The 269433-nt window shown below is 55.5% G+C and overlaps 16 protein-coding genes, 1 long non-coding RNA gene and 1 pseudogene across 43 annotated transcripts in view; 12 read left to right on the forward strand and 6 right to left on the reverse strand.

Annotated features, from left to right (window-relative positions):
- DPEP1 (dipeptidase 1) overlaps window positions 1-9566 on the forward strand; it is a 10031-nt gene extending 465 nt beyond the window's left edge. The window contains exons 1-11 of one of the 2 annotated variants that reach the window (XM_080644632.1): window positions 2507-2660; window positions 2976-3149; window positions 6613-6745; window positions 7004-7136; window positions 7296-7446; window positions 7558-7630; window positions 8257-8433; window positions 8540-8624; window positions 8701-8776; window positions 8999-9134; window positions 9204-9566. In XM_080644632.1, coding sequence (XP_080500758.1) covers window positions 3046-3149; window positions 6613-6745; window positions 7004-7136; window positions 7296-7446; window positions 7558-7630; window positions 8257-8433; window positions 8540-8624; window positions 8701-8776; window positions 8999-9134; window positions 9204-9371 — 1236 coding nt within the window. In that variant the 5' untranslated portion in view covers window positions 2507-2660; window positions 2976-3045 and the 3' untranslated portion in view covers window positions 9372-9566. Of the gene's footprint in view, window positions 1-2506; window positions 2661-2975; window positions 3150-6612; window positions 6746-7003; window positions 7137-7295; window positions 7447-7557; window positions 7631-8256; window positions 8434-8539; window positions 8625-8700; window positions 8777-8998; window positions 9135-9203 lie in introns of those variants that run through there. The other variant, XM_080644631.1, reaches the window with a different exon arrangement.
- A 1111-nt stretch (window positions 9567-10677) lies between these two features.
- CHMP1A (charged multivesicular body protein 1A) lies at window positions 10678-17227 on the reverse strand. 2 transcript variants are annotated; one of them, XR_013959259.1, is made up of 8 exons: window positions 17116-17227; window positions 15337-15356; window positions 14675-14752; window positions 13520-13666; window positions 13041-13169; window positions 12497-12684; window positions 11921-12078; window positions 10678-11389 (listed from the first exon to the last, which is right to left on the reverse strand). XR_013959259.1 is itself a non-coding variant. In XM_080645869.1 (7 exons), the coding sequence occupies exons 1-7, from the start codon at window positions 17120-17122 to the stop codon at window positions 12057-12059; spliced, it is 591 nt and encodes a 196-aa protein (XP_080501995.1). In that variant the 5' UTR covers window positions 17123-17227; the 3' UTR covers window positions 10678-12056. The 2 variants fall into 2 exon arrangements, 1 of the variants encoding a protein (XP_080501995.1); XM_080645869.1 differs by having other exon boundaries at window positions 10678-12078.
- Window positions 17228-24236: 7009 nt separating this feature from the next.
- Window positions 24237-31587, forward strand: CDK10 (cyclin dependent kinase 10). Of its 5 annotated transcripts, none has more exons than XM_080644600.1 (13): window positions 24237-24394; window positions 26220-26292; window positions 26803-26874; window positions 27430-27532; window positions 27898-27979; window positions 28074-28141; window positions 28812-28864; window positions 29035-29104; window positions 29667-29726; window positions 30005-30128; window positions 30215-30354; window positions 30659-30711; window positions 31013-31587. In XM_080644600.1, the coding sequence occupies exons 1-13, from the start codon at window positions 24308-24310 to the stop codon at window positions 31108-31110; spliced, it is 1083 nt and encodes a 360-aa protein (XP_080500726.1). In that variant the 5' UTR covers window positions 24237-24307; the 3' UTR covers window positions 31111-31587. The 5 variants fall into 5 exon arrangements, with proteins under 5 accessions (XP_080500726.1, XP_080500730.1, XP_080500727.1 ...); XM_080644604.1 differs by having other exon boundaries at window positions 24255-24348; XM_080644601.1 differs by lacking the exon at window positions 24237-24394 and adding an exon at window positions 24539-25086.
- Window positions 31583-35374, reverse strand: SPATA2L (spermatogenesis associated 2 like). Of its 3 annotated transcripts, none has more exons than XM_080644593.1 (3): window positions 35284-35374; window positions 34701-35004; window positions 31583-33348 (listed from the first exon to the last, which is right to left on the reverse strand). In XM_080644593.1, the coding sequence occupies exons 2-3, from the start codon at window positions 35001-35003 to the stop codon at window positions 32380-32382; spliced, it is 1272 nt and encodes a 423-aa protein (XP_080500719.1). In that variant the 5' UTR covers window position 35004; window positions 35284-35374; the 3' UTR covers window positions 31583-32379. The 3 variants fall into 3 exon arrangements, with proteins under 3 accessions (XP_080500719.1, XP_080500720.1, XP_080500721.1); XM_080644594.1 differs by having other exon boundaries at window positions 35316-35358; XM_080644595.1 differs by lacking the exons at window positions 34701-35004; window positions 35284-35374 and adding an exon at window positions 34021-34079.
- Window positions 35375-36484: 1110 nt separating this feature from the next.
- On the reverse strand, window positions 36485-48388 carry VPS9D1 (VPS9 domain containing 1). The gene is made up of 15 exons (XM_080644592.1): window positions 48244-48388; window positions 46883-46958; window positions 45514-45606; window positions 45253-45415; window positions 42488-42599; window positions 42353-42415; window positions 41915-41967; window positions 41719-41806; window positions 41358-41443; window positions 40571-41064; window positions 39478-39607; window positions 39048-39256; window positions 38677-38773; window positions 37394-37498; window positions 36485-37133 (listed from the first exon to the last, which is right to left on the reverse strand). Exons 1-15 carry the CDS (start codon window positions 48340-48342, stop codon window positions 37040-37042), a joined length of 1962 nt encoding a protein of 653 aa, XP_080500718.1. The 5' UTR covers window positions 48343-48388; the 3' UTR covers window positions 36485-37039.
- Window positions 48389-48628: 240 nt separating this feature from the next.
- ZNF276 (zinc finger protein 276) lies at window positions 48629-60295 on the forward strand. Its single transcript, XM_080644868.1, has 11 exons — window positions 48629-49117; window positions 51204-51507; window positions 51812-51858; window positions 51954-52400; window positions 53287-53365; window positions 54363-54446; window positions 58101-58211; window positions 58284-58359; window positions 58668-58785; window positions 59527-59626; window positions 59700-60295. The coding sequence occupies exons 1-11, from the start codon at window positions 48907-48909 to the stop codon at window positions 59944-59946; spliced, it is 1824 nt and encodes a 607-aa protein (XP_080500994.1). The 5' UTR covers window positions 48629-48906; the 3' UTR covers window positions 59947-60295.
- A 19-nt stretch (window positions 60296-60314) lies between these two features.
- Window positions 60315-100267, reverse strand: FANCA (FA complementation group A; the record flags this gene model as incomplete). Its single annotated transcript, XM_080644867.1, is given in 44 exon segments — window positions 60315-60433; window positions 60436-60478; window positions 60481-60699; window positions 60869-61025; window positions 61208-61283; window positions 61493-61595; window positions 61968-62030; window positions 63282-63435; window positions 64114-64223; window positions 65267-65371; window positions 65506-65565; window positions 66376-66481; window positions 66912-67078; window positions 68352-68436; window positions 70926-71054; window positions 71571-71644; window positions 72837-73013; window positions 73966-74062; window positions 75118-75305; window positions 75387-75483; window positions 75792-75862; window positions 76280-76416; window positions 78012-78131; window positions 79732-79808; window positions 84595-84644; window positions 84740-84800; window positions 85421-85509; window positions 86321-86380; window positions 86476-86571; window positions 87419-87529; window positions 87829-87962; window positions 88273-88414; window positions 88609-88685; window positions 89861-89973; window positions 91923-91989; window positions 92451-92484; window positions 93089-93171; window positions 94559-94671; window positions 96727-96800; window positions 97595-97690; window positions 97821-97963; window positions 99395-99479; window positions 99716-99825; window positions 100151-100267. Coding segments are annotated over 44 exon segments (4551 nt in total). The 5' UTR covers window positions 100230-100267.
- On the forward strand, window positions 90125-90281 carry LOC308235760 (small ribosomal subunit protein eS27-like; annotated as a pseudogene). Its single transcript has one exon. The product of its transcript is annotated as a small ribosomal subunit protein eS27-like (transcript).
- A 7514-nt stretch (window positions 100268-107781) lies between the features above and the next one.
- On the forward strand, window positions 107782-134652 carry SPIRE2 (spire type actin nucleation factor 2). Its single transcript, XM_080644377.1, has 15 exons — window positions 107782-108170; window positions 117663-117706; window positions 122345-122701; window positions 125275-125355; window positions 125459-125623; window positions 126004-126090; window positions 126290-126413; window positions 126515-126684; window positions 127216-127405; window positions 128933-129054; window positions 130180-130314; window positions 130441-130508; window positions 132588-132615; window positions 133307-133422; window positions 133743-134652. The coding sequence occupies exons 1-15, from the start codon at window positions 107900-107902 to the stop codon at window positions 133963-133965; spliced, it is 2181 nt and encodes a 726-aa protein (XP_080500503.1). The 5' UTR covers window positions 107782-107899; the 3' UTR covers window positions 133966-134652.
- Window positions 134653-135702: 1050 nt separating this feature from the next.
- On the forward strand, window positions 135703-151125 carry TCF25 (TCF25 ribosome quality control complex subunit). Of its 4 annotated transcripts, none has more exons than XM_080646027.1 (18): window positions 135703-136606; window positions 137993-138157; window positions 139118-139192; window positions 140264-140382; window positions 140867-140932; window positions 141415-141497; window positions 142648-142778; window positions 143104-143203; window positions 143868-143961; window positions 145204-145296; window positions 145409-145514; window positions 146122-146281; window positions 147445-147532; window positions 147964-148122; window positions 148270-148360; window positions 148665-148744; window positions 150470-150542; window positions 150869-151125. In XM_080646027.1, the coding sequence occupies exons 1-18, from the start codon at window positions 136415-136417 to the stop codon at window positions 151025-151027; spliced, it is 2034 nt and encodes a 677-aa protein (XP_080502153.1). In that variant the 5' UTR covers window positions 135703-136414; the 3' UTR covers window positions 151028-151125. The 4 variants fall into 4 exon arrangements, with proteins under 4 accessions (XP_080502153.1, XP_080502154.1, XP_080502155.1 ...); XM_080646028.1 differs by having other exon boundaries at window positions 137993-138127; XM_080646029.1 differs by lacking the exon at window positions 140867-140932.
- Window positions 151126-154485: 3360 nt separating this feature from the next.
- Window positions 154486-155439, forward strand: MC1R (melanocortin 1 receptor; the record flags this gene model as incomplete). The annotated part of the gene is made up of 1 exon (XM_080644442.1): window positions 154486-155439. The coding sequence occupies one exon, from the start codon at window positions 154486-154488 to the stop codon at window positions 155437-155439; it is 954 nt and encodes a 317-aa protein (XP_080500568.1).
- A 2665-nt stretch (window positions 155440-158104) lies between these two features.
- TUBB3 (tubulin beta 3 class III) lies at window positions 158105-165558 on the forward strand. Its single transcript, XM_080643739.1, has 4 exons — window positions 158105-158456; window positions 162862-162970; window positions 163393-163503; window positions 164212-165558. The coding sequence occupies exons 1-4, from the start codon at window positions 158400-158402 to the stop codon at window positions 165285-165287; spliced, it is 1353 nt and encodes a 450-aa protein (XP_080499865.1). The 5' UTR covers window positions 158105-158399; the 3' UTR covers window positions 165288-165558.
- A 3609-nt stretch (window positions 165559-169167) lies between these two features.
- Window positions 169168-184200, forward strand: DEF8 (differentially expressed in FDCP 8 homolog). Of its 7 annotated transcripts, none has more exons than XM_080644988.1 (12): window positions 169168-169223; window positions 173723-173856; window positions 174137-174234; window positions 175015-175164; window positions 176007-176148; window positions 177383-177547; window positions 178112-178239; window positions 178440-178553; window positions 179576-179656; window positions 180369-180509; window positions 180631-180740; window positions 182007-184199. In XM_080644988.1, the coding sequence occupies exons 2-12, from the start codon at window positions 173733-173735 to the stop codon at window positions 182107-182109; spliced, it is 1356 nt and encodes a 451-aa protein (XP_080501114.1). In that variant the 5' UTR covers window positions 169168-169223; window positions 173723-173732; the 3' UTR covers window positions 182110-184199. The 7 variants fall into 7 exon arrangements, with proteins under 7 accessions (XP_080501114.1, XP_080501118.1, XP_080501115.1 ...); XM_080644992.1 differs by having other exon boundaries at window positions 169180-169223; window positions 177430-177547; window positions 182007-184200; XM_080644989.1 differs by lacking the exon at window positions 169168-169223 and adding an exon at window positions 169232-169380.
- A 3627-nt stretch (window positions 184201-187827) lies between these two features.
- On the forward strand, window positions 187828-204297 carry LOC308236033 (mitochondrial inner membrane m-AAA protease component AFG3L1-like; the record flags this gene model as incomplete). Its single annotated transcript, XM_080645240.1, is given in 13 exon segments — window positions 187828-187843; window positions 188114-188245; window positions 192727-192815; window positions 195043-195167; window positions 197693-197744; window positions 198561-198698; window positions 198855-199008; window positions 200586-200693; window positions 201588-201658; window positions 203520-203687; window positions 203758-203986; window positions 204082-204154; window positions 204156-204297. Coding segments are annotated over 13 exon segments (1497 nt in total).
- Window positions 204298-205420: 1123 nt separating this feature from the next.
- On the reverse strand, window positions 205421-214555 carry DBNDD1 (dysbindin domain containing 1). 5 transcript variants are annotated; one of them, XM_080644609.1, is made up of 4 exons: window positions 214252-214555; window positions 208023-208172; window positions 207547-207687; window positions 205421-206704 (listed from the first exon to the last, which is right to left on the reverse strand). In XM_080644609.1, the coding sequence occupies exons 1-4, from the start codon at window positions 214280-214282 to the stop codon at window positions 206547-206549; spliced, it is 480 nt and encodes a 159-aa protein (XP_080500735.1). In that variant the 5' UTR covers window positions 214283-214555; the 3' UTR covers window positions 205421-206546. The 5 variants fall into 5 exon arrangements, with proteins under 5 accessions (XP_080500735.1, XP_080500734.1, XP_080500732.1 ...); XM_080644608.1 differs by having other exon boundaries at window positions 207547-207658; window positions 214252-214401; XM_080644606.1 differs by having other exon boundaries at window positions 207547-207733; window positions 214252-214401.
- Window positions 214556-214957: 402 nt separating this feature from the next.
- On the forward strand, window positions 214958-217729 carry LOC308235609. The gene is made up of 3 exons (XR_013959197.1): window positions 214958-215036; window positions 215570-215728; window positions 217673-217729. It is a non-coding gene; the product is annotated as an uncharacterized lncRNA (long non-coding RNA).
- Window positions 217730-218559: 830 nt separating this feature from the next.
- Window positions 218560-243347, forward strand: DRC4 (dynein regulatory complex subunit 4). 3 transcript variants are annotated; one of them, XR_013959211.1, is made up of 12 exons: window positions 218560-218656; window positions 220160-220237; window positions 222206-222403; window positions 222676-222882; window positions 224452-224506; window positions 225137-225342; window positions 225830-225997; window positions 226332-226418; window positions 227760-227969; window positions 229433-229498; window positions 230701-230906; window positions 243242-243347. XR_013959211.1 is itself a non-coding variant. In XM_080644869.1 (11 exons), the coding sequence occupies exons 1-11, from the start codon at window positions 218654-218656 to the stop codon at window positions 230848-230850; spliced, it is 1428 nt and encodes a 475-aa protein (XP_080500995.1). In that variant the 5' UTR covers window positions 218560-218653; the 3' UTR covers window positions 230851-230953. The 3 variants fall into 3 exon arrangements, 1 of the variants encoding a protein (XP_080500995.1); XR_013959212.1 differs by lacking the exon at window positions 243242-243347 and adding an exon at window positions 234752-236988; XM_080644869.1 differs by lacking the exon at window positions 243242-243347 and having other exon boundaries at window positions 230701-230953.
- On the reverse strand, window positions 230899-233744 carry LOC308235762 (5-hydroxyisourate hydrolase-like). 3 transcript variants are annotated; one of them, XM_080644871.1, is made up of 4 exons: window positions 233709-233744; window positions 232984-233123; window positions 231920-232055; window positions 230899-231371 (listed from the first exon to the last, which is right to left on the reverse strand). In XM_080644871.1, the coding sequence occupies exons 2-4, from the start codon at window positions 233112-233114 to the stop codon at window positions 231282-231284; spliced, it is 357 nt and encodes a 118-aa protein (XP_080500997.1). In that variant the 5' UTR covers window positions 233115-233123; window positions 233709-233744; the 3' UTR covers window positions 230899-231281. The 3 variants fall into 3 exon arrangements, with proteins under 3 accessions (XP_080500997.1, XP_080500996.1, XP_080500998.1); XM_080644870.1 differs by having other exon boundaries at window positions 233466-233726; XM_080644872.1 differs by lacking the exon at window positions 233709-233744 and adding an exon at window positions 233338-233643.
- Window positions 243348-269433: the final 26086 nt, after the last annotated feature.

Here is a 269433-nt window from a genome sequence, read left to right on the forward strand (position 1 = left end):
TGGGGTTCTCCGGCAATGGATGGAGGCCGGGCTGGGGCAGGGGTCACTGGTGCCAGGTCAAGGGGTAAGAGGGTGGCTTCTGGGGTTGGGGAGGCAGCGAGATAAGGCGGGAGCCACCTCCTCCGGGGGGGGGGGGGGAGGGTCCCTGATGGAGGACCCTCCACTGTGCAGGGTTACAGGGCAGGCAGGCTGTGCGGCCATTGGGGAGAGGGTCAGGGCCGGACCCCCAGGGGGACGTGGGGAAGCCACCAGCCCCTGCGCTGCAAATCCATGGGGGTCTGGGTCTCGGCCGGGAAAGTGGAAGGCTGGCGGGGGCCACCTGAAGGCGCAGGTCTGCCTGGGGCCACGTAGGGGCTGCTGGCAAGACCAGCTAAGCCAGCCCCGGCCGGTTCGGCTCAGGGGGTAGCGCGTCGGCCTGAGGAACCAAGGGTCCCGGGTTCGGTTCCGGTCAAGGGCACGTACCTCGGTGGCAGGCTCCTCCCCAGCCGGGGCCCTGGTCGGGGCACGTGCAGGAGGCAACCCATCGATGTGTCTCTCTCACATGGATGCTTCTCAGCCTCTCCCCCTGTCTTTCCTCTAAAAATCAGTGGAAAAATACCCTCGGTGAGGATTAAAAACAAACAAACGAAGGAGACACCAGCTAAGCCAGGTTCCCAGGGGGGGGTTCCAGGAGGCAGACCCGGGGGGGGGGGCGGGGGGCGGGCGGGGGTGGACAGATGTCCCTCCGGCCACCGCCTCCGGAGAGGAGGTCGATGCTGCACCGTCAGGCGAGCACGTGGGGGCCAGGCCCGCTCCCCGCTGAGCCTCACCTCCAGGTGGGCAGGTGACCGCGGGGCAGGAGTCAGAAGTGGAAGCAGGATCTCGGGAGTCCAGCTCTGGCACCAGCCCCTGGAAGGCGGGCAGCTCGCCCATGTGCACGGAGCCTTGAGCGGGCCGCGTGCACAGCTCCGCCCGCTCACCCCGCTCCCCCGCGGCTGCGGCCGCGTTTCTGACGCTGAATGGGGAGGGGAGTGACCGCCCAGACCGCCCGCTGCGCCAGGAGAGGCTGCGAAGGAAGCCACAGGTCCCGACGGACAAACAAACCAACGAGGAGAGGAGAGCGAGTCCAGCCAGCGGAGCACAAACCCTCTGGAGCCCAGTGCTGCTCCCATCACCGGCGCGGAGCCGCGGGGAAACCATCACAGCCGCCGAAGCGCACGCAAAACCGTTAACTATCGAATTCCCGAAGGAGATACTAAGTGAACGGGCTGGGAACGGAACGAACGCAGAAGAGAAGCTAAAACAGGAGAGGAAACGGGAGCCCCAGGGGCCAACTCGGGAGGGCGGGTCTCCGAGCAGAGCAGGGCGCGGCGAGGACTGGGGACTTCTCTGAGAAAGGGAGGGACTCGGCTGGGAACCGAAGGCCGAGCCGGCAGCATGGACTCAGCCCGGAGCTCAGGCCTGTGCGGGAGACATTGCACAGCCCCAAGGACGAGGCAGAGTGGGACTTGGATGGCCCTGGGCTCCGCACCCACCACACCCCGTGCACAGAAGCGGAGCTTCCGGCCTCTGAGGGGGATGTCTGCGCCCAGAAGTGCGTCCGAGACCCGCAGAGGCGGGGAGAGGAGGGATGGAGCACCAGCTCCATCAAAATAAGCACAGAGAACAGAAAGGGCGGACGTCTCCAGGTAAGAACATCACCCGGAAACTGCAAATTAAAGCACAGAGCTCCGAACACAAAGGCGACCGACAACTCCAGAGTGATCAGAAAACCTACAGCCGGCCGTTGTGGCTCGGGGATTGCGTGTCGACCTAGGAACCAAGAGATTGCAGTTCCGTTCCCGGTCAGGGCACAGGCCTGAGGTGCGGGCTCGATCCCCAGTGTGGGGCGTGCAGGAGGCAGTGGATCCATGATTCTCTCTCATCATTGATGTTTCTCTCTCTCTCTCTCTCTCTCTCTCTATCCCTCTCCCTTCCTCTCTGAAATCAATAAAAAAAATATATTTTAAAAAATGCTACTCATCGTGATGATTGAGGTTTCTGGTGCGCCCCAGTCTGGCAGCTGTGCTTCAGGCCAGTGCCTCTCGCTCCGTCACCCTCGTCCAGCCCAGCACCCCCTGAGCTGCAGAGCTTTGGGTGCTCAGGGCCCCGGGTGCGAATGTCCCCCCACGTCCCGCGTGGTTCAGGGTTCGGGTTCTGGAGGAGGCCGCACGCAAATGAAAGAGACAAGAAATGCTAATTTGGGAATTGGGGTGCCAGGGAGAAGCCCAAGGGAGGACTCGGCTTTGCTCTGGCCTTGCCATCCCTTTTATTCAGGTTTGGGACACACCCATAGCCCTTAGGCAGGCGATTCCAGTAACAGGCAGACTATCTTATCAGTAAGGATTTACATGAAACTAAAAGGTGGAAGTTGCTTCAGCTCCCTTTGTCTCCGCTAGACAGTGGGTGTTTGGCTTTGACCCTTGCCCGAGCGTCAAGGTCTCCAGCCTCCCGGGTTCCTTGTCCACACCTCTCTGCTAGTGAAGACAAAGGGCGGTTTCCCACACCTGGGACCACGGCGTGCAGCCTCCGGAGGGAACACTGACAGTCTGGGTTTCTGGCCCCAAAGTCCAGCCCACTTGCCCGGAGCCTGCAAGGCCAGCGGCTGCAGGCCAGGAGTTGGGGTGCAGACCCTGGCACAGGTGGGTGTGGTGGGAGCAAAGTTCAAGTGCCTTTTCGCTCCCGTTTGTAGACCTGAGAGAGCCCCCCCCCCCCATCCTGGTGCAGGAGGCAATAAACTGCATGACCCTGAGCCAACCGCCTCTGAGTTGAGCGAGTCCTTCCGTCTGGATTCCGGCCCCTCCCCAGGGGTCAGCAGCCTCTTACTACCCCTCAGCCTGGCCCAGACAGCAACGCCCAGCCATCCACCCACCCTCACCAGGAATGTGCTGATTGCTGATAACGTGGCCCCTCCTGGCAGCCACTGCCTGACTAAAGGCCTCTGCACTGTGTTCCAGCCTCAGCTCGTCCCGCACAAAGGCAGCCAGGCCCGGAGCAGCTGCGGGACCAGGGCCCTGGGGACTCGGCATGTGGGCCCACTGGTGGCTCTGGCCCCTGGTGGCCGTCGGCACCGCTGACCAGTTTCTGGACGATGCAAAGAGAATTATGCAGACCACACCTGTCATTGATGGGTAAGTGGCCTCCATGGGCTGGGGCTGGGAAGCTGGGAGCTGGGAGCCGGGCCGTGTGCCCCGGACGTGAGGCAGGCACCGCCCTCCCTCCGCCTGGACTCTGTTTCTCTAGCTGTAACACGGGTCTTGCCCTTTGCTGGCCTTGGTTCTCTGTGAGGTCTCCCAGGGCCCCCAAAGGCCTCCGCAGATGGGGGCCCATAGGGAAGGAGCAGGAGGCACGTGGTGAGGTCCCTGGGGCACCTTGCAGCCTGGTCCCAGTGCAGAGTGGGTGCTGGGCTAAGGGGCGTTGGGGGCCTGGCCGGGTCGTGCTCCCTCAAGGCCACATGGCCTCAGCTTCCTCACCTGAGGCTGCAGGTGAGGGTGGTGTCCACCACAGGCCCCGGGAGGCCTGGCCCTCCTCCCTGAGACCCTTCCTCATGCCCCTTCCTTTTCCTGTGTCCCCCTGGGGTGACCCCAGCAGGTGAGGGGTCAGCTTGACCTCACTCGATGCTCAAAGGACCCTCACAGGTCAAGCCCCCAACCAAGACCCGGCTGAGCCCACGCCTGCACCCCAGACCCTGGTGCCACCTGTCACTCTTTCTTTGAGGTCACAGCCAGTGTGGCAGCACCCATGCATCTGCCTCCCCCACCACCTCCCAGGGCATCGGCATTGCCCCCCTTTCCCCCCTCCCCCCCAATGCTGGGAACCTCGTAAGCCGGACTCTCCACTTCCTCCAGCCAAAGTCTGCATCAGCACCACGGCCAGAGGGAGTCTGGGAGATCTAGTCCTGCTCAACCCCGCCCCACCCGTGGCTGCAGCTGATCCAGTGCCCCCCAAGGCTCACACGGTCCCTGCTCGTCCTGCATCCGCACCCCCCTCAGCTCCCCAGGGCTAGTGGCAGGCCTTCCCTGACCTGGGGGTGCACCCTGCACACACCCCTGCCTGTCTGCTGCAGCGTTCGACACCCCCCCACACACACCGCTCGCTGAAAGCAGGGAGTGGGTCCCGTGCACTCACGGGCACCCTGGGGCCTGGCAGTGTGAGCAGAGCCCTCCCCCCCCATGTGCTGGCTGCTCATTAATGTGCAGACATCACTACTTGGCAGAAGCCTCAGGGTTTGTTGGACAAGAGACTCTGCAAGGTAAGCAGAGAAAACGGGGGCGGGGGGGAGTTGCAGGGAAGACGGGGAGCTGTGGGGGCCCCAGAGGAGGAGGGGTGCCAGGTGCCCCACTCTGCCTGCCCCCACCCCCGTCCTCCCTCCATCTCCTTCCTGGACCTGAGTCCCCTGCTCTCCTCTCTGCGCCCGAGGGTCCTGTGCGAGGTGTCGGCACTCACGCTCTGCCCTGGAGGCCTGCAGTCGGGGGCGGGGGGACAGGGGTAGGGGCAGGTGGAAGACGCCCACAGCAGGAGCCGGAGGAGTTGTTTGTTCCTTCATTCTGGGGGGCTCGGAGCAGCTGGGCACAGAGAGAGGGGCTCCGAGTTCAGGGGCTGGGGGCTGTGCGGAGGCCGTTGGGGAGTCAGATGGCTGGAATAGGCCAGTCGGGAATACTCAAAGACTAGGCTGACCGAATCAAAACCAATAATAGCAGATTGCAGCCTGGCCGGGGTGGCTCAATGGTTGAGCGTCGACCAATGAGCCAGGAGGTCACAGTTCGATTCTCGGTCGGGGCACGTGCCCGGGTTGTGGACTCGATCCTCAGTAGGAGGCGTGCAGGAGGCCATGGATCCATGACTCTCTCTCATCATTGATGCTTCTCTCTCTCTCCCCCTCTCCCTTCCTCTCTGAAATCAACAAAAATATATTTTTTAAAAAATAGTGGGTTGCAGGTAAGAGACCCAAATAAGTAGCTTCAACATCAGAGAAATCCAGAGGGAGTTCTGAGGGTGTTCCATACGCCACGAACCTGGTGTGGCCACCAGCCCCCAGGTGCCCTCGTGGGTGTAAAGCGGCTGCAGCGGCTCCAGCCATCACATCTGCCGGCCGCCCTGCAGTCATAAAAGGGAAAACCACGCCGTCGGTCAAGGACAGCTTGGGGGCACTGTCACAGGGCAGGTGGAGTGACGGCCACACCCAGCTATAAGGGAGTGGAAAGTTTCTGTTTCAAGTGGCCGTGCGCCCCGCTTGGCAATGTTACCAAGGAAAAGGGGGGCGTGGCCACCAGCCGTGTCTCCAACAACAGCTGTCCGAGTGTGTGTGCTGCTGGGCGCTCGGGGGCCTCACCTTCCTTCCCTTGGCGGTCTCCCCGCCGCTGAGGACCAGGCCCAGACCACTAAGCTGGCAGCGGGCTCCAGACAGCAGGGCTGCCCACGGGTGGAGGCAGCCACTTCCCCCACTTGGGGTTCCAGCCAAGGGTGGAGAGGCTGAGGGGCGGGCGGGGGTGTGGGGGGAGATAAAGCTCTCCCTCGGGGTGGCAGCAGGAGGTGGAGCCGGGTTTCCCCCAGGGGCTGGGGTCCTCAGGAAAGGAGCGCTGTCCCCTCCAGAGGCCCTGCCCCTGGGAAGCGCCCAGAGCCGGACGCCCCCACCCCTGCACGGAGGGAGTGACCTTGCACACTCTCCACTACTCGGGCAGCCAAGGTGTCGGAGCCCCAGCCCAGTCCCTGTCGCGTCCATCAGATCTCACCCTTCACAGAACCCCTTGCCCCTCCCCAGAGAGCGGGGGTGGCTTCCAGGGTCTGAGGGGGAGCTTGCAGAGGAAGGGGTGGTGTGGCGGGGGGAGGGGGGAGCCAGGACAAAGCCCCCTCCAGGCCCAGACTGTCCTCTCAGCCCCTTGTTACCAGATTAGGAGTTCAGAGCAGGCGTCCTCAAACTACGGCCCATGGGCCACATGCGGCCCGCTGAGCACATTGATCCGGCCCGCCGGGTGCTTCCTGTCCTGCTTAGCAGCCAACTCATCCCGGTCCCGCAGTGCGCATAGGAATTTGTTCATAGTTTTTTTTTTAAACTATAGTCCGGCCCTCCAACGGTCTGAGGGACAGTGAACTGGCCCCGTTTAAAAAGTTTGAGGACCCCTGGTTCAGAGGGCACCTGCCTAGATGTCCCACGTGTATACATGCACATGCGTGTGCGGTGTGAATGCACACGTGTGTGGTATGTGTATGAATGCATGTGATGTGTGTGTGCCCGTGTGTGTGGTGTGTGTGAGCATGCATGTGTGTGTGTGCACGCACTTGCTCACAGTGACTGGTGGGTCTTGCTGGGCCTGTAACTCCGCATTCTAATCAGCTCCCAGGGGCCTGTGTGGCTTGCACAGGTGCATGGGACACCTAGGATGGAAGACCTATCCATTTAGGGCTCTCAGCTCAGGTGACCGGCTCAGGTGTGCTCCGGTAATGAGTAGTCTGTGTCCCCTGGGTCCAGCCTTAGCCCTGAGCGTGTGAGAAGCAGGAATTAGAGAGGGGACAGAGGCCAGAGAGGGAGCTTGGAACCCCAGGGTCAAGTGGCCACCAGGACCTGCCTCCTACCCCTCCTCCTGCCCCCTCCAGGCACAACGACCTGCCCTGGAGGCTGCTGACCAAGTTCAACAATCAGCTTCAGAAGAAGAACGCCAGCCTGAACAGCCTGGTCGGCACACACACCAACATCCCCAAGCTGAAGGCTGGTTTTGTGGGGGGCCAGGTACCGTCCGGCCAGCCCTGTGCTCACCCATGTTGGGATCCACCCTCCTCCTCCCTTGGGTCCTGGCTAAGGTGCAGCCCCTCCCTGGTGGTGGCACTCCCCACCCCCAGCCAGTCTCCTTGGGGCCACAGACCTGGAGGGACAGGCTGTGGGGATGGCTTCCAAGACGGGGGAGGGGAGACCAGACATTCATATGCACGTGGGGGGCGGGGGGCGGGCCTGGAGCCTCAGGTCCTAGCCCTGCCCCGTGGCCCCCAGTTCTGGTCTGCGTACACGCCCTGCGACACCCAGAACAAAGACGCCGTGAAGAGGACGCTGGAGCAGATTGACGTCATCCATCGCATGTGCCAGATGTACCCCGAGACCTTCATGTGTGTCAACAGCAGCCAAGGTGGGTGCCGCCGGCCGCCTTCCTGGCCCCACACCACCCTCTAGTGAGCAGAGGCTGCCGGTGCAGCTCGGCCAGCCGTTGGGGTGTATGCTCCCCCTGGACGCCCAGCCACACCTGCCACCAGGTACCCACAGCCCCGGGCTGGCTCTGCTCCCACAGGCATCCGACAGGCCTTCCAGGAGGGGAAGGTGGCCAGTCTGGTCGGGGTGGAGGGCGGCCACTCCATCGACAGCAGCCTGGGCGTCCTGCGGGCCCTCTACCACCTGGGGATGCGGTACCTGACCCTCACGCACAGCTGCAACACGCCCTGGTGAGTGACACCAGGGAGGCCCGGCGGGGGGTGTGGGTGGGTGAGAAGCTGCTGGGTAGCTGGGGCGAGCCCCCTGTGGGTGGGCGGGGACCACTGTGCTCCTCCCTCCAGGGCGGACAACTGGCTGGTGGACACCGGGGATGACGATGCCCAGAGCGACGGCCTGTCGGAGGACTTCGGGAAGGTAGGTGGCAGGGGCAAGCACCTCCGTTTCCCTCACTTGCAAAACGCAGCTGAGCCCTGACCGGTGTGGCTCGGTGGCTAGAGCGTCGGCCTGCGGACTGAAGGGTCCCAGGTTCGGTTCCCGTCAAGAGCATGTACCTTGCCAAAACCGGTTTGGCTCAGTGGATAGAGCGTCGGCCTGCGGACTGAGGGGTCCCGGGTTCGATTCCAGTCAGGGGCATGTACCTTGGTTGCAGACACATCCCCAGTGGGAGGTGTGCAGGAGGCAGCTGATTGATGTTTCTCTCTCATCGATGTTTCTATCTCTATCCCTCTCCCTTCCTCTCTGTAAAAAATCAATAAAAATTTTAAAAAAAAACGGAGCTGGCCAGGGACCTCCCAGGCTGAGCATCCACTGGTCACTGCAGTGACCCCAGCCTTCCAGGGAAGTGTTGAACACCTGGCCAGTAGGGGCCCTGCCCACATGCCCTCCCCCTGCCTGGACCTCTCGGGGGGGCAGCGGTGAGCCCCAGAAGCTTGTGCCAATAAACTACACCCAGTGCAGCCCGCCTAGCCCGGGGCGCCGGCGGCCATCACCCCCTGACTGGGGCCCAGCGCTCCCGGCCCCTGAGCCCCGTGTCTCCTCAGAGCGTGGTGAGGGAGCTGAACCGGCTGGGCGTCATCATCGACCTGGCCCACGTGTCCGTGGCCACCATGAAGGCCGCTCTGAAACAGTCCCAGGCCCCCGTCATCTTCAGCCACTCCTCCGCCTTTGCGCTGTGCAAGCACCGGCGAAATGTGCCGGACGACGTGCTCCAGCTGGTGGTGAGGGCGGGGGGCTCTGCCCCAGGCGGTCCTGGGCCCCGGTGGTCCTCCCGGGCTCCAGTGCTGCCCCCAACCCTGCGCCCACGGCTCCTCTCTCTCTGAGCAGAAGCAGACGGGCAGCCTAGTGATGGTGAACTTCTACAATGACTATGTCGCCTGCAAAATGGAGGCCAACCTGTCTCAAGTGGCAGGTGGGTGGGTGCGAGCAGAAGCGTGGCTGGGGGCAGGGCGCCTCTCCCAGGACCCACACCCACTGCCTCCCCGCAGACCACCTGGACCACATCAAGAAAGTGGCGGGAGCCGGAGCCGTGGGCCTTGGTGGAGACTTCGACGGTGTTTCAAGGTGAGGATGGAGACTGTTCTGTGTGTGAGCTGGGGGTTGTGACCCCCAGAAACCTGTCACCAGGGGCTGGAGGAGTGAAGTGTGTCCTGAGGGCCTTCCCAGCATGTCTTGCTCCGAAGGCCATCCCACGGCACCCCCAGTGCCTCAGGATGGGAAGGTGGCTGGGTCCCCAGAGCCCCAACCCCCGGCTGCACAGCCTGGTCCTCTCGGCCTTCATCTCAGGCTCCCGACGGGGCTTGAGGACGTGTCCAAGTACCCAAACCTGATCGCCGAGCTGCTCAGGAGGCAGTGGACGCAGGCGGAGGTCAGGGGCGCCCTGGCCAACAACCTGCTGAGGGTCTTTGAGGCGGTGGAGCAGGTAAGGCTTGTCCGTGTGCCCGCCTTCCCCAGCCGGCGGCAGCAGGCAGCCAACCCTGTCTGTCCACAGGCCAGCGACCACGCCCGGGACCCCGAGGAGAAGCCCATCGAGCAGAGGTACCTGGACAGCTCCTGCCGGACGAGCTATGGCTACTCAGAGGCCCCCGGCCTCCACCTCCAGCCCGCGGCCCTGCTGGCCTCCCTCGCCCCCCTCCTCCTCAGCCTGCGTTTTCTGTGACACCCTGGGGACCAATCCCCCGGCACAGGGAAGACTGGCCGTCGGGGCAGCCGACCCCAGGAACTGCTCCCACGCTCAAGGACTGGCCTGTCCTGTGCGAGCCCTGGGCTCCCCTGGGCCGTGCGCAGTGGGGGGCGCAGGCCCGGCCCACAGAGGATCCTCAATAAAGGCACCGGCCTCTGTCCTGAGGGTGTCATCCTGGAGTGCTCTCCCGCGTCCGGGCACACCCTGTGGGAGGGCCCCTGGCTGGACGTCCAGGCCCCGGAGGCCCAAGTCGTGGTGGACAGGCCGGGAAGGGCTCGGGGCTGACAGGGGCTTCACTGCGAGGCCTTTAAACACAGTCCAGGCTGCAGTGCCGCCACCCCCTGCACTTGCACATTCCCCCCTACCCACCCACCTCCTAATCATGCCCGCACACACTCATGCACTTGCACATACACACGTGCATGCATATAAACACACTTACATGCACGCACCCGCACATGCATGTACATGCATACACACACGTGCACGCACCCCCTGGGCTCAGCCTGCTGACAGATTGGAGGCGAGGCCAGCAGGGTCTCCTCACAGTGAACTTGGTCCTGCCGCCCCGCACAGCCTGCAGGGCAGAGCACACACATGCATGGGCGGGAGGGGAACAGCACCTCCTGCTGGACATTCGGGGCCTGTGTCTTGAGATGAATATTCTCGTGGATGACAGACCCCGTGGGGCCCCACCGGGTCAGAGCCCTCTCCAGGCCCAAGAACGTGCCCTCTGGACAGGGCAGGCTTTGACGCTGGGCATGGGCAGCCCAACAGGCAGGAATTCCCTGCTCAGGCACCCCTGCCCGGCGTGGCCCGTGGACCCTGGCAGCCACCTGGGCAGCCAAGCTGCTATTAGTTCCCCAACCTGAGAGGAGGCGTGAATCCCCCAGGCCCTGGGGCAGCCAGGGGTCTCGTGGGCAAGGCCCTGCCTCACCCCCAGCCAGCACCTCTCCCGGACGGTCCGAAGTGACCGGAGGGGACATGACATGTGGGTACCTGCTCATCACCCCACTACGCCGCAGCTGTTTCTGGGGGGCTGTCAGGCGGTGGGAGGGACCCTGGCGGCTGTGAGAAAGGCTTTAATACTCATCCTGAAAGTCTCAACCACATTATGTTTAAAATTATTTCAAGGTAAAAACTGCAGATTCTGTCTGTCTGGGGCCTGAGAATCCGATTTCCTGGACCCCGCCAGCTGGACAGCCACACTGAGGGTCCCACCTACGCACGCCCCCCCCCTCCCCGCCCCACCCCACCCCGCAGCCACTGAAGCAAACCTGGAGCAATTCCTCTACAATCAACGTTTATTTACAGTAGCATTATAGGCAAAGAGCACAGACGCCCCTGCCTTCCATGAGCCACAGCCTCCCCCCAGCCCGGTTCCCGGAAACCCAAAACCTCCTCTGAACCCCAAAGGGCATGGCCAGGGAATAAGGCGAGGTCGGTATCGCAGGAGAAACGCCAGGTCTCACGCACAGCCCACGCCCCCTCGGCTGCCCCAACGCCGCCCACTGCACAGACACCACAGCTCCCACGTCCAGGAAGAGGCCCGAGCAGGAGTCAAGGTGAAGGAGTGAGGAGACTGGACAGCCGGAGCCTCTGGGAGGGGCTGGTCGGAGATCAGCTGAGCAGAGCCGGCCTGGCCTCACCCACCGCACAGCTCCCACCAGCTCCTACAGAGGACGACGCAGACCCGACGCTCCCCCATGCCGCTTGCTCCTTGTATTTTGGCAAAAAGAGAAACCCCCCAAAAAACCAAAAAACAACCCCACAGCTTCAGGAAAACAAAGTAAACTTCAGGAACGTGAAGAACAGGAAGGGCAGCCGTCTCCTGGACGTCCCAGCAGGTCACCGGACACCCTGCTGCTCTGCCCTGGACGTGCGGCCACAGCGCCGCCCCCTCCCCCACAAGGGCGGCTCTCTGGGCTGTCAGCCACTCTGGCTTCCAAGGTCAAGGGTGTGAGCACAGGCAGGAGGGGCCACTGGAGGAGGCACTGCAGGAGATGTGATTGTGTGGCTGACTGCTCCTCAGCCGGGAGGCCTGGCACAGACAGGGCTCCCAGGGGTCACCCCACACCCCAGGCCCTCCATAGGCAGCAGGGGAGTGAGGACGTGCCCCCAGAGTGGGCATGCCTGGATTTGGGGCCAGCTTCCCGCAGGAGCTCAGCCGGCAGCAGAGGGCAGGACCAGGCTGGAGGGGACAGGACCCCACCCCTGGACGTTCCGCAAAGGCCGCAGGGGCCGTGTTTGCTGGGTGGCCCTCGAGGGCGTCCTCCACACGTCCTGGGGCCGTGCCTGCGCCTGTGCCTGTCTAGGGGTGGGGGAGGCCTGCCCGCTGCTGGGAGGGCTCCAGGTACCGCCCGGCAATGGGGACCCCGACCCCCACTGCTGTTGGTCAGCAGCACACCTGCCATCACAGGGCACCCTCGCAGAGCGGGGCACAAAGGGAGCCCACAGACCCTCCAGCTGCTTGTCCCAAAGTCACACAAATCACCCACGAAAGTCAGAAGTTTGTGCAAACTCACCCGCCGCCCAGCCTAGGACAGGGGGTTCCAGGCCCGGCAGGCGAGTGCTGAGAGCAGGGAGGGCTGACGTCCGCTGCAGGGTCAGCACAAAGGCAAGAGGCAGGGCCCGCGGGCCTGCAGGCTGCCTGCGCGGCTCCTAATTTCTGAGGGCGGCCAACCTGCAAAGCACAGCAGCGCTGCCAGGAGGGAAGGCGGGCCGCAGCCGCCCACCCGGGAGCCAGAGGCCTCGGCACCCCCGCCCGCCCTCTCCGCTCTCCTCTCCCTGAGTCCAGCTTCTCAGGGCGATTCTGAGCTGACATGCAGGAAGGGCTCCAGGGACAGCCATGCTCAAGCCTTTCCACTGGGAGCTGTGGTCGGGGAGCAAGACGCCGATGCACAGTGCGGACGTGAAGCGGGGCAGGGAGAGCTCAGATGGGCGGGGGTGGGGGCCGGGGTGGGTTCTGAGTCGGGCATCTCCTTAGAAGGACCGGGGCCCCGCAGCCGAAGCCGCATGTCACACGCTGTCCTCCAGCCGCCGCCAGCCCAGAGCCTGCCCCCTTGCCTCACAGGCAGCCTTAGAGCTGAGCAGTCACCCACCTGCGCGACAGCTGGTCCTCCTGGCTGCGCACGGAGCTCTCGCCCACGGCAGATGCGCCTTCGGGCAGCTGGCTGAGCTGGTCCAGCACCTCCAGGCCGTTCTCCTCTGCGATCTGCACGATGAGGCTGTCCACCTGCTCCTGCGGCGTGGTCAGCGTGGTGGCCGAGCTCATGGAGTCCTCCATCACCTGGGGGCCAGGCTCTGGGCAGTCAGGCCAAGTCCGGGAGCCCCCACCGCAGCCTCACAGGGGCCCCCGGCCACACCACAGTCACCATCTCATTTCCCGCTCGCTCCCCACTCCCACTCTCTCCAGCCTCTGGGGTCACGCAGGGAGAGTTCCCAGCCACCCCACCTGGAGATCGCTGGCCCCCCTGCCCCAGGCCTCCTGTGCCCCCGCTGTGTGCTATCGGGACCCCAACAAGGGATCAGGTACCCGGAGGCGGCCCCACAGGGGCTCAGCACAGAGGACACCTGCTAACGCGTGGCAGCCACACAAGCCGCCCTCCCGACGCGCTGCCCACCTGCCTGGAGGGGGCGACCTACCGAGGTGTGCACGTCCAGGTTCTGCACCTGCTGCTCGAACCTGTCCATCACCGCAGACACCTTCTGCAGGTCCATGCTGCTCAGCGCGCGGTCCAGGGCTTTGGTCACCTGCGCCATGTTCTTGGTCACCTGGCACAGGAGGGAGGAGGGAACAGGACTGAGGAGGGGACATCCCACCAGGGACAGGCCCGAGCCCTCCGCTACCCAGGCCAACGAGATCCAGCCCTGCTGAGCAAGCAGCCCCCGGCACATAGCCCTCCTGCAGGCCCCCAGGAAACGCCGTCACGCACGCAGGAAAGCCCGAGGGTACCCGACTCCGGGGCTGTGTGTTCTCCTTGGCGGGCACTTGCTGGGCAGGGACTCCCCCTTCCACCCCCGCAGACCCAAAGGGCTCTGGCGTGACCCCTTCCAGCCCCAGCTAGTCCCCTGGACGTGGCCAGCAGAGGGAGCACCCACAGAGGCCTGGGCCAGACACTCACCCCCTTCATGGTCACAGCTGTCTGCACCTTGGAGGCCACTGCGTCCACGCGAGACGCCATGCGCAGCCAGTTCACACCTTCATTCTTCTTGCGAATGGCATTCTCCGCGTACACACGGGCACACTCCACGTTCTTCTGCTGCAGGGCCTGAAATGGGGCGATGCCCACCCTGCTCAGGGGCCTGGCCTGGCCTTTCCTGGGGCGCGGATGCTGACGTGCCCCTTTCACAACCTCAGCAGAGCTGCGAGCTTCATGGATATGCAAATGCCCAGGCCCCAGCCTGCTCAGGAGCCAGGGTGTCCAGGGCAGGGCCCCCGACCAGCCCGTAGCGGGTGAGACAGGAAAGCCCTGGAAACATGGCCACCTGTCCCCACCTCTCCACTCCCGAGACTCATTCGGCCTCTTCAGCTCCCTCCCGAGCCTCTCACACCACTCCCCACACACCAGGGCTGAAGGCGAGGACGCAGGCCTCAGTGGGAAGGAGGCTCTCCGGCCCCCTCTGCCCTGGGAGCGTGTGGGCAAGACGTCCCCAATGCAACACCCCATTCAAGCTGTCACAGAGGCCCCATCAGGGCAGCCAGGCCCCTCCGGCCTTTCCTTCTGCCCCTCCCTGGAGAGGCCCTGGGAGCCTCCAGCCCTGCCCTCACCCCACAGAGGGGTTGCCTCCCCTCTGCCCAGGCTCTGGTGCCCGAGCTTCGCGGGGAAAAGAGGGCTCAGAGTGCAGGGGTCAGGAGCGACCGCCAGAAGCTCACTTCCTCCACCATTTAGAAAAAACCCAAGTTCAGAACGGTGGAAATGATAACAGGCATGGACGTTCAAGGAAAACGCAGAGGCGATGCCTCCTCTTTCCGCTCTGGATGCCTGGGGGTGGGGGGGGAAGGAGCCCCTGTGGCCTTAGCTGGCGGCCCCTCCCCGTCCCTGCGTGGAAGCCACAGCCATGAAGAGGAGATGCCAGGAGCCCGGCCGGCCTGGCTCAGGGGCTGAGCGTCAACCTAGGAACCAGGAGGTCGGGGTTCGATTCCCGGTTGGGGCACACGCCTGGGATGTTTCTCTCCCTCCCTCTCCCTTCCTCTCTGTAATCAATAAAAATCTATTTTTTAAAAAAAGAGAAAGAGGAAGAAACCCCAGGAGCAAGGACAGCGGCCGCCGCCTCACCTTCTTCACCTTGGCCTGCTCCGCCTTCGAGTCCTTCTCCGCCTTCTTGGCCAGCTTCTCCAGCTGCTTCGCTGTGAACTGAGCAGAGGCAAGAGCCCTGGTCATGCTGGCAAAGCCCTGCCCCCTAACAAGGTGCCTTCCACACCCGAGCTTGCGAACCAAGTGCCCGCGGCCGCCCACACCGGCCTCCTGCCCATGACAAAGCCCCGTCGTTGTTCAGAAGGAACCAGGATGTTAATGGGGGGGTGGGCATTGGAGGGAAGAGCGGCAGAGCTTGCCCCGGATTCACCAGAAGTGCCAATAGCACCCAGACAGGAGCGACACTCAGGGGCCCCCACAGCCGCCTTCAACGGGTTTTAAAGGACTTGAGGTCACCGTGTTAAAAGCCTCGTGGAGCATCAAGGGAGGAGCCTCACGCCCAAGTGTGTTTCTTAAAGATAGCACACCTCTTTCACGGATGAGCCCACGTGACCCTTGCCCTCAGCCCGAGATCAGAATGAACATGCCACCAAGCAACTCCGTAGCCCGCCTTGTCACCAGCCCGGCTGAGCCTGTGCACCGGTCACCAACTGACAATGTGTCCCTCTGAGTGCGAGTCACACCAATGTCCCCGCTCACTAACCAGCAGGGCGGGTTGGGGCAAACGGCCCTTCGGTACATACCTTCAGCTGGAACAGGGTATCTGCAAAGAGAGGAGACGGTGTGAGGATTTTAAGAAATGTCACGAGCAATACGGCCAACAAGCAGGTAGGGTCACTGGACCCTCCAGGCAGAGGTGGACAAAGCAAAGGAGTGTCCGGCACTGCAAGGGCTCGGGAGGACGGGTGGGCATGCAGCTCTGCTCCCGCGGTGGACACAGGGCCTGGGCGACCGCAGGGCCTCCTGAACCTCTGGTCCCTCACCGGCAACACCCGCTGACCTCAAGGGTGATGGGCGGGCAGCGTGTGGCCCACGGTGAAAACTCAAGGTGGTGGTTTGTAAGTAAAGCAACGTTACAAAGGTCCCCTGTGGCCCTGGTCGGTTTGGCTCAGTGGACAGAGCGTCGGCCTGCAGACTCAAGGGTCCCAGGTTCAATTCCGGTCAAGGGCACATGCCCGGGTTGCCAGCACATCCCCAGTAGGGAGTGTGCAGGAGGCAGCTGATCGATGTTTCTCTCTCATCAATGTTTCTAACTCTCTATCCCTCTCCCTTCCTCTCTGTAAAAAAATCAATAAAATATATTTTAAAAAAAAAACACAAAAAAACAAAGGTCCCCTGTGATTCTTTCCCGGTTTAATAAGGCTGAGGACGTCCGGGATAGTCTGTTTTTTAGAATATACTCTTCCCCCTGACAGTAAACGGATGCAAACAGCAGGGTGAGGTCTCCTACGCCATCCGAGAGCAGAGCCTTCGAATCAGGCCCGGGAGCCTCACCATCCACACCGAGGAGCCAAGGAGACCCGAGCGTGTTCTTGGCTAACCCCCTCGGTTAACGGGACTTGCTGCGAACGCACCGAAGCCCAAGAGCCAGCAGCCTCCGGTACGTCTTAAAGCTACCTCCACGGATTCAACGTCTCAGTTGGGAGGTGACACCTCAAAGGGTTGACCACACTAGCTCAGAGGGAAGACATCAAGTCCTAAAAGCAGAATGGGGCAGACCTGTGACTCGAGAAACCCCAGGGAACCTGACCCGGGGCGCGGAGGGCTTAGAGCAGGAAGGCAGGGTTGGCCGGGTGCGACCCAGCTCTGCCCCCCTCTCACCGCCGCCCCCCCCCCCCCCCAGCTATCTCATCCAGACTCTGAAAGGACACAACTTTGTGAAGGCAAAACCGCACCCTGAAGGAAGTGCTACGGGCAACACGAAACTCCCTTGAGAACTGACTGAAGGATGGAGTCTACACCAACGTGTGTGCTGGGGGAGCGGGTGGGGGTGTTCATCTTCTGAGGCCATTTGCACCCCATTTCCTTCACACAAACACGACACGGTTGGTGGTTTTCGCATGTCACAAAGCGGGGCCAGCCCTTAGCATCCAGCAGAGGTGGGCAGCCCCCCTCCGTCGGTGTGTCCTCGGGTGGCACAGGCGGCCCCTCAATGTTTCCCATCGGCTAGAGGGCAGGTCCCGCCCCGGGGCGCTGCTGGCCTGAGCTTTCTCATCTCTCTTCGCGGGGTTCGGGGGCAGTCCTGCCACTGGTTCCTTTTCCGGGGCCCTCTGACCTGAGGTCCCAGGGCCCCAAATGCCCAGGTCCCTCGCCGGTACCGGAGTTGGGGGTGGGGGCAGCCAGACGCGGAGGAGGGCGGGGATCGAAGCGCGGGGGACGGGGGATCGGGAGCCTGGGGCCGGGGTCGGAACGACGGGCATGGGGGAGGGGGGTCGGGGCGCCGAGCATCAGGGGGCCGGGCACCGCGGCCTGGGGCGCCCGCCTGAGGCCCACCCGCGCTCCGAAGGGCGGCGGCCTCTTACCGTCCATGGCCAGGCCGGCAGCGGAGCCCTCGCAGAGGCCCTGAGACGGAATCTTCAGGGGGCGTCGAAAGGCGGGTGGGAACTTCCGGGTTGTTCCTCACTTCCGGCGGCCGGCCCCTCTCGCGAGAGGACGGCGGCCCGCCCCGCGAGTGGTGGCGTTGCCGTGGCGACCGCGCCGCCCGGCCTGGCCGCGGCTTTTGTGAGTCACCGGCGCGGCGCGCCCGCCGAGGAGCAGGTGCCCGGCCGGGCGGAGCCGGCGGGGCGGCGGGCTCGCCTATGAGGCTTTGCAGAAGCAAACACAAACCCGGGAAAGGTAAAGGGCCGCCGGCCCGCCGTCTCTCTGGAGCGGGCCGCACCGGCGGGAGCTTGGGGTGCTGGGCGCCCCGCCCTCCTACGCCTGAGTCCCGATGACCGTGCCTCGGGAACCTTTTCTAACATGGAAATATCCAGTTTAGGGAAATGGAGTGACCCAAGTCTTTCAAGCTGCCTCTTTCATTCTGAACCAGAGAAGGCAACTGGAGGAGAATGCATCCATTGCCTAGATTCAGTAAATCATGTCCCGTTAATTATCCATATGTTCCAGGTGAGGAGCAAATGGGGTGCACCTTTTCAGGCCCAAAGCCTAAGGAAAGGTCGATGGACAGCCTTTCCTATAAGACTGCAGAGGGCTCCCCTCGGAAGGAAGGGGCCGCCAAGCAACAGTTCCCGGCACCTGGAGTCAAAGGTAGGACCCGCCCAAGAGGGGACAGAGCCCGAGGCTGCAGCTTCCAGGAGCTTGGGGATGGGTGGACAGGGATCCTGGCAACAGGGTGGAGGGGTAGGATCTTTACGTAAGAGGGCACAGGTTCAGTAAAGGTTGGGGAAAGTGGCCAAGTGATACAGGCATAACAGGAGGGGCTCAGCGCTCTTGTCCCAGCGGGTGGATGCACTCGAGACTGGACCCGAAGCGTGGAAGGCTGCCCCAGGCTGGAGCACAGTCGCCTATAAGAAGGGACGGAGGGAGCAGAACCCTCGGTGGCACAAAGGGCTGCAATCGTTTGGCAGATTTATCCACTTCATCGCAGTCCAGTGTGGGTCGGGGGGTGAGGCCACAGAAGCAGCCAGAAGATGAAGTCTTCTCTCGGTTCTACCGTGTGGGTTGTGGACATGGAATCTTTAATTAAAACATGGGACGTGTGATGGGGTCTGTGCCCTGCAAAAATGTCTCCAGAATAAAGGCTACTGGGGGGCAGCGAGACCTGTCAGAGGCCCGTTGCTATTAGGTAGGAACCAACGAGCCACAGGCAGTGGGAATCACAAAAGATCCAGGAGGTAGGACCAGTGGAACCTGCTGGGTGATGAGAGGTGGGGACGGGAGCCAGGCGGGTGGGTGGCAGTGACCTTGAGATTGAGTAGTTGCTGGGTCAGGAGGAGCTGGGCTCAGGCAGGTTCCAATTTTAGCATCTGTGGGGTCAGGAGGAGCAGGAAGCAGTTTGAAAGGAGGCTGTTGAGCAGGGCCTGGACCTCAAATCCCAGTAGGAACCCTCCTTCGAAGATGGAAGACCACAGGAGGAGCCAGAGTCCTGGGGAGGTTTGGAGAATGCCGCCGGTCTATTGGGAGGCTTTTGGCTGCCAAGCACAGAAAAGCCGACCGAAGGAGGCTTGAGGAGCTCGAGGTCTCCCACGTAAAGGGAGGGTCAGCGGCAGGGCACAGCGGATGAACCCAGCAGGACTGTGTGTGCCTACACTTTGCCACCCTCGGGATCCATGGTCCCAGATTGCTGGACGGCTCCAGGTGTCACACACAGACAGGACCGTCTAGTCCAGGAGAAGAGGCGTTGCATCGTGTTAACAAGAACCTTTTCCCGGTGGGCCTCACCTGCCTGGCATCTCCCAGGATGGGCTCATCTGCAAATCCCAGGGCTGGACTTCTGCAAGGGAAGCTGTGGGCAGGGGGACTGCCTGTCACACCGTCATTTCAGAGGGGTGGAGAGAGGATGGACAGAGAGGGGGAAAGGTCAGAAAGCTACCTGGTGGTGTGTCTTGGTTAGAGCGTCGTCCCATGCACTGAAAGGTTGAGAGTTTGATTTTCAGTCAGGGCACATACCTATGTTTGCAGGTTTGATCTCCAGTACGGGAGGCAACTGACCGGTTTCTCTCTCTCTCTCTCTCGCTCTCTCTCTCTCTCTCTCTCTCTCTCTCTCTCTCACACATACACACACACACACACACACACACACACACACACCTTTCCCCTCTCTCTAAGAACTAATCAATAAACATATCCTTGAGCGAGGATTAAAAAAAAAGTGAGGCTTGAGTTTCAAGAAAGAAGGTGAGGAGTGTGGCTTCTCCTACAATGGGGCATCTCAGCAACAAGGGTCAAGCTACCGACATGCGAGACCTCGAGGGAGTCTCCACAGCCGGGCACCAGGTGCCCGGAGCCACATGTAGAGACGATGCGTGTTACCATCCCATGTATAGGAAACGTCCGGAAAAGGCAAATGTGTAGAGAGGGAAGCCGGGCTGAGGGTGAGAAAGGGGGTGGCCGAAAATGGGAACAAGAGGTTTCAAAACTGGATCGAGGGTTGCCCACCTCTGAAAGTTTACTAAAAATCATGGAAGTGTATGTTTCATTTTTTTTTTTTGAAGTGTATACTTTAAACAAGTGAATGTTACGGTATGTAAATTATACCACAATAAAGCTGTTCAAAAAAGAAAGGGAAATTAGTCAGCAGCGTTCAACGCTGCCCAGAGGCCGAGTAAAAGCCAGACACGGCCACGCGGAATGAGAGTAGCCGGTCTGTCTTGGTGGCCTGCAGGGAGCGAGGGGAGACAGTCTGCCAGGAAGAACATCGAACGGGGGCGCGCACATCTGCTTTTCACTTGAGAAGCTGAGACCTTTTCGAAGTCGGAGTCTCTTTAATTAAAAACCTAATACGGTGACAGCTTCAGGGAAATGGAGAGTTCCAAGTCCAGAATTCTGTGTATTGTCCAAGTGTTGAAAGTAAGCTTGACTACTACGGGATAGAAACCAAAGGGACTGCTGGACTGGGCTGGGGACGCCGGCTGACGGGGACCGGGCCTGCGGGAGCTCTGGAGCAATGGTACGTTCTGCGTCAGGTTTGGGTGGTCACACTGGCGTGTGCAACTGTGAAAACTCACCCAGCTGAGCAGTTAAGAACTGCATTTTATCTTGTGTGGATCACACCTCAAAAAAAACATGGGATATAGGCGAGTCCTGGTCTCTGAGAGCTGCACCCAAACTCTTTAAATCTAACTGGATGTGATGGGTGGACATGGCGTCTGAGGTTTGCTGTAAAGCGAAGGTACATGCATGGCTGCTGGTGTTTCCCCAAGACAAGCCCAAGTCGTCCACCACGAGATGCTCCTCCCACCTGGATGTGGTCTGGTCCCTCTCCCGTAATCACTCTTGTAAACATCAGAATGTGGCAGAAGTGACTTCTGAGGCCGGGACAGGACAGGCTCCCTGGGGCCTGGGGCCTGGAGCCCCGAGCTGCCCCCTGGTGGAGTGCTGCAGTCAGCTGTCCCATCTCTAAGCCTTCCAGCCAGAGGCCACAAGTCAAGCAGAAGAAGCCAGTGTCCGCAGCCCTGTGAGTGGCCACCTTGAATGTCCTGCAAGGAGAAGAATCATTCCATATGCAATTTTTTAAATCAACACATACTACTTTTTTTTTTAATATATTTTATTGATATTTTACAGAGAGGAAGGGAGAGGGATAGAGAGCTAGATACATCAATGAGAGAGAGAAACATCCATCAGCTGCCTCCTGCACACCTCCCACCGGGGATGTGCCCGCAACCAAGGTACATGCCCTTGACCGGAATCGAACCTGGGACCTTTCAGTCCGCAGGCCGACGCTCTATCCACTGAGCCAAACCAGTTATGGCAACACATACTACTTTTAAGTTAAATATTCATAACCTTTTAGGTAGTTTTAATATATAAAACACGTGAATGAAACAATGTGAAAAAATAAACTCCCCAATTGAAATTAAATGGAGAAAGGATGACATGGAAGCGCCCAGGGCAGGCTGTGGTCACTTGGCAATGGTTAAAATCACCCAGGCTGGGCTGCAGGGTTGAAGTTCAAGGGGGCTCTGGACCTGATACCAGGCTCCAGCATCTCCCTGCGCCTCAGTTCCTTCATCTGTCAAACGTAGGGTATTGGAGGACCTACTTCAGAAGCTTGTCGTGGATCGTTAACCACTGTCGTTACTCTAGGGCTCAGCACGGGCGACTATTTCCCGTGTGGCCACGCCCATGAGGTGTTCAGTGGGAACAAGGGAAACGGCCAAGCCGTCTGGTGCGGGACGTGATGCTGGCAGTGCTCTGTCTACGCACACACATATGCACAGAGACAGACCCCTGTGGTGCTTTACCAGAGGCGTGAAGGGATGTGCCTCGAACTGTAACCCCCAGAGGTGCGGGCAGGGAAGGGCCTTCTGCTTTTTGTAACATCTGACAAACTCAGCATTTCACAAGTTTTCTGTATTCCTTGTAAACGTAAGAAAATGTGGCCAACATCAGAAGTGTCCATGTGTGCGGCATTCTGACGGATAAAGTTCTGTGTAGAGAGCTGTTATCAGCTTTAGAATCCTTTGGAAACTGTGCACCTGAAACTTCACCTCTGAGGCACGCCTGCCTTTTTGAGGCTGCCTACTTCCTACCCGGGCCTTTGGCAGCTCGGCCTCCACGGTGGATGGCAGAAGTCTCCTTTAGTCCCAGAAAGAAGGTGTCTGGGTTAAGCTTTTGAACGTTCATGCACAGTTCGGACTGCTTCCAACCTCACCTGTTTCTTTGTCCTGAACCACGAATCGAGTCCCTGTGCTTTGGCCGTCACACGGACGTTGTCTGCTTCGCTGCAGACTTACTAAATACCTGGATGTTTCCTTCCTTCTAGAGAAACGTAAGGCGAAGGTAAAGTCGGGCAGGAACAAAGCCGTCATTCCACAGATCGTGGTCACTTCATCCTCAAATGAGGTTCTCAGCGGTTCCAGCGGGGGCCAAGAGCAGAGGACCATTCACGAGGACATAGTATACGGCCCCTATGCCCGACACAGGAATCCCAGTACAATAGACGCCTATGCTTTACAGACTAAAGAATAAACAACCACCCGAGTCGCTGTCCTTATTTACTGTGCCCTGAGTCTCAGCCGTGATGACAGAAGGGCCACCCTGCCCATGGGAAGCTGCAGGTACCCATTCAGGAGATGAGAATCCCCCTCCCCCCGCCCCGTGACTACCATGGTCTCACCTTCCCCAGAGCTGCTGGCAAGTTGGCTGAGGGCAAGAGGGACTTAAACTAGTTTGAATAAATCACACACACCACCACCACCACCCCGCCATTGGAACTGGCTGGCTGTGCAGTGATAGACAGCAGGTGGCACCTCTCCCTTCTGTTCAACTCCTTCCCACCCACTCTGAAGGAGCAAGGGCTGTGTGGTGAAGGAGATGTCCCTGCACGGAAAGAAGGTGGGGCTCTGAGCACTCAACTTCCATGGAGGGCTTGAGGGCTCCTAGCCTGGCAGCTACGTGATCCAGGGTATTAAGAATCCAAAAGGAGAATGTGGAAGGGGGTGGGGGGAGCCGTGCACTTGGAACCTTGGAAGTGGCCTTGTCACAGCTGCCCCGGGGAAGAGGACAGTTGAGCTGACGCTCCCCATCTTTCTGGCTGTGCGCGAGGGCTCCCTATGGTGAGGAGCCATCCAGGGGACCCCTCAACTGTCCCACCTCACCAGCAGTGCTCAGGTGCAGAGAATGCTCCCTCTGGCTGGTTTCACATTTAGTCTGGTGACTCTGTTAGCTTCCTTAGTTCCTGGAATGGTCAGCAGGCTCTACACACAGTTCCTATTTCTGTCGATGAGGGTTACGTTCTTTTAGTATTAAATAGTACAACTGACTTCCAATCAATTTCGGTATCATCTGAGAAATAAATCTCATATTGACGTTGTTTACTAATACATTATTAGTATCCCTATATTCAATATGTTTATGCATTCTGGTTGTCACAACTAAATATACAGAAAAATCAAGCCCATACAATTGTGGATTTGACCCCATAGGGTCAGGACGCCTACCCTTCTCCATAAAGTTTCTTGTAACCATCACATTTGTATTATTGGACCTAGAAATTACCCTCCTGCCCCTGCCCTGAGCACCTCAATCTGAAAACTGTATTTACCATGGTGCTCATTCTAACCTCATGAATGAATTAAAAAGAGCTAAAAAGGGTTGCCAGAGCGCAAGTCGGGGGCTGGGTGGAAAAGGTGAAGGGATTGAGGACAGATGGGGAACCTCTTTGGGACGAGCAGAAGCTGAAAGGGACGGAAGCCGCGGGGCCTCTGCTGTGCCCGGGTGGAATGCAGGGAAGCCGGGGACAGGACGCCGTCTGGTGGGCGATGCGGAGCTGACACTGACCCCGGGCCTTTCAGATCGTGGTAAAATCATTCTGCATGCTAACAGGGGTCCCCGCTGGAGAGGACCCCAAAGCCGGGCTCCGGCGTGGCTGCAGGAGATGGAAGCACCGCCTGGATTTCACGTTTTTATAAAACACGCGCTGTGCTCCTGAAACTACTGTGATATAAAAAAAAAAAAAAACTTAAAAGCTAGAATGAACTATTCGTTTAACTGGAAATAAAATGATTTCCACGCATTAACTTAACGCACAATGTCCTTGACTTTAACGTTAATTTAGCGCCGGCAGCGAGGTCCCAGCACAGGGGCCTCCCGCTCCGCCGGTCCCTGGCGCGCACGGCTCTCCTGACGTCCATCCCCACGGCCCCGTCCGCCCGCCCCAGCTGGACAGTGAGCCCGCCAGGCAGAGCCGGACAGGGCGGAGCACACGGCCAGGTGCCCAGGTCCCACCCCCACGTGCGGTGCCGTCCTTCCCCGCAGGCCCTGCCCGCACTCCCTCCGGGCGCCTCCGAGCTCCTAAGCCCGGGCCCCGCGGCCCCTGGCGGCCGCCCCTCCGCCAGCAGCCGTCACTCGGCGCCCCAGCCCGGCCAGGTGCCGGGTTTAAATTGAAGTCGCGAACCTCCACAGCCTGAGCGCGTCCTGGGAGCTTAGGTCCACGGCGGTGTTCGGTTCCCTTGGTAACCGTCGCCAGAGGGAACGCCCCGGAAGTGGGGTCGCCCAGAGCCGAGGGAGCCGTCTGCGCCTGCGCCCCGGGGAGTGGGTGCAGCGCTCGGCATGGGGGACCCGGAGCCGGAGTCGGAGCAGATCCGCCTGAAGTGCGTCCGTAAGGAAGGCTTCTTCACGGTGCCTCCGGAACACAGGGTGCGGTCGGGGGTCGCTCGGGGTAGAGCCGCGCTCGCTGCGGACGGGCGGGGCCGACGAGGTCCGGGCCCTCAGTGTCGTGCTAAAGCGCCGAGGTTTCCGGCACGGGCGGGAACGGCAGTCCCAGAGTTCCTCGCGGCAGGCGCGGAAGCCGGCGGCCAACCCTGGACAAGGAGGGGCGGCCCTGGTTCCGGGCGTCCTCAGGAGCGTCTTTCAGAGTTTTGCGCCCAGAACGGGCTCGGCAAACCGACCCAGAAGCACCTTGTGTCGGAGGAGGGCTTGCGCGTGGAAGCCTCGGGGCGTGGGCTTTGGATGGGCCGGGCCAGGCGCGGCCTTGCTTTCCTGTCCCTTTGCCGCAGGCACCGTTGCCGCCCCTTTTGTCGAGGAGGGTGAAGGTTAGGGGCGTTGAATGGTTTTACCACGATCGACTCGTGCGGGGGCCGGTCTGAACCCTGGCGGCCGGGTTGTAGTTTAACTACTTGATGGTGCTCTGAAAGGCCCAGTCGCGTACCCAGTAAGGCTCCTTCACAGCCCGTGGCGGAGCGAGCGCCGGGAGCCGCCCTGAGCTGAGCCATCGCCTGGCGGGCGCTGCACCCCCCGCGGCTGCGCCCCGGTGCGCTGAGTGCTGGAAGCCCTGCTCTCCGCGGCGAGTTAAGACACACCCAGATCGGGACACAGCCAAGTGCACCGTAGTAAGGTGGTTCAGGACAACTACCAGCATTTCCGAGAAGAATTCACCGGGGGCCAGGAGGAAACTGTGGAAGGGCTGGCGTTTCGCTGGGCTGGGAAGTGCTACTATGCCTCGGGCGTGCAGAAATGAGAAGGCCAGACTTAGGGAGTGGAGTGGCAGGAGCCAAGTCAGGGAGGAGAGAATGGGAAGGGGAATTCGGTGGGAAGGAGGTGGAGGTGAGATCACCCAAGAGCTTCCTCAGTCCGGACCGCTTGGCTCCCAGGTGTTAGAAAGCAGTGCGTTGGAGGGCAAGGTTTGGCCAGAGAATAGAGGCAGAGGCCAGACAGGAGCCGTTAGAATTCAGTTCAGACTTGCAGCCTGTGCTTCTCAGCCTGCCTGTGAGTGTACCCCATTATGAAGGTGTTTTGGGGTACAAGCTCTCTGCTAGGACAGAGAGACCCCAGAATATAATGGCTTAAGTACAGGTCTTTTTTTTTTCTCTCTCCCCTAACCTTCCAGAGAGAGGCAGCTGTTTTCCACAAGGTGGGCCAAGCACTCGGGTTGTCGTGTTAGCCAGAACTTAGTCATACGGTCATACCCAGCTGCAAGGGAGGCTGGGGAAACGGCCACCACGGCGGCTGCATGCCACTGGGCGGCGTTTCGTAGCTCAGAGGAAGCAGTGATGTCTGCGTGTAGGGGCAGGAGTCTGCCACGGAAACATTCCCACTCTGGCCAGTGTTTCTGAAGCTTTTGCCATCTGCAGAGCGTCCTTGAGACCAGAGCTGCTCAGTAGACTTTCTGTGGTGACGGAACTGTTTTCTGAACCGTCCAGTGTGGTCACCATGAGCCCCTTGAGGCCACTGAACACTTCCCATGTGGCTAGTGCAGCTGAGGAAGTGGACTGTTCATTTCAACCACAGCCAGCTGGTGGTTACCTTATTAGACAGGCACACCTGGGCCATGGGATTGATTGGAAGGGCGTGGCTGCCGACCCAGTATCATCATCCCCCTTTTCTCATCTAACAAGCCCAAGTGTGTGGGTTACCTTTCTGTTCGGTGAGTGAGACCTAAGTGGTACAAACAAAGTGTGACATATCCATCTTCGGTGGTTGCATTAGCTGCCAATCCTCGCACTACCAGCACTCTCTCCTCTAGCTGGGACGGTGCCGGAGCGTGAAGGAGTTCGAGAAGCTGAACCGCATCGGGGAAGGCACCTATGGCATCGTGTGTGAGTGGCCGAGGTGGGAGGCCAGGGCGTGGGGAAGTCCCACGGTCGCTGCGTTAGGGCTGGAAGGAGCCAGGATGAAAGCCTGTACAAGTGATTACCCATCTGAGTAACGGTCAGGTTGCTACCGTGTAGCCAGGAGTGGCCCCGCTGTTACAGTAGTAAAGTGCAAAGGAGCTTGCAGCAGCTGGACACGGAGCCATCGTGGTGCAAAGTAAGGGTTCTTGTTTGTAGATAAAGAACCTGATTTGGTGTGAGAACAGGGTAACCACAGAGCACCAGGCAGTGACCTGCGTACCCACTCGGGGGGAGCTCTTTCTAACGAGGCACCCTGTGCCCAGGCAAGTGAGGACCCCCCTCAGGAGCACGTGGGGCCGTGGGTGTTGGGTTGCAACTGGGCACCTGGTTGTCAAAGAGAAAGGGAGCCCCAGACATCAGGCAGAGGCCGTGTGGTACAAGGGCGTGCGCTCGGGGAGCGGGCTGCATTCCACCACGGATGAGTTTCCTTCCCAGATCGGGCCCGGGACACCCAGACGGATGAGATTGTGGCCCTGAAGAAAGTACGGATGGACAAGGAGAAGGATGGTGAGCAGGACTGGGACATCAGCCACTGCCAGCTCAGAGTGGGCGGGGCAGAAAGGTACAGGTGGACCGAGGCTCCCTTAGGACTGGACCCCCGGTACTGAAGTGCCTGGCGGCCCTCCGGAGAGCATCTGCGTGGTGGTGGAAGGGGGCTGGTCCGTGAGGGCTCCAGCTCGTCACCCCCACCCTCTGGGCTGCAATCCTCCTCCTCTTCTCCCTCATGGTCATTCTCAGCTCTCACCCTCTGCAGGGCCTTCCCCTCCCAAGGCCGGGCAGGCAGCCCTGTGCGCACCCTCCCTCACCTCCCCGGCTGCCGCGTGGGCGGGGCTCTGCCGTGCTCAGTGGGCCCCTTCTCCACAGGGGTCAGTGCAGAGCTGCTGCTTTGCCTCGGATGCAGGAAGGAGGGGCTCAAGCTGCTTGTTGGGACGCCTCGATTCTCCTGAGCGAGCACTAGAGCCCTGACTGTAGGACGGGGCTCACTGTAGGGCGGGGCTCACTGAGGCGGCAGGGTGCAGGGGTCCTGTCTGCGGGTGGGCTTCTGAGCGTGTCCGGTTGCAGGGGTCCCCATCAGCAGCCTTCGCGAGATCACGCTGCTCCTCCGCCTCCGCCATCCAAACATCGTGGAGCTGAAGGAGGTGGTGGTGGGCAACCACCTGGAGAGGTGGGCACTCCGGCCTCCGCACGCCCTGCCCAGCCCTGTGCCAGCCCCCCACACACCCCTCCCCCCCCACTCCGCACGCCCTGCCCAGCCCTGTGCCAGCCCCCACACACACCCCTCCCCCCCCACTCCGCACGCCCTGCCCAGCCCTGTGCCAGCCCCCCCACACCCCTCCCCCCCCACTCTGCACGCCCTGCCCAGCCCCCCACACACACACCCCCTCCGCACGCCCTGCCCAGCCCCCCCCACACACACACACACACACCCCACTCCGCACGCCCTGCCCAGCCCCCCACACACACACACCCCTCCCCCGCCCTCCGGCCAGGAGGCTGAGGTGGCCTGCGTGCTCTCCTTGCTGCTTCCAGCATCTTCCTGGTGATGGGTTACTGTGAACAGGACCTGGCCAGCCTTCTGGAGAACATGCCCACGCCCTTCTCGGAGGCCCAGGTGCGAGGGTGGGGCCTGAGGGCTCTTGACGGGTCCCTGTCCAGTACATTGGTGCCAAACAGGGCCCGCCCTGACGTGCTGGCCCTCTGCACAGGTCAAGTGCATCGTGCTGCAGGTGCTGCGGGGTCTCCAGTACCTACACCAGAATTTCATCATCCACAGGTCGGGGGCCAGAGGGGCTCGGTCTCGGGGAGCTGGGTCTGGATGGGGGCAGGGCCTCAGGTGCTGGGTTGGCATCAGCCCGGAGGAGGGTGGGGTCTTGGGCGTTGGTGCTGGCTTTTGACCCTGTCCTGACCCCGGCTCCCAGTGCGTCGTGCCCAGGGTCCAGGAGAGGCGCGGGAGCAGACACAGGCTCGGTGCAGGGAGGTTGTCTTGATGCTCCTGGGGAAGCATCCGGGACCAGTGACACCTCCTCCCGCTCTGATGGTGTGAGCGTAGTCAGGCTCCGAGAAGTCCCGCAGTGGAGAGTCCCTGGGGTCTTGTGACACAGGCCAGGAGAGGCCCGGACTTGGGGGGTGGGGGTGGAGGGGACCATCTGAGCCCAGAGCAGGACTGTGCAGACAGCAGCTCCCTGTGGCCTGGGGCAGTTGGTGTTGCCCTGGGTGGGGCACTAGGGCAAGACTGGAAGTTAGATGTGGGCTAGAGGCCTGGCCATGCCACTTCTCAGAGGTACTGAGAGCCTGGGTGTCCAGCTGCCTTATGCTGCCTACCCTCCTCATTTTCATACGTTCATGCAGGAGATGTCTGAGTGTTACCATGGTGATCCATGGTGATGACAAGACTGCCGGTGGCGCTCACTTCCTGGGACGCTGACATTCCCTTTCTGTCACAGGGACCTGAAGGTTTCCAACTTGCTCATGACGGATAAGGGCTGCGTGAAGACAGGTGGGTGTGGGTGCTGGCTCTGAGGTGGGTGTCTCTGTGCCTGCCACCTTGCTGGTGGGCGGGGGGGGAGGGGGCAGGCGGTGGGCACATCTGTCCTTATAAGCTCCCTGAAGGCTAAGAGCTGGCCTCACTGGGTGACATGCCTCCCTCCCGCCGTCTGCCTCTGTCAGCGGATTTCGGCCTGGCCCGGGCCTATGGCATCCCCGTGAAACCAATGACGCCCAAGGTGGTCACTCTGTGGTGAGTCCCTGGGGCTGGGTGCCTGGTGGAGGGGCGTGTGGGTGTCCCGGCCAGCCTTGGGGTGCACGTCCTTGGAGGCTGGGTCTGGGGCAGCTCCCCGGCAGCAGGACACCAGCCTGGCTCAGCTGTGTCGGGAAGGGGGGCTGCTACCCTGCCTGAGGACGGGGTGGTCCACGTGCCTGATTAACTGCTCACTGCGTTTCCAGAGGCAGCTCGGGGGCATGGTTAAAGGGAAGACACTGGAGTCGGGTGCCTCCTGCCATGTGTTACTCGCCCCGTCTGTACAACGGGCGGCCAGTAGGACCGCCCGGGCGGACAGTAGGACCGCCCGGGGACCCAGTGTCGTCTGGGATGCACACGGGCTGTCCAGCAGGGCAGCTGTTACCAGGTGCTGCTCGCGTGGGCAGAGGTCCCGGGAAGGCGGGCTTGGAGTGTCAGCAGTCCTGCCGCCCGGGACATCTCGGGCTCCGGAAGGACCGGTGGCCGTGGGTGGGCTGCAGACTCGCGGTGCCCTGTGGAGGCCGAGGAGCCCCGGGCGCGAGGTGGGCGCTTCTGTTTGCAGGTACCGAGCCCCGGAGCTGCTGCTGGGCACCACCACGCAGACCACCAGCATCGACATGTGGTGAGGGGTGGAGGTCGTGTGGGCGCTGTCTGGGCAGATGGGGCTGGCATCTGTGCTCCCGGCTCTGGGAGGTGGCCTCGCCTGGGCCCCCGAAGGGAAGTGTGAGAACAGCACTCCCGGGCCCAGCACTGCGTCCGCAGGGGGCCCTGCCCTGCAGTCACAGGGGCCTGCTGGGCCCGGCTGGCCACCCCGTGGGATCTTGAGCTCCAGGCCTGTCCGAGGGCGGCGGCGGGGTGGTGCTGACAGGTGTGTGAGGGGGGGCACTGCTCCCTCTGCAGGGCCATGGGCTGCGTCCTGGCTGAGCTGCTGGCCCACAAGCCCCTTCTCCCGGGCACGTCCGAGATCCACCAGGTGGACCTGATCGTACAGCTGCTGGGAACACCCAGTGAGAACATCTGGCCGGTGAGCACCCAGCCTCCGCCCTCACCCTCCCTGCACCCCTCCTGCCCCCGCTGGGCCTGCGCCTGCAGCTGCGCTCCCCTCCGCAGGGCTTCTCCCGGCTGCCGCTGGTCAGCCAGTACAGCCTGCGGAAGCAGCCCTACAACAACCTGAAGCACCGGTTCCCGTGGCTTTCGGAGGCCGGCCTGCGCCTGCTGAACCTGCTCTTCATGTACGACCCCACGAAAAGGTGCTCACCGCCGGGGGGGACACCTGCACCCTGAGCCCTTTCAAGAGGGCTTCTCAGAACACAGGCCGCGCCGCCACCAGGGGGTCCCTCCCAGACACGTGTGGCGGGCCCGGTGCCCAGTTCTGTGGTCTCTGTCCACTCAGATCACGGAGCCCATTGCGAGTTCCCATCACTTTCTGGGCCCCAGCCCCCTCCTCCTCACCCACCCTTCTGTTGTTGGGAACTGGGAACCGGGGTCGCTGGGTCGGGCAGCTGTGAGGGGGACCCGCCTGGGCAAGGTGTGCTCAGGGCGACTGTCCCCCAGGGCGACGGCCGGGGACTGCCTGGAGAGCTCCTACTTCAAGGAGAAGCCCCTGCGTGAGTCCCCAGACCCTCAGGCTCCGTCTGCAGAGCTCTTGGCTGGTGGCCTTTTCTCCGGGGGGGGGGGGGGGGGGGGCGATGCTGGGACGGCCTCAGAGCTCCTCAAGCCCCAGCCCGTGATGTGGGGGTGGGGGCACTCCCAGCCCAGACCCATCCAGTGCGTGCTGGCCCTGCATAGGCAGCCGCTGGACACTGGCCATACTGTCTGCAGGTCAGAGGGGAGCAGAGGGAGGTGCGGGGGGCTCAGGGACCTGAGGTGAAGGCGGAGTGCCCCCAGTGCTGACACCCCTCCCCGCAGCCTGTGAGCCGGAGCTCATGCCCACCTTCCCTCACCACCGCAACAAGCGGGCTGCTCCCGCCGTGTCTGAGAGCCAGAGCAAGCGCTGCCGGCCCTGACAGCCGGAGGCCCCTGCCGGCCGGGCTGACAGCTCCCGAGATGAGCCGGACCCTCGGCCAGGACTCACCAGCTGCTTCAGCCGACCGCTCCGATTCCTGCCTCCCCACCCACCACTGCCCCAGAACAACCGGTGTGCACCGGTGTATGGGTGGCTGCACCATGAGCCACGTGGATGTGGGCACCCTGAGTCGGGCCCCACCTGAGCTGTGGTGGCCCCACCTGGGGCCCTCCTAGGCTCTGCCATTGCCACGCCCTGGGCTCCCAGAAGCTCGGGAAGCACCCACGGGCCCATCTTGGGGGTGCTGCTGGCTAGGGGTGTGCAGACCTCACGGGTGCCGAGTCCTGTCGTGGTCCTCGGGCGGGGCTGCGTGGAGGGGTTGGACCCGGGTCTGGGCCGTGACCTCCTGGGGGCAGAGCCTCGGGGGAGGATACGGTTGGTGCTACAGGAACGGAGATAAAAGCTTTCCTGACAGACCAGGCGGTTGTGTCCTTTAATGTGTGGGAGGTTCTGTCCTGGGACAAGTGCTGGGAAAGGGGGGGTGCATGGGGGCCAGTAAGGAGAGGCCGCACGGGGTGGCACCTGCGCCAAGGGCTTTGGCAGGCACAAACGTTTACCATTGGGCCTGGGGTGGGCTTCATAGGAAGCCTGGGGGCTGTGCCCACAAGTGACTGACAGCCAGTCCAGGCTCCGTCAGCCCCTGCCTGCTGTTGCCTGCTCTCCAGAGCTCTGGTACCGCCTCTCCGGTTTGAGATCAGATCATCTCCTCCAGCCATGGACCCAGCTTCCTGCACAGCTGTGACCAGGCACGTGTCCAGCCAGTGTGGCCTGTGACACGCACAGTAGGGTCCAGGCCTCCACAGCCAGGTCAGCCTCTGGACACCTGTGTGCAGTGTCCTCTGGACACCTGTGTGCGGTGTCCCCGGACACCTGGAGGGAGGCAGCATGTCCCAAATGAAAACCACAGGGAGCATCGGGCTCCTGGCTGACCACGGGGCCCCCACGGTGGGGAGGGGGGTCCTTCATGGGGACACAGTCACATGGGCTAGAGTAGACCCTTCTACGCAGCCCGTTCGGGCGTGGGTCTGAGGTGGGGGTGGGTAAGAGGAACTTTCCATGGGAGGTAAGACCCCCCCCTACCCGTGGGGCCTGGGCAGGACGCGGAGCCCGGGACTCTTCTGTCCGGGGCATCAGCGGCCTGGGCCTGGGGGGACCAGGGCTAGAGGAGCACCACGGAAACGGGGAGCCCTTGACCGGGGCCTGGCTGGGCCTAAGGCCGGGCCCCGGGGCTGCTGCAGAGCAGGGTGTCCACCTCTGCGCGCTGCAGCCACAGGCGCTGGTGGGCGTCGCCAAGCAGTGCGCGGAGCTCGTGGCCCAGACGGCAGGCGGGCAGGGCGGCGCAGTGGGCAGTGTGCAGCTGGCGGCATGTGTCGCAGCAGCGGGCGGGCAGGGCCCCAGGGGCCAGGCAGCTGTGCACCTGGTAGCCAGCGGGCTCGGCGATGGGCCCGTGCGCACGCTGGGGGCTGGGGCTCCCAGGGGCTTTGGGGGCAGCCAGGTCCCCGGGCCGGCTCAGCTCTCGCCGCAGGGAAAGGAAGGAGAAGGCCTCGGGCTCCGGCTCTTCCTCCTCCAGGGCCCCGTAGGGCGGGCTGCAGGGCGGACTGCTGACTTCCTGCAGTGCCTGCGCCTCCTCCGTGGGCTCGCAGGCCGCGCCCTGAGGGCCCCACAGTTTGGCACTCTGCTGCCAAGGCCGAGGCCGGTAGGCCGGCTCCAAGGAGGGGGAGCCTGGGCCCGGAGAGGGCCCTCCGTACAGGCTGGCCTCTTCCGAGTCCGAGTCCGAGTCCGAATCCTGCAGGTCCCGGTACAGGTCCAGCTGGGCCCGGAACACAGCAGGGGAGCCCCGGGGTGGCAGGGGCGGCGGCTCCTCTTCCCGGGCCAGCCGCTGCTGCAGCCACGCCACGCAGGAGGCCACGTCTCCGCTGGCCCTCCGTGCCTGCAGCAGCTCCTCTGCCGGCAGCACGCTGGTGCCCAGCTGTGCCAGCACCTCGCCCAGGATCTCACACTCCAGCCGCAGGGCGAAGCAGCCCAGGGCCACCTGCACCAGCTGGTGGGCCGGGGGCAGGGCAGTCACCTTGAGGCAGTGGTTGTCCCTGCGCACGTAGCCCATCTTCTGGAAGCTCTGAATGAGGAGGTCCTCGGACAGCGCGCCCTTCAGCACGTGCACGTAGCCCCCTGAGAACGTCTGCAAGGGAGGGCCCTGGTCAGCAGCAGCCCAGCCCCGCACGCCGCCGCCCTCGCCACTCGGCCACACCCTCGCTCCGGATGGCAGCGTGGCGCCAGTGACTCGGCGACTGGGGCAGCCCCCCTCACCACAGTTTAAGAAACACATATGTTCTCCGGGTTCAGGAGTCAGAACACAACAAAGACCACCCCCCCCCCCCAGAAACCCCACTGCCTTCTGGGTTCCAGGTGGGTGAGCGCTCTTGGACTGCAGAGCTGTGCACACAACAAGAAAACCTGTTGGGATGGCGACTGCCTCCTGCGGCTCAAACACCCACAACCCTGCGACCGTGAGCCCTCCTCGACCCACAGCTGCAGCCACTCCTCCCCGCCAGTTCCGCATCAGCTCCACGAGGGCAGGCATTGTGCTCGGGGCTTTGCCCTCCCCTCCCAACGAACCATAAACGGGACTATTGTTGAGTCCATTTGGGAGATGAGTTCAGAGAAATTAGGGAACCTGCCCAATGCCACGCAGCCAGGAGGAGGCAGAACCACACCTCACCAGGTCTGCCCAACACCAAGGCCCAGGAGCGCCTCACGGGCAGGCCTGTTTCCGCTTCAGCCTGCCATGGGGCTGGCCCTGCACACCCCCCCTCCCCCCTCCCCTCTGAATGGATGAATCAAGTCCTAGAACCTCAGACCAGCTTGTGTCCTCTATGCGCAGTGGGTTCCAGAGCTCCTCTCCCCAGAAAGGCTGCCGCTGCCATGGCAACCGGTGGAGGCCACTCGCCCACGTGCCCAGTGACATCACCCAGTGTAGGGGGGCTACACTTCGGAATTAAGCACCAGCACCTGCCCCCTTCTGCTGGCGGCTGCTCATCTACAGGGGCCAGGCCAGCCCGGAGCACAACCTTCCTACCTGGGCCAGGGGTGAACTAGGTTCGTGCCCAGTCTGCCCCCCCAAGCCCCTGCCTGCTTTCATAGGGGTACACCCACCTGGCTTCATTCTCCATAAATGGGACCAGCCCACATCCTGGAGGAATTAGGGTGACCATGGAAACTCAAGTCCTTCCCGTGGGCTTGTCCTATGATTTTTATGGCAACTGGGGCCGCAAGGCCACTTTGGGGAGGGCAGTGAAGGAAGCTTTAAGGGCAGGATCCACCCAGGAGGCAGGCACCCTGGGGTGGTCTCCACCTACCCCTTGTTCTCGGCGCTGCGAGTGCCCACGGGGACCTCGGCCCAGAGCAGACCCAACACACGTAGGACCGACCCCTCAGCGCGCTCTGAGCCCTGAGACCGGGGGCTGAGCTCACCAGAAATCCCTCATCCCAACGCCTGGTCAAGAAAGCCCGCCCGCATCGCCGGCGCCTTACCTTGATGGTGGTAAACTCCTTCCTCCAGGGCAGCAGGTACAGGTGCACGGCGGCCAGCTCCAGCAGCTCGAAGGCGCGGGCCAGGCCGCGCAGCGCGGGGGCCAGGTCGGCGCGGCCCCACAGGCCGTCGGTGAGCAGCGCCAGCGCGTCGTCCTGCAGCGCCCCGTGCAGGTCGAAGTCCTCCACCAGGATCTGCCAGAGCACCGCGCGCAGCGACGGGTCCCCGCACACGCCCGCGCGGCCGCGCCGCAGCTCTCGCTCCAGGCACTGGCGGTAGTCCTCGGACAGCGAGCTGCTGCCCATCCTGGGGGCGAGGGCAGGGCTTTAGGAACCAGGACCCCTCCCCGCCGGCTGTGCACCCCAGAGCCCCCACCCAGCATCCAAGCTAGGGCGCCGGCGATGAGGATGGGGATCCACAGGTCCCCGTCCAGCCCGGTGACCCTGTCCTCGCCGGCTGGGCGGCCCCCGGTACCTACAGCAACCCCTACCCGTGGCCCCGCCCCGCCCTCCAGCGGAGTCCCCTCCCGAACAGAGAACCCCTCTCCGGCAGATCCGTCGTGAGCCCTGCAGGCCACCCCACTACCTGTCTGTCCCCAGCGGTCCCCAGGCGCCCACCGCTCTGCTCGGCCTCTCCCCTAGCAAGGCGCTTCCGCCGAGAGCCGGCTCCGCCCACCGGCCTCGGCCGTGACGCGCGGGGCGGGACTTGAATCAGTCACCGCCGCCTCTGCTAACACGGGCCGGGCGGGGCCTGTGCGTTCCCGCGGGGCGGGGCGGGGCGCGGTCTGTCCGTTCCCACCTGTCCCCGCCGAGCCCGTCTACGTCGAAGCCGGTGCGGCGCACAGCGGATCCTCCCGCCCTAGAGCGAGCTCAGCCGGCACTCAGTGAGTGCATCCCCGCAGCGGGTCCCACGAGGAGGCACCGCGGCTCCGAGGGACGGACGGGCCCCTTTCTCCGGGCCAGGCCCCCTGCAGCGCCAGGGATGAAGGAGCGGAAGTTCCTCGCGAACCCGCCTGGCGGCGATCTCCTCTGGCGGGCAGGACCCTTCGCCTTACCCGGCAAGGTGAGTGGGCGGGTGCCGGCCCGTGGTTCCTGCGGCGCTGGCAGGCAGCGGACTCCAGCCCACCAAGGATCCTGACAGGACAGCGGCCCCAGGTGCCCACTGGCCTCTAGAGTTGGCTTGCTGGGCTCAAACCCACGCCCCTCGCCATAATAGGTGGGTGGCGAAGGGCCGTGGCTGTTACCTCATGGGGTCCTCGTGAGGTGCAAACCTGCAGAAGACCTGGAAAACTGGCCCAATAAACGCCAACTGTTCCTGTTTTTGTAGGAGCTTTTTCCCCAAGAACCTGAACACTGCTCCCACGACCAGCATCTGCTGTGCTTGGCCCACGCCCCCCACCTCTGTAGCCTCGAGGGTGCTGGGGGGCGGGGGGGTCCTCCTTCCCTGGCAGGTGCTGCCCATGGCTGGGGCCCAGACACCTGCTCTCTCCTCTCCTGGAGTTGAAGGCACCACTGCTCAGGGTGCCCCCAGGTGCTCGCCACCTGGAGTACAAAACAGAGTGTTCTGCCCAGGTGTGACCTCCAACCCTGTTACCCCACCAGGCCCTGCAGAGCATCCTGTCCTAAGGGCCCACCCCAGGGCTGTCCCACCCCTGCAAAGAGGGCGTGGGGGGCAGGCCCGGTGTCGTGGACCTCGTCGGTCCCTGGGAGTCTGGCTCTTGCTGGTCAGTAGAGGGGGTGCGGTCCTGCCTAGGCCAGGAGTGGGGAGCAAGCAAGCTACACGGAGGGAGACATCAGTGACTTTATTTTCAGCAGGTCAGTGGCTGCTGGGGGCACGTCGAGTCAGAGCAGGCCGTGCAGGCGCTGACCCTCAGCTTCCCACACACCAGAGGGGATGTGCAGGGGTAGGAACTTGCCAGCGGGTGCTCGATGCCCACTGCCAAGGGTGGGAATGTGGCTCAGAGTCCTCAGGCGTGGGCAGGTCCCCTGGGGACGCCTGGCCTCCAGGGGAGAGTGGAGTGGTCAGTGTCCAATAAATAAAAGTGCAGTTCAAACCACTGGGCCCCAGGCCCCCAGGGGCAGGGCTGACAGGCTCTCTTCCGGATCGGACAAGAAACGGGCTCAGGGAGCTGTCGCAGGGGACAGACGGCCCATGCCCTTGCTCCGCCCTTGCGCCCCCCAGGGGAGCCCACAGCTCTCCGGGGAGAGCAAGGGGGCCTCTTGGAGGCCGAAACAGGGAAGAGAAGGGCCTGGCTCAGCTTGGCCCCGTCCTGTCGGGAGCAGCTCCTCGGGCGGATGTAGGTTCGGACGGGGCGGAGGCTGGTGCAGGTGTCCCATCTCCTCTACTTGCCCAGGGCCCCCCGGGGCAGCAGCTCCACATAGCTCAGGGCGCTCTGCAGGGACGTCAGGCAGTAGCCCCCCTCTCCAATCAGATACCTGTGGGACAGCACCTATCGCTGAAGGAAGCCCCGAGTTCTAGAAGGGGCATCTGCCCTCGGGGGCAGGACCAGGGGCTGCCAGGGAGGCTGGGTGGGGAGACAGCCCACTCCCCAGGCAGATGCTGCTCAGAGCTTGCCCCGCCGTCCCGCACCCCCAATCTAGGCGGTGTGCTGAGCGAGGGGTGGCAGAAAGGGGCTGGGGGAGGGGTCGTGGGCCGTGTGTACGTGCCCGCCTGGCTCCTCGGCCCGGGGCCCTACCCCTCATGGATGAACTCCTCCAGAGCAGCACACTCCGACACCAGCTGGGGCAGGCCACTTCTCAGCACCACGAAGGACAGGATGGGCAGCAGGTCGTCGGCACCACTGTAGGACAGGGGCATGCTGGCCCGAGGCGCTGGGGGCCTGTGGGCTGCTCAACCCCAAACTGCGAAGCCCCAGCTCAGCCCCCGTGTGGTCCTGGGTCTACTGATGCTCTCTCTGCACCCATCCGCACAGAGCACCTAGGAGCAGCGGGCCATCCCCAAACAAGCCCCATGGGGGCAGGTGGGGCAGCTTTAACCTCATAAGCTTGCCCCAGCCTGGGGAGCAGGATGATGCAGGGATGGCCCAGGTCCCGGGCAGCCTGCTCACTCCTGCTCCTGAGATCACGTGTCACTCAGCTGGGCACACAGGCACCGACCCTCTGTGAGAGGAGTCTGAGTGAGCTGAGTGGGGAGTGAGGCCCTGTGGGCTCCCCAGAACCCCAACTCCAGGCCCCACAACCAGTGCTCTCTGGGGAGAGCAAGAGGGCAGACTGTGGCTTGAGTCGGACTACGAAGGCCTCTCACACCACGCGCTCCTGCTCCTGGCCTTGCCCCCATGTCCCGTGGGCACCGCCCAGCGGCAGGGACACAGGCAGGTGCCCACAAGAGAGCGGGGAGGGCTGCAGCCAGACTCACCCAGGCCTCGCTTGGAAGCCAGGTGACCAACTGGTGACGGGGGCCCGTGGGCCAGGCCGAAAGCCCTGCCAACCCTGCACTGAGCCCAGCACCCTGGCCCTGGGGTGGGTGGGGGTGGCATCTGTCTCCCACTTTCCTGCCGACCTCACCCTCAGCTCTGATTTCTACCTGCCCATCACCTGCAGGCCCCTGGGTGTGGGTAGGTGCCACAGCCTGCCCACCAGGCTGCAATGATAGGTGCCTTCAGGACGACCCTGGTCCCAGGGGCAGGGTGGCAGGAGGCAGAGCCCCTGCAGGGGCGATGGGAACACCAGTCCCAGATGGGCAGCAGAGGAGGCTGCCGGCCACAGGCAGGACCAGGCATCAGAGCCCCGGCTGCAGCACCTGGGGAGGTGGGCAGGGACGGTGCAGGAACCCAGGGCTGGGGGCTCAGTGCAGGGAGCAGGCTCTTCACTGAGCGCAGGCAGCTTCCCCCAGGTGTGCATGGGGGGACGAAGCACATGCATCGGGGGTGAGCAACCCCAAGTATCATCAGATTAGCCAGAGGTCCCTGGCCATCACGCACCCAGGGTCCACCCCAGGCCGTGCCCGCCCTGGACTCACATGGCGGCTGTGCCAGGCTGTGGTCTCGCCTCGGGTGCAGGCTCCTGGGCCCAGTAGTAGCTCTCAGCACAGGCACAGATGACCCGTAGGGCCCGCACTGCAGCACAGAAGCGAGCTTTGGGGTGAGGGCAGGCAGGGGCGGCTAGAAGAGCCCCTAGCACTGCCCCACACCCATCGTGTGGGTGATCCCTCTCGTGGGCATCGCGTTCACACCACTCATGTCCCATGGGACACACCCCATTTGCCAGGAGGACCTGCAGCTCAGACAAGGCACACAGGCCTGGTCGCCAGCTGGGACAGGACCATGGCTAGTGTGACCACGCCCCCTTCACCCTCCTCTCCAAGGCTGGTGTGACCATGCCCCCTCTCACCAATGCAGTCCAGCTTCTTCTGGGGGCAGCACTCCAGGACCAGCAGCCCCAGCTCCTGGGCGGCAGCGCAGTAGGGGTAGGCGCCGGCTCCCGAGGCCTCAGGGCTCCGAGGGAGCAGTTTGGGGGGGATGCCGAGGGCTGCTGGGGGTGCATTACTGTAGAGCTCCATGCTCCTGCTCAGGGCAGCCTCCCGGGGGCGGTACACACTCCTGCGGCAGAGAGAGGCCAGGCTCAGCTGCCCAAGGGACCCTGCCCGGGACAGGCAGGGTGGGGCGAGCTGGCCCTGCCCCCAGTCCCAGGAGCTGGATGCGCCACCACAGGCAAAGTGACCCGCTGAGGATGCCTCGGAGGAAAGCACCGGAAGCAGTCACACGTGTGCCCGGGATGGGGAGGGCGGTGACACACGGGGAACCTGGGGCTGGGACGGCACCTGTAGAGGGCCAGCAGCAGGGGCCACAGTGGGGAGAAGAAGGGCTCCTCAATGCAGGCCAGGCAGCGGTCCTTGGAGACGGCTGTGTTGAGGCCTTCGAAAGCCAGGAGGGTCAGCGAGAGCAGCCTGTCTGCCGGGAGAGAGCCGACACACGGCACTGTGGGCCAGCTGGCAGCCCCTGGACATCACGCAGATGAGTCCCTCACCCACCACCTTCTCTCTGCCTCCCAGAGCCAGCCTCGGTGTGGCTGGGGCCACAGTTAGGGTCCTGGCTCAGTGGGGAGGGCTATCTGCCTGGCCCTCCCTCCACTCCCCTTCACATCACCCCCTCCCAGAGCCGGAGTCTGGACCCTCATCCCTGGGTGCTCACAGGGTCACACCCAGCCCCTCACCCCCTGAGGGGCCAAGGAAGCAGGTTCTTTCTGGAAAGGGTTGTGCCCAAACTGCAGGAGCCTGGAGAAGCTTTAGAAGCATATTCAAGGACAAGAAATCTGAGGCCCAGGGAGATGGAGCACCCTCCTGGGGATGAGGGAGACCTGCTCAAAAAGATGGGGAACCCACCCAGGGAGGAGAGGGACCTGCCTGAGACGGGGCACCTGCCTGGTCCCTTGGGGAATGTGGGCCCCACCGTGAGAACAGGGCCGACTGTCAGCCTTCGGATGCTGGTTCTGAGAAAACCCTGAAAGCGCTCCTCCTCGGGACCGGCAAGCACTGGGCCCACCGTAGGGAGCCCACACACTCTGGGGAGGAGCCATCGTCACCCTCAAGGCTGTGCCTGACAGCCCTTGGTTTGGAAGGATGTGAGTGCAGCCCTACGATTCAGCAGGGCCACCTGGCTGCGAGGCCCCGAGGGTGGACCTTCCCAACCACAGACTGCGGTGGGCCAGCTGCGTCCGCCAGGCAGCCCAGGAGGACACAGCCAGGGCCGGAGGGGACCAGGACTGCAGCCAGCCCAGCTGCTCCGGGGGCAGGGTGGGGCCTGTTAGCAGGATGTTTGGCTCAGAGGAAGGTGGAGGGGAGGGCCTTGCAGGTCAGGGCTGGCCTGGCTGCCTTCCCGAGCCCCCACCGCCCGCCTGTCCTGCGGAGCCCTCACCGACTGCGTTGTGAATGTCCTTCACGGTGCACTTCAGCGGCTCCAGCAGCGGCTCCTCCTTCACCCCTGAGGCCTGAGGGTCAGTCCCCTGCCCAGGGCCCTGGCCCCACCTCTCTGAAGTGGCCAAGAACTGTTCCAGGTCCTCAAAGGAGCTGTCCTTGCGCACCAGGGGTGAGGGAGACCCCTTAGGGCTGCTGTCTGCCCCTCTGTTGGGGGGCCCGGGCGGGAGTGGGGGTGTGGGGGGACTGGTGGGGGGGCCGGCAGGGGGATGTGGGGCTGGGCTGGGCTCCGGGGAGGACAGCATGCAGTAGAGACTCTGGGAGGGCCGGAGGCGCCGGCTTCCAGGAGCCAGTAGCCCCTCGGCATCAGGGGGCAGGGAGCAGCCGCCGGGGGCTGGGGCGGCCGCAGCGCCCCTGCTCACGACGTGGTACAGCGCCCGGTACACCGCACACTGGAGCTTCTTCAGGAGCTGCGAGATGGGGTGGTCGGGAACGCTGCCAGCACAAGCAGAGGCCGTGGGTTAGGGGACTGCGGTCCCTGGCTGGCCTCGGGCCTGGGGGCTGAGCAGCCCACCCTCCCCACACCCTTCGTCCAGACAAGCATCTCGTATTCCTTCCTCCAGAGGAAACGCCGCAAACACAGTCTGGCCCACCCCGTGGAGGAAGCAGAGAAAGGCCCTGAAAGCCCATCGGGCAAAGGGGCCTGGGCAGCATGGCCACCCCCCCCATCACCTCTTCCCCGCCCAGGCCTTCCAGCAGCCAGAGGGCGGGGCCTGAGGACCCTGTACCTGAGCAGGTGGGACACCAGGCTGGTCACCAGTGACAGGTCCCCAGGGCTCCTCTTGAGCTTGGCCTTCCAGTGCTTTGGCCATTCCTGCAGGACAGGAGACCTTGGAGGACAGCACGGGACCCCCACGAAGGGAGGTCCCTCCTTCCTCCTCCCCCCATCCCCCGCCCCCCGCCAGGGCTGCACCCCAAAGGGCCAGGCCTCCTTGTTGATACCTACCCTGGGGTGCAGTGAAGATTCAACGCCATCAGGCCCATGGGACCCTGGGCCCCATGAGGGGAGGGGGGTAACCCTGGCCCCAACGACCCCCACCCAGAGCCACAGCCCGTGGCCCCGCCCAGGCACCTGCCCCTGGAACTCACGTGGTCTTGCTCGTACTCGAGGATGGCGGCATAGAGGGCCCGCTGCTCCCGCTCCTCAGGGGTCAGGGCGACCTGACTGCAGAACCTCCTGGGGAGGAAGGACGGGGCTGGGCCTCTGGCGTCTGGGTGCACCCCCCCCCCCCAGTCCTCCCAGCTGCCCTGAGGCCGAGGCTGAGACCAATGGAAGGGGACGCACCTGTTGGCGGCCTCCTGGAGCCGCAGCCGCCGCTCCTCCATCTTCCTTTGCAGCTGGCGCAGAGTTAAGGCCGCATCGATGCCCTGCACGTGCACTAAGCCTGGCCTGGACAGGCTCGACCGGACTCAGGGGCCAGTGGGCAGGGCACTGCCTCGGCCCTTCAGGAGGTCCGCTCCCGTGGTGGCGCCGGAGGACGGGCACCCACTAGGGAGGGAGGCAAGTCCGAGGTGACTTGAAGGATGGAGGGCAGGACGGTCTTTGCAAAGGGGGGGTGTGCGGACCATTCCCTGAGCACGTGGCTCCCCCAAAGCTGAAAAAGTTCGCTCCCACACGCTGACCCTGTCACCGTTTACTCTCTCCCCTCCTCCTCCCTCAGCTTAAGGTCACATTCCCAATTCCCCCCTCGGGACACAGAGGCTGGATGGACAGAAAGGATACAGTCTCCTCCCGGGCTTTGGCGATCACCAGGTTCTCCATCATCTGCCGCTGCAGGGACAGGGTCTAGGAGGGGAGTGGGGAGTGAGGCCTGCTTCCCGCCCCCAGCCACACACAGCCTCCCTGGGACCTGCTCACCAGCGACGTCTTCTGCAGGGCCTGGCTGGGGTCCAGACGGGCCATCCGGGCCTCATAGGCGGCCTTCAGCTTCTGGTTCTGCAGGGAGGCCTCCTCCAGGGGTGTCAGCTCCCTGGAAACGGCGACACGCTGCTGTCCAGGCCCAGGAAGCCCAGCAATGTTCGGGGGGCCTGGGAAGCCTTCCTGACCCAGCCCTGAGGCCAGAACGTGAGGAAGCAGCGATGGGGTCCAGCGGGAAGTGTAAGGAGGGAGGGCGTCTGGATGGACTGGACCACAGCCCCCTGAAATGTGGGTGTCCTGTTGCCAGGACGGCTGACTTTTCACAGGAAGCCAGACCTCAGACCTTGATGCAGTTCAATCATGTGTGTTCGGCAACAATTCTTAAGGCACCCGTGAGCGGCTCACAGAAGGGACCACCACCTCGACTGGAGGAGAGCTTCCCACAGCCACCCGCCACCAAGCTTCGGTCCCCCCTCTCGTCCTGCTTTCCTGGGCGGGGGAGGGGAAGACAGTCTGCCCTGGGGTGGAGCGCTGGGCCTGGCCCTGCCCCAGAGCCGCAGGTGGAGGAGCCAGTGGCCTGAGGCTCCTGAGCAGCAGGCCAGGGGGAGCTGGTTCTCCTTGTTTATCTACTTGGGATGCTGGCATCTGGGTCTTGGTATTTTTCATCAGTTCTAGAAAATTACAGCTATGTCTTCCAACAACGTGCCTCTCCTGTCTTTTCCCCCCCTTTTTCTGGAAGTCCAGTGACCTTACGTTAGACATTCTATCTCTCAAATTTTCTGTTTTTTGTTTGTTTGTTTTTTCTTTCTGTGAGTCATTCTGGCTGTCCTTTGACCTCTGATCCAGTTCACTAATTCTCTCTTCAGCTATGTCTGCCCGACTGTTACAAACCGGTCATTTTGGGCACATATGTGGGTGCTTCCTGGAGGACATACAATTGGCCATTGAACATCACAGGTCTGAACTGGCCAGGTCCACTTCTATGCAGATTTCACTTAAAATTAAAAATTCACTTAAGCCCTAACTGGTTTGGCTCAGTGGATAGAGCATCGGCCTGTGGACTCAAAGGTCCCAGGTTCGATTCCGGTCACGGGCATGTACCTTGGTTGTGGGCACATCCCCAGTAGGAGGTGTGCAGGAGGCAGCTGATTGATGTTTCTCTCTCATCAATGTTTCTAGCTTTCTCTCCCTATCCCTTCCTCTCTGTAAAAAATCAATAAAATATATTAAAAAAAAAAATTCACTTAAGCCCTAACTGGTTTGGCTCAGTGGATGCAGGGGTCCTCAAACTTTTTAAACGGGGGGCCAGTTCACTGTCCCTCAGACCGTTGGAGGGCCGGGCTATAGTTTAAAAAAACAACAACTATGAACAAATTCCTACGTGCACTGCAGGCCCGGGACGAGTTGGCTGCGAAGCAGGACAGGCAGCGGCACCCGGCGGGCCGGATAGATGTCCTTGGCGGGCAGCATGTGGCCCGCGGGCCATAGTTTGAGGACACCTGGATAGAGCGTCTGCCTGCGGACTGAAAGGTCCCAGGTTCGATTCCGGTCAAGGGCATGTACCTTGGTTTCGGGCACATCCTCAGTGGGAGGTGTGCAGGAGGCAGCTGATCGATGTTTCTCTCTCATCGATGTTTCTAACTATCTCTTTCCCTTCCTCTCTGTAAAAAAATCAATAAAATATATTTTAGAAAAAAAATTCACTGAAAGTACAGGTATAAAAAGCCACAGTTCAAACTCGTGTTACTTAAAGGTCAACTGTGTTTTCAATCTGCTGTTGGGAATTAGAGGCCAACTGAAGTCAAGCTTGGATTTGCAACCACAGGGGGTTCAGTGCCCCCACCCCCAGCACTCCAAGGATCAACTGTAATTTGTTGTTGCTGTTACCACTTAATTTTAACAACAATGGTGGTGCTACAGTTTTCACTTAGTTTCTACTTAGTTCTTTATTTCCTAGGTCAGATTTTATAGTTTCTTGCTCCTGCAGGTATTTCTTTTCTCTGTATTTTCTTTTCTTTTCAAAAAATATGTTTTTATTGATTTAGAGCGAGAGGGAGGGAGAAAGAGAGAGAGAGACATCGATGAGAGAAAACACTTATCAGCTGCCTCCTGCTTGCCCCCTTCTGGGGATCAAGCCCAAATCCCAAGCATGTGCCCTGACAGGGACTCTAACCTGCGACCTCTTGGTGCACAGACGACACTCAATCGCTGAGCCACACTGGCCAGGGCAACCTGCAGGTATTTTCACACGTGCTTTTCATTTCTCTACATATAGAGAGCACGACTGCTTTGTAAGCGTGTCTGATCACTCGATTCGACAGCTCTGTCGTCTGTCTCTGCAGTCGTTCCTTCGCTTTCTTACTTCCTCGTGTGCCTGGTGATCTGGGCTGTGTGCCCCTTGTGTGCCTGGTGATCTGGGCTGTGTGCCCCTTGTGTGCCTGGTGATCTGGGCTGTGTGCCCCTTGTGTGCCTGGTGATCTGGGCTGTGTGCCCCTTGTGTGCCTGGTGATCTGGGCTGTGTGCCCCTTGTGTGCCTGATCTCGGGCTGTGTGCCCCTTGTGTGCCTGGTGATCTGGGCTGTGTGCCCCTTGTTTTATGGGAGTTAAAGGAGCTTTTCTCCAAGGACAGTTTGTTGTATGTGTTTCCGCCAGGCACATGGGCATTTCCATCCTGGGACCCATTTCACCTAAACTAGCCATGGTGAGCTCCCTTTGCCTGGCCTCCGAACTCAGGCTCCGCCCACCTTCCCTGTGCCCCCATCTTACTTCTTCGAGCTTTGCGACTCCACCACCTGAAGCCTCTGGAAGATCTCTGGCGGCAGAAACGGGAGGAGCTTCCCCCCTTCGTCCGAGTACACCCGGCGGTGTCGGCTGGTGGGTGAGGGGACAGCAGCAGCCACGGGCATGGCTGGCTTCAGGCAGGCTTTCCCTGCGAGGCGCACAGAGCCATGAATTGGCACAGAGCCCCACATGCCACAGAGGAGACAAACTTGGGGGATGCCCCAGGACAACCTGCTGGAGACCCACCAAGCTTGGCCACCGTCGACTGGGCCCTCTCCAGACACTGCTCTGCCAGCTTCAGCATCTTCAGGGCATCCAGGGGCACGGTCTCCCCAGCGTCTGGGGTACGGACAGGAAGACTGGTTACCATCACTCATTCACTAACCAGATTCTTGCTGAGATAAACACAAGGGCAAGTTTACTGTCTCCTAACCTCTGACTCCCAGGCCAGCCCCCGCCCCACCCCCCGGCACCGCCTCATCTCTGACCATCGGCCCTCGGGCTCTGAGTAGGGCCAGCCCAGCATCTGACTGACTGTCCCACTGTCTCAGCTGGACCGTCAGAGCCTCTCTCTACCCAACGGGGCCTTTTCTCCTGAGGACTTCACATGCACCCACAGCCCTCCTCCAGGTGGGCCACCATGCAGGGACCATTTCACAGAGACAACTTCATCACCACTTCCTGGCCTTCAGCTGTGCTCAGCCCACCCTCACACTCCCTAGGGCTTCCATTCTATAGGCTCTCCTACCAGCAGACCCTCGCTGTAGGAGCTGCCTCCCCAAACCCCTGGACGCCACCAGCCCAGTTTCTGACCCACCTCCTGCTCCCTTCACAGCCAGCCCCTCAACACATTCCCCCTGAAACTGCCCTCATCCCCCATGTCTGCCCTAGTCCCAAGTGCTCCCCAACCTCTCAGGGTCTCTCTCCCCCAGGACACCCCTGGGCTACTGCCACCAAACTCCTCCCAGTCCCCATCCTGCAGTGCCCAGACCTCTGCTGAGCTCATTGGCTCCCTAGGGCTGCTCCGGACGTGGTGACTCCCACCTCTCCCCAACCAAGGTGCCTTGTGCACTGGACGGCTGGACATTCAAGCAGAAGTCTCCCCCTCCAGCAAGTCTGGTGAAGTCCACCTTCAAACAACATCCCCCAGGCCATCCGCCTGCAGGAGGTCTCACCACTGCTGTCCCCGTCATGGGGACCTCCTGGAGGCGCTGCCCCCATGCCGGCCTCTGCACTGCCTCCATGAGCTAACCCTCCTGTGGGAACCACCCCAGGTCCTTGCCTGCCCCTAATGCATGAACCTGCTCCAGCCTGCCTGCCTGCCTTTCCTCACACCCAGCACCCACTCTCAGCTCAGGGCTTTTGTTCACCCCTCTGCTGGGAAGGCTGCCCCCCAGCCTTTTCTCAGGTCACTCCTCCCTGGCCATGTCCTACCCCACCGCTCCCCTCATCACATCACGCCACGATAGCTCATGCTTACTGAGTGCCCAGCCATTCTTCTTCTGCTAATGACCAAGTGGGTAGGACAGGACACCCCCAGGCCTGAAACCCACCAAGGGCTTAGGTGTCCAAAATCGGACCAGCCCAGGAGCGGCAGTGAGGCTGAGAGCTGTACCTTCGGTGGTTTCCACTTCTTCCAGCAGCACCTGGGAGATGTAGTGGATGCTCCTCAGGTATTCTGTGTACGCCTCCTGTGCCCAGGGAAGAGAAATGGCAGGGGTCAGGCAGGAGAGGCAAAGGACTCCATCACGCCGCCTGCCGCCCTTGTGGGTAACACAGAAACAATGTCTGCTTATCTCTGAGATAGACCTGAGCATCTAGCCTGAGGTGGTTGGCTGAGTCGCTGGTCTGCCTGGGACATAGGTGTATCAGTCTTCTCCAGACGTGAAGGGGAAGATGCCCAGCTGGGTACCCATCCCTTCTCCCGCCGCCTTTCTCTCCAGCACAGGAAGGAAGTGGCCAGGGGAAGCAACTTTGAGAACTGCTGTCATTTTCCACTCGATGCAACAAGTTTCATTTCTGTGCCAATCATTCACTGGCTTGTAAATTTTTTTTCTTGGGAGGTTAATGAGGGAGTGCTGTTGCAAATCTTAGAATCTGTTTCTGGCTTGGGTTCTGGGAAATCCCTTTCCTGAGCCCCACTGCCTGGCACACCGGATTCTAGAACGCCAGAACATTGCCAGTTTCAAGGGTGTGGGCATTCTGTCCGGGCTCCCTGCACAGAGGCCAGGCAAGGGCATTTGGAACTCACAGCATGGTGTGTGTGTGTGTGTGTGTGTGTGTGTGTGTGTGTGTGTTTACTGCATCCCAGTTTCTATATTATTCATGTTTAAGTCTACACCTCAGAGATTAGGATACAATGGATTGCGGGAAGGATTTCTGACTTGGGGACAGCAGTGGACTGAGGGGCCGGAATGTATTTCCTGGGCTCGCCTGCAGCCTGCTCCCCCCCCCCGCCCCCGCGCAGCCCCGGGCGGTTCGGCCGGCTTTTCCACCTGGTCGCCAGCCTGGGATGACACCCATTCTGGGAGCGCGGCACAGCCTCCCGCCTGCGGCTGAGGCGACAGGGAAGACACAGCACGGAGGAGGCGCAGTTAACCTTCTCCGGATGCCGTCCCCTGTGGGAACTTGATTAAATCTACAGCGTCTTCCCGGAGAAATACACACACGGAGCGGTTTGCCGGGTCTATTTGGAGGCTGCTTCGCGAACCCTACTGCATCCCCTTTACAAATGCAAGCGCGGCTCCGATGCCGAGCCGCTGAACAGACGGGAACACTGGGAAGACAGGCCTGGGAGCTGTCCAAGGTCAGAAGCCGACACCGCGCCCGGCGCCCCGCAGCCGCCGGGGGTCCTGCCGGCGCCCACCCCGCGGCCCCGCCCTTGCCCACGCCCACTGAGCCGGCCTCTCGTGGGGGCCGGGCCCGCCGCGCCTCGCCTCGCCTCGTCTCGCCTCGCCTCGCCTCGCCTCGCCTCACCCGGGGCCGGTTGCCGGTGTCCAGCTCGATGGCCCCGTTGGCCAGCTTCATAGCGCACTGCAGCGGCTTCACCGCGCCGTCCCCGGCCGCAGCGGCCATGGCGCCGGGCGGGGAGGCGGTGCTGGCGGCCCAGGGGCGGGGCGAACGGCCTGAAGACCGGAACAAAGAATGCGAGGGAGCGGGGGCCGCCCGAGCCGCGGACCGCCGGAACACACGGGACCTCTTCGGCGCACTTCCGGCTGCCCCGCCCGCGCCGCCCGCCCGGCGTCGAGGGCGGAAGGGGCGGAGCTCTCCAATAACCTCTTCACAGCGCTGCCACGAGCGTGCGAATTCAACCACGACCCCTCACTCCACGACTGTGACAGGCCCTCCGTGCCGGCCCTCCCCTCCCTCGCCCTGCCCCTCGCGCTAACTGCCACGCCTCTCTCCTCAGGCGGCCCTGCCCCTGCTGGCCCCGCCCGTCCTGCTTCCAGGGAGCCGAGCCGAGCCGAGCGGCGGGTCGGGCGGGAACGAGCGAGCACAGTCCGGCTGAGTGGCCGAGAGCTCAGAGCCCGAGCAGGACCTGCGGGGCCGAGCGGCCGAGCCCAGCGAGCCGAGCGGGCCCGAGCGCAGCCGGGTGGAGCCGAGCAGGACCGAGCGGGGCGAAGCGCAGGGGCGGCCGCCATGAAACGGGACCGGCTCGGCCGCTTCCTGTCGCCTGGGGCGGCGGGGCCGCGCAGGGGCTCGGGCGGCAGCTGCGGCGGCGGCCGGACCCGGGGCCGCCCCTCCCGCGGCAGGCCGAACGTGGACGAGGCGCCCCTGGTAGCTTCCCGGCTGGGTTGGGGGCCGGCGCGGGCCTGCGGGGACGCGGGCGAAGACGGCGCCGACGAGGCAGGTGGGTTCAGCCAGCAGCCCGTGACCACGGCCCGGGGCCTCTCCCCGGCGCCCTTGGGCCGCTGGAAGGCAGGCGGAGCCTCCCTGGCGCCCGCGCGGGGTGATGTTTCGCAAGACCCGACCCTGCCTGCCCACGGAGCTCGCAATTAACCTCGAGCTCTGCGGTCGGATGGGCCTGGGTTGATCCTAGTCCGCGCTGTGGTCTGCAGCCTGAGGTCATTGCTGACCCTCCCCAGCCTCAGCTGCCGGCTCGTTCGCACAGAACCAGTGGGTCCGGTGCGGGGAGGGCCGCCTGGCCCTGGTCTGTGCCTCCGCGCTGGGTGCCTTTGCCCTGGGCTTCATCCTCACGCGGCCGACGGACCCAGACAGGCGGGAGGAGCTGGACACCCCCTTCACTTCTGGTCTCAGGATGAAGTCTCCAGCTTCCTTTACGAACTTACACAGTTGTGGAGGCATTTATTTATTTAAAAAAATATTTGTTAAGAGTTTTCTTTGGGAAAAAATTTTACTGAGCTGTCATTGATATAGAACATATTAGTTTCAGATGTGCAACACAATCCTTTGATATTTGTAAATATTGTGAAATGAACACCAGTGTCTAACATCCATCATTTCACATCTCATAACATCCATCGTGACAACTTTTTTTTATGCTGAGAACTTTTAAGCTCTACTCCCTTAGCAAGTTCCACGTGTACAATTATAGTCAATTATAATTAGGGTTGTTAATTATAGTCACCATGCTGTACACACATTCCCTGTCTTTTATCAGTGGAAGTTTGTACTTTTTAAAAGATATATATATATATTTTATTGATCTCGGAGAGGGAGGCAGAGATAGAAACATCAATGCTGAGTTGACTTTGGTGTATGGCATAAGATAGTGGTCTAGTTTCATTTTTTTGCATGTGGCTTTTCAGCTTTCCCACCACCATTGTATATTCTTGGCTCCCTTGTCATAGATTAATTGACCATGTATGCATGGGTTTATTTCTGGGTCCTCTATTCCATTATGTGTCTGTTTTTATGCCAATGCTATACTGTTTTGATTAGCTTTGTAATACAGTTTGAAATAAGGAATTGTGATCCCTCCAGCTTTGGCTATTTGGGGTCTTTTCTGGTTCAATATAAATTTTAAGTTTGTTAGTTCTATTTAGTTAAAAATGCTGTTGGAGCTGGCTGGATAGCTCAGTTGGTTAGAGCGTCTTGCTGATACATCAAGGTTTCAGGTTCAGTCCCCAGTCAGGGTGCTTACAAAAGGCAACTGGTCTGATATTTCTCCCTCACATTGATGTTTCTCTCTCTCTCCCCTCACCCTCTCTCTCTAGAATCAATGAAAAATATTTCATCAGGTGTGGGTTTAAAAAAAGGCATCAATCAATGAATTGATGAATAAGTGAAACAAATCGATGTTTTTCTTTCTCTCTCTGCCCCTACCCCTTTTCTCTCTCTCTCTCTCTCTCTCCTTCTCTTTCTCCCTCTCGCCAAATCAATTTTTACAATGCTATTTGAATTTTGATAGGGAGTGTTGAATCTTAGATGGCTTTGGGTAGTGTGAACACTTTAACTATGAATTCTTCAAATTCACAGAATATTTTTCTGTTTATTTGTGTCTTCAATTTCTTTCATCAGTGTCTTAAAGTTTTCGGTGTACAGGTCTTTCACTATTTTTTTTTAAAATATATTTTATTGATATTATACAGAGAGGAAGGGAGAGGGATAGAGAGCTAGAAACATCCATCAGCTGCCTCCTGCACACCTCCCTCTGGGGATGTGCCCGCAACCAAGGTACATGCCCTTGACCGGAATCGAACCCGGGACCCTTCAGTCCGCAGGCCGACGCTCTATCCACTGAGCCAAACCGGTTTCGTCACTATCTTGGTTAAATTTATTTCTAGGTATTTTATTCTTTTTGATGCACTTGAAAGTTGGATTGCTTCCTTAATTTCTCTTTCTGATAGTTTTGTTACGACTGATTTTTGCACATTGACTTTGTATCCTTTACTGTGACTTTACTGGCCACGTGGCTCCCCTCCTGGAGCTTGTGTCTTGTCTGGCCTGACTTCATGTCTCCTGTGCTTGCCCAGGAACAGGCCGGGCTCTTGCCATGGGGCACTGCCGCCTCTGCCACGGGAAGTTCTCAGCACGGAGCCTCCGCAGCATCTCTGCCCGGGCACCTGGGCAGATCTCCGAGAGACCACCCCCAGGGGAGCGCGTTTTCGTCAGGGACTTCCAGCACCTGCTGGGGGTGGCCATCCACCAGGACCCAGCTTTGTCTCAGTTTGTCTGCAAGAACTGCCATGCCCAGTTCTACCAATGCCACGGCCTCCTCAAGTCCTTCCTGCAGAGAGTCAACGTGTCCCCGATGGGCCCCCGGAAGCCCTGCACACAGTAGGCGCTCCCTCCTTTGCTCATTGGGGGTGCTCAGGTTAAGCCCCGGGGACTGTGCTGTTCTTGGCCTAGGAAGTGCCTGGTGGGCGCCTGTGCAGTGGGGAGGCCATGGTGCAGTTGCAGTGGTCACGTGGAAGCTCCAGAGCGACTGGTGTGGGAGGTGAGGGCTGAGAAGGCTCTGAGTGTCAGGAGACAGCCCAGAGGGGCAGGGTCAGCCCACATGCGGGAGAGAGCCAGTAAAGGGAGCGAGCCTGCCCCCCGCTTGCTGTGGGGCCCCACTCATGTCCATGCTGATCGTTTGCAGGGTGGGTGCCCAGCCCCCAACAGAGGCCGAAGAGGGAGCGTGTCTGGGTGAGTGTCCCCGTCCCTGGAGCGTGGGGTATAGGGGGCTCCCCGTGAGCTGGGAGCTGACCGGCCACGGGGCTGCTGTCTGTGCCTTTCCTCAGTGGACCTGATCACGTCAAGCCCGGAAGGTCTGCGTGGCCTGGTGGGGTGGGTGCATGGACACGCGGCCAGCTGTGGGGCCCTGCCCAGCCTCCAGAGGACGCTGTCCTCCGAGTACTGCGGTGTCATCCAGGCCGTGTGGGGCTGCGACCAAGGCCATGACTACACCATGGACGCCGACCCCAGCTGCGGGGCTCTCCTGCTGGACAGCGCATTGGCGGTCAAGTGGACATGGGACAAGGAGACGGCCCCACGGTTCACCCAGCATCAGAGGTCCAACCCCACTGGGGCTACCCCTCCGCGCTCCCAGGGCGGAGCGACCACAGCCTGGACTGAGACGGAGACGCTGCCCAACACGGACGTGATCCAGCCCCCTTCAGATGGCAGCCCTGTGGGGCCTGGGCCGAGCCCCCTGCCTCAGTCAAGCCTGCCCCCAAGTGGGGCTCCAGGTAGGAGCTTCTCTGGGCTGTTAGACCAGGATTCCTATCGCAGAGCCAGCAGGGCCCTCACAGGAAGTGGATGTCTGCACGTGTGGGCAGTGGTGGCGGAGTCTAGTGGGCATCTGGCGGCAGGGAGGGCTGAGACCCTGTGCTGGCTGTGCCCGTGAGGCGCGCTCCTCTGCTATCCAGGGCACGAGGGAGAAAGAATGGGGCATTGTTGCAGGGTGTGGGGGAAGAGGACAGCTGTGCCTCGGAGGCGGTTTGGGTCATTCCCCCAGTGGGACCAGCGGGGACAGGCTCCTTTGCTGTGTGGTGGGGAAACGGCCCTTGGGGTGGTGGTTGTTCAGGGACATCACGTTAGGCCAGGCCGGCTCCTGCCTGTCAGCTGCCATGTGTGCCCGTCTGCCGTGGGCACTCGGCCACGCGAGTGTGAGTCCTTTCAGAAAGCGCCACTCCCAGGATGGCTTGGAGAGGGAGTTGCTCAGGCTGGAGAAAGCGGGGACTGTGCAGAGGGCCCCTAGGGCCGCACGGCTATTTGCACTGTGCATGTGATACTTGATAACAGCGATGTTTTTAAATGTCCTGAAACATTCATGACGTGTGAGTCGTCCCACCCTGAAACAGCTGGATCGGAACCTCTGGGGAGGAGGTGGGCAGCTGTGACTGTCGCTGGGTATCGGGTGCTCAGCGCTGCCTGTGCTGGACACGGGTGGCCTGTGAGCTTGGCAGTGTTGGGACCTTGCGGGGGATGGAGCTGGGAGGTGGGTGGGATTTGAGGCCGGAGGACCCCAGGCTCACCACAAGGAAGGCTCTGTCGTCAGACGGCCATGCCTCCTTGCTGGGAGCCCTGCCTACGCACCAGTTGGTAACAGGAGCCTTGTTCTTTGTTTCTCAGGGCAGTTGGGTGAGAAGCAGTTTCCATCTTCATCCTCGGATGATCGGGTAAAAGACGAGTTCAGTGACCTTTCTGAGGGGTGAGAGAAGAGTGGGTTTAAACAGCCTAAAATTTCTCCTTGGAAAACCAAACTCTACCATCCTAGGGGCTCGCTGTCCATGTCCTGGCCAGGGGTGCTTCCAGGCTTCTCGGTCCTGATCAGGGGCTTCCTGGGTCCCAGAGGGTACCCCGCTGATGCAGCTACCAGGCAGTAGGACCTGCGTGTTCGGAGCTCCTGGGAGGGTCCCTTGGGCACCCTCTGCTGCTGCCGCTTGTCTCCCTCCGGCCTTAGTTGTGTGCTGACGCCATGTTCCTAGAGCAGAGGATGCAGCTTCTGGCCCTTTATCATGGCATGATTGTGACTGGGGCTGTCTGCTCGTGGGCCACCCCCTGCCGCTGAGCCAGGAACCACTCAGACCCTTCCAGCCTGACCCCATTAGCTGTGGATGGAAGGCAGATGCACCCTTGTCCATAGAGTAGAACCGTTTTTAGGGCACCAAGGACCAAGGTGCCGGAAGAACCGAGGCTATGTGCTAGAAACACCCCTGGGACAGGAGTTGCCGGGGGCTGTCTTGCAGCCTCGAGCTGTTCTCTGTCTGATGGGTGGCGGCCGAAGGGGAAGGCCATGGCGAGCCAACAGAGTGAACAGTGATTCATACTTCAGGGCAAAGGTTACAGCCATAGAGCTTTTTCTGGCCTTTGTGACCTTTGAAATGGCTGACAGCTGACCTGTCAGTTGGACAGGTGCTCACAGGGTGAGGCGATGTTCTGAGCGTCCACTTACTCAGAAGCCCACCACCTTGGGGTCTTCACCACCACCTGGGGCCTCCTTGGAGAGGTGCCTCCTGAGTTTGGGGTCCTGATGTGAGGAGAGCATGTTAGGAGATGGGATAGAGATTGGGGGTTTTAGGTTTCTTTCAACCTTTCCAGAACTAAAACACGGATTATGGGGATCTGTGTGGTGTCTTCAGGCAGGAAGTCGCATCGGATCTGTCACCCACCCAGACCTTTGCTAAAGGCTCTCTCTTCTGTCCTAGGGACTTCCTGAGTGAAGACGACAGTGACAAGAAACAGAACACGCAGTCCTCGGATGAGTCCTTTGAGCCTTACCCAGAAAAGAAGTAAGTGGATCTTAGTGCAAGGCCTGGGGCTGGTGTCCTTCGGGGAACTGGATGCCGCATCTGTGCTCCCTGCACATGTTTTGGGTCAGCCTGCCAAATCCAGTGCAGTGTGGCTTCTGAGTGAGCGGAGGCCTTTCCCAGGACAGCTCTGGGACCTGGCCTCAGTGTCATTCGTGCGGCAGCTGATGTCCAGGTGAGGATGGCAGGAGCCCCGTGGGCATGACCCAGCCTCATTGGGAGCTCCTTGCCTTCCTGGTGCCAGTCCTGCTCACGGCCACACCACCCTGCCAGCCTGATTCCTGCTTTCTTCCTGCTCTTGGTGCTGAGTCTCTGGGGTTGGACTCAGCCCTGCACTTGTTTGCAGCTCTGCCTCGGGCACCGATTTCTATGCCACTTCCTTGTTGAGGAGCTTCTATGACCTTGTGTTGACCTCTTTTCAAGGACTTGTCTCTGCAGGTAGAATGTAGGGTCCTGGCAGGAAGGGATGATTTTCACTTGTGTCACTTTCTTCCCAACCCTGTGCCCAGGAACCCCCAAACCCTTGCAATTGTCGATGCCCGACATGGGCACTGTCCTTTAGCATTTCACAGCAGTGAAAACAAGCACACACCACCACCCAAGAAAACGCAGAGACAGATTGAGAAGCAGTCACGAGTTCTTTTCCTTTAAGTTCTGACACGGGTTACAGAGAAACAGGACAATAGGCGGCTCTGGGGAGAGATCAGTCAGTGTGTAGCCCTGAGGCTCCCCCTGCCCCACGCCCCACCTCTGAAACCCACAGGCTCCCTGAAGCCTCCTGCTCTCTGCAAATGTAGTCCAGGGTGGAAGGGAAATGGCAATTACCTGTCAGTGCAGCTGAGAGATGTCAATGCCACTGAGAAGAGGGTAGAGGCCAGCGATCAGGGGACACGCAGCCAGGTTCAAAGCACAGTTATTTGAGACAAGGAGAGGAGAAGCCTGTGCAGTCATCAGAAAGGTTCTTTTAATATTCTCGTTAAAGAGAGGACAATTACTTACAATTCTTCTTTAAAATTTGTGCTAAAATACACATAAAGTTTGCCATTTTTAAGTTCAGTGGCATTAAGTACATTCATAATGTTGTGCAACAATCACCACTATTTACAAACTTTTCATCACCCTGAGCAGAAACTCTGTACACATTAAGCAATGACTTCCCTGTCCTCTTCCCCCCAGGCCCTGACAACCACTCGTCTAGGTACCAATTCTAGGGATCTCAGTAGAATTATATTTGTCTTTTGTGACTGGCTCCTTTTGAGATTTACCATATGATAGCCTGTGTCAGAGCTTAACCACATCTTGGGTTGTTTTCACCTTTTGGTTATTTTGAATAATGCTCTAAACACTGATGTGCAGTCATTCTAATGGGTGAGAAGTGGTACCTCTTTGTTAATTTGCTGTACATTTATCTAATGATGAGTGATGTTGAGCATCTTTTTACATGCTTTTTTTAAGAGAAAAAAACATCAATTTGTTCTACTTATCTATGCATTCATTCGTTGATTTTTGTATGTGCCCTAACAGGGATAGAACCTGTAACCTTGGCATATCAAGATGACACTCTAACCGAGCTACTTGGCCAGGGCCACGTTCATGCTTATATCTTCTTTGGAGAAATGCCCTCTCGAGTCCTTTGCCTATATTTTAATTGGGTTGTCTTTTTGCTGTTGAGTTATAAGATAGTTTTTCCTATTCAGTGGGTTATCTTTTTCACTCTCTTGGTCATGTCATTGGGTGTGCAAAAGTTTTGATTTTGAAGTCCAGTTTACCTATTTTTACTTTGGCTGTCTGTGCTTTTGTGTCATATTTAAGAAACCATTGCCAAATCCAAGATCATAAAGATTTACTGCTCTTTTCTTCTAAGAGCTTTATAGTTTTAGCTCATATTAAGGCCTATGATCTGAGTTAATTTTTGTATGTAGCGTCCATTAGGGGGCCAATTTCTTTCTGCGTGTAGATATTGTTTCCCAGCACCTTTGTTGGAAACTGTCCTTTCCCTATAGAATAGTCTTGGCACCCTTGTTGAAAATAATTGATTGTACTTTTGAGGCTTTATTTCTGTCCTCTTAATTCTATTCAGTTGGTCTATGCCTCTGTCTTTATGCAAGCGTCACACTGTTTTGATTATTGCAACTTTGTAGTAAATTTTGTAATCAGGAACTTGAGTCCTCCATCAGTTTTTCAAAATTGTTTGGCTATTCGGGTCCCTTGAAATTCAATGTGAAATTTAGGATTTTTTTTTTTTCCTGCTAAAAACACCATTGGGATTTGGATAGAGATTGAATCTGTAGATTGCTTTGGGAGCATTGCCATCTTGATATTGTCTTCTAATCCATGAATATGGGATACCTTTCCATTTATTTAGGCCTTTAATTTCATCAGTATTTTGTAGTTTTCAGTGTACAAGTCATTCACCTCCTTGGTTAAGTTTAGTCCTTATTTATTATTTTTGATGTGATTGCAAATGAATTTTCTTAATTTCCTTTTTGGGTTGTTGTTGTTAGCGTGTAGAAACAGGACTGGTGTTGTGTGCTGATTTTGCACCCCGCAACTTTGCTGAATTTATTTTGTATGGGGACTCTGTAGGGTTTTTTGCATATAAAATCATGTCATCTGTGAATAGAGGTCATTTTCCTTCCTAATTTAGATGGCTTTTATTTTTTCTTGCCTAATCTCTCTGGCTGGGATATCCAGTATTATTTTCTTGATCTCAGAGGGAACTTTTCAGTCTCTAACCATTGAGGATGATGTCAGCTAAGGCTAGTAACATATGGCCTCAGATGCTCCCTTCTATTTCTTTTTAACTTTAATTATAACATATTTATTGTTGAAAAGTATTACAGATGCCCCCCCCCCCCATTTTTTAAATATTTTTTATTTTTAGAGAGGAAGGGAGAGGTAGAAAGAGAAATATCAATTTGAGAACGAAACATTGATGGGCTGCCTCCTACACACCCTTAGGCATGTGCCCTGACCAGGAATCAACCAGCAACCTTTTGGTACACAAGATGATGCCCAAATGAGCCACACCAGCCAGGGCTCCCTTCCATTTCTGACCGAGTTCCTTAAATGTCTGCGTCCAAAAAGGAAAACATGTTCTCTAACAGACCCTACTGGTCCCGCACAAAGTCCCCATGGCCCACTCTGGCCCAGTGGCAGAGCTGAAGGATGGGGAGTGGCAGCTGGTGGAGCACACCGAGCATTCTTCCCAGAGGCAGCACTTGCCCCTCAAGGACTTCTGGTTGCTGAGTCTCCCATCAGGGTCCGAAGTTCCACAATGGTTGGATCTGGTCTTTTTTCTAGCTTATTGGTTGTTTTGGTCCAGGGACTTAACCCTAACGCTTCTGTATTCCACCATTTTCCATGGTATCTCCAGTTTTTGGTTTTGATATTTAGAATAGGAGTAAGACTTCGTCCTAAAAACCCAATCCTGTAGTCATGGGGGCAGTACCGGGCATCTACCTCCCGAGTTGTTCTGGCTTTGGTGGCTCAGAGTCCAGTTCAAGGCACCCAGTTAGCATATAGACTGAAGCAGGCTAGCCCTGGAAGCTGAGTCATATTGGAGAACATGAAGGAAAGTGAGACCCATGTACAGAGGTCAGACACATCACTGCATCTGATTTACCTTTTTTCCAGAGTCTCTGGTAAAAAGAATGGAAGCAAAGAAGCCAAGAAGCCTGAAGAACCAAAAATCCGAAAGAAGCCCGGACCGAAGCCGGGCTGGAAGAACAAGCTCCGCTGTGAAAGGTGAGGCCGGGTGTGGGCTGCGCTGCCGGGGGTGCGGCCAGGGCGGCAGCTCCATGGTGCCCTGTGTTTTAGGGAGGAGCTGCCCACCATCTACAAGTGCCCATATCAAGGCTGCACAGCTGTGTACCGAGGGGCTGATGGCATGAAGGTGAGAAAGGTGCTATTAAAGCCAGGGCGGGAGTCTACAGGAGCAGGGGGAGGTGTCAGGTCCAGACTCACCCAAGGGTGCCATGAACCTGGGGAAATGGAGATGTGAAGCAACCCTTCCATTGCCATGCTTCATGGGAGAGGATGCACCAGCCTTTGTTCTTGGGAAAGCACCTGTCTTCAAGAGGAATGGTGGGATCTGTCCCTTCGAGGGTGGTGCACAGGGCTCAGAGGCAGCAGGTGCTGCGTGGTGGGTGAGCTGCTGTCCAGGCCCAGCCCAGCACTCAGGGCCTCACTGTTCCCCTGCAGAAGCACATAAAGGAGCACCATGAAGAAGTCCGCGAGAGGCCCTGTCCCCACCCAGGCTGCAACAAGGTGTTCATGATTGACCGCTACCTACAGCGGCATGTGAAGCTCATCCACACAGGTGCATGCCCTTACCCCCTCATGGAAACAGCCCCCAGGGTCCCCGTCTTGGCCTCATGGGTAGTGTGTTGTTCGTGGGCTGCAGTGTTGACAAGTCAGCTCAGTTCGTCAGTGTGGAACAGGCAGCAAAGAAATCCCAGTGCCTTTCTGTGCATGCAATACTATTGCGGTGGGTTTTTAAATTAAAAAAAAAACAGTCATGCTTTTGGGATTAGAGGAAGCCACATGCATTGTGGAAATGGTGAGACATAAAAGCTCAGATGCAGCCACCACTGTCAGCTCGAGGGCCACTACTTCTCTATGTCACAACCTGGGCTGCTACAGATCATTTTCATGGTGTGACCCACACATACACCTACTGTTTAGGATCGGAATCGCTCGTATAGTTTGACCATTTGGTTTTCTGGTCAAGAGTCTAAGAAATGGATTTCCAAGACGGGTGCTCCTCTGGTGGGTCCAATGTGGAATAGCAGGACCTGAGACCTGGTGATGTGGCTTCCTCTCAGAATCTGTGCTCAAGTAGGTAGAGGGCCTTCAGGACGTTTAAGAAAACTGGCTTCCAACGTGAAGCAGATTTAGAGGAAGCTCTAGACATGGGTTGGAGGGCTCCACTAATGATTTGTATGATAGTTGTCTTTCAACCGAGTAAAATCAGGTCAGCAAGGTCCCCTGCTTGGGCACTGAGTGTACAAAGCCTGCAAGGTGGGCCTTCTGGGGCCTGTGCTCACCTGTCTCTCCTCAGAGGTGCGTAACTACATCTGTGATGAGTGTGGACAGACCTTCAAGCAGCGGAAACACCTCCTCGTCCACCAGATGCGGCACTCGGGAGCCAAGCCTCTGCAGTAAGTGTGGTCTGGTGTCTCCTTGTGGCCACACTGGCACCCAAATCCTTGCTCACTTCCCTCTGTCCCCTAGGTGTGAAGTCTGTGGGTTCCAGTGCCGGCAGCGGGCATCCCTCAAGTACCACATGACCAAACACAAGGCTGAGACTGAGCTGGACTTTGCCTGTGACCAGTGTGGCCGGCGGTTCGAGAAGGCTCATAACCTTAACGTGCATATGTCCATGGTCCACCCTCTGACGCAGACCCAAGACAAGGCCCTGCCCCTGGAGCCACCACCCAGGACCACAGAGGGTCAGGCTGTGAAGCCTGAGCCCACCTGAGGGTGCTCAGCACCCGAACTCAGCAGGTGGTAGGTGGGGTTGAAGGACAACTTTCATAGTTCCTCCCATGAGACCTGAAGACACAGCTTGGCTCACTCAGAGAGACCCCATGCTGAACCTCACCGCTGTGCTGGAAGGCGGGGGGCTCAGTGCAAGGCTGAGGTAGCCTTTCTGCATCCATTCTGGGACCAGCAATTTATTTTCCTATAAACATGGACTTGGGGCCAGATACAAATTTTAAATAATTGAGTCCCGTTCCTCGTGCAAGCAGTCACGGAGATCTGTAATCCACTTTTTCGTGCACCAGGAGCTCCACATTATGCTCGTAATAAATTATTTACAAAGGAGGAGTACGCGTGCGGGTCCAGTCAGAAGAGGCAGGGCTCCTGGGAGAGGCCAGTGTCCTGCATGGCCCGCTGCCTGCTCAGGAGGGCAGCACTCACTTCAGGGTCACAGTCTCCATGAGTGGCCAGCAACTGCAAGAAACACCATGCTCAGTGCAGCACAGACCCAACACCAAGGCACGGGGTGGGAAGCTGGTGACCAGAGCTGACCAGAAAGTGGCCAAGTGTTGGACCTCCACATCCTCACACTTGTATAGTGATTTGGATTTATAAACACCCTGGGAAAAAAACACCATGGTGAACATTTGGGTGTTACCTCTGCCATGTTAGAGAAGCTCGCTCTGGAGCACCGAGGTATTGACTGCAGCAGAAAAAGACGAGCTTTTGTTATCAGGCCAACAGGGCAGCCCTAGAGAGAACAGACAGAGCCCAGTCAGGTGTCCACACGTGTGCCAGGAGGGGTCATCACCTGAGAGCTTGCCATGTGGGCCTGTGGGATGTGCCATCTGCCCCTTGGGTTGTAGGATGTAGACCTGTGAGATGTGCCAATTGCCTGGACAGCCCACCCTTTCACCTGCCTGGCCCTGGAGCTCCTGGGTCCTGCTGGCCGGAGTTGGGAGTACACCTGTCTCCCCAGCTACAAAGAGGCAAAGCAACTTCAGATACATGTCCACAGCAATGTGCAGGAAGGCATCATCCTGGGTGAGGGCGTCTTCGTCAAAGTAGGAGAGGAGGCTGATGGTGAGACTAGATGTCAGGTGACACCAAGACCTCCCAGAGATAGGTACAGTTGGCACAGGAAGTTCCAGGCCACTTGTGCCATCTGGAGGGAGACCCACCGTGGTCAGGGAAGGCCGCGGTGTGTGAGCTCCTGTGAGGGACAGGCAGCATGTGGTCTGACCAGAACAGGGAGTTACCTGTAGAAGGCGACTGGCAGCAGCCTGACATGCTGGTCCGGGGCCAGGAGGAGGAGGAGGTGACCCAGGCCAGCATCTACAACCCAAGGGGCTCAGTCAGATGAAAATGTAGGGGTTTATATGCTTTGCAAGAAGATAACCATTTGAAAGTTGCTTCTGAAGGGACTCAAATGTCAGGGGTCACAGTCTGACTCTGCTGGGTCAACTGCGCTCCTAGCCAATGGCAGATGACTAGGAGACACAGGCCACCATCCACTTGCTATCAGGTCTCAGTGGATTTCTTACCTGTCTCTGTCAACTGAAAGAGTGGCAACCAGGGCACTTTCCTCTTCTCCAAATACTCCAAGATCTCGGCACAAATGTCCAAAGCCGTCAGGCAGTTGGCAGCCTGTGACCCACAGAAGAGGAAGAATGACTCGGACGGCAGTGGCTGCAGAGCTGAATGTTCCTGCTGGGTTCAGAGCTGGGCACACATGGGGTAGAGGGACGACCCTCTTCACAGAAGGGAGCCTTTCCTTGTTACAGAGTGTGTTGCTTGAGGGCCTCTGATGGAGGGAACTACGGCAGGAGGAGGTGGCCAGGGACCCTGGGGCCCAAGTGCTGAAGTAAGACATCAAAACAAAGGCCCAAGGCTGAGGAGCTTCTACTCCAGTGAGCACAGGACTCCACCCTCCACCCTGACCCAGGAGGGCTGGGCACCTGAGGACCTGCAGTTTCAAGCAACCTGGGGAAGAACCCCGAGACATGAGGGATAACATACGTGTGGGGTCAGATGTGTTGACAGCAGGCCCATCAAGGAAAAGAAAAACAGGACGACCAGTAGCTGCAAATACAAACAGGGACACTTGCAACGTGAAGTCATCCGTGCTGTCCCCACAGAACAGTCCTAGGTGTGGAATGCAGCATTCCTCATCACCACTTAACAGGCCTAGGGCACAAACCTTTCCTCTAAGTCAGTGGTCGGCAAACTGCGGCTCGCGAGCCACATGCGACTCTTTGGCCCCTTGAGTTTTTAGCAAAGGCCAGCTTAGGAGTACCCTAATTAAGTTAATAACAACGTACCTACCTATATAGTTTAAGTTTAAAAAATTTGGCTCTCAAAAGAAATTTCAATCGTCCTGTTGATATTTGGCTCTGTTGACTAATGAGTTTGCGGACCACTGCTCTAAGTGGATCTTCTCAGAAAGAAAAATTTCCAATCACTTTTAAGCAGAAATTAATTGTGTAAGCTTATTACTGACTGGATCATTTTTATGTTGTCTTTAAATCAGGCTATTGCCAGGGGTCTCCCTGCGTGAGTGTCCCCACCACAGGTAGCTCATCTGTGCAGCTCAGCCTCGTTCCCCAGCTTTGTGTCCAGAAATGTTAGTAAAACTCTGGTGGTAAACCCACAGGCTACAACCCGCCCTCTGACCTGACCCCAGGCACACCCAGCGGGATGGCGCCTCTGTGGACCTTGTCCCGTCCCCTTGGTACACCAGGCCTTTAACAGAACCACCTGAAAACAATCATGGAAGAATCCTATTTGTAGGTTTTTTACTTTAAATTATAATCACTAAAAATACATTGGCTCAGCAACTGATTTAGGTGCCCAGCAGGTGGGCCCGTGCTGAGCTGACATGTGGCCTCTAGTGCCCTGGGGACAGATGGTCCCACAACGCCCAGTAGGGACATTTCAAGGTGCCAGCCTGAACTTGGAGCACCTGCCCTCCGCTGCCCTGTCTCGGCCATACCTAACTGTGGTGCATGTGAACCGAGGCCCTGGAAACGGACACCAGGTTCCACTGGACAGTTGACAGCCCTGCCCTGGGTTGTGATGTCAATAAGAGAAAGGTCAATGAAAGCACTTCAGAAATGAAACTAAGATATTCTTTTTACTAATAAACTTGAGAGCCGATGTCTTATGAAATCCTAAACCCAGCAAATTTTACTTTCAAATAAAGTGTCAGAATCTCCAAACTTCCTGTCCGTGTGTGCTTGGGGAAGCTGTCATTAGGTGAGCTGAGAAACACCACTGACCGGAACACTGACAATGGGCCTGCTGGGGAGGGAAAGAGAGAACAGCTGTCCTTGCCTCCTCCGTGGGGCAGCGCAGCCTCTCCAGGCCTCTCCTCAGACTCCCTTTCCCAGCTTGTTGAATTGCCAAGTGCAGTGCAGCGGCGGAGACCCAGGCCGGGCCTGGGGTGGGGGACGCTGTGTCAGGGGACTCTGTGTCGGGGGACAGGAGGCTGGGAAGAAGAGAGAGGTGTGTCATCACAGGAGCCTGGCAGTCAAGACACCACTGAAACCTAAGGTCCTTGTTCCCAAAACTCAGTGCAGACCCACCCGCCTCGGGTGGCAATGAGGGGCTCAGAGTCGGCAGGAACAGTCTGCAGAGCCCAAGCCTGTCATGGGCTCTTCCTTGGTTTAGGGTCCAGTTTCAGGTTTCAGCATGCCTGTGCCCTGGACACTAGGTGCAGCAGGGCCTGACTAGGGCTGGTCCCAGTGCCTGAGCTGAGGCCCATGGCCCACAGTCTGTGGCTCGGACCCTACTCTGACTGCGGTGCTGCTCAGAACGGTGAAAAACAGGCTGGAAATTCATAATGGGATGGAACGCACTATCTACCCTGTCGAGTTAGGTTGGTGGGCAGGACTTGCCTTGTTTCCTGAACAGATTTTGAGCACCCCTGACCCTGCAGGGAGACAGGTGTACATCGAGGATAAAAACGCAAGTCACAGAAATGAAAGGCGGCCAGATGGGGACTCAAGATTCTTTCGATGACCTCACAGCACCCGACATCCAGCAGGATACTGGAGACCATCAGCCCAGCAGTCCAAGGAGAGGGGGTCAACCAGGTCATGCAGGCCCAGAAACCTAAGCAGGGTTTAAGTGATAACTTAGGCTGAAATCGGTCTTTCCCACCCACCTGCTGGCAAACTGCCAGGCATCACGCAGCCTCTGCAGCTCTCGGGGCAGCGGGCTCTGGAAGCACCTCCACCGACAGAGAAGCTCGGGCTCTAGGCGCTGCCACCACAACTGTCGGAGAGAAAGGTCACAAATCAACAGATGAGGGCCCTGAGGTTTAGGCAAGAGAGGTATGTCCACTCCACCAGCTGACACCACTCCCAGCCCGCTCACATCCATCTAACACTTCAGAAGGTCATGGGCAACCTCTCGTGCACTCCATCTCAGGAAGGCTCAGAGCCGTTCCGTGGGGCACCCTCATCTGCCTATGCCAAGGACATGGGTTGGAAACCAGAGCCTTGCCTAAAGCGGTGCCTATATGTGGAGTCAGCCACATGGTCCAATAGCTCAGCCAGTTCCCCAATATCCCCACTGAGAAACACAGGACAGGCCACCCACTGAGCTACAGGTGAAATGCCACCATTGCCTGTGAAGTAGCTCAAGTTCCACACTGTTAGTGTCAGAATCCCACCAGTGAGATGGAGAAGGGAGAGAGACAGCTGGGTTGTCAGGATGCTAAGACAGCCAGTCACACACCCAAAGGTCACACCCAAGGCCACTGGCAGGGGCTGAGGTAGCTTCTGTTCTCCATCTCCCTGAGACAGCAGCCAAGACGGCAGAATCAGCAAACACCAAGTTACACCCACCGGAGAGCACAGGCCGATACCATCCGTCCAACCTCAGCCAACGTTGAACAGACAGGTGACTGAGCCAATGCCCAGGCACATGGCAGCAGCCCCTGCAGCCGTGGGCAAACTACGGCCCGCGGGCCGGATCCGGCCCGTTCGGCTGTTCTATCCGGCCCGCGGAGCCAAAAGAGCGGAGGGTTCTCTTGCTCTCCCCTCCGCTCCTTTACTTTGAATTTATATTAGTTCACACAAACACTCCATCCATGCTTTTGTTCCGGCCCTCCGGTCCAGTTTAAGAACCCATTGTGGCCCTCGAGTCAAAAAGTTTGCACACCCCTGAGCCAAGGGGACCTGTCACCCCACCTGTGTACTGACATATTCTCCCTACCCCCACTTCTCCCCAAGTTTTTTTCTCTTGAATTATAGTAACTGGGATGCGATTTCAGTGGGAAACAGACAACACCCCAGCAGGAGAGCTGGGCCTACCAGAGCGGAGGTTAAAACCAAGGGGCACTCAGTCTGACAGGCGGTCAGGATCTGGTCGGCTGTCAGGGCGGGGTCTCTGCTTCGTGAGCAGGCCTGGAGGAGCCCCTATAGGAGAGAATGTGCCAGAAGTTTAGTGGTTTGCTCGTGAACCCAGCCCTGAAAGACACTGTGGCTTCCCAGCAGCACCAGACATGAGGCTGCTGCGTGGCCAGGTGGGAGACAGAGGGAAAGGGAATTACCCTGAAGAAGTGGACGGTAATGTCGTGCGTCAGGGCACCTCCGCGGGAACACAAGTTTCTCTGAAAAATAGTACAGGTCAGTGAGAGAGCAGCCAATGGTGGGAGGATGAGGATGGCGTCTGACAGGTGGAGGTGTGAAGACAGCTGCCCGTTCACAGCACCCCCATAGACCCTGGAGGGCTGCCCCTGCTCACTGCCTTTCCACACTTCTCCTCTGAGCAACACGATTCCCCCCAGCCTGCCTGCTCTGGTACCAACACGGGGCGGAGGGGAGGGGGCAGTCTCCAGGCAGCCGGGTACCCAGTGAGGCAGGCGGGCAGCTCTGTGTGCTGGATGGAACCCTAGTGCAATCTCTAGTCATAGCTGTGCTTTTCCAAAAACTAGAAAAATATCTCTGGGGTAGCAGCTGTTCCCTGAAGTGAGCAGGGGACACGTGTATTTGTCACCTTACTGACCCACCTAATAAGATCAGAGCCCCCGACACTGAGCCACCTGCAAAATGGAAAGAAACAGGGCCACCTGGTAGGCAACAGTGTGGTCACAGCATCACTCAGAGTCAAAAATTGAAAGAGAAATGCATGGTGAGCGAATGGTTTGCAACCTTCATGTTCCCAAACAAGGCCGGGGACGGTCCTGTGGAAGAGGGAGCGAGCGTGCCCGCATTCACTGGCCCGTGTTGGTGGTGGGAGAGGGCTTGCACACCCAGCTCCAGCCAACACAGCTCCACATCCCACGTGGTCAGGACCTGCACCGTGGCAATTACTAGTAGCTCCAAGTGACCACAGACACACTCATGAAATCAGGAGCCAGCCCTGAGTGACCAGATCGCACCTCGTCCCTGTGTCCCGAGGTCACTTGCATGGCACTTACCAGCTCAGAGTTGACCAAGTGGAAGAACTCGGCGCAGTCTGGGGTGGCTGGTTGTTCTGGCCGGGGGTTGCCAACAAGAACAGACGGAGGGAGTCCGAGAAGGATTCTTGGAGAAGAGGCAGTGCATCAAGGGTGGAGGCATCACGTTAACTTTGCTTCTCAAGAACTTGGGTCTCAAGGTTGCAAGGACCCTCCCAACTCACTCTTGGAACCAGAGTGTGGTCTGCAGCCCCCACTGTCCCCAGCCTGGGGCTGGCTGAGCCACTGAACCCTATGACAGACACTCAAAAGATGTGACCCAAAACCAAAATGTAAGTTAAATCAGAAGCAGGGTACCAGTCTAAGTGAGCACACAAGGTCTTCCTTATTTTGACATGAGTGCTTTTCAACATTTTTATCCTGGGTCTGCGCAGAAAGCTTTACTCCCAAGTGCTTTTCATAGCCCCAGGCCCTGCTCTCCATGGAACCCCAAGAAGAAGCCACCACAGGCTGGGGAGCAGGGGGCTGAAATGAATGACAGACTCCAGTGCCTTTACCTTTTGTACATGAGTAGCTCCCGCTGTCTCTGAAGGCGGGAAGCCATGTCCCACCCGACTGCAAGAGCCTGGAGCCGGCTGCGGAAAATCCTGAAGAGGAAGTGTCCCCGAGACGGAGCACGGCCGTGGGGCACCACTGGGCCCTGTTCCAGGTCGGCAGCCATCTCCTAGAAAAAAGCAAGGCTGAGATGCTCATGCATTTTCATCTCTGGTTCCAAGTGGTTCTCTGTCCCCAAATGTGAAGGCAAAGAATCCTTGGGGCTTCCTGTCTGCCCCAATGAGGAGCCTGAAATGGGCTTGGGAGAGAGTCTCCACAGGGCTCAGGATAAGTGGGATAAGCCTTTTTACATGAAATCATTAGAAAATTGCAAAAATAAGACTAGCACAAAGAACACCTTTACCCAGATTGACCCACAGTTAATGTTTTACTCATTTATCATTTGCTCTTACCCTACACATAGTGTGGGGGCACACACGTTGAGGATGAATTACTCAGGTGAGGACTATACATAGCAGGCACTTGATAAATGCCTCAGTGCACATGCACAGTGTCCTTAACATGCCCCATCTAATCACTGCCCACCTGACATGTGTACTCGGCTGTGTCTGCCCTCGTCAGTCACATCAGTCATGAAGGATGCGGAGAACAAGAGGTCAAGATGAGGGGTCAGGGGAATCAGGTCTCTTTTTTGTGGGATTTTCCCTCATTTGTTAGTAAATTTCCCCAGTGCTCCAAACCACAACCTCCATGTTTTCCTTTCCATTCCTATTTCCTAAATCCAGGCACTCTGAGAGGCAGCAGGAATGCCACCAGGAAGCATGAAATCCACACACAGAACCCTATAGAACAGAACGCGGTGCATTTCCGCAGGCAGGTTCCCACGTACACATGGACGAGGAGGCAGGTGGGCTCAGATCCTGACCCTTATGCTCTAGGAAGGTCTGAGGCCAGCAGGCATGTTGACTACACCTGCTCTCGCTCTCGCTCTCTCCGTGCTCCTGCACAGGTGACAGAGCCCACTGCCTGCAAGATGCCAGCCGACCCTGTGACACTCCGTGAACTGTTGATCCTCTGAAGTGATTGACATCACTTCTCAGAGCCCGACACCCAAATGGAACAGCCAGGAGTAAAGCAGAAAACAGTGGGGTAGCACCTGTGTTATCATCACAGTTGGAATTTTCTTAATTGACTCTATTTTCAGAAACGTCCCGAAGCCTGGCGACGATGCCAGCATCACAGCTTTGGTTTCTGTGTTTCCATCATGTGCACTGGACTCGTTCACAGCACCTGTCACCCTGGGTCTCAGCCTCTGTGTGTGCGATGCGAGTTTTCATTCTGCTCAGTTGCCTTAGAACCCATTATGGGTATTCATAATAAATACCTTAGTAACAGAAGGCTTAATGCAGTGAACACACTGAATTTTTCACCTTCTAACTCACCTGCAATCTTGAAAAAATATCTCGATTTCCCATGTAGCCACCAAGAACCAAATCAGAATTCTCTGAGTGGTCACAACTCCTTGAACTGAAACAAAAACGCAGTAAAAGCCTCCTGAGTATCTCCTAATTGTGCTGGAGCGCCTGCTTCCCCTGCCTCCAGAGTGGTGTGTGGTCACAGGAACTAACAAACAACAAAACCTTCTGTAACAGAATACCAGCAGCCCCAATCCAATAACATATAAAAACAGTTATGTACCATGACCCACTGGGACTTATCCCAAGAACACAAGGCTGGTTCAACATCCATAAATCAACTAATATGACACACATCCCATATAATAAAAGGCTAATATGCAAATTGTCCCCTCGACCAGGAGTTCCATCTCGTGTTCGACCAGGGGGCGGGGCCGGCTGCCCAACCGCCCACGGCGCCTCCCCTGGCCTGCCCTGCCCTGCCCATCACCCCCCCACCCCAATGTGGGGCAGACAGAGCCAGCAGGCCAACCACCCATGCACGAAATTTGTGCACCGGGCCTCTAGTATCAATAGAAAAACAAAAACCATGTGGTCATCTCAATAGATGTAGAAAGCGCATTAGACAAAATTCAATACCCTTTCAAGATTAAAAACACACAAGCTAGGAGAAAGGAACTTCCTCAACCTGATAAAGAACAATTATGAAAAAGACACAGGTAACCTCACACTGAATGATGAAAAACTGAAAACTCCCTCCTGAGATCAGGGAGACAAAGATGCCCTCTCTCAACACTTCCATTTAACACGACAGTGGAAGTTCTAGCCAGGACAGTTCAGCCAGAATGAGAAAAGGTATCCAGATGGAAAGGAAAAATTAAACCATCTCTATTTCCAAATGGCATGATCTTATATATAGGAAATCCTAAAGAATCTACAATAAGAAAACTATTAGAGCAAATAAATGAGTTCAGCAAAGTTGCAGAATAGGAAATGTATATAAAAAAATCAGTTGAATTTCTATATACTAACAAGGAATAATAAAAAAATGAAATAAAGACAATAACTTCATTTACAATGGTGTTAAAAAAGAATAAAATACTTAAGGATAAATTTAACCAAGGAAGTGCAAGACTTATATGCTGAAAACTGTAACACACTATTGAAAAAAAATTAAAGACCTAAATAAATGTAAAGACATCCCATGTTCATAGATAGACTCAGTGCTGTTAAGACGACAATACTGGGGGTGGGAGTGGGGAGAGAGGTAGAAGAAAGTAAAGGGGGGACAAATGGTGATGGAAGGAGACTTGACTTGGGGTGGAGAACCCGCAATACAATATACAGATATGTACTATAGAACTGTACCTCCGAAACCTACATAATGTTATCAACCAATGTCACCCTGATAAATTCAGTAATAAAGAAAAAAATGATAGTAAGATACTACTCAAATTCATCTACAAAGACAGTGCAATCCCTATCAGAATCCTAGATCTGATTTTGTAGAAAGTGACAAGCTGATGCTAAAACTCAGATGGAATTGCAAAGGACCCAGCCAAAATAGTCAAAACAATCTTAAAAAAGCACAAAGTCAGCCCTGGCTGGTGTGGCTCGGTTGGTTGGGGCATCATCTCATACACCAAAGGGTTGTGGGTTTGATTCCCGGTCAGGGCACATACCTAGCTTGTGGGTTTGATCCCAGTTGGAGTGCCTACAGGAGGCAACCCATCGATGTTTCTCTCTCTCTCCCCAAAGGTCAATGAATGCGCCCTCAGTTATGGATAAAAAAATTAAGTGGCTTGGTTTATATTATTTAAAAAATAAAAAGAACAAAGTTGTAGGACTCGCATTTCCCAATTTAAAACTTAGTACAAACTACAGTAATCAAAACAGTGTGAGGCTGGCAATAAGGATGGACCTGTAGCTCAACAGAAGAGAGTCCAGGAAAAAACCCTCCCTAGTACAATTGACTAATTTTTGACAAGGGCACCAAGACCATTCAATCGGGAAGGGATACTCTCCCCGACAAAGGTGCTGGGGGAACTGGACATCCACAAGCAGAAGAATAAAGTTGGATTCCTAACATGCACCACATACAAAATTTAACTCAAATGGATCAAAGGCCTAAACATAAAAGCTGAAACTGAAAATAAATTGGGCTTCATAAAAATGTAAAACTCTTACACATCAAAGTACTCCACTGGGGAGTGAAAACATGACTTACAGAATGAGAGGAAGTATGTGCAACTCATATGTCTGATCAGGATCTGGCATCTAGTACATATAAAGAACTCGTACAACCCAATAAAACAAATAACCCAATTTTAAAACGGGCAAAAGATCTGAACAGACATTTCTCCAAAGAAGATACACTAATGGTCAACAAGCTAATAAAAAGATATTCAACATCATTAGCCATCAAGGAAAAGCAAATAAAAATCATAATGCAATATATCACTACACACCCACCAGGATAAATACTATCAAAAAGTCAAGTAACAACAGTGTTGGTGATAATGTGGGGAAACTGGAGGGAAATAAAAATATTCCTGCAACTACCCAAATTAAAAGATGCTTTTTGGCATTAGCATTCCTGACCTTTGACAGAAGTCCATCAGAACGTTGACAAGGACAGTGCACGCTGTCTCCAGGTCTCCATCGCAGCCCCCTGCAGTGGAGGGCATGGGGACGAAATGCTCACGGATGGCCCACTGGTGGAAATCCCGCCTGCAAGCACATGCCAAGTCTGTACTGTAATGTGTGTAAGCCGGAGCTCCCACAGTAAGAAATGAACCCAGTGAGGGGCACAGCAACCTGCTGAGCTGGGGACAGAGGCTGAGGACTCCTCCCAGGGTGCCTGTGAGCTGCCCAGATCACAGCACAGGTATGCAGATGTGGACAGCTGCCCTCAGGAAGGTCTGAGGACAAACTACCAAAAGCACCAAGCCACCGGCACTGCCGTCTGTGGAGGAGCCAAACCCAAGCATGAGTGGGCAAGGAGCCACGGTGATCATCCCATGCTTTCTCCTTCTGAAACCTGTGAAACCATATCTGAGGAAGGAAGCCCCAGGACAGGTGCAAGTACAGTGTCCACAGCTCAATGTTTCTTGAGTAAAGGAGTGAATGAAATTGTGCTCACAGATGTGTTAAACTGGACATTAAGGGTATAAGGATAAAACTCAAGACTTTAAGACAATGTAGAAAACCATAAAACGTTGAGGGCAGAATCCATTAAACACTTACCTTTCTATGTCTGAAAGAGAGTCCACTTCCGGGTGAATCTCCAGTTCCAGCTGCACCCAGTCTCTGTAAGTTAACTGAGAGGAGGACCAGCTGGGTGCCACAGGGAGGATGGAACCCAGAAAGCACAGGTCGTTTCCCAAGAGTCCCACAGGCCAGCACCCTCGGAGTAACCTCTACCTCACGCCACCTCCCACTGCTGGATGGCGGTGCCGGCCCCAGGTCCTGAGAAGAACTGCTCTGTTGCTTTGCTTAACTGTGCATGGGAGGCTACTAAGACGGGAAAACTGGACTGTTAAGTGGAGTGCTCCGGCACACGGCAGGTGTGAGCAGTGGTCTGTGGCATCTGCAAACCTCTCAGGCTGTCGCTTAGCAACACCGGGAAAAAAGTCACTCTTTAATTCCGGGAGCTGGGTAGTAACCAATACACTTAATAACTGCTTCAAACATTCATGGTAGCATATTTCTTGTTTTCAAATTCTTGGAACAGTTTCACACATCAACCCAGACTAATCTCAGAACCTAACACTGCGTGGAAAAGAGCACGTCACAGAAACATGCGTATAGCACATCCCAACAGGGTGAGGGCCAAACCCGGTGACGGGCAGCAGTGCGGTGCTCAGCGGCGCGCCTGTTGCAGGACCTGCAGGGCTGCAATGGCCCAGGGCTTGGAAAGCGCCCTGAGGTGCAGGGGAGGCACCTGCTAAGCTGCCGGTGGGCACAGCTATTCCCAGCGTCACTGCTCCTTGCCTTACACAGACCGTCAGGCCTACTCTGGCCTAAATGATAGAGTTAACAGTAAGACTGAAAAATAACACAAATGGAAATTTTTCTCTAAGACCAAAACTAACAGGCAAGCATCCCAGAAATAAATGCAAGTTATGAAAAGGAAGCAGAGACAAGTAACAGGGGCACACTGGCCCAGTGGCTGAGGCTCCCAGGGACTGTGCTCGGAGAAGCCCAGCCCAAACCGGAGCCTGGCAGATGTTTAAGATACATTTTTATCCAATCTTAAAATTCTCTGCAAAATATTACTGTTGGGGGAAACTGGGCAGAGTAGAAGGCCTCTTTCTATCTGGTTTCTTAAACCTAGGTGTGAATCTACAATGATCCCAATAACAGTCTCAACCAAAGCCAAGTCTATGCTGCTCCAACGTCACTGGGTCAGGCCCACCTGCCTGCCCACCACATCCTCAGGCCCCAGATCTGTACCCGCAACCCGCGAGTTGGGACAAGGTGAGAAAGAAGGGGAGGGACAGTAGGACCTACATGAAATTCCTTCTCCTTCAATAGTTCCCGGAAGGCCCTCTGTCTCCATAGACAGAGGGCAGCTCGCTGCCAGTCTGCAGGCGGCAGGCACAAGGGCCTCCAGGGAAGGCTGGCTGTGTCTTCCACAGAGAGAGGGTCTCGGGCTTCTGAGAACAATCTGAGCACAATGAACTGAAACTGAAGAGAGACAGGAATGCATATGTGAGATTCAGAAAATAGTCACGTCACCTGGTCACATACAGCAGGCAGCGAAGACCATGTCACCTGCAGCGGCCTTCACCTGCAGTGTCGCCTTCCCCTGTGGGGCACCCTGGGCACCATGACCAGTTACATGCAGCATCTCCGTGAGCAGCCTGTATGTAAACCTCGGTGCACACAGGATGGTTTCCCTGGGTGGACGCCTAGAAGCTGATGGCTGTGTCTGACCTGCCCTTCACAGGGTGGGCCTGTCTTCCCAGGCCTCGGCTGGCACTGCTATCTTCCCCAGGAAGTGCACACTGGGCAAGCAAAGCCTATCAGGGGCGTGTTCCTTTGTACCCTTTGCACCTGAGGAAGTCAGCCGTTTCTCTGTGTTTCTCCTGTGGGCTGCACCATATGGGAATCGGGACTGGACAGTGTGACGGGACTTCCTTGTTGGGGCCGCTCCTCCTGCTCCTCATTCCATACCTTATATTTTGGCAGCTGGGTCTAAGCTTCTCGACACCAGCCATAGGGGCCCAGCTGCTCCCAACACCAAGCTACTGTCAGGCCAGGCGGCTGGGCTTTTAAAGCTTCTCCATGGATCCTAAGGGTGAGCCTGGACTGAGAACCGGGTTTAAACCTCACATGGGGAGGGGCTCCTTAAATCTCTGCAAAAGGAGCAGCAACCTCACCTGCCTGGCTGACACATTCTCACACACTTTAAATTTCTCATCTCCTAACAATCTAAAAAGTACTCACAAGAAGACAGAACTCTCTAGAGGAAACGGCATTCTCTGAATGGGAAGATTCTTACAGCCCCTCGTTTCACTTGGAACAGGAGGAAAAGGCCCTGCAGCCCAAGCAGACAGCCTGATAAACAAGGGGCATCGGACTCCTGCATAAAACCGGAGACTCAGGAGGACGGAAGAAAGGAACCTAAGAGACCCACCTTTTTTATTAGGCCTGGAGATAAACAGCTGTACCAAGCATCGCATGATTGGGGAGAAAACTTACACAAAGCGTAAGAAATTGTCGCGGTACAAAATCTGAAAATAGAAAATGGAAATTATAACATAGAAATGTGGTCCATGAAAATAAAGGAGAATTAAGCATGAGTCCTGAGTCCCCGTCCTCAGCCTCCACTCCTGAGCCCTGGGGAAGTGGCCCCCACGTCATACCCTTTGGGTCTGAGCTGTCCCTGCTGCAGGTGGAGACTCGGAGGAAGGAGAGACCAACCAGAACAGACTCACCCAGGGGCCCAGAGAAAGTCAGGAAGGCGGTGAGAAAGGGAACGGGGGGGCAGGGGGGGCGGACCAGGGCACCTACAGGACTGACTCCCAATGGGGACTGTTTGGTGTTGCCAAAAGCCCACGAGAGGGATGGGGATGGGCAATCTGCCTCCAGTGTGGACAACGCAGACATCAGGTGGGCGGTAGGCAGAGACAGGCCTTCCTTCACTTATCCTTTCTGCTGATTACATCCCTCAGGCCTTTGTCAACTGTCAGTAAACTTCGAACGCAGCCCCAGCCACAGCTCCACTTCAAACCCACCACACAGGACTCCTCAGACAGGCCAGCCACTCTCATCCGACCCACCCACCTGCCCCTAGCACCTGCCACCCCGCATGCTTCACGCTGTTGAGTGAAGGGTAGGAATGGGCTCAGTGGTGCACGATGTGACGCGTGGGGTGTAAACTGGCCCGGACTTATAGGATGATGGGTCTCAAAGCCCTTTAAGATGAGTCTACCTTTGGATGGGCTATTCCACAGGTAGGGGTTTCCCCTAGAGAAACAGCTGCAGCAGCTGCTCAGCACAGGGAACCAGGGACCTAACCAGAAGTCAGGACCCCGAACCAAAATGGAGCGGCTCTCATAGGCTCAAAGGGCGCCACAGTCTAGTGCCAACATCTTAACACACAGTTTAGTGCAGCATGTGATCCCATTTTTATAAACCAACCAACCAACCCTCTCACATAAATACATAGAAACAAGATCCTGGAAGGACAGACACCAAGAGGTTAATCCGTGATTATCTGAGGGGCACATCTGTGACTCCTGCTAACAGAGGACACAAGTAATTGAGGGACCAGGGGAGAGCTCACTTGAGGCAGAAGAGTGAGGACTCCTTGGACCTGCATGTCAGGAGGCTGCTGAAGAACTCAGGGATGGAGAGGCCCCTGGCAGGGATAGGAGGGACCATGTGAACCTCCGGGAGCACAGACCTGGACTCGCCGAGGTGGATGGCCAGGGCAGCCAACCCCAGCACGTGCGAGGCACTCAGGCTCGGGCCCTAAAATGGGACCGAGAACTAGTTCAGCAGGAGGGAGGGTGCAGAGCCCCCTTCCCAGCTGGAGGGAGGCAGCAGCTCTACCTGGTGATGGAGAAGCTGGCAGAGCCTGGTGAGCACAGCGGGGAGGACCGAGCGTCCACATGTGGTCGTCACAAAGCGGGCCGCCCAGGAGCCCTGCCTGCAGAGACAATGGCCAGTCCCAGTCCTGAACAGCCCTCCCAGGGTCTGGGGGACCAGCACTCGGGCACAGGAGGCCTCAGCAAGAAGCAGGCAGTTCCCCAAATAGTGGCGTCTCCTGTGCAATGCTCAACTCCTGCCCCATCCCCACTGGACAAAGTCAGCAGAGCCCCCACCAGTAGCCCAGCAGGAAGCCAGAGGACCAGCAACTGATGGCCACTGTCGTCGTGGAACCAGGGAGAAGCTCTGCTCCACAAAGGGGGCCCACCCAGAGCAGCAGGCCACCTGCACACAAACTGCCCAGACTACCTGTCCGGTGGGGCAAAAGTGGAGGCTGCCATTAGGTTCTGACAGAAAGATGTCAGCAGAAGATCCACGACCTGAGAGGAGAGACACCCGGAGGGGAACCTGCATGAGTTGGATCTTGTATTATTTACACACATTTGACAGGTTTGCATTCGGAGAAGAAACCCCAAGGCAAACGGGTACAAGAATCCCCACTCCCAAACCCTGGGAACACGACAGGCCACGTGCTGTCCCGCAATCTCCTCTGGTGAAATGTTACAGCAGAGCGCAGGCCAGAGAGTGAATACTGTGGACTTTGAGGCCACAGACGGCCTCTGCTGCATGCTCTTTGCGCACACAGGTGGGGTGCTGACCCTGGCACCGAGGACTCTGACCGTCGTGGCTCCACATACACACTTGATATAGCAGGACCAGAGGGAAGAGAAGGGCTTTCGGTTCTCTAGCACACCCAGCAGGCGCGACAGCTGTGCTCTCTGGCATCCCACACTCACCTGCTGCTCCCGCTGCTCCAGATTGGGAGCCAGAACACTGAGCTGGATCTTCAAGACCTCAGAGCTGCCGTCATCCTCACTGAGGCCCAGGGCAGAGTGCAGCCTCTCAGAAACCACCGCAATCTGAGCAGACAAAACTGCAAATGGCAGAGTCATCAGGTGAGCAGGGGTGCGGGGAGGGGTGCAGAGGGGCTGATGAGGGCGCAGAAACTACCCACCACCACCCTGACTGCACCCCAGGGCCAACTCCCTGCAGGCGGCAGTGACTGGGTGTGGAGAGGTGACACGGCAAAGGGGCAGTCACCATTCACACATGTACTGCATGTGTGAGGAGCATGCACTCTGTCACCATCACAAACCTCACCACTTATTTAAATTCTTCATCTGAATCACATACTAACTCTCCCCCAAACTGTGTCATCTGCTAGAGGCTTGCGTCCCAGCTGCCATCATGTTTCCGATGGCCAAGAAAGAGCCACAGCCTTGGGGCACCAGAGGTTGGGTGGGTGCTGAGTGGGCCAACCATACTGTGTGGAAATGGAACCTCTGCTGCTTTGGAATAAGGCTGACCTGACCTTTCAGCCGCCTTGCTGGAGCCTTTGGGTCCCGCCAGGTCCCAGGATCTCCAGATGCCACGTTCTGCAGCACAGCTCTGAAAGGCCACACTCCCACTCCATGGCAGGATCGCAGCTAAGGCCCTGCAGGCACCCAGCAAACAGAAGAACTAAGATAGTTTTGTCAGTATTTCCTCTGTGAGGCTCTCCCAGGATATTCTTTCCTAGCGGGAATAAAATGACCTCATAATGGCCCTGGCCGGGTGGCTTGGCTGCTTGGAGCATCATCCCACGCACCATAGGGTGCAGGTTCCATTCCTGGTCAGGGCACAGTCCTAGGCTGCAGTTCGATTACCAGTCAGGGCACATAGAGGAGGCAACTGTAGATGTTTTTCTCTCCTCTCTCTCTCTCTAAAAACAATGAATGTATCCTTGGGTAAGGATAAAAAAATAAATAAGATCCGTACAGTTACTAGGTAAAAATATGGCCTACTGACTTTGTTTTAATATATTCTTATTTATTTCAGAGAGGAAGGGAGGGAGGGAGAGAGAGCGAGAAACATCAACGATGAGAATCATTGGTTGCTTCTTGCATGCCCACACTGGGGATTGAGCCAGCAACCTGGGCATGTGCCCTGACCAGGAATTAAACCGTGACCTCCTGGTTCATAGGTCAACGCTCAACCACTGAGCCTGCCGGTGCAGGCTAGCCTACTATTTGGGATTTTGCATTTTCCATAACTAAAGCCTGAAAGTGCTGGAAGTTAGGATTTATTTCATAGATTGCTGTGCACCGTTGTGAAGTATGAACTGTCCGGGCTCCTACTCCAGAGAAACACAACGCACACAGCAGCAGAGGCTCAGGCGTTGGGAAAAGAAAGAAAACCCCAACCAGTAACATCGCCCAGCCTCCTCTCCACCACCTGTCCTACTGGGATGCCAAAGAGCAAAACAGTCACCTTCTGCCAAGGGTCTGTGACAGCTTGAGTGACTGGTCTCCCATCCTGTCTAAAGAGGACCACATCCTTGACACCTGCCAGCAAAGGGTCAGGCTTCACTACCAAACACTGAACCACAGGAATAAGAACCAGCCACTACCACCTTGAGGGAGTGGACCAACCACTGAGCCCCATCCACGGCCGCACACAGCTCCTCAGCCGCCCACTGCCCGTCCTCACCATCATACTGGGTGGGGTCTGTCATGGCGGCCCTGAGCTCTTGAAGTGCAGCTGTGAGCAGTCCCAGGGAGCCTTCCGCACAGCCAGGTTCTGCCTCCACCTCCATTCCCAGGGCTGCATCTGCGAGACCAGGAAGAGTGATTCTAACAAGTAAGCCATACAGGAAACATGCAGCTGAATGTGGACCTGCTCATTCCCATGGGTTCTCTGCCCACAAGGAGGGGAGGGGGAGAATGAAACCCTCCTGAGGCTGCACATCAATCAAAACATTCATAAATAAGCTCAAGGACAAGCATGGTCTACCCGCCCCATTGCCACAAGTGCGAAAAGCATATGCCTAATGGAAAAAGATGAGGCCCAGCCAGTGTGGCTCAGTGGTTGAGCATCGACCCATGAACCAAGAAGTCACTGGTTCAATTCCTGGTCAGGACACATGCCCAGGTTGTGGGCTCAATGCCCAGTAGGAGGCATGCAGGAGATAATCGATTGATGTTCTTATCTCTCTATCCTTCTCCCTTCCCCTCTTTCTCTCTAAAAAAAAAAATTAGCAGCACAGCAAGGGAGGCTGGGCAGGAGACACTCATGAATGACTTATTCCCTATTTCTCAAACTTCTAAGTTATTTTATCATAGGATGGTAAAAAAATAAAACAAAGAAAAAAGGCAGAATCAGTGTTTTAAAAGCAAAATCAGTTCATTTCTGGTGTCGCTGGAGACAACACTGTGTGTAGCAAGCCTCACAGGTCTCCCGTGACACCAGGAGCCAGAGCCTAAGGCTTCTACTGATGAGCCCGTTGCATCAAGTTCTACAGCAGAAGACATTTTGAAAGCCCCCAAAGGTGGGACCGGGGCTGGGCGAGGAGGACCAACCCCACACAGGGCGTCCCCAGCAGAGCTGCCATCTCACTGGACCTGAGAGCGGTGAGATCTGGGACCTTCATTCTTTGCCCGCTCAGGGGCTGGTCTCCATCTGTTATAAGTTATCCATGCTAGGGAAAGGGGTTTCTGGAAGACAGAAGCTTCATGAGCCTACATGGCCCTGCCGGTGTCAGAGGGTTGAAACCAGCAAACACAAGCTGCTTCATCAGCGTGGCTCCTGCCCCTTGTGCAGTGACATTGCTGAGAAAACAGCCTGCGGCACTGCTGACAGTCAGCCGCTTTATTAATGGCCAGGTAAGGTGGGCATGAACACACCGAGTCTGCCCAGCTGCTCCGAGCACAGCCGTCTCTCCTCTACATCCTTTCAGATGTGTCCTAGGTCCATATCACTGTTCCCTAGAGCCAGAAAGACACCCCACCCCCCAATCCACCACAGAACTCAACCGCCATCCAAATGGTCAGTCAGAAAGCTGTCACACACCAGCCCTGCAACAGGCTTCAGAAACGAGACAGTCCTGGGGCCCAGCTGCTGAGTCTGAGAGGTCACCCGAATTTAAAGCTTGAACTCAGGACAGGCAAGCGGAAGCCTCATCACCCTCCGTGGGGCCACAAACAGCAGAGTGAATGCTGTGCGCATGCACTGCTTTAGGAACATGCTATTTCAGGTCCATCAGTGTCTCCAGGCTCAGAGCCTGTGAGCTGACGGCATCACATCCTGGTCCATGACTGGGGCTGGTGGTGGGCAGTCTCTGAACCCAGAGCCCTGGCCAGACCCAGCGCGACCTAACCAGACAGCACTGACCGAGGCGCCACTGCCACAGCTCATGGCCAAGAGCCCTTACTTGTCCGTTTCTTCTCTCCAGCAGCAGAGCAGGCTTGGCGGTAGGTGGAATACAGAGACGAGGGGATTTTATCTGCTCTGGATCAGAACAAAACATTAAAACCAGGTCAACTATAACTCAAGCTAATTCTCAAGCTTACAATTCCAAAAACTTTAATAAAGCAAAAGCATGTGACAGAGTAAATGTAATTACACAACACTGCACATTACGACCCCGTTTAGAAAAACCACTCTATATCACGTCCTCACTGGTGCACAATGCCATGTGTTCACATCTGCCAGCAGTGGTTCCACTGGGCACAGAGATTATGCATGTTTTTTACTTCTCTCATTCAAGTTTCAGAAATTTACAAATTTTAAAAGGGAACTTATACTACTGTAATTAATAATGCTAACAAAAACACCGAAATGTGATGAAAAACACAAAGAATTACAGAGTAGGTCCTGTGATAAGGACAAGGGGCGTTTACAAAGCACGGCTGGCACTGTCTCAGGACACAGTGACAAGTCCAAGGACAGAAGCCATGGAGTCACCCTCAGAAGAGCAACAAGGGGCAGTTCAGGTATGGGACGCATGGACACAGGCATGGCCTGCAGGACAAGAAGCCTCCACATGAGCCATGAGGCAGGAGGCCATCTGACCTGCCAGTGCTGCAAACCATGACGATACAAACAGAAGGAGGACACAGCTGAGCTCCAGAGGGAGGTCCCATCAGGGGACCTGAAGTGAGGCAGGGAACACAGCCTGGAAAGTAGGAAACCAGGGGGACCACCAACCAATTGGGAAGTGGAAAGCTTTTAGCTTAAGAAATAGAAACCAGCCTGGCTGGTGGGGCTCGGTGGTTGAGCACTGACCCAGGAACCAAAGGTCACTGGTTCAATTCCTCGTCAGGGAACATGCACAGGTTTTGGGCTCGATCCCCAGTAGGGGGTACGCAGGAGGTAGCCAATCAATGTTTCCAACGGCCCCTCTCGCTTCCTCCCTAAAAATCAATAAAAGTATTTTTTAAAAAGTAGAAATCAATGCAAACAAAAGAAAATGGGGAAATTCACAGAAAACCCTCAGGCACCGCTAGCATTACTGCTCCGAGAGGGAAGGCAAACACGGCGGCTGTTTAGCAAGAACAGATGCCATAAAAGAGCATCTGGTGGCAGAAGTGAAACACACTAAAGGACAGGCAGGTAAACTTGAAGAAAGAAGAGGGAAAATCCCCCAACACCAGATATGTAAAATATTTCAGAAGAGAAGAAACATCAGAAGACAATCCAAGAACTCTAATATCTGAAAATCAAGGGCTCCAAAAAACCACGCAGAGGGCAGCAAGCCTGCAGTGAAATAAGCTAAGGTGGAATAATAGTGTCTGGATTTGCTCCAAAATAACCCAGAAGGGTGAGTAAGTGGGTGAATTGAGGGCTACAGATGAAACAAGACTGGCCATTTGTTGATAACTATGAAAGCTGGGTTATATGTACTCTTATCTGTAGTTTTCTGTCTTAAATTTCTTAGAAAGGTTTTAAAATAGACAAAATTTCTTAGCACTGGAGGACATGGATTTCCAGATTTAAAGGCCCACCATCTGCCCGGCCAAGAAATGAAATCAGACCCACAGCAATCCACATTACTATAAAATTTCAGAACACAGTGAAAAAATAAAACACTACAGGCCTCCAGAGAGAAAAACACAGGGCAAAGAACCAGAAACCATAAGTTTATAACATCTCAACAACAAGGAGGCTCAAAGTCAATGGAGGAATATTTTCTAAGACTGAAAGGAAAACAAGCTCCAGCCTAGATTTCTACACTCAACCAAACTACCTGTTGAACCAGAAGGCTCAGTAAAGTGTCAAACTTTTTTTTTTTTTACCTCCCATCCATCCTTTCTTAAGAAAAATATGTGGAGAAACCAAGATGGCGGCATAGGTAAACACCTAAACTGCTGCCTCACACAACAATTTCAAAACTACAACTAAAAAACAAAACGGACATCATCCACAACCATAGGAAGGGTGGCTGAGTGGAAATTCTACAACTAGAAGGAAAGAGAAAAGCACACTGAGACTAAGAGGAGCTGCAGGAGGCAGAGGTACCGAGGTGTGTGCACAGAGAGGGCTGGCAACTGAGTACACGGCTGGCTTTCTCAACCAGGAGGGAGACAAAAGCTCCCGACAGCTCTGAACTCCAGTTCCGGGCGAGACTCTGGGGACCCAGACTCATATACAGGGAGAAACTGGACTGTCTGGCAGAGGGCGAAACTCGAGGGCGGCTTTCTCTCAGAGGTGCTTGCAGCAATTACCGTGGGACGCTGAGACCCAGGGGCCTCTTAGGGCAGGGCTGACGGGTAGCCATTGCTGTCTGCTCCACCCCGAGACTCCACCCCATCCAAGTTGAGCACAGAGGCTTTTGCAAGTCTTGTCTCATGAGGGTGTCTCCAGGACAGAAGTTCTCCCAGAGTAGACACAGCTGATCCTCACAGCCAATTGGCCTGGAGGTCAATTCCTGCCAGTGATACCAACAACAATCAAGGCTTAACTACAAGACTGTGCACACAGCCCACAAAGGGGTGCACCAAGAGTGTCCACCTCAGGTAACTGGGGAGGCTGAGCCACTGGGCCCTATAGGACACCTAGCACACAAAGCTACTCTACCAACTCAGGGAAGCAGCCAAAATGCAGAGACAAAGAAACAGGTCACAAATGAAAGAAATGGAGAAAAGCAAACGACTGGATACAGAGTTCAAAACCACGGTTATAAGGTTTTTTAAGAATTTTCTAAAAGGCCGATAAATTTAGTGAGACCCTCGAGGATATGAAAAAGGACCAACTAGAAATTAAGCATACACTGACTGAAATAAAAAATAATATACAGAGATCCAACAGCAGACTAGAGGATCGTAAGAATCAAGTCAAAGATTTGAAATACAAAGAAGTAAAAAACACCCAACCGGAAAAGCAAAAAGAAAAAAGAATCCAAAAATATGAAGATAGTGTAAGGAGCCTCTGGGACAACTTCAAGCGTACCAACATCAGAATTATGGGGGTGCCAGAAGAAGAGAGAGAGCAAGATACTGAAGACCTATTTGAAGAAATAATGACAGAAAACTTCCCCCACCTGGTGAAAGAAATAGACTTACAAGTCCAGGAAGCGCACAGAACACCAAACAAAAGGAATCCAAAGAGGACCACACCAAGACACATCATAATTAAAATGCCAAGAGCAAAAGACAAAGAGAGAATATTAAAAGCAGCAAGAGAAAAACAGTTAATTACCTACAAGGGAGCACCCATACGATTGTCAGCTGATTTCTCAACAGAAACTATGCAGGCCAGAGGGAGTGGCAAGAAATATTCAAAGTGATGAATAGCAAGAACCTACAACCAAGATTACTCTACCCAACAAAGCTATCATTCAGAATTGAAGGTCAGATAAAGAGCTTCACAGATAAGAAAAAGCTAAAGGAGTTCATCACCGCCAAACCAATATTATATGAAATGCTGAAAGGTATTCTTTAAGAAGAGAAAAAAGAAGAAAAAGGTAAAGATAAAAATTATGAACAACAAATACATATCTATCAACAAGTGAATCTAAAAATCAAGTGAATAAAAAATCTGATGAACAGAATAAACTGGTGAGTATAATAGAATCAGGGGCATAGAAAGGGAGTGGACTAACAATTCTCGGGGGGACAGGGGTTTTGGGGGGTGCGGGAAGAGACTGGACAAAAATCGCACACCTATGGATGAGGACAGTGGAGGGGGGGTAAGGGCAGAGGGTGGGGTGGGAACTGGGTGGAGGGGAGCTATGGGAGGGGAAAAGAGGAACAATTGTAATAATCTGAAAAATAAAGATTAAAAAAAGAAAAATATGCATCAACAGGGTATGTTCCACCAAAACAAAGGAGCAAGCCAAGAGGATGATCTGAGACACAGAAAAGGAAGGGTCAGCACAAGCCGGAGAACACTCCCGAGTGATGTCGAAGGGAAACACGGGTGGCAGCTGTGCTCAGAGGTACAGAAGCTAACAATTCAGACTGGAGCAGGTCGGAGGGAGGCTCTGCAAGAGGCATCTCCAGATGTAACTGTTGGACACTCGACTCTGAATGAGAAGACTCTAGACAACGGGCAGAATCTGCAGGTGAATCATGACATGTACAAGGAAAATTAGATAAGACAAATATGAACTCCAGAGAAAACAAAAGAAAACAACCGGATTCCTAAGGTCAAATCTGAACAGTGTTTATACAGACAGCCTTCAAAAATAAAAGTAAAAACTGAGTTTTTAAAACTATTATACAAAGGACAGCTAATTGTATTGATGGAAGGAAGGTGAAGACTTTCTTCCACAGTGGATTATCAATTGATATTTCCTAAAATAGAAAAAGTGATAAGCAGCAAAATAAAAACGCTATTTAGATACGGAGAGAAATAAAATCAGCTAGATTTGAAAACAGTTGCGTCCAGAGAGAAAGAAGTGGCAAGGAGGGGTGAGTGGTGGCTGTTTTTCTTAATAAATTTCAGAACTATAATTCTTTTTTCTAAACCATATTTAACTTTGACAAAACATTTTTTAAGACTAGAAATAAATGTCAAAAAATTAAGCTACATCATGCAAATACAAAAAAAGCTGGCATTAATTTTCCTTTCATGATTTTGTACCAATAACACTACTTAACTCCCAGACCAATCAATCTCCTACACGTTCATTGAAAAATTATGCTAAGTGGCGATACTCAAAGAAATTCTTTTTAAAATCTTAACTAATTTTGAGCCAATATTTTATAAATAAAACATACATGTGATAAAACAAAAGACCCAGAATTCTCTGCATTGTCAAAAGCCCTACTAGAAACAGACTGTCCTTGCGCACCTCTTCAGGGACTCTATGAAGGCCACCCGGGAGTCAGGGGCACTCGGGATCTGTGAGAGGAAACACGAGACTCCAGTGAGATCCAGACAGGAACGTCCTTGCTCTCTGCCGCCTCGGTCCCGAGTTTGTGAAGATGTGTACTGACCACTCGAGGTGTGAGCAGGGCGGGCAGAAAGTGAGAGACATAGTAGGGCCTCCTGAATATGCTGCAATACAGAAGAGCGGGCTCAGACAACAGAAGTGTCAGGACGCCCCAGTGAACACAACAAAACGTCAGTTTCCAGAGTGGCACCAGGTGGGCCGTCTCCTTTCACGGCTATGACGTTACATCACATTTTTAAAGTCCCAGTTCACGCACAGGGTAGTCTATGCTGGTGACCTGTGTCCTATGGAATCTGGATAACACTCCGCCCCTCTGGAAATCCCAGAAGTGGGACCACATTTTTCAGAAGCAATACCTTAAAATAAAGGTACCCCACACTGGTATCAACCAGAACTTAACAAGTTTTGGGATCACATAAAATCCAACACAATTTTGGTATCTGACTCCCTGTACTAGCTTCACACTGGTCACCAATGAAGTATTAATAAAAACCATCGTCCCTCTGAACAGTGTGGGTTCCACTCAGTTCCACCTGTTGGCTGTTTTGGGGGTGCCCTGTGCTTTTCTAAAGAAAACGCATGTCACGTCAAGGACTCCGCACCAGCCAACTACAAGACCATTGCTGGGACATTTACATTGACTCCTGGGTGTCCCCACAAACACGGCCTCCCTGCGGCTCGTGGCTCTGAGAACAGATGAGGGACAACCCCAGCATGACCCTACCTGGCCTCCATGACGGCAATGGGAATTTTCCCTGTGTGTTCAAACACCTGGATAGCCTTCTCCACATCCTGGGATGCCTGGCTGTGGGGCTGACTCCGTGGAGGGAGGAAGGAAAAGAACAGGAGACTTAAGAGAAGGCTTGTGATTTGAGGTAAAAGGTGCAGAGTCGATGCGTGGCACACTGGGAACTCAGAACCACAAAAGGCATCGGTGGCTTTCTCTCTGCCCTCAGCGAGTCAGACCAATGAGCAGCCCAGTAACAACACGGCCCCTGTGGGAAGCCACAGCCACCCTCCCGTCTCCTTCCTACCTCTCCTCTCTGCTGCCCCTCTAGGACAGTAAAGGCTCCAACTAAAGATTTTCAGGTGAGAAGGAGCAGAGATTAAGTTTGATATCTTTCTTAAAGTACAGCAGTAAATCTTAAACAGAAAAAGGAATTAAGTATTTCATAATATTCACTTTAACAGCATCTGTAACAGTTCTCCAGCAACTCACAACTTTTAAGTAAAATGGTCTTAAAGAAGACACGTATACCACATGGACACCTGACATTTGGTTTACATAAATGTAGCTAACCTTTTTCTGTAATTTCTAGAAAAAATGACACCTCCCTACAGTTTTACAGACCACTTTGTCCCCTCAAACCCACATGGACGGCGATCTCCTAAAAGACAACCCTTCCCACACGCAGTGACTGTCCTGCTCCTGTTCTCAACAGAGAGATGTTACAGAACAAGCACTTGGGGCAACTGTCACGTTCCACCTGCACCAGACACCCCAGGTCCCAGACAGGAAAGGCTCAAAGGCTCAACTCCATCACAGGAAACAAGAGTGCGCTTGGTGAGCCGGGCGGGGGGGGCGGGGGGGACACCCCGAGGCAGCAGCACCAAGGTGAGTTACCTCTGTGACATCCCTGGCTGTAGACAAATCCTCATAGAGCCCCATGTTCTCCACAGAAACCTGCACAGAAGACAGGAGCGAGAACACTGAGGACCAGATAGGTGTGGGCAGCTGGAGGTCGAGGGAAGGAGGGAGGAGGGGAGGCCAGGACTTGCCTTCAGGTCGGCCAGCCGCGTCTTGGCCAGTGAGACGTAGTCTGTGAGGAGGGAGCGATACTTGCTGGGGACCAGAGGCGGATGGAGAATATGCACCTGAAGCAGACGACAACAGGACGGGAAAGTCAGAGAATTAGCCAAAGACCACGAGGGCAGAAGCTGGGGGAGAAACGGACAGAACGGAATGGAATCCTGGTGAGGGGCTCCACATGCACCCGAAGGTGCGCCTTCAGAAGTGGGCGGCAAGAGTCCTGCAGGAGGGCCCGAGGCTCTCTGCACACCTCTCTCCTCAGATGGAAGGCACCACTGCCGCCGCCGGTGTTCAAGCTTTAGTCACAGGCACCTTTCCATCTTAAAAGCCAGGGGTCAAGCATCAGACAGGCAGGGGAGGCCCTGGAGGCGTGAGCAGTGCTCTGGGCTTCACCCCGTGATGGGTACACGGCTTGATCTACTCCTCTATCTATTCTCTCATCTGGATTCTATGAAATATGAGAGTTTCTAGGTGCCCAACCCCCTAAAACAAATGCTAGGTATAGTTATCTAATTAAAGGCTTACAGAAATAAACATTTTAATCATGCGATTGATACAAACCTGTTATAAAAAATATGGTTTCCCACGCCCAGAGGTAACGACCCCTGGCAGTTTGGGGTATATCCTTCCAGATTCTTCTCCTCCAATATAAAAAACATATCATTCTTTCATATAAAAAGTGGGACGTCCAACACTCCTGTTCTCCCCATCTCAGCTCTCTGAGCTGCTCCAGGGAAGACCTGGGACAGCTCCCTGGATGGCCACCGGCCAGGGGGTGGTTTCTGGCCTTTCACTGAGGGCATGCCTACACCCTATTTGTTGGGTTTGCAGTGTTTAACCGGCACCTGCTCAGGAAGACCATCCCTGGACTGAGGAGGACGTGAGCAAAGGCGCCGGCAGCCGGCTTCTCACCTGTAGGTACCGGGGGGCCTCAAAGGGCACGAGGTCAGACAGGAACTTGAAGAGGAAGACCAGTGCCTTCTTGCTGCCGCAGTGGTGGCCCCTCGAGCTCCCAAAGGAGGCCTGGAGGGAGATGGGTGTGAGGCACGGACAGCACAAGCCCTGCTGTCCACAAAGGGACCTGTCAATGCAGCGCCTCAAAACCAGAAAAATGCTACTGGAAAGAGAAACCACAAAGCCAGCTGGTTCACACACTTCTGAATGTCATGGCGAAGCTTTGACTAAAGTCAGCTGAAACATAACTACGGTGTCTTGTGAACATCAGAGGCACAATTTACTGCTAACAAGGACTCTCCTCGGCAAGCTGGGGGACATGCCAACTACCTACTGGGACCACCAGCAGGTCAGCAAAGGTAACGCACCTGGAACCAGTCTGCATAGGACGGGAACACGGAGGGGCCCTCCAGCGCAGCCTGACGCACAACCAGGAACACGGTGACCATGCAGTCCAGGTCGAAGCTCTCAAACGCACGGGCCAGCAAACAGGTTACCCAGTCTAGGCAAGAATAACCATAGAAATAAAATGCATATGTTCTGCTGGGGAGTAAGTGCTCCCCTACGACTTGCATACCCAATGCCCATTTCAAGGGACTGGAAACTGATCAGAGGAACCCAAACAGCAACTATGTAAGGCTGACAGCAGCGGCAGGCAGAGCCTGAGAGGGCACAGTCCACAGGATGCAGGGCATCTTCAGGGCATCCTCGCTGAGATAGACACCGTGATTCCCCATTTTGCCGACAACACTGCGCATATTGCACGCAGACACACGCACACTCGCACACCCAGAACGCCCCCTGAAGCGCACCCGTCACCAGCTGCTGGGCTCCAGGGAAGCAGATCACCATTGTGGACACACAGGACAGCACGTGCTGCCAGTTCACCTCGTGCGTCTCCAGAACTTCTTGTAAGTGGCCCACCAGCTCCTCGGGACTCAGAAGCACGAAGAGCTGAAACAAAGTGCCTGGGCTGTCAGAGCAGAACACGGCTGGCAGAGCCAGACCCCGCCCCCTTCCTGTAGGACACAACTCAGGGCTGAAAGGAAACACTTCTGTGTCTCTCCTCGCTGCAGTGGTCAGTTCTGGCTGGAACCACAGAGCTCTGCGGGAGATCTCCATGGCCCTCGTCCTGCCCCGTGACTCACCCTGCGGTACAGGCCGGTGAGCAGAGGGTGGGTCCTGGCGAAGCTCCAGTCCCTCTGCATTTGAACAGCATCAGAGACTTCACCGGGAGGAAGAAAAGAAAAAAATGTCAAGTCAGCAATCATCAGAAAGCTGCGTTTTAAAGCTGCAATGTCAAAGAACTACCTTGTTTTAATTTGCATTTTTTCAATTAGTGAAGTTCACCATTTCCCTGTTTGTTAACCATTTCTAGGTTATAAAATGTCTCTCTTTGGCCCAGATACCTGCTGGTGGTCCTATATCATGTTTGCTGCTTCCTAATCCATCATTTACACTTGAGTCTGGCTGCTTTTTTTTTTTTCTGGAACAATTTTTTTTATTATTATTATTGATTTCAGAGAGGAAGGAAGGAGAGAGAGATAGAAACATCAATGATGAGGGAGAATCATTGATTGGCTGCCTCCTGCACGCTCCTTACTAGGGATCGAGCCCGCAACCCAGGTATATGCCCTTGACCGGAATCGAACACAGGACCCTTCAGTCCGCAGGCCGATGCTTTATCCATTAAGCCAGTGGTCGGCAAACTGCGGCTCGCGAGCCACGGTTTGCCGCTCTGTTGACTAATGAGTTTGCCGACCACTGCACTAAGCCAAACCAGCTAGGGCGAGTCTGGCTGCTTTTAAACTTTAACTGTCAATAGGCGATCAATGAGGATGCTGTGGGAAGGAGAAGGGCTGACACAGGTCCTCGGGGGTAGGACAGCAGCCTCTGTCAAGAGCGACCGTATCCCACCTGCGGACCCTCCTGGGGATGTACCGAAGCACAGAGCCGGCTCCGTGGACAGGGTGTGCATTCAGCCCATCACTGAAAGTGAATGCTTGTCGTCGATAGTGAAAGCAGCCAAACGACACTCATTAGTAAAACATGACATGAATATTAAACACGTAAGAAAACCAACCATACGTCAGTTAACGACATATGGAAACAAAACCCTGAAATTTAAAAGTATAACTACATCTTCAAAAATCTATTTAGAAAAAAACGAGATTTTGTGTTAAAGCTACTTCTACTTTGGTGATGAGAAGGATGAGCTTTTCTTTCCACGCTTCTTTAATTGTAAATTTTCTTAATGAGAATGTGTTATTTTCAAATGAAAAGATGGTTAATAATAAAATGTCCTTCATGATCTCCAAGTGTCTGAGAGCATTAACATGGGGCCCAAGCTCCTGTCAAGGGAGGCAATGGTCCCCAAACAAACTGGAGTCTGGAACCCACCTTTCAGCACAGGCTGGTGAGTGAGTATCTGAGTCAGTGTGTGCCTGAAAAACCTCTTTGGAGAATCCGTCGAAATTACACTGTGGAATGTGTGTCCACTGAATGCACTGAACCTGCAAATGGAGCAGAAAGAGGATCTCAAGAAAAAAGATGCCCGCGCTTTCTGGCGGTGACGACCTCCCGACAATAGGCCTCTCGCTAAGGATCTCCTCCATCCCTCTCCACGAGAAGAAGCTCCTGGTGCAGAGCCCCAGTTCCTACTTCATGGATGCAAAACGCCCAGCATGCTATAAACCACCACCGTCTTTAGCTCTGCACAAACGGTAGTTTTGTGTGTTGGCTGCTCCACTGTTCTCTGTCAGCCAACAGGGGGAAAAGCAAGGCGTACAGAAGGATGCTCCTTAGAAGGAAGCAGCACTAAAAGCCCCTCAAATCAGGATGAGTGGGAAACTATCCCAATAAACACATTTGAATAATAAAAAATTTTTAAAAAGACACCATACTCGCTGACAGCTCATCAAAGGCATTCTGTCAAACAAAGCGGACCTGGATGCTGAGGCCCCCACTCCCAGCTCAGGGGCTCACAGGCTTGCCCTTTCTGTGACCTTGACATTTTCTCTGCCAGGCCACCATGCCACTGGCTTAAAATGGAACCCAGGGAAGTAGTTTCAACAAGAGAGAAGTGTAGTTTCAAGGGGAGAGAAAACCACAAGCAGACAACAAAGACCCCCGCCAAGCAAGGAGAGGGAGGAGGTCAGACAGAAATCAGCAAGGGCCGGGCCTACAGAACCGGGGGGTAGGGGTGGGGTGGGGTTATGATGAAGGCCCAGCAATCAGTGACCTGGGCCCAGTGGAGGACTAGGGCCCAGCTAACTGCCAGTGTTACAAAGCCTCCGTATCCCCGTCTGTGAGGTGGGAATCAGACAGCAGGGTTGTGCCAAGCCTTGTGCAGAGACTGGCACATGTAGGTGGCTCATACTCAGCAACTGTCCCTAAAACCAACAGTGACCTGTGGCAGGAGGAGGGAAGGAAACAGCCATCCCTCAGAGGGAGCAAGACACCACTGACAGGGCAGGAGGGATGAAGGGTGACCAGGGCTGAAGTGGGGTGTAGGCCAGGGTTAGCCCTACTGATTCGTGAGAGAAAACCAAGTGTCCCAGCAGTTACGTGTGCTGCCCCAGGGTCACGAATACGAGGGCACCGGGCAGAGGGAGGACACAGGGGCCCACGAGCTCTGCTCCTTCCTGGGGAACGGGGTTCCAGTGTGCCACCCAGACTGTTAGGGAATGTCTGATTTTATTGTAAGTACTGGCAACTAATTTAAAAATTTAAGAAGAAGCACACTGACGATCATTATCTGATTCTTGGGACATGAGTTTGAGCAATCTAGGCATACTACAAAATTGTATAAAATTTAGAGAACAAAGCAGTGTTTTCACTGTTTAAATAAAGTACTGAATTATACAGCACAGTTGAGGACTATGGAATATTTGTGGAGTACCAGAGCAAAATCATTAAAGCGTAGAGAGATGCTGAGAAGTTCTCTGGGTTTCCCAGGAGAGAGCCAACTTCCCAGTTAGCCTCACCCATGTGCCTCTGAAGGAAAGGCGGACACCCCATGTCCAAGCCAGCATGTCCACGTGTGGCTCCAGCCACAGAGGGAGAGAGCCAGCACGACAAAGCCAGGCCTGCTGTGGGGCTCGGCGGGAGCCTGGAGCCAGCTGTGTGCTCCAGAAAGCCCTGCGGGGGCCAAGAGGGTCACACGAGGGAAAGAGCACGACAGTGAGCCGGTCACCCTGGTGGGAAGAGAGACGCACCACAACCGGCAGGAGTCTGGGCCTGGAGGAATGAGGGGCCCAGAGAGGGGGTGCCTAGCCTCCTGCCTCATCTCAGAGAAAGCAGGCGGACCAGGGGGTCCCCAGTGCTTCTCAGCTGTCATCTCTCCTGACACTGACACGATGGCAGGAGAGTGCCCAGGAGTCACCTGTTGGTATTCGAGTGCTTAAAATACCTGGGGCCCCTAACCTAGTGAGCACCTCCCCCAGGCTCCCCCGGAACGTACCAGCCCCTCACTGCCTTGTGCGCTGAGGACTCCTCCTGCACGCCAGCAGCCAAGGTTTCAAGTGCGACTGATGCCAGAACATGGAAGCAGAAAAGACAGCACATCATCACAGTCCATCAAAAACAACCCTAAGTGTTTCTGGACAAGGCAAGCATTTCATCCTTGGTAAGAGCCCCTCACTGCCAAGTTACAGACCTCCCAGGCCACCCAAACCCCCAGACGGCACAAGGCCTTTAGGGTTCCAAGTGTCTCAGTGAAGCCTTTAAAACCAATCAGAATATGTAGACAATGAAGCGTCCCCAAATTCACCATTAAACATAACCATTCATGAGGAACTGAGCCAGGAGAAAAAGTGGAGGCTAAGTTTATACCAAAGTACAACCAAAAAGGGGATTTTCTGGTACAAGGACTCTACAGGGAGATATATACAAACAGCAGAATACTTGAAACCAAAAGGCAGAAACTGAGAAAATTTCTGGTAAACAAACTGAGTCATTTACAGTCTGGGGCACAGAGCAGTGCACTCACAGAGCAGCATTCTCTGCAACACGGCCACAGCAATCTGTGAACACAGAACGAGTTACCATTACTCAGTCACATCCGTGAACCACACAAGAAAGCTGGTTGTTACTCGAGTCAAATACAAAACTGACTTTTCAAAGAGGTACACTGTTAAGATTTCCTCTTAGGTCTACGTACCATCCCAACACCGAAGAGACTAGACAGAGTGAAAGGCAGACTTTCTGGAATTATCTGTTGTGATGCCCCAGAATGCCCAGGCCCTGGTCACATCCCGCCGGCCCCCTGCTTCCCACATGTTTGTACCACCCAGGTGCTGTCCGTGTAGAGAGTCCTGCTGACACTGCCTGGACTGTAGCTGGGAAAGAGCACCCCCTCCCCTCCTCTGAAAGCACAGGCTGGATTCCAGGCCATGAGGACCTTTGCCCTCAAGCACTCTGGAAACCAGAAGACATGGGGGGAGATCACAACCTGTTCCCACTTCCCACACCTACTGGGTGGGAGAGGGACATGAAGGGGGCACCTCATGAGCACTGCAAGGTCAGCCACTGGTCCAGGGATGTCCAGGGAAGGACCCCCTGGTGGGTGGAGGTGTAGGGGGCTTATTTGACAATCCTATAATGCTTCACCTTTGTTTTTCCTCCTACCTGGGGCATCTGTTCAGCCTCCACATTTCTTCTCGGACCTGAGATTTTCTGAAATCCCCTCAAAACAAACATTTGCACAAAATCTGAAAACCACAAAAGCAAAGTATTTACATACACTGCAGTCCCCAAGCAGCCAGGAGGCCAGGAGTCCCACAAGACCACCCTCTTCAGGGGCCAGGAGGGCAGACCCACAGGGAGCTGTGAGGACACCCTGGCTCCTGTCCCTGGGAGCCCTGCAGGTCACTACCCACCAGACGCCACACACGGTATTCACCAGACCCAACCTAAAAGCTCTGACCGAACTAGACTCTTCTCCTTGCCATTCTATTCGGAAGGAAAACACAGCTGACCCTTGAGCAACACAGGTTTGCACTGTGCTGGCTCACTTATCCACAATTTTTTTCAATAAACATGCAGTTGGCATCCACAGTCAACCTACCTCAGCTCAGATCCGAGCGCGGGAACCCACATATGCACAGGGCCAACCTAAGTTTTCAGATTTTCAGATGTGTGAGGCATTGGTGCCCCTAACCTCCATGTTATTCAAGGGTCAACTGTACTTATAACGAATCGAGTTTATATGTAAGGGATTTTCTCTTCAAGCAGATTCCAAGGGTTTCTTGGGGACTTTCAGCCCATCTCCTACACCAACACAAGAACCTTTATAGAAGACCCCAAAAGCATTACATTGAGGCAGGAAGGGGACTCAAATCTTCTGAAAATGGTTAGAGTCGAGGGTTAAATGAAAGATTTTCTACCTAATCTTCAATTTAAACTTAAACTGTCTGGGGCCAGATTAAAGATTCAGGAATCATAGAGAGTTGTAGGAAATCATCTGTGTGTAGATTCCACTCCTCAGGGATTACTGGCTCCCAGAGCAGCAGGAGAGGGCCCACTCCAAGGGAGAGACACCCAGAAAAACGTGGTGACAAGCTCACCCCATTTGGACCTAGATAAGGATTCCCACCCCAAGTTCCCACTTGGCCTTTCCTGGGCACCTTTCAAAATAAACTATAATTAAGCCCACAGAAAGTTAGTGGCCCCCATCCTGAACCACCTTGTAAGCAACAGGTGCTCCTACTCTTCTGTCTCCTACAACACGTTCTCTGTGGGGGTGAAACTGAGCCTCAATTAGCATGGCCCTCCTCCAGCTGGGATGCTGAGGGAGCTCCCTGCCAACCCCACGTGAGGGCTTGTGCCTCCTCATTCAGCAGGTCAGAAGCCACAAATATTTACCTCCACACCCTAGCTACAGGACCAATAACATCATGGGTCAACAGGCTGACTTACCAAAATTTCCACATAATTCAAGTTAAATGCAAACAGGGATGGCCCAAGATGACTTCATGCTAGATTTCCACACCATGGGTGTAAGGGCCTTTTCTGCGTCCCACAGATCTTCATAGCAGAAAACTGACCTAAATGAATTCCCCGCCCCCACCCCAAAACCTGCCTCTGTGATGAACTTACCAGAGAGCATAGCCCTGGTGATGTCGACGTGCTGACAGGTGTCTTCTGTCTGCTCACACAGACAGCACAGGTTCCTGAAGAGCCACGCCACCACCGCCGGCATGTCCGAGTGGCTGGGGACAAGCATACAGCACACCTGGACCCCTGCTCCACAGCCACCAGGCCATTTTCTTCTCACTCATTTCACTCAGCAGCTTAGGCCACTGAGAATAAGCTAACAACCACCTGAGCCTTCTGTACCAAGAAGTTAGGGACAGCTGCTACTAACATCAAAAGTAATAATTTTCAAGTAGTTCACTAGTCCTTATTTGGAATAGCTTACTGTTGTTGGGAAGGGGGAAAGAAAGGTCAGTAATAAGATAATCATACAAATAAAACAGACAGCAGCAATTACAGGCTGTTGTCACCAAGGGATGGGCCATGCAGCACCACCTGTGTGAGAATCCATGTGGCCTGCAAAGCCCTGATGGCAGAACCCTCACCTGCCCGTCCATCACATGTCATCTCCCTGGTAACAATGTTTATGTGCTTGGCCACCTGTACATCTTCTATGGGGAACTGGCAACTGAAACCCTTTGTCCATTTTTAATTAGAGCAGTCAGGCCGTCCCCACTTCAGGATTACAAAAACATCCTTCCTTCCAGTGCTTTCATAATTTCTTTTTTTTCCTTCTTTGATTTATCAACAATGCTTTCGGTATAAAGTTCCAACTTAAATCACTGTTTCTCTCTCTGCCTCTCCCCCCTCCATTCCACTCTCTCTAAAAATCAATGGAAAAATATCCTCAGGTGAGAATTAACAACAACAAAAAGATCCAACTTTAACATCTAGATGTGGCCCTAGCTGGTTTGGCTTAGTGGATAGAACGTCAGCCTGCCGACAAAAGGGTCCTGGGTTTGATTACAGTGAAGGGGCACATGCCCAGGTTGTGGGCTCGATCCCCAGTAGGGGGCGTGCAGGAGGCAGCCAATCGATGATTCTCTCTCATTGATGTTTCTATCTCTCCCTCTCCCTTCCTCTCTGAAATCAATAAAAATACATTTTAAAAAAATAGAGATGTGGCCCACATGTACCATCACCAGTGTTTCAATAAGGCATTTTCAGCTGTGCTTGGCAATCCCCCAAACAAGTTGCCGTTTTTCCTGAGCAGAGAACAAACATGCAGACCCCAAGCCTCCTGCTCGGGTAGGGGAGGAGCAACTGCCTGGCTGCCTAGAGCAGAAAGCTGCCACCTGAGCTTCCAAGTGCTTCTGGCCCCTGCTTTCAATCACAGTCTCTCTTCCTCTCCCCGAGATCCAGAGGCACCAGGGCCATCCATCCCTGTGTCTTCCAGGGAGAAGGACAACACTGGATCGGTTCCCTTCTTTCCACACTGCTGGTTTGCACAAGCCCACCTCAAGCGTGCTCAGTCGTCTACCACTGGTCCCTCTGCCTCCTGCTTCCACACTCTGTTCCTGCTACATCCTCTCCCACACCCTCCCATCTTCATGGCTTGCACTTTTTTATAAAATCCCCTTTCTGAGGGTTGGTGGGATTTCAGGAAGAAATAAAAGCACTTGCACACATATATATTAACCATATTTATCTGAACATCTTTTTAGTTTTTAAAATATTTTATTACATAATATATCTTCTACAAAGAAAACATTACCACGCCTGTGCACAATAAGACATCACAAAAAAATGTTCTCTTTAAATAATAAATTACAGTTGACCCCTGAACAACACAGGAGTCAAAAATCTGTATATAACTTGATTCCCCAAGTTTAATATAGTCGTCACTCCTCAGTATCTGCAGGGGACTGGTTCCAGGACCCCCCCATCAATACCAAAATCTGCAGATGCTCAAGTCCAGTATGTAAAATGGCGTAGAACCACACATACAAATGACCCTTTGCATCAGCATACTCCCAACTACAGATCAAAAATACTGTTTTCAACCTCTCAGTTGGTTGTATCTGAAGATGCAAAACCCCTGAATACAGAGGGCCAACTGTTTGTACTGGGGGATCGTGTGGAAGTAGGCCTGCGCAGTTCACACCCATGTTTTCAAAGGTCAGCTGTAATAGTTTCTCCAGGCAATTTTTGGCTGTGATACATGAAACATACAAGACTAGGTTACAAAAAGTAAATCACGTGGCATTAAGGTAACAATATATTATCACTACCTTTCCAGTAGCTCTTGGAGGCTCACAATGTTTTGTATTTGAAGATGCCACACAGCTTCCAACAACAAAGAATCCTGAAAAAAATAACAGCATTGTGAGTCCTTCAGGATGCATTTTCACACAGAATGTTCAGCCTGTGTTCTTAGCCACCAGGCTCTATTTAAAATCCAAGTGGAATAACAGCATAGCCTAAACTATTTTATCCCCTAGTTTTAAAACTCACCAAGCCTTCGCACACGCCCACTACCATCTTTCCCCTCCTCCTGCCGTCCTCACCACCACATGTCCTGCAGGCTCAGATAGGACCCTGCCCCATCTCTAGCTTGACCCACTTCTAGACCATTCTCCACTGTGGCCTACCCAAGATTCCAAAATATAAAGGAACATGCCAATATCTTTTTAGAAACCTTCGTGGCTCCTCACAGCTTTGAGGATAAAGTTCACTCTTCGACATAGCACAGCCCTTTGTGACCTGGCCCCATCCCTCTCTTCTGTCTTCTCCAGTGAGGCCCCCCCTCCTGAAGCACGGACACACACTGTCCCTCAGTCACCCTGCTGCAATCACACCCGTCTCCCAGAAACCACACTCCTCCTACACTTCCTGCTCCTCCCAGCACTCCTAGGAAGCCTTTGCCAACCATCCAGATACAGTCGCCCCTCTTCTCTGTTCCCCGTGAACAGTCGCACAGTGTCTGCGGGTACCTCCTTCCCATCCAGCAGCATTTACTGAACACTTTCCCCTACTCTCTGCAACTAATGAGATGCTTGGTGGGATTCCAAAAGAAGCGTAGGGGTCCTGTGGGCTCCACCAAACAACAGGACCCTGCTTGGAAAAACCCTGGAGTCAGAATTACAGTCTCAGGTTTACCTGTACTTTCCACAGTTCTTGACAGAAGGTGAGACGGGAGAACATACTGTGTGCTAATAAATGCCCAGTGATCTCTAACAAGGAAGACAGTTTCTTCTGAAAAGAGAGGTTAAACCTTTTTTAAAAAATGGGCAAATACCTGAAGCAATATTCAAGAAGTATCTCATTTCCCCCAATAGCTTAAAAAATAAGAGCAGCACAGTTACCACGTCGTGCTGTGCCTTACTCTCTGCTCTGGGTCCAGCAGCACCCCACGACAGGGCTCCGCACGCGCCTCACAGATCTGCACCAAGCTGGAGGCCACCGTGTGGCTGGACAGGACTGCCACTGGAACCCCCAGCCGAGAGGCTTGGTCCCGCAAAGCAGAGCCTTAAGGAAACACAAAACGTGGTAGAAAACACTACAGAATCCAAAACAGAAGGCTTAAGAGATTAAAACACCGTCTTGTAAGCTGCAGCAGCTCAGAAATTGGCCTTGTGAAGGTCAGAAGAGATCTCCAGGGGACACACAAGGTATCAAGGGAAGAGTCTTTCATGACGGAAGCAGCTCACAGACAACCAGAGCAGCAGCTGAGGCCTGTGGTTGCATATACATGCCTGTGTTTTGCCGGACACAAACGAGGGAGCTTGGCAGATACTTTCTGGTTAAGAATTTCATCAGCGTTTCCAAAGGAGCACAATAAAGTGAGAACACAGTAGGCTCTTGTAATGAATTCCGTTTTCTAATGACTTCAGTGTCAAAGACAGATGGGCTCTGGCCAACAGTACAATGACGTCCAAGTCTGCTTTCCCAATGCTGCCTCACACGTGTGGGCAGCCCAGGTTCCGCTGTGCTCAGTCCTGGGGCTGCCAAGGGGAACCTGGGTGCTGGGTGTACAGGCAGCCATCAGCCTCTGGTCTGCACTCAATAAAGTGAGAAATGCCAGGCGGTCTGAAAACAGGTGGCGCCTATAAGTACGTTGTTTTCTCAGTTATTCGACTTTCATAACTAATTTATTTGTTTCCGTGTTAATAGTCACTACCTTTAGCAGGAGAAAACTAAAGAAGCTCATGAGTTAAGGGTCTCTTTATATTTCTGTGGCCAAAGTTAGGAGCTTCTTATGTAAGTTCTCATTCCTTGCTCTGAAGTCCATACAAGAAAAGTGTGTGGCTGAGTTCTGCTCCCTGGAATGATGACGGGTAACGTGTGAAATTCAAACACCATCTGACAGCGAAAAGCAGTATGCTTTACTGAGCTTCCTGTTGAAGGTTATTTCAACAGAAATCTAAAAGAAATCAATTAGTTAACAACTCCGGCTTCCTACCGGGCAAATTCCCAATGGCTCCCTGAATGGGCACCACTGTCCACCTTTCCGAGGGACAGGTGCTTCTTCCCGTGGTGAGTCAAACCCTGTTTTTCTGTCCGTTTGTTTGGGGTTTTTTTAAAATATATTTTTATTGATTTCAGAGAGGAAGGGAGAGGGAGAGATAGGAACATCCATGATGAGAGGGAATCACGGATCTGCTGCCTCGGGCACGCCCCCTACTGGGGATCGAGCCCGCAGCCCGGGCTGTGCCCTGATGGGGAATGGAACCCGGGACCCTTCAGTCCGCAGGCCGCTGCTCTATCCACTGAGCCAACCGGCCAGGGCCCAGACCCTTTTGTAAGTAACAGCCGCATAACACGCCCCGAGCATCCGACTCGCCCAGCTCCCCGCGAGGAGAAACCACTCTCTGGTGGGTCTGAACCTCGGCTTCCTTCCGGAGAACACACAGCACGGGGGCTTCACCGGAGGCTGCGGAGGAGGAAGCTCGGACTCACCGACGAGCGCGCCCGGGCTGCCGCGGTCCATCCACCCGTCCATCCCTCTGCTCAGAGGCGGCTTTGCAGGCGGCGGGTCCTCCACCTGGAACCCAGCACAGGGCCTGGCAGCGGGCGCAGACAACCCCCGGTGCCCGGGAACGCCTGCCTCCTGCCCTGCGCTCAGGTGCTTTGTTTGAAGAAGCGAAACTTCCTCATAATCACTAGGTTCACCTCCGAGAGGATAAACGCCCCCCCCGCCCCCCGTTTTCTCCTCCCCTGTCAGCACTGAGCGGGGCTCCTCGCCGCACCGGGGCGGCCAGCCCCCAGCCCCTTCCTCACCTCAAGCAACAGCTGGCTCAGGTTCACATGGCGCCTCAGGAGCTGCAGGGCGGCCGCCAGGACCTGCCGGCCCCGCTCAGGACCGGGCTTCTGCCTCCTGGCCCTGCCCGCTGCGGGACCCGGTTCGGACAACGGGAGAGCCGGTCAGTGACCCCGCCGACTGCGGGACCCGGGCCTGAGCCCAGTCCCACCGACAACAAGGGCCACAGGACACTGTTGTCACTGGCGCTCCTGGGCCCGCATCCCCCTCCCACACCCGTCTGTCCCGACACCACGGCGACCCGGGGACAGGACGGGGAGGGGCCGGAGAGGGCACGGGGTCGGGGTCAGACCTGAGAGGACTGAAGCCTACTCATGCGCGCAGGACCCTGACCTCCCCGGGTCGGGCCGGCGGAGGCTCGGGCGGGAAGGAGGCGCGGCCCCACACCCACTTACCCAGCAGTTCGGCCCACGTCCTCCTGCGGTTCCCGGACCCCGGGTCTGAGGCGGCGGCCATCGCGCGGGAATCCGACATGGTGAGAACCGGCAGCCGGTGGCAGCTCCGTACGTCCGGCCCGCGCTGCCTTCCCATTGGCTGGAGGCCAGCGCTGCCCTCCCATTGGCTGACGGCCCGCGCTGCCGTCCCATTGGCTGACGGCCCGCGCTGCCGTCCCACTGAATAGCTTACCATTGGCTGGCGGCTGCCAGGCCACACCCCCACCTAGGCGGGGCCTCGTGCGGCGGCCATCTTGATGATGGCCAGAGCGATTGAAGCGCCTGACACCTGGCGGCCGGAGCTGGGCGTGGAGTTGGCGGTTAGCAGGGCATCACCTACGAGAAGAGTGCGGCATCCTAATACATTGTTCCGGCAGACAAGACGCACAGCTGGCCCTGAAGACACAGCCTGACAAACCCAAATCCTAAAAACCGCGGGTGGCGTCCTTAAGACCATCGGAGAAATTTGCCCGCGGAGCGCTGCCTACTGCGACCTGCAATGACGGACGTGGTTTGTGTCCCTCCGCCCACGACGGTAGTGAGACGGCCCGTGACACCAAGGAACTAAGTGCTTAATGTCACTTGACTTTACATTTCACTGACCACACGTGCCCGGCTCCGGAGTGGACAGCACAGCGCCCTCCCCAGGTGCGGAGTCCCACTGCAGTCTTAGTGGTTGGTGCCTTTCGTGTTCCTAGCTGTATGAATACAGGGTTTGCATTTAATATTTTATATGTATTTGTTTTATTTTCTGGATACTGTAGTGTGATGTTTTGACATCTTAAAAAGCCTTTCTGGCTGGGGAGAGACCGCCCGTCCCGGGCTAACCAATTCTTAGAGGCAGCCAAGGGCCTGGCATGCGGGCATGCCTGTGATCTGCAAACTGACCAGTCCAGAGCCAGACCTGCTCCACCTGGCCCCGAACCCAGGAGGCAACAGTCCTCCCATCGCGGGGCCAGGTGCCAGGCATCTTGGAACTGCTGCTACAGCCCAAAGACCCCGAAGTTATTCAAACTAGCTAATCCTGACTGTTCGCCCTGCCCAGCCTCGCCTTTCCCGTGGAAACTCCAAAAGGCAATGACCTAAACCTTCCCCTCGTTCCTGTCTTCTGCCTCCTGGCCCCCCTGCTGCTGCCCCGTGTGGCTCTAAGATTCATGAATGTAATAAATGCCCCCACCCTACCCTGAGCCTCTTGTGACCATCTCATAAAAGCATGCAAAACATTTTTTAAAAGTTAAAGTGAAGAGAGAATTAAAAGCAGCGAGAGAAAAACAGTTAATTACCTACAAGGGAGCACACATACGATTGTCAGCTGATTTCTCAACAGAAACTATGCAGGCCAGACGGGATTGGCAAGAAATTTTCAAAGTGATGAACAGCAAGAACCTACAACCAAGATTACTCTACCCAGCAAAGCTATCATTCAGAATTGAAGGTCAGATAAAGAGCTTCACAGATAAGAAAAAGCTAAAGGAGTTCATCACCACCAAACCAGTATTATATGAAATGCTGAAAGGTATTCTTAAAAAAGAGGAAGAAGAAAAAAGTAAAGATAAAAATTATGAACAACAAATACATATCCATCAACAAGTGAACCTAAAAATCAAGTGAATTAAAAACCTGATGAACAGAATAATCTGGTGAATATAATAGAATCAGGGGCATAGAAAGGGAGTGGACTGATAATTATCAGGGGGAAAGGGGTATGGGGGCGTTTAGGAAGAGACTGGACAAAAATCATACACCTATGGATGAGGACAGTGGGGGAAAGGTAAGGGCAGAAGGTGGGGTGGGAACCGGGTGGAGGGGAGCTATGGGGGGAAAAAGGAGAAACAATTGTAATAATCTGAATAAAGATTTAATTAAAAAAAAAAAGTTAAAGTGAGGGCAGCTTAGGGTTAGGAGGGTTGAGGCCTCCAAGCCCAATTCACGCCTCACCTGGGACGGGGGAGCCAGCCGTGGACCGAGGGCCAAGGGCTTCATTGATGAGCCACCCCTGGGCTGGCTGGCTCACTCGGGCCGAGAACAAACTAGAAGGCCCATCAGGTAGTGACCCAGGCTTTCTTATCACGTCCGATGGAAAGAGCTCTTTAGGTTTGTTTCGACAGATTTTTACCAGTCACACGTTTTATGCACACGTGAAAAGACAGGTGAGAGCATGTGGGAGGGCCGAGGCCTCTGGCTCTTCCGAAGGGTGCATTAGAAGGCCAGTCCAGTTTCCTGCGTAGGAAAAGCTCCCGTTCTTCCCGCTGGTGTGAGTCTTCTGTGGCTGCTTAACTTTCACACAGAACACTTCACTCCGGCCACTTCCGGTCACCAAATAGGTGGAGGTTTTCCCCTTAAGCAATTCTGACAGCAGCTGGGTGCCCTTCCATTTAACTCATTTCTAACACTGTCCACACGGAGACAGATCCCACTGGTTAAGGGCTCAGTCCCACAGGACGGCCCCCACGTCAGATGCCAATTCCACGTCTTGTGTCCCCAGGTTACCCACAACTTCTGCCTGATTTGGCCACAGATTGGGGAGTCCCACAACCCCTTCCTTGGATTCAATTAATTTGCTAGAGTGACTCACAGAATTCAAGGAAACACATTTACCAATTTTTTAAAAAATATATATTTTATTGATTTTGTACAGAAAAGAAGGGAGAGGGATAGAGAGTTAGAAACATTGATGGGAGAGAAACATTGATCAGCTGCCTCTTGCACACCTCATACTGGGGATGTGCCCACAACCAAAGTACATGCCCTTGACTGGAATCAAACCTGGGACCCTTCAGTCCACAGGCTGACGCTCTATCCACTGAGCCAAACCGGTCAGGGCACATTTACCAATTTTTTAAAGGATAGAGGTGACCGGCCAGATGAAGATACACAAGTCAAGGTCCAGGAGGGTCCCAAGTGCCACGGAGCTGGGATGGGTCACCCCCGGGGTTGGCCGTGTTCCCCAAAATGGAATCTCCCCACCCCAAAGCACAGGACAGGGTGGAGAGCGTGCTGTCCTCAGTGTAAAGGGGACCTGTGAGTTTGTAATAAGTAGACCACAAAAGACCAGCGACAGGGACTGTGTGTCTGGGGCCAGTGTGTACACATCAAACCACGTCAAATCAGCCAACACAGATTGGCAGTGATGTCTGTAATTTTACCGAGATGTCAGCTGTGAGGGAAACGGGCATCACTGCAGGCTGTGAGGGAGGCACGGGGCAGAGAGGTCCTTAGGGCTGCGCACTGGAAAGTGTACCACCCATAGTTAGCCATCCTGCACTCCCTGTTCATAACGTAAATTCGACTTTGTAAATGCCCTCCAGTGTCTTCAATGGGAAGAAGACCGTATCCTCCGTATTTTCTCCACTCCCTCCCCATCAGGAACTCGAGGGTGAGCAGCCACCCTCTCCCACTCATGCCCCACACAGGACGCCCCGTCTGTGGTGGTCGTCTGGGGGTTCCCCTCACCATCCTGGCCGAGCTCTGGGACCTGTGTCCCGTCCGGTGCTCTGTGTCTCCTCTCCCTCCTCACCTTCTCCACCACCAGCCTGGAAACCTTCCCTGGGAGCTGTTCTGGGCTCCCATTCAGACATCGAGCACGGCCTGGCTCTATTAGCATCCCTTGGGGTTCATGTCCTTTATCATTATCCCAAAATAAACCTAAAGCACAAAACCTCGGCCTCTCACGTTTCAGCTTTTCCTCCCGGACCCCTGAACCATGCCTGGCTGTAAGGAGCCGGACAAAGAGGGCATTCAGGGGCCTCTGAGCCATGGCAACAGGGGCCTGGCTGCTCACTCTGTGCTTGGCTCCCTTGGGGGAAGCCGACCTGTTTTTTTGATCTGAAGTGGAATCAGCGAGGGGACGAGAGAGAACCTTGGCACCCCACTCTCCACAGCTGAAGCTGTCTGCCTGCATCTAGGGGAGTCCACGGGCTCCAATTGTCTTTGATCTTAAACCCAATTGCTCATGTACCTGGCTCACTCTGACCTTTGTCTCAATACACACAGTGCCCTCACTATGCCACCTTGCACACTGGAGCCCTGCACCCCCTCCTGGAATCCTGTAACCGCCGGTCCACGACGCACCTGGGATCCAGCCCAATTGCTCCTTTTGGCATCCAGGAGCCACCAAACACAGAGCATGGGGAAACAACCAGTGGGTTCCTTCACTTCACGCACCTGTCGCTCTCACCCACCCAGAGGGAAGATACTCCGTGTGCTGTTTTCCCCTGAGAATGGGGAGGGGGTGTTTGGGTTTTCACTGGTCTTTCCCAGGCATAAGACATCAACGTCCAGGGCTCAGCAAGTACCTGTGAATGGACGTCCCACACCATAAGGTGACTATTTGGGGACTGTCTCTGCTAATGCGATAACTTGATAAAAGCGACTTTCCAATTTCAAGCACTAAATGTTTCTCTTCTGTCCCCAAGCACAGTGAGGGGTAATGTCCCGCCCTGGGATGTCCTCATGTCCTGGAAATGAGGTATGAAGAACACAGTTTTAGGCTGCAGGAGATGCCCTAACTGTAGAAACGACCTTGCTCCCAAGCTTTCCAAGCTGAGTTAATGATTGACCTCGATCAGTTCTACCGTGCTTCCCAGTAACAGCCGGAAATACACTGTTTATTTCTAACATCCAAGTGGCAAGTTTCAAGTTATGGAAGAACTAACATGTCTCTTGATTCTGATCATGCTTCGTGGGCAAATAGCCCCTTATTTTAACCCTGGTGCCATTTTCGACAGGAATAAACCCATTTCCCTCCCTACCAGGTGCCTATGCCGTGCTCCTGGGTAAGAAGCTGGCATTGGCACCCCCCTTGGTGTGCAGCCCAGACCGCTGCCAGCTCACATACACGAGTTCCTCCTGGTAGAGCCCTCAGTCTGAACAATCAAAAATGTGGGCCGTGCTTGGGATCCAGCAAGACGGAAATGATTATCTTGACTTTGTACCCAAAGCTCCCCCAAGCCAACCAGAACCTGGATATGTCTAGTTGCCAGAGCCATGGGCCAATTTGACCAGTTTTCTCTTCCAGGGCAGTGCAGTGTGCCAGGTTGGAATCCCTATCACTGCCCCACCCTTAGGCCATGCCGGGCTTCCCTCTCTCCTGAAGACTACTTCTAGGTTTCATGTGGTACTTTGGGCGGGAGATGTGTGGGTAAATGACCTAGGAGGGAAACATATGGTTTCTAGGAGCATGTAGAGAGCCAATTGATGCTTCTACTTCCCTATTTTGATCACAACCAGGAGGACAAACCTTCAGGTACCAAGAGATAAGTAAAAACTGATTTTTAAAACCTTTTATTAAAACCCCACTGTTCTCAATCTCACCCGCTGATGTCTTGCAACATGCACATGGATCCCTAAAAAAATGATCAATGCCAGATCAGAAAGGGTACTGTACCCCTTACATAGGTGACCTCAAGGGCCTCTGGGTCAGCCAGGTGTGAGTTGTCACCAGGTCTTTAATGAAGCCCCTGCTCATCAAATGAGATCCTAAAACCATGAGGTCAGGGAAATAGGAGGCCTTAGCAGTGGTTCTCAACCTTTCTAATGCCGCGACCCTTTAATACAGTTCCTTATGTTGTGATGACCCCAACCATAAAATTATTTTCGTTGCTACTTCATAACTGTAATTTTGCTACTGTTAATGAATCATAATGTAAATATCTGTGTTTTCCGATGGTCTTAGGATCTACAGTAGCGGTTCTCAACCTGTAGGTTGCGACCTGAGAACTGCTAGCAGGGTCGCCTAAGACCATCGGAAAACAGATATTTACATTACGATTCATAACATGTGGAACTGTATTAAAGGTGCCGTGTCCAAGGTGCTCCAGACACCAGGGGAAGGGTGGCCCGCCTGCCTGCCATGGGGGCTGGGAGTGCCCCCCTCTACCAGAGGTGATACAGATGGAAGTCTTGACTCCCTCGGAGTCGAAAGCAGAAACCACCTGTGGAGTGGGCCCATCAGGAACAAGCTCCTGGTGCAGGAGGACAGTTTCCCAGATCACCCACACCTGGCATTGTGTGACGGGTCAGGAGGGACTTTCCTTAAACCACCGAGCAGCACTGAGGGGTCCTTACTGTTGCCATCCCGAGGCAGACCTTGAAACTTCTCCCTTCCCTCTATTGACAACTGTGTGTGTGTGTGTAAGATTAGGCAGGAAGCTTTACCTGAGTTCCAGGTTCTTTGCACCATTTTTTCAGGAGGTAGCATAGGTCCCACCCGCCCCATCTCCCAAGTGCTAACACTATTATTTTGGCAGCATATGCTTAGAGAACTGAAAGTTGTCCAGCTGCTGAATGTAGAAACTTGGGGCATGGTCTGTCTTTACCAAACTCCTTTTCATTTTCAGATTGAAACTCCAGATGGCATTATTTGACAGTAGGGCCCCAGGTGACAGCCTACCTACCCCCACCCCAAGTCTCCTTCAAAATCACGGCATTGCTGTGACTTCAGAACAACCAGGGAACTTCAGCATCCAAAGTGTCACCCAAGCCGGGGAGAAATCTCCAGGAATCTGCATGTTGTATGCTCCCCAGGGAATCCCGTCTGCGACTCACTGCTTTATTGCCATTTGTTCTCCAATTGCATGTGGCTGGTACGCTGGCCACGTAAAACTGTGGCTGCAGCCCTGGCTCGTTTTCCCCGTGGTTAGAGCATCTGCCCATGCCCTGAAGAGTTGAGGGTTCGATTGCTGGCCAAGGTCACGTACCTGGGTTGCAGGTTCAATCCCCAGCCCGCTCAGGTGCATGTAGGAGGCAACCAATTGATACGTCTCTCACATGGATGTTTCTCTCTCTCCCCTCATCCCTCTCTCCATCCCTCCCATTCTCTCTAAGAATCATTGGGGGAGGGGGGAGGAATATCCTCAGCTGAGGATTAACAAAATACAAAACAGCTATGGCCGAAGAGGTCTCCGGATTAGCCTGGATAGAGCTACCTGGGTGCCGCTCTTCCCGCGGTGAGAGAGCTGGCGGGGATGAAGGCACGGCCTCAGCCTAAGGGGGTGCAGCTCACCCACACCGGTGAACTGAGACTGTTTTTCCTGGAGACAGTGGAGCACTTAACGCAGACTACGCTCCTCCTTGACGGGCCATTTATTAAGTGCTTCATACGTGAGGTCTCCCTCGCTCTCATCCCGCTGAAGTAACCTCCTGAGGTCACCTTGCCCGCCTTAAGCGCGCGTGTATGCGTGTGTGTGTGTGTGTGTGTGTGTGTGTGTATGTATGCGTGTGTGTGTGTGTGTGTGTGTGTGTGTGTGTGTGTTGGGCAGGATGACTCACAGTCCTCCCCGCTCCCCCGCATTCCAGCGTAAACGCGCCAAGGCCCCGCAATCACTGCAGTGTGTTTGGGGCTGGATGCCGGGCAAATACGCGAGTGAGAGCCGCGCACGGTTGCCCGCCGTCTGGCTTTCCCGGGAGCTCCGGGCGGGGAGAACCGCGTCTGGGTGCTCGCCTCCCCGGGTGCCGGCCCTGCGCCCCCTTCTACCGGTCCTCCCCCCTTCCCCAACTCCCTCCACAGCTCCCCCCACCCAGGCCCCACCCGCCCCGCGCCTCTTCCTCTGCCCTCACCTGCGCCGCGCGCTCGGGGCGGGGCCGCAGGGATGACAAAGCAGCGGCAGGAGGCGCGGGACCCGCCCCCCGCGCTCGGCGGGTGCGTCGGCCGCCCCGGCGCGGCTGTTATGGAAACCGGCTGGGCGCGCAGGAGGCGATGATGGGGCGGCCATGGCCCGGGCCGGCAGCTCCAGCGCGGCCGCGGCGGCCGCGGAGCGGGCGGCGGGCGGCGGGCGGCCCGAGCCGTGGGAGCTGTCCTTGGAGGAGGTGCTGAAGGCGTACGAGCAGCCCATCAACGAGGAGCAGGCGTGGGCCGTGTGTTTCCAGGGCTGCCGCGGGCTGCGGGGCGCGCCGGGCGGCCGGCGGCGCATCCGGGACACGGCGGACATCCTCCTGCGCAGGGACGGCTCGGTCGGCGCGAGGCCGGAGCCCGGCGACGCGGGTGAGGTTGGCGGGGGTGTGGCCGTGCAGCAGCGCGGAGGGTGGGGAGCGCCGAGGGGCTGGGCGGGCGGGCTCCTCCTGGGGCTGCGGCGGCGACCCTTCCTCTCTCCCTCCCTCCGTCTCTGCTGGGTCCGAGCTCCCTTTCCCCATCCTCTCTTCTGGACCCGGCGCCCCTTTTGGACCCCTCTCTCTGCTGGATAGGGGGCCCCTCGCCTTCTCTCTGCTGGACCTGGAAGTCCCCTGCGCCTCCCCATGCTTCCCTCTCTCTACCTGCAAGCCTCCCTCCCCCAATCTAGGACACCCCCTGCCTTTCCTGGGCCCTTTCCCCCAACCTGAACCCCCCTCCCCTAACCTCAGTGCCCGGTGCTTTGGGCGGGCTTTGTGCGGTTGGGCGTGTTCGCCTCGCAGGAGAGGAACTGGATGGCTGAGCACCTGGCTTGGAGCTGAGTTCCCCCACCTGGGCCAGGGCCTCCGCTCAGGCTGTGGTCTCTTCCTCCCAGTGGTTCCTGGTGTGGCATCCTTGTGGCCCTGGGGCCTTGGGCCGGAAAGAAACTAAAGTCTTCCTCGGGGTCTTTTTCTTCGTTGATAAGAGGCTGCGGGGAGGAGGAGGAGGAGGAGGAGGAGGGACCGTGCCTTCCTGGAATCGCTGCTGAATTCCCACCCATTTCCTGGGTTCATTAGAGAGCAGGGAGCATGTGTACAACTTGGGAGACAACTTGTGTAGTTTTTCTGCTCTTAATCATCAATAAGAACCAACAGTTAAGCCCTTGAAAGGTATTTGAAGTCTATTCAGAATGGTGAATTTGGGTGACTTTTTTGCCTCTTTAAGGAAAAAAATTGTTTTCTTCCCTGGGGAACCAGAATACCGGTATGGAGTATACGATGCTATTACCCCAAAGCTGATACCCTGCGGGAAGCACAAAGGCCACTGTGTGTGCCGGAGAGGGCTGGACCCTCTCCAGCCCAAGAGCTGTGGGGTTGCAGAGATCCTTACGGGCAGGCACCATCGAGCACTGGGAAGGGCGCGGGCGCAAAGCTAGACGGAAGGGACAGCTGCTTGTAACAGGGAGGGTCTGCTGAACCCTGCCCGGATGATGGCTCTGTTTCTCCTCCTCCCTGTGCCCTGCTTCCGTCCCCCGCTGCTGTGGGACACTTGTGAGCTGCTTCATTCTGCACAGAAAGCACCGAGTCAGGTGAAATTGGACAGGTGAACATTGTAAGCGTTGTCATTCCCATTTTACTGTCAGGGAGCTGAGGCTCAGGCCCACTCACGGTCACAGAGAAAGCGGCCAGGCTGGGGCTCAGCGCTCAGTCCACTGTCCTCAGAGGTTGGACTAGGCCCGGCCAGCGTGGCTCAGTGGTTGCGCATCCACCCTGGTTGCAGGCTTGATTCCCAGCAGGGGGTGTGCAGGAGGCAGCCGATCAATGATTCTCTCTCATCATTGATGTCTCTATCTCTCCTTCTCCCTTCCTCTCTGAAATCAATAAAAACACACACACAAAAAAAGGCTTGGGCTAGGAGCCCCGTGCACCACAGCCTTCTCGCCTGCGGAGCCCTGGGGTTACCTATTCACAAAGATCGTTTCTCCTGCAGCTATAGTTTCCTTATTAAAACACCATCCCCGTGCCCCTCCTCACCCCTGGAGACTATATAACCCAGGGTCTGGCCCCTGGCACCACAGGACAGGACTGCAGGGGCCCGCTGGGCCTGGGCCTCTGATTTTAATCATGGGGAAACTGAGGCACAGAGTAGTAAATAGTTTGCCCCAAATCACAGCAGCTGGTTAGAACAGAGATGCACCCTGCATCCCTCTAACGGTGAGAGAGTCACACCGGGTTTCTTATTGGTACTCTCCAAAGTGTACCAAGAGGACAGGCCTCCAGGGAGTGGTCAGGGACTGTTCATCTTTCCAGCCCCTTCTTCCTGGTCATTGCAGACCCAATAGCATTTCCTGCTGTCTCCACGCTCACAGCTCAACTGGAAATCTGGGCTGGGGTTCAAAGCTCACGGGTGGCCACCCTAGGTTGACCTTTGTGGGGAGGTACCAGCCCATGCCATCGAGGAGCCCAATTTCATTTTCCAGTGGATACGATCTTTGGTTTCTGATCATAAACATGCCTCATAAAGGCGGAGGAGGTTAGTGACTGGCTGCCTTTTCAAGATTAAGGAAAATGGATCCTCTAACTTTCCTTTCTGTCCTGTTGACCTCTCGTGAATCAGCTGGAACTTTAGACCAACTAACTGCCCGCCGGCCTCCCGTGGGCTCGAGTGATGATAAGGGAGTGTCCCGGGAGCTGCATGGTTATTCCTCGCTGTAAAGAGCAATCAGGAAAACCTTCTCAGGTTAAGTAAATGTTTACAATAATTTTCAAGAAATCAACCACAAAACTCAGCCCCCCCTGGGGGGAATGAATAATAGTGTATTCACTTGCCCATGGGACCCTTCTTCCCTCCGGCTGCATGGGGAGAGCCGGGAGAATCACCTTCCTAATCTTTAGTCTGAAGACTTCTTCATAACTGCTTAGAAGCCCCCCCCCCTTTTTTTTAAAGTGGGAAAAAGGAAAACAAGGTAACATGTGGAGTTATTTTAAGAGGCCATTATAGAGCCTCCTGATGGGAAAGGCTTCCTCTTTTTTTTTTTTTTAATGGAGGCAGGAAAATTCCTGTGTAGTGCTGTGCTGAGCCATTGCCCCAGGCAAAGCTCGGTTCTTAACCGCAGCAGTCGGAGATCAGGTGGCTCTGGGATGCTTGCAGTGGCATTTGTCCACCTGGTGCAGGGCTTGGCTGTCACCGTGATGTGAGACCCCCACCTTCCTGGTCTGTATCTGCCAGTGAAACGTACTTCTCTTCAGGCACTGGGCTCTCCACAGCTGGGTCCCATCCCCTCTTCCCTCCCCGCCACCTTCTCCATCTTTCTTCCGCTAATTTGCACACTGCCCTATTTTTCTGATTTTTTTTTCCTTGTCAGTTTTGATGCTAAAACTTTTTCCGGGCCTCACCCTTGAGTGCCTCACATGACCTGTCCACCGGGTCACACCAGCCTTTTCTCACATGACCTGTCCGCCAGGTCGCACCTGTCCCTCCAGGCCCCTCCTGCTCCTTCCTCTCTGCTTGTGGACCTGAGGTGCTGACCCTCAAGCACTGCAGTCTCCAGGGTAAAGCTGCAGGCAGGTGTGGACGGGGCTTCCAAACCCAGAAACTCAGTCTGCCCTGCACTGGACATGATGTCCCTGTGTCCTGAGCTCCATGGGGCTGGGGTTCTCTTCCCACCTTTACCTCCAGCCAGGGCTCGGCGTCTCACCGGTACCCCTACTCCTCCTCCATAAACGGGGGTGATGGTGGAATATGCCTGGAGGGAAGGACTGTGGAGGGAACATCAGTAGGGAGTCTGCATCCACCCTGGACCCAGGAAGCATGTGTGGACACACACGCACACACAGACACACATCATATGTGCACATGCACACAGAGACAGATACATGCACACACAGATACAGATACACACTGACACATGCACACACAGACACGGAGACACAGACACACACACATAGACACACACACATAGACACACAGACACATGTGCACACACAATCACAGACATGCACACACACACAGCCACATGCATGAACACACACAAATGTGCACACGCCAAAACAAACATGCACACACAGACACATTCACACGCACACAGGCACACACGCACACACACACAGAGACAGACACATGCATACTCATGTGCATACACACGAGCCCTGACTGGGAGGGGCTGCTGTCCCCCGTGCACACTTTCGATGCGTGGAAGCTGAAGGTGCTGCGTGGGCAGCTAGCCAAGTGCGGGCCCGGCTGGCCGTTGTGTGTGTGGGAGGGTGCAGCTCTAGGAAGGGTGCTGGTCTGGGTGTGACTGAGCTGGGTGTATTTGCAGATGGCATTCCCGGTGTAGTCTCACCTCTGAGCAAGCATGACCTCACAGGAAGGCAGTCCCTGGCAAGCTGGGATCTCTGTGGAGACATGGGTTAACACGACCCCAGGAGACGCTAAGCCTGCAAGGCCGCCTCAGCCGGGCCACCAGCCCACCCCCATTGTGCAAGCTCTGCCCTGTGCTCCTAGGAAAGGCTTCGCCCCTGAGGAGGGGCGCTTGGGGTCCCTGTGCACCCTGAGATTTGGCTCCAGCCCCTCTGCCACCCTCAGGGCCCTGGTCCTCCCACTCTCGCCCATCCGGGCACGGTGGCCCCACAGAGGCAGCTCTGTGGCACTGGTTGATCTGGTTGGCAGACGTAGGCATTTAAGCAAATATGCTAGTGAGTATCAACCGCAGGAAGACACGGGGGTTTCGCTCTGATACCTGTTAGACGCCTCGGAGGGAGGTGGGCCTCCAGGAAGGCTGCCTGGAGGTGGTGAACAGCAAGCAGTAAATCAGCCTGGGGTGAGCCAGGCATGTGGGGAAGTGCCCCTCACTGTCTCCAGCTCCGACTGGCACCCCATCCGTTCAGCGTGGGCACTGCTGTCCCCACTGGAGGGCATTGGCCCTGTGGCCTCTCCCCAGGGACTGGACAGTGGGAGACGGTGAAACAGGGTGTAAGAGTTCCCTCTGGCTGCGGTAACATATTGACTCCTTGAAACAGCACAGATTCATTCTCTTACCGTCAGAGGTGAGAAATCCAGATACTCTCTCTGCCTTAAGGTCACGTGGTTAGCAGCCTCGCTTCTGCTGCTACCCCAGTCCCTCAGTGTCACAGGCTGTGTGCCCAGGGCCTGGCAGGGGGCACAGACAGGCTGGGGACAGTGTCCTGCCCGCCACGGAGCGGAGAAGCCAGACGGTGGAAGGGGCACTTCCTCCATCAGCAGTAGCAGCAGCAGCAGCAGCAGCACTGGGTCCAGGAATTATAGTTCTGACCCTTTCGGGGGCGATTTTCACACTGCTGGACATGCTAAATGCAGGCACAGGTCACGGGCCATCCTGAAGTGTCTGTGCCGCCCAGTCTGGAGTGGCCCAAGCATACACATTTCTGACACATTCTCCCTGATGCTGATGCTGTGGGCCCAGGACCCACTGTGGGACCGCCGGTCTGTGCGCAGTCCTCGGGGCCGCCCCTTGAGAAGGGTCCCCTGCCATTGCTGGGACACCTCCAGCACCGGGATGACTGGTCAGCAAGGGGGACACGTCAGGGTCTGTGAAACGAGGCCAGCAGCTGGGGGGTGGGGGGTGTGAATCAGCGAGGTGGCCTTGGGCACATGCTCACCCGCTCTGGGCTGCACAGTGTGGCAACAGTGAGGACTAAAGGAGATGGTCCCTGACGCGTGCAGGAAGCTCACGTGAGCCGTCACTAGCTGAGTGGAATGTCAGGCATCGCTTCCGGCTGCTGCCTGGGCTTCCCCTGGGAGACACTGGCAGGTCTTGGGAGCGGAGGATCTGTAGGGGCGGAGGCCCCCCAGAACTTTGTGAAGATGCAGAGACAGCTGTGGCTGGTGTTGCTCAGTGATAAGAGCATCGGCCCGAGTACCAAAGGGTTACAGGTTCCATTCCCGGTCCCGGCACCCAGGGCACGCAACTGAGATGCAGGTTCAATCCCCGGCTCCGGCTGGGGCGTGTGCAGGAGACAACTAGTCTCTCTCCCCCATGCTCCCCCTGAAATCAATGGTAAAATATCCTCGGGTGAGGATTAAAAATAAAAATAAAAGATGCAAGACTGAGTGTGTGTTGCTTAGGCCGCTGGCCAACACACAGCTCCCCAACTCAGTCTCCATTGAACTGTCTTGGTTCCCGGGGATCCTGGGCTCCTGCTGGCAGGGGGAAACCTGTGGGTGACTCTGAGTTCCTGGCGAAGCACGTTGCCCTCACCCACCCTGAGGCACTGGCGGAAGTGGAGTGGGGAACGCCGGCCACACCACTGCACACACACACACACACACACACACACACACACGGAGCCTTTGACCCAGAGAGCTCTCTGTTTGCTAAACAAACACAAGTTCCGTGGTTTCGAGCAGGCGTCTTCCCTCCCCGCCTCCGCCCGCTCCTTCCCAGGGACCCGTGCTGGGCCGAGGTGTGCCTGAGCTGAAGCTGTGAGAAGGCTGTTTCCTGATGAGGAGCAAGCACGTGTGGGCGGCTTACGCGATGCCAGGCTCAGGGTGTTTTTGCTCAGTCTCACCTGTACGGGGCGGGGCCCTGCTTTCTAAGAGCGGGCCCAGGAGGCAGTTGCTCAGCCACACAGGTTGTCTGACTCCTCGCTCTGCTTTCCCGCAGACCCCGCTCCGCGTGCCGAGCGAGGAGGAGGCGGCGAGGCTGTGCGTTCGCTCCTTCTCACGCGCACACAGATTCGTTTCTTTCTTTTTTTTTATTTTTAATATATTTTATTGATTTTTTTACAGAGAGGAAGGGAGAGGGATAGAGAGTTAGAAACATCGATGAGAGAGAAACATCGATCAGCTGCCTCCTGCACGCCCCCTAACTGGGGACGTGCCCGTAACCAAGGTACATGCCCTTGACCGGAATCGAACCCGGGACCCTTCAGTCCGCAGGCCGACGCGCTATCCACTGAGCCAAACTGGTTTTGGCCAGATTCGTTTCTTGACCCCGCAGTGTATCACGGGCTCCAAGTTCAGAGAGCGTGAAGGTAACATAGTCGAGCCTCCTCACAGCGGAAGGCCCAGCACACACACCCCCAAACTCGGGGTTCCCTCCGCCACTTCCCCTAAAAGGGGGCTCGGCCTATCTCATTACAAAGGACACCTCCCTCTCTTTGGTGGCTGTCCAGGGTCCCCTGCGTGTGTCGCTGTTAGGGTGAGTGGTCGTCAGTGTCATGCCACCTGGGTGTGCCTTCTACGCTAGTCAGGAGGCGAGCAGGTGCGGTTCTGGGAGGTGTGTGTCCTTGGGGTGGTTGGCATCTCCCACCAGCACTGAGTGGGGGCCATTCCCACAACCAGCAGGGCCTCCGTCTGTGCCAGGGCCACGTGGCCGCTCCAGGCCTGAGATGTGGAAGGCAGGAGCCTTCCGGGCTGGGAGTCCCGTGTAGTCTTCAGTGACTGTCAGTATTTAAGGCCCCTGGGGTCCAGCCTGGGGGAGCCCAGGTGTGGCCGGCCTCCCCCCAGATGGGTGGGGTCTCCTCCACGCCCTTCCCTGTCCTGACCCCAAGACTATGCAGTCCTTGGGCGGGAGGCCCTGGGGGTCCCATCAGCGTTGTATCACGCTGGTCCCACCTCCACATCCTTGCAGGCCATCGCGATCCAGGAAGTGTCTCTGCCTCCTTCCCTCTCTGGTTCTGAGTTAGTTGGGCAGGTGTCGTCTCCATCTGCAGATGAGGAGAGGAGGTCGGAGAGGCAGGACCCCTGGTCACGACCACAGGTGGCAGAGGTGGGTAGGGATCTGGCCTGAACAATGCTTCTTACGCCCCTGCGCTCCCCCCCCCCCACACACACACCCCAGGCAGAGGGGCCGAGGCCGCCAGGTAGCCTCCTCCCGCCACCCACCTGGGAGGTACAAGCACTTCCTCTTGAAGCTGCTCCAGGGAACTCCAGGCTGCAGTCCCCGCAGACTCTTCCTCAAATGACGTCGTTCATCTCTTACTACCACGGCAGAGGATCACTTCAAAGAGAACTCCGTGGCTTCTTGATTTCTCCTCATCTGTGATTTCACACAAAGGAAACCAGAGAGCTTGCTTTTCGAGTAGGTGCTGGCGAGGGTGTGTTTCCCTCCGGGACCGAGACGCCCTGGCTGGCGGTTAGACCTGCGCCTTCTGGGTGGGTTAGGTGTCTATTGCACTTCGGGGTCTGGCGGGGTTCGGTTGGGGGGGTCCCAGCCCAGCCACGGATGAGTGCTGTGGTCTGGGGTTCATTTCTTCACCTACCTGAGACTCAGTTTCCTCATCTGTAAAGAGGGAGTCACGGCAGCAACCTCCATCAGGTAGCGATGCAGGTTGGAGCCGTAACAAATCACTTGTCCCTTGGGTAGCCAAGGGCTCTGTGTAGAGAGCTGAGCACGGCCTCCATTGCCCCAAACCTCACGGAGGGGCAGCTGGCTCCACCCAACCCATGTTCACAGTTGGATTCCTGAGCATTTACTTTGGTTAACATATGGGTTATTCCAGCCATGGACATAAGCATTAAGATTGTTCCAACCAGAGACCTGGCCAGTGTTGCTCAGTGGATAGCGCGTCGGCCTGTAGACTGAAGGGTCCCAGGTTTGACCCAGTCAAGGGCATATACATGGTTGCAGGCTTTTTAAAAATATATATATATTTTATTGATTTTTTACAGAGAGGAAGGGAGAGGGATAGAGAGTTAGAAACGTCGATGAGAGAGAAACATGGATCGGTTGCCTCCTGCACACCCCCTACTGGGGATGTGCCCGCAACCAAGGTACATGCCCTTGACCGGATCGAACCCGGGACCCTTCAGTCCGCAGGCTGATGCACTATCCACTGAGCCACACCGCTCAGGGCGTGGTTGCAGGCTTGATCCCTTGCCCTGATCAGGGCATGTGCAGGAGGCAACAAATCGATGTGTCTCTCTCACATCGATGTTTCTCTCTCTCTGTCTCCCCCCCATCCCTTCCACTCTCTCTAAAAATGGGAGACAGGCTCTGTCAGCAAGGAGCCCTGAAGGCTGGCTGTACCCCCTTCTTGGTCATGGGGCACCTTTGTTCTGAGTCTGATTTCTCCCACGGCCTCCCCCATCCCAGCCGCAGACTTTGACTGGAAGCCCAGCACAGCCACAGTGTGCACTGGCTCGCCCTGTTTCAGCCCCGCTGGTGCTGGTGGGTGTTTTCTGTTATTTTAATGAATCTGTCCAACACCGAGTCCCTTTATCTCGGCGATCTTCCTGGCGCTTGATGGCATCTTGAAAATATTTGCGTAGTTAGCAGGTTCACTTAGCAGACAGCTTCATGGCTGGTGTGTTTACAGCCCCCTCATTCCAGAAGGAATGTCAGGCAGCTGACGCTCCGTCTAATATGCAGCTCTACCTGCCGAGTTCAAGGAAGGCTGTGGGAGCGTTGGATCCGGTCTCATCCAGCCCGGTATCCTGGGAGGCCCTGTGGGGAGAGGGAGAGGGGCGGCTGGAGCTCAGAGTCTGGGGTCCCCATGAACCACCACTTCCTAGCTGGGACAGCTTGGGGGCAAACGAGCCCCCCCCCCCCCCCCCCGCCCCGGGCCTCCATCCCAGATCCAGAGTGGTGGCCGATGCCCTTACCCAGCTCGGCAGCCGGAGCTCTGCTGTGATTTGGGAGCGTTCGGCTCTACACCTTGGGTGGGCAGGGGCTGCCCTGCTGTCCTGGCCCCACACCTGGGCATCCAGCTCATGGCTGGGTCTTACAAGGTCTTTCCAAATGGCCGAATGGCCGTGGCCCTGCCCGCGGTGAGCTCCCTGCTGTGGGAACAGAAGGTATGGGGGACGATGCGCTGTCTGTTTCCCCCGGGGAAGGTGGCTCGGCGCCTGTTCCTCGTTCCTCGGGTCTGAGGGGTGAGGCCTGTCCTGACCGCCTGTTCTCTCTTGCAGAGCCCACAATGATGGTGGTGTCATCGGCCAGTTCGGAAGCCCAGGTACTTTCAGAACAATTTTTACGTTTACTTGATGCCTATTAAAACATACGTGCATTGTACAGTATAAATTAGAAAACATAGTTATACCATTGTTTTTGTGGGACAGGACACGGATACAACTCTCTAAGGGCTTCATTGAAGGGATCTGAGGAAGAGATTTCCCCAGAGGTTTGGGGGTGGGGGAGAGCCCATGTGGGTGGTGTGGGCCCCAGTGAGCCTCGATGGCCCTAAAGGGCAGGGGAAGCCATGATAGCCTACCCCCCTCTCCTTCCACCCCCTGAGGGAGCGAAGGTGGTGTGATGTTTGGGGTCGGCCCCTGGGCCCAGAGAGTGTCTGGCAGGGTGTGGGTCAGGGGGCCACGGAGGATAACCAGCTGCGTGAGCGATGCCAGGGGCCCCCACTCCCCCCAGAACTCAGACCTTAGCGGTAGGACTTCTCCCTGTGCCCCCCAGTGACCTGCCCCCAGGTAATTGGTCCTGAATTTGATGTTTATCATTCCACTGCCTTTTATTTTTATTTTTTTAAAATATATTTTATTGGTATTTTACAGAGAGGAAAGGAGAGGGATAGAAAGCTAGATACATCGATCAGCTGCCTCCTGCACACCCCCTACTGGGGATGTGCCCGCAACCAAGGTACATGCCCTTGACCGAAATCGAACCTGGGACCCTTCAGTTCGCAGGCCGACGCTCTATCCACTGAGCCAAACCGGTTAGGGCTCCACTGCCTTTTAAAAACCAGTTTTATGCAAATACACATTCCTATATTAAACACAGCTTATACTTCACGGAGGGGGTCGGTGGCTCAGGCCGAAAGAGGCTATATCCTCTGTTGTGGAGAACTTAAAAACAATCACAAAACCGTCCCGAAGCTGCTGGCAGCGCTCAGTAACGTCGGCGAGCAGGTCCGCCCTTGGCTACGTAAACAGTGTCGCTGGGGCTGCGCTGAGTTCTGTGCTGCCTACGTGCAAGGTGGGCAGAAGTGGGTTTACAGTTGTAAGTACACACAGTTTATCCTTGTATTGTTATTTATTGATCGTTGTATTATTTTCCATACGAACAACTGTAAGCCTGCCTTGCCCCATCCTGTATAGTTTTCTGGAGTTTGGGGCGGAAAACAGCAACCTGTTTTCCAGACTCACTTCCACTGCTTTGCCTGGCCCTCGGTCCCCTTTGCTGCCCCATGATGCTCTGTATAAGGTGCTTCTCTACAGCCCAGGAATGCAGCCGCCCCTCAGCCCTCAGCCCAGCGTGTCCCCAGGGCTGTCCCTGTGGCCCACATCTGCCCCTACAAAGGAGACCCACTGTTATCACTTCTGAAGCTTTTTACAAGGGGCTTTGTAAGGGGGTGTCTAATCTGGAGGGTTGTGCCTGGGGCCCAGACATTAACCTGATACCTCACCCCAGGAATCGTGGCCAGGGACACACTTGTCCTGTTGGCCCTGATTCTCACTGCGGCTCCTAGTGGGAGCCGGGCCTGCAGCGTCAGCTCCTTCTCTCCGTGGCCCGTGGCTCCTTCTGTTACTGGGCCGGCCCCCCAGCTGGCCCCCGGCTGGCCCGCCGCCCGCAGGCAGGGCTGGAGGTCCTGGGACTCTGGCTGGCTTCCCAGATTTCTCCTTATGGGAAAGCAAGTGCGGGCCTTCCAGGTGCGCGGGGCACAGAGAAGCTTTTAGGAGCAGCTATCAGATGAGTGCTTTGACGAGTTAACCCTTTCAGTGACGTGGTGCTAGCTGAGGCCGCGGCCTGGACACTGAGGGGGAGGCACCGTGGCGGGGCGCTGTGTTGTGTTGGGGGTGAGGGCCTTTCTGTTTCGCCTCTGTCTGTCCTGCCCCCTGTGGCAGAGTGGTCCCCATTGGACAGACCTGGTCAGAGCCACCACTAGGGTCAGCAGGGCCCAGGGGGCAGACCCAGAGTAGACGGACGTGAAGTTTATTCCTGGCATCTACCCCTGGGCCAAGAAAGACTTGATGGGAATTGGTGTGAATGGTGGCTTCTGGCCCAGCCAGTGTAGCTCAGTAGTTGAGCGTTGACCCATGAACCAAGAGGTCACCGATTCGATTCCCAGTCAGGGCACATGGCTGGGTTTCAGGCTTCATCTCCAGTAGGGGGCGTGCAGCAGGCAGCCACTCACTGATGTTTCTCTCTCTCTCTCTCTTCCTCTCCCTTCCTTTCTCTCTAAAAAAATAAATAAATGGTGGCTCCTGCCCACCAAGTCATCCCGAGGGGCATGAGGGGGTTCTCTGGCCTACTGCCTGGGGGCTCCCCTGGCCAGGGCCCTACAGTTACCTGTCAGGTGTCAGCAGCCTTTAGGCCTCTGGCTCTACCCTGTGACTCGTGATTCCAGGGTGTGACTCAAGCTGGGTCTGTGACCTCGCCTGCCTAAAGCAGAGGTGAGACAGCCTCCAGGACTGGCTGGGCGGCCAACCAATGATCCTTCAGGCTGGAGCCTTCCCTTCCCACCAGTCCCCTGAGCCTGGCTGACCCCCCAGGCACCCTCCAGATTCAGGGTGCTTTCTAAGGCCTGTCTGCAGGACAGAGAGCCCTGTTCTCGCACCCCGTCCCCTGCTCGATGCTGGCGCTCACTGTCTGCCCTCCTTAGCTCAGCTCTGCTCAGCTCCTGGGTGCCGGGTGGTGGGAAGTCAGGAAATGACAGGAGGGCCAGGGGGTCCTTTGAGGGCAGATGGTCGGGGAGTGGAAGGTGCCCTGGTGAGGGCCAGGCTCCACTTGCCACCACACAGCCTTCCACCAGGCCATGGGCAGACCAGAGTCTTAAGTCCAGCTCGGCCAGCTGCTAGCTGCAGGCAAGGGACCTGGCCTCTGTGCCTCTGTGCCGGCCCTTTGACACGGAGGTTACCGGTGCACTGTTGCAAAGTTAGCTGGCAGCCAGCTCAGCGCAGTGCCCAGCATAAGCAGAGCTGTTGTCCTTTTTTTTTTTTTTTTTTTTTTTAACTGATTTTCTTTAGAGAGAGAGGAAGGAGAGGGATAGATAGAAACATGAATGGTGGAAGAGAATCATTGATTGGCTGCCTCCTGCATGCCCCCTACTGGGGATTGAGCCCACAACCCCAACCCGGGCATGTGCCCTGACCAGGAATCCAACCATGACCTCCTGGTTCATACATAGGTCAGCACTAAACCTCTGAGCCACACCTTAGCTTACAGGTTTTTAATGTGCTAATTGCACTTTAAAAAATAAAAAGCTTGTCCTAACCGGTTTGGCTCAGTGGATAGAGCATCAGCCTGCAGACTGAAGGGTTCCAGGTTCGATTCTGGTCAAGGGCATGTACCTTGGTTGCGGGCACAACCCCAGTAGGGAGTGTGAAAGAGGCAGCTGAATTGATGTTTCTCTCCCATCAATGTTTCTAACTCTCTATCCCTCTCCTTTCCTCTCTGTAAAAAAATCAGTAAAATATATTTTAAAAATAAATAAATAAAAAATAAAAAGCTTTGTGGATCCCAGCTTGGGGCTCTGACAGTTATAACCGGTTACAAATATGATTATTTCTTAGGTTTTTCTTTTTCAGGCAAAATTTACACACTTTGACATTTACATGCAGTTTTAAATACTTAAATGAGGAGGTCATCTCTTACCAGTGCAAGTGTCAAACTGTATCACGCAGAGTTACGGGATTTATTCCAGCAGCATGTATTAATAAGCTGGTCTTTCTCAGATTTACAGCACACTGTCATATTAATTTAAAGGGATAACACTTAATTAAGATGTCTCTGTCTTTTGTAATCAACATTTTGGGGGTATACTTGACACTCTAGTTTGACAGATGTATCTACCATTTCACCACAAGGTCACAGACCTCTTCCATCACCCGAGCTTCCTGTCCCCCTCCAGTCCCCAGCCCAGCCCGCCTCAGAACCACTGACCTGCTTCTTTTTTTTTTTTTTAGTATATTTTATTGATTTTTTACAGAGAGGAAGGGAGAGGGACAGAGAGTTAGAAACATCGATGAGAAACATCCATCAGCTGCCTCTTGCACACCCCCCACTGGGGATGTGCCCGCAACCCAGGTACATGCCCTTGACCGGAATCGAACCCGGGACCCTTCAGTCCGCAGGCCGACGCTCTATCCACTGAGCCAAACCGGTCAGGGCCACTGACCTGCTTCTTGTGGCTATTGACGAAACTTTTCTTGCCTCGAGTTTTATATCAGGGAACCATGCACCGTGGAGGCTTTGGACGGGCCCCGCTCCGCGTGTAGGGTGTGAGAGGAGCGCAGTGGTCTGCGCCTTTGAACAGCTGCCTCCGTTTTCACTGTGAGAAGGGGCCATATTTGTGTGCCGTCCACCAGTGGGAGACAGATGTCTGTACGTCCAGGCGTGGGCGCTGTGGGCAATCCAGGACAAGCCTTGGCGGATGCTTGTTTTTCCTTCTCTTGGTTGAACATCCGGATCCTGTGGAAAATGCACGTTTGATTGTCAGGACTGGCCAGTGTTTCCACAGTGGATGAGCTCTTTGGGGGGCCGGTGTCTCGGTCTGCGGGCCCATGGTACACCACCGTTGGAGGACAGCTGGCTGCTTCCATTGCACTGTCCGCCTGTGACCCAGGCCCAGCCCCCTGTCCCTCTCCCGGTGGTGCCTCTCATCCCCCCACCGCCCCATGATGGTCTGGACCCCTATCCACAGATGGTGCAGTCCCTGGGCTTCGCCATCTACCGCGCACTGGACTGGGGTCTGGACGAGAGCGAGGAGCGGGAGCTCAGCCCGCAGCTGGAGCGGCTCATCGACCTAATGGCCAACAGCGACTGCGAGGACGGAGGATGCAGCGCGGCGGATGAGGGCTACGGGGGCCCGGAGGAGGAGGAGGAGGCGGAGGGCGGCCCCCGCGCCGTGCGCACCTTCGCGCAAGCCATGCGGCTGTGCGCTGCGCGCCTGACCGACCCCAGGGGCGCACAGGCCCACTACCAGGCCGTGTGCCGTGCGCTCTTCGTGGAGACGCTGGAGCTGCGGGCCTTCCTGGCCAGGGTCCGCGAGGCCAAGGAGGTGAGCAGAGAGAGGCGTGTGGGGAGGTTCATGGTAGACGGAGGCAGGAGGGGGAAGGGGCCAAGGACAGGGTGGGGGACCCCGTGCCACGGTGGTGAGCAAATGGGAGGGGTCTCAGGAGGAGGCGGGAGGGGCCAAGGTGGTGTCTGGGGTGCAGGGTGATGGGGGGCTGGGGAGGGGAGGTCAGGGTGGCAGGCTGTTCCTCTGTGTCAGTCCCTTTGTCCTTCTGTCTGTTCCCTGGAGAGTGGAAATCCACTCTGTGCGGTAACCCTCCCGCCTTCTTACCCAGATTTACACCCGAGGGAACGGGAGGCTTGGAGAGACCCCTGGGTCCCCTGGCCGGGCTCCTGCTGCCTCTCAGTTAGGTACCAACCTCCTGCCTCCAGCTAACCTGGACAGGTGCTGTTCCTCCTGAAGATGAGGCACTAAAGGCAGCCACTCCTCCCTGCCCCCAGGACCCACAGAGGCGCTGGGGTGCTTGGAGCTTTGGGGCTGAGGGTAAGCAAGTGACAGACACTCGCCTGCTAGTCACGCCCCATGTGGTGATGGCCTGTTTCACAGAAGAGCGGATGGAGGCTCTGAGAGGCTGTGTCCCTCCCCGAGTCACAGGCAGAGCTGGGCCTCCGCTGGAGGTGTCTCCCCAGGGCTGCCCTGCCCCTGGGTGGTCTCAGAGTTAGGAGCTGACAGTCTGCCCCTCACCTCTCCGGGTCTTGAGGAAACTGAAGTGGGGATCCCACCGGGACCCCTGCTTCCCATTCGCACCTCACAGAGGAGAACGTGGACACTTGGGAGAAGTCGGCGGGGGTAGGGAATGGCTCCTGTGTGAGTGCAGAAGGTGTTCTTCCAATGATGCGGATCCCTGCTTCCGCCCTGACCCCTTCCGGGCACGGTCTCTCGTTTCCTCGAACCAAGAAGCGTTCTGGGCAGCTTCCCTGACCCTCTGGCCTGAGCAGGCTCTCAGGGTGGTTCTGACTGGAGGGGCCTGGGACCCAGCTCAGGACAGGTCAGCCGCTGCTTGAGCCTCTTGGCCCTGGTCTGCAGCCCATCAATATTCCAAGGGTGGGTGGCTCCTCGGCCCCTGACAGTCTCCCACAGACCATCCCTCCCCATCCTCCGCGGCATCTTGGAGATGTCCTTCTAACGCCCCAATGAGTGGGTGCTCCGAAGTCATCGTTCCGTGGCTAGGATTGATTTCTGACCCAGAGGACAGGCGCTCTTTCTTTTAAAAAGCTCTAGGTTTCAAGCAGTTGACCCATGAGAACCTCAGGGAATTGGTGGTGGAGGGAGTGCCAGGAGGTTCTCTCGGGGGACGCAGCTGGGCAGGCATTTTGGCAGACACTGGCTGCTCAGGGACAGGTGTGCTGCTCCAGGAAGGATGGGAGACACACCTTTGTGCCCTTTGCCCACAGGGACCACCAGGTCACACACAGGTCTATTTTTAGAATCACATACCTTGGGCTCCTCAGAGACTTGGCAGCCTTTTCTAGAGCAGTTTGGCAAGTGGCGTGGGGCTAAAGCCAGGGAAACCGGTTCTGTCTTAGTTGGGGGGGGGGGGGGCGCGAGGAGGGGGGGGTGTGCTAAAGGGCAGATGCTTCTCCAGGTGGGGGAGCTGGTGAGAACAGAGGCCCCAGATGCTGCCAAGACCCAGGACAGTGGAGGCAGCAAACTTAGCAGCTTCTTCTCAGATTCTCAGCGTAGTAGTTATCCAACAATCCCTGACACCCTTCTATGGCCCTGAGCATGCTGGCAGCATTTCCCCAGCTCATAAAATACATACCTATGACTGTCTTCCAGGACTTGCTGAGTAACTCACCCTCTCACCCATCCATCCACCCACCCATCCACCCATATAACCATCCATCCATCCCCTACCCACCCCCTTATCCCCCACCCATCCACCTATCCATCCATCCATGTATCCATCCACCCACCCACCTGCCCATCATCCATCATCCATCACCCATATATCCATCCATTCACTCAACCAACATTTAAGGCCTTGCATGTGCCACTCGGTGCTAAGGAGACAGGAATACCAACATGAGGAAAAACACACAAACAGAAAACGTGGTTGTGGCCTCGTGGAGTCCCTGGTGCAGACTACCGTTAAAGAAGCAGGTGGTTCGCATGCGGAGACGTGGCCGTGGGTGTTCTGAGAGGGCGGGCGGGTGTGGCCCAGGTGAAGAGGCTGAGAAAGGCCTTCCCGGGGAAGGACTGTGAGCTGGGATCTGAGGGAAAAGGCTTCAGATGCGGGAGAGCGGGGCTCCGTGCCCTTTGGAGGGCCCCACGCCTCGCTGGGGTGTGCAGACCAGGTGAGAGCGGTTCTCTGGGTGCCAGGCTCTCGTCCCCGCCCTTGCCAAGGAGAAGCTGCCAGGGATGGCGATGGGGCACCACGTGTCTGAGTGGTTCCATGGCCGATGGCTTAGTTCTCCCAGATACCGTTCTACGCCCCGAGCCTTGGCCCTGGTTTTGCTGGTGGAATAGCAGCCATGTGGTAAAGACAGGCCACCGCGATGGCCCGGCAGGCACCCACACCCTGAGCTGCCATTCCCCACCTTCTCTTGGACCCACAGATGCTGCAGAAGCTTCGCGAGGACGAGCCACAGGTGGAGCAGCCCCTGGCGGAGCTTGACAACCTGAGGCACACGGACTGGGTAAGACGTACCTCCCTGACCCGGGACCCCGAGGACCTGTGCCTGGAGGGCCCCGGGAGCCCTGGCCGGGGCTCAGGGCCATTCTCACCTTCTCGGGGCCCAGGCCCGACTCTGGGTCCAGCTCATGCGGGAGCTTCGCCACGGAGTGAAGCTCAAGAAGGTGCAGGAGCAGGAGTTCAACCCGCTGCCCACCGAGTTCCAGCTCACCCCCTTCGAGATGCTGATGCAGGACATCCGCGCCAGGAACTATAAGCTGCGCAAGGTCATGGTGAGCCGGCCGGGGCCTGCCGCGCCTCCCCCGGCCTGTGTGCTGGCCACCGCCGGGCGTCCCGAGGGAGCGGGCAGATGTGGCCCCGATTCCTAGTGTGACCAGGGGCAGATGTGGAGGCCGCGGGATGGTCCAGTGGGATCCCCCGTGGCCGCTGCCTCCGTCACCCTAAGGATTTTAAATGTGCGGGTTCATCTCGTTCTCACGACGACCCTGGGAGGTGGTACCACGGACCCCGTTTCCCCATGAAGAACCCCAGGCGCAGGGAAGCGTGTGGTGGTGCCATGGGGGCACCGTGAGCGGGACCCTGGGCCACACTGACGGGCCACAGGGAGGAGGACAGGAGGACCGGGCCCTGAGCCGCCGCCCCGTCCCCGCAGGTCGATGGGGACATCCCTCCCAGGGTGAAGAAGGACGCCCACGAGCTCATCCTCGACTTCATCCGCTCCCGGCCTCCGCTGAAGCAGGTGCCAGCTCGGTGCCCTCACCTCTGGGCCCCCTTCCCGGACCGGAGGACAGCACGGCATTTGTGCAGAGGGGGGTGCCCAAGCGTTGGTCTCGATGGACGCGTCCCCAGGAGCTCACTGGACACCTGTCTGCTCCTGGCTGTGTAGGGCTCCTGGTGGGTCTCCCTAACTGCCCCCCTGCGCTGCCATGCCCCTGCAGGTCTCGGAGAGAAGGCTCCGCCCCCTACCCCAGAAGCAGAGGACCCTGCATGAGAAGATCCTGGAGGAGATCAAGCAGGAGCGGAGGCTGCGCCCCGTGGGGGCCCAGCGCTGGGGTGGCCGGGGTGAGCCAGGGACCCCCTTTCCTTGCCGCTACTCCCCCTCCCTGCACTCTTCCCCCCTGACATCCTGTCCTGCCCCCGCCACTCGGGTTTGGCTCCCCCAGGGTTTGGCTCTCTGCCCTGTATCCTCAACGCCTGCTCCGGGGACGTCAAGTCCACTTCCTGCATCAACCTGTCCGTTACGGATGCCGGGAGCTGCGCCCAACGCCCACGGCCCCGGGTCCTGCTCAAGGCACCCACCTTGGCGGAGATGGAGGAGATGAACACGTCTGAGGTCAGACTCCACAGGCTCCTGAGGGAGACCAGGGAGGCGCAGGAGGGGCAGGAAGTGAGAAGGGGCTGAGCAAGTCCAGGCGCAGCGTCCGGTGTGGGGCGTCCGCTGCTCAGAGCCTCGGGCGGTGCCCTCTGCCGACGCAGGTGTCCATCCCTGGGGGCGAGCATGGTGGACTCAGGGGTGACAGGGACAGTGGCCTTGCACCCCCAACCCCGTTCCCATAGCAGAGGGCTGTCATCTTGGGGCCCGAGGCTGAGCAACCCCTGGTTGATGAGAAAAGTCAGCGCATCCCAGCGTGGCTGCTGTCCGTCCTCCCCGCCTCAGTGGAGGCCATGTCAGTGGGCTCCACCTGACACCAGACCTTCCAGAGGCTGCAGGGAATTGCCTGGTCTGGGGGGCACTTGCCTTCCACTGTTCAGAGTGGCTTCCGTGGGCCCGGCAGTACCGCGTGTCCTGTGCCTCCGTCCCGGGACGGGCAGGCGGTGCTGGTGGGCCAAGGCGAGGGTAGGGCTAAGCCTGGTGTGTCCGCAGGAGGAAGAGTCTCCGTGTGGGGAGGTGACACTGAAGCGGGACCGCTCTTTCTCAGAGCACGACCTCGTCCAGCTGCGGAGTGAAGTGGCCTCTGGCCTGCAGCCGGCCACACAGCCCCCAGGAGGCTCGGAGCCGTCTCGGGCCCGCGCGGGCAGCGTGCACATCTGGCGGCCGAGCACCCAGGAACAGAGCAAGTGCCGCCTCTCACCCCTTTCCCTTGCCCCCCCCTTCCTGTGGGTACGTGTTGCTGGCTGCACCAGCTCAGGCAGGCGCACCCCACTTTTTTTTTTAATATATTTTATTGATTTTTTACAGAGAGGAAGGGAGAGGGAGAGAGAGTTAGAAACATCAATCAGCTGCCTCCTGCACACTCCCCACTGGGTATGGGCCCGCAACCAAGGTACATGCCCTTGAATGGAATCGAACCCGGGACCCTTGAGTCTGCAGGCCGACGCTCTATCCATTGAGCCAAACCGGTCAGGGCAGCACCCCACTTTTTTAACTTGACAACTTACTGACCCATATTCATTGCAAAACCTTTTTTTAAAAACTGAAAACAGCCCTAACCGGTTTGGCTCAGTGGATAGAGTGTCAGCCTGCGGACTCAAGGGTCCCGGGTTCGATTCCGGTCAAGGGCATGTACCTTGGTTGCGGGCACATCCCCAGTGGGAGGTGTGCAGGAGGCAGCTGATCGATGTTTCTCTCTCATCGATGTTTCTAACTCTCTCTCCCTCTCCCTTCCTCTCTGTAAAAAATCAATAAAAAAAAATATAAAAAAAAAAACAACAAACTGAAAACATGCCCACGATCCCATTACCTACAGATAACCACTATTAGTATATGGGTATACAGAAAGAAAGCTGGGCGGGTGGACAGATGACTGTCGGAAGATGGATGATGGATGGATAGAGGGGTGGACGGATGGGCAGCTGGATGGAGAGTGGGAGATGATTGATAGGTCCTGAGAGCTGTGTTCCTGTCAGTGGGCCTGTGTCTGCAGTGAACCAGACCAGGGGGGCCTCCTCCTCCTCCCTGTCGGTCAGCACAGAGGACAGATTGGTTCTCGTGGCCATGAGGTTCGTCCCACCCTTGTACGGGCTACGCGCCACAAAATGCCAGCAGAACATGGGGTTGTTCCCCCACCAGACATGGCCAGGCCCCCTTCTCTGCCCTCGGGGTCACCGTAGCATGTGGCCCCTTTCAGGATAGTCCCATTTGGTAGTTATGACTCACTCTCTGGCGTGAAAAGGTCCAGGCCAGGCGACACCTCACTGTCCCCCCAAACTCTGCTAAAAATTCAGACCCCATGGTGGGCTAGTCTCCCGTCTGTGCCTCCTTCCTCCAGTATGAAATGCGGTGGGGGTGGGAGGACCCCCCCCCCCCCCGAGCAGGAAGGCCCCGTGTGGCCAGCATGTCTGGTTTGCGTGGCCAGCACCGCGGCTGCCATGGCTCCATCATGGGACTCTCCACGTTGGCTCTTTATGGGCTCAGACTCCCTCGTGGGTCCCTTGGGCCCCTGCACTGCACAGGCCGTGATGGGGCGACATGCTCTCTATCTGACCTCTATCGGACCTCTGCCTGAGGACTCCCGTCTCCGCCATGAAACCACCCAGCGGCTCCCGCTGCCTGGCCAGCAGCTCCTTTGGTCCTTGGGCGGCCCTCCCACACCAGGATTTTGCCGGGCTGTTCTGACGGGGTCTCCAAACTCTTCCTCCAGGTCCCTTCCCTGTGAGCGTTCAGTCCCAGGCTGACCCCAGCTCCCCCCGACCCAGTGACCTGCGCTCAGCAAAGGACAGTCCGGAGACCTCTGTGGCCGCCGACCCCAGTCACCTGTGGCTGGTGAGTGAGGGGCATGGCTGTCCCGGGGGGCGGCTGGGTGAGTGCTCACCTTCACCCCCGGAGCAAGTGGTTGGTGCCTGTGGCTGTCCTTTGCTTGGGCCGCCATCTGGGGAGGTCGGTCTCTGCTGCCACCTTCTGGGCCTTCGGAGCACTGCGGCCCCCGGGGAAGGACCTTGCTAAGGGGACAGCCTGCATGTGGAATCTTGTCCCAGCTCTGTGGTTAGGAAGCAGGAGAGAAACCCTGTGCCTTGAAGGCTTCGTGAGGTGACAGGGGAGCATTTTATGGGGGTGAGGCGGTCCCGACTCAGCCACTATGATGCTGGCCCTCCCTGCACCTCAGTGTCATCAGGTAACATTTTGTGTGACTTGTCATTGTGAAGAGCTAATACTTGCTGATGTTTGGAGGCCCCCATTCGGACCGGAGCCTTGGTGTGAGATTTTATCAAATGGGACCCTGGCTGGCATGTGGAGAGATGTCAGGGGTGTGATCTCTATCATTTCCTTGATGTTTTATCAAGAGGCTCAAAGGAGCCCTGGCTAGTTTGGCTCAATGGATAGAGCATCAGCCTGCGGACTAAAGGGTCCCAGGTTTGATTCCCGGTCAGGGCACATGCCGGGGTTGCAGGCTAGGTCCCTGATAGGGGACGTGCACAAGGCAGCCAATCAGTGGTTCTCTTCATTGATGTTTCTCTCCCTCTCCCTTCCTCTCTGAAATAAATTTAAAAATATATATTTTTAAAGGAGGCTCAAAGAACATATCATATGTTAACATGCTTTGAAAAGTGTAAGTGCTGTGTAAATGCAAGGTAGTATTGTTCTTAACATTCCCCAGCGAAAGGTAATGCTTCCTCTCAGTTCTATATGTGTTACCATTTTCTGTTTGGAAAATTACCCCAAGACTCGGCAGCTTAAAACAACAAACAAGTATTGTCTCTCTCAGTTTCTGAGGGTCAGGGATCCAGATGTGGCTCGGGGTCTGGCTCAGCCTCATGGAGGAATGGGGGGGGGGGGAGCGGTGTCAGCAAGGCTCGGGTAGACTGAGGCCAGGATGACGTCAGGGTCCTTGGGGAAGGGCACTTGTAGAGAGGACCTGAGTGAGCCCCACCCGGACCCTCCCGCCCCCAGGAGTTCAGCCACCCCGTGGAGAGCCTGGCTCTGACTGTGGAGGAGGTGATGGACGTGCGCCGTGTGCTGGTGAAGGCGGAGATGGAGAAGTTCCTGCAGAACAAGGAGCTCTTCAGCAGCCTGAAGAAGGGGAAGGTGAGGCGGCCCGCACCCTGCACTGTCCCTCGCCCACTGGAGCCCTGGGTGGGAACCTGGGGAGGATAGGACTGGACCCAGTGCGTTTTGGACTAAATTGGGCTCTAACAAGGCCTTTTCTTATAGATTTGCTGCTGTTGCCGAACCAAGTTCCCGCTGTTCTCCTGGCCGCCCACCTGTCTCTTTTGCAAGAGGTGAGCTTTCTGAAAGCACCGGGGCTCGGCTGTGAATTACCATGGTGGTGGGGGAGGGGGTGGGCAGTAAGAAGGCCCCAGGTCAGCTCTGTCCAATGGCCCTTCCTGCGGTGGTGGGGGTCCTGTCCTGCACCATGGATATTGCAACTAAGGAACCGAATTTAACATTTTTAATTTAACTTTAATTCTAATAGCTAAGGGGTTCCCACTTTCAGCCAAGGTGGGGTAACAGGCACCAGAACAGGCACCTTCTACCTGAAACAACAAAAAACAAGAACAAACTATATGAAGCAATGGCTTTCAAGACATTGAATATCAGGCAGCAAACAGGAAGAATATGGGTTAGCCCGGAGACTGCCTCAACTGCCGGGAGATGCCAGGTCATGAGTCAGAAACTGGTCGGCTTCTTGAGCCTGGAGAACCCAGGGAGACCAGGGCACCAGAGACCCCAGCAAGGAGTCCAGAGAGGAGAGAGCTGTCCAGAGACCGAGCTCGGACATGCAGAAGGTCCGCTTAAGTATTCAGCAGAGTATCGATCAGCACATACATGCAAGGAAATGACTGAAAGCTTTCTTATATGTATTTATTAATTTCAGAGAAGAGGGGAGAGGGAAAGAGATAGAAACATCAATGATGAGAGAGTCATCGATCGGCTGCCTCCTGCATGCCCCCTCTGGGGATCAAGCCCACAACCGGGCATGTGCCCTTGATCAGAATCGAACCCGGGACCCTTCAGTCCGTAGGCCGATGTTCTGTCCACTGGCTAGGGCACGACGGAAGGCTTTGAAAGAATCATCCTGGAGCAGGGATTGGCAAACTCTAGCCCCTGGGCCAAACACAGCCACTGCCTGCTTTGTAAATAGAGTTTTATTGGGACACAGCCACTCCCACTTGTTTACTCATTATTCATTATTTAGTTACACCTAAACATTTACTACATAACCATTTAAAGGAAAAGTTTACTGACCCTCCCCTAAAGGTTTAAAGGAATAGTACCATGAATATTGTCTGCTCCCACCAGCCATGGTGGAAATGTAATTCATGGGCCAGAGTGGAATAATAATAATAATAAATTTTACTATATATTTTTTATTGATTTCAGAGAGGAAGAAGGAGAGATAGAAACATCAATGATGAGAGAGAATCATTGATTGGCTGACTCCTGCACATCCCCTACTGGGGATGGAGCCCAAAACCTGGGCATGTGCCCTGACTGCAAATTGAACCGTGACCTCCTGGTTCATAGGTCGATGCTCAAACACTGAGCCACACCGGCTGGGTATAAAAAACGAATTTGGACAATTTGTACTAATGTGGAGCAGCCCCTGATGCATCTTTATAGAACAGTATTTTATGGAAGTGTATTTTTTGTTCACATATACTTACATCAGGAGAATGAAGACTGTATTGCCAGCAGGGACCATCTCTGAGGAGTGGGCTTTAGAGGAGAGGAATCCATTGTCTAAATTACAATTCTAACGTTCAGGTTTTCACAAGGAAGTGTTTATTATTGAAACCAGGGGGAATAAAAACTGTTAATCACTGCTTCAGACTGAGCCTCTCCATCGAGGTCCCTCTGGCTCCGATGGTTTCTGTGGTGGGAAGGGTCAGGCACACACATATGGAGGGTATGAGAAAACTCCAGCCCTGGCTGGTGTGGCTCAGTGGATAGAGCGTCAGCCTGTGGACTCAAGGGTCCCAGGTTCGATTCTGGTCAAGGGCATGTACCTTGGTTGCGGGCACATCCCCAGTAGCGGGTGTGCAGGAGGCAGCTGATTGATGTTTCTCTCTCATCTATGTTTCTAACTCTCTCTCCCTCTCCCTTCCTCTCTGTAAAAAAATCAATAAAATCTATTTTAAAACAAATAAACAAAAACAAAACAACTCCAGACCTGATATTCTAAAAAAGAACCAAGAGGGGCAGAAATATTTGGGTGTAATAAAAGCAAAAAGAAAAGCAGGATTTGGGAGTCCAGAGAGTACCGAAGCAACCAGGGGCCCAGCAGGTGGGATGCCTACGCGGAAGCAGCTGTTCTTCCCGGGCCCGTCAGGGCTGACGTTTTTCTTCTTCCCTTCCAGAGCTGTCTGCACTTCCTGCAGCATGAAGGTGAGGCTCACTTGGGGGCTGAGCAAGGCCTCTAGGCATCCAGGTGTTCTGCGGGGGGTGGGGGCTGCAGTCTCCAGATGACACCACCTTCATCTTCCATCTCTCACCTCCTCCTTCCAGGCAGAATCCATTCCTACACTCTCCGAGACTGTATAGTTTTAAAAGACCCTTGTAGGTGCTTTTTGTTAACATTGCATGTTAGTGCCAAGAAACCCTTCACTTCCCCTCAAGAGTCCTAGCCTCTGACCCTGCCGCCTTGAGTGTGTTTGGAGGCTCTTTATAGCAGTTCAGGTGTCTGCGTACACACACATGTGCACTGAGGTAAGCGGGCAATGACATGTTTAAGTGTTTCACCTCACTGCGCCTCAGCCCAGAAACAGGAACCTGCTTCAGAGGGATTTTTATCACCATCGTTTTCAGACCGACTCTGTCCGGCCACGTGGCCGTGGAAGTGTCCACCTTACCCGCGTTAGGTATTTGCTGTACGCAGGGCCCGACGCTAGACCCTGCGTGGTGTTAAGCGCACAGTGCCTGCTCCGTGCCTGCATATGAGCAGGCGTGGCTTGGGTGTGCGTGGAAGGAGGCAGATGCCAGGCGTCGGGGGTGGGGAGGTATCCATAGAGCTGCAGAGGTGAGTGTGTCTGGATGTCTTTAGGGAAGCCTTTGTCCACCCACAACCCTCTGTTTGCAGATGAAGATGCCTTCCAAGAAGTTTGCCCACATCCCTGTCTACACGCTGGGATTTGAGAGTCCCCAGAGGGTGACAACTGCCCGAGCCACAGCCAAACCGAGGAGAGACGCCTTCCAGTGCGTGCCTTTGCCCACACGGTGTCAGGCAACGCCGGTGACCCAGGAGCTGGAGTGGGGAGGGTCCTGTTTCCTGGGACGCCCCAAGGAAACAAGATGCAGACTCTGGGAGGGCCCTGGGGGCTGAGTAGCAGGAGATGGAAACCATGCTGGGTGGTGAGGGCCCGGGACTCAGGCTCCTCTCGAGGGAGAGCCTTTTCCAGGGTGCACTTTGCTTGGCACGTTCATTCCAAACACCTTGCGTGCCTGACGCAGGGGGAGGGCGTGTGGACGTGGAGAAATGGGCAGGGGACCTCCTTGACGTCCCTGTCCCTCCCCAGGTCCCTGCAGAGGCCCCAGTGGCAGAGTGTGGAGGAGGAGTTCCCTCACATGTACACCCACGGCTGTGTCCTGAAGGACGTCTGCAGCGACTGCACCAGCTTCGTGGCTGACGTGGTGTGCTCCAGCCGCAAGAGCGTGGATGCCCTTAACACCACCCCTCGCCGTGCCCGCCAGACCCAGTCCCTCTACATCCCCAACACCTGGACTCTTGACTTCAAGTGACAGCCCTTGCTACCCCAGGCTACCTGGCCCGAGGCTTTTCCAGGTGGCCTAAGGTGGCCAGGCCTCTGGGGAGGAGCCGGTCCAGTTCTGGACGAGGCTGAGCACGCCCCATTCTGGGACACAGCTGCCTCCAGAGTGTGCATGTACATATATATATATATATATATATACATATACATTTATATAACATATACACAGCTGATATATTTATATGTTTCCTGGCCCCAAGTCCATTTGGGGTCAGGCTTATTTCCAGGACCCTCCCCAGGGAGGCTGTTGCCTCTCAGGACTCCTTGGGTGGAGTGGGGATGGCATAGGATAGAAACGGGGGGCAGGCTAGAGGCAAGGGATGGTGGGGCTCTGGGGAAGACCCTGCCCGTGTGTGTTCTCCATCCCTCCCTGGGCAGATGTCCAGGCGTGGAAGGGCGTCTTGGTCCACAGGTGAACTGGAGCGTCCTACTTGCACCTGTGCTCCCTTGTCAGGATATGGGCTGTGGAGGTACCTGGGAAGCTTGAGTGGGCTGCGACTCCCAGGCAGGTGTCCCAGGGCCACCCCTTGGAAGCCTGAAGCAAAGCTCACTCCCTTTCCGACACCATGCCCTGCAATGCTTTCGCTCTGGTTACCGGGAGGAGCCCTGTACACGTGTCTTCACGGCCACTCCCGGCCCAATAAAGGTGGTCTCACAGTCTCCCGTCTGTGGCGTGAACTGAGGACTATCTAGCCACAGCAGTGGGTACGCTCGCCAAGGGCAGAAGCTGGGCTGAAGGGCCACCTGTCCCGCATCCCCGGCTCCCCCAGGCAGAGTCGGGATGCCCATCATGAGATGAGGGCATTCAGGTCCACTCCCATTCTCTACGCTCAGCTTCGTCATCTGGCACTTGAGTCCTATGTGGAACCACGGGCTGCATGTGGGACAGCAGCTTAGCATGCTGTCACCGGCCAGCCTGTGGCACCCTTTGTCCTCATCCCCCAGATCCCTTGGGGTTTGCAGGGTAGGGGCACCTCCGCCCTGCTCTTCAGGATAATGGCTGGAGGGATACCTGTGTGCCCTGCCTGCCCATATGTGCCTGGGAGGCGACTTGGCATCCCACCCTGTGGATGAGGGCACTGCTTTCTTGGGATGTCCACCCAGGTCTACTGGACACCAGGCTGTAATGCCTGCCCCATGGACATCGGTTCTGGAGGTCCCACTTGGGCTGCGCATAACCCTTTAGTAGCTGGATTGCAGGCAGCGGGGTTTCTAGGAGACTGGGGAAGTGGCTGGAGCAGGTGGGACTGTGGGGAACTTGAGGCAGCAGCTATGTGCCAGCTGGTGTGAAGTGTTGCAAGATCCAAGTGAGCAGCACAGGCTGACGGAGCAGGCATGCGCGCACACCCTGTCCTGCCTCCCTTTCTCCGTCCTTGCCAGTAGCCTTCCTCAAACAAAATCTGGAACCACGGCACGAACGCAAATCCAGATTCTACCTGTGCCAGTTATTGAGTCCCGAGTCTTTCTTTACCTGTAAAAGGGGATCCCTACCTTGCAGTATGAAGTGAGTATTTGGTACGGAGCAGGGCCTGACTCCATAGTGACAGCCGTCCCCACGCTCAAGGCTGCAATCTTGTCACCCCACACCCGGTCACCTTGCCCTTGCACTAGGGTGGCAGTGCAGGGGTTCTCAATCCTGTCTGCACATTTTAATTCCCCATCGAGCTTTTTAAAATAACAATGCTGCACCTCGGAATTTCTTGGCCTGGGTCCTTCATCTTTATTGTAAAAACCTCCCAGGAGTTTATGACGCACAGGATGGCGAGCCTCCAACTCAGACCCGGGTTCCCAAACCTAGAGGTACAGGAAACCACCTGGGCGCGCCAACAGCAAAAGACAAACACCTGAGCGGATTCGGTTTCAGTCTCTCCCGCCTGACGGTGGTCCATGAGGTTGTCCGGAAGTCCGCAGCTTTGGGGAGCGACTCGGTTAGGATGAGCTGACGGCTAACGAGGGGGCTGTCCCGCGGGCAGCCTCCGACTCTGGCCGAGGAGTCACAGGCAGGGCGCGCAGAGCCGGCCAGGTCCCCCACGCTGCCCAGCCCTCACCTGCGCAAGGCTCTTCACCTTCCCCACCTGCGCGTCCCTCCGCAAAACAGGGCCCAGGTCCCGGTGCGGGAGGCTCGGAGCCCGGCGCCCCGCTCCCCCATCCCCGCCCCACAGCCGTTGCGGACCCGCCTCCTGAAGACGCGGAGACGCGGCGGTCCGAGCACGCAGCTCGCGCGAGAACACATCCGGGCCAGCCCACACCTTCGTAGGTGACACCGGAAAACAGCGGAAGTTCCGGAGAGAGCAACGCGCAGGCGCGACACGCAGCCCCTCGCCTACCCCGCGCCAGCGCCGTCAGTGCGCAGGCGCGCGGCCGCTCTCCTTCCTGCCGGTCTGCTCCCCGTCCCCGCACGTCAGCGGCCGTTGGGTCCTATGTCACGCCGGGCCCTCCGGAGGCTGAGGGGGGAACAGCGCGGACAGGAGCCCCTCGGGCCCGGCGCCCTCCAGTTTGGCTTCCGTGATGACGATGATGCGGAAGAAGAAGGACCAAAGCGGGGGCCAGGTGACCGGCGCCCCCGGAGCCCAGGGAAGGAGGGAGTTCGAGTCAACAACCGGTTCGAGCTGGTGAGCCGGATTGCCTGGGGTGGGGGCGATGGGGGCGCGGTGTGTGGGGCGGGTCTGCGCGGGGCGAGGCCGTGACGTCAGGGGGCGGGGCCACCTGGGGTCCGGCTGCAGTGGGGAGGGCGGGACGAAGGGAGTGGGTGGTGCATGAAGTCATAGGGGCGGGACCACACCCGGTTTGGGCCGCAGCTGGGAGTGGGGCCGTAGTGTCCAGGGACGGAGGAGTGGGGGTAGGGGGTGTCTAGGCTGCAGTGGGGTGGGCGTGGTCGTCAAGTCGAGGGGCGGGGCATCAGTTGGTGGGCGGGGCTTCCCTTCTCAGAGTCTTGCGGGGTGGTCCCTTGATTTCTATCTCCACCCTGGCACTTGCAGGGTCTTTACAAACATTCACCTTTACTCCTCACAACGTGGAACATGGTGTGTTGCTCGTCGTTGCACCCCAGGTGTCCAGCACAGCCGTGGCTGCGCAGGCCTCAGGCTGTAATCTTGTATGCGCGAGCCTTATCTTGTTCTTGCTTCCTTGACCTTCTTGTGTGGGCAGGTAACACGTGTTTTGCTCACCTGTGTCTCCTGCATCGTGCCAATGCCCAGCATAGGCACAGAGTCAGCACCGTTCTTTCTGCTGAGGTTGAGCTTGGCATAGAGGTTGTTACAAATTTGAATTCCTTAAAACACCTCAGTGTCCCCAAAGGGGCTCAAAAAATAGGATCTTGTAAAGGAAGGGAGCATAACTTCATAATAGGAAACCAGCACCCACCTTCACCAAGAGGCATTGGTGGCACCGTTAGTTGAATGCTGGGGAAAGTGTGGGTGCCAGTTTGGAGGAAACGTCCACTAGAGGCCTCATTCCAGCTTCCTCCCTTTGCTGCAAGATCTTAACCAGCCAGACCACACTGGGGCCCCTGGTGTCCCAATGGTGCTGCACAAAAGAAGGCGCCCGAGGTAGGAATTGCCCTGTTACTGGTGGAGACAGACCCTGTTTGGGAGAATTCCAGCATCTTCACATCAGGTGCTCTTTTCATAAACAGAGACTTACGGATTTGCTAGACAGACAAATGGCGCTCAGAGCGGGAAATAAGTTGTGCTGTTCGGGGATTCTGCATTACGCCAGCTCTGAAGACAGGACACCATGAGCCACCTGTGCCCTAGCACTCTGTGGCTCATCCACTGAAGGAACCCTGAATCAGGACTTGTTCAGACGGTTAGCACTGTGGGCTTTGAGGCATAACATGTTCCTGTTCCTCCTCCACAATCTCAGAGTGGCCTTGAAGGTGCCCCCCCCCCCAGCACCTCCTCTCTGCTCTTGCTACTGACATGCCTCTCAGTACCTCCAGGATGCACTTGTAACAGGATGACACGTGACACCCTCTTCTCTCCCCTCTGTTCCTGCAGATTAACATTGAGGATCTTGAGGAGGGGCCTGTGGTGAACGGGGAGAGGTCCGATGGTCTGCGCACAGAAGCTGTGGTGTCGGGGAGCAAAAGGAAGTCCCAGAGTGGAAGTGCCGAGCCCAGGAAGGATGGAGAGGTGGATGACAGGACAGGGCCCCTGGAGCAGGTGTGGGGACAAGGGTGCCAGGCCACACACACTCTGCTGTCATTTTCTGAATTTCGTCTTGTTAATGCCCAGTTGCCCCCAACTTTCCTCGGAGTCGTGATCAGATGGGCATGACATCTTGAAGACTGGTGGACGTCACGGGTGCTATATTCAGGGTCCCCTAAACACGTTTCCACAGCAGGAGATCCTTTTGGGAGAGTCCCCCTGCTCAGCGGTGTGCCCTGTCCATGACTGTGCACCTGGGGCTCAGGCAGGTGGACAGGGCCTGGGTGGAGGTGCCTTGAAGAGAGGTGTAGGCCAGGTTGGTTTTGTGTTCCCCATGGCACACGGAGGGTCCCTCCAGAGGCCTTTTGCTCATTTACTCAGCACATGCTTTTGGGAGCCTCCTGGGCTCTAGGGACAAGTCTTTGTCCTCCAGGACCCTCTGGTCGAGAGGGTGACACGGATGGACTGACAACTACAGTTGGGGAGCCCTGATGAGTTGGGGGGGTGCAGATGGACCTAACGGGCAGGGGGGCTCCCTAAGGAGTCTTCACACTATGGTGGGAGGAGAGGCCAGGTGAAGGCATGACAGGTGTTGAGGCAGAGGGGCATGGGTGTGGGCCTGGTCTCCAGGTGGCTGATCATGGCAGGGAGAGTGGGTGACAAAGTGAATGATGAAAGCAGAGGGCTGATGGGTGGATATCAGAACCCTGTGAGCGTTGTCAGGTCACAGGGACCTCTGAGGTGTGTCAGGAAGAGGTGTGAGAGGAAGGTGGAGGCTGCATTGGGTCAGGAGACTGGTGGGAGGTATTTGTTGTCAGAGAAGTCGGGGAGGTCACAGGACATTCATGCAGTGGGAGCGAGGGGACTTCAAGCCTGCGTCCGGTGTCACTGTGTCCGCTGCAGCTTCTGCTTAGATTCTCAGGGTTAAGATCTCATCCTCTCTTTACATTGACTCAGATGTGCTTCTTTTATTAGTCGAATGCCAGTGGCAAACTCCGAAAGAAGAAAAAGAAACAGAAAAATAAGAAAAGTTCTACGGGAGAAACTTCGGTATGTCTGGCTGCTACCCTGTCCGTTGTCTTCTAGCTGTTTCTCAGGGTGCTGTTGGAAGCTGTCTGTTTGTGTTCTTGTTTGTTTGTGGCAAACCTGTCCTCCAGATTCTGTTGTCACATGATTATGAAGCTTAGATCCCTTGGCCTTTGTCTTCCTATCTGCTCCCAGTTCAAAATGCTCACAGGTCTTCACGGCCAGCATCTCTTAGATCTGCAGTTGGCTCCACGCATTCAAGCCTCAGCACAGTCTTTAGGGGAAAATCGGCTTAGCCACTGGGTCCTGTCATCACACCGCTTTCCCTGCGTATCAGCAAGTCCTTGCCCTCCTTGTCCCGTGCCATCCTGTGGGGTTGGTGCCTGCCACGCTTCTTATAGAAAGTCGGGAGGGTTTCAGGGACCTCACCATGTTTTCCAGAGCACTGTTGGCAGGGACAGGAAAGCAGGTTGTTTTTATTTGATACTTTGATTCCTTCCTGCTTAGGAGGGTAACTAATCCAGAAGTCAGAGAAGTGAAAGGGGAAATTACCTACCCAATTTCGTTTCTGTTTGTTCACTTCATTCCTTGAGGATTAGAGCCCCTCTCTGCCCCTGAAACGCTGCTCTTGGGCAGCAGAGCCCTCAGCCTGCTGCACCTGTGCCCTGACTGATATCGGGTACTGAGGTGTAAATGCCCCAGGAGCAGTGTGGCAGAAAGTAGATTGCCATATTGCTCCTGGTACCCGATGCCTTGTGGTCCCTGTGTTTGTTCCAAAAAGAGGTTGTGTCTTTGTGGCTGTTCAGTCAGAATCTCAAGTCCCAGCTCAGTTACCTGAGCAGGTGAGGGCACCTGTGAGACCAGAAATGTAGCCTTGTGGTTCAGATATTTGAGGGCTCTTCTGGTTCTGGGATTCTGTCTATTCTGAGCTTCTTCTTATGAAGAATCTGTCTTTCTGTTATATGCTTATTGTCTTTCAGGAAGCAAACATGATTAAAAACGAGTTCTTTGTAAAACTGAGTCATAGTTATTGGTTGTTATAACGTGAAATAAAGTGAGGGAGGTGATTAATACGTTGTTGTTTGGGGCCTTTAGGAAAATGGGCTGGAAGATATTGATCGCATCTTGGAGAGGATTGAGGACAGCAGTGGCCCTCACCACCCCAGCCCACCTCCCCTGAGCTCGAGGAAGCACGTCCTGTATGTGGAGCACAGGTACCTCCCTCCCGCGCCTGCAGACTGCGTGCCAAGGAAGAGCCTTACTGGGAGCAGAAGAAAATAACTGTGTAAAAGTTACACAAGGACATGATCAGACATTGAGGAAACAGGGACGAGAGGAAGAGGAAAGGGGAATGCCTCCATTTTCACTCTTAGCTTTACGAGTGTGGGAACACCATTGACGTAGGATGTTGTCCTGGATTGTAGATGCTGGAACCCTGTCCCCACTGTAGAGGTTGGTCCTGAGTTGGTGGGAATCCCGATGCAGTCCAGGTCTTTCACTGCCCTCACTCAGCTGAGATGAGTGGCCGGCCTCAGGTCACCGCCTGGGGCTGTGGTGTTAGAGAAAGCAGGCCCATTAGTTGTCTTGGACACCAGAATAGCTGCTTTCCTCACTGGGTTTTTATGGGACTTTCTAAAATTCTCAGAATCGTTATAAGAACTCAATTTCATTTTTCTTTTAAAATTTTCAATTCTCTAGACACTTAAATCCAGACACAGAACTGAAAAGGTATTTCGGTGCCCGAGCTGTCCTAGGGGAACAAAGGTGAGACCCACATGGGCATGTTCTCAACTAAAGGTGGGGTTCTCAAAGCCAGAGCGAAAAAAACGAGACCCTCAGGGTTCCCCGTTGTGAGGGGCCTGAGGGTGGGTCAGGGAGGCGCTGGAGTTTGACCTTGTCTGTGGCTGCTGGGCTCACTGCCTTCTGTAGCAAAGGTTCCAAAAATCCTTCAATTTTGAACTTCTAGCCCTGAAATCGTAGGCAGGTTCATTCTTGCATCTCAGTCAGCTTCACAACTAACATGTAGTTTCGGTTCTAGGACACGTTTGATCTTTGTTAATTTAACAGTTCATTTAAAAAACATGTTTTAATTGATTTTTAGATAGGAAGAGAGACGGGGAGAGAGAGAAACATTTTGTCCTTGTCCTTGTGGCCTCACCCCCTGCCCCCGCCCTGAGGTTTTGCTCCCACAGCCCAGCAGAGGTCGGGCAGTGTAGTGAAGCTGTGCCACGTCCTGTTCTCCACAGGCCGCGGCAGAGACAGCGTGTGTACCCCAAGTGTACGTGGCTGACGACCCCTAAGAGCACTTGGCCCCGGTACGCCAAGCCAGGTGAGAGGCTTCAGAGGTGCGGGGTTGTGCGTTGGCCGGCGCTGGGCACTGTTGGTGTCAGCCCATTGGGCCAGGTCAGTCCTCTGCAAAGCTATGTGCAGGTGTGTGATTGGGTGCCTGGCCTGGTGCCACCAGTGTTGGGGCACAGATCCTACGCCATCGGTGTCTCTTCTTGACCATGGTTTGTGTGTGTGTGTGTGTGTGTGTGTGTGTGTGTGTGTGTGTGTTTAATAATTTTCTTGATTTCAGAGAGGAAGGGACAGGGAGAGAGAGATAAAAACATAAATGGTGAGAGAGAATCATGGATCGGCTGCCTCCTGCACGCCTCCTACTGGGGATCGAGCCCGCAGCCCTGGCTGTGCCCTGACCAGGAATCAAACCGTCACCTCTTGGTTCCTGGGTTGAAGCTCAACCACTGAGCCACACTGGCCAGGCTTGACCGTGTTTTAATGCAGCTTTTTATCTACCTTATTGCTTTTCCCTTTTGGTACTATATCATAGGATGCAATCAAGTTCATTTTTAAAGTGTCATTTTATATTTTGTTGCAAACTAGTAAGTACACATAATTTAAAGAAAAACAGCAACGTGCAGAAAGGCATGGGGTGTGGATAAGTGTCCTGTCGGGGTTGCTTAGCTACAGGGCCTGGAGGAGCATCTGAAGCTCTCGGGCCAAGGCGGGGGGGTATGAGAGGGAGGCCCCGAGCACGGGCAGAGATGGGGGGCATCAGCTGTGTGTCCTGCAATATGTACCTTAGTGCAGTGCCAGTGAAGTGTAGGCCAAGGGTGGCCGGGAACCCCTGACCTATTTCGTGAAGGCGCTGAAGAGGGAGTTTCCAGGTTCATCAGCAGAAATGACCCTGTACCCCCGAAGTTGGGCACGAGAAGCAGGCAGAAAGGGCATCTGGTCGTGGGTTACAGTCATGTCTCCTCCATGCCTGCCCATTGTCCTGGGTGTTGGTCCTCTGTCCACACTCCTGGGAGGAGAAACGTCTTTGTAGGAAAAGAGCAGAGAGGGTGCAGGCAGTCAGCAGGCACCTGGGCCACGCTCAGCGGCGGAACCAGTGCTTCGATGCGGCAGTTCGCACTCGGTGCACACGGAGGTTCCTCGCCAAGAGCACCTCAAGGAGCCTGACCTGGTGTCCTCCCCAGGCTTGTCGATGCGGCTGCTGGAGTCCAAGAAAGGCCTGTCCTGCTTTGCATTCGAGCACAGCGAGGAGTACCAGCAGACGCAGCACAAGTTCCTGGCTGCCGTGGAGTCGATGGAGCCCAACAACATCGTGGTGCGTGAGTCCCACAGCAGGACTGGGTCCCGGGAACCGTGCTCCAGGGCACTGCTTCTGGGGCTCGCCGCTCTCCTCCAGTGTGGGGCCCGGGCTGGGGGAGGGTTAGGGTGGAGACACCTGGGCTCAGAGTCCTGAGCTGCCACTCCAGGCAGGTTAGGGATTTGGCTTCGCAACCGTGTTGAACACCGTTCGGGCTGGAGGATGTCGTGACTCACCCCGGTGACATTTTCCCCGAGTCTTAGATGCCCGGGGGCTGGTGCCTCCTATGTTGTCCCTGGAGGCCCCGACCGCAGCCACGTCAGCTTCCCTTCCTGCCTCGCAGGTTCTGCTGCAGACGAGCCCATATCACGTCGACTCACTGCTGCAGCTCAGCGACGCCTGCCGATTCCAGGATGATCAGGAGATGGCGCGAGACCTCGTAGGTGAGAGCTGCTCGCTCTGGCCCTGCTGCAGCGCCCGTGTCCCCTCCCACGAGTGTCTCAGAGGCTGCAGCACAGATGCCATTTGATAAAGTGACTAGGGTACAAATGGGTTTCCCAGGATACTGTTAAAATAACAGCTTTATTAAGCGGTGGGGTTGTACAGCCTCGTAGATCTAGGCCATTTTCGTTACTTAAAGAGAAACCTCAGCTCTTCAGTCACCTCCCAGTCCCCAGCGCCTGGTAGCCACCAGTCTGCTGTCTGCTCTGGATTTGCCTATTGGCGTTTCTGATCATGTCTGTCGGGCTTCTTCAAGCACAACAGTGTCTCCCAGGCTGGGTGATGTTCCGGTGGGTGAGGGACCCCATTTGTGTGCCCACCAGCACGTGACACACTGGGTTGTCCCCATACTGTGGCCCTTGTGAGTGAGCTGCTGGCCTGTGTGTGAGTCTTGTGAGGATGTGTGTTTGCATTTCTTTGTCTGGAATCGGTGTTGCCAGCTCGGTGATCCCCAGGGTCAGTCACATTTGTGCTGCCGCTTCCCCAAATCCTAGTAACCTGACTCCTTCCTTCCAGAGCTTTCCTTGTTGCGAGCCACAGAGGACGGGGTTGCAGCTGCCGCACGGTGGCTGTGACGCTCTCCCCTGGTGTTTGTGTGGCCCACAGAGAGAGCGCTGTACAGCATGGAGTGTGCCTTCCACCCCCTGTTCAGCCTCACCAGTGGGACCTGCCGGCTGGACTACCGCAGACCCGAGAACAGGTGAGCCGGCCTCCCCGAAGGACTTTGCTCGCACTCACTGCTCTTTTTCTTGGGTGTTGGAGCTTTCACCGGTGACAGGAGACCCAGGTAGGGGAGTGGGAGCACGTGGCATGGGCTGTCCGCAAGGGGTCCTACCAGGGGGCTTGAGCCAGGCATCTCGCTGCGTTTAAAGCTTGAATGCAAGAGGGCTGGGCTCCAGGACGGTTGGGTCAGCTGGCCCGGGGTTAAATGCGTTTGTAGTAGAAGTGAGCCTAACAAGCCACTTCGCCGTGATGGGGTCTGTTGTCGTGTTTCCTTGTATCTTTGGACAAAAGGATCCGTGCCGAATTTAGAAAGCTCTGCAATGCTCTGCATGCGGGTGTGTGTTTCGGGAGTGAGTAGCTGGAATTCAGCCAGACCCTGTTGCTCTGCAGTGAGCAGTTGTGTGCACGGGCCCTCTTGTCTTACAGAGACTTCTGCCGTCCTAACTTCCACCCCGGCTCAGGCCCTGATGGCCACAACAGCCTCCCCGCTGCCCTCGGCCTGGTCTTCAGGGCCCTGGCGGGGTGGGCATGCCCTCTGTCCTGGGGCGTTTCCCTGCCCTGGAGGCCATCCTGGGTCCCAGGCATGATGACCCACTGCACCATCTGCACTGGGGGCTGCATCTGAGCTTCCTCCACTGCTTGTGTTTATCAGCCTGGTTGCTCCAGTTAAATTCCTAGTTCTTTCAGACAGGTTATAAGATACTAACATTCCAGGCATTAACCAGGCAGGCAGTAGGTGTTGATAAAAATAATGGCCTGCTGGGATCATTCCAGTCACAGCCTTGGCACATCAAGGGCTGCTGTGACTGTGGAAATGTGAGGAAAGATGAAGGTTGTAATGACAGATTTTAACTCTCTTCCCATAAATCACAACTGCAATCCTGCTTTTCACCGATTTGAGGGACTGAGACATAAGATTGTCCTGGGGCCTCACAGACAACCTTCCATGGGTGTTGGGGTGCAAAAAAAACGCAAGATAAAGGTTTGAACTAAGAAGCTTGGTTTATGTACATGGGTGCACATCTCAATCAAACAGCAAGCAGAGTGTCACCTTCTCTGTAGACACAGGAACATTCTCGAACATTCACAGTGATTAGGCCTCACAGGAAATGCGACGAAGCCGGCAGGCGCGAGGGGGCCGTGCTGGATGAGGATCCTGGGCGACGTGGCTTTTCCACCTGCTGTCGCTCTGGCTCACGAGGAACTGTCTTGGGTCTAGGAGCTTCTACCTGGCCCTCTACAAGCAGATGAGCTTCCTGGAGAAGCGGGGCTGCCCGCGCACGGCGCTGGAGTACTGCAAGCTCATCCTGAGGTGAGTGTCCGGCGGGGCTACATGCTCGGTGGCCACAGGCCCATGACACCACATGGGCCCACTTTGGGTTTTATCTCCCTCTGCCTCCCTGCTCGCGTGCTGCCTCCGGAAGCCTGGAGCCCAACGAGGACCCCCTGTGCATGCTGCTGCTGGTCGACCACCTGGCCCTACGGGCACGCAACTACGAGTACCTGATCCGCCTGTTCCAGGAGTGGGAGGTAGGTGGGGGTGTGCCGATGGCCTGCACAGTCCTGTCATCCAGGGACGGCGGAGGTCACCATGGCGAGGGTCCTGGGAGACCCCACCTGCTCCTGCTCGGTGTCACTAGGACAGGAGCGCTGAGGAGCCTTCTTGGCTGCCAGATTGACTGTGGGGGTGTCAGAGTGCTTGTGCTCAGGTCACCCGATTTCACTTCCTAATGGCCTCAAACCACAAGCCTCCTGATGCAAATCACATACTGAGGTCACTAAGATCGATGGCTAGAATGAATCGACTGTTTGTGAAATTGTGAAAGAAAAAAATCATGTTATTTTTGCTGTCGTACCTCAGACTATCGTTCTATTTCACTACTATTAATCACTTACTCTGCCTGGTTTATAAATTGAACTTGAGCACAGGAACGCGTGTACAGAAGAGAACTGTATGCAGGGTCAGTACTACCCACAGTGTCAGGCACCTATGGGGGGTCTTCGAGCGCAACCGCTCGGGATAAGGGGGAACCACTGTGTCTGTCGCTTCTGTGAAGGGAAAACCCCTTGGCGGGAGGTTGTCATCACACATTGTGCTCCCTGTCTGAGAACGCTGCCTCTGGTCTTCACCTCGTAGGCTCATCGGAACCTGTCCCAGCTCCCAAACTTTGCCTTCTCCGTGCCGCTGGCGTATTTCCTGCTGAGTCAGCAGGCAGACCTCCCAGAACAGGAGCTCAGCTCGGCGAGGGAAAAGGCCTCTCTCTTGGTGCGACAGGCCCTCATCATGTTCCCTGGAGGTGGGTACTGCCAGGCCCTGCCCTTCCCGTCAGGCCTGCCCAGTGGCAGTGAAGCTGAGTCTCAGGGTGGGTGGGGTGTTAGGATGTCTTTTGATGTTGGTAGTTTGAGAAAAAGTCACCTTCTTAAGAAGGTGTGGCATTTGCTAATGGGCAGGAAGTAAGCCCCTGGGCTCGGGGGAAATGGGGCCTAGAGAGGCAGCCAGCCAGCTGGGCTGCGCTTCCTGTCTGCAGTGCTGCTTCTCACCAGTTTGAGGGACTGAGACATAAGATTATCCTGGGGCCCCCAGACAACCTTCCATGGGCGTCTGTGCAAAGGTCTGCGGGCTCGTCCCTGGGTGGCAGTCAGCAGCTTCCCACACGTCCTGAAAGGGAGTGTGGCCTGGGAAAGGAGCTCGCTGTTGTCCCCCTCCCTGCCCCCGCGTCCTTACGCCAGGTGCAGCTTTACAAGGAGGCAGCAGCCGAGATTCCCGCCTCTGGGGCCGATGTTCCAGGGCAGGGATGGCATGTGAGGTGGTGCTGGAGGGGAAATGGGGGCTCTGGGGTGGGAGGAGGCCAAGCCGCTCAAGCTCCCAGCACGCTGCATCCTCAGCCACCCCAGCCCTGCACACACGCCTTGGCCTGGCCACACGCCTTGGCCTGGCCGCTCTGCACACTGGCTGCCCAGCAGGCCTCAGGGAACTGGCCCTCCCATCCATCTGCTGGAGCTGTGGCTGTTTGTGTGGAGGAGGGTGGTCTGCAGCCAGGCCCCCTGCCTGGGGCTGTTGGCACACAGCAGGGGTTAGGGCTGGGGGGTGGAGCCCTGCACCACAGAACTGCCAGCAGTGCCCCCGCTCACTGGGCTACAGAGGTCCGTGTGCTTCTGTGAAGCCGCCTCTGGGCGGGCACGGGGCAGGAGCCTCACACTGCACCCGGAGCTGCCTCACTGTCAGGACGGAGCTTGGTGCTGCTCTAGCCCATCCCTGGGGAGTCACTGGGAAGACAGGGCTCTCCCTCGTGAGGGGCTGCCGAGGGGTGGGGTGTGTGGTCTTTAGGATGAGAACGTCTGGCACCCATGCTTGGGGATCACAGGCGGGGCCCCCGGGAAGCAGCAGGACAGAGAACCCTCCTTCAGAGTTGGCCTCTCGTGCGTGAGTGACCCACCGGGCCTCTGCTTCCTCCCGCAGTTCTAATGCCCTTGCTCGAGTGCTGCAGCGTTCGGCCGGACGCCGCCGTCGCCTGTCACCCCTTCTTTGGACCCAGTTCCGAAATAAGGTAAAGACGGGAAGATGCCTGAGGGGCACAGATGCGGCATGTGCATAGCGCAGGCTGTCTGCACGTCTGCTGGGGCCTGGCCTGTTGGACATGGAGCTGGCGGCGTGTGAGCAACCTGCAGCCCAAAGCACAAGGCTTCCCGATAGGGGCGGGGGGGCGGGGCATGGGTGCCCCGTGTTCTTTCTGTATTTTACGTTCCTGTGAAGGAACTCATACTTAGTAAAGACCACATGCGATGTTCAGAAGTGAGCACCTGCGCCCCACCTCTGGGCAGTGGCATGTGGCATATCCCAGGTTGGCAGCCCTTCTGGGCAGCCTCCGCTCACTTCAGGCTTTGGGCACACCCTGCATGTGCCCCGCATGTGCCAGCAGGCACCTGGAGGCCTGGACCTGGGTGGGGGGATATGCTTACAGGCCCTGCCTTCCCGCAGCCAGCCCCCTGCGCTGAGCCAGCTGGTGAGCCTGTACCTCGGGCGGTCCCACTTCCTCTGGAAGGAGCCCACCATCATGAGCTGGCTGGAGGAGAACGTCCGTGCGGTCCTACAGGCAGTGGATGCTGGGGACCCCGCCGTGGAAGAGTGTGCGAACAGGTGAGACCGGGGCTGAGGCAGCTGGACAGCTTCGGCCTGGTGGGTCCACAGGAGAAGAATGAGGGCTGACTCCGCGGGGATCTCAATCGTGAAAGTGGGCTTGAGGAGGGCTCCGTTCCGTGACTGTCCTTTTTCCCCCGTGCCCAGGCGGAAGGTGCTCTACCAGCGTGCGCCCAGAAACATCCACCGTCACGTGGTCCTCTCTGAGATCAAAGAAGCTGTTGCTGCGCTGCCCCCGGTAAGGAGCAGGGCTGCAGTGGGAGCTGGTGGGAGCTGGCCCCTCCCCTCAGGGCCTCGCAGCCCGTAGTCGACTGCTCTGAGCTGCATCCTGACATCCTGGGCAGAGATTGCGGCATGTGTGATGGTGGTGGGTGTCCCACCCTCACCCAAAGCCTGGGGTGCCGTAAACACAGCCTGGCCGCTGGGGTCACTCCAGCAGAAAGGCCCAATCCGGACCAGAACCTGCTGACAGGCGGCAGAGAGTGGAGCAGAGGCGCAGCGCAGGGCTCGGCTGCATCTCCGTTCTCTGTCTCGTTCTGCAGGATGTGACCACGCAGTCTGTGATGGGCTTTGACCCTCTGCCTCCTTCAGACTCCATCTACTCCTACACCAGGCCAGAGAGGTACCCGTCACCTGCTCCTCGTGCCTTTGCATTCTGGCTCTCAGATCAGTGCTTCGGGCCTGGGACTTGCTGCCTCCTCCAAACACAGGCTCTCAGAGCAGAGTGGTTTGGGGTCATGGGTCAGCTTTTCCAGGCGTGGTGCTTTCCGTGTGTTTGTCTGACTAGGAACCTCACTCGATCAGGGTCTGTAGCAGGTGCTGCACGTACAGTGGGAAGCAGTAAGGCCGCCTCTGTCTGGTGGCATGTGCAGTGCAGGGGGGGAAACACCTCAGGACATGTAAAACCGACAGTTTGTGAAATTGTGAAAGAATGTCACGCATCTCCCAGGGGCACTTAGGTATAGAATCTGGAAACTGCCACCCGAAACTGCGGAGCGTGTTGGTGTGTGGTCTTTAGGAGGGTACACTGAGATTTGGGGTGCCCTAGCCTGGTAAAGAGGTGACAGCTGCTGGGCTTCCAGCAGAGGAGTCAAAAGTGGCTGGGCCAGGAGAAGCAGGGCCAAGTCCGCAGCTGCTGGGGGTGTGTGGACGGCTCCCTTTTTCCTTCTGGCCTTTAAAGCTGAGTAACTGCCTTACCCAGAGCCCTCACCAGTGTCCTAGATCTGGAGGAGTCACCAACAGATTGTCCCATTTAAGGGAGCATGAGCTTTTAGACCTCAAAAGAGCACATTTTGTACAGTCCTTTTTTTCTCTCGCCAAATTATAAAAGTCGGATTGCATATTCATAGAGTAACAGTTCCCAGTTAACTGCTCCAGTGGGAATTATTGTCAGTGTCACAGGCTCAGAGAAACACGACATGCTGGACATCTTAGCACTGACGAGTGGCTGTAGGACTTCAGCGACTCAGCATTGTCCCCCAACCCCCAGCTGGGTAGACCTTGAGCTCTCAGAGCAAATAAAGGTCACTGCCGAACAACACCTCAGTGTCTCATAGAGCTGGGTTGCAGTACCTCATTTCACCAGGAGGGGCCTTAACACTTGCCCTGGAATTGCTTTTTTTTTTTAATATATATATTTTTTATTTCCGAGATGAAGAGAGAGAGAGAGAAACATCATTGATGAGAGAAAATCATTGATCAGCTGCCTCCTGCACACCCCCTACTGGGGATCGAGTCTGCAACCCAGGCATGTGCCCTTGACCGGAATCGAACCCAGGACCCCTTCAGTCCGCAAGCTGATGCTCTATCCACTGAGTCAAACAGGCTAGGGCCACTTTTTTTTTTTTTTTAATTGATTGTTAGAGAGGAACATCAATGTGAAAGTGAAACATCAGTCGCCTGCCTCCTGCATGCACCCCACTAGGAATTGAGCCTGCTGCTACCTGGGCATGTGTCCTGACTGGGAATCAAACTGGCAACCTTTTAGTGCACCAGACAACACCCTGCCAACTGAGCCACACTGGCCAGGGCTGGAGTCTCCATGACCAGCTTATTAGACTCCTTCAACCTGATGCTGAAGAACACTTTGCAACCCAAGCTTTTCTTACAAGCAAGGCACCTGGCTGCGGTGGGCTACGCTTTCCACCTGGTTCAACAAGCCAGGTTATAAAGGGCCATCCCCCAGCCCTGGAACAGTCTCCCCGTTGCCTCTGGGTGCCGACAGTACCCCCTTAGCTGATGTGAGTCGTGGCTGCCTGCCCCCTGGGGCTCCGGGCCCCAGCTCAGCCCCGTCTCCAGCTGCTGCCTTTCTGTCTGCTTCATTTCCTCACTGTTCTTTCTCTTTCAGGCTGAGCCCCGTCAGCCATGGAAACACAATCGCCCTCTTCTTTCGGTCACTACTGCCCAGTTACACCATGGAGGTAGGTGAGCTCACCTGGCCTCTCTGCTGGCCACCGGGTGCAACAGGTCCTCCCTTCAGGTGTGACTGTCCAGAGCCAGCACCGCCAGCAGCAGGGGCACCCAGTCTGCCTAGGAAGCTTGGCGTGGCTGCCTGAGCCTGTAGCTGCCAATGGGACAAAACACCCCTCAGTCAGCAGGGCTGCTGGATCCCACTCTGGTGGCCTGGCCTCATTAGGCAGACGCATGTATGTGGCCTCCAGAAGCTGCTGCCTCGACAGGTCCTGAGTGAGCTCCGTGGGCGTGCCGGGGCCCAGGGGCCCTGCTCAGATGGGTCTCGTTGCCGCAGGGGGAGAGGCAAGAGGACGGAGGGGCCGAGGGACTGGACCACAACCAGGGCTTGAACAGGCTGATGCTGGCCGTGCGAGACATGATGGCCACCTTCCACTTCCACGACCCGGAGGCTCCGCACGAGGACCACGCCGAGGGGGACGGGGAGTGGGACTGAGCGCACAGCTGCCGCGCCCACACTGTACAATTATGTTCCTGATTTGTCTGGTCAGAACTGACCAGTTCCCTGAAGTAAAGATGCCATGTCCGCCTGCCTCCCTGTCTCCTGTAAATGTGAACGTTACGCCTGCGCACGTGAGCTCTTTCCCAGGCTGGGTCAGTGCCCCGCGTGAGGCAGGGGCCCTGTGTGTTCTGTCGGAACTGGGGCAGGCAGGCCCAGGGCGGGAGGGCAGGCAGGCCCAGGGCGGGAGGGCAGGCAGGCCCAGGGCGGGAGGGCAGGCACCAGGTCCCCGGGCTGGGCACACAGGTGGGCCTTTCCAGTCGGACACAATGGTTTTACTGGAAAACACTGAGTCAGGGGAGCCTACGAGATGGTGGCTCAGGAACGGACGGCAGAGATAGGGGGCATTTGATCTGCAGCGTGACCAGAACATGGAGGCAGGCTTGTTGGCTGATTGGCAGCTGAGAACCACACCAGGCTGCCTGTGACTCAGCAGCCTGTTTGGTTCTGGAAGGATCCAGGGCACTGAGGTTGTGAGCTGGAAGCATCCTGTCTTCTGGGCACCCTCCCGGCCCTGACCTCCCCAAGTTCCAGGGAAACCAGACCACCTTTGAACCAAGACACTGACCCAGCTCTGGGCCAGCCCATCCTGAGATCCCACTGCGTGGAGAGCCACGGGGAAGGCTGCACGCTGCACAGCTGTGACCCTACCTGCTGGTGTGGCTGGGGCTGGACACATGCACCCCTTCACTGAGCTTTCCGTTTCCCCGTGGAGCTCACTCGCATACTGAATGTTCGCATGTTGCGTGCCCACTGTGTGCCTCTTGGTGCTGGGGAGACAACAGTAACAAGACTGAGGGACTTCCTGTTCTCACAGCCTCCTCACGTGTGAGTCAGGCTCGTTGTCTCGGGGGGATGCGCTCTTGTGTCCGTTGCCATTCCTCACGCATCTCCCAGGGGCACCAGAGAGCGAAGGATACAAATGGCCTCAGGATTCTCTGTGATTTCCTTACACATTTCCCCCATGACCGTAACTAATCACAAAGCTGATTTTTCCCAACTCGGCTGTATCTGCTGTCTCCCTCCCAGTCCCCGACAGGCGAGTGCATGAGAACCAGTGGGCGTCCTGAGGCCTCCCAGGAAGAAGGCTGTGGTCACCTGCCAACGGCTGCCCAGTCTCATGCCCTTTGAAGTCTCAGGCTGGGGTGGGGGCACTGGCCCTCTCAAAGGCCTCATTTATGGAGCCGGGAACAACATCCTGAAATGTGGTGATGGGCAGGGCCCTGCTCACCCAGCGGGCTCCATCGGTGCCCAGGGCTGGGCGGCAGTTCTTGGGGGCGTGAGCTGCAGTGGAGCCCTGGGAGGTATGGCAGGGGCCGTGGACCCTCACAGCTGCTGGGACCACTTTCCTACCACAGCACAGCCTCGTGGTCCTGCCCTGGGGTCCTCTGGGGCCCTCCACCAAAGGGTGGGCGGGGGTGTGCGGTGGGGCCGGTCCTGTGCCTGCTGCCTGTGGAGCTGGGAGAGGCCTGTCGTTCCATCCACACATGGGGAGCGGGGGCTGCGACCTCCAGAAACGGGCAGCTGGTCCACCAGTGTGGAAAGTGGTTTGGCCGGATCTACCAAAGCTGGAGATCTGCCTCGGGCCACGAAATCCCTTGTGGCGCCCAGAGGGACCGTGGCTGTTCACCAGAACACGGGCAAGAGCTCCCAGCGGCACTCTAATGGGTTGGGAGCTGCCCCGATGCCCAGTGTGGTCGGGGGCGTCTCCATGTGGAGGAGGCACAAACCCAGCTCGGGTGCTGCTTTCCCGCTGTTCAGATGGGGGCGTCCGCCACCTGCGTATTTGTAAGGTGTGTGCTTTACCTGTGATGTGCTTCAAAGGAGGGAGGGAGAGCTTTGTACCATAAGTTGTGCGCTGGAAGGAGTGATTAATATTTCTAAGTGGACATCAGTGTGTGCTCATGTGGGCCCGTCAAGCCATCCGGCAGCCAGTGCACGGGAAGGAATGAGCAGGAATATCACAGATACAACTCAGAATGCAGACCTGCTCGGCCGGGTATCACAGCTGGTTAGAGCATCATCCCCATACACCAAGGTTGCGGGTTCGATCCCCTGGTCAGGGCACATAAAGAATCAACCAGTATCTGTAATGCTTCCAACAACAAAAATAAAATTTAAAAAAAGCAACCAGTGAATGCCTAAATAAGTGAAACAACAAATTGGTGTTTCTTTCTCGACCTTCCTCTCTCTAAAAATCAATTTAAAAAAAAGAAAAAACACAGACCTCCCCAACTCCCTCCCGGCCCCATCTCCACCACCAGCCACTTACCTTTCTAGTTGCCTCATTTTCCCCTTCCCTTTCTGCCTAGGCCTCCAGAGGAGGGTTTGTGGTCACAGATGCCATCTTCAGTGAGGAAGTGCTGGGGTGGCATGAGGCCAGCATGGTGCCCACAGGCGCTCTGGACCCACGTTCCCACAGCGACCACGTGGCTGGAGACTGAGGTCTGTCTTGAAGTGGCTCCTGGCTTGGAGCCTGTGGTGTCCTTCCCCAGAGCAAATGGGGCTGCCGGTAGCTCTGTGCCAATGCCCCCCCCCCCCCGCCAAGATGACAAAGCTTATCTTCCAGCCCATGTGGCCAGGCTGTCTGTCCTTGGGCAGTACTGACTGGGGGGCCTTGCGGATGGGCTGCCCTCAGTGAACATCTAACAGGGAGTCGGGGGGAGGGCTGGGGGTGGACGGCCAAAGGCCAAAGACTTCCCGAGGCAGAGGAGCACCGGCTGGCCTCAGGAACGGGAGGCCTCCAGGAAGTGGTGTTTGCCATGGGCCTGGAGGAGGGTTTGAGTCTCCGGCAGGTCGAGAGGACACCCCACACAGAGGCCTGGAGCCGAGGCCTGATGGCGCTGGCTGGCAGAATACGGGTGACACTGCAGTGGCTATGAGCAGGAAGGGGAATGTAGGCTGTGCCCGGAGTCAGGGGGCCTGGGAAGCCGGACGGCCCTGGGTGCCAGGCGTGCCGCCTGGTGGCAGCAGTGGTGCCCAGGGCGCTCTCTGATGAATCCCTGGGCACACGCCCATCATGTGGCAGCTCTCAGGAGGAGGGGCTGAGCGGACGATGTGAAGGATGTAGAGAAAGGGTCCATTCTTCCTGGACCTCAGTCCTGCCTGGCCTGGGAGGCAGGAGGCATAGAAATGTGAGGGCCTAAGCAACCACACCCCAGGGGAGAGATGGGGAGTCGGCCGAGGGCCCAGAGGGTTGGTGCTGCGGAGCTTGGGGTCCTGGCTGGGAAGTGACCAGATTGGTCGAAAAGCGGGGGCACCTGGGCTGGCATCTGTCCAGCCAGGGAGAGGGTGAGTGTGAGAGGGCCCTGGGGGTGCGTAGGGCCCCACTGGGGGCACCATGAGCTGAGCGGATGCCCGCAGCGGGAGGCCCCTTCCTGCTTCCTGGTGGGACTATGCTTGCACAGGGCCCCCAGAGGAGGCTGCTGGGCATCCTCAACTCCACCCCCACAGCCACCCCCCACCTTGGGCTGGCCCCCAACCAGACGGACGCCTGGTGCCTGGAGGTGTCCATTCCCGACGGGCTCTTCCTCAGCCTGGGGCTGGTGAGCCTGGTGGAGAACGTGCTGGTGGTGGCCGCCATCGCCAAGAACCGCAACCTGCACTCGCCCATGTACTTCTTCATCTGCTGCCTGGCCGTGTCGGACCTGCTGGTGAGCGTGAGCAACGTGCTGGGCACAGCCGTGGTGCTGCTGCTGGAGGCGGGCACGCTGGCGGCCCAGGCCCCCGCGGTGCAGCAGCTGGACGACGTCCTGGATGTGCTCATCTGTGGCTCCATGGTGTCCAGCCTCTGCTTCCTGGCCGCCATCGCTGTGGACCGGTACATCTCCATCTTCTATGCGCTGCGCTACCACAGCATCATGACACTGCCCCGGGTGTGGCGGGCCATTGCGGGCATCTGGGTGGCCAGCGTCGTCTCCAGCACCCTCTTCATCGCCTACTACGACCACACGGCCGTCCTGCTCTGTCTGGTCAGCTTCTTTGTGGCCCTGCTGGCGCTCATGGCGGTGCTATACGTCCGCATGCTGGTGCAGGCATGCCAGCACACCCGCGGCATCGCCCGGCTGCACAAGAGGCAGCGCCCCGCCCCCCAGGGCTTCGGCCTCAAAGGGGCTGCCACTCTCACCACCCTGCTGGGCATCTTCTTCCTCTGCTGGGGCCCCTTCTTCCTGCACCTCTTGCTCATCGTCCTCTGTCCTCAACACCCCGCCTGCCACTGCGTCTTCAGGAACTTCCACCTCTTCCTGGCCCTCGTCATCTGCAACACCATCGTGGACCCGCTCATCTATGCCTTCCGCAGCCCGGAGCTCCGGAAGACACTCCAAGAGGTGCTGCAGTGCTCCTGGTGAGGGAGTGCCCAAAGGCCCAAGGCCAGGTGCTGGGCAGGGGAGTGGAGCTATCACATGGCCAACTCCTGTGTGACCGGGGCAGTCACTTGCCAGAATGGACAGGCTGGATGATCTCCGAAGGGGTGGGCGCACGGACCCTCTGGGCCAGAGGGGAATCAGCAGAAATCTCCAGGAGTTTGTGGGGCATGCAGGAGGCTGGGGCGATGGGGGCACAGGCACAGGGCAGGCCTGGGCTCCTGGACAGACACGGCCCACGCCGGGAGACATCCACTTGCACCCAGAGATAGGCGAGGACCCACCTGTGCCCCCACCCATCGGGAGGTGAAGTCCGTGGCTGGCAGAGCGCCGCTCTCTCGATGAGGACCTCAGGAGAAGGCACTGTGATGAGCAGGACCCGGCCTCACAGGGAAAGGAGTGAGGTCCTGTCCCGGGCAGGGGACGTGTCCGCAGGAGCCGTAGTGGGCACGGGGCTGATCTCTTCTAGGGCTCATGGTGCTGGAGAGCTGGGTGGTTGGCCCATTGGTTTGCACCACACATGCCCCTCAGATAGTGCCCGCCGCTGCCTGCTCAGGCCGAGGCCACAGCCGTTAGTTCGAATCAGTGACCAGTACCCAGGGCCGGGAAGCATCTGGGAATAAATGCTGTGCTTGGAGCAGCTCCATTGCCATCCACACTGGCTCATTCCAAAGGTGCTTGAGGGTGGAGAAGCCATGGAGGGGCCTGATGGGAATGATGCAGGGGGAGGGGTATATCCCAGAACCCCCAAAGGACCCAGCTTGCCTGAAGCCCCAGCCCCGTTGCACCTGCTCTGATGCTGCGTCTGCCTTCTCCGTAAATGTGAACCCGGCCCTGGGCAGCTGGAGGGAGGAGTCCTCCCCCAGGCACCTCCATGGAGGGTCCACTCCGCGCCCTCCACTCCCAACTCCTGAATGGTCTAGGCTGCCGTCAGCTGCAGCAGAAGCAGGACCTCCGTGACCCACTGTGACCTTGGCCAGAGCACAGCAGGCCCTCCTCCTCACCTGCTCTGGGTCACCCCCAAGGGGTCCAAGGTGCAGGGTGAGTCAGGACTGGGGTTCTCGTTCCTCCAGTACTACCAGCCCTGGCAGATATTTGAGTCAAGGCCACCCAGAATTGGGCGAGGCTGTCCAGTGGCTGCAGGCTGTGTCCCTGGGATTGGTATCAGGGGTGGGCCTTGCTGCATGGTGTTGGGGGCCCTTGGGTCCCCCCTGTGCTGAAACCCTGGGCCCCCTCTATCTGGGGAGCCACTGGTTCCTCCAGACACCAAGCATGCAGTCAGCCCTATTCCTGGTACAGGCTCAGTGGAGGTGAAAGTGACGGCATCGGCCAACTCCCAGGTAGTTCTAGATGCATCTGCAGCCGCCTGACCAGTCTCCACCCCACCCGTGCTGGCAGCTCCAGCCCTGACTGTTGGCGTTGGGGCTGGGAACTGGTTCCCGGCAGGGCCAGCCTTTGCTGGAAGATGGACAGGACTGCGAGTCAGCCTTGAGCCCTCTGGGGATGGAGGGGGAGCCAGCCTGGTCCGATGCCATTCCACAGGGAGGCCAGCCAGTGACGGGTCCTGGCCTAAGGGATGCTGCAAAGCTTCTGCTGCTCAGACAGGGAGGTACAGCTGGCTCCAGGGAAGAGCCAAATGCTCACCAAGGACCCCCTGAATGGGGACAGGGCGGAGCCCCAGTGGCCAGAAGCCAACCACAGAAAGCCACCTCGTGGACACTGTGGGGGAGGGGCTTCTCTTGAGAACAAAAGACCCACTTCTAGGCTTGCCAAATTGAGGAGCTTCAGGAGGAGGGGGGAGAGAGGGGCCTGGACATGGCCACACCCTGCCAGGCCCCTCCTGGGCACACACTCAGGACACAGGTGTGCCCGCAAGCTCGCTCAGCTGACAGGGTGCCCTGCCTGGAGGATTTGTCCCTGAAACCTCAGAAGGACCTGTTATAAGGTGTCTTCACATGGTGTCTGAGCCCAGGAGAACAGGAAGCCCGTGGGCCTGTGTGTGGGGTACAGTGTCTGTGTTCATTTGAGGGTCCCCCTACCGGCTCCTCTGACAGTGGAGGTGAAAGTGGGCCCCTTCCCCAGTTTTCCCTGCAAGAACCCGCACCTCCTGCACACACAGCTCCTACATGCGCCCCTCCCCCCACTGCCTTGGCCCCACGTGGACCAGGGGTCCAGACCCACAGGTGACATCAGGGAGTAAGAGGACTGCACACCCCCACTCTGTGGGTCTCTCGCCTGGTGTGTCCTCATGACAGTTCCCGGCACAATATTCCCTGAGCAGTGCTACCTGCGGGCACTGCCTGGCGACACACAATAAGGCCCGTGTGTAATCTTCGGCAGTAGCGGGGGTGGGGTGGCTCCCCCACTGCAGAGGGGGCCAGCGAAACGGCCGCCACACCCACCGCAGCCCTCCCGCACCCACAGCCACTCTGACTCGGGATTTCTTTGCCCCGCGCTGGCTGTCGGGCCTTTTCCTCCCCCCACCCCCACCCCCAGCCTCTCCGGGGTCCAGAAGAGCTCAGAGTACCTTGTCGGCCCCTCGTGCACAGACAGGGAGCGGGGAGGCGTCCACCTCACCCACTGGGGTGGGAAGATGGGGTCGGTCCCTAGGCGGGTGTAGGGAAGTAAGACCCTCCTGGCAAAGCCGGGTGGATCGGAGGGGGAGCGGGGGCGGGGTCCAAGGACCAAGGGCCTTCTATTGTCCTCCCTGGATCCCGCCAGCCCCTCCTTTCCGGTGAGCGGGTCCCCAACCCCTCGCCAGCCGCGCTGAGACGCGGTGCAGATGCGGCGGCGGCCGTGCCGCAGCGGCGGCGGCGCCCCCATTGGTCGCGCTGTGACGCCGGAGGGCGCGGCGGGCGGGGCCCGGCCTATAAGAGCGGCGGGCGGCTGGGGCTCCTCAGCCGCCCGGCCCGTCAGCTTCCCGCAGCCGCCCGCCGCCCGCCGACATGAGGGAGATCGTGCACATCCAGGCCGGCCAGTGCGGCAACCAGATCGGGGCCAAGGTGAGGCCGCGCCGCCCCGCGCGCGGAACCCGCGCCCCACGCGCCTGCCGTGTCCCCGTCCGAGCCAGCCCCTGGGAGGGAAGCGGGAGCCCCTGGGAGGGAAGCGGGAGCCCCTAGGAGGGAAGCGGGGAGCACCGCGTACCTCTAGCCGCAGTCGCCCCTGAAAACGGAGAACAAAGTGCCCGGCCTCCCTGACGCCCCCGCCGCCTCTCCCCGACCCCCGCGGGCACCAGGGCCTCGCTGAGCGCAGCGCCATCGCCACCTCGCGCCCACCACTCCCGGCCGCCGCGGATGCTGCGGGCTGGCTGGGCGTGGCCCGCACTGGGGTCGCAGCTCAACCTGAGCTGGGCGGGTGAGTGGGCTGGTTTGAGTGAGGCTCACCTTCAAAGTCATGATGCCCCCGCACCCAGGAACGGGAGGTCCTCCGAGCAGCTGGAGCCGCCTGGTGACCCCAATCTTGCTGCGCTAACCCTCGGCTGCCCGGCCCCACCCTGTTCCTTTGTTGGGTGAGGATTGGGCCCGGACTCCAGGTGACCTTGGTCCAGGACCAGCCCCTCCCTCAGCGCAGCCCACCTGGGCGAGCCCCCCAAGGGATGGCACCGCCGAGTCTGGGGGTTGGACGTGGGAACAAAGCCGGCCTCCGGGCGTGGGAAGCTCTGCGCCGCGCGGCCCCTCCCGTCCATTGTTAGCCCCCCTCTCAGATGTGGGGACTGAGGCGGGAAGAGGATGGCCAGTACTCAGGAGCCGATGTCAGGTCACCGAGTCCGGGAGGCTGTCCCGGGCCCAAGGTCACCCCGCCTGGGCGAGACCCAGCCGCGCCGCCCCCGGCTCAGTCCCTGCGGGGCCCAGGGCGGGGTCCAGGCGGCGAGCGCAGCCCGATGCCCGCCCGGGTCCCGGGACCACGAGCGGGAGGAGCGTGGCTTAGTCAGGACCACGGCCAGGGACCCAGCGGGGGAAGTAGTTGAGCGGATTCCCCAAGGCGGCGGGGGTTGGAGACAGGTCTTGGAGGGAAAGGGGCCCAGGAAAAGCTTCCTCTGGAGGCTGTTGCCATGGAAACGGCGAGAACAAAAAGCTAATTTCTACAGGGCTGGGGCACCCACGTGGTTGACATGTAAATTGCAACTTGTGCTCTAGGGTGGAGGCCCTCGGATGGGTCCCGGAGGCGGAATCTGAGACTCCCAATCACGGAGGAGACAGCTGTGCTGCCCGGGGAGGGGCTGGGGGAGGAGAGGCCTGGGGGATGGTGGCCTCAAATCAAATCCGAGCTCCTGGGGCCGTCCTGACAGCTGCCGGACTAGGTGGGAGGGGCGGGGGTTCCTTAATGCAGTCACAAGGTCCAGGCCTGCTCTGAACATCTGCTCCTCAGAGGGTCAGAGGTCACGGGGTGGTGGGGGGCAGTCCTGAGTCCCGCCGGGCCTGGGGGCGGGGGGAGGGGGTCCATGCCCCTCCCTCCACAGCCAGGACGGCCTCCTCTCTGGGGAAAGTGGGGTGCACCTGCCGGCTGCTGGCGACGGTGTCCTCTGCAGACAGAGCGTTTGCTCATGACTTTTCATGCCTTTCGCACTGACTTTTAAATTTATGTCAGTCTTAAAAATTAATATCTGGTCATTTTAAACACATCAAACAAGAGAGAAGTGCATCTGCGGGAGAGGAATTGTTGCTTCCTTTTCTGTCTGCCGCCTCCCTGCCTGGAAAGTCTCCAGAGACCAACCCTGGAGAAAGTGCTCAGAGCCCCCTCCCTCCAGGTCTTCCCACTCCCCCCAGGCCTCCCCACTTCCCCCAGGTCCCCCCACTTCCCGAGGTCCCATCTGGAGAACCTGCCTGCCCACCACCGGCAGCTGCTGACTGGGGTGATCTGGGGGCGACTTTCCTGCCTACAGTCCTGAGTGGAGTCTGGATCAAGCTGCTGGCTCTGGGGAGGGTGGGGTGGTGATGGAGGGAATTCGGGGCGATCCGGGACTAGGGGACTATGCCTTCCTTGAGCGTAGTGATGGGACATCATGAGTCCTGACTGGGAGCACTACATGTTGGGCTCCGTGTCAGTGTTTTACTGGAATCCCCTCCAGGGTGCGGTGACAGGGTGTGGCCCTTCCCCAAGAATGAGAAAGCAGCTCTCCCGGAACGAAGCAGGAGTTTGAATTTATCACATCAGGGTGCACGGGGTACCTGGCCCCCCACAATGGGTGCGAGAAGCCCAGAGACCCTTCCCTCCGCCCCTCGGGAGGCAGGGCCGCCCTGGAGCCTTTGTCTGGCCCTTCTCTCCGCCGGCCGCAGGGCGTGGCCGCGGAGGGGTGGGGCCCTAACAACCAACCAAAGGAGGGGTTTCCCGTTTCCTTGTCCCGCCCCCTTTCCCTTGCGCCTCCTTGATAGGTTACAGTTGGGCTAGCTGGGGGAGAAAGGGAAGAAGAGGTTTGGGGTCTTGAAGGGGCTTAAAGCCCATGAATCGGCCAGTCCTCGCCGCTCCCCGCCCCATGCTGCCCGCCCCCTCCAGCCCCTCAGCGGCAGGCAAAGGATCAGCACCTCGGACAGCGCCCGGGCCCAGAGCCTGACCCGCCCAGAATCCGGGCAAAAAGGAGGTATGAAATAGGAGCTTGGCCTGGACCCTGGGGTCTGCGGCCACCTAGCAGTTTCTCACCTGTAGTGGTGATCATAATTATTTCTTATTTAATGTAAAAAATGTACTTTATTATGTATTAAATGTTACATAATCTAAGTAGATCTATTTAATATTTTAAATTATAACCTCTATTAGTTTTAATTACAAACGCAGTTATTAATATATCCCCCCTTAACAAATGGAAACATTGCAGGTAAGACTGTGCCCATTTAACCACCTCACCCCTCCAGGTCCCCCCACAGCGGGAGTTGTCATTGTTCCACTTCCTGATCTGTGCACCTAGATCTTTGTGGAAAATATGGCATCTGTCCTGAGGTTTCCTGTTTTACTCTGTTACTTCTGTGCCTCTTCACCAAGGATATGTCTTTTTTTTTTTAAATCCTCACCTGAGGATATTTTTCCATTGATTTTTAGAGAGAGTGGAAGAGAGAGGGAAAGACGGAGAAACATTGATGTGAGAGAGACACATCAATTGGTTGCCTCCTGCACGTGCTCCGGCCACGTTGGGGGGGAGTCTGCAACCAGTCTGACTGGAATCGAACCTGGGACCTTTTGGTCTGCAGGCCGACACACTATCCACTGAGCCAAACCGGCTGGGGCTACTCTTCCGGTTTTTAAAAAATTTAATCTTTATTATTATTTTGCATGTGAAGTTAATATGTGCACGTGATAAAGAACTCCAAAAGAACCAAAAGGCATGCTCTGATCAGAGGTCTCTCCCCCAACCCAGGAACACAGGCCGTGGCACCGCTGTGTCTGTGTGTCTGTCCGAGGCATCTATGGATAGATACTAGTAAGCACATGCAAACTGATTTGTGATAGATTTTTTTAACTGGACAGCCTTCTCACTGCACATGACTCCTATGGAGGGGTCTGTTGTTTCTCGATGACTTCACACCCATCCAGCTTCTGAAAAGAACCCTCAGGAGCAAAAGGAAGGGGCACTGGACCAATGGCCATAGCATATGACCTCCTGCCTGCAGGGGCCAACTGGAAGTGCCCCTGGGGGAGGGCAGAGCTCTGTCCAGCAGGGGTTTGTCCTTGTGCAGACACACGTGCTCATAATTCCACGCGGCACCCGGGCTTCACCACACACCGTCACATGCTCCCACAGATAACTCCACTCGCACAGCGACCCGTTTTCATCCTCAGACCCATTAAGCAGATGTGGACACTGAGGCACAGAGCATCTTCAGGACCTGCCCAAGGTCACATGGCTGGGAAAAGGCGGTCCAGCTCTGAGTCTTGGTCCGGGGCTGCTCCCCTGCCTGCTGCAGTCGGGGGAGCAGAATGTGAGAAGCACTGTGGGTTCCGGCCCAAGGGGGAGCGTGAGCCCCGAGAATTAGGGCTGTGCCAGCTGTGGATGGAGAGGCTGGGCGACCCTGGGCACGTCACTCCCCACAGGGGGCTCCTGTGTTTCCTGTGGCTAAGGCTGACGGTGTTCCGGACACTGCTGGGCCCTGTGGCTGGATGTCTGCTGCCCCTGAGGGCACAAGCATCTTGGACTCTGTCCCCTTTCTGTGCGTCAGTCTCCTCGTCTGAAAATGGAATAATAAAAGCCATCCAAAGGGGGTGCTTGTTGCTAACTCTGGTCAGCAAGTGCAGAGCTGTTTTGTGTCAGCTGAGTCTCGAACCCCTCGGAGGGCTCTGGCCACCAGGATGTGACATTTATTAAACTTTCCTGACAGACGACGGAGCTTAGGGCTCTCCAAAGTCTCTCCCAGGGGCTATTGCAGGCTTTGGGGCCAAGCCTGTCATGGCCCCTGCTGACCCCCGTTTCCCCTGCAGTTCTGGGAGGTCATCAGCGATGAGCACGGAATAGACCCCAGTGGCAACTATGTGGGGGACTCGGACCTGCAGTTGGAGCGCATCAGCGTCTACTACAACGAGGCCTCCTGTGAGCACCCCACCCTCCCTGGGGGCTGGGGGACACCTGAGCTGGGCCCCCTGGACCTGCCCTCCCATTGCTGGGCTGGCAGGTTAGGTGTAACCTGGGACTCACCACAGTGAGATTCAAACATGTTCTCGGCCAGAGACATGTGCACAGTCCAGGGGGACAGACAGGATCCTGAAGGTCCCTTCAGAGTCCTTCTGACGGTCCAGAGCAGGGGTCACCTGGAGGGCTCAGGCAGGGGATGCTTGGCATCTGGTGTGGGATGATGTCCATGCTGAACTGGAGAAGTTTGGTCTGGGCTGTCCAGTGTCAGTCCCCATGTCACACGTGGTTCCAGCTCTCTGACCCAGAGTCTAGTGGGGGCAGGACTAGGAAGGAGGAGCCCTGAGCCTCCATGATGCACATCACCCGCCCTCTCCCCTCAGCTCACAAATATGTGCCTCGGGCCATCCTCGTGGACCTGGAGCCCGGAACCATGGACAGCGTCCGGTCTGGGGCCTTCGGGCACCTCTTCAGGCCTGACAACTTCATCTTCGGTAAGTTTCGCGTCACGGCAGACCCTCCACCGCAAACCCAGGTCCACGGGAACGAAAGGGCACAGCCCCCCACTTCCACAAACTTGCAGGCAGAGCTGACCCCCACTCTGCAGCTGGCACTGGAGACCCAGAGAGAGGGCTCTGTGCAGGGAACAGAAGCCACTGTGCACTGCAATTAGAGCTCGTGCAACACAGAACTACACGGACAGGACCCTGAAGGACTGGTGGCCCCAGAGGCGGGAGCTCATGAGAGTGTCACTGGGATCCAGAGGTGGGGTGATCCTGTGCCCTCGACTCCGTGACAGGGCCTCCCTCACCTCTGCCTTCCAGAGCTTAGCACCCCAACCGACGGGCACCGGTCCAATCCCGACCCAGAGCTGCAAAGGACTCTGGGGTTGTAGTTGACGCTTCCGGCACTGCCCAGGGGGGTGGGTGGGCTGGAGGGAAGGGATGATGGGTTCACTCAGAACCCGCAAGCGAGACAGAGCAGCGGCTGCAACTTCAGGTTCTCAGTTTCTGACCAGAGCCCTTCACACGGTGCCGGGCAGCAGGGACCCAGCTGGTGTGGAGAGCCATAGGCAGAGGAGGGGTGGGCCCCCAGTTTGTAGAGGGAAAGCAGGCACAGGGCTGCGACAGTTGCCTTTTGGGTTGGGACGTTCAGGCACTGGAGGCCTGACCCTGTCCGTGCCGCCTTCTGACTCCCCACAGGTCAGAGTGGGGCCGGCAACAACTGGGCCAAGGGTCACTACACGGAGGGCGCCGAGCTGGTGGACTCCGTCCTGGACGTGGTGCGGAAGGAGTGCGAGAACTGCGACTGCCTGCAGGGCTTCCAGCTGACCCACTCGCTGGGCGGGGGCACCGGGTCCGGGATGGGCACCCTGCTCATTAGCAAGGTGCGGGAGGAGTACCCCGACCGCATCATGAACACCTTCAGCGTGGTGCCCTCGCCCAAGGTGTCGGACACGGTGGTGGAGCCCTACAACGCCACGCTGTCCATCCACCAGCTGGTGGAGAACACGGACGAGACCTACTGCATCGACAACGAGGCCCTCTACGACATCTGCTTCCGCACCCTCAAGCTGGCCACGCCCACCTACGGGGACCTCAACCACCTGGTGTCGGCCACCATGAGCGGGGTCACCACCTCCCTCCGTTTCCCCGGCCAGCTGAACGCTGACCTGCGCAAGCTGGCGGTCAACATGGTGCCCTTCCCGCGCCTGCACTTCTTCATGCCCGGCTTCGCCCCCCTCACCGCCCGGGGCAGCCAGCAGTACCGGGCCCTGACGGTGCCCGAACTCACCCAGCAGATGTTCGACGCCAAGAACATGATGGCCGCCTGCGACCCCCGCCACGGCCGCTACCTGACGGTGGCCGCTATCTTCCGCGGCCGCATGTCCATGAAGGAGGTGGACGAGCAGATGCTGGCCATCCAGAGCAAGAACAGCAGCTACTTCGTGGAGTGGATCCCCAACAACGTGAAGGTGGCCGTGTGCGACATCCCGCCCCGGGGGCTCAAAATGTCCTCCACCTTCATCGGCAACAGCACGGCCATCCAGGAGCTGTTCAAGCGCATCTCGGAGCAGTTCACGGCCATGTTCCGGCGCAAGGCCTTCCTGCACTGGTACACGGGCGAGGGCATGGACGAGATGGAGTTCACCGAGGCCGAGAGCAACATGAACGACCTGGTGTCCGAGTACCAGCAGTACCAGGACGCCACGGCCGAGGAGGAGGGCGAGATGTATGAAGACGATGAGGAGGAGTCTGAGGCCCAGGGCCCCAAGTGAGGCAGCCGGGGACCAGGGCCAAGAGGGCTGTCCCCATAGCCACGCAGCCGCTGACGCCGCCCCAGCCTCGCCCCACAGCACATCACCCTAGGCCCCCGAGTGTCTGTCCTTCGTATTTGCAGCACTCAGCTCTGTCTTCCCTCCATAGGTCGTTCCCATTTTTCTGTCTCGTTTGTCAGCTCTGGGTCTGAAGTCTTATGTGTGGTTTTTTTTAACTTGTTTGTGTTCATATTTGGGGGGGGATACTTAATAAATTTATTGCTGTCAGATACCCTCCCTGGTGCTGGAGATTTCTTTTTATTCTGGGGAGTTGGGCCCAGAGGGTTGAGGAGGGACAGATGGAACCTGGGGCAGGCAAAGAGTCCACTGTCTCCCCGGTGGGTGGCTGAGACAGGCCTTTGCTCGGAGCCTGCAGGTGTCTCGAGGCCCAGCCCCCAAGGGGCTCCTGGAAGGGACGGTGGGGAAATGGGCCTTGTTTGGATGAAGCATCAACTCAGATCCCCAGTCAGGCTCTCCCATGACTTGGAAACAATCCCTAGTCCTACAGGTGACGCACATTCCAGAGCTTTCCTCTGGCTCACCTGTGCGCTGTGTGTCAGAGGCAGGAAGGCCGAGATCCAAGGGAGAGGTGGCCAGGGAGGACTCCAGCACCCCCTGGGAAAATGTGTGCTGAATGGTTGGGGTTTGCGGCAGTTGCGGGGGGCTGGGGCTGGTGGTGGCTACAGCACCCAGGCGCAGGCTGGGAGGGAGTGATGGTGGCCCCTTTGTCCCCTAGTGGTCACTTCCTGTGGCTGCAGGGCACCTGGTGTCCAGGCATGGGTACCTGAAAAGTGGAACCTGGCTGCCCCCGTCTTCCACAGGAAAAGAAGCGAACACCCACGAGGTGCTGAGTGCCCCGGGCCCACGCTGGTTGTGTGTAGACCTGCACTGGGCCCAGGTACCTCCTCCCTCAGCCCAGGGTGTCACAAACCGGCTCCCTCCCGGCAGGAGAGTGGCTGTTCTATGTGGGTATCTGTGCGGAAGGAGGGAGCCAGCGGGACTGAGGGCCCTGATCCAGACAAGGACACCAAAGCCGGAGCCGCAGAGAAGCGCATTCTCGCAACGGACTGCACGGTGCCGGGCGGCTCTGAGACTCTCCCATCTGCTCAGCACCCCACATGAGGCTGCAGGGTCGGGGGAGGGGTGACTTCTCAGGGCCGCCAGCCTCCACAAAGTTGGGGCGTCCACAGCTCGGGTTCTCAAAGGGTTCTGTGACCTAAAAGGAGTTGAGACACCTGCTCAGAGCTGACCTAGGTCTTCCCAGCTCCCAACAACCACAGGAGCTCATGCTGGGCCCAGGCCACTGCTTTACGGGCCCTCCTCTCAGCGAACCTTTGCATTTCTGTCCGCCTTTCATGGCCAAGGAAGAGAGCGCAGGGAGGACATGTGCCAGCTAGCAAGTGGCAGAGCCAGGTGTTTGGCCCAAGGCTGTGCCCTCCTCGACTTTGCTTCAAATGGCTCCAAATCACACGTCCCTCCCGAGCACCTGTGCCCACAGAACCTCATCTCTGCTCACATCACTCAGCCAGTCCCACCTCCTTCGGCCACCCTGCCTTGGAGGGGCTGGCTTTGAAGCACACACGGAAAGTGGTGAGAGCGGCAGGTGGCCCATAACAAGGTCGCAAGTGTCAGCTCCTCTATGTATCTGTTATTATTATTATTATTATTATTTTTAAATATATTTTATTGATATTTTACAGAGAGGAAGGGAGAGGGATAGAGAGCTAGAAACATCGATGAGAGAGAAACATCGATCAGCTGCCTCCTGCACACCTCCCACTGGGGATGTGCCCGCAACCCAGGTACATGCCCTTGACTGGAATCGAACCCTGGACCCCTCAGTCCGCAGGCTGACGCTCTATCCACTGAGCCAAACCGGTTTCGGCTATTATTATTATTTTTTAAAATATATTTTTATTGACTTCAGAGAGGAAAGGAAAGGGAGAGAGAGATAGAAACGTCAATGATGAGAGAATCACTGATCCACTGCCTCCTGCACGCCCCCCACTGGGGATGGAACCCACAACCCGGGCATGTGCCCTGACCAGGAATGGAACCGTGACTTCCTGGCTCATAGGTCGACACTCAACCACGGAGCCACGCCAGCCGGGCTGTATCTGTTATTATTAACGAGGGGAGTTTTTTGCAGGGACACATGGGCAGGAGGGGCAGGAGGAGCCAGCTCAGTGGCTGCTTCGTCTCAGAACCTCCTAGAAGGCCCGACACCACCCAGCGTGGGTGACCCTATTGCAGGTGTTTTGGGTCAGCCACCTCATTGGCTGTCTTGCCCAGGTCCACCTGCCCATTGCAGTCTGGGTGAAGGGCCAAGGCGTTCATACCTAGGCACACTCTAGTCCCAACCCTCCCTGTGCCCTCTGCCTGGCCAAGGGCAGGGGCTGTTTGGGAGCTAGGAGATGGATGACCTCATGCCCAGTGAAACTGGGATTTAGATAAACAACACTCCACTTGGGCATGTTAACACTAAGCAATGGTTTCTGAGTTGCTAACGCCAATCATCCCAGACTGGGGGCTCCTGGCAGCACCCATGGTGGTGAGCTCTTCACTACGTCACAACCCTGACAGGCAGATGCTTACAGATGAAGAGACTGAGGCCTGCAGACAGGCGAAACGGCCCCAAGGCGCAGCTGCAAGCAGCAGGGCCACGGCGTGTGGCCAGGTCCCTTTCCCCCTCTAGGAAGCTTTCCCAGTTGCAAAGAACAAGTCCCTGACCGGGGATCGAACCCGCCACTTTTTGGTGTATGGGACGATGTTTTAACCAATGGAAGCACCTGGTCAAGGCAGGCTTACGAACTTAATTATGGCGATCGTTTCTCAGGTGCCTGCACATGGCTAAGCTTTCAGATTGAACACTTACCCACGTGCACTTTACTGTATGCGCACAATACTTCACTAAGCTGCTAAGGAAAAGGATACTTTCAATGACGCCTGTCTCAGCACAAATCAAAGTCGTGTGTTTACAAATGGCCCCATCTCAGTCCTCTCACTTCCCTTCCACCGAACCAACTCAGGGAACCAACTCTGGCCGCACTGACCTGCTTTCCGTTTCACAGGCACAGCAGGCTTTCGCTTCCTGGGCCTTTGCACTTGCACGTTCCTGTCTGGATCCTCAGCTGGACAGCTGGTGCTAACACACGTCTGCGTCTGCGTCTGCGCAGTGGGCCACCTGCCAGGTGGGACATTTCCCCCCCCCCCCCCCGCCCCCTCCCCCCCTCCCCCCAGGGCCAGCCTCTCGGGACCTTTTCTTCCGTCCATGGAGCTAAGTGCCACTGTGCTCCCTGTTGTAGCCCCAGAAGCAGTGAAGAAAGCAGACAAAACCCTTGCCCACAGCCCTTAGTTTCCCGTGGTGGTGGTGCTGGGGGTGAGTGGGCGGAGACAGACAATTAGAGTAAAAATGTATAAGACAGCGATGAGGATTACGGAGAGGAAAAAAAGCAAGGACGGGGAACACTGGCTTCTGCACCACCCCACCCCCATCCTCCACTGAGCCTCAGTTTCCTCTGTAAAACGTGTAGATGCACAGCTCTGAACACCACCTAGGGTCGGCAGGTGGACCAGCGCGCTGGGGCTGATGCTTGCCCCTCATTCCCTATTCCTTCTATTCCGCTCAACCCCTGGGGTTTAAGAAAAAGAAAAGCCACCAATTTTTTCAAAAGTGTTGTGGATTAGATTTATGCAGCCCCTCCCCACCCTTGCCTGGCCATACCATCTTGAACAGGCGAGATAAAGTATCACCCATTTCCCGGAGGGGGACATGGCAAGGACGGGCGCGCGTGCCATGAGCCTCCGGGCCACAGGCGGCAGCAGCGGGCGGCGGCCGGATACAATGTAGCGTGGAGGGCGGGCGGGATACAATGTAGCCAGGGCGGCGGCGGTCAGGTGAGCGGCGGAGGGGGAGCCCAGGAGGGTCGGTGAGGGCGGGGGGTGCTGGTGGTGGAGGGAACCGGGGCTCCCGGCCCTCGGGTGCCCACTCGGCCTGCCGCTCTTGGAGCTGGGGCAGCCCCTTTTCCCGACGCGGTCACCGAGGACGCAGGGGGTGAGGGATCTGCCCAAGGCGCCCGCCCGCGCCCAGGAGGGTTCAGACCCGCCGGGTCAGGACGCCTGCCTTCCGGTTCTCACCCAGGCGCAGGGGGTGTTGGTGGCCTCGGCTGCCCCTCACACGCTGGGGCAGGGCTTAGCACCCCAGACGGGGGATGCCCCCCCTTCCCCCCGTGACACTGTCACTGCCTGTCACTGCTTCCGGCTGTCAACACTCGCTGTCCGTGGGATTCGTAAGGCCCTAGGGACCCGCATGGTTGTGCCACCCTCCGCAGAGGCTGGGCCACTCCGAGCCTCAGTTTCCTCACCTATCAAATGGGTGGGGCGGGGGAATGAAACAGACCTGCCCCTATGAGAGCTGGTTAGTGAGGGTCCCCCGAGTGTATGCTTGTTGTTTGGAGTGAAAGTAGAGGCGGTACCATTTGGGGGTGGCTGGGTCCCTGAGGCCGGAGGTGGCCACCCTACCCGGCTTCAGGGACAAACAATCCTTAAAGGGACAGTGACCCTGCTGCCGCTCCCTGCGGGATCTTGGCACGCCTCCTTCAAGGTGTGAGCAGATAGGATGGATGGAGACCTTCCCTCTCCAGGAGGAATGCTGGGGACCTCCAGGGGTGGCTGGGGTGATAAGGGCCTCCGTGTTCCAGCCACAGGCAGGACATGCTCAGTCACGGTGAGGGCGTCGGAGTCTCAGCCTGGGGTCCCTCAGCACCCGGGAGCCCTGGGCTTTATCCCTAACCCTCTCACTGCTCCTCAGGGAGCCCTCTGCCCCACGAGAGGGGCACTGTCCGGGGGAGGCAGTCTCTGGGTGGCCGGTTTTCTTTATTCTTCCCAGTCTCTGCCTTCCGGACTGTTCCTCTGTGAGGGCTGAGCTCTCTGTGGGGTGACCCTGTTGGGCAGTGGGGGTAGCTGGTGTCCCTGGGCCCCTGTGTGAGAACATCATCTGTCCACCCCTGGCCGCCCAGAGGAAAATGTGATTCTCCAACTTGTCAGGAGGGAGATTGAGGCTGACAGAGGTGAACTCACCCCACTCATTTATTTATCCAGGGCCTCTGTGCCAGGCCTGGGACTGGCACCGCCCACGCGGAGGTGAATGAAAGCTTTTTGCAGGAAGCTGGCGGCCAATGAGAGCTGCTGGGCAGAGCTGACTTGTTCCTGCCTTTGAGTTCCTCTAGCCATATCTATTTTTAGTATGTTTTTGTTGTTGTTGTTTTAGAGAGGGAGGAAGGGAGTGGTAGAGAGAGAGAAACACTGATCTGTTGCCTCCTGGCACGTGCCCTGACCCATGGCAGGGCTCCTCTGGCCGTATTTTAAGTGCTGGGAGGTTTCCAGGCAGAGACCTCTGGGCGGGCTGTCCGCACGTGATGGCAGTGTCCGTCTGTTCAGCAGCAACTCTGGACAGTACTTCTCCGCCGTATACAAGCGCTCAGTCCTCCCACCCACCCCAGGAGGTAGGCATGCTCCCTTATTTATGACGAGAAAATGGGGTCACATAGCTCATCGCTGGGAGAGGCAGGTGTAAATCAGGTCTGTCTGCTTCTTGATAATAATAGTGCCCGTGGTAAGTGTTACCCAGTATCTACGGGATGCTTACTATGTGCTGACCAGGGTGCTCAGAACCTGATTTAATCGTAACAACAACACTATACAGTGGGCACCATTATTATCCCCATTTAAAACATGAGAACTTGAAAGCAAAGGTTTAGGCATTTGCCCAAGGTCACACAGTGAGGTGCTCGCAGAGCTGGGATTTGAATAAGGCCAGAAGGATGCAGGGTGATAGGTTAGGATCTGTTCTGGCCACAAAAGACAGAAATCCCCCTCCCAATAGCAGTGCTTTAAACAATTTTATTTATTCCTCATTTTAATGAAGACCCAGGGTGAGCAACACAGGGCTTCTGTGTCACAACCCAAGGTGGCTGCTCCAGCTCCACCCCTTACATCTGCATCCCAGACAGACAGCAAGAGGCCGGAAGAGATGAAGAGGGGCACCCCTCCTTTAAAGAACAATCCCCCGAAGTCTCAGGAGAGCTTTCTGTTTACATCCTATTGGTCAGAACATAGTCACATGACAACATCCAGCGGCTGGGAAATCATGTGATAAGATGAAAACCAGGGTTCGCGCCCTAGCCGGTTTGGCTCAGTGGATAGAGCGTCAGCCTGTGGACTGAAGGGTCCCAGGTTCGATTCCGGTCAAGGGCACATGCCTGAGTTGCAGGCTCGATCCCCAGTGCGGGGGGGGGGGGGGGAGGGGGTGTGTGTGCAGGAGGCAGCTGATCAATGATTCTCTCTCATTGATGTTCCTATCCCTCCCTTCCTCTCTGAAATCAATACAAATAAAAAAAATTTAAAAACACAGCAGGGTTCCTCACTATCAACATAAAACCAGACCTGTACTGTTGCTAAAACAGTAGAAACATATTTTATTCAGGAGGATTGCAATAGGGGATAGAAACCTCTGTATGGACCTGAACTCTGGCTACAGCATTGGCCACTTGACTTATAGCCAGGGGCAGGATGGGGTCAGCGGATGAAACATTGCTAAGCGGTAACGTCGAGTGTGCAGGGGATTCTGGTTAAACGGACCTAACATCTCTGAAAGCTGAGGCGGGGGCAGGGGCAGGGAGAGGAACGAGGACCCCAATCAGATATGAGGGTGAGGGACTCTTGCCAAACTGACTTACTAACTTAGCAGGATATTTGCTAAGACTGACTTCACACGGAAGAGCACAGATGGGCCTGGGAGAGTTCAGGAGCCTGAATAGAGTCTGGTCCAGCAGAGACTCTTTGTCACCCCAGGAAGGAGGGTGAGGGTGCTTCCTGGGACACTGGCACCAGCCATGGGGCTGGGGGGTCACTGGGCATCGGGGTCTAAACACCCTGTGTGAGCTGCTTAAAGCCGTCAGGTAATAGGAGAGGGGGCTTGAGCCCATGCACCTGGGCCTCCCCTGTCCTGACCTGGGGGCAGACAGTCCGTGGTGCTAGGCTCTGCCGGAGTGGAACTGCCAGCCACTTTCCACCACAGAGGTCAGACAGGAAAACAGGTCCCAGAGGTGGCGGGGGGTTCCTGGCGGTGCAGTGGGCAGGGTGGGGGTGACCCTGGGTGGGGCTGTCCCCTCTGTGCTCAGTTCTCTTTCTTGGGGGAAGGGCAGGTAAGAATCATGGGATTGTGTTTTTAAAAATATATATTTTTATTGATTTCAAAGCGGAAGGGAGAGGGAGAGAGAGATAGAAACATCAGTGATGAGAGGGAATCATTTCATCAGCTGCCTCCTGCACACCCCTACAGGGGATTGAGCCTGCAACCTGGGCATGTGCCCTGACTGTAGGATCCTACAGTCTTCAGGCCGATGCTCTATCCACTGAGCCAAACCGGCTGGGGTGGATTGTCTTACAATTAGGAATTACCTCTGACTGTAAGCGGGTGTAGAGATAGTGTAACCTGCGCCCAGGCGCTTAGTACAAATCTTTGTGGTGTTTTTTTAACACTCTCCTTCCTGGAGGTTCATTTCTCCCTGGAGGCCAGGGAATGTGGCCCAGCTAGTTCGGTGTGGGGACCTGGATGTAAACTGCCCCCAGCCAAAGCCCCTGCCTCTCTGTGGGAGCCATAGCAGCCGTGTGAACAGTTTGCTGAGCTCTCAGCGGGGGGAGCAGTGCAGGCAGTGACGTAGGCACTTCCTGCCTCTTTCCTGGGATCCCAAGGTCTGAGGCCACTGACGCGGGCCACGTGGAGTGTCAGCGGAACCCAGGCCAGGGAAGGGCCCTGCCCAAGGCCGCGTGCAGGTGGCAGAGCTGGTCTGGGCCCGGCCTGGCTCCGTGGTTTCCAGCACCGTGCTCCGGCGGTCATCACGGACTGTGGTCGGGGCTGTGGTGTGGGGTGGTCTGATGGAGAAGAAGTAGCTGTTTGTGGGCCAGGAGTGAGGAACTGAGTCCTGGTGGGTGTGTGTCGTGGGGGCAGTGAGCCCTCTCAGTGGACAGTGGGGCGGGGCTGGGCTGGAACTAAATGGGGCACCTGGGACCAGAGGACTCTGTGCTGGGAGGCTGTCCTGCAGGGCACCCTGGGATAGGTCACGTCCTCCTGTCCCTGCCTGTGAGTATTGGGAGTGTGTTGGACGCCATCACTCCTACTGAGGGGAACACCAGGAGGCCTGGGTGAGGGGCTGAGCTGGTTTGGGGACTCGCTGAGGGTGGAGGCTGTGGTGTGTGGGCCTCCCCCCGGACCCCCATGGAGAGTGAACGAGGCCAGGCATCCCTCTGAAACCCCCGAAAAGCAGAGAGGGGTCGGGACGGGTGATCTGGAAGCTGCCTGCTCACCTCTGCCCCTGCCTTGCTCTGCCCTGCAGGTGGGATGCTATGGAATATGATGAGAAGTTGGCCCGGTTCCGGCAGGCCCACCTCAACCCCTTCAACAAGCAGCGTGGGGCAAGGCAGCATGAACAGAGGGCTGGTGAGGAGGCCCCAGACGTCGCTTCTGAAGGTGGGTGCCGGGGGCCGGGGTGGAGGTCTGGGTGGGCAGTGTGACCCTCACACCAGCACCCACCCACCCTCCCTGGTGGAAGGTGCTGGCTTTCCCCCACAGCTTCCTTCTCTCCACACGTTCCTTTGCAAATGGGGCAGGGCCAGGCTCCCCTCAGCACCTCCTGTGGGCTCCCTGAACCTCAGGGGCCCTTCTGACCCCCAGCTACCCAGCTTTCTGCTAGGAAAAGGCAGACTGACTTCTCTCTGTTGCCTTCCACACCTGCACTCGCTCACTCCAGAGACCCTGCCTGAGCTGGCCCCTGGGGAGCCGGAGTTCCACTGTGCCGAGCGTGTGATGGATCTCGGTCTGTCTGAGAACCACTTCTCCCGCCCCGTGGTAAGGTTCAGGGTGTGTGTGTGTGTGTGTGTGGTTTGGGGGGGGGGGGGCGGGCGGGGGGATACACCAGGCAGAGGGGTCATGTGCATCTCAGCTAAGGTTCTTTACATCTGAGGCCCACGTGACACCTAACACCCATCAGCAAAACCCATTTGAGGGCTGGACCTGGGAAATGGGTTTGGGGGCTGCTATTCTCCTGTAGGGCTGTTCCTCTCCCTACACGTTGGCTTCTTGTGAAGGACCGACTTCATCTGGGGTTCCATAGACATCTGCGGGGTGTGTGGGGGGGAGAGGGGGCGCGCGAGGGCGGGAGAGAGGGTAACTCCCTGCCCATAGCCCCCACCAGCCTCGCAGCCGGGATGGCCTCTCTCGTCTGCTGTGTGTTTTGTTGTATGGTTTGCTTGGTCACTGTGAGGTGCTGGGGGTTGCGGGGAGGGTCTGGGCCATCTCTGGGCCTGGCGATTAAGCCGGAAGCCACTTCCTCTCCTTGATGACAGGCCAGGGTCATTTCCCCAGCTTTAGTGAAATAACATGGCCAGAAAAGTGAGCAAATTTCTAAAAGAAGGAAGTTGTGTTTTGAAAAACATCCTGAATGAGGTCTCCAGAGGCCTGTGGGTAGATGGGTCCAGCTGGGGGGCAGGTGGGGTGGGGTGGCTCCTGCCTGGGCTGCTACCTTCCCTGGGCCTTGAGCAAGGTCTGCTCCGGGCCTAACTGTCCATGAGGATGGGTCTGGCGTGGACGGGAGACTGTGGGCGGCCATGTGACTGGTGTGTCCCCCAGGGTCTGTTCCTGGCCTCTGACATCCAGCAGCTGCGGCAGGCCATCGAGGAGTGCAAGCAGGTGATCCTGGAGCTGCCCGAGCAGTCAGAGCGGCAGCAGGACGCCGTCGTGCGGCTCATCCACCTCCGGCTGAAGCTCCAGGAGCTAAAGGCAGGTGCCGGGCAGCCCACCAGGGAGGCAGCTGGAACTGCGTGGAAGTCGGGAGGCCTGGGCTGGCAGAGGCGCTAGCAGAAGGGCAGGTAGAGAGACGGGCTCTCGGTCCATGTGCAGACTCCTTCTCCATCAGTCTGATCTTAAGTGGCCAGTCCTGGGTCATGTGCCCACCCACTGTAGTGAGCGGGTGAAGTAAGTCCCACCTTGAACCACGTGACTCAGATTGGGAGGCGGGGCTTCCTGAAGGTGACAAGGTCAGGGTGATGGATCCTGGCAGCCAAAAACCGTGTCTATAATGTCGTCCTGGAGTCTGTGCATCTGGCCTGGCTGCACTGGCCCGTGAGTCCCTGGGAATTGGGAAAGTGCTGTATTCATTAGGATGTAGATAAGGCTGTGGTAACAAAGACTGCAAACCACAGTGGCTTAAAGGACTTAGATGTGTCATTTTACTCATAGAGATGCCATAGGTGGTCCAGGACCCGTGGCAGGTAATGGTGATGGCAACCCCAGGTCCTCCTTTCCTGTTGCTCTGACAGTCCCTGGGTGACCACACTCCCATCTGGGCTGCACTGAGCCAGCAGAAAAGAAGGGAGGAAGGGCAGAGAAGGTCCTGTCCCTCCTGCTCACATATCCTTGGCCCTAGGTGCAGCAGCCAGGTGCAAGGGGTGCTGAAAAGGTGGTCCAGGCCTGACTGATCACAGGGGTGTTCCATTGCTAAAGAGAAAAGGGGTGACATTGGGAGAAACTCAATCTGTTAAAGAGATCCCTGGAAGAAGTAAGTCAAGGGGCTTACCTGTGACCCCCGGTTCACCTGTGACCCCGCCCTGGGCTCTCTCCAGGACCCCAATGAAGATGAGCCCAACATTCGAGTCCTCCTGGAGCATCGCTTCTACAAGGAGAAGAGCAAGAGTGTCAAGCAGACGTGCGACAAATGTAACACCATCATCTGGGGGCTCATTCAGACCTGGTACACCTGTACAGGTGGGCAGGGACCCAGACCGGCTCCTCTGGGTGGGCAGTCAGGTCCCCAGGGCAGGGCAGAGACCTCGCAGGTCTGCTGCTGTATCTAGTATTCAGGTGACTTGATTCTCAACCATGTACTTGGTGTTCACTGAGCCCTGGGCATGAATAAGGGAAACCCACCTTCACCAGGCTCCACCCACACCTGCGTTTTTGGTATGATGGCCACTAGCCACACATGGCTATTCAAACTTAAATTTAAATGAATTAAAGTACATATTTAGTTTCTCAGTTGTACTACCCACATTACAAGAGCTCAATGGCCACAGGAGGGAAGTGCAGATAGGACGCTTCCATCACTGCAGAAAACGCCATTGGAAGGCGAATAATAAGCGAAGGACATGGTGTGTTAGACAATAGAGTACAGTCAAGAAGAACAAGAAAAGGGAAAAGCATGTGTCGGGGAGAGGGGTGGGTGTGGCTTTAGGGTGGAATCAAAAGGCATCATGTGACATTTAAGCAAAAACTTGGAGGTCAGGGACAAGCCAGGTATGTATCTGGGGAAGAAGGTTCCTGCCGGGAGGTGTCTGTGCAAAGGCCCTGAGGTCCGTGTGTGCGGTGTCTTCAGTGAAGAGCAGAGAGCAGCGTGGCTGGAGCGTTGTTTCTGAGAGGAGGTGTGGTCGATGTGGGCTCAGAGGTTGCTGGGCCTGTGAGTGAGCTGTGGCTTCAGCAGATGCTGCACCTACTTAAATAGTAACAGGGTCACTCTGGCTGCTGAGCTGAGCGTGGACTAAAGGAGGGATGCAAGGTAGAGGGGGAGGAGGATGGCACTCTGACCAGGGTGGGGCGGTTGGGGGTGAGAAGTGGTCCCTAAAGAGCTAGCTGAAGGACTAGAAACGGGTGCATGAGAGAACGGTTGGATTTATAGTTTTCCGTCTCAGCAGGTGGAATGATGGGGTTTCTGAGGCCTGAGATGGGAACACTGGGGTGGGTTTGGTAAGGAAAAGCCTAAGTTCCCCTCAGACAAGGTGGGTTTAAAGCCCTTTAGGTGTCCAGGTGGGAATGGCAGGTTCGAATCTGGAGTTCAGGGGCAAAGTGCACACTCCTTCAGGCCGAGGGACCTGCGGTGAGAAGCTCTTGGATTGGCCTGGAAATCCGAGTAGCCCCTCTGGGGCTCCCAGCAGCTGAAGGTCAGCCTGGGCCGCAGGACCCCCCCTACCTCTAAGAGGCATGTTACCGGTCCCCCCACCCCCAGGGTGTTATTATCGCTGTCACAGCAAGTGCTTGAACCTCATCTCCAAGCCCTGCGTGCGTTCCAAAGTCAGCCACCAAGCCGAGTACGAGCTCAACATCTGCCCAGAGGCAGGGCTGGACAGCCAGGACTACCGGTGTGCCGAGTGCCGGGCACCCATCTCTCTGCGTGAGTGTCCAGGAACGGGCAGGTGGAGGCAGCTGTCCTGGGCAGGGTAACAGGCCAACATCTGGGGGAGAGCACTGGGTACATCAGGTGGCTGGGCCAGCATGGCTCCTGCAGGTGCCACCTCCCTCTCCCGGGGAAGCGACCGGGACTGCTATGGCACTTCTCCACGTGGTACAGGCAGACTGGGGTTCCAGCCCAGGTCAACTAGGAGTACCGCGGAGCTGGAGGGCCTGCACTCAGCCTCCCGTGTGCAGCCCTGTTGTCACAGAAAGCCCGCAGTTGGCATGCACTGTGTCAGGCCTTAGAGATTTTGTAATGTTGAATCATTGGGTCCGCTCAGCAGTCCTCGCGGGCAGTCCTATTCTTGTCCCATTTTACTGATGAGAAAATTGAGGGTAGTCAGACGTCCTGACCTGCCTGATGTCCCATGGCTCTTCCCCTGTGTGTTGTGGGTTTAGCTGGACCATGGGACCAGCACCATGTGCGGCAGAAGCCCTGTGCACATGCGTGTGGCTGGGACCCTGAAAGTAGCTGGGGCTTTGTAACAACCCACCCCCTCTACAGGGGGTGTGCCCAGTGAGGCCCGGCAGTGTGACTACACGGGCCAGTACTACTGCAGCCACTGCCACTGGAACGACCTGGCGGTCATCCCGGCACGCGTGGTGCACAACTGGGACTTCGAGCCACGCAAGGTGAGGGTGGGAGGGCTGGGGTGCGGCCCTGGGGGGCGTGAAGGGGCGTGGCTCCAGGAGGCCTGGCGGGGTGGGGGGAGGGGAGGTGGGCTGGGGCGTGGTCATCGGGATAGGGGTGTGGTCAGGTGCTGACGGGCGGGCGGTGGGGGAGTGGCTGGGCCTGGGGGGCCGGTGTGTGCCACTCCTTGACGTTCCCCCAGGTGTCCCGCTGCAGCCTGCGTTATTTGGCACTGATGGTGTCTCGGCCAGTGCTCAGGCTTCGGGAGATCAACCCTCTGCTGTTCAACTACGTGGAGGAGCTGGTGGAGATACGGGTGAGGCCCGGGTGGGGGCAGCGACCCTGTGTTGTGAGAGCTGAGGAGAGACCCACCTGCTTAGGTTACTGGCCCGTCAGCTGTCCTCTAGGCCCAGAGGAAATGTGAAAATTTCTAGTAGCCACATTAAAAAAGTAAGAAGAAACGGGTAAAGTTATTTTGAATAACATATTTATTTCACCCAATATACCCAGAAGATTGTTTGACTATAATCACTATACCTTATTAAGACACTAGAGGCCTGGTGCATGAAATTCGTGCACGGGTGGGGTCTCTAGGCCAGGCCGGCAGTCAGGGCCTATCAGGGCAGCCTCGCTCAGTCCCATTCGGGGCCTGCTGGATGCCAGCTGTCAGCCAGGGCCTTCCGGGTGGGGGAGGGGGGCGGGGGGAACCAGGGGAGGTTGGCTGTGGGAGCTGGGAGCGCGCTGTCCACCAGGGGGGAGCTTCTGTGTTGAGCATCTGCCCCCTGGTGGTTAGTGTGTGCCATAGCCACTAGTTGTTTCAGTCATAATGGTTGCTTAGGCTGTTATATATATAGATTACATTCTTTTTATTTTTTGTCCTCCGTCTTTTAATTCCCTGTGCCTTTTACACGTGTGGCAATCTCATCAGCCCAGCCAGCTCCAGTGCTCAGGAGGGAGGTGGCTGGTGGGACAGCCGGGAGAGATGCCAGGCTTCTCTCCTCGCCCAGCAGTGCCAGGCCAGGAGGTAGTCAGAAAGGATCAGACTCCATTTACAGGGCAGGTGACTGAGGCAGAGCCAAGGCCACCTGGGCTGCGGAGGGCTCTGCATCCCTCTGGGACGTGGGGGGTAGAGCGACAGGGTGACGGAGCCTCAGGGTCCTGGCTGGCCTGGAAGCTGTGCTTTGCCCTTGAGCTTGGCTGGAGCACTCACAACAAGGCCCTTCCTGGGGGGTGTCAGATGACACGACTCCCGACAGGGCCAGCCCCCACGGCCACACAGAAGTGCCCTGGGGCAGCCCTGCCCTGGCCTAGGGGCCCACCTGCCTCTCTTGTCCACAGAAGCTGCGCCAGGACATCCTGCTCATGAAGCCATACTTCATCACCTGCAAGGAAGCCATGGAAGCGCGTCTGCTCCTGCAGGTCAGACGCCCGCCCAGGGAGGTGTGAGGGCAGGTGGGAAACAGCCAGACAGAGGAGGACCCGTCACGCGCAGGTCTTTTTCAGATGGCTCGACAGTTTGTGTTGGCACAACAGCCGTTAGCAGAGGGTCTCCCACACTGTCCCAGGCAGCACCAGGTCTGTCATAAGCAAACAGGCATTCTACCCCACAAGTGTCCTCTGATCACATCAGTGTGTGGGGCGCTGTGAGAAGCAGGCGTCGTCCCTGCAGCCTCTATGTGACTCCACGACGTGGACCAGGCGCAGGCCTGCCCGGGCAGGGTGGACCAGGAAGCACACTCTGCAAGGCTTACCTGTTCGTTCAGCCAATACTCACTGAGTGCCTGCTATGGGCAAACACTGTTGTAGATACTGGGGAGCAGTGAACAGAACAAGATCCTTGCCTCATCTCAGAGGGGCCCTTCGGGGGGAAGACAAGAAAAATGAGCTATTGACGGGGTTGCTGAGGGTTGTGGACAAGAGGAGGCAGAGAAGGGCGTGGGAATGTTGGGGTCAAAACGGGAGGAAGAGCTGTGTTCCAGGCAGAGGTGGGGTGCGTGGGCAGCAACAAGGTGGCCAGTGTGGCTGGAGGGGCTGATGCCTGTTTCTACCACGAGCCCCCAGGGCCCAGACGGTGGGTGGGCAGGGGGAGGGGGCCTCCTGGGGCTTGGAGTCATGGCTGCTGGACCCATAGCTCCAGGACCGGCAGCATTTTGTGGAGAACGATGAGATGTACTCAGTGCAGGACCTCCTGGACGCGCACACGGGCCGCCTGGGATGCTCGCTCACCGAGACCCACACGCTCTTCGCCAAGCACATCAAGCTGGATTGTGAGGTGGGTACCCCACCGAGGACCAGGCACCTCTCCTCGCCCAGCCCCCAGGGCAGGGTGGGTGGTGTGTCCTGGCTTCAGGTGCCTCTGGAGCAGCACTGACTTGCTCCCACCCCACCCCCAGCGGTGCCAGGCCAAGGGTTTCGTATGTGAGCTCTGCAGAGAAGGTGACGTGCTATTCCCCTTCGACAGCCACACATCCGTGTGCAGTGACTGCTCCGCCGTCTTCCACAGGTTGGTGTGCCCCTCCCGCCCCAGCCACAGGGAGAGGGACAGGGGAAAGATGGTTGGGGCCTGGTCTTTGCTGCCTGGTTTTCAAAGCCCTTTGCCTTGATCCTAGATAGGGAGTTAGGCCCTGATGTGTGTGCCTGAATCGCAAGATCCACTGGGACGAGCACCTGTGGGGCTGGGGAGGGCCCCTGTGTGAGCCCCACGGCTGTCCTGCTTCCCTATCCCCAGGACTGAGGTTGGCCTCTCAGGATTAGCATAGGACAGTGGTCGGCAAACTCATTCATTCACAGAGCCAAATATCAACAGTACAACGATTGAAATTTCTTTTGAGAGCCACATTTTTTAAACTTAAACTTCTTCTAACACCACTTCTTCAAAATAGACTCACCCAGGCCGTGGTATTTTGTGGAAGAGCCACACTCAAGGGGCCAAAGAGCCGCATGTGGCTCGCGAGCTGCGGTTTGCCGACCACTGGCATAGGGCATGGTTTCCTAAATCTAGTTCCTGGCACTTCTAATGTCCAAGTGATATATTTTCTCAAACTTCTCTAGGCTAAAAGAAATACCTAACATTTTGTTCATTAAGTATTTAGGTTAAACAACGTAAGCATTTATGAATTAAAGACTTAGTGAGTGTTTGGGAAAATAATATACATAAATTGGAAGGAAGTATTTTAACTGTTTAAGAAGCGCAATTACTAATAATATGAGTCTGCCTGCTGGGCCCTGCACAGCTTCTCACAGTGGCCTCAGATGGGACAGCACCCCCCCTCTTCTGCCCACACTGGTTGTTTCCTGCCACTTGCTGTTGGTCATAGCAGCAGCTGACGTCACAGCTTTGCAGAACTGGGATTGCTGTCACAGGAAGGGTTCATGTGGAAGCTGTGAAGTCCCTTGAGCTAGGCGTTTGCATGGTGTGTGACATGTCAAATGCTGCTGTGCCCCCTTCAGAAATTTAGCCCATGGGCCCCTGTGTCTCCACAGTGCCTGGGGCAGAGTGCACAGTGGTGATGGGGCAGGTAGGGTCCCCGAGACTCTAAGAGATCCGAGCCAGACTGTCCTTGTCAGACATTAATAGGTGCCAGTCACAGGCCTGGCAGGCACATGTGGTACAGACCCTGCTGTGCCCTTTGGGAGACACTGCCTCAGTTTCCCCAACTATAGAGCGAGCCTGAGTTAGGAAGCTTGAGGACTCACTGCTAACATTTTATATGCAGAGGCCCCGCCCTGTACCCAGGGTCTGACCCTGTCTGCCTGTCACTGTCCCCAGGGATTGCTACTATGACAACTCCACCACGTGCCCCAAGTGTGCCCGGCTCATGTTGCGGAAGCAGTCTCTCTTCCAGGAGCCTGGTCCAGACGTGGATGCCTAGAGCCACGGGCACCCTTCCCAAGCCTCTCTGGAGCCCACCCTACCGGTCATTGCCAAAGTCAAGGTGTTTCTTGTGCTCTGGACACCCCTAGGGTGCAGCCCCTGGACCTCACCCACTGGGTCAGAGGGTGAAAGCACCACAAAGACCATCAGCCCCCAGTCTTGCTGGGACTCAGGGCTATGCCTGGCTGTTTCCTGGGTGTGCTGCTGTGAGGGCCAGAATGTGCCCCCTACCACTGTAGGCTCCATGGGCAGGAGAGTGAGGAGGGTTTTCCGTCTTCCCCATGGTGAAGACCCCCCATGTCCTTGGAGCCAGGCTGCTGGGTCTTGGCTACCCTAAAAACCCTGGAGGGCTTCCAGGGAGTGGCTGACAAGACCTGAGGACGCCAGCTGCACACCCTCAGCCTTGGCCTGAGACTTACCTGCAGTGGATGATTGGGATCTACCTGGAGGCTCCCATCCCCCACCCCTTGTCTCTTTGGGGTCTCCTGGTTGTTCCTGGCTGAGGCTCTTTACAGGTGTCTCCCAAGGGCCTGGCCCTGCCTCCACGGTTCTCTCTCCTAGATTAGAGGTCTGGAGAGAACAGGGATTGACAGGGCCAGTCCAGGGGTTCCCGGTTCTTTCTACGCAACAAGGAGGGAAGGGGCCATGGAGCTCTTTCCCCTGGTGGACCAGCTGTGGCTCCTGACTTGGCCTAGCCTGGCTCACTCTGGTGCTCCGAGCTGGGTGGCTGGGGGTCCTGCCTCCAGGTGTGGCCCTGGGAGATGTTCCAGAGGTTACAGTAGGTTTGAGTGGCATTTCTGGGGACCAAATTTGCCCCTGAGATAGTCTGTCCACTACAGTGCTTGTAGAGGAATCCAGACAGCCCAAAGACCACCAGCCAGGGCCTTTTTTGGGGGACCCTGAGGTCCAGTGCTGGGAATATTTGCTCCAGTGAGTTCAGGCAGGAAGCCTAGAGTCCATGAAGGAAGATGAGCACGAGGTGTGTGACGCCCCATCTGACAGAGGACCCCAGAGGGAGGATGGGGCCCACAGCGCTTCCATGGGGGAGCTGCAGCCAACCTCCACATCTGCAGGGATGTTTCATGCATCAGAGACCCTGCCTTTGAGGGGGAGGCCTGGGGGAAGAGTCTTTCCTGCCCTGCCCTGTGATTGGCTGTCACGTACAGGTAGTGGTGGTGGGCAGGGAACACAGCCACTGGGTTCCCTATCACCTCTGACTAGGAATCCCAAGAGAGGCTGCAGCCAGCAGAAGGGTCAGCTCAGCTTGTTGGCCACTGGCCCACGCAAGGGGTGCTAAAGACAGTGTCATGTGGCGGCTTTAGGCGATCCTCTTGCTGTCTGTTCTGACCTGCCTCAGTGTGACAGCGAGAAGCAAGGCGGTGTCAACAGCAGGCCCTCAGCCTGCCTCTCTGGTAGGGTTGCAGAGGGTTTAACCAGTTAACTACCACGTGTCCAAAACGGAAACCATCCCCAAACGCCACGATATTTTGAGTTTAATTAAAAAATCAATTTGCAATGAATGTTAAAATAAATATTACAATTTGGGTGTTCTTGAATATTTTCAGCTGAAAATTCTCATAAAAAATGATTTTAAAGTTGGTCAGAGCTGCCACTTAGGGAAAGCATTTTTTTTTTTTTTTATAGACTCGCATGGCGTGTGGGGAAGGTCCGCCCCTTGTGTCTATAGATGCTTACAGTGTACAATGGGTTAAGGGCAGGTGCCTCAGATCTGCACCTTTCTCACAGCTGCACATTTCTGTCATGGGGACATAAGCCATTCCTGAGTTTATGTGTTAGAATCAGTGACCAGAAGAAATGTTAGCATGCATTTGTTGGACAGAGTTGGCTTTTTTTACTTTTTATTTTTTTAGCTCCCTCAATTACCTCCTGCCCCAACACCTCTTCCCCACCTATCCCTTCCGGATGACAGAGTCTCCAAGCAGAATCACATGTGGTCTTTCTGAGTCCACAGCACTGTAACAAGAACCCACAGAGGAACCAGTTTGCACAGCCAGCACCTTAGAGAGGAGCGAGGGGCACCCAGCTGGAACGATGCTGCAGCCGTCTCATTAAATCTGTGTTCTCTAGACTTTGCTGTGTGTGGTGAATCAAGGGCAGGTCAGGGTTTGTTGACAGGCAAACCAATTGTGGGTTCAAGGAAAAGCCCACAACCTGCCCCATCCAATTGAGTGCCATTAATCTGGTTTGGGGAGAAGCACTCTTGATGGGTGAGGAGCTCAGGTATGGGTGTCAGACATAGGCCCGAGTGCTCCGATTCCCTTCAGCCTCCATTATTCTATGAGATGGATGAGAACGCAGTCTCATGGGCTGTTTGGGGTCTAGGAGTCACTGGTCACTGAGCAGGGTATGCAGAGAATGCTCAGTGTCCTAATGGTGGAAGGATTGTCTCACTGACCCAGCATCACAAGAACGTCACAGGTCCCGTGCCTGTTACATCTTGTTGGGCCCACTACAAGGGCTGTCACTGAAACTCAAGGCTATTCCATTACCCTTGGACTATAGGAAGCCATACATCCCTACTGCAAATCATGGGCAAACCTCACTTTTCTACAGAGATATAATGTGCAGATTTGACCAGGATCGCAAAGGGCCTATGACCCAGAGAACCTCGGAAATCTCTGCTCATCATCTATATCCAGTTGCCATCCAGATAAGCTGTCAGCAACCCTATTCCTAAAGGTTTGAACTGCACCTCAGCCACAGATAACTAAAGCTTTACTTTGGATATTAGGGGGAGGATGCAATCTTTTTCCCCCTTTCAGGTTATGAAATAGTAATTATTATTTTTACTTTGACTTAGACTTACAGAAACGCTGCAAAAACATTCCCATGTACCTATCTCCTGGATGTCCTACATGTGAACAATTTGCCCCATTTGGTTCATTCTTTCTTCTTTGAACCATCTGACAGTAGGTTGCAGGGAGGATGCCACTGCCTCTCAATACTTGTGTATATTCCTCCAACCAAGGAAATGACCTTACATGGCCTCGTTGCAATTATCAGAAGACATCATGAAAGTAACATTGGTTAACAAGTTGTCATGTGCTATTTTTTAAAAAGTCTACCTTTATCTATTTCTGGACTTTCTAATTTATTCCACAGTTCTGACTACTAAAGTGCTTTAATTACAGACCCAATGTGTTTTAATGTCTAGAAGGGCTGGTCTTCTCAGTTTTTTTTTTTTTTTTTTTTTAATGAGTATTCTAGTATGCAATCTTTTTTTTTTTTACAAAAAAATGTTTTTATTGATTTTAGAGAGAAGCATTGATTGGTTGCTTCCCATAGGGCCTGGAACTGATGAACCCAATACCTGGGAATGTGCCCCGACTGGGAATTGAATCAGTGACCTTTCAGTGCATGAGATGACACTCAACCAACTGAGCCACACTGTCCAGGGCTCATGCGAATTTTTAAAGTACATATTTAAATAAAATTTTAATGACAAAATTTGATACTCAAGTGTCAAAATTAAAATATCAGAAATAGGGTTTTCAGGGATGTTAAATCTCTGGAAGCAGAGAGACTTGGCTGAGCCTCATTCATTGAGGTCATTTTGTTGCTTCTGGCTTTACTTTAACTTTTGGTTACACACACTGAAAAACAATCTAAGATAGCTGCTTTGAGCGTCGCTTTTTCTCATTGTACAATTCCCTGTAGCAATTTATGGCACCACTGATCGCTCTTGAAACTTTCAGTTTCCACTCATCATTGGGACTGCTACTGGTAAGGATCTGTAAGCCAGCCTCAAAATGTGAGAGGGCTGCTGAGAGTTCTCCTGTGGTTAATTGACGCAGAACAGGTTGAGTGTCTTCACTGTCCTCCTCTCCTGCTGGCTCCTGTTCCAGCTGCATCAGCTCCTCATTAGAGAGAGCATCCTCGTGTGACTGTAGCAACTGGTCCACATCAGCTTCCACAAGCTCTTCAAAAGCCAGACTCTTGGCAAGGGTCATAATGTCTTTTTGAAGCTGTGCAATGTTATCTGCTTGGGAAAAATTCTGGAACTGAACACACTGGGGCCAAATTTTCTTCCACACGCTGTTCATTGTTGCTGGCCTGAGTGCCTCCCAAGCTATTGCAATGTTGTCTACAGCATCCAAGATGTTGTAGTTTCTCCAAAACTCCCTGATCGTAGCTGTATCCTCCCCATCTGTTGCTTCTAGCATGTGCTCAAACGTCCTTCTGAGGTAATGAGCTTTGAAGGTAGAGGCTACACCTTGACCCATGGGCTGGATGGAGTCAGCTGTACTGTCATGGAGATATTCCACTCTTACATTATCAGACAGATCACTCAAATTTACTGGGTGGCATGGTGCGCCGTCTAGGATGAGCAATGCTTTGTTGCTTAGATTATTTCTGGCACAGTATTTTTCAACAGCAGGACAAAAAAAGTACGTGAACCATTCATGAAAAATGCTCCTGGTTGCCCAGGCCTTTTTGTTTGAGCGCCAAATCACAGGCAAATTGGGCTTGGAGTACCCCTTCAGAGCCCTGGGGTTTTCTGAGTGGTACACCAATAAGGGCTTCAACTTCAAGTCCCCAGCTGCGTTGCCACCAAGAAGCAGCATCAAACGATCTTTGGACGATTTAAACCCTGGCTGAGCTTTTTCCTCCACAGAAATAAACGTTCCTTCAGGCATTCTCTTCCAATAAAGCCCTATCTCATCTACATTGAAAACTTGCTGGGGGGTGTACTCACCTTCTTCGATAATGCTTTTCAGCACTTCCAGGTCTGTGTCCTTGTTGCTAGAAGCTGTGCAGTCCTTCTGGAAGTGGGGCAAACAATGGCGCTCCCTGAATCTCACAAACCAGCCTTTACTTGCACTAAATGTTTCTTTTTGAGAGCTTTCACCTTGTCCACGCTGTAAGTCATCAAACAAACTCTTGGCCTTCTCCTGAATCGTGGTAACACTCAGGGGCATGTTTCGCTGGCTTTGGTCTTCCAGCCACAGGCGCAGCAGTCGCTCCATCGTCTCCATGACTGCACTTCGATGGCGAGTCAACCGAGAGGCTCTGAAGGGAGTCGCTATTTGTGAACTCACTTTTATTTTTTCTTTATTATCTCGGATTGTCGCCACTGTAGAGACAGCAAGGTCTAAGGCCTTTGCGATCTGGCTGAGCTTTTCACCTACTTCAAATCGTCTTAACACTTCTAATTTCATGTCGAGGGTAATTGCTTTCCGTTCCCTTTTGGCATTTGCGATGACCTTTAGGGGCCTTTTCCCGGGCATGTTCGCCCCCAAAGTGTAATAAAGTCACAGCAGTCTCCGGGGAAAGAGGGCCTTTGTTTACTCGGCTCGTTTGCAGGACTTGGGAAAGGGACCCCGCTGGCAGAGACGCAGGTGGGCCTCCCCGGAGACGTGGGTCACCACAGGCTGCCCAGCTCTATGGCCCAGCAACAGGCTGTTCATCCTCGACTCTAAGGCGGGCAGCAAGGGCCTCTGGGGTCCATCAGTGTCCAAATTCCTGGACTGCACAGCTGCAGGCGCATCCAAACTGGAGTGGGTTTCTGTGGTCCACAGAACAAACAGAGAGTCGTGACGGGGAATAACGCTGCACAGCACACACCGAATCAGTCCCTTTGTTCTCAGGGTTACCGGGGCAGCAGTCCACACGTTTGCTCCCCACCTCCGCGCGCCAGTCGCAGCGGCCCACCGGGTGCGGAGCGGGTGGCGTTCGCTTATGTGAGCCGCTGCCCATGGAGGACCCCGGAAGTGCGTATCCTTGTATATGCCAGATTCAAAATAAGTCTAAGAGCGCTCCTCCTAGCACCCAGTCCGACTCGTTCGCTGGTTTCTGTGCTCAGCTGTCCGGGCAGGGGAAGGCGGCGCTCACGTTCAAATCCTTAAACTCCGGCGAAAAGTAGACTCCTAAAGAGGTCCGGGGCGGGCTCCGCGGCCTCGCTGCGCATGCGGACAGCCTCCCCAAGCCTGTTCAGCCTCGGTGACCAGATTGCCCCTGCATTGCGCGTGCGCGCCCCCCAGCGGCGCGTGGTCGGCGGCTCAAGTCGTACCGGCTGTTGGCGGCCGCTCGCCGAGCTGTGGAGATGCCGCGGTGGCCCGGGACCCGGAAGAACGGCCGGGTCTGGCGTCAGAACCCTCCAAACAGCTACGCAGGTAAGCGGGGAAGCGCTGCCCGCCGGTCCTGGGAGGTGGGTGACGCCTGACGCCATCCGCGTGCGCCGCCCGGAGCGGGGGACCGGGGGGCGGGGCGAGATGGGCGGGGGGACGGTGTTGGGGGTGCCAGGATGAGGGGGTCAGAAAAGCAGCAAGAGCAGCTTCAGCTCCGTCCCCGCTGCCGAGGCGGCTGCCCCTGGTCCTAACCCGTCGCCCTCCGAGCCCCGGGGACCCCTCCACGCTTCTCAGCGGTTCCCACTGCGGGCTCCCTGGGGAACCTTAGTAGGTACCCCGCCTCCTTTTCTGCTCTGCACAGAGCCCAGGTTGAGCGTCTTGGGTTCGAGTCCCGCTCCTCCCGGCACCTCGTTCCGACGCGAGCACGTTTCTGCTCGGGCTCTGCGGACGTTCTCTCGCTTGGTCTGCCTCGCAGAGTTGCTCTCCGCGCTGGTGGAGATAACGGACGCGAAAGAGTTTTGTGAATCGTTAGGAGTTTCTAATTCAGCCGGCCCGCGTTGAGCCCAACCAGTAACCGCCCGTGCTGCCCTGCGGCCTCCGTGCCGAGCTTCACAGACTCTCACTGAAGTGTCACGCCTGCCCTGCCGGTGGGCGCTGCTGCAACCCTCCTACCACCGAGGAACCCGCAGACTGTCCTCCTGCTCCAGCACCTCCACTTTGAAATACTTCCGTGCTGTACCCCTTCCCCTGCGTTAGAATCTGAAATATTACTCCATGATTTAAGGTTGTTTCATTTTTTATTGATACACCCTAGAGAGCAGTAACCACATTGATTATTTTCACCCTAATACACCTACGTGCAGTTTTTGGGTTTTGCTACAAGAAAGATACCTTGATTTCAGATTAATTTTTTTTTTAGGTATGGTGGCTTTTATTTGGATTGTTTTTATTATATTGGCTTTTGACCTACTGTAGTGAAAAACCTAAATTATCCCTAGTTCTGCCCTGGCTGGGTTACTCGGTTGGTTAGAGTGTCCTGACACACCAAGGTTGCGGGTAGGAACCCCGGTCAGGGCACATACAAGAAGTAACCATTGAATGTGTAAAGAAGTGGAACAACAAATTGATGTCTCTCTCTCTCTCTTTCTCTTTCTCTCAAATCAATTAAAAAACTTTTTAATTGTCTCTAGTTCTGTCTTTAACTGATGTAACTATTAGCAGCTTATGGTAAAAACTGTAGTTTTCCTATTTGAGGACTGAAGAAACAGGGTATAGAAGAGCATTTGCTCTCCTTGGCCTGACAAACACTATCTTTGGTTGATCATATATAAATTATGTAGTATCCTTTGGTTTTTAAGTTTCACATAATTTTAGTCTTAGAATTGTGTTTGTTTTTGAGGCTGCAGTAGTTTTAGTTACCAAAAATGCCTTGGTCAAGAAACCGTTAGTTTTCTTTGACATCTGTAGCAATAAAAGTTTTTATGTCTTCCTGCAGTAAAGTTAGTTCCTGTTGGAATAATTTTTAAAAGGGATATTTAAGCAGAGAAATAAAGGCCGCAAGCTTACACCTCGGGCTTAATCCCTGTCCCTGCACACCTGTAATTGCCACTGTGAGGAAAAGCAGTCCAGTTCAGAAGCTAATCCTCTTTCCCATTTTCATGTCAGTGCCTCCAAGGCAGCTGCTTTCAGCAGCAGGGTCTGCCCGCACATCTGATGTCATTTTCCCAGCGGCTGTGTTCAAAACCACCCAAAACCACCTGTTATTTGCTAAGAAAGATAGTGTCTGCCAGGTACGGAGCTTTGTGGGCCTGTGTGGCATTTGTCCCAGGAACCCAGTGCGGCTTCCTCAGGGTCTCCCCGACAGTGGGGGACCAGGGAACGGGTGTGTGATGACCCCGATGCCCATGCCTACCCCCCTTTTGTAGCTTCCATTTTGAGCCACACTAAGCTCTTACCATTCTGGGTCACACAGCACCTCCACATCTTCACGGATCCCATACCCATAGAGACGGTGAAAGAGAAACTCTTTCAGAAGGAAGTTGCCTCTTTTGGGAGGCGTGGGAACAAACCTTTTTCTCTGCACATCCGAGGACCCACCAGGCTGAGCCTCATCTCTGGGAAGCAGAACTGAGACAGTGTGCAAACCGCAGTTAGCTTGGCACACATCTGTCCTTCACACAGGCTGTGGGACTGTGCTTCGTGTTCTGTCTGTGCCCCTTGGAGACCCTGTGTGGGACTTGCAGTGCGGAGTGGAAGGCGTGCCTGCTGTCCCAGCCTTAGGACTTGGAGGTGCGTGTTGATTTCACCAAGCAAGAAGTCGGGAAAGAACATCCTCTCCTCTCTTACTCTCTTAGTCCTGACTTTGCAGTGTGGTTGCTTTTCTGAGTGTGATGCACATGCCAAAACCTCACAGTTTTCTTCCTGAGGGATTGAGAAATGCTTGAAGGGGAGTGAAAGAAGCACAGACTCAGAAAAACCAGCTCCAAGAAAAAGTAAAAGGGCCAACAGCTTTACACATAAGACTGCCAAAAGCTTTACATTTGAGTGTTTTTAAAGCATTCACTAATTTTTCAGTTAATCTCCTTTGGAATTGACAGCCAAATGAAGACATGCACAAGCGAGGTCCAGAAGAGTCCCTAGTTTTGGAGTTTGGGGTGTGCCACCCTCTGCCATGTGGGTGTGTTCTTGTCCACCAACCTGGAAGGTCTCCGAACCCCATCCTTTGGGGTTTTTGTTGTGGTTCATTAAGTCATTGACCATTGGTGATTAACTCAACCCCTAGACTCTATCCCCTTTGGGCCAGGGAACCTGGGGCTGTAATCAATTGGTTTCCCTGCCAACCAGCCCTTATCCTGAGCGCTTTTCCAAAGTCACCTTATTAACACCAACTGGGTGTTTTTGAAAGAGCTAGTTAAGAATAACAAAGGACATCCTTTTGTCTCTTGCTACCTGGAAATTACAAGGGTTTTAGGACCTCTGCCAGGAGGACCCAGGGTATAGTTATCACAAAGCAAATGCCACACAGGCCCACAAAGCTCCGTACATGGCAGACACTGCAAGCTGGTGTTTGCTGTGGTTCCCTGGTTCCCCTTGTCACTTGTGTGGATGCTGCTGTACCTTTTGGAAGTTTTTATCAGAAGTGGAGTGGATTTAGTTACTTGGGGAGACTAGGGTTCTCTTCTTGGGTGTGCCCAGTTTTCTAGGACCTTGATTGTATGTGAAGTAAGTGGGGGTCCGAGACTGCAGAGGGGCGTATCCCGAGTCAGACCTGTCGCTCCATGCACCTCACGGAGGGTGGGGCTTCTGGGTGCTTCCACGCTGGCTTGTGTAATCTGAACTGGTAGATGCTTGACACGTGCATGCTGCAGGCACAGACGCCTGGCGCTGGACCCATCATCTGAGGGGGCTTGTGCTGAGAACCGGTGACGTGTTGGTGTTGCAGTTTTCGTGAGAAGTTCCCCCACACTGGCCTGTCTCCTCACTATCTTCCTTCCTTTCTTCCCCCACCTACTGGTGTGGAGAGGTGACTACAACAGGAAAGATTTTTTGGTGAAGCTCAGGCCTGGGGCCAGCAAGGTGAAATTGAGGACTTTCATGTGTCTCTGAAGCTATTCCTCAGCAGTATCGTTTTCCCTAAAAAGGGGAGTTATGCAGAGCAGAGCATTCAGGAGCATAAGAAGCAAGGCATTTAAGCAGGAGCATCGAAAGTGTCACTTTTTATGCCTGGCATGTGTGCACCAGCCACTGGTGATTTCTTAGGGATTTGAGGAAATTGTTTTAAATTTCCTTGTTGTCTGGCAATGTGTGGGGTTGGTGTGGTCCCGACCCTTCCCTCCCGTGCTCTCACTCTGCCCCTGCTGCCCTGCATCGGGGTTAGGGAAATGTATGTTGGAAAGCATTTTCCTGTTCTCTGAATCCTCTTTCTCTACAAAGTTACGTGTGATTATTTTCTGAGGTCAGACTTCCTTTTCTGTAGGAACTGATGAGCCAAAGGATGCTGGGCCTGGAGCAGCTGGAGGCGGGGGATGGAGAAAGCGAGATGACTTTTCCTGGTAGAAACGGCTGCAGAAGGTTCGTGCGCATCTGAGCAGCAGACCCAGACAGCCCGTCCAAGGAAGCAGTTGCTGCTTTTGGAGCAGCTAATTCAAAGATTCTGAGAAATGAATTTAATTTAGGAAAACATGGAGAGTTCCATCTGAATTTGAAGAGCCCAGAAATGATGGCTGCAGGGCAGAGCTCTGTGTGGGAATCCCGCTTCTCCCGGGGTCTGTTGAGCCGCAGCTGGGCGTGTTTTCATCCACCAGGCAGGGTCCTCCCCAAAGACCGGTGTTGGTGTCGCCACACACAAGGGCCACATGGCAGAGCGTGAGGGGAGGGTTTGGACAACCTCTCCCATGTCAGAAAAGAGAACTAGCCATTTTCATGAAGTAACCACCGTCATTCAGTGTGAGATGTGCTCTCTTCTTCCACGGGGGCGTTCCCCTGGGGTGACAGGGATTTCCACAGTCTGGCTGTTTTGGGGGCAGGTGTTGCCATGGGATTTTCCTGCTCCTACTTTGGGAATCCTGGGAAAGATTGGAAGCACTTTGTCCAGTATTACCTGGTGGGAGGTCTGGTGAGGGGACTTCATAGTCTGTCTACCAGGAAGGCTGTGGTGTGTCCATGTGCATGGCCTGTCAGCTGAGTCCTGAGCAGCCCAGACTTGGGCACAGACATCTTCTTGCTGGTGGAGGTATCCTGGCATAACGGCCTGACTGGATCTTTTTTAGCTTTTGCTTCTGAGACTTTGTTCTGTTTATTTATTCGTCTTATGTTTCATCTCATATCTGATTCAGAGCTTCTCTCTCAGTACGTACCTGCCCTGCGGGCGGCCCTGTGTCTGGTGTCCCAGCAGCAGAGCCCTCCCTGGCTTGTCCTCCAGGTCCTGAGGTCGAGTGACGTGCTGCTGAGCTCCTCAGGCTTGAGTGTAACCTCATGAAGAGCAGAAGACTCCCCCTGTTGCCCCAAATCACACACGCTGAGAGCTGGACTTGCTTCTGTGTGATGGCGGCTGTTGGAAACCATCGTTTCCCACCAGGGTCTGTGGTGGAGGCCTTTGTTGTCTGCGCACATGCCTGTCCTCCCTGCGGGGTGGGGAGGGGCTGCTGCAGCCTGTTCTGTGAGGACCTCCCACCCGCAGGTGCAGCTGCGAGGAGGGGCAAGACAGATCCCCCGTGCTTGCATTTGGTAAAGATTCTAGAGTTTCTTGGAGGTCTGACATGCTGATGTGACACGCTTGTTCTGAAATACAGCCTGCAGTACCTAAGGGTGAAGCATCCACCCCCAGCCCATCAGTGCAGCCCTGGGCTCAGTCCTGCAGTGCTTGGTGGGGGCAGCCTCTCTGGCTCAGTGAGACTAAGTACCTGGTCCTGCCCACTTAGAGGATCTGTGAGCTGGGAAAGCTTAGCACGTGAATGAAGGCTCTGTCCTCTCCCAGCCCCTCCTGAAGGGTTCTGAGGAGGTCACCTGATACTGCCTTAGGGTATCCCAGAAATAAGTAGAATTATACATAGACACCCTTGAGCCCCAAATGCATTTCTAGGTCTTTGCCTGGAATAGACATTCTTTATTGGAGAGCCTATTTGGGAATAAAAGGCTGCAGCATCTCAAAACTTTAGTAGCAGTCTTTCCTACACCTCTTGTTTTTTATGAGTGTAAATATAATACATGCGTCCTGCAAAAAAATTATTGGGAAATCACGGTATACAGAAGGTGATCACCATCTTGTGCTGACCAAGGTTGGCTTGTTATTGGGCTCCTCCTGGCCTGTGTTGAATCCATGAGCTCACTTATAGTTTGCATTCCTTCGATGTGTCCTCGGATTGCTTTCCAGAGGGGCTTTTCTCCCAGGTGGCTGGTCCAGAGGCCACAGCAGCCTGTGGGCCATTGGGGTTGCGTCCTTATTCTCATTGGCATCATTCTCCTGTGGTCTCTGCAGCCAGGTAGCGGGGGGTAAGAATGTTACTGAATGGGTCTGGATATAAGACTTCCCTGTGTCGTTAGTAGAAGACTTTCATTCCTGGTCCTTTTGTATTTTAGAGCCAGGCTGGAATGTTAGTGCTCTGATGTCTCAAACTCTAATTCCTCTTCTTGAATTAGATCCTGTTTATTAAAATGGAAATCGGTACATACATACCCTGGGTTAAAATGTCCATGTCAGTAGGAAAACAACCCCTAGATGTATTTGGAGAGCGTTAGCTGTCTCGGGTACAGTTCAGTCTCTATGGGGAGAACATGTCCGAGGCCCTTGGTAGCTGCTCAGCTTCCTGTCAGCACCTTAGCTGTTCTGACTGCGTTTCTCTTCTCTGCTGGGTGCACCGTGAACAGTTTGTGCGAGCTATTCTTGCCCCTGGGACATCACCCGAGGTGAGGGCTGGGTTCAAGACTGATTCCAGTTTTTTTAATGTAAAGTGTAGTTTTGTGTTTTTCAGAGAAACGCCTCTTTTGATTCACCACCCAACAGCAACCCATGTTCATGTGACTGTTTATCTCTCTGACCTAATACCCATCACTAATACCCTTCCAAGTAGACAGGATTGAGTTTGCCAAGTCATATGTGAGGACCACTGGGCGAGGTTTGTGAGGAGAGAAGAATAAGAAGGCAAAAACAAGGGATAAAGACAGAATTTTATACTTCCATCTGAAACCTAAGGCCTGTGGTTTATGAGCCAGCACAGAGGACCCTCCTGTCGTGAGCAGGCTCACCTGCAGAACTAGCCTCTGCTTTGCAGGAAGTGGAGCTGGCGAGCGAGGCGGTGGCTGTGGGGAGGGCACCTCACACTGCTCACATCTCGATCCCACAGAGGTTTGTGTGGTTTAACATCGGCAGCGTTGACACCTTTGAGCGGAACCTGGAGACTGGTCATGGGGAGCTGGGCATCAAGCCTCCCAACCGGGCGACAGTGGTCTACACCCGTGATAGTGACGGGTGAGTGACAGGGCTCCAGCGCGGGCGCCTGGTTCTGGGTAGAGCGGTGTGGAGTGTGCTTTCTTCAAGCGCTTCAGGCGTCTGCTAATAATATTATCGTCTAGTAAGAAAACAATTTGTTAGCTCTGTTTTTATTGAGGAAAGAATTGATCAGGTAGGTTAAAACAGTGGTGCACTGGCTGGGCAGGATTCATCTGTGAGGAAGCCATGCTGGGTCTGCGGGGGGTGCTCCACCCCCTGCCACATGGGCCAACCATAGGCGAAGTCGGGCAGACCCACGTGGGTGGGATGAAGAGCCTTCAGAATTGAGGGAAGGTTTGATGCCATGGACAGACTCTGACACTTTTTGTTGTTAGTTTTCACCCGGGGATATTTTTTTCGTTGATTTTTAGAAGGAGTGTAAAAGAGGGAGGGAAGAAGAGAAGAGATAGAAACATCCAACAGCTGCCTCTCACAGGGACCAGGGATCAAACCTGCAACCGAGGTACATGCCCTTGACCGGGAATTGAACCTGAGACTCTTGGTCTCGGTTGACGCTCTAACCACTGAGTAAACCCGGCCAGGGCTTTCACACATTTTTAAAGAAACCCCTCCCTTTTGTATCAAAACGTTCCAGCCGCTCACTGGTTGAGTGCGGACCTATGGAGGCCACGGTTCGATTCCCAGTCAGGGCACATACCTGGATTGTGGGCTTGATCCCCAGGGAGGGGTGTGTTGGAGGCGGCCAATCGATGATTCTCTTTCTTCATGGATATTTCTATCTCTCCCTCTCCCTTCCTCTCTGAAATCAATAAAAATAAATTATTTAAAAAAAACAGTCCCAGAACTGCTGACTCTCCGTGGCCTGAAGGTAATATTTATGGCCTTTCTCCTGATGAGTGGTTGTCTTGGGTTTTCTAGCTCTTTCTTGCGAACCCTGGTGCCTACCTTCTCCTGGTTTGCATCCTCTGTGCTGCGAGGAGGGGCCAATGGGAACTGGGCGTGGCGGATGAGGAAGGGGCCTCTTCAGTGTTGGCGAGACCGCGGCCAAGATCTTAAAGAACAACATCGCATGCAGTTTGCAGATGTAGCTGGTTGCAAAGAAGCCAAGTTGGAGATTATGGAGTTTGTGAATTTCCTCAAAAATCCTAAACTATCAGGACTTAGGACCAAAATTCCAAAGGTATCGATTTCAGAAAACGCAGTGCTGCTCCAGCTGCAGAGGTCCCTGTGGCCCAGGGTTGACAGGTAGTTGACAGCAGCTTTCTGTGATGCTGATGTATTTTAGCAATCACATTAGTGAGTGGAAATAGCATTTGCAGAGTAGAACAGTGACAGTCTTCTCACCTGATTGACCTGAGACCACAGTGGGTTAAATTGTTTTAAACTGTAAGGCACTGGAGTCATAGGAACAGAACACACCCCTATGTGGTGTGTTTATTTTTAACTTAAATGTACATTCTGTGTTGTCTCTCTTCCTGTGAGTTTGGTCCCAGTGGCCATGATCCTCTGTTGAATGTCTTGCATGAACCATGTGTTGGTGACAGTTTTGTTTCCCTGAATTGAAGTTAGGACTTTGAAGCCATCTTGAGTGCAGACTCTGTTTTCATGAATTTTTCTTACCCATTTATTGTTTTCCCACCTGGCCAATTTTTAAAAAATATATTTTCATTGATTTCAGAGAGGAAGGGAGCTAGAGAGGTAGAAATATCAATGATGAGAGAGAATCACTGATTCTCTCCTGCACATCTCCTGCTGGGGGGAGGGGGGTTCGAGCCCGCAACCCGGGCATGTGCCCTTGGCCGGAATCGAACCTGGGACCTTTTAGTCCGCAGGCCAATGCTCTATCCATTGAGCCAAACCGGCTAGGGCTCACCTGACCAATTTGGCACTTTTTTTTTTCAGCAATAAGCCTTCAAATTAGTTTTTGAAGAAACAACTTTCTTCTCTTCTATTAGTTTACATAATATCAACTTGTATAATTAAAACAAATACAACTCAAACAGGTTTGGGGTCAGATGCAGCTGCCTCTTCGAAAGCCAGGCCAGCAGGTGGAACATGTCTGGTGTGGGCTTGGGCGTGGCTCAGGGTGTCCCTCAGAGGAAACACCTTGGCCATTCTGGCTGCGGGGTCTGTCTCCTGGTGCCATTTTGTGTCATGGACCTTTGAGGACGGATAGAAGCTATGAGTCCTTTTTCCGGAAAGAGTTGCATCTCAGAAGCAATGGACTCACAGACCCTTCAGGGCTTGGGCTCAGGACCAGGCTTCGAGCTCTACTGTGGGCAGTGCCCACCAGAGACCTTGGAGTAGCCCCATCTTCACCCAGCTGGGCACCACTGTCCGCCGGAGGTTAGAGGGCAGGAGGTGGCATTTGTCATTTACAGTTTGGTGAGTGTCGGCTGAAAGGCACGTGGGTGTGACAGGTGCACAGGCTGCCTTTGCTCCCGTGGGAGGCTTTCCCGCAGGGAGCCCAGCTACCACACACCTTGCTTGGCCTTCGGCTCTTGCCGTGGGCGCTGCTGTTTGCTTTTCCGGATTTCTTTCAGGTGCTTGTATAGGGGAGATGGGTCTGATGCACCAAGTGTGGGGAGCAGCCAGGTAACTCACCTCTCACGTGCAGGTCACCCCAGCCAGTCTGGACGAGGGAGAGGCTCCCAGTTGGTGCAGGGACATTAGGACCGGGTGGCTGTCGCCTCCTCCAGCAGGAGGTACAGGACCCCTGAAATGCCCTGCAGGGCGTGTGGGCACATGCCCTGGCTCACTGCCTGTCCTCAAGCAGAGTCTGCTCTGTGTGGTCACCAGTCGGCGTGGATGGGAAGTTACCCTTGTATTGGGCAATGCCGTGTCTGAATCCCACATTTGTGGTCACAGGGATGTGAGGTGCCAGTGCCTTGTTACAGGTTTAAGTTTTGTGGCTCCCTCCCTCTCACCTGTACGTGCGTAGTTTGGTTTTGTTTGTAAAGACTTAAACCCTGGTGGTCTCTCTTTTGAAATAATTAAGTACTAACCCACCCCCTTGACCAGCATTGGAGCAATATAAACTCCCCCCTTTAAATCTCGTCTAAATTTTCAGGTGTAATGGTAATTCATAAAATGAACACTGAGGTGTGTTACAAGAGCAGGATTTGGTGATTTTAAGCTTTTAATCAGAGGAAGGGAACTCATAGACAAGGAAGCACAGGTGCCCACACAGGTGCTGTCTTCACAGCTGAAGGAACACTTGACACTCGTTGAGACCAGCAAGCTTGGGAAGCTGATGCTCACAGTGGCCTGAGATCGGGAAGGGGGTTGGGGGCAGAGGGGTTGAAGGAAACCTCGGCCTCCGAGAAGGGTGCAGCATCGGATGGGATTCCTCTTTGACCCTCCTTTCCTGCGGTGTCCGTCTCAGAACCAGGTGTCGCCTTTGTGTTTCAGGGGGCCATGGTCTCCGGTCCTCCTGGTGCTGGCAAAACGCTTCTCGCCAAGGCGACTGTGGGGGAGGCTAGCGTGCCTTTCATCACTGTGAATGGGTCGGAGTTCTTGGAGATGTTTGTGGGGGTCGGGCCAGCAAGGGTAGGTGCACGTGCCCTTGTCCTGGAATTGGACACCCCTGGGGTGGCAAGCACAGAGAGCCAAAGGTGAGAGAGGGAGGCGCAGGCAGGCAGAGGACAGGGCTTGCTTCTGTTTTTACTCAGAACAAATGGTTCTTCGTATGTACCTCCGTTTCAGGTCCGGGACATGTTTGCTGTGGCCCCAAGAAATACTCCTTGCATTTTGTTCATTGATGAAATCGATGCAATTGGCAGGAAGCGATGCCGTGGGCACTTTGGAGGCCAGAGTGAGCAGGAGAACACCCTAAACCAGATGCTTGTGGAGATGGACGGTGAGTGGACACAGCTGCTGAGAGCAGGCCCCTTTGCCCTCATGTGACCTCCTCTAGCCTTTTGTTCTTAGAACCCCGATTATTCTGTTTCAAAGAAAGGCTGTTCTCAGGCAGACACAATGGAGAAAGCTGTGGTAGATCATCACAGCCCCCAGAGCTCACAGTAGGACCAGGGCCCATGTACCCTGCCCTCCTCCAGCAGGAAGGGGTAGTAGGGATGGGGAGGTTCCCACTTCTCTACAGAGGCAGACCAGTCAGCACAGGCATCAGTGCCCACAGGATGGCATGGAGGCAGCCATGCTTTCCCCACCCTGAGCCTCCTGCTGCTTCCTGTGGTCAGACCTCCCCTTCCAGCCGAGTGCTGCGCATTGACTCCCCCAAGTGAGTCTGAGTGCTTGTCAGGCCCTGAAGCATCACGGGAAGTGTCTAGGCACTGATGCCAGTGTGTGAATTTGGAGAAGCTTTCGCGGGATATTTGACAGGTTTTATGTCCACTTGGGCCTTGAGGCTGTATTGGGGGTCCCTGAGACCACCCTGGGTTCAGCGATTTGCTGGGTGGACTTCCAGAATGCCAGGTGTCCTCCTACTCACAACTGTAACTGGTCACTGTGACAGGACACGGCAAAACCAGCACAGGGAAAAGACACAGCTTCTCGTCCCTGCCGAGTCCAGGGCCACTCACTTCCCCAGCAACTAGTTATGAGGACACAGAGTGGACGGGGGCTGGTCTTGTGGCACCCTCTGCCCAGCCTGTACACACTCCTCAGCCTCCAGGAGGAAGCCGGTGCTCAGCAGGAACCACACTGCTGACACAGTCTGGGCACAGGGAGCCCCTCTTGTCAGGCCCAGCGGGGACTGTCCCCAAATCCCAGGTCCCAGAGCAGGGAGGCCACCTTGTCAGGATGAGCGGACAGGCCTCCTGTGCTAGTTCTTTTCTTCTCACACCAAAACCTCCCCAGTGCACACAACAGAAATTCTAATCAGATTTAGATGTGGGGGGCTGACTGGACAGAACAGTCGTAGTGGGCACACTGCCCTCCTCTCCATCAGCCCCTACTGCCTTCCCTCATCCGCACCAGCTCCTGGGCCCCTTGAGCCTGTCAGGATGTGGGTGAACAGAGACCTTGGCAGGTGGCCAGGGGCACTGACATGGTAGCGGGTCACCCATCCGCTGGGAGGAGCCAGAGGCTGGCAGGAACCAACGATGAGTCTGGATGGGGTCTGCGCCTGAGAGCAGGCCACGGGATCCTAGTTACCCTCCCATGGAGATGTGTCTCAGCTGGAGCAGTGGGGATGAGAACCAGAGTGTGGGCTGTTTGTGTCCTCCTATGAAGGGTCTGGGAGGGTCTCTCAGAGCCAGCCCTGGGCATGAGGTCTGCCCACTGCTGAGCAGCCACTTGCAGTGGGCATGCAGTGAGTGGGAGGGAAAGCAGAGCCAGTGTGGGCTGCCGGGATTGGCAGGGGCCTGGAAGGGGACAGGTGGGTGTCCAGAAAAGGGCAGTGGGACATGCTAGTGGGACCAGAGGGAGGAGGAAAGATGCCCAGGAATGTGGCTCACCCTCTTCTCTCGTGCCCAGGGTTAAACTTGGCCATGAACGTCTTGGTGCTAGCTGGCACCAACTGCCCCGACATCCTTGACCCGGCCCTGATGCGGCCTGGCCGGCTCGACCACCAGATATATATTGGTGAGTGTGGTTGCCAGGCGCTCAGATTCTGGTCTTTGTGCTCTTTTTTAAATTTATTTAATTTTTTTGTTGTTAATCCTCACCCAAGGATATTTTTCCATCGATTTTTAGTGAGAGAGGAAGGGTGGGGGAGAGAAAAGAACATTGATGTGAGAGAGACATATCGATTGGTTGCCTCAGACGTGCCCTGACCGGGGCTGCGGATCGAGCCTGCAACCAAGGTACATTCCCTTGACCGGAATTGAACCTGGGACGCTTCAGCCCACGGCCCAATACTCTATCCACTGAGCCAAATCGGGCATGGCTGGTCTTTGTGCTCTTGGTTAAAAGTTTGTTTAATCATGAGCTGTGTATGTGGTGGAAATTCTTACTGAGATTTTGGAGTCAGTCCATGCAGGTGGTAGTGGTATGGCCGAATTGCGTTCCTCGTCTCCTGAGTATGCAGTGTGCTGGAAACGAGAGAGTCTGCAGGAGCAGAGTCTACCTTCTGCTCTCCTTCTCTGAGAGCGTCAGTGCTGCTGGACCCAGCTCCTGGGCTGGCCTTGTGTTTGCGTTGTTGGATCACAGCGCGGCACGGCACGGCACGGATTTGGTGTTGCCCAGCGTCAAACTTGATTAATGGGTTCGAGCCGAACATGTGCAACCTTTGGGTTATTTCTGCTATTGTTCTTGACTCCTGTGGCCAGGAAGGTGCTGGAACCCCAGGCTGGCCTTGGGGTTTTTCGAGGTGGTACAGGTGACTCTGCTGTGGCTGTCTCTGTTTTTGTTAGGTCCCCTGACATCAAAGGCAGGTGCTCCATCTTCAAGGTACACCTGTGTCCACTGAAGTTAGACAGGAGCCTCAGTACGGACACCCTGTGGAAGAAGCTCACGCACTCACTCTGGGCTTCACAGATGAGGTTGGCCAGGCCATGCCGCTCGCCTTGGGAGGTTGTGTACTTGGTTTCTGGTCAGCCATCGACCTGGCAAGTGTCCATCTGTGTCTTTAAAACTTGTAATCTGTCGAGATTTAGCAGAGGCCTTGAAGGTGATTGGCCCTAAAGCAGTCTGTACCATGTGGGTTTCTGTTTTAATTGTGTGTAGTTGGTAATGTTTTACTGTATTAACCAGATTTATGTCTGGAGACAGACCCACTGAAATGAACAGCCAGGCTGCATGTCATACTCATGGGCTTAAGCTCCCCACCTGGCAGCTCCCTTACCTTGCCTCTCGTCTTTGTAATTAAAACCCAAGAACCTGGTCTAGAAGACTTGTGTGCCTGCCAGAGTGGTTTAAACCCCAGGGGTTCAGGGCTTTCCTGGGGGCTTCCCGCCTACTCAGCAGCCCTTTGCAAGCCTGTGGTACCTCAGCGAGCCGTAGCCTCTGCTGTGCTGCCCGCCACCCCAGAGCACGTTGCCATGGACCCGTGTCCTCCAGCCGCTGTAGTCGCTGTCTCCTTAGGGTCCTGCCCGGTGCACACAGGTGAGCATTTGTCAGCGAAGGGCAGGGAGGGACGACTTCTCACCTGACCAGGTGGCTGGGGAGGGCCCTGGTCTGTGTCCTGCCCAGAATGTGCTTTCTGTCTTTGTCTCTCTCCCCTTGGGGTTTCACAAGTCACTCACACACCAAAGTTAAAGACTGGAGTAGAGCACCCAGACTGTCTTTTCCTCATGGACAACCTTTGAGGCAGAAGTGGAGAAGCTGATCTTCAAATTCACGTGCAACTGCAGGGCCCCTGGATACCCCAAAACCATCTTTTCAAAGAACAGAGCAGAGACTCACACTGCTCTACTTCACAGCTTACTACCGGCTGTAGCCACCAATATGGCTACGGCACAACCACAGACATACATCAGCAGAGAGAGGCCTACAGCTCGCTGGTCAGTGAGTTTGTCCAGGGTGTGAAGACCATTCAGTGGGGAAAGAACAGGCTCTTCAATAAATGGGGCTGGGACAGTTGGATGTTCACACAGCAGGAATGAAATCGGACCCTACCACCTTATATATGTTAACTCACTGTCAAGCTCTTGGAAGGAAACAAGGGGGGAATCTTTATGACCTCTTTTGGTAATGGTTTCCTAATTAGTATGATGCTGAAAGCATAAGCCACAAAGGAAAAAATAAAAAATAAATTATACGCCTTCAAAATTAAAATTTTGTGTATTAATGGACATTGTTTAGTGAGTGAAAGGCCAGCCAACAGACTGGAAGAAAATATTTGGAAATCATGCATCTGATAAAGGTATGAAATCCAGAGTCTATAAAGAACTTTCACTACTCCACAAAAAGAACCCAGTCTAAAAATGGGCAAAGGATTTGAGTAGACACCTTTTCAAAGATACACAAATGGCCAAAAAGCACATGGGAAGGCGCTGAGTTTTGTTAGTCATTAGGAAAGTGCAACTCAAGAGCACAGTGAGGCAGCACTACACCCACCCGGATGGCTGTGAAGGATGGAAGAAGGGAGAGCTGGCGAGGGTGGGAGAGACTGCAGTGGGGCTCGGGCCACCTCCCCCTGCTAAGCCCTGTGGGTGACTGCAGCTGGTGGTCATGTGGGCATGGCACATTCAAGGAGTGTAATGGTCTAGCATTTGTCAAAAGATTCCTTGGTGGGTGGATAGGTAGAGGGGGTCTTGGTTCCAGGTGGGGTCTGGACACTAGCCACCCGACACCGTAGAAGCCTGGGTCCTCTAGAACTTCTTCGGGACAGGCAGGATGCAGGGGTGTCCGTGTTAACCCCCGGGGTGACCTCCCTGGTTGGTGGTGGGGCCTGGGGGTCTCCTCTCGCACACTTGTAGAAAGATCGATGAACCAGGCCTGAAGAGGGCACCGCCCCATCCCTTGCAGGTGTCCATTATTCCCCGGGGCAGGGGCCTTGGCTACGCTCAGTGCTTGCCCAGAGAGCAGTACCTGTACACTCGGGAGCAGCTGTTCAACCACATGTGCACCATGCTGGGGGGCAGGGGGGCCGAGCAGCTGTTCTTTGGACAGATCACCACGGGGGCCCAGGACGACGTGAGGAACATACGCCCAGGTAAAGGGCAGTAACCCCAGCACGGGACTCTGCTCGGCCAAGTCCCTCCAGGCTCAGTCTTGGCTGCTTGCTGGCTCCCAGGTTGTGCAGTTTGGGATGAGTGAAAAGCTGGGCCAGGTGTCCCTCCGCTTCCCCAAACAAGACGAGGCACCGGTGGAGAAGCCGTTCAGCGAGGCCACTGCCCAGCTCATTGACGACGAAGTGCGACACCGCATTGGCTGCGCCCGCGAGAGGACGCTGAACCTGCTCACGTGGTGCCGGGAGCAGGTGGACAAGGTGAGTGTGGCTAGAACTGGGTGGGGCACGGCCATCCTCCCGGGAGGTGTCTGCTGTCCCGGGAGGAATCAAATGAACCTCTTCAAAGTGGCCTGGTAGGCAGCCATGGTTTGCATGTGGGCAGGTGGCTGCTGGAGAGAGAGGTGCTGGAGAAGGCGGCCATGATGGAGCGTGGAGAAGTCCACCTACGAGGAGTTTGTGGAGGGCACTGGCAGCCTGGAGGAGGACACAGCCCTCCCTGAGGAGCTGAAGGGTTGGAACCAGGGGCAGGAGGAGGGGGGCGGGGAGCTCCGTGTGCAGGAGAGCCCAGCTTAGGACTCTGCTTTGAAAGCCACTTCCAGGACCACCGGAAAACAGATTAAACTTATGGCTGCAAGCGGGCATTTTAGCTAAGGGTTCTCTGACCCTCTTGTTCCCTGTGCCTAGAGGACGGGGCACAGTGGCATGTCCTGCTGGGGTGCCCAAGTGCAGGACCCTCATGCCTGCGATGAGGCGGCAGTGGGTGCATTTGGTGGGGACAGTGCCTTGGGCACAGTGTAGTGCTGGCCGTCTTAATTTTCCGAGAGGGGAGGCTTTGGCTCCATGGAGAAATCCTCAAGGTTTGGTGAGAGGGCAGAATTAAGCCAGTTATCAAGGGAAGGTTTTGGGATTTGATTAGTGTTTGGGTTGGTGGAAGGCCTGTCAGTGGTTATGGAGGAAACTAGAGGCCCGATACACGAAATTCATTCAAGAGTAGGCCGGCCTTTTCCTGGATGCTGGCACCGTCTTCCCTCCCAGCCCCAGCTTCATCTGGAAGGACGTCCGGTCTCCTTGGCATATTACGCCTGCATTGTTACAGATGGGCCGTTGTGGTGTCCAGAGCCTGGAGCATAGCGCCTCTTCCGGGGTTCCGGGCCCAGCGCCTGGCACCCCTAGCGGTGCACCTTCCCTCTCCTCTCTGGGCCATTGCGCCCCCCGCCCAAACTCCCCACGAGCTCTGTGTCAGCCCCTGGGCCTGTGGACAGGTCACCAGCCAAGAACCTTCCATAGGGGCTCAGGGTTTGAGGAACCACCTGCCATGCACTTGGCGCCTGTTCTCTGGGCCCTTGATTCTCAGGTGGATAAAATGGGGTTTCAGCCTCATCGTGGCCTTCTGCTCACAAGTGGGGCCGTCCCTGCTGCTGCCTCCCTGTGAGGACCTGCACTCTGGGCCCGGAGCTCCTGGGAGCCTGCTCTTGGCTGGGGGAGGCTCACACAGGAGCTCCAGGCCTCTGGGGCAAGATCTTCACTGTAATGACTAAAGGTCAGGGCACTTGTCGCTGACGGGTGATCCAAATAAGCCGCCCTTTGTGCAGCACAGCAGGCCCCAGGGGCTTAGGCTGGAGAAAACGGAACACCCCCTGGCTTGCACCCTCCCCGCACCACACTGGGGACGGCTACAAAGGAAGAGACGGTGGTTGGGCCTTAGGACGGGTGATGTTTTAATGCCACTTCTATAATTAGCTCCACAGCAGCAGGAAGGATGGATGTAGTGGGGATACCCAGTGGTGGGGAAGGGCAGGCAGGCCACCTTGAAGGATTGGGCTTTAAGGGGCATTCTTGACTGTGCCTGGTCAGTCAGTGTCCCCATGTTGTTGCTGATCGCGTGGCGGGAGAGGGTGTCTCCTGCCCCTACGTGGAAGGCAACCACCTGCATTTCTCAGGCCAGTTTGCCTGAGGGCCGTCCTCTAGCCAAGCACAGTGGGCCTATTGCCCAGGGCTCCTATGGAGGAGCACGTGTCAGTGAGGTTTCAGTGGGGAACAGATCAGGGCGGGTTTCTGTGGGAACAAAAAGCAAGCTCACACATTTATTTTAAAACCAATCTTGGACTTGCAATCAGACCAGAAGCCTGTCCTGTCCCTTAGCACATAAAAAGCAGTGTTGGGAGCAGCTGAGCCTGGTGGCCTGATTTGGGGGCCAGGGCTGTGCCCACATTCTCCCACATCTCCAACCCCCTTGGGCCAGGATGTGCATCGACAGGGTATGGGGACAGCATGGGCAAGGGACTGGAAGAAGGTGGCCCACCTCCAAGCAGTCTGAGGCAGTCGCGCCGTATTTGGTGTTCTGAGCTAAGGAGGGGGGCCCGCTTTCTTGCAGGAACCAGGACAGCAGGGTCTTAGGGCCTGGGAGGGGCCCCATTGCTGGCACTGCTCCCTGGGTGGCTGCAAGGGGGCAGGATTGGAACAAAGGTGGAAGTTTTCAGGATAGACTCTTATCCACTCATTTGGCCAGACCCCAGGGCTTTGCAGAGCAGCAGTCATCTGCGCAGATCCCCCCATCACCCAGCATCCACTCGGGAACCTTGTGACAGATGAGAGCACCAGTCCTATGGACAGAAGGTTCCAGAAGGCCCAGTCCACTCCTGTCTCATCCCCGGGCATTGTCAGCCCTGATCCAGGGACCAGGAAGGAATTGGACATCAGGCCACTGGGCTGTGCTTGTGCTGGGTGCCTTGAGACCCTGACCCGGAGCCGTGTGGGTGGGCAGAGTGTCCATGGAGCCACAAGAGCACATCTCCTCTGCCTGGGTCCTGGGGCTGCCTGGCCTAGTTCTCCTGGGGCCTTTCCACAGTGAGAAACGTGTCCACAATCGCTGGCTGCCGCTCAGGGTCGCCGAGGTGCTGCTTCTCGCGGTTCTGCTCAGCCCTGGTCCGAGTCCAGGATGGGGACCGCAGACAGCCGGCCCGGGGTAGTGGGTGCAGGCCTGTTGGGAACATGGGTAGGTCCGCATGGCCTGGGTCCTGCGTCTCTCCTGAAGCTACTGGGCTGGGCCCGTGTGTGCTTCCCAACACAGTGTCGGCCACACATTGGGGTCCCTTGGGCACTTAGGAAATGTGAGTGCCAACAATGAGGACATGTGGGTCTGAACCCCCCGCATGCATGGGGTTTGAGCAGGGAGAGAGGAATGTCTCTGGTCCCACTCACCCCACTGGCTGCCTTGCCATTTCTGAGGCTTTTGGGGTCTTGGGCCAATGACAAGGCTTCCTTGGGAACCAAAGCGGACACCCATCAGGCTGTGCTGAGGTGGGGCCAGGGTGGGTGAATGGCACCTCCTCTGTGTTCAGCCTAACTTGTGACTGTTTTTTAGATTATTTTTTAATCCTCACCTGAGGACATGTTCATTCATTTTTAGAGGGGAAGGGAGAGAGAGAGAGAAACATTGATCAGCTGTCTCTCCCACCTGCCCCAACCAGGCTGGGGATCATACTCCCAACCTTGGTATGTGCCCTGATCAGGAAGGAAACGGCGACCCTTCGGTGTGCTGGACAGTGCTTAATGAGTGACATTTAGTAAATTCTTCCCAGGGGTCTGTGCCTTTGCCTTTGGTGGTGTTTGAAAAGCAGAACTGAGGAGGGTAGTAGGAACAGGAGGCACATAGATGTGTAGCATGCAGAAATGTTGAATAAAACAGTGCTGTGGTGGCAAATACTTAAACACAATCCAGATAAAATTATTTTTAAAAACGGTATTTCAGGGAGCAGTGTTTAGTGGTCTCGGGCCCCAGGACCTCCCCCAGTGCCCACTGTGTCCCAACATCGGCCTCACCAGCTGGCGATTCACCGGTCAGGTTCTCATCATCAGAGTCAGCAAAGACCTCGGCCAGTTCCTGGTCGGACATGTCGGTCAGCTCGGTGAGGTCCAGGAGGTCAAAGTGCACCTCGAGGGAGGACACACTGCTGAGTGGCTCTGGGGGCAGTGGCCATGTCACTGGTGCAGTCGTCCGTGAGGCCCCCTGCCCCCATGAGGCCCAGAGGAGACCCAGAGCTCTGGGTAAAAGTCATCACGGCCCCAATAAGATGGGTCAGGCAGACCCCCAACTCTGCTCCCCACACTTAGGACCTAATGCCTTCTGGGGAGCCCCACTTATAGATGGTACAGCTGAGGCCCATTGAGCCAAAAGCTTGAAGAGCTCAGTGCTCATCACACTGGAGGAGTGTTTGGACAGGATGTGGCCCCTGGTCCCCACTCCCTGGGGGTCACAGGTCCCCATGGAGCATGCCAGGCGGCTCCCCTGTACTTACGCCTCCGTTCTGTGACCTGCAGGAACCCTGGTGCCGGTATTGGGATTCCCACCTCCTCCTCCTCGGCCGCAGGCAGGTGGCCGCTGTCCCCTGTCCCAGGGGCTGGGGCATCCAGGGCAGCCAGTGGCACCTCAATCTCCTTAACTATTTCTGCAAAAGACAGAATGCTTTACCTGGGAGGACGCATAGGGTTCCCTCAGCCCAGGACATAGGCAGGAGGACTTGAGAAGTTGCCTCACGGGTGCTGGACAGTGAGCAGGGTGCTCAGGGCAGCCTCAGACCAGGACCCCAGACGAGGTGGGGGCTTCTCTGAGGAGGCTCCTCGTTTTTCATATTTAGGTTTGTTGTGAGGTGAGGACAGGAGGCCCCTTGAGGGCAGTGTTTGGTGGCGCTGGGACCACAGCAACACAGACTCCCACACGTCCCCTGGGACCCCACAGCCGAGCAGGTAGGCTCCAGGGACCGACCCAGGGGCCCCCAGCAGGGTTTTGTGATGCCTCGGGTGGAAGCCAGAGTCAGAGTGGATGAAGCCTCAGGAGCAGCTGCTGCTGTCGCGACGAGGGGCCCCGCTGGGGATCCTGGTGCCAACAGCTGCCTGTGAGGGTGGGCCTGTCCTCCCCCCTGTGGTCAGCAGCCTGGACGCCACCATGTGGGTCTGGAGGGTCCTCGGCTTACAGCTGCAGAGCTGCGCAGTGCGCCTGGCCTCTGGACGGGCACCACCCGCCCCGGATGGGGCTGAGGGAAGGTGTGCCTGCTGCCCGCGGGTGGCCTGTCCAGCTTTGCACCATGCTGCCCTCACGTGGGCAGGCCAGGCTGGACAGCCTCGAGATCCGGTTTCTACCTCTGCTGCATCAGGAGTGTGGCTTCTGAGCATCCTTAGAGGGTAGAGTTACACCCACCCCTGTCCTTGCCCCCACAGCCTGGCAAGGACACCTTCCTGCCCAGAGGCCACGAGAGAGGAGATTCGGACCCTGCTCTGTGCCGGGGGAGCTGTCCCAGGAAGCCCTGGGGGCCTGAGTCTGCAGGACACTTTGCTGTGTGTCCTCAAGGGGAGCGTGGCCCCAGGTGTAAGTGTCTGGGGCCTGTCACACCCTGAGACACTCCCACACCTGACCTGTGGGGGTGACTGGGCTGGAGGCTCGGGGATGATAACTGTGACAATGCCTCTCGGTTTTCAGACTTGCTTTGTGCCAGGCACTGCCCAGTGCCCTGCTCTCTAAGTGGACGTCGCAACCCGCCATGAGGGCGGGACACTGAGCGCTGAGCGTTGTGCTTTAGAGAGGGGCTCAGCTCCCTGCAGGCACCGCCCAGGGGACCATGGAGTCTGAGCTCTCGGCCTCCATCCCAGGTCATGGTGCAGGGCGGGGAGCAGGGGCAGAGGAGGGAGGAGGCCGCTGCCTGTGCCCGCAGGGAAGCTGGAATGTTTCCTGGGCCCTCCCCAGGCGGAAGTGGACTTCTGAAAGTTGGAAAGATAGAGGCAGGGGTCTGCTCACAGCTGCCCTGTCCCTGTGTTGCTGGGTGGGTCCCTCCTCTAGACAAAAAGCATCCATTCATTCATTCTTCAACCCAACAAAGGCTTCCTGAGTGCACACTGTTCCGGGGCCATAGCATGAACCAAGTGGATGATCCCACCCGCGAGGACGGGCAGTGCTGGGGAGCAGTGGGGTGAGGCAGTTCTCCTGTTGGGGTCTGAAGGTGGGCGGGAGCTGCGTCACACCTGAGGGGAGCAGGGCCAGGCCCAGGGGACATGGGTGGGGTGCATCACGTAGATGTTGACTGCTACTCAGAGCGAACTGGGGAAGTGCTGGAGGGTTTGAGCTAAGAGGGGCACCATCTATTTGCACTTTCAAGTGATGCAGTCCAGGTGGGAAGGAGGAAGACCACAGGTGCTAAGATGGGGGGCTGAGGGGACCCAGCAGGACCTCAACCAAAGAGCACACTCCTGGCCCATCTAGCAGGGAAGGGGGACTGGGAGCGTCCACGTGCCTCTTTATAGATAGAGGGAGGCAGGAGCCTCGGACAGCGCCTGGGACAGGCTGCACAGGCACCATGGCCTGTTGCACTGACCGTAAGAAGCACATGTTATAAAATTCCAACATCCCAGAAACAGCAGAGCGTCTATGTGCCGTAGAGTCAACGGCATATAGTGTGTGTCTGGTCTTTTGAGTCTTTTCCATCTCCTTTTGGCAGTGGCCTGGTCTCTGTAAATCCTGGTGCCCTCATCTGTCTCCAAGCTGTGGGGGAAGAAGGTGTAGCTTCTGCCATCAAGGACACTGATCCTTGGACTGGAAGACTGTGATGGAAAGGGAGATTAAGATTCATTATGCCACTGCAGATGCCAGGGACAGAGGAACCCAGGAAGGTCAGGGTTGAGCTTGGCTTGTAAAGCATGTGGCCCTGGTGCTGGACAAGCCAACTATTAAATGCGGAGTCACCGCACGGTCCAGCCATTCCACTCATACGCTTAACCCAAAAGAACCAAAAGCACATGTGCACACAAACACTTGTACACAAATGTTCACAGCAGCACTGAGCGTCACAAAAGGCAAAAGTGAAAGCAAACCCAAATGTCCATCAATGGATGACGGATAAACAGAATGGGGTCCATCCATCACTGGAATACTACTCAGCCACAGAAAGGAACAGCGCTCCGACACCGGCCATCACATGGATGAACCTTGAAAACATGGTCAGTGCAAGAAGCCAGGCACAAAAAGGCCAGCTATTGTGACACCATTTGTGCAGATGTCCAGAACAGGCAAATCCATGGAGTAGGAAAGTAAGTTAGAGAAGACAGAGTAGACTGGTGGTTGGGGTGTGTGTAGGATGTGGAATAACTGCTGATGTTTATAGGGTTTCTTTGCTGAAAACCTAAAATTAGATGCTGGTGATGGTTGCACAACTCTGTGACTATAGATGCTCCCTAACTTATGACAGGATTATACCCTGATAAACTTGTCGTAAGGTGAAAATATTGTAAGTAGCCCTAGCCAGTGTGGCTCATTGGGTAGAGTGTCAGCCTGTGGACTGAAGGTTCCCGGGTTTGATTCTGGTCAGGGGCATGTACCTCGGTTGCAGGCTCCTGGCCCTGGTCGGGGGCATGTGGGAGGCAATCAATTGATGTATCTCTCTCACATGGGTGTTGTTCTCTTTCCTGCCTTCCAGTCTCTCTAAAAAATCAATGGAAAAAATATCCTTGGGTAAGGATTAAAAAAGAAAAAGTATTGTAATTTAAAAATGCATTTAAGACTCCTAATGTACTGAACATCGTAGCTTAGTCCAGACCACCTCTAACGTGCTCAGAAGAACACATACATTAGCCAGTAGCTGCCCAGCACCACAAGAGACAGTATTGTATCACTAGTCTGGAAAAGATCAAAACGGAATATTCAAAGTACAGTTTCCACTGAATGCTTATCGCTGATTGCCATTGTAAAGTAAAAAAAATCATTAAGTTGAACCATCTTAAGTTCAACTTAAGTACTAACAATACTAAATTGTAGACTTTAAAAGGGTGAATTTTAGCACATGTGACTCATATCTCAATTTTTAAAATCCTCAATGGACACAAAGGCTGATTTTGGCTGGCATTAAAGGGCAAAGCCAGGATGACTTTGGACATGCACCATATGCTGTACACCTACTATGTGCCAGGCACCTGGCTCAGAGGCTGGGACTGGGTCTGAGCTCCAGGATCTGGGCTTGCCCTAGTATACGGTAGGTGCATCATAAATGTTTGTGGAATGACTGAGCCCAAAAACCCGTGCCATCTTTATATACAAAAGCCTAAGTGACCATTATGACCAGTTGACCGAATGACCAGTCAACCGGTCACTATGATGCGCACTGACCACCAGGGGGCAGATGCTCAATGCAGGAGCTGCCCCCTGGTGGTCAGTGCGCTCCCACGGCCAACTTCCTGCAGCCGGCCAACGTCCCACGGTCTCTTCCCCCCAGGACTGGGTGAGATGGCCCCGATCGCCAATCACAGGCCAGGCCAAGAGACCCCACTTGTGCACAAATTCATGCACCGGACCTCTAGTAGTTAATAAAAGGCTCTCTGATCAATCAGTCTGATCTCTGGAGGACAAAGGGACACATGTCCCACAGGTCAGACCCACTGCTCTTCCTGGGGCACAGCAGAGCAGGGAGCTGCCTGGCAGGCGTGGGCAGAGTGCTTGGCAGCCTGATGGAGCCACAAGCTGGGTCATGCAAGCCAGGGCCGAGGCCAGCAGATGTCTCTGATGCCCAGGACACTCCCTGTGGGGAGACTGAAGTTGGGGTGCCACAGTCTGCCCCCTCCCCCCAGGGCTGATTGCTAATGTGTGTAGAGTGGGTAGGGTTACCTTGTGCTATGCCGCTGACCTATTTCCAGCACAACTGTGCTGAGAACGGCCCAAATTTCAAGTTTCCTTCTGTGTGTCCAGGGCCCTGCCCCAGCATCACCAAGGAGGCTGGCTGCGCGCACCCACGAGCACACAAAGTAATGAAATTAATAAATGAATGTCCTAAAGAAGGCTGCAGCGAGGGAGAGATGTCGCAGAAGTGGGGCACCGGCACCCCATTTCCCCAGCCGTGGTACCTAGACTCTGCCCCTCCTCCTCACCCCGTTCAGGCTCAGCCGCTCTCTTTCCCTGTGGGTGGGCTAGAACCCTAGTTTTCCAGAGTCAATAGCTGGGGTCCTTCAAGAAGTACACTACCCACCACACCCCCTAATCTTATAAACTCTGTATCTGCACTCTTGGATTATTAAGATATTAATTCATTTAAATCCAAGATGAGATTTGAATGATGCTCTACAAACACCTTATCTTTTAGAGATAATTGCAGAAACAATTGTGGATGAAATAATGTGTCTAGATTTGCTACAAATGACTCCTGAAGGGAGGAGATTGGTGGGGTCTGCTTGAGCAGCAGGAGGTGGCAGTCAGGGCTTTCCCACAGTGTTTTCTCTCCTTTTGTGCGTGCTCTTCACTGTCCAAAATGAAGTTTACAAAAGTTAGTGAACCCAGAGAATGACGGTCACAACCACCCACATGTGACCTGGTGAGACCCCATGGAGTGGACACACCAGCCCTCCTGCCTGCACAGAACAGGCCCCGGGCAAACACATGTCTGTGCACTTCATCTTGGGCTTCCAGCAAGTGAGACTCAAAGACTGAAGGGTGGTAGGCGCCTCTGCCCCAGCCCAGCAGGAGCCCACACCTCGCAGCCCTTGCTCTCAAGCTGCCACTGGGAAGTGGGGGGGGGGGGGGGGGGAGGGGGCGAGCTGTCAGTTGTGAGAAAAGGCTGGATCCCTCCCATAAGTGACAAAACAAAGGAAACTGGCACCCCGAGCCCCTGGTGTGTGGTGCTTGCAGGGAGGGTTACGAGTCCAGGCAACCCTCTGGCATGAACCTGCCCAACACGGGCTGCAGACAAGCACGGAGCCACCGCTCTGGGACACTTCCGGGGCCAGCAGTTTGTTTCCAGGGGAGGCCGCTTGCGCCACGGGTCCCTGTGTGGTCAGGGAGGGGCCCCTGGAATGGGACCTCCAGGAAACAAGGATGCACCCGGGCCTGGTCAGGCGGGTTGGAGCCCTGCGTTTGCATCCTGGCTCCCAGTCGGATGAACGGCACCCACAAATCCTTTCTGAAAGGGCTTGGGAGGGGTTCCTACAGTTTTCCTCTCATTCCGTCAGGACAGCGGACCGGCTGGAGGAGTGTCCCTCCGTGCACACCTGCCCTCCCAGACGCGCGGTCCCTGGGGCTCGCCCAGGCCCCTCCCCACCCCCGCAGGCAGGACCCCTCCCAGACCCCCTGTAGGCCACAGGGTCCCCGCTGCGCCCCCGACCGCCCTTGCCTCGGCAGCCGCTGTTGGAGCGAACAAAGCAGACGCGGCCGAGGGCGCTACGCCCCCCAACCTCGCCCCCCGGGACCCCAAACTCCGGCCGGCGCGCCCCACCCCTGACTCCCGGAACCACGGCTCGGCTGGGAGGGGTTCGGGGAAACTCTGGTCCCCCACCCAGAAGCAGGCAGGCGCGGCTGCCCGAACGCCGAGGACCAGGGGACAGGACGGCTCTGGGAGCCCCCCGCAGGGCGGCGGCTGATCCGGGAGGAGCCCCATCCCGGGTGGCGGGACCCGGCGCGGCCAGAGGTCTTCGCGGCCCGGCAGCTGCGTCTCCCGGACAAGGGGTGCGGCTGCTGCGGGGAAGCGCGGCTTGGGGTACTGGGGCTGGGGCCTCACTCACCTCCCAGGCGGGCGCCCTCCGGGGGCTCCATGCAGCCGCGACCTCGCGGACCAGGCGGCCCTGCAGCGGCGGCGGCGACTCGGCCCGGCTCCCGGCTCCCGGCTCCCGGCGCAGCGCATCGGGCAGCAGCCGGGGGGCCGCTGCGGCGGGGAGGAGCCCGCGGGGCGGGGCACGCAGCTGTTCCGGGGCCCCTGCCACCCCATCCTCCCTCAGCCCCGCGCACAGGTGCGGCCCCGCCCGGCCCGCGCGCGCCCTCTGTCGGACCCGGGCCTGCGGACCCAGCCTTCGGGACCTCGCCCTCACTGCGGACCCTCCCGCACCTACCCGCGCCTTCCCAGCCCCGCGCTCACACTCGTCCCGCAGCTGCGCTGCATTCCGTTCATTGCTCACCCCCAGATATTTATGGGGCGCCAGCTACAATCCAGCGCTTCGCACAATGAGAGGCAAACGTGGTGCCAACACCTAGGACTTGTGGATGTAATCCATGTTATCAAGAAACCGGGGGTGGGGGGAGGGGGGCGAGGCTGGAGGGGTCGTGGGTGGGGGATGGGAGATAAGGAGGCGTTGGCCGATGTGGCGGGGCGGGGTGGGGGGATGCTCCCGGGAATTGAGGCTGGTCGGCTGGCTGAAAGCAGAGATTGGTTCGCTCAAGCCCCACCTCCAAATGCAGTCTGCGGCGTGGGACCTCACACAAGCCCTTGGGGCACAGCATCTCATTAACTCTCCCAGTGATCCTAAGGAAACGGTGCCCTCGGTTTTCAGGGATAGAAACTCAGCACGAGAGGGTGAGTAACCCGACTAAGACTGCAAAGCCAGAGGCCCGAATCCAAGCCCAAGGCCTTCACTTGTACAAAAACAAACCAAACCGAAGAAAAGCATCGGGAGAAAGGGTTTGTTCCCAGCTGAGAGCAGAAAAGGCTCGCAGAGGAGGGAGGTGGGTATGAATTGTGGCTTCCAGGCAGATCACCCACTCGAAGGCTGGGTAGTGCGTTCAACTTCAGCTCACCCAAACCGTCACTGCCCAGCTCAGCTCCCGTCGCCCAGAGCCCAAGGCCTTGGAGACACTGGCAGTCAGCGATCCATGTTGTTTGAAACCCTTTACAACGATTTAATGACCCATTGGGACTAACCCTTATAGTTTGTCAGCCACTGACTGGTCTCTGTGCCACTCCAAGAGGCAGAGAATTTGGCCTCTCAGGTACAAAGCCGAGCTACAGGGTGGGTGGTGCGGGCATTGGTTGCTCAAAGTCAGCTGGGTGGCAGATTGCATTTTCTCAAAATGGTCCCGGCAATGTTTTTCATTCCACATGTCTTCTAGAACCTCCTACTCCAAATAAGACTCCCCATCTTACTCCTCCTGCTTGAAGACGGGCAAGCTGTGACTGCTCTGGCCAGTAGCATGTGGCTGCAGGATGCTCTGTGACTTTCGAGGCAGGGTCATAAGGAGGATCTCTCCGCTGGAGCCCAGCCACCCTGGGTGAGGAAGCCCAAGCCACTCGGGATGCCACCGGGTGTTTCCTTGGAGCACCCATCCCCTGTGGGGTGCTGTGTGGAGCTAATAGCTGAATCTCTCCATGTAGTCCTTGCTGACTGGGAGATTCATGAGCAAAACAGATACGTCACTATATGAGGCCACTGTGTTTTGGCTATAACTTGTTATGCAGCCACAGTAACTGTAACAGTAATTGCTTAGTAATTCCTGCTTGAGAGATGAATAAATGTATACAGAGGGACTCTTGTCAAAGGCATCCAGAGGCCAGTATTTATTTTTACCTTTTTTCCTTTTTTTGGTTAGTTTTCAGTGGAGGATATTTTTTTCTATTGATTTCAGAGAGAGTGGAAGGTAGGGAGAAGGAGAAGAGAGGAGAGAGACATCAATGTGAGAGACCCACGTCAATTGGTTGCCTCCCAGGCACGTGCCCGTGACCCTTGGGTTCTCGGGCTGACGCTTTAACCACTGAGCAAAATAGCCATGGCTTTTAACTTTTTAAAAAATATATATTTTATTGATTTCAGAGAGGAATGAAGAGGGAGAGAGAGATAGAAACATCAATGATGAGAGAGAATCACTGATCAGCTGCCTTCTGCATGCCCCCCACTGGGGATGGAGCCTGCAACTGGGGTACGTGCCCTTGACCAGAATCAAACCTGGGACCCTTCAGTCCACAGACCGACGCTCTATCCACTGAGCCAAACCAGCCAGGGTTAACTTTTTATTTTTATTTTATTTTTTAAAATATATTTTATTGATATTTTACAGAGAGGAAGGGAGAGGGATAGAGAGTTAGAAACTTCCATGAGAGAGAAACATCGATCAACTGCCTCCTGCACACCCCCTACTGGGGATGTGCCCGCAACCAAGGTACGTGCCCTTGACCTGAATCGAACCTGGGACCTTTCAGTCCGCAGGCTGACGCTCTATCCACTGAGCCAAACCGGTTTCGGCAGGGTTAACTTTTTATTAAGAACGTTTTCAAACCAAAGTAGAGAGAATAATACAATTAACCAGCGTGTACCCATCACACAATTCAGTGATTACCAGCTCTTGACCTCATTTTTTAACTCTTTAAGAAATCTTTATTGTTGATAGTATTCCAGATATCCCCCCTTTTTCCCCTTATTGCCCCCTTCACCTGGTTCCCGCCCCACCCCAGACCACTCTATTGTCTGTGTCCATAGGTAATGTATGTATATATGCATATAAGATCTTTGGTTAATCTCTTCCCAACCCCTCCCCCTGTTCTCTCTGGGACTCCATGAACTTTTCATCTGTGCAATCCATGCTGATGAACCAAGAGACATTCTGGGTTTGCGACAAATGAGCACCCTGTGTGGTTATCCTGAGTTAACCTTCCTATTCTTGCCCTTTTTACTGAAAGGAATTATTATTAATGTATTTATTTAACTCAGGAACTCTGAGCCAGACTTCTAAAGGAAACAACAGTCAGCATGAGGCACCTAGCATATTGGGTCTGTAAAGTAAATGTTAATTAATAATAATTATTCCACTGTGTTATCCAGCTGCATTGTCTTGCCTGCCAAATTCCCTCTAGGAGGCCTGGCCTTGGGGGAGGAGGCTCCTATCGGGCCAGTGGTGTCTGGCACAGAGGCCTTGGCTGCCCAGGCACAGTGGCAGGAACAGACCTCACAAAGGCCTCAGGGCCTGCTATAAATAAATCACAGCTCTGTGCGAGCTAGGTCAATGCAGCCCTTTCAACCGGCTGCTCCACTCCAAGAACAATCAGGGCTTGGCTGGGCAAAGAGGAAGGCCCTCCGGTTCATCACTGTGGGTCTCAGATCCCTGACACTGCATGGTGTCTGAAGCCCAGCGAGCAAATAAGGCATATTCCTTCATGGCAGGGACAGACAGATCCAAGCCTTTCTTCATGACTCACACTGTGTTCCTGATTCAACTCTGCAGGGGAAGATTGTGGACTCTTCATCCCCAAATAGATGAAAAAACCTGCTGCAAAACCACGAGGTAGGAGGATGCTAAATTTGAGAGTGTAGGGAAAAAAAGACCAGAAATGGCGTGTAAAGATGGGCACCAGCTTATGACAAACACTCAGCCTTCTGGATGACACAGAGTGATACATGCAGGCAATAGTGTAGTGTCAGGCATCGGAAATTCCTTCGGAAATTGTAGCATTATTAGGATAGGAACTGATATTTCATTTTTTCTGCCCATCTGGATTCTTCGGGTAGAGTTTCCAGTTTGTCCTCACCATGAGCAGGGGGAGGGGAGGGGCTGCAGAAGAGGCTTCTTCAGGCTGAGCGGTTTACTTCTGTGAAGGGGACACTTGCTGATTTCAAAACTTTGGAGCTTCCTTACATTTTTTTATTCAGATGGTTTGTGGAAACCTGGCGATTTTCCATCCTCACCAGACCAGCAGGGAAGGAATCTTCAGAGGTGGACATGGTGAGGTCAGGATCCGGGCAGAGTCTCAGCCCAAATTTTGAATCTGATTTGGATAATTCCTCCCTCCCTCCTTCATTAAAGGCATTGTTATCAAGCACCTGCTATGTGCTCTTCTAGGCACTGTAGGTAAAAAGTGGGCCAAACAGCGGGGAGGGCGGCAGTGTACGCGTATATCCAGCCACGGAAACGCCTTTCTGGCTGTCAAACGCCTTTCTGGCTGTCGGGGAGGTCACGAGTGCGGATGGTGCCCAGCTGCAGACAGACCTACCCGACTTCCGCAACACTGGACTGGGCCCAGCGCGCGTTGGTAGGGACGCGCTCTTACCGTTGCCAAGGCTTGTGGCTGCGTGCGGAGTCTCGCGAGGATCTTCGATACATCTCGCGAGACCGCCCAGCGGTTGCTGGGAGACAGCGCAGCCTCTGCGGAGTGGGAGCTTTTGTCTGCGGGTCGCGGTGGGTCTGCGGGTCCGGACGCCGGGAGCCATGGTGAGGACGACGCGGAGCCGGCCCCGGGAGCTGGCCCTGCGCGCACAGACCCGAGGGATGCCCTACCTGGACTGGAAGGCTCAGCCCGTCCTAGCCTTTGGGATCTCCCAGGGGCCTGGGGCACACGTGTCCCCATACAGGACAATGGGGTGCAGGGGATAACCTAGGACCCCTGGTCTCCGGGATGGAGAACCTAGGGCGTGCGAGGGCGGTTGCAGGTCTTTCTACAGCCAGGGGTCCTGGGCAGAATGTCCAGTGCCATGGGCGCCCAGGGCAGGGCCTGCCGTGCAGAACTGCAGAGGCTGGGAGCAGTCAGACCTCGTCTATCTCTCTCATGTGACAGGGCCGTCAGCTGTTCCCCACCGCCACCCCACCCCATATAGGAGTTGTCAGTAACTCAGTTTGCAGGCAGATGCATGGGGCAGGTAGCTGGTGGAGAGGATGTCTCCGTGGGGAGCCGCTGCATTTGGCTGTGAATGTCCCAGAAGCTACGGGTGAGGGACCTGGGACGCGTGGACTTCTTGGAGCAGAGGGATTAAATAGTACATTAGGAGTGAAGGTTTCAGAGGATGGGTGTTTGAATATCACCTGGAAGAAGGCCACCAAAATACTTCTACTGATTACTAGCTTGAGGGATAGGATATTCTTTTTGTTTCTCTATGTTTATAAGACTTCCACATAATTTTGTTTGTAATCATGAAAATGTTACAGAGAGATGCAGACACAAAAAATGTTACGGACACATATAGACACACAAAGTGGGTCACAGACGGTTGAGAGAAGTGAGGGCAGAGGATAAGGGTTTGGAAATTCAGTGTCTGCTCAGGGAGGGAGTGGGGTGGAAGGTTCTCTCATCTGGTCAAAGCTGGTGAAAGGAGGGGTGACGGCTGAGCAGTTGTGCATAGTGAACCATGTAGAGCCCCATGGTGGGTGGGTGCTGTCTGCAGTCGTTCCCCACACCGGGTTCTCCGAAGGAGTTTTGTGTTTTGAACAAAGACAGTCTCATATTATCATCCTGATCATTGCTATCAGGCATTTCTGCCAACACATATCAGAAGTTTCTTGCATATTTCTCTGTGGTGGTTACCAAACATTATAGCCAATGCGGTCACATCTGACACTGGTACTGGGGTTCTGCCTTTCGAGGCCAAGTACATTTTGCATCCACACCAAGGCAGCCTCTGCTATGTATTAAGGAGTGGATTTGGCCCAGTTCCCTTCCCTTCCTTTCTGAGGGAAAAAAACGTTCTCTTCTGAAAAGGAAGATTTCTCCCTCTTGCTGCTCCAAAGGTGCCAGCAGAGAATGTGCGTGTGGTTGAGGGTAGGAGCTTAGGGTAAAGTGATGTGCTGCAGGGGGGTGGGCACAAGACAGCGAGCAGGAGAGGGAGGTTCCAGGCAGGTACTTCCCTCCCAAATGACCAGGAGGGGATCTGAGCCAGCCTGAAAGGGAAGCCATTACCCAGAGCCTCCCTTCCTTAACCAAGCCTCTCTTTTTCACCACAGGCACCCAAAAAGAAAGGGAAGGGCAAAGGAACCCCGATTGTTGATGGGCTTGCTCCGGAGGACATGACTAAGGATCAGGTGAGCAGCTGGCCCTGTGCATTGGTACAGTCCTGGGGTGGAGTTGGTGGGTGGGTGCTGTTCCACCTCATCTCTCTGGCTGTTTGTCTGCATAAACCTCTCTCAGACCAGTGCACCCCTCATCCTGCCCTCTACTCTGTGCTCACCTCCCTCATTCTGGCTCCTGCAGTTGTGTTTGAACCAGCATATCCTTCCCCATCTCCATAATCCCCATCAGCTCCAAAGCTCTCAGGCACAGTACTGAAGAACATTTTTATAGGGTGGTAAGAATTTGGAAGGAAATGTTTTTTTTCTGGTATAAAAGCCATTTTTCATTTTTTTGTATTCCCTTTCAGTTTTTTCCCTTCATTCATGATGCTACGGAGCTGTTTTCATAGTGCATGCATTATAGTGTTCTTGTGAAACATTAGGAATTATTTTTTTTAATATATATTTTATTATTTTACAGAGAGGAAGGGAAGGGGAAAGAGATTTAGGAATGTCAATGAGAGAGAAACATCAGAAACATCCATCAGCTGCCTCCTGCACACCTCCCACTGGGGATGTGCCTGCAACCAAGGTACATGCCCTTGACCGGAATCGAACCTAGGACCCTTTAGTCCGCAGGCCGATGTTCTATCGACTGAGCCAAACCGGTTAGGGCCATTAGGAATTATTTTAACCCACGTGTCCTTCTTGATGAAGGCAGGGGCTAGGTAACGTAATTGTATAATCACAATGTAATTAAAAGGCTCCTGGAAACGGCAGCACACGGCAAATCATGAGAGTAAACTGGTGCCCACTGCAGCCTCCGTGTTCTGACGACGGGACTGCTTGTGTGCATCTGCCACGGGCCTGCGGGCTCTGTGTCAACTGGTGTTGCTGTCAGAACCGTTACTGCCTTTGGAAAGTTTTAAGATAAAAAGTAAATACAAAGCAGACTAACAGTCATATGAGCCGAAGTTGCATGTTGAGCAAGGGCCCTTGATGGGAAGACTGGCTTTGTTTTACAGCAGGTCCTTAAATAACGTATCGTTACAATGTTGATGAGACACCAGAGGAACTCAGCTCTTGTGTCACCTAGCCAGCGGTAACACTGGTCTCCGTACACTCACTTGTCTTCACAGCTTCAGAGCCCGTTGATGGCATCAAGTGAGAACTGTCCATGCGGGGAAACCAGTTGAAGCAGAGGGCAGTGGGGTCCAGTCTGTGTTCTGGAGAGATCAGTGGCTGCACAGTGCATTGCCCCAACAATTGAGCTGTTTCTTACCTCCCTGTGTACTCCGGTCCCTGTGGAGACAGCTCTGACCTGCAGTGGTGGGTCTGCAGGTCACCTCGGCCGCAGCTGGTGCCAGGGCCCAGAGCCTGGTGTCCGCATGGCAGTGAGAGCCAGGCAGCTGCAGACAGGCCCCTGAACAGCCTGTGCGTCCAACTCTGGGGCTATTTTCTAATTTTTTAATATATACTTTTACTGATTTCAGAGAGGAAGGGAGAGAGAGATGGAAACATCAGTGATGAGAGAGAGTCATCAATTGGCTTCCTCCTGCATGTCCACACTGGGGTTGAGCCTGCAACCTGGGGCATGTGCCTTGACCTTAAATTGAACCATGACTTCCTGGTTCATCGGTCGACTTTCAACCACTGAGCCACACCCACTGGTCTATTTTCTGATTTTTTTTTAGGAGAAGCTAGAAATATGCATGTTTATAAGAAATGCACTTATTGAGTAATGGCAAGACCTACTCCTGTGAGACAGTCCCAGTAGGTGGGAGCCTCGCTTAGACTCTGAGTGGCACTAAAGGCCTGTGATGGAGGACGTTGTCTTCTGTGGAGGCTCGAGTCACATGCACTGTTTTACCTCCGTGCTTTCAGCTGTTAAGGATTTTTAGATGAGAGTGGCCCCTCCCTCTTGCTTGCCTTTCTCCTCCCATGTGCCCCTCGGGTGGATGGGCCCTTCTGGGTCCTTCACAGTCTCTCCTCGGCCTGCAGGTGGAGGGGCACATCAACCGCATCCGCGAGGAGCTGGACCGCGAGCGGGAGGAGCGCAACTACTTCCAGCTGGAGCGGGACAAGATCCACACCTTCTGGGAGATCACGCGGAGGCAGCTGGAGGAGAAGAAGGCTGAGCTGCGGAACAAAGACCGGGAGATGGAGGAGGCCGAGGAGCGGCACCAGGTGGAGATCAAGGTGAGTGGGGCCGCCCACCTGTCCCGCTGGGGTCACTGCTGTGATGCTGGGGAGGGTGAGTGGCATTTTATCTCCTTGCTTTTGGGTTACAGCCCTTCGTGTCCTTCACCCTGGGCACATGAAGGTATTTTTTATAAAAGATGATGTGCGTCCAGGTAAACATGGGTGTGCAGGAGCGTGTGTTGGTGAGCATGTGTTCGCATGCGAGCAGGAGAGCACGCATGTGCAGGTGTGTGTGTGCCGTGAGCAAGTGGCAGTTCTCCTGCCCACAGGTGTACAAGCAGAAGGTGAAGCACCTGCTGTACGAGCATCAGAACAACCTGACGGAGATGAAGGCTGAGGGCACCGTGGCCATGAAGCTGGCGCAGAAGGAGCACCGCTCACAGGAGGGCACGCTGCGCAAGGACATGCGGGCACTGAAGGTGGAGCTCAAGGAGCAGGAGCTGGCGAACGAGGTGGTGGTGAAGAACCTGCGGCTGGTGGGTACATCCGTTGGCAGCTGGGTGTTGAACAGCAACTGGGAATTCACATTTTTGTCTAAAAACTCCTGCATGTTGGCAATTAATTGAAATATTCTTTTGAAAGCATGCAGCTAAGCAGGTCTCCTTTGGTGTCAAGTACAGAATTCTGTGTCAGACTTGAGCAACAAACAGACATGAGTAAAATCAGTCAGGGTTCCTCTGCATGTGCTTCTGACACCTGGCACCCAGCTGCTCTCCCAGGCTGTACGTCAGGTGCATTTGGAAACACACAACCGTCGAAGTGTCCAGCACCCCAGTCCACAGGTACCACGGCAGCTTGTCATACAAGCTGGGCTCATGAGCACCTGGCTGACTTTTGAGAACTTTTGGTCCATTCTGGGGGAGGCTGCTGGGGGTGCCTGGAAGATGCCAGGCCCCGTTCTGATCTCTGGGGAGGACTGATAACATGCCTTTCCATGTGTGGCACATGGTCTGCAAAGGAGAAACTACACACAACAGAGAAGGCAAAATAATGTGTCAGATCCACCCAGCACATCCCTAGGGTCTAAGGAAGGACAGAGTGAGCGGGGCCGTGGGAATGAGAGTGGGTTGCATTTTTCTACATGGAGTTCTGGGAATGGCTCCCTGAGAAGGTGACATTTGGGTAAAGGCAGTACGGTCTGATCGAGGCTGTGGGGACCCGGCAGGAGAAGAGACAGGGGATGAGCCAGCACGAAGGCCAGAGGAGCAAGCAGGTCATAGCTCGTTGGCCTCGGAAAGCATGGGAGGCCCGGGCTTGGACCCTGGCTGCGTCAGGGCCTGTGGGCGATGTGGCCAGAGAGAGTGCATCTGACTTTGGTTTTCAAAGGTTCTTCCTGGCTGCAGGTTGAGAAGACTTTGTCAGCACATTTGTCTCATGTGAAGGGAGTCAGGCTCCACTGTATCTGGAAAACAGTGAAACTGCAGAGTTTGCAGCCAAGTTTGAGGGTGTGAACGTGTTGGACCCCCGAGAATGGCCCCAGCCGGTTTGGCTCCATAGTTAGAGTATCGACCTGCAGACTGAAGGGTCGAGGGTTTGATTCCAGCTCAAGGGCATGTACCTCGGTTGCAGGATCGATCCCCAGCCATGCTAGAGGCAACCAGTCAATGTGTCTCTCTCATATCAATGTTTCTCTCTGTCTCTCCCCATGCCTTCCGCTCTCCCTAAAAATCAATGGGGAAAAATATCCTTGAGTGAGGATTAAATAAATAAATAAAAAGGACATGGGCACACAGTGGGCTGGTTTCCAATGAATTCAGTGACGTGAGGCTGTCTGCTGACCCAAGGCCTGTATAAAGATTAGTTATGTGGTCAGAGTTCCCTTTTGTGTAAAAATAATGCTATAAAATAATTACCATTTTATATTCAGAACTAGAGGCCCGGTGCACTTGCATTTCAGCCAAGTGAGTTGAAAAGTGGAAGTTACCAAAACCATGTTGTTCTGGATGTGGTCTGTGCGCTGGGAGCAGAGGTACCCGCCAGAACAGCAGAGGGTTTGCCGAGCGGATTCTCTGTCATCTCGTAATTGCCTGCTTCCACCTTTGCAGAAACACACTGAGGAGATCACCAAGCTGCGGAACGACTTTGAGAGGCAAGTGCGAGGTCAGTGTCTTACTTCCTGCGTGCCATCCCATCAGAAAGTGACTCTGCAGGGCTTATCTGCACAGGGCTGGTAAACCAGGTCCACAGAGCCCAGATATGTGAGGAGAGAGAGTTTGGTCATTTTTAAGGCTGATGGACCTCTCAGCACCCCAGAACCAAGTATTTTCTATGTCAGCTGGTGGAGGCTGTGGTCACCACCCACTTGCCCACTCCTGGCAGAAACTGGTGGCCGGGAGCAGGGGTAGTCATTCAGTCTCGTGGGCAGTGTTCTTAGTCTTTTCCATGGCTCCTGGCCTGAGGCGGTGTGTCTAGTGTTAGTCACAAAGCCCTGTGTTGTGACTGGATGGCCACAGGGGTCATGGCCAGTGACCACGGGATGGGCTGACGCTTAGCTATTGGGAGCCCCCTGCAGGGGTGGAGTGGCAATGACTGTCACAGGCAAAGGACAGCAGGCGTGGTGTGTGCCTCACGTGCCGTCTGAGCAGCAGCAGGAAAACCCACGGAAACGCACCCTGTTCCCGGCAGATGCGCAGCATGGCACTGCTGGCTGCACCCTGTTCCCGGCAGATGCGCAGCATGGCACTGCTGGCTGCTCTCTGCTCAGCTGCTGTGTGTGCTGCTGCCTTTCAGAGATTGAGGCCAAGTATGACAAGAAGATGAAGATGCTCAGGGATGAGCTCGACCTGCGGAGAAAGACCGAGATCCACGAAGTGGAGGAGAGGAAGAACGGCCAGATCAGCACGCTGATGCAGCGGCACGAGGAGGCTTTCACAGACATGAAGAACTACTACAACGACATCACCCTCAACAACCTGGCCCTCATCAACTCCCTCAAGGTGCCACGCCGGGTCCACGCCGGGTCCACCAGACGCAATACCCCTTGTGAAAATCTTTCTGATAATGCCCTTCACTGTCCTTGATTGAAATTCACAGGGAATGTAACCTCTCTATACCTGTAGCTGAACACAGGCTGTTGCCTTGATGTTGAGTAGGAGAATGAGTAGGACAGTGTCAGTTCTGAGAGTAAAGGCTCAGGCAGGACTGTGGTGGGAGCCCAGCATAGAGGCATGGGCAGGTGTCATTGCCACACACATGCTGGCAGGGATGGGGTTTCCACAATGCAGAATGCCCTTCATGGCGTACTGAACAAAGTGTAATCTCATGAAAACCTCATTCGTAGAACATTCAGAGCAGGTGTGTGTGTCTCCATAAATGAGGTCTCGTTGGCCTGCGTGCCCACAGCGGCAGGACTTGCCTGTGGCAGGTGAGCTCCCAGCCCTGGCGCTGCCTGCTGAGCCCTCCTGCACATGCCTGTGCCCACAGGAGCAGATGGAAGACATGCGGAAGAAGGAGGAGCACCTGGAGAAGGAGATGCTGGAGGTGTCTGCGCAGAACCGGCGCCTGGCAGAACCGCTGCAGAAGGCCCGGGAGGAGATGAGCGAGATGCAGAAGAAACTGGGTGACCACGAAAGGGACAAGCAGATCCTGGTTGTGAGTGTCCCCCGCATTCACCTCCCTCCTTGGCTCCTCCTGGGCTCAGGAGAGAAAGGACATCGGTGAGATGTCTCCTGGGGCCTGTGCAGGGCTTGGCCCTTAGGGCAGGAGGGCGTGTGAATCTCCATTTTCTGTGAGTGGAGACGGGGGGTGGGGGGCGGGGGGGGCGTGTAGAGTTGGTGCCCACATCTGCCCTGGTGGGGATGAGCTACTATGCCTTTGAGCCAGTTCTTCCTGGAGATTATTCCTGGCCTCGCCATCTTCAGGAGCCTCCCTGTGTGCCTGCCTGAATCCTGAGTGCCTTCTGTGCCCGCCCCTCCTCTCTCTGCAGTGCACAAAGGCGCGCTTGAAAGTCACCGAGAAAGAGCTCAAGAGCCTGCAGTGGGAGCACGAGGTGCTGGAGCAGCGGTTTATCCAGGTGAGCAGCCAGCAGCCCAGCCAGGACGGGCTCCAGGAGGTCCTGCTGCCTGCTCCTCCCACGCGGCTCGAGGAAGCCCTGCCCGTTCTGTGGAAGGCCCAGGTCTCACACAGCAGATCCCTGGTGGGGAGCAGTTGGCCCACCTGGCCCCTCAGGGTCACTTCTGAAACACATAGAGGTAGCCTGGCCTCTCCAGCCAGCATCTTTTTCCTCTCCATACATGAATCATGTATAAGTTATTATGTGCACATGGGGAAGAAGTCATAGAGGCCTGCGTCTAAGTAAAAATAAGCAGGTTCCCCTGCTGCTCAGCGATGATCCTCACAAGTGGTAACAGCTTCCGAGTCTCCTCCCAGCTCTTCCTGTGTGTCCAGTGTGGGTGGGACGTCCTGCCTTAGACGCAGCACCTTCCATCTCGCAGGTCTGTCCTGCGGCTTGCAGATTGCACCTGTATGGCAGCTCATTCGGGTGTTGCCCGTGCTCCCCGGGGAGTGCTGCCATTCATGCAGCTGGTGCCTTGAGGGACGCCCTGCTCACCTTCTAGTGTCAGCTCATCTGTCACCTGTGGGAGCCTCCTTAGCAAAGTCAGTTCCTGGCGTTGGAATTACTGGGCCTGAAGGTTTGCATTCAGATTTCAGATGGAGTCTGCCCAGAGGGCTGTTCCTAGTGTTGATATCACCCACAGTGCCCACGGGGCCACTTCCTGCTGCACCAGCTCTCGCCAATTCCACACTCTGTTGATGTGTAATTGGTGGAGAATGTCTTATTGAATGTGCTTTTCTTGGGATTTCCAGCAAGCCTGAGAGGTCCTCCTCGCAGTGTCCGGGTTCTGCCCAGGGCAGAGCATTGCCACCTGCACCTTGTTTGTGAGTGCGGGGTGCTCCGTGGCCAGTGCAGGGTGCTCCGTGGCCAGTGCAGGGTGTGCCATGGGCCAGAGCAGGGTGTGCCATGGGCCAGTGCAGGGTGCTCCGTGGCCAGTGCAGGGTGCGCCATGGGCCAGAGCAGGGTGCTCCGTGGCCAGTGCAGGGTGCTCCGTGGCCAGTGCAGGGTGCGCCATGGGCCAGAGCAGGGCACACACGGGCCAGGTTCCTTCCACTGACGTGCGGGAATCCCATGAGTGCATCAGATGGACACTCACCCTCACAGGCGCTCAGAGGGGGCTGCAGGCTACGGGTAGCCTGAGGCAAGAGGGCTTAAGTGTAGATGCCACAGGCTCCCCTGGCTGTGGGTGGACACGGTGTGGACGGTGTAGACGGCACAGTGAAAGGTGTGTTCTGGCCCAGGGGCAGAAGTGGGAGGGCTTCTTGCCAGCGAGATGGCCCAGCGGAGGCGTCCCTTCAGGTGCAGCGGGAGCGGGATGAGCTCTACAGCAAGTTCACGGCGGCCATCCTGGAGGTGCAGCAGAAGACGGGCTTCAAGAACCTGCTCCTGGAGCGCAAGCTGCAGGCCCTCAGCACTGCCATGGAGAAGAAGGAGCTGCAGCTCAATGAGGTGCTGGCAGCCTCCAACCTGGACCCTGCAACCCTGACCCTGGTGTCCCGCAAGCTGGAGGCAAGTGCCAAATGGGCTCCGGGTGGCAGCTGGACGGTACCCATGCTCCTGCCCTGGCAGGTGGCCTGCAGGGGCTCTGGCTGGGGGTCACTCGTCTCATGTTGAGACCCCAAGCATGTGCAGCTTCCATCATTCCAGTTAACAACCTCGGTCAGCCCTGGGGAGGGGCTCCCCACACTCTCCATCACTCAGAACTCAGCTCGCTGCTACTCCTTCTTAGGATGGGTTCAGCGTAGCCTGTCAGGCTCTAGGTCTCAGCTGTTCTGGAACTTGTGGCCTGAGCTCCTTGGGCATCTGGCAGCCGACCCAGACGTAGGCCTGGGGACAGCTGAGTCTCCTGTACTCGCAGGGAAGCCGCTGAGCTGTGTCCCACCTGGACAGTTAGGCAGGGGTGAGCCTCTGTGGAGGGTGCCGGAGGGCTTCCCAGAGGGAGTTACATCTGGGCAGAGACTAGAGCATTTGTTGACTTGAATCCAGTTATTCACGGCACCCGTCTGTGCTGGGAGTACCCCGGGCACGGGGGTGCAGCAGTAGTCAAGGCAGGTGAGGCCTCTGTGCCGTGGCCTCGGACCAGTAGGTCAGCTGAGGCGTCAGGGCAGTGATCGCTCCTGCCTCGCAGGCGGAGCCCCGCAGCACCTATAGGTCCTCTCACCCGGAGGTAGGCCTTGTCCCTCTGCTCCTCGACCTGATTTTGGGAGTGGGGGTGTCACAAACAGAATTGGTGATGTGAGATAAGGGGTCTTGGTGCTGTCATCTGGGTGGGGGAGACTCTGAAGCTGTCAACTGTGTCCCTGAGTGTTGGGCTGTGGAGGACTGTGGAAGGTTCTGGGTGGGACAGGCTGGATCTGGGAGCCCACAGGGACCTGCAGGAAAGGCTGAGCAGGATGGGCTTGTCACGACTGAGGAGGGGCTGGGAAGCCAAGGTGAGGGCGTTCGTGCCTCCTGGCTCAGAGGTCCACAGTCCCGTGGAACCCGAGTCACTTGGGACAGGCTGGGGCGGGGTCTGGGGCCGTGCAGACACATCGGAGGGGCTTGTCTGGGTAGGAGCACTGTGGTCCTGGGTCTGGGGCTCTTCTCTGACTTTGTGCCTCTGTCCCGGTGGATCAGCAGTGGTGTGATGAGGGGGATAACAACAGTCTTGCCCACGAGGGTCACTGCAGTTGCACCAGTGGCCGGGGGGGCGTGGGTGAGCTCTTGGCTTTCCTGGTTGGAACCCAGCAGGCCTGTGCCTCTCACTTCTCAGCTCCCATCTCCGCGCAGAGGCAGGTGCTGTCTCCCTTTCTTCCTGGGGGGAACTTTCCGCACAGCCTGTTCCCCGTATGGACACACATGGATGGGGCCAGGTCACTGTTCCCTGGACATCTGGGGTCACTGTTGGAGCTCCAGACGCCAGACCCACGGCCGCTCAGTCTGTCACATTCCAAAGACAGGTCTCAAACTCACGTGTGCATGTCTCTCCTCAGGATGTTCTGGAATCGAAGAACAGCACCATCAAGGACCTGCAGTACGAGCTGGCCCGGGTCTGCAAGGTATGAGGATCCCCGCCTGCCGTAGTGCACGCCCCCACCAGGACCCTGTGATTCCTGCCTTAGCCCGAGGTCCAGCTGCCTGTGGCTTAGGGCAGCCCTGCCTGCCCTGGTGTTCCTCCACGGCCAGCCTGGAGGACCTCTGGGAAAAGGAGGGCTGTCCTCTTCCAGCAGCTCTTCCCGCCTCCCGGTCTGACCCTCACCCACCTGAGCTGGCCTCTGGGGTGATGGGAGTCTGCACCTCCGAGCAGGGAGCAGTTTCAGGTCTAACCTTTCAGATTCCTTTGTGAGTCTGATGAAAGCTGCCTCCCATTTCTGTGCCAAAAATGCGCATTGGCGGCGAGGCCTCTTTGACCCCCTCACTGTTGTCTGTCCCATGAGTCCCAGCGGCCTGGGCCCTGCACCCACCGCCCCTGCCCCCCCGGCTCTGGCATTCCCCACAGCTGTCTGGCCTTTGCCTGTGGTGACGCAGACACAGAACTGCCTGTGCACGCATTTACCAAGAGCAGCCACCTCACGGGTGACTCAGACGTGCCCATAGTTCTGTTTTCTGCTGCTTCTGTTACATGCGAGCCCCAGGCTGTGGTGCTGGGCCTTCCCTTGACCCTCGCAGCCTCGCCTGCCCATCCGGACCCTTCCCTGGATTCCCCGGCGCCCTGATACTTGTGCACACAAAATTGGTGCCAACTACTGGCCTGTGCATCTCTTGGGAGGATCTGCACAAGTTGTGTTTGGTTGTCAGGAGGCCTGTACCTCGCGAAGGGCGAGAGCCAGGCCCAGCCCCCCACTTCTCTCTGGAGCTGCACTCAGTTCACCCTCTAACTCTTGACCCGAGTCCCAGCACTGGGTGTGAGGACGGTGAGGATAATGTGCCCTCTGGAGTTTCTGTTCTGAGTCAAGCCACAGTCCAAGCATTTCTCAGGCATCACCTCTTCAGACCCTCACAGCCACCGACGACATTGACCCTTTCAAAGACGCCTGTTTTCCAGAGGGGACAGAACCATGTCTCTGGACCTGGCAGCACTGTTGCCCATACCTGAGGTCTTCTGGGACGTGGGGGTCCCCTGTGCTCCCCATCAGTCTTCTTTGTGGTCCCTCCTCCCCACCCTCCCCAGAGCTGGGTGTTCTAAGTGAGGGCATTGCCCCTGCCCAGGGGGAGCCCTTGCTGGGCTCCTGGCCCCTCCCAACATGCGCTGTCTCCACAGGCCCACAGCGACCTGCTGCGCACCTACGAGGCGAAGCTCCTGGCCTTCGGGATCCCTCTGGACAACGTGGGCTTCAAGCCCCTGGAGACGGCCGTGATTGGGCAGACCCTGGGCCAGGGCCCTGCGGGACTTGTGAGCACCCCAACATAGCCCCCACCCAGGACTTCTCCCTGTATGACACTCCGTTTTACACCCACGGACAGCAGGTGTGTTTTTTTATTTGTTGGGTCAGCAAATGAAGGCTTTCATGTTTGCTGCGTGTCCTGGTGCACGACTGTGGTAGAAGCAGCGCCAGGGCCATGGCCATGGCCAGTCAGTTTCCCTCCCAGCTGCCCCCCCGCCCCCATACACACACCTCAGGCTGGGCAGCACCAGCACGGCTCTGCTCAGTGACCGCAGCGGTCTGCCGGTGCCACAATGACTTTATTGATGCCCAAGTCACAGTGCCACTAGGACTTGGGGGCCAGCACCTCCCCCAGGTAGTGGGACCTGAGGCCCCACGAGGAGCACGGAGCCCCCATGGAGGGCTGGGGAGGCTCAGGCCGCAGTGAGGGCGTTGGTGCTCTCGGACCAGTTGGTGGTCAGCTCCCTCGGTAGGTGGTGTAGGACCACGGGCTCAGCAGCAGGGGGACGTGGAACTTGTGGGTCTCGTTTGTGATGGTGAAAACAACCTGAGAACAGAAGGCACCAGGAGGGAGCTCTGTCCCCAGTGCTTCCAGGGGGAAGCCCCGATCGTGGGCCGAGGGCTGGTTCCCAGGGAGCCCCAGACCAGCCAGCGCCTGATGGTGAACTGGAAAGTAGGGCTGTTGACAAGGCTGAATCCCCTGTAGATAAAGCTCTTGGCTTGAGGGCCCCTGGGCCTGCCAGGCTTCCTAAGGGGTCCACCCTGCAATAGGGTCAGGTGAAGGGGGAGGCAGCACGGTTAGGCCCCGTGAATTGGGTGGGGCTTATTCAACACCTGTGTCCATAGGGGCTGAGTCACCCTGGACCCTGCCCCCCACAGCCTGACCCGGGGCCAGGGCAGGGACACCTTCCTCCTGGGAGTTCAAAGCTGGTGAACTCACTGCCTGCCACTGCCCTGGGAGAGGGGGGAGGGACACTGCCCTGGGAGAGGGGGGAGGGGCACTGCCCTGGGAGAGGGGAGGGGCACTGCCTAGTGCAGGACCTTGTGGTCACGGTCAATCACAGGCCTCCACTCCATGCTAGTCTGTGCCCTCACCTCCACATATGGGTAGAAGCTGTCCTGCCCCCTTTTCGTCCAGTAACCCTTGGTGTCGAAGGTCAGCTTGTAGGTGCCCGCCTTCATCTGGCCTGGCAGCAGGAGCCCAGGGCAGCGGCCATCAGGGTCGGTGTAGCTGTGGGGATGAGGGGATGAGGTGTACCCCTGCCTGGCTCTCTGGGTCTCCACACCTCGCAGCCTCAGATGCCCCTGCAGCCTGACTTGGGGGAGACTAGTGCCTGGGGTTCTGGAACAGCTGTTGTACAGCACAGAGAAGCAGGAAAGGGGGAACCCCCACAATCTGCCCCAGGAGCAAGCATCACTTTATTTGACCTATAGTTTTCCAGACACTGTCTATTTATAATATGCTCATTTATCAATTGAAACAATTGTAAGGTGGATTATACAATTGCTACTGTTTCATAACCTGGACGAGTCCTGTAGTACATTGTGTGTGGCTTCCTGGGTCAGTTCCTGTTCCAGGTGGACCAAGCATCCCAGTGCCGTTGTGCTCAGTCCCCACGACCCCAGCTGTGCAGGCAAGTGAGCTTGCACTGTGGTCACGGAGCGCACCGCTCACCTGCACTTTTGGGTGTTGGGAATGGGTCCCTGTGACCCCCCAGGGGACTCCACGTGCTCTTCCAAGACCACAGCTGACCTTCAGGTGGGACCTGGGCCCGCAGCCTTTGTGAGGGATGGAACAGGGAGGGGACAAGCTCCACACCCTCAGGCCCTGAACTTTTGGGGCCCCGCTCCCCACTGCCACCTCCAGAAGAGCCTGCCCCCTGCTCACAGGGCCACCAAGTGCCAAAACGGCAGCCTGGGCTGGGCCTCCCCAGCAGAGCTGAGCGTGGGGAGAAGCCAGGGCGTCGGAGAGCACAGCTGCCAGGCTGGTGCGAGTTGCCCCTCACCTCTGTAGGGCCATTAGGTGCAGTGAGAGTAAAAGAAGAGAAAGTGCTGTGTGGTGACGGGGAAGCCTTCCCATTCCTCCTCAGGCCTTTACCAGCCAAGCCCGACCCTGTGCTGAGGGAGGGGCTCTGGACGCAGTGCTACCCCAAACCTACCTTCTCCTCAGTTCTGTCCACTGCTGGCCGTGGTCCTCGAGCCTCGACAGGTGGAGGCAGAGGCCCTGGGCTGGGAGCCCTGAGGCAGTGTCCAACACATGAGTGGTCAGCGGGCTGCTGACTGGCTCCATGCCTCTGCCCTGGGCCAGGAGAGAGGGACAGGACAAGCCTTGTGTCCACACCAGCCTCAAGGAGGCAACACTTAGAGTAAACAGCCCTGGGGGACGGAGAGTCCCAAAATGTCCCTGGGGTGGGGATTACAGAGGCTGTGGTGTGGACACACTGAAGTGCAGGTCATCAACCACGCTGACCTCTCCCCCGTCCATCCCCACTGGGACCCTCCCCTGCACCCACCATTGCCTTGTGCGCATCGCTGTTCAGTGCCGGTGCGGACACCAGGCCGCGCTCCCTGTTCTCCCAGCTCAGCGGTCCCCGGCTTCCAGCCCTGAGCCCAGGCCTATGGGACGGGAACCGCGCCCTACCTCCCAGGAGCCCAGGTGTCGCTGAAGCGTGCGCAGCCGTAGGGCAGACCCCGAGCTCATGCCCAGTAGCTCCACCTGAGGGCGCCTCCCCGTCCGCCCCTGTCCTGTCACCTCCCTGGACCAGGACCTGAGTGTCTGACCCAACGGGGTGGGTTGTGGGGGGAGGTCCATATCGGTGCTACCAGTAGGGCCCCAGGGACTTCGCTCGGGAGGGGCCCAGGCGGGCCATTGGGGCGCACAGACCTGCGGGCTGCAGAGGCGACTCCCACCGGAAGTGAAATCGGGACCTGCCGGGATGGGCGGCGATCGAGGGAACGGAACGGGAGGGGCTGGGCGGGGCAGGAGGCGGGTGGAGGTGGGAGGGTGGTTCCTCTGAGTTCCGCAGGGGCCTCTAGCTGGGCCTGGAGGTGGCTCACGAGCCCGACGCCCACCAGGAGTCCCAGAAATAACGTGGATTTTTTACCTTCTGGGACAGTCAGTATATTTTTAAAAATATATATATTTTTATTGATTTCAGAGAGGAAGGGAGAGGGAGAGGGAGATAGAAACATCCATGTTGAGAGAGAGTCATGGATCGGCTGCCTCCTGCACACCCCACACTGGGGACAGAGCCCGCAAGCCAGGCCTGTGGCCCCACAGGGAATCGACCCTGGGAACCTTCAGTCCAAGGGCGGACGTTCTATCCATTGAGCAACACTGGTCGGGGCAGGCCAGTCCGTAATTGGATGGAAGCCTCTCAAAGGTCAGGAAGGTGTTGCACTCTGTCCCAACAGGCCCTGCGACAATGCCTCAGTTTCCCCATCTGTGAAAAGGGGGCAGCAGTGACTCGTGGTTGATACAGTTCCACAGAAGGAGACAGATGAGCTTGTGCTCTTGTCTCACTGCGGCCCACTCTGGCCTCCTGGGGCCCCTGTGGCTTCTTCTGTCTCCCTCCAGCCCACTCTGCACCCCCCGGCCCCCTCTCTGGCCCCAGTTCCACACACTAATTGGCAGGTGCTGCAGAAATGAGGAGAGTTGCGCGGTGGATCTGCAGGTGTGAGTCCATCGCTGTGTGGGGTGTTGCTCTGGACACAGGAACTCTTTCTTCTTACCAAGGTGCATTTTCTAATTATTCAGTAGTGAGCATGGATTATCTGTAGGTTTAGAATCAGGCCCCTCCAAGGCAGGGATGCTGACCCTTGTAGCAAAGGTTGGGAGTGAGCTGTTTATAACTCTGTGGAGGTGATTAGGAAATATCTATTTGAGATGTGAACACACATGACATTTGGCACGGCTTATGTTTACAGCAGATAACCCCAAAGAGATGCTGCTTACACTGTTTCGGCAAACGCCTGTGGGTACAAGAGACTAGAAACAACCAGAATGTCCCCGCTCTGCACAGACGAGCTCTGTCACACCCCAGCACGCTCTGCTGCTCTGAGAAGAACTAGGCCCGTTTGTAAGAAGAGGTCTCCACAGGCATCACACTGGGCAAGAATGGAGGCACCTATGGCTTCGAGCGGTAAATCTGTGTATGCAGCTTTGCCTGCCTTACAAAGGCTCGCTTGCTCAATGCTCTGAAAGATCAATGGAAAAATAGCCTCCGGTAAGGATTAACAACAAACAAACAAAAAACAAGAAGTCTCAGTGAGACTTCCTCGGCTGAGTTGGAGTGGAGGATGGCATTGTAACTGGTCAATCAATGCGTCCAGGCTGCCGGTCACTTAATCTGAGCCAATTAAGCAGAGACAGGGTTGAATCACTTAGGAGCGCTTCTTCTGGCAGTATGGGAAAGCAGCAGGTCATTCACAAAAATCTGTTCTGCACCCTATAAGCCAGCTGCGTATATAGGGTAGGGCAAGGATTATTACAGGCATGGGGGAGTAGGCTATGCAGGCTGGCATGGGACTCCATTGTTTGGGCAGCAATGTTGTTAGTCTTTCCATGATAATGCAGGAGTTAGTGGCTGTGAACATAGTTAGTGACTCAGAGTCCTACACCATCACAGAGAGCTCAACGATAAGGTCCATGGTGGCTTTTCTGATCGTATTTCAGTAGCATCAAATTAGTCGCCCCTTCCGTGATCTTAATAAATTCCAACATTGCTTCATATTTTTTCAGGTTACTTCTGTGATATTAGGTTATTATTACTGAGTACTTTTTTTCTGCTAGTAAATTAGTTGTGAACACATTTTTTTTTCGTGAATAAAAGATTCTAGTTAATACTGTGGCTTATAAACAGTGGTTTTGAAACATATTCTTGTAACTCAAAGAATTTTGCTCAATATCTATGCCTATCTCTTTCATCTTGAAAGATAAAATCCTGTAGAAATGTGCTAAGAACAAGTATCCCTTAATTTGTGATTTATCAGAATGTAAACATAGAGCAGACTTATACACTGGTTTTATAGTATAAACAGTTTTATTTTCCTTCAAGCACATTTCTGATTATACAGTACACGTCTATGGAACGATAATACTTATTACACTATACCTGGAAGGTCGCTCGCTGATAACCAAATCCTTCGCAAAAATCCATCCTCTGTTGCCCTCCTGTGGCCATCTAAGGAATAACACACTGCCTCTGTCCCTGGCGATGAAATTCCAGCTAAAGCCCTGTGAACGGCACCAAAAATTCTACTCAGAAAAAAAAAAAACCGTCAGAAAATCAGTGAAGCTGGCCAGGGCGGCAGTCATTCCATCCCTGGAAGGACCGAAGTCATGGTTGTGGGTTCTTCACCTCTTCCCGCCCCAGCTCTGCAAAGGGAGGCCTGGGAGACTGTTGCACTGAGGTTCCCCTTAAGGTGACTGGTCCACCCTGGCTACTATGTTCATTGGTGCTATTTTTTAAAACTATGGAGTGGAGATAACGTTTTGCAAGCCAATCCTCTAACCAGTGAGCCACATCAGCTACGGGTTCTATTCACTTTTAAAAATATAAGTTTGAGCATGGTCAAGGGTCAGAGCTCAAGGCTGGGGCTGGGTTCGGTGTTAGTTTTAGTGTGAGGGTTCATGGTCAGGGTTGGGGTTGGGTTCAGGGTCAGAACTGGAAAAGGTTAATTTGCTGTGGAAATGGAGAATTTGCTTTGCAAAAGTTGAATTTGCTTTTCAAAAGGGGAACTTGCTTTGCAAAAGGTGTATTTGCTTTGCAAAATGGGAATTTTAACTGTAAAAAGTGAACTTGTTTTGGAAATGCTGAATTTGTTTGCCAAACATGAATTTGGGTTGCAAAAGGTGAATTTGTCTGATAATTTCAGCAGCATCAAAATGAGTCACCCTTTCCAGGATATTAGTAAATTCTAATATTGCTTTATATTTTTTCATGTTGTTTCTGTGACATTAGGTTATTATTACTGAGTACTTTTTTCTCCTAGTAAATAAGTTGTAAACACATTTTTCTTCCTGAACATAAGATTCTAGGTAATGCTTTGGTGTTGAAACACAGTGGTTTCAAAACGTGGTCTTGTAACTCATAGGGTTCTTCTTGATCTCTGTTTCTGCCTCTTTCAGAATGAAAGATAAAATAAACTTGTAGAAATGTGCTAAGACCAAGCATCCTTTATTTTTTATTTTAATGTAAATGTAAAGCAGACTTATACAGTGGGTTTATAGGATAATTGCTTATATTTTCTTTCAAGTAAGTAACTGATTATACTGTACGCGTCTATGGTTCTATATACCTATTACTCTAGCCCTCAAAAGACGCTGTCAGCCAATTCCTGCGCAAAAATTATCCTCTTCTGCCCTCTTGTGGCCATTCAAGGAATAACACTGTGTATCTGTCCATGGTGCTGAAATAACAGCTAAAGCCCTGTGAACATGAACAAAAATTCTACCGAGAAAAAAAAACAACCCATAAAATTATCGAGGCTGTCTATGGCGGTAATCATTCCGTCCCTGGATGCACCGAAGTCACGGCTCTGGGATTTTTCACTTCTTCCCACCCCAGCCCTGCAAAGGGAGGTCCCAGAGACTGCTGTGCTGAGGTTCCCTTTAAGGTGACCCACCACTCTGCCTAATGTTCCTTGGTGTCTCTTTTAACTAGAGAGTAGTGAGTGAGTGTATGTCTGGCAAGTTGTGCTGTAACTACTTAGCCACACCAGCTACGGATTTATTCACTTTTAAAAATATAAATCGGAGTGGCGGTCAGGGGTCAGAGGTCAAGGCTGGGTTTGAGGCTAGGGCTGGGGTTGGGGTTAGGGTTTTAGGGTGAGGGTGAGCGTGAGGGGTCAGGGTTTGGGTCATGGGCAGGGTCAGAGGTGGAAAAGGTGAATTTGCTTTGGAAATGGAGAATTTGAATGTATTTCAGCAACATCAAAATGAGTCGCCCTGCCAAAACCGGTTTGGCTCAGTGGATAGAGCGTCAGCCTGCGGACTGAAAGGTCCCAGGTTCGATTCCGGCCAAGGGCATGTAACTTTGTTGCGGGCACATCCCCAGTGGGAGGTGTGCAGGAGGCAGCTGGTCGATGTTTCTCTCTCATCGATGTTTCTGACTATCACTCTTCCTTCCTCTCTGTAAAAAAATCAATAAAATATAATAAAAAAAAAATGAGTCGCCCTTTCCAAGAGCTTAGTACATTCCAATATTGCTTCATATTTTTTCAAGGTACTTGTGTGACACTAGGTTATTAAGATTGAGTACTTTTTTCTCCTAGTAAATTAGTTGTAAACACAGTTTTTGTGTGAATAAAAGATTGTAGGTAATACTTTGGTTTTGAAACACATTGGTTTTGAAACCTATTCTTGTATCTCAAAGGGTTCTGCTCAATACCTATGCCTGTCTCTTTCAGAATGAAAGATAAATTAGTCCTGTAGAAACATGCTAAGACCAAGCATCCTTTATTTTGTGATTTTTCAGAATGTGATCATAGAGCAGACTTATACATTGGTTTTATGAGATAAACGCTTATATTTTTTCTTTAAGTAAGTTATTGATTATACTGTACACGTCTATGGATCTAGGTATATATTATGCTAGCCCTTAAAGGACTTTGTTAGCCAATTTCTGCGCAAAAATAATCCTCTGCTGCTCTCGTGTGGCCATTCAAGGTATAACACACTGTCCCTCTGTCCATGGTTCTGCAATTCCAGGTAAAGCCCCGTGAACACGACCAAAATTTCTACCCATAAAAAACACCCCAGCAAATCATCGAAGCTGTCCAAGGCAGCAATCATTCTGTAGTCACAGCTCTGTGTTCTTCACCTCTTCCCGCCCCAGCTCTGCAAAGGGAGGCCCCCGTAGAGTGCTGCACTGAGGTTTCCCTTATGGTGACCCACCCACCCTGCCTAATATGTTCGTTGGTGCCGTTGTTAACTAGAGCGGTGAGTGTATGTCTGGCAAGCAAATGCTCTAACCAGTGAGCAACACCAGCTACGAATTTCATGCACTTTTGTTGTTATTGTGAATTTATTTTTAACTCTAATTGACATACAGTAATACATTACTTTCAGGTGTACAACAAAGTGATTCAACATTTACATACCTTACAAAGTGATCACCCCAGAAGTCTAGTTCACATCTGTCTCTATTGCCTATGCTGCAGTTATATCTCCATGACTTATTTCATAAGTGGTGTGATGGACTTTTCCAGCCCCAGTGGGGACAAACAGGGGTGGTGTTGTTCAAGGTGGATAGTGAGCAAGATGGTGGCAGAAGAGCAGCTGGAGGGTAATGTGTTTCAGAGGCATGATGGGTTGTGTTGTGGAGCAGCGTGTGTGACTGCAACACTTTAGGGGCTTAGGTTAAAGGAGCAGTGGCTGTTTGGAGCTGATTGGGGGAAGGTGGTGAGACTCAAAGTGTCCTGCAGCTGCTGTAACAAGACAGGTACTTCCAGAAGCTCCAGGGAGAACATCCAAGCCTTTTCTATCTCCTGAGATGAGGAGCACCCTGGATTCCCCACAGGTCTCAGTGTGATTACAGCGGCCCTCATATGGGGGAGGCAGTAGGGTCAGAATCAGACAGATAGATGAGGCTGTGCTGCTGGTTGTGAAGATGGAGGCCAAAGGAGAGGCATGTCTCAGGGGAGGCTTCAGTGTCATTGTGGGCTTGTCCTCCCCGATGCCATGCATAAGGTCCCGCAGGTTCTTGTCAAACATGCGGTTGATATGCCCTTGAGCATCTTGAGGGCCCTAACGACGGTGGCCGGCGGGCCGGAGTCCCGGTATGCCCGATGCCAGATGGTGTGCTGCCCTTGCTCCCTGGGGAGCACTGCTCTACCCGCTGCCACTGCGGGGCATGCAAGCAGGCCAGTCCCTCGGCAAGATCCGCTGGGCAGGCTGCGCCCCATTCCCTCCCCCTGACGCTCCCTCTACTCACTTTTAAAAATATAAATTTGAGGGCAGTCAAGGGTTAGAGGTCAAGGTTGGGACTGGGGCTAGGGCTGGGGTTGATGTTAGGGTTTCAGGGTGAGGTGTCAGGGTCGGTGTCAGGGTCAGGGTCAGGGTGAGGGTCATATGTGGAAAAGGTGAATTGTAATTGGAAGGAGAGAATTTGCTTTGCAAAAGATGAAATTGAAGGGTAAAAGGTGAATTTGTGTTCCAAAAAAATGAATTTGTGTCGCAAAATGTGCATTACTCTGTATTTGAGGAGCATCCAAATAAGTCGCTCTTTTCAGGATCCTAGTAAATTCCAATATTGTTCCATATTTTTTCAAGTTAATTCTGTGACATTAAAGTTATTTTCACTGAGCACTTTTTTATCCTAGTAAATTAGTTGTAAACAATTTTTTTTGTGATTAAAATATTCTAGGTAATAGTTTGGTGTTGCAACACCGTCATTTTGAAACGTTTTCGTGTAAGTTAAGGGGTTCTGCTCGATACCTATGCCTGTCTGTTTCAGAATGAAAGATAAAATAATCCTGTAGAAATGTGCTAAGAGTAAGGACTCTTTATTTTTTGATTTATCAGAATGTAATCGTAGAGCAGAGTTATACACTGGTTTTATGAGATGAACGCTTTCATTTTCTTCCCAGTAAGTTACTGATTATACTATACACGTCTGTCTATGGAACCATATACTCATTACACTGGACCTCAGAAGGAAGCTGTCAGGTAAAAAAACTATCCTCTGCTGCCCTCCTGTGGCCAAAACAGGAATAACACACTGTGCCTCTGTCCCTGGTGCTGAAATGCCAGTCAAAGCCCTGTGAACCTGACCAAAAATTCTACCCAGAAAAAAAAAATGGTCACAAGATCAGCGAGGCGGCCAGGGCGGCAATCATTCATCTGTGGAAGGACCGAAGTCACAGTTGTGGGTTCTTCACCTCTTCCCGCTGCAGCCCTGCAAAGGGAGGCCTCGGCTGCTGCACTGACAACATGAACCCCTTCCAAACCTAGAAGCCACCATTATTGAGGCAGCCAGTCCGTACAGCGAGGTGCTGAGTACCGCGAGAAGCAGTGTGGTCGCGAGAGGCCGCCATTACTGAGACCTTCCGTACGGCGGAGGCCCCCGCTAACGAGGCAGCCAGTATGGGTTCCGGGGCCTTTACGCTGGCAGGCAGGCAGGTGCAGGCCGCCTGCACTGAGGCAGCCAGGAGTTCTGAGGCCGCCGTCCTCGAGGCAGGCCGTTCTACGGAGCCCGCTCTGGTTGCGGCAGCGGGCACCGTGCATACCGCCATTATTGAGGCAGCCAGTCCGTACAGCGAGGTGCTGAGTGCCGCGAGACGCAGCGTGCTGGCGAGAGGCCGCCATTATTGAGGGACGCTGTAGCCTGCAGGCCGCCATTACTGAGACCTTCCGTACGGCGGAGGCCCCCGCTAACGAGGCAGCCAGTACGGGGCCCGCGTCCTTTACCCTGGCAGGCAGGCAGGTGCAGGCCGCCTGCACCGAGGCAGCCTGGAGGTCGGAGGCCGCCGTCCTCGAGGCAGGCCGTTATACGGAGCCCGCTAGGATTGCGGCAGTGGGTACCGTGCAGGCCGCCATTATTGAGGCAGCCAGTCCGTACAGCGAGGTGCTGCAGTATTGCGAGGAGCAGTGTCCTCGCGAGAGGCCGCCATTATCCACTAATGATGCAGGCAGGACGCAGGTGTCCTTTCTTAACGTTACTAATTATTAGTTTAGAAGTTAATAAGATACTGGTTGCTCGTTCTCAGGGTACGTGTTACTGGTTGCTAGTTATCTGGTAACTAGGTAACAGGTTACCAGGTAACCGTTTGCCATGTCACTAGTTGCCAGGCTAGTAGTTACTAGGTTACTAGTTACCAGGTTACTAGTTATCGGTTTAATGGTTACCAGGTGACTGGTTACCAAGTTACTGGTTACCAGGTTACCGGTTACCAGGTTACCGGTTACTAGTTACCAGGTTAATGTTGTGGCCATTTCAGGAATAACACCGTGCGCTTGTGTCCATGGTGCTGAAATTCCAGTTAACACAACTAATAATTCTACCCTAATACAAAGAAACGAACAAAAACCAAAACAAAGAAAAATCCTGAAAATCATCGAGTGTGTCTGTCCAGGGCGGGAATCATTCCTTCCCTGGCTGGACTGAAGTCACTGGTCTGGATTTTGCACCCCTTCCCGCCCCAGTCCTGCAAAGGGAGGTGTTTGGTCCCGCACTTACGTTGTGAACCTGTGCATTCACTGTAGCAGTCCGTAAGCTAGAGGCTGCCATTATTGAAGCCGTCAGTACCGGGAGGCCGCCGTTAACAAGGCAGCCAGTGGTAGACAGGCGTCCTTTACTGATGCAGCCAGTACCCTGTAGGCTGCCTTTATTGATGGTACCTCCATATGTAGGGTTATCATGGGAACGTGGTAGTACGAGGAGAAAAAGATTCAATGTAAAGTTTTGTGTGTGAACACAGTTGGTTTTTTAGAAATATATATGTTTACTATTTGAGAAAGGAAGAGAGAGGGAGAGAGAAACATCAGTGATGAGTGTGAAACCTAGATTGAAAGGGGGACATTTGCTCCCATCCGCTAAGCAGAAGGAATACGTACCTGGCCGGTGTTGCTCTGTAGTTAGAGCTTTGGATGCCCTCGGAAGGGTCACTGGTGCGATTCCTGGTCCAGAGCATATACCTGGGATGCAGGTATCATGGCCAGCCGCTGTCTGGGCTGCTGTGAGAGCCCAAAATCCATGCGTCTCTGGCATGTTCATGTTTTCTTGTTTTTTTTTTCTTCTTTCTCCTCCCCCTCCCTCCCTCCCTCCCTCCCTCCCTCCCTCCCTCCCTCCCTCCCTCCCTCCCTCCCTTCCACTGTCTCAAAAAAAATCAATGGGAAAAAGATATTCTCTGTTAAGAATTAATGAAAAGATACACAAGAAAAAAGTACAAAGAAGGAAAAGGTGTGGAGGGTGTGAAAAAGCAGCATCCCTCTGTAGAAAGGCAAGAAAAGCACTATCATGAGCAGAGCCTTCAGCTACGCTGATGTGTTTGAACGCGATGTTTTAGGACATAAAAATAAAATGTTTAAGTGTACCCCAGCTGCCAAGGTCGCGACACAACACAACGAGGCCGGTTTAGGGAGGTCCCCGCAGGGAATCCCAAGCCACGACGTCAGGGGCGAGCCTTCGGGGGCAAGGCCGGGAGGAGCAGCGGAAAGCCAGGTGTGAGGGAGGTGTGGAATGGACAGAGGAGGGGCCCGCACGTGCTCCCCTCTAGTGGCCCTCACCGCCGCTCCCAGAGCCACCTAGTGTGAGAAGATGCGAGCAGAGTCACCTGGTATCATTGACTGAGTGACATACAGACGACGGGACATATAGAGCGAGGGACCGATAGACAATCGAGGCCGCAGTGGCCTGTAGAGATGAGTTGTGGTAACCTGTGGCCACCATGCTGGTTCCCCGTATCCTCCCGTAGGTACCTTGTCGTTGGGTCGAGGACCCCAGAACCCTGTTTTCCACGTGCACGCACACCACCTACTTAACGGCGACTCCGTGGAAGACACAAGAGCTGTCTGGACATCCATTTACACAACAGTGGGTTGGAAAGTGATGTCAAACTTGTTGTATATAGTTATTATTTGAATAATAAATCATAGCAAAGCAGTTATGTGTTTGATGTCTGAAATATGTGTATTATACATACTTTTTTTTTTAGTCAATGACATTTCCCGTACAAGGTTCCCTTCCTAAGTCTAATTAAATGAGGACGTTGAAAACTTCCTAAGTGTGAATGTTTTACTTGGGAAATGTTTGGAAACTTGGTACGTATCACTGTTTATTCCCCCCAAGGAACTGTTGGGGGTGATGTGTCGTGACCAATGCAGAACGTTTGGTAAATCACTGGTCCTCTTGTAGAGACATAGCCTTCTATGGTTTTACCTTCCCTCTGTGTAATGAACCCATCTGCAGAAGGTCGAACTAGACCTGTAGTCATACAACACCTCCCAGGTGCTGTCGTGATGGAAACAGGCCCGATGCGGAAAGCAACCTTAGAACAGCAGCAACGTAAAGCTTCTCGTGACCTTGGCACGTAATGTACGCAGTCAGGGCCGCATTCTCTTTGTAATAAGCAGGTAATGGAAATAGCAACACACAGCCAACCCAGCGAGCGAGGCTCAGTGATTGAGTATTTACCTATGAACCAAGAAGTCCCATTTTGATTCCTGGTAAGGGCACGCACATGACCTGATTGATGTTTTCTCTCTCTCACATCAATGCTTTTGTTTCTCTCCCTCTCCCTCTCTGTCTGAGATCAATAAGAACAAATGTAAACTAAAACTGTCAACTGTGGAATCTCCTTCTATTCTCCCCCGAAAAGGTGTCAGATTTTACTGTAACCATCCCAAACTTTATTTCCTCAGTCTTAGATTTTAGGCTCATGAATGTTCACACCACCGCACTTTAAAACTTGTGTGCACACATCCACACAAACAGCAAAGGAAGTGAGATCGTTTGTGAGATTCCTCGTGGTTATACTGAGGCACACTGTTTGGGCCCAATAGAGAAACGCACGGAACAGAATGGAAGGTGTCCGAAGAGCCCCAAGTCCAAAGATAAATTTTTTATGGTCAATATGTTTCTTGAGGCCATTATTAAAAATATGCATTCTGTAAAAAGTGTTGTTGGTACAGGAGTAAAGCAGCAGATCACTTGCAGCTCTAGCCTGTTAGCTTAGCGGTTATAGCGCCGGCCGGGTGCGAGGCCAGGATTGGGTGAGCTGCGTGTGTAGGACGTGAGGAGAGCTCCCCCCAGGTGTGATGCGGGAGGCGACACAGTGGGCCGGACAAGCAGCCAGGGCCACAGGTGAGGCCGTTGAGGTTCGGCTGCCCTTTGTTGCCGTGACTTTCATTTGTGAGGAGCCACAGCCACCCCTCAGGCTCTCCTATGTGTTATCGCGTGCCGAGCCATTTTGTGTGTCCCATTCCCCAGTGTAAATGCACGTTCTCCCAAAAATGGTGTGTTTCAGGTTTGACAACGTGGCCACGTGATTCGTCATGCAGCTGTGATCCCACGTCCGGTGTTTCCGGGGTTTCGGTATCTCCTCCCCAGCCATCCTCTCTAAAGTGAGTGAAGATGAAAGGGGGGGGGGGAATTTGTTGATATGTGAAGCTTGTAAGTTTGCCAAGAGTATAGTTTTAGCCTGTGGATGTATAACTTATGCAGCGTTGCAAAGATGTGAAGAAAGAGGACCCCAGGTTTGCACTTTGCATGTTGATATGAAAGTGTTGTTGAAGTGAAGAAAGAACCTATAGCCGTCCCGCATTTCTTCCTCGGAGATTCCCATGTCGATCCCTGGTGTTAGGAAGGGAACGTCAGCTTAAAGGCCTCAGCTTTAGGTGTTGAAGCGGCCACAGGAGGCTGTTGAGCATCCCCAGGTGTCCATGTGCTATTGGTTGTGGTTTAGGTTTAGAAATTCTGTAAGCTTCCAAGTGTGTTGCCCTTTTCCCAAATCTCAGCCCGGTTCACCATGTCCCCAAACATCTGCCTTCCAAGTACTTAACTGCTTTTTGTGTTCATTTTCATGTAAATTATGGGAACAGTATAGAAGTTTTAATGGAAATGATCCAAAAGTATCCCTAAATTTTATACGCTGAGGAGGATATCTCCTTAGATTCTTTGGGTCTACATGCCTAGTAAAATAAGGGATTTTGGGGCCCGCACCCACATTAGGTCACAGCTAAAGGGCAAGCAGTATGAATTATTCCCGATTTGAGAGGCGGGGTGGAGATCGGGGAGCCTTTCCTGTGTGACGGACCACTTTTGAGGAGCGCGTCCTACATCTGAACAGCAGCACGTGGAGCAGCACTTCCCTGTCCCCGTACTGAGCTGCGCGGTGCCATCTTACAGCGTCTCTGGAGGCAGAGTGCAGGCTTGGCGGCAGGTCGTGGCAGCCACAAATGTTGTTAAGTCAGGAAGCAGGAATGTGGCCTGTCGGTTGCGGTCATCGGTTAGAATGTGTGGGTGCTCGCGGGAGGTTCCCTCGCGCGATTCCCAGAGAAGAACACGTTTGTGGGTTTTGGGTTTGATCCCCTGCAAGTACGGGAGGCAAGCAATCACGGATGTGTGTCCGTGACATGGGTTTTCCTCTCTGTGTGTTGCGTGTTTCATCCCTCCCTTCCGCTCTCTGTGAAAGATCAAAGAAGCAAATATCCTTGTGTGAGGATTAAGCACCCAAAAGAAGAGGGCAGGTGTGTGAAGTTTTAAATTTTTATAAGTAAGAGTGCAAGAGGTGTTCTCGAAAACAAATAGGCTGTCCATGTAATAGTGAGGCTCAGGTAAATTGCAGGGAGGGACCTAACGCGTAGGAGTGCCCTGTGAGCTAAGTCCCGTGATCGCGCAGGAGGAGGCGGAGATGCTGAAAGTTGCCATTTTGCGGTAACGGATTTGCAAGAGTTTTTCTTGCCTTTGGACCGACAAGAGAGTACGGTCGGATGAGCAAACGTGCAAGGACGCCGTCAGTCAGTCAAGTTCCGCGCCAAAGCGATCCTCTGCTGCCCTCTTGTGGCCGTGCAGGAATACACATTGTGCTTCTGTCCTTGGTGCTGAAATTTCAGGTCCCACAACATCTGGTCAGAAAAGAAGTCAAAAAAGAAACCCAGCAAATCATGGAGGTTGTCCAGGGCGGCCACGATTCCGTCGGTGAATGGACTGAAGTCACGGGTGTGGATGTGTCCCGTCTTTCCGCCGCAGCCCTGGCAAAGGAGGCCTCGGGGACTGCCGCACCGGCACGGTGACCCGGTGCGTTCAGGATGTGAGCCGTTCACCTGCAGGCGGGCATTCTTGAGGCAGTCAGTTCCCGGGAGCCCATCATTCTGGAGCAGCCGATCCGTCCATGGAGTCGCAGGGGTATCGCGAGAAGACGTTCTTCCCGCGATCCTCAGCTAGAGGCGGCCATTCTTGAGGCATCCAGTCACTTGATGTGTCGTTTTCCGTGTCTTAAATGTGAAAACGTCATCTTTGATGATGTCTTGAATCCTGTGATACTGAAAGGCCAAATTGATTAACGGTGTGAAATAAAGTGAGGAAAGAGAAGCGATATTTTTTGAGACGTAAAGGTTTGCACGGTAGTTTATTTTCTTGCACTCCGTGTGTGAATATTATGGTACCTAAATAAGATTTGTGTTTTTTAGAAGAAAATATCCATTCTGATTGAAAATATGTCTGTTGGAATGGAACGATCGAGGAGAGCAGAGCACCTCACCGTTGCCAACTTGCTTGCAGGAACCTGTGTGCGAGCCAGTGTGTGTCAGTCCACGGTGCCGAGAGGACTGCAGTTGTGAAGCCCTTTCCCGTCTTCCCCAGCAGGTGGCGCTAAGTCGTCGCCGAGGAGAAACGCTTGCGTATGAGTTTCTGACGGCGAGATTTCCGTGTGACCCCTGATGTGAGGATAGTCACCGGGCAGTGAGGCCAGATGCGGCCCTTTGTAGCGGGCGTGTGAAAGGGGGGGATGCTGTGAGCACCCCCAGGTGAGGTGCCGCTAAGGCCAAAGGCGTGTTTGTATTTGGCACGTCCCCTGAGTCACATGGTGACCCTGCGCCTTTTTTTGGGGGTAGGTCATGGTTGCCCCCTTCAAGTGTGTTGGAACCGAGCCCAGCATCACGAAATGTTGTCACGAGGTGCCCTTGTGGAGGGTTGTTTTTTTTTTTATTGTAAATGAAATCGGATGATGTGTTTTGTGGAGGAGGCGCAGTGAGAGTGTGGTATTCATTGAGAACATGATTGCCTTCCCGTGTGAAGACTGTGAAGCTGTTTCTCTGGAATGAGTGTTGGCACCGGGAGGTGATGTCCCGCAGGCATGTGAAGAGGCTAGTTTCCCTCGGTCCCACCCAGTGTGGCCCCATGTCTCGGACCTTCCCCGCCCTCCCCCCCCCTTCACGTTTGAAACCCAGGCATGCTTAGGGGTTTCAGCACCTGAGGTGAGTATCTCTGATGGGGTGTGTGTTTTGTGTAAGGTTTGCACAATGAAGCGGTCGGTCATATCAGAAATGCTGTCATCTCCCATCGCCCCCCCGCCCCCCCAGGATGTGTTTTGAATCCGAGGATCGAGCGCTGCATTGGACTCAGTCCGTGATGCCATGGAAGTGCGTTTAACCTTTTTTATTGTGTGCAAGCAGATGGGGTGTTTGTAGTCTGGTGACTCATGGATGTGTTTCCTGTATCATTTCCAGGCAGGTTTCCCAGAGTAAGTGAGGGAAGTGCCGCTTGTCAACCTCCCCAACTGAAGAGACGTAAAGTAAGCCCCAAGGATGGGCTTTGAAGCCAAAACGTGCAACGGCAAGGAGTTGCTAGCGGGTAGCCATGTCCTGGGGCAATCTCTTCCCTGAGGACGAGCCATTTGCATCGTTAGCGGGCCCATTGTCCTTTTGCCCATGAGATGACCTCGTTGTGAAGGGTCCTTGTCTGTTTGAAGTTCCGTTTGTGCGGCCCCCTGAGGGCTCATCCCAGGCCCCCCCCTCCCCCCCCCCCCCCCCCGCGCAGATCCGAAGTGGCTGTATTGTTATTGTGATCCTGTGAATGGCTGACTCTTAAGTCTCCCGCATCCACCTACAGTTTGTTTTTCTTTGTAGCCCACCCCAGAGGTTTCTGTGCTTGGCTTTGTCCCACGTCCCCAATGTCCATGTCATGCTTTGATTTAAAATGTGCAAAGTAACGTGGTCAACCACCATTCATGAGAGCACTCTCTCCATTCCCGGCTATTGTTGTGTGTGTCATTTTTGTTGTTTAATTGTAACCGTCGTGGAAAAGGTACGTGTGAGCTGTTCATCGAAGCAGTTTTGCTGCCGTGTGAAGGGATTGCAAGATTTTTTTTTAAAAATATATTTTATTGATTCTTTTACAGAGAGGAAGGAAGAGGGATAGATAGTCAGAAACATCGATGAGAGAGAAACATCGATCAGCTGCCTCCTGCACACCCCCTACTGGGGATGTGCCTGCAACCAAGTTACATGCCCTTGACCGGAATCGAACCTGGGACCTTTCAGTCCGCAGGCCGACACTCTATCCACTGAGCCAAACCGGTTTTGGCAAGATTTTTATTCTGAATAAATGATCCAATGAGATTGTTCTATGTCTATGATGGTATTATTTAACGTTTTGTATCTGTATTGTAGCTCGCAGGTTACTGTGGTGGGCGTCCCAGTCCCAGTCCCTGTGTAGTCCCAGTGTGTCCGTAGTCCTTCAGAATGGGTCAGTTCGATCGTGTGCCTTGTCGTGTCCCGGGTATCGCTTTCGGCGAAGCCGTTCCCTTGTTTGTGTGTGGCCCCGTTCAAATCGGGAGCCGTTAGGAAAAGAGTTCTTTCCATGGCAGACTATGGTGAAAGACAGTGAGGTAACGAAAGGCCATCAAGAATGTTGACGAGGATACCGATTCCCAGAGCCTTTGTGTATAGTTTTTGAGTTTGATTTGACGCACGTGTTAGAAATTGTTTCCAGGTTTCGGTTTCATTTTTTTTTTTTCTGTGAACATAAACATCGGTCATGCAGGAGGAAGCACGAGGCAATTTGTATTGTATTGGGAGAGATTAAGGGTGGCATGTCACTCTAAAGCAGTTCCGATTTTTTGTCAGAATTTGTAAGGAGGAAGTGCCTGGGGTTATTTGAAAGGGCAGGGAGGGGCGTAGGTTTTTTGTAAGCAAGATAAACTTTGGGCTGGAGAAGGTACGTGTTTGTGGAGTGACCGTGGCTTTGAAGCATTTAGTACCGTAGTTCACATCCCCCCAGAGGTAAGTTTCCCTAGAACCCCCTTTTTTCCCTGATTGTCCACGTTCCTTGTCGAGGTGGTGGAGATGTTTGCGCGGTTTTGTTGCGGTGTGGTGTTTTCTCGATCCCTTTTGTGTATTTGGAGCACGATTGTCTTGTGAGGTCGTGGTTTCGTGTGGGTTTCTCGGTTGATCAAGTTCACTGAAACCTAAAGCAAGGGCCAAGAGGTGTGCCCTTTTTCATTTCTTTTTTAGGCAGAGGCGATGTGGGAGTGGAGGTGAGAGGCGGTTACGGGGCAAAGGAGTCGGGCAGTGTCCTCCCAAGGGCAAGAGGAGGCGGCAGCCGAGACGAGAAGGCGGTCGCGTTTGCCAATTTTTTTATTTCTAAAAGTTGCCCACGTCCTTTCCATTGGTAGTAGTTAGGTGATATCCAGGATGGCGCTTGTGCCGGCCAGTTGGAGCTTTTTGAATATCTGATGACAATGTCCCCGAGACACTCGGGCTTGTTTTAAGATGTAATTTTTTGACGGCATTTTCCATCGTCAATGTGTTTCATTGTTGGGTAAGGCAGTGAGTCCCGTAAGCGTGTCGCGCAGCCATCGTCGTTTGCAGGTGAGCATCAGGCATTCGCTTCCAAAGCAGAAGCAGAAAGGGAACATTTTGGCAAAGGGCAGTTTGTAGATTTTCCAAGGAAGTGTCCGCCCGGAAGGTGTTATTGATATGGAAGCGCTGTGGTTCCCTAGGGCAACAGGGAAGGGGAGCATCCGAGGGGCCGTTGTCAGGAAAGCAGGGCGGAGGTTTGCAAAGGCCCGAAGGCAGGTATGCAAACAGGGCCAGGGCGGGGATGTTGAAAAGGGAGGCGGTCAACGGTGGCGTCCGTGTGGCAGTTGTGGATGTTTGCACGATAATAGGCAGTTTGAACCGGGGAGGAAGGGCGAGGCTCTGCGTGTGCATGTAGAGGTGTGTGGCATGTCGTTCCTCGTTTGTGTCCCTGGAGGTGTCTGGGCACATTCTCCCGGCATCACTCGGTCGTGTTGTCGGGCCGGACGGAGCCCGCACGGTGCCGTGAGGCGTGTGGGCGGTAAGACAGCCGTGCGGGTGTCCCGTGTTCCCCTGAGCGAGGAGTCCAGGGACCCGCAGGAGGAGACGAACAAGGTAGGAGGGTTCTGTGTTGAGTTTTTTCAGGAAGCCGAAGGTCGAGTGTTGTGGTGCGAGGACAGGGCTGCGGTTTGTGGTTCCCAGGTGCCGTGAAGGGCATCCTCCTGTCCACGCGAGGGTGAGGTCACCTCCTCGGCCTCCGTCGGTCTTGGAGCACAGACGGAGAAGGGCAAGTGTAGTTGTCTAGCTGATATGTTAGTGATTTTGCAGCCAATACCGGGTAGGTATGAGTGAGGAGGCGTGCGGGCAAGACCGTGAAGCTGGCCGCCAGCTGCAGGGGACGTGTGGCGTTTCTTTAGAGGTTCAGAGGTCCCGTCCGTTGAGAGTGCAGGTTGGTTTTAGGGATCCCATGTGTTAACTCCCCAGAGGAGGCAACGGAGGCCCCGACAGGGGCAGGTAGTTTTGGAGTCGTTTAGTTATTTTCCTGTGACCTTGCAGTGTGAGCCAGGGTATGTATTCCTTGCCAGATTCTGATTTTTGCGTGCGCGGGGGGGTGGTGTTTGGAGTGTAGCCCGATTGTCTCCTTGGGGAGAGGGCCGGTTGCAATTGTGCGTGTCAGGCCGGTGTGGGGCACGGAGCCGAGCCGAGCCTTCCTCGCTCGTGGAAAAGTGTTGGTCAGCCCTACACGACAGTCTTCCGTATGTGGGACTCTCCCGATTTCTCCTTTGTGTGTGTGAAAGATTCCTTAATGCAGTGTAATTCTAAGAGGCTTTGATGATCAGTTCTTAAAAGCTTTTGAAGCTTTATGTCGTCTTTCTTTTTCTCTTTTTTCCCCTTCCCTCCCTCCTTCCCTCCTTCCGTCCTTTTCTACTCGTTGTCCATTCCGGCCATGAATCTGTTTTGGTTTTATTTCTGCAGGACTTGTGGGAACCTTTCACGTGGTCATAGAGAAGAGCAAGGAGCGTGTGCATGACTTGTGTAATTTGGAGCTCATTTTTTGAAAGTGCTCTGACGACTTCCCTCACGTTGAATTGAGGGAGAGAGTGTGCGAAGCGAAGGTACCGTGGAGAGTGCAGTTGCGTAAAGTAAGGGTTTTCAGGTCGGATGGGTTTTGAGTTTTGAGTTGGGTATCGATTTTCTATGAGAGGTTGTGCACGCCTGCAATTGTTTTGAGTTCCTTTTCCTTGTGTTTCCAGTAGGGCCATTTTCTCATGATGTTTACAGGTGCACCGAGGGAGCTATTTCCCCCCTCCTTTTGAGGGTTGTAGTGTCCTTGTCCTTGTGTCACAGAACTGCATTCCCCCCTTCCAGCAGTTATTTTTAAAAAGTCCTCACGGAAGCACTGTGGGCCTTTTTCCCCCTTGACTTGTAGATAGGGCAGAAGGGAGTGGGGCGAGGAGGTGGGGAGGGAGCGGGGAAGGGAGGGAGGAGGGAGGCACGGAGGTAGGCGAGCAGAGGAAGAAAATTTGATGTTAGAGATTGTTTAATTTTCATTCGTAGTCGCATAGATGTGTGTTGAGTCTTTTATTTCTGTTTTTTTAATTCTCGTAGGTGTGAGGCCCAAAGCCGACGACCCAGCTCCCGCGTGTGTGAGTCCATCCGCGGTGCTAACGAAATGGTGGGTGTGGCGCAGATCGCAGCTGTTAAGGGTATCCTTTGTTCACGTGGTCTTCTGGTAGGTGAAAGCGTGCAAGTTTTCGGGAGGGCGCTCCCCTCCTGCCATTCCTCCCACACGAAGGGTTTCAACTGTTTGAAGGAGCTGTGGCGGCATCGTGGAGGCGGTCGTAGGCACGGATAGTTCCGCGTCGGGTCCCGTGCAGGAATGTGAGGTTCAGTAAGCCTTGGGTTTCCGCCCTCTGTGGTGAAGTCTTGCGTGTTAATTTTTGTTGTTCCTTTTTTTTAGGCCAAGTCAGTGAACCTGGAATTCCCCGTTTGGCCATGTACGTCAGGCGCGCCTTCCTTGGTTCTGCCCCACGCGGTCACTCAGTGTGGGTGTCGGTGGACGTGTTCATCTAGTGCCCAGGTACGGTGAAGAACGATGATTCTTTTTTAAAGCGATAAGAGGTTTAGAGAGCAGGAGCATTTCCTGAGATGGCAGTCTAGTATCGTAGAAGTGTATAGCGTTATGATATGTCGTGAAGGATTCTCCAGAATGAGGAAGAGAAAGTGCAATCCGAGTCCATGATCATGTCTTGTGCCTAAAGTCGTTGAGTTGAGTATAATATGCTGAGTCGAATATGCCGTAGCGCTGTGCCGATTTCCATGTGTTAGACTTAGACCTGGTCCAGCATTGCCCTTTATGGGGGTTCCTTCCCCACTGTATCATCAAGGAGTGAAAAGTAGTCCATTTTCAAGGAAATTTTATTTTTTTTTTGATAAATTATAGGGCCATAGGGTAGGCTAGAGTCTTTTGTGCCATATTCAGCTCTCCTTAGAGTGTCCCGTACCTTATGTGTAAGCTGGTTGGCTCATTCACTGCCTTCCTGTGCGTCAAGTTTTGTCATGTGTCGCTCATGTCACGGATGCTAAGTAACCGTATTTTCTCTTTTTTAGGTGTCTGCTCTGTGTGGTGTCTGTCCTCAACACCGATGTTGCCGTTGGAACAGAGGGACCCGTGCTTTGCAGTCCCCACCCACCTCACTGACCTACCCAGTATTGAACTACTTTTTGAGTGTGTGTGAGGCCACAGCCTCACGACACGGTGATGCTTCCTTGAAAAGCCTGAGTTTGTGGAAGCTGTGTATCTGTGCTAATCCCTAAGGAGCCCTGGTGCTCATGTCTGTTTGTGACTGAGCCGCTTCCCTCAGTATCTGAGCGTAGTTTTATTTTGGAGTGAATAGTGTCCTTTCAGATGTTTAGATGTCCTTAATTGTCCACACGATGTCACACCGTTTTGTGTGGCCCATAAGCACACTGGCCGGCCGGTGTTTTCTTAGAAGAGAAGATTGAAATGCATCGTGTGAGACTGCCATCGTGCATCCCCGGACTTGTCCGCTTCCAGCATTTCTGCCCCATTCTCCTGTTTTGTCTCCCTGGATGAGATAATTGCTGGCTGTTGTTTGTGTACAGTCTGCAGATCCTGTAACTTGTGCTACACCGTTGTCATCTGTACTGTGTCTATTTTATTGCTTTACAGTCTAGAAATGTCACACATGTGCACCAAAGGTCACAGTCATGTCAGTCTTGTTTCACAGAGCGAGGTGACACTCAATGGGCTGTAGGTGCCGTCAACGTGGCACCGCAAGGTCCCGTTTGTGATTTCCATGGACATTCCTTAGAATAGGTGGTACGTGCCTGCCTGCTTGTTTGCCTGCCAGTTCACACAAGTGATTTCAGCTGCTGTGGTAGTACTCTACCTTCCCAGGCCATTGTTTTTCTTGTACCACACGTGCCTGCTCTAAAGTGCTTCTCAGGTTGCCCATTGCCATGATGGTAACCCTCACCCACATTTCCCTGCAGTTAGGCCAATGTTTACTCAAACACACCGTGGAGCAATAAGTTGTGTGTCTGGTTTTGTATTGTGGCCCAAGTAGTCCATCGTACAATCTTTGATGGTTGCCGTGACAACCTTGGGGAAATTTCAAACCCTGTAACTTAACCGAGTATGTGAAGGTGGTCTGTGTTGCAGCCAAGTGCTCCTCATGCACCCAAAATGGTGTTTATCCTTGAATAGTGGTCTGTAAACTTTCCCCTGGATCCAGTCTTCCCTGACAGTCTCCCTGCTAGCAGTTATGATTCTCAGTCATCCGTCATGCACATGGTCTCAACTTCATTTTACCCTTGTCTACTCCAGCCTCTGTTGCTTAGTTTCACTAGAGCGCTCATCTGTCATTCTTATTCCTAAAGATGACGGGAGCGAATGGTGTTCAGGTGGTTAATATTCTTGCAAGCGGTGTTCTTTGCAGGTGCCTCATGTCTGCTATGTTCATTTGAATTGTATAAAATGTAGGGAAGTGCCATGAAATCACCTGGTGGTTATCCCAAGGTCTGATGGCTAGTTGGGAGGACATCATTGTGCAGATGTACAGTGACAATCTTGAGTCACGCCACCAGTGTCCAGTGTAGTTTATGACACTTAAATCTCAGTCACTCCCCCAGCCCCTGCTGCTCTAAGTGGTGCAAATGAGCATCAAGTACTATGGCCCGGTTTTCTTTCAGGGGTGGCCCATCACTCACAGTGGGTATCACAGATCCCCCCCTTTCTGCCCAGTTGTGCCCACATAGTTTTAATTGATACACCCCCCCCCAAACCCCACCATCCTGTTCTTGGCGTCCAAATGAGTGGCAAGTATTCCTTACGTCTTCTCAGCACCCACAGGGGTCACATACTCATGGTCTCCATGATGCTGTGCAGCTGCTGTAAAGTGCGGAATAATTGTAGGTCATGTCGCATGGTGATGGGCAAAAGCACGTTCCCCTTTCCCGTTTCCCCATGTGCTGCTGCTGCCATTGCCCTCGCCCCTGTGTTCCAAGTTCTGGATGCCTGTTCTTCCTGCCGCTCAAACACCCAGGTACACCCCCCCCCCCCCCCCACACACACACACACACGGTCCACACTTGCTCACGTGGGCGCCTGTGGGTGCTGGATAATGGAAACAGAATCAGGCCACACTGGAGCAAGAATGTGTAGGTCTTGTGCTGGTACCAGTGCCCTGACTCTCCCCCATCACCTGCCCTCAGAGTTTGCCAGCAGCATTGTCTTTGCCTGCACCCATGGACTCTGCTGTGATTGACATCATGTCCCTCAAAATGCGGGTGAAGAACACATGCAGCACGTGACGTTGGCTTTAAAAACCCTGCCATCCCTCTGCTTTTCCATCGTCGCTCAATCAGGGACAAACTTCTGTTTGTGTCCCCGTGTCTCACCTATCAGTGGCTGGAGTGTCCATGATCCGGTGAAAGGATGAGACCAGCCTCAAAGCAGTGAAAGTTCCAGTTGCACAGTCCATATTTCCACCATAACTCTGCATCCAGTGTTGATGCATGCTGCAATTCATTTTGTTGCTTAGCCATGTCCCACCTGAATTACTCCTCACTTAGTCTTTCCCCTTTCATATTCTCCCAAGTGCTGGTGTGTTCCTGACCTCCCTTCACGCCTGCCTCAGTCTTCCCTTTATTCCCAATTGAACGTACTGCAACATGGAGAGTGGCAGCAATTCATTTCTGTTGTCCAGTCCCTAGTGGCAGCATGTGCTTGGTTTACTTGCTGTGCCATCCTAGCTGGGGCGTGCCAGCGTGCTACCGTTCTGTAGCTCCCCGCTGACACTGCAGGCTCAGGACTGTTCCGCCCCTTTCCCTGCAGCTGAGATGACTGGCAATTATGCCTGGCTGCCGACTGCTGCCCCAGCACCCACAGGGGTCACATCTTCATGGGCCGTCTGTTGCTGTGCAGCTGCAGGGAAAGCCTGTGACGCTAAGTGCAGCTTGTCCTCTTCAGAGCTGGGCCAAAGAGTGCCGTCCCCCCTCCCTTTCTCCAGTCTTGAGCTACCACTGCTGCCCCCGTCTTGTCAGTGCTGCAAGACTGGTCTTTGCACTGCTTCTCATCCCACCACCGTCTGCACGCACTGCCTTGGCGAGGTGCTGGTGTTGGACTAAGCTAGGTGGAGTCGGCCTAGAATCTGGAGTTACATGTGCAGTGACAGATTTCAGCATTACTGGCAGCCCTCCAATGTGAACAAGCTTAGTTCCCTAAAGGTTGCATAACATGCTAAGTTCCTGTGCATGTGTGTCCATCTTTTGAGGTATCTTTACCTGTGCTGGCCTGGGAAATGCTCGTGCTATGCTCCCATCCTTCCCTGTTCCACAATCGCATGAGCACAGGAACCCATGCTTGAACCACTCATGGTTGCATTTGCAATATTTGGTACATGTCAAGCTGTCACTGAGTGTTTTAAGCTCTTGTGCTGTTGCAGCTAAGTAAGTGTATGCCTTCTTCTTGGGAGTCTATGCTGCTGAGCACTGGAATATGAACTACAATACCTGAGCAAATCCTGTGGCTACCCTGCTCCTCCCCTCTGTGCTTTTTGTTTTGTCACAGCCCTCATTGACTTCATCCAACCCCTGCCCGCTCGCTCCATCCTGTTGTTCATGATACGCACTAAAAGGCTATTTTTTTATCTGAGTCTTGAAGCAGTAAGCGGTGAGCAGTATCTCAAGGTGCTGCATGTCCTTGCAAGTGGTGGACTTTCTTGCATTCCTGCTTCCTTTCCACGGTTGCCCACTGTGTGTTTGCGTGGCCACCTCAGGGCTTGTCTGCCAGCAGCAGCACCACCGCCCCCTCCAGCGTATCTTACTTCCTTTCGCGCACTTCTCCCTTCCTCCTCCCCGTTGGTTCCCTCCCCCGAGCGCTCACAGGAGCGCGTGCCGGCCCCCCCCTCCTCCTCGCTGCCCTGTCAAGGTCGTGCGAGCACCTTCTGGGTAGCACAGCCTGCTCGTGGCTGAGCTGCTGTATCCTCATGGGCTCCTCATAGCTGGGCAGCTGCAGGAAGTCCGCGGCCACTAACTGCGTTTTGTCTTCTGCCGCGCATCAGGGGAACCAACCCCGCCACCTCCTCAACCTTGATGGCTGCTGAGTCCTCACTGTGCCCATTCTTTTTCCCCAGCTCACCGCTGAGCGATCGTCTGTGTGGACCAGAGACCTTCACTGTGTGAGAAGCGCTCCACCCTGTCCAGCAAGGCCTGCAGTGGCAGCGCTCGTGCTCGCTGCACGTCATCTCTGTAAAGCCCCACCTGCTCCAGCCCGGCAGTTCTTCAGCAGCAGCGCCCCCCTTGGCGGCGCAGGCCTCACCCACCCACAGGCCCTGCTGCGTCAGCCATCCCACATCCCTGCATTGCCGGCGCGTGGCGTCTCCGGTGCAGCACTGGTGTTTGGGTGATCCCTGTCAGTTCCCGTATCCCACGTCTCCTGCCCCGTGAACTGTGACGGTGTGTGACCCACATCTCTGCTGCCTGCTGCGGGAGTCGTCAGTGACTGACCGCTGCGCTCTTCCCGTGAAAGGAGAATCCCAGTCGAAGAGCATTGAGGGCTGGAGTCACACGCTCAGGGGCATTTGAAACCGTCAGTTTCACATCCAGTGCCCAGCGCCTTCCCACCTTCCCCTGTGTTGTTGACCAGAACCGAGGGGCTATTCCGTTCAGTTCATGGCACTCAGCCCTGGAACGATTCTCGCCACTTCCCGCCATGCCTCTCCCCCAATGCATCCCCACCCAGTCCACTTCGTCCCTCCTCCCACCCATCCAGACCCTGGACTCTCATGTGCCCACGCTGTTTTGGTTGTTTCCAGTTTGCCCTGAAATAAATGTGACATGATAACTGTGTGTGAGCTGCTCCAGTCAAGGTGTGTGTGCGCCCTCAGCTGTTTCTCGTTCCGCTGTGCCGTCAGCCGCTGGGAAGCTAAGGGGCCCCTTTTCTTCGGGATGCACTCTTTCTGGGTTCTCTGCCAGCATCAGCGGTGCGGGGGCAGGCAACCGTGGGAGGTGGGAAGCTGTTTGGTCGAGACAGGGGACCCTCCACAACAGTGTCATTGCTCTTCTTGCCATCCTTCGTGTCCCCCTCCCCCTTTCCTGTTTCCCTTGGTGTGCACAAGCATGCTTCCTGCCGTGCTCTCAACCCATCGACCTGTGTTCGGTCACAAGTGTTGGTGGCCAGCTCCCCCTGGGGTGCCTCTTGCTTGGTCTGCGCCTTCCCCCTCAGTGTTCCCTTTGTCCCCAGAGCGTCCCCAGTGCTTTCTGAGGGAGCAGATGCTGTCCTGGGGGGTGTCTTGCCCGAGAGCCAGGGCTTTTGTCTCTGGCATCTCTGCCCAAATCACCGTGTGTGCCTGTCCCCCCCCCCCTTCCCTCATTTTTGTTGCGGTCGTTCCCTCTTACCAGTGTCCACCCTCACACACACCCCGTCTCCCCCCACGCCATGATTGACGGAGTCGCTTATACACGCACACAGCTCTGAAACTCACCAGGGTGGTGGGGCCGGGGTCAGGGGCACACAAGATCAGCTGCGGGGCAAGGTGGTGTCAGGGGGTCATGGGAGGTCCACTCAGGGTAAGGACTTGGTGTGAGGTCAGTCTTTGAGCGGCCGGGGAGGGTGGCTGCGTGTTTTCACGTCCATGGCATTGTGCGAGGGTGGTCAGCCGTGATGGGTGTGGTGTCCGACCAAGTCGTCCCTCTACAGCACACTTTCCAGGCGTCCGGCTCCAGCAGCAGCATCGTGCTCTCTTGCCCTTCTTTTCCCTGTGTGGTGGGTGAGTGGTGACTGGCTCTGCCCGGTGGATTTCTGTGCGCCTGGGAGCAGCAGGAAAATCTTTGTGTTTTGGACCTGCCTTTTACACGTTCCCTGTTGTGCTCCCCGCACACACTAGTCATTCCCTGAGAAGCCTCTTTTCCAGGCCAAGGTTGTGTGAGAGATATCCCCAAACTTACACTTGTGGCTTCCCGTGTCTCCCTTGCCAGGCAATCGGGCCCTCTCGCTCTCGTGTCTCATCCCCTAACAATCACCTCCTTCCTCGCCCTCTTTCGCACCCCCGATGTGGATGTGTTGTCAGGGAAGTCGTAATGCTGCACCTGGCAGGGAGGTTTCCCTCTCTCCCCTCCCCCGGCATCCTCTTCGCGTCAGTAAACATCGCAAGTCTGCATCTCCTCCCCCTAACGCCTCTCAAGTTTCTTGTGACCTGCTCTCCTTTATCTCCCTCAGACGCTATTTCTTTCCTTGGCCACAATCATGTGCTTCGACCCCGGGGACACAGGCTGTTTTTTGGCTGCATTGCACCTCTCTCAGGCTGTCTCCCCCTCGCGCCTCTCAGCCCCGTCAGCCCAGCATGCAAAGTTGCAGCCACAACCCTTCCTTCCCCAATCCCAGAGGTCTTTCGCTCCTGCCCTGAGGGGAGGCTCCTGCTCTGTCCTTGGAGTCCCCTCCCCATCACAGTGAGAGCCAGGCACATGTTCTCTTTGTGCTCCTGCACAGACCCTCACCTCCTAGCACAGCAGCTCCTGTGTGTTAAACGCAGCGTTGTGCTTCCGTGTCCTCGGCAGAATGAATTTCCACGAAAGCCATCGGATGTCCACCTCAGAAATGTCTTTCTTTGTCCTGTGATGCCCACCTGTTAAAAAAGGAGGCAGCATTATCCATGCACATTTGCCATGAATGGCTTTGCACGCTCGCCTGCCTCCATAAGAGAGTCATGACTGTCTGTACTTGACTTTCCCAGCTGTGCTACTGCCCTAGGAACATGTGCTATTCCTGCCTTCCCTCTGCCCGACAAAGGCTCTTCCCTCACAGCAGCTGCTGCGATTCCGGGCTTACATTTCCCACATTTTGCCTTCCTGTTTCCCATTCCATCAGTGGGGAGCGTTAGTAGAGCAGACATGGAGAAGTATGGGTTAGGCGGAGTGGGAGAGAGCAGAAGGGATCTCAGAGTGCAGAGTGCAGTTGGGGAGCACAGGGTGGAGGCATGGGGTCTGTTCGCTTACTTTTTTCAGAAGCCTTCCGTCGTTAGCTCGCACTTCCGTGGATATTCTGTGTTCCACAGGACTCCATTACTTTACCGTCATTGTGATCTTTGAGAATTCTTTGACTTTATGGTCGCCTTTGTTTCCTTTGGCGTGCACAGCAACTGATTATGTGTTCTGAAAGAATCCCTACTTTTCGCGTTGCAGGCGGAGGTCATGTTACCTTTGAGTTTGCCGTTTGCTGCGCTTTTAAGGGTGGGCGGGGGCGGGTGCGTGCTGTGATGTTCGGTCTTAAGTACCATGACAGAGGCGCTTCCTCACAGCTTTCCCATTTCCTTATCTTTCCCATTTCCTTATTGACTTCATGTTTTGGGGGTGGGTGTCTGGAGTCTGTACTGATTTTCTAGGTGTGTTCTGTGATGGCTTTCACAGTGTGCTGCTTCAGGGTCGAGGGCCGTGAGGCTATCGCCCCTGATGTCGGCAATCGTACCCTTTATGTGCCTTCATTTCTCGCCCCGCTGTCTGAAACAGTCGCAGTGTTTGCCGGAGCTGTCTTGCCGGCCTTACCGGCGCTCCCTTTGGCGAAAATGTCACGCTCAGTGAAGGGTTTCCCTATGGGGCAGAATGTGCGTCCCGAAGTATGCCCTCTCCCTCCTCCCCAAGAGCTTTGTAGTTGGCCAAGGACACCCGGGCGGGAGTCGCCCAGGAGGGAGCATGTGGCCCTTCCTCCTCGGAGCTGACCTCGTTCAGATCTCATTTCTGAGGCCCTGGTTCCTTGCTCTCACTCTAGGAACTCAATGCCCATTTCTCAGCCCCAAGTAGCCACAGCCACCCGTATGTCCCCTAAACATTACCTTCGCTGTGGCTTGCCTCACCCCTTCTTGTTACTTGCATTCCACCTGATCATCTCATAGTGATGTTGAATGAGATGGAGTTCGACATTTTGCCCAAAACAGGCAATGTCGTGCCTCCAATAGACAACTCACCCAGCTTCAGCGGATGCGACGCCGGTCAGACGGCGGGGCGCAACAGTGACTTTCCGGATTCCAGCGCCGAGTCCGAGTCTCAGTCCTGTTGGTGCTCCCGGGTGAGCTGCTTTGTATTCCTCCCGCTCCAGCGGTGTGGAGGCCGTGAGGTCTTTGCTGTTCCTCCCAGAGTTTCCGGACTTGACTCCAGCGGCTCTTTGTGCGTCTGCGGGGAGGCTGAGTCACGGAGGGGTGCTACGGGGAGCGACTGGGGAGAGGGCGACGCGGTCTTCTGATTTTTCTGCCAAAGGAAAGTGCGTCATTGGCCCCCGTGGAACTCATTGCAGGCTCGATTCCGGGCGTGGGGGAGAGATTATCTGGGAAAAGGCAGCTATTGTGTGTAGAGTGAGGTGATGGGCATTCCCTTGTCTCGCAGGGAGGGGAGGGTGCTGTGTCCTTGACCCGCTTGATGTGGTGCGATTACGGTGATGGCGATGATAAAGGCCAATTCTCCCAGGGCCCTTTGTTCTGCCCTCATGGCTCCGGAGAGAGGGAAGTCGGCTCTTGCCCAGAGACCTTGCAGCTACGTGCGCTCCGTCAGCATACAATGGCTCAGCTTAGCCTTCAGCTGGCCGTTCCGCAGTGATAGGGGAGGCCCTTGTGCTCAGCGCTGGAATGTGCCCCGCCCGCCCGAGTGCCTCCCTCCGTGGGTCGATTCCCGGTTTGGTGCGGGCAGTGATCTGGGGTCCGCCTGTCCCTGTCTGGATTTCTGGGGACCGCGGCTGAGGAACAGGATCCCTGGCTCCGGAAAGCACACGTCGGACCTGAGCACGGCGCCTGCCGTTCTGAGTTTTCCGGTGAGTGGCGCAGGGGACGGGGGGGAGGACAGCGCAGTGTGGGGTGTGGCTGGTTCTGTGGGCCCCCCGTTGAGTGCCTTGGCAATAGTTAAGGCTGTTCCGCTTCTGCTTCGTTTTCTCGTCGCGAGTTTTGTGTGTCAGGGTCCACAAAGGTGGAAGAGCTACTTCTTTAGCCTGCGCGGCCGGCCGCCCCTTCTGGGCTCCCCCGTGGTTGTTGCCGTGCGCAGTCCGTGCCGTTTTCCGTCTGCGCTTTTCCCATGCGTCCCCCTTCCCTGACACAGGCAAGTGTCTCTTCCTCTTTGCGGCGCGTGCATTTCATTTGCGGTCCTCTGCTGCCATCTTGTGGCCATTGTTGGAATAGCACCTAAATTTCCTGAAAAGTGCGTGGTTGCGGTTAGGGTTTGGTGCGTGTGCTTTCTCGTTGCAGTTTCGTGTGTCCATATTTTAGGCCTTCCAGGAGTGCTTCTTTTCTTTCCATTCTCTTTATGAATTCCGGAATTCCCTTATCTGAGGCCTGAGGGACAATTTATTTGGGCTGCGTTTCTTGTTTGTGGAGTGAAGTGTGTGAGTGGAAAAGGTCGTTTGGCGCCCTGGATCTCTGCTGCCGCTTGCTGTTTCCTTTGGTAAAGCTGTTTACTGTCTTTCCACTGGAATCATTGCTGTGTACTTTATCAGCATGTTGTGCAATGCACTTTGAAGCTAATGTGCCCCCCGGTCCCCTTTGGTTTTGCCGCCAGTTACAGCACATGCTGTTCGCTGATTGCAGTGCTCCTCGTTGTCTCCACATGTTCTTGCACGCCTGTACGCAGCGTTTAATATTTCGCCATTTTTAAAGGTTCTATTTCATTGATTTGTTAGCGGACTGGAAGGGAGACGGGGAGAGAGAGACGGAGGCATGGGTGACAGAGATGCGGCAATCCGCTGCCTCTTGCACTTCTCACCTGCCCCTTGGGGATGCGCCCGCACCCAAGGCACATGCTGTTGACCGGATTGGGGACTGGGATCCTTGAGTCCACAGACCGACGCTGTATCCATTGAGCTATACTTGTCATGCCTGCATGCAGCATTTCCCACGTGTACGTCACATTGCTTCCGCAACGCTCATTTACCTTTTCCTGTTTGACTGTCACCATCGTGTCTTGGGTGTCCCGATGCTTCCATGACAGTTCCCAGTGCGCGGAAATGATTGCAGTTCGCCGTGTTTCCCTCCATTTGCTTTTGCTCCGTGATGCCTGCAGACGATTGCTGTTGATTTGCACATTCTCTGTGTGTCGGCATTGTGTGCTTGTGTTTGCAGTGTGTTCTTTGGGGTTCTCCATCGGTAGAGGGTCGCCGGTCCCAGTGTCTGCAGTGGCGTGTGTTTTCTGCATAATTCTGTGATGTGTGTAGTCTTCCTTTGTTTTCGGTTCTGAGGTTTTCCTGTCTCGGTTTTCTGTTCCTGTTAAGAGATGTTGGGAGTGTGTGCTCCCAGAGGGTGGCCATTCCACATGCAGTGGATGATCACACTTCCTGAGAGATGGAGACCCACTGATGGCTGCTGCATGCCATTCTATTACTCGCTGTCACATTTGAAGTGCACGCAGAACTTTGTTTTCTGGATTGTGCTGTTGCTTCCCGCTACTTGTATTGCCAGTGTTGCGTGTATTGCCGTCACAGACTTTTTGTTGCTGTTCAGTTTCCTGTGGGTATTGTTATTTGAGGTTGGCCCTCGTTGTCAAGACAGTTCTTTGTTTGCTGGGTGACTTCATCAAGTGCTCATTTGGTTTTCCATGGCAGTTGTGGCGTATTGTGCCTGAGTAAAGAGTTCCTTGCACCTGTTTTGAGGGCATTCCATTCCACTGTGCTCCCGCCTAACACTGAATGTATAGTGTCTGCTGTGATATGCATTTTCAGGCATGTGGAACAGGTGGCTTCAATTGCTTCGGTCCACAGGATTCCACAGGACTTATGCGCTGGAATGTCTGTCACTGTGATTTTGCTTTGTGGCTATCAGGCTAGAAGATCGTGCATGGGCTTGTGAGTGCCTGAATGCTTGCTCAAAACTCTAAAGCGGTGGCCACGAAAGGTGCAACAAATGCACGCGTCCTTCCCCTTTGGAAATGTTTGTCTGCTCCCTCGTGTCCTCTCTCTGCCTAAGTAACTCTCTGAAAACATGTCCCTGCATGGAGTTTCCAGAAGGTGAGAGTTTGCCCCTGTGTGCCTTGCGTGCCAGGTACAGCACAGATAGGTGCAGCTGCACTTGTTCTCCAATGGGAAGAGGCCTTCCTTGATGTGTGATTACAATCCCTGTCAAACGTCCTCATTTCAAGATGGTCGTTTCTGTCATTGCAGTTCTTCAAAGTCGCCCTTGTTGGTCTGGAGTTCCCACAAGCCTGAGCATGTTGCATGTCTGTCTGTGCGATGCTGCGCAGGTCGTCATTTTCATTTGCTTGGCGGTCTTCAATTACATGGACTCCATCTCCTTGCTTACGTGTTATTCTATTGTAATTCATGAGTTCAGTGGATTTCTCTGTTATTGGCTATTTTCCAGCATTGCCTTGGCATTGTATGTTTTGCGATGGTTGCGTGATTCACGAGCGTTGTTACATGCTTTGCTTTGCGTGGCTGCCTTGGAGTGATTTCCTTTCAAACGTGCAAGGGCACAGCGCCGTTGTCTGCGGTCGGTTACTTTTTCCTTGGTTTCCTTTCCTGTGTGCTCTGATTTTTGTTTCTGCAGGGCCAGGGGTCCTGCTTTCAAGTTTCTGTTGCTGTGCTTTTATTTGCTGAAGATGTCCTGCTTACATTTTTCCACCGATTTAGGTTAGCTATCTCTTACTCTGAGAAGAAAGGAAGGAAGGACGCAGGCCTTGAGGGAGGGAGGTAGGGAGGGAGGGAGGGAGGGAGGCAGAATGAAGGAAGGATGAAGGAAGAAGAAAGGAAAGAACAAGAAAGGAAAAGTTCGGGGCTTGGGGTTCAGGGTTCGGGTTAGGGTTCGGGTTAGGGTTCGGGTTAGGGTTCGGGTTAGGGTTCGTGTTAGGGTTCGTGTTAGGGTTAGGGTTCGTGTTAGGGTTCGTGTTAGGGTTCGTGTTAGGGTTCGTGTTAGGGTTCGTGTTAGGGTTAGGGTTCGTGTTAGGGTTCGTGTTAGGGTTAGGGTTCGTGTTAGGGTTCGTGTTAGGGTTCGTGTTAGGGTTAGGGTTAGGGTTAGGGTTCGGGTTCGGGTTCGGGTTCGGGTTCGGGTTCGGGTTCGGGTTAGGGTTAGGGTTAGGGTTCGGGTTCGGGTTCGGGTTCGGGTTCGGGTTAGGGGTAGGGTTAGGGTTAGGGTTAGGGTTAGGGTTAGGGTTAGGGTTAGGGTTAGGGTTAGGGTTAGGGGTTAGGGTTAGGGTTAGGGTTAGGGTTAGGGTTAGGGTTAGGGTTAGGGTTAGGGTTAGGGTTAGGGTTAGGGTTAGGGTTAGGGTTTAGGGTTAGGGTTAGGGTTAGGGTTAGGGTTAGGGTTAGGGTTAGGGTTAGGGTTAGGGTTAGGGTTAGGGTTAGGGTTAGGGTTAGGGTTAGGGTTAGGGTTAGGGTTAGGGTTAGGGTTAGGGTTAGGGTTAGGGTTAGGGTTAGGGTTAGGGTTAGGGTTAGGGTTAGGGTTAGGGTTAGGGTTAGGGTTAGGGTTAGGGTTAGGGTTAGGGTTAGGGTTAGGGTTAGGGTTAGGGTTAGGGTTAGGGTTAGGGTTAGGGTTAGGGTTAGGGTTAGGGTTAGGGTTAGGGTTAGGGTTAGGGTTAGGGTTAGGGTTAGGGTTAGGGTTAGGGTTAGGGTTAGGGTTAGGGTTAGGGTTAGGGTTAGGGTTAGGGTTAGGGTTAGGGTTAGGGTTAGGGTTAGGGTTAGGGTTAGGGTTAGGGTTAGGGTTAGGGTTAGGGTTAGGGTTAGGGTTAGGGTTAGGGTTAGGGTTAGGGTTAGGGTTAGGGTTAGGGTTAGGGTTAGGGTTAGGGTTAGGGTTAGGGTTAGGGTTAGGGTTAGGGTTAGGGTTAGGGTTAGGGTTAGGGTTAGGGTTAGGGTTAGGGTTAGGGTTAGGGTTAGGGTTAGGGTTAGGGTTAGGGTTAGGGTTAGGGTTAGGGTTAGGGTTAGGGTTAGGGTTAGGGTTAGGGTTAGGGTTAGGGTTAGGGTTAGGGTTAGGGTTAGGGTTAGGGTTAGGGTTAGGGTTAGGGTTAGGGTTAGGGTTAGGGTTAGGGTTAGGGTTAGGGTTAGGGTTAGGGTTAGGGTTAGGGTTAGGGTTAGGGTTAGGGTTAGGGTTAGGGTTAGGGTTAGGGTTAGGGTTAGGGTTAGGGTTAGGGTTAGGGTTAGGGTTAGGGTTAGGGTTAGGGTTAGGGTTAGGGTTAGGGTTAGGGTTAGGGTTAGGGTTAGGGTTAGGGTTAGGGTTAGGGTTAGGGTTAGGGTTAGGGTTAGGGTTAGGGTTAGGGTTAGGGTTAGGGTTAGGGTTAGGGTTAGGGTTAGGGTTAGGGTTAGGGTTAGGGTTAGGGTTAGGGTTAGGGTTAGGGTTAGGGTTAGGGTTAGGGTTAGGGTTAGGGTTAGGGTTAGGGTTAGGGTTAGGGTTAGGGTTAGGGTTAGGGTTAGGGTTAGGGTTAGGGTTAGGGTTAGGGTTAGGGTTAGGGTTAGGGTTAGGGTTAGGGTTAGGGTTAGGGTTAGGGTTAGGGTTAGGGTTAGGGTTAGGGTTAGGGTTAGGGTTAGGGTTAGGGTTAGGGTTAGGGTTAGGGTTAGGGTTAGGGTTAGGGTTAGGGTTAGGGTTAGGGTTAGGGTTAGGGTTAGGGTTAGGGTTAGGGTTAGGGTTAGGGTTAGGGTTAGGGTTAGGGTTAGGGTTAGGGTTAGGGTTAGGGTTAGGGTTAGGGTTAGGGTTAGGGTTAGGGTTAGGGTTAGGGTTAGGGTTAGGGTTAGGGTTAGGGTTAGGGTTAGGGTTAGGGTTAGGGTTAGGGTTAGGGTTAGGGTTAGGGTTAGGGTTAGGGTTAGGGTTAGGGTTAGGGTTAGGGTTAGGGTTAGGGTTAGGGTTAGGGTTAGGGTTAGGGTTAGGGTTAGGGTTAGGGTTAGGGTTAGGGTTAGGGTTAGGGTTAGGGTTAGGGTTAGGGTTAGGGTTAGGGTTAGGGTTAGGGTTAGGGTTAGGGTTAGGGTTAGGGTTAGGGTTAGGGTTAGGGTTAGGGTTAGGGTTAGGGTTAGGGTTAGGGTTAGGGTTAGGGTTAGGGTTAGGGTTAGGGTTAGGGTTAGGGTTAGGGTTAGGGTTAGGGTTAGGGTTAGGGTTAGGGTTAGGGTTAGGGTTAGGGTTAGGGTTAGGGTTAGGGTTAGGGTTAGGGTTAGGGTTAGGGTTAGGGTTAGGGTTAGGGTTAGGGTTAGGGTTAGGGTTAGGGTTAGGGTTAGGGTTAGGGTTAGGGTTAGGGTTAGGGTTAGGGTTAGGGTTAGGGTTAGGGTTAGGGTTAGGGTTAGGGTTAGGGTTAGGGTTAGGGTTAGGGTTAGGGTTAGGGTTAGGGTTAGGGTTAGGGTTAGGGTTAGGGTTAGGGTTAGGGTTAGGGTTAGGGTTAGGGTTAGGGTTAGGGTTAGGGTTAGGGTTAGGGTTAGGGTTAGGGTTAGGGTTAGGGTTAGGGTTAGGGTTAGGGTTAGGGTTAGGGTTAGGGTTAGGGTTAGGGTTAGGGTTAGGGTTAGGGTTAGGGTTAGGGTTAGGGTTAGGGTTAGGGTTAGGGTTAGGGTTAGGGTTAGGGTTAGGGTTAGGGTTAGGGTTAGGGTTAGGGTTAGGGTTAGGGTTAGGGTTAGGGTTAGGGTTAGGGTTAGGGTTAGGGTTAGGGTTAGGGTTAGGGTTAGGGTTAGGGTTAGGGTTAGGGTTAGGGTTAGGGTTAGGGTTAGGGTTAGGGTTAGGGTTAGGGTTAGGGTTAGGGTTAGGGTTAGGGTTAGGGTTAGGGTTAGGGTTAGGGTTAGGGTTAGGGTTAGGGTTAGGGTTAGGGTTAGGGTTAGGGTTAGGGTTAGGGTTAGGGTTAGGGTTAGGGTTAGGGTTAGGGTTAGGGTTAGGGTTAGGGTTAGGGTTAGGGTTAGGGTTAGGGTTAGGGTTAGGGTTAGGGTTAGGGTTAGGGTTAGGGTTAGGGTTAGGGTTAGGGTTAGGGTTAGGGTTAGGGTTAGGGTTAGGGTTAGGGTTAGGGTTAGGGTTAGGGTTAGGGTTAGGGTTAGGGTTAGGGTTAGGGTTAGGGTTAGGGTTAGGGTTAGGGTTAGGGTTAGGGTTAGGGTTAGGGTTAGGGTTAGGGTTAGGGTTAGGGTTAGGGTTAGGGTTAGGGTTAGGGTTAGGGTTAGGGTTAGGGTTAGGGTTAGGGTTAGGGTTAGGGTTAGGGTTAGGGTTAGGGTTAGGGTTAGGGTTAGGGTTAGGGTTAGGGTTAGGGTTAGGGTTAGGGTTAGGGTTAGGGTTAGGGTTAGGGTTAGGGTTAGGGTTAGGGTTAGGGTTAGGGTTAGGGTTAGGGTTAGGGTTAGGGTTAGGGTTAGGGTTAGGGTTAGGGTTAGGGTTAGGGTTAGGGTTAGGGTTAGGGTTAGGGTTAGGGTTAGGGTTAGGGTTAGGGTTAGGGTTAGGGTTAGGGTTAGGGTTAGGGTTAGGGTTAGGGTTAGGGTTAGGGTTAGGGTTAGGGTTAGGGTTAGGGTTAGGGTTAGGGTTAGGGTTAGGGTTAGGGTTAGGGTTAGGGTTAGGGTTAGGGTTAGGGTTAGGGTTAGGGTTAGGGTTAGGGTTAGGGTTAGGGTTAGGGTTAGGGTTAGGGTTAGGGTTAGGGTTAGGGTTAGGGTTAGGGTTAGGGTTAGGGTTAGGGTTAGGGTTAGGGTTAGGGTTAGGGTTAGGGTTAGGGTTAGGGTTAGGGTTAGGGTTAGGGTTAGGGTTAGGGTTAGGGTTAGGGTTAGGGTTAGGGTTAGGGTTAGGGTTAGGGTTAGGGTTAGGGTTAGGGTTAGGGTTAGGGTTAGGGTTAGGGTTAGGGTTAGGGTTAGGGTTAGGGTTAGGGTTAGGGTTAGGGTTAGGGTTAGGGTTAGGGTTAGGGTTAGGGTTAGGGTTAGGGTTAGGGTTAGGGTTAGGGTTAGGGTTAGGGTTAGGGTTAGGGTTAGGGTTAGGGTTAGGGTTAGGGTTAGGGTTAGGGTTAGGGTTAGGGTTAGGGTTAGGGTTAGGGTTAGGGTTAGGGTTAGGGTTAGGGTTAGGGTTGGGTTAGGGTTAGGGTTAGGGTTAGGGTTAGGGTTAGGGTTAGGGTTAGGGTTAGGGTTAGGGTTAGGGTTAGGGTTAGGGTTAGGGTTAGGGTTAGGGTTAGGGTTAGGGTTAGGGTTAGGGTTAGGGTTAGGGTTAGGGTTAGGGTTAGGGTTAGGGTTAGGGTTAGGGTTAGGGTTAGGGTTAGGGTTAGGGTTAGGGTTAGGGTTAGGGTTAGGGTTAGGGTTAGGGTTAGGGTTAGGGTTAGGGTTAGGGTTAGGGTTAGGGTTAGGGTTAGGGTTAGGGTTAGGGTTAGGGTTAGGGTTAGGGTTAGGGTTAGGGTTAGGGTTAGGGTTAGGGTTAGGGTTAGGGTTAGGGTTAGGGTTAGGGTTAGGGTTAGGGTTAGG

The sequence above is a fragment of the Plecotus auritus genome, assembly GCF_963455305.1.
Source record: "Plecotus auritus genome assembly, chromosome: 10".
In the NCBI taxonomy this organism is placed as follows: domain Eukaryota; kingdom Metazoa; phylum Chordata; class Mammalia; order Chiroptera; family Vespertilionidae; genus Plecotus; species Plecotus auritus.

Bases quoted from the DNA above. Each gene is read 5' to 3' on its own strand.
- LOC308235762 (XM_080644870.1), bottom strand. From the start codon at position 233,636: ATGGACCTCCCCCCACAACCCACCCCGTTGGGTCAGACACTCAGGTCC. The intron at 232,056-232,983 runs GTAGGTTTGGGG...TCATCCCCACAG, and splicing joins TGGACAGAACTGAGGAGAAG to CTACACCGACCCTGATGGCC. The intron at 231,372-231,919 runs GTGAGGGCACAG...TTCTGTTCTCAG, and splicing joins GCTTCTACCCATATGTGGAG to GTTGTTTTCACCATCACAAA.
- TUBB3 (XM_080643739.1), top strand. From the start codon at position 158,400: ATGAGGGAGATCGTGCACATCCAGGCCGGCCAGTGCGGCAACCAGATC. The intron at 162,971-163,392 runs GTGAGCACCCCA...CTCTCCCCTCAG, and splicing joins CTACTACAACGAGGCCTCCT to CTCACAAATATGTGCCTCGG. The intron at 163,504-164,211 runs GTAAGTTTCGCG...GACTCCCCACAG, and splicing joins GCCTGACAACTTCATCTTCG to GTCAGAGTGGGGCCGGCAAC.
- DRC4 (XM_080644869.1), top strand. The intron at 225,998-226,331 runs GTGAGTGTCCCC...CTCTCTCTGCAG, and splicing joins GGGACAAGCAGATCCTGGTT to TGCACAAAGGCGCGCTTGAA. The intron at 227,970-229,432 runs GCAAGTGCCAAA...GTCTCTCCTCAG, and splicing joins TGGTGTCCCGCAAGCTGGAG to GATGTTCTGGAATCGAAGAA.
- CDK10 (XM_080644600.1), top strand. From the start codon at position 24,308: ATGGGGGACCCGGAGCCGGAGTCGGAGCAGATCCGCCTGAAGTGCGTC. The intron at 26,293-26,802 runs GTGAGTGGCCGA...TTTCCTTCCCAG, and splicing joins AGGCACCTATGGCATCGTGT to ATCGGGCCCGGGACACCCAG. The intron at 26,875-27,429 runs GTGAGCAGGACT...GTCCGGTTGCAG, and splicing joins GATGGACAAGGAGAAGGATG to GGGTCCCCATCAGCAGCCTT.
- DBNDD1 (XM_080644610.1), bottom strand. From the start codon at position 210,165: ATGCCGTTGACTCTACGGCACATAGACGCTCTGCTGTTTCTGGGATGT. The intron at 208,173-210,089 runs GTCAGTGCAACA...TGTCTTTTGCAG, and splicing joins TATAACATGTGCTTCTTACG to AAATAGTTAAGGAGATTGAG. The intron at 207,688-208,022 runs GTAAGTACAGGG...CACTGCCCCCAG, and splicing joins GCAGGTCACAGAACGGAGGC to AGCCACTCAGCAGTGTGTCC.
- SPIRE2 (XM_080644377.1), top strand. From the start codon at position 107,900: ATGGCCCGGGCCGGCAGCTCCAGCGCGGCCGCGGCGGCCGCGGAGCGG. The intron at 122,702-125,274 runs GTGAGCAGAGAG...TTGGACCCACAG, and splicing joins GGGTCCGCGAGGCCAAGGAG to ATGCTGCAGAAGCTTCGCGA. The intron at 130,509-132,587 runs GTGAGCTTTCTG...CTTCCCTTCCAG, and splicing joins ACCTGTCTCTTTTGCAAGAG to AGCTGTCTGCACTTCCTGCA.
- TCF25 (XM_080646027.1), top strand. From the start codon at position 136,415: ATGTCACGCCGGGCCCTCCGGAGGCTGAGGGGGGAACAGCGCGGACAG. The intron at 138,158-139,117 runs GTGTGGGGACAA...TTCTTTTATTAG, and splicing joins GGACAGGGCCCCTGGAGCAG to TCGAATGCCAGTGGCAAACT. The intron at 145,297-145,408 runs GTGAGTGTCCGG...TGCCTCCGGAAG, and splicing joins TACTGCAAGCTCATCCTGAG to CCTGGAGCCCAACGAGGACC.
- DEF8 (XM_080644987.1), top strand. From the start codon at position 169,715: ATGAAACAGACCTGCCCCTATGAGAGCTG. The intron at 175,165-176,006 runs GCAGGTGCCGGG...GGCTCTCTCCAG, and splicing joins TGAAGCTCCAGGAGCTAAAG to GACCCCAATGAAGATGAGCC. The intron at 178,240-178,439 runs GTGAGGGTGGGA...ACGTTCCCCCAG, and splicing joins GGGACTTCGAGCCACGCAAG to GTGTCCCGCTGCAGCCTGCG.
- VPS9D1 (XM_080644592.1), bottom strand. From the start codon at position 48,342: ATGGCCGCTGCGGCCGGGGACGGCGCGGTGAAGCCGCTGCAGTGCGCT. The intron at 45,607-46,882 runs GTACAGCTCTCA...TCCGTACCCCAG, and splicing joins AGAAGTGGAAACCACCGAAG to ACGCTGGGGAGACCGTGCCC. The intron at 41,968-42,352 runs GTATCCTTTCTG...ACTCTGCGCCAG, and splicing joins CCAAAGCCCGGGAGGAGACT to CTGCAAAGGAAGATGGAGGA.
- SPATA2L (XM_080644593.1), bottom strand. From the start codon at position 35,003: ATGGGCAGCAGCTCGCTGTCCGAGGACTACCGCCAGTGCCTGGAGCGA. The intron at 33,349-34,700 runs GTAAGGCGCCGG...CCTCCCTTGCAG, and splicing joins AGGAGTTTACCACCATCAAG to ACGTTCTCAGGGGGCTACGT.
- CHMP1A (XM_080645869.1), bottom strand. The intron at 12,685-13,040 runs GTAGGTCGCCCC...CCTGGCCCCCAG, and splicing joins ACCTGGACGTGCACACCTCG to GTGATGGAGGACTCCATGAG. The intron at 12,079-12,496 runs GTGGGTGACTGC...TGTGCTTTGCAG, and splicing joins GAGGACCAGCTGTCGCGCAG to GTTGGCCGCCCTCAGAAATT.
- ZNF276 (XM_080644868.1), top strand. From the start codon at position 48,907: ATGAAACGGGACCGGCTCGGCCGCTTCCTGTCGCCTGGGGCGGCGGGG. The intron at 53,366-54,362 runs GTGAGAGAAGAG...CTTCTGTCCTAG, and splicing joins TTCAGTGACCTTTCTGAGGG to GGACTTCCTGAGTGAAGACG. The intron at 59,627-59,699 runs GTAAGTGTGGTC...TCTGTCCCCTAG, and splicing joins TCGGGAGCCAAGCCTCTGCA to GTGTGAAGTCTGTGGGTTCC.